This window comes from Lampetra planeri, chromosome 40 (assembly GCF_965212315.1).
Source record: "Lampetra planeri chromosome 40, kcLamPlan1.2.h2, whole genome shotgun sequence".
In the NCBI taxonomy this organism is placed as follows: domain Eukaryota; kingdom Metazoa; phylum Chordata; class Hyperoartia; order Petromyzontiformes; family Petromyzontidae; genus Lampetra; species Lampetra planeri.
In genome coordinates, this window is record NC_136146.1 from 4,142,127 (window position 1) to 4,430,484 (window position 288,358).

Below are 288,358 nucleotides of genomic sequence, written 5' to 3' on the forward strand. Positions count from 1 at the left end.
TCTAAAGGAAAATAAATGACGTGGGAATGGGCACACAGTGTCATGAGAACAAGTATGTATGTTGGACTTCTTTCGCACCATACGTAGCCAACCGTGCTAATCGGAGGTGCGCGGGGGAAGGACAACAATACACTGAACACAAAAATCAGTTCCAGAGAATTGAGTTTTCAATCTTAAAGTGCACAACTCCAGTGGCTTCCCAATAGCAACACTGCGTGGCTTTAAACGGAAAGGTATGTACAGTATCAGGCGACGTTTCAGGCAATGGCCCTCCTTCATTGCATGAAAATAGAGAGGCCAGAGAGGTCCAGGACACTCGGAGGCTGGTCCACGCGTTTGCTTCTCTTTCGTATTGACTTTTGCAAATCACTGTTTTGCCGGAATCCCCATTGTTAAAGCGCCAACTCGCCCGCAGCGCGTGCAGAATGCGGCCTGCCAGAATCCTTTCGCGCAGCTACGCCGGATGCCGGACACGTGACCCCCAGAGCTGGCAACGCTCCGCTAGATGCCGGTCCCGTTTTCGACAAGAGTTCAAGATTCTTCTCCTCGACTCACAAGGCTGCTTAGTGATGCTGCTCCCTCGTGCATACCGGGATCTCCTCCTTTCCCGCTCACGGCCAACACAAGTTACAATTATCATCTGAACCGGTCTTCCCCGAGGTCAACTCGGCCTCAAATGAGTACCTGGCTGCGGTGTGTAAACATCGCCGCTCGGGAGACAAAGGCGGCCGGGCGTGGTGCTGGCCACCCACCCCCTCGTGCGCCGTGTCGGCCTTCGTAGGTGCTGCTCGCTAACAGCACTTGCCCCACTGGTCTCTTAAAGCCATACGGGGAATATTTGTTTTATCCGGCAACTTTTGTGAAATCCGAGTGAAAGGCGCTTCAGAAGTGTCAATAACAATGATAATTAATAGATTTCGCTCGCAGGGCCACCGATGTGAACAGGCTGAGAGGAGCAGGAGGAGTAAGGCGTTGGGTTGAGTATCGAATTGAAGCTATATGGGAAGCTGTGAGATTCCCCCTCGTACACAGACTACATATTAAACACAGAGAAAACGATACCTGAATTAGCCGTATGGAGCGTTGACTTAATTATGCATGCACGTGGTGCATAAATAAATAACATCATATCTACAAGGCGCACATGCAAAGTATATATGCATGATTAAATACATCCGTTGAGTCGACCGGCAGGTTGCGTGCGATGGGTGTGCCTGCGTCTGGTCAATGTGGAAGAGTAGACCAAATTCTCACCTAGAGTTGGTTCGCTGTAGTGGAGGCTCTTACCGCTAGCAGTGGCATGAGCAAGCACTTGCGGGGGCTGCACCTTTACCGTCTACGCTGTGACTATTCACCAGGAGTCACCGGATTTCTTCTCAGCTTTCGCGTCGTCACTCTCTCCAAAAGACGTGCCAAAAATAACAAAATGCAGTCGTCGCCGGACTGATTTTTTGTTTGTATTTAGCACGGGTGCAACACTCTGAGCATATACGAACCTTCCCATGCATTAATTGCAAAAATATATAATAATAATAATAATAAAATACTCCAAAACCATTGCTCAGAAATTATAGGGGGACCATAATTTTTTTAGGTCAAAATTCAAACATTGTTGTTTTCAGATGGTTAAGTTCAAATCTACAGACTGGACTCTGTTTATGACAAGTTTCAGCTTCCTATCGCTTCTAAAGCTTCAGTGGAATTCATATCAGGCCCTTAATCCAGTTACATCAGTGGTTCTGAACCTTTCCTGCAGCCTTGCACCCCTTTTGGTTCTCAATCGTAAGACAAATTGTCATGTTAATGAAAACACAGCGTGTGATGACACAAAGTAGTTGCACGTACGTGCCCGTGTTTGGTTTGAGTCTCGATGATTTACCTTCGAAATAATCTGGCGATGGCTCGCAACCCCAGAGAGGGCATCCCACACCACCAGGAGGCACATGCACCCCAGGTTTAAGGACCCACTGGTCTGTGTGTACGGGCTGCTTATGCAGCTTTACTCTTCAACCAGCAGATGGGGAAATAGTCCAGACGTTTTCAATCCACATCACAACTCGTTTTCATTTAGCGTGTAAACGCACCCATTTGACACATGTTGTACGATCCATACGTAGGCGTATGTTACAATGCACAGCTTTCATCGATTTGTATCAATTCTCGTGATCACATTGCACGCGTCGAACCACGTTAAAGAATCAAAACATTTTTTTTTACCATGAATACAAATTCGATGGAACTAAAGTATTCCTTCCTAATGTCACATTTGGGCTGACGAAATGAGCGACAATTATACAAACGAGCTGAAAACAACCCTGACAATAAACTCGGAGACTCATTTAACGGGTGTGCAAATATGAATCACATGCCTACTCTTAACATTGAACCTTGCACTCAATGTGCTCACATGTCACCGCTTGGGAGAACGTATGCCAGCGCTCACTGTGATTGCACAACGCATGGAAATTAAACACTCGGCTTACGTTTGGGATAATGCAGTGAGAGCAACTTAACCCTTTCCGAGACGTCTGGAAAGTTGCAGGCTGGGGGTCCCATTCAACCGCTGAATCTCGGAACGCATGAGCGGTTTAATATTATTCTGAGTTGCGTAGCGCCGTTGTTCTTAAAGACGTCGTACTCACTGCAGAGAACCGTAGCGACACGACCGCACTACGCTACGATAGCTGCAGCCAAACTGTGCCACACGCCCTCCCTCGCGGCCTCGTGGGAGCCTCGGGACGTCTTCCGACAGTTTTTGTGACGACCTACGTCGTCGCAATGGGAAAGGGTTAACATTTCAGACACCGTACGTATAAGGTGGCACAATGAAAATTAAATGTTACGTTTTTTTTCTCATCGTTCCATCTCCGCGGGCGGCCGTCACTCTTGAACGCGTTTTCTACCTTCGCCTGCCATTCCGTCACCAGCCTCATCAGTTGGCCATCGCCGCGTGGTGACGAACTTAGCCCACTTAAGTTTTCTCAGTCAGCGTAACGGTCTCTGGTTCTCGTCTCCTCCCTGAATCACGTGCTCCTCCTCATCTCTCTCGGAGTAAATTACCAGCGCGCAGCTCTCCTCGCCGAACAAGATAATACTATATTGCGGTAATTATTCTTCTTCGGAAGGCACAGAGGGAGAGAGAAAGGGAGAGAGAAAATTACTGGAGTTTAAATTATGTATGATAAACTTTGCTTAATTAAATTTTAATCCCACATTCAAAAATAATCAGTTCAGCTTTGTCCAAAATCCTGATAAGCAGTTTCCCGAAAAAAAGTTTTGAGACTTGGTGAGCCCTTAATGGTGAAGAATCTAAAAAAAGCATTGAGCTCAATAGTTCTCATCTGTTCAGATGAGCATGTGACATCACTCATCTCCCACGAGGATCAGTTGTGGAAATTCCACATGCCTGTGGCGAGGGTCGGTTTTTACATCGGATGACCATTTTCTGACGTCATATAAATCTGCACTCCCCGTGGCGATGCTGGTGGGATGACGATTGGTCCAGTCGCCCCTTTGGCTCGGATTTGTTGGATTTGAATTGGCGGCATTTTCATTGAGTGCGTCGAGAGCTCTGCTCCAGTGCCACCCAGCCGTATAAAGCAACGTTGCAGCGCTATTGCCATGGACACGACTCCACCGTGAACCTGGCGGCCAGCCTTTTATTCCCAGCCACGGCTAAGTATGAATGGTGAGTGATTCCTGAATCGGTCCTGGCCCGCATTTCTACCCTCCAACCCCGCACCCCGACCACCGCCCCCCCCACACGCGCCCCCCTCCCACCCACCAATTACCACTCCCGTCCTTGACCAAGCAGTACTAACCAGGGTGGTGAAGTATGGCCAAACATTCCCAATGACCAGGGGCAGTGATAAATTAACAAAGCGGTGTTTGCAAAACGTGCCAACTAGTCACTCCTTCGGCACACTATCCAACACACCGTGGGGCTGATGGAGAAGTGTGATTGGCACGTTGTGTCCACGTGACAAACCTCGCTAAATTGGCCGTGTCGGGTGGTGGCGGGTTGAACGACGCATTTACATGCACGCGATCTAACGCAACAGCAACAAAACCTTTCCTTACGGAGGGAGGAAAATCTCTCTGCGACGAATTCACTTCTCGCCAGCCAGCCAGCCAGCACATCCGGCGTCCAGCCTGGTTGCTTGCTGCGAAGCGTTGCTGCGTAGGGGGGGGGAGGTTGACGATACAAGAGTGTGCGTGCCCCTTAAAATGTGGGCAGCAGCGTCTGGTTATTGAGGCTTCCATCGCGGATTCTTGTTTGCGCCCCATTAAGAGATAACCTTTTGGAGCGATCTCGGCAAGGCGTGCTCGAATCTCGGGCACGCTTGACTTATCGGATACGCTTTAATGTGTCCGCTGCCTACGAGACGTAGCACTGCCCGCCCGCCCGCCAATGCAGGAATGAGATTTGTTGTCATTCTTTTTTTTCCTCCTGCAAATCTGTTGCCGTGCAAGATGTGTGAACGGGCTGCCTTTTAAATGATCCTACGTGCCTTTGGGATGTAATCCCAAATCCTGCTTGGCACGGTTTCTCTCCGCCTGCTAAAAGCAGCTTGGAGTGGCGCTTGACCTTAAAATTGCTAACCCCCCTTTTTTTGGTCGGTGTTGGAAATTCCACATTCCTTTTTTTTGACCGGTGTTGGAAATTCCACATTCCACTTTTTTTGGCCAGTGTTGGAAATTCCAAATTCCTTTTTTTTTTAGCGGTGTTGGAAATTCCACATTCTACTTTTTTTTTGGCCGGTGTTGGAAATTCCACATTCCTGTGCTGCGGGTGACCAACGATCTCTCTGAAGACCAGACGACTTTGAACTTCCCATGCAACGGTTCTAGTTTTCGTCGAACCTGGAGGGAAGATGAGCCAGATCATCCTCTCTCACTTCTCCTGAGGTTGCTGGGGACCAACCACACTTTTCTGGCCGCAGCAGCAGCAGTCCTCCACTGTTGATCGGGTTAAGGACCGATCGTCCCTGTGTCCCATGAGATGCAGGGATGATCGTTTTCTTACGTGCATTTTTTTTGTCCGCTTTATTTACGTATAATATTTGTAGAAAAATGTATTTGCTAAGTAGTGGGTTTTTTGTTTTTGTACCATCTGTGTAAGGGACTGGCTAATTGATGTTGCAGCGTTGTGGGATGCAATTGCATGAATGACGCTCTTTAAAATTTTAATTATTATTCTAATTATTAGAGCCTCCTCCTCCACTCCATCACTCCACCTTCTATCTCTGTTTTCTCCCACGAGTGTTGCCATTGCTTTTGCTGGATTTCCCGTTTGGTGGCTCTCATCACACATAACCGTACTGTTGCAGTTTGTGTACCTAAATTGCATCGATATTTTTTTTTGTTCGGCAACATTCATGGCTGCCTTTTTTCTCCCCAGTGTTTTATCTTTAGACGCCATGTCAGGTACTCATTTAAGGCTGAATCAACCTCGGCGAGACCCAGAACTGGTTCAGATGTTGCTCGCCAATGATATTAGCCACGGCTGGGAATCAGACCCAGGTTAGCTGGTTTCGTAATGCGTACATAAACACACACGGTCACACCCTCACACAGATGCACACATACATACCCTCGAAAATACCCATACTCACATGCACACGCAGACACGCACGCACGCATACAGTCACACACACACACACACAAACATGTGCACACTCACATTCTCACACTTGCACACACACTCACTCGTACAGCCATGCGCACACTGACAAACTCTCTCACATCCACAGACACAGACGAAGATCCCCGGTATAGCCTTAGCAGACTGTTGGGGCAAGTGCTGTTTGTGAGCAGCACATGTGAAGGTCGGCACTGCACACGAGGGGGTGGGTGGCCAGCAACACGCCCGACCAGCCGCCTTTGTCTCCCCAGTGGCGATGTTGACACAGCGCATCAGCTACTCATTTGAGGCTGAGTCGACCCAGGGGAGGACCGGTTCAAATATTCGTCACTGCTACCGCTCCCCACACAGACACACATTCACATAGACACACATTCACGAACACACAGACACATTCACAAACACACAGACACACATTTACAAACGCACAGACATTCACAAACACACAGACACACATTCACAAACGCACAGACACGCGCACCCCGCATCCACATCCACGCACGCACATTTCAGACACTCTGTCACACCGGCACACCGGCACACGGGCACACGGGCACACGGGCACACGGGCACACTCACCGACACACAAAGACAAATATCCCCCGTATAGCCTGAACAGACTGTAGGGGCAAGTGCTGTTAGCGAGCACCTATGAAAGCCAGAACGGTACACGAGGGGGTGGGTGGCCAGAACCACGCCCGACCGCCTTTGTCTCCCCAGTGGCGATGTTTACACACCGCACCGGGTACTCATTTCAGGCTGAGTCGACCTAGGGGAGGCCCAGGACCGGTTCAGATAATCGTCACTGGTGTTGGCCGTGAGCGGGAATCGAACCCGGGTCGCCAGGTTCATAGCGCAGCGCGCTAACCGCTACACCACCGCTCCCCACCGACACACACACACGCACAGACACCCCACACAGAGGTGGCCTGCAATAAGGAAACGGCTCCGTGTGGCCCCTAGAGATCCGCCGTCACGTCTCCACAGCTCGTTAGGTGTGACGGGCACCTGGGCTGCTTGCGCAGATACGCAGCAGAGTCCTGAAACCGCTGGCTCGAGAGAGGCAGAGAGACTTTCGTGACTGCAGGAATTCATAGTCTTGGTTCTTTCGGTAAGGTCACGTAGAAAAAAATAAAAGTAAATACAATAATTTTATATTTTTTTATTTTATTTACTTTTATATTTTTATATGTTATTTACTTTAAATTTTTTACATATATCCGATTCGCTCGGTTGGCTTATATAAAATATAAAAAATAAAAGTACATAAAATCTAAATGAAAACTAATTTTATTTAATTAACTTTAAAAAAAAATTCTACGTGACTTCACCAAAATAACCAAGAATATACAAAAAATGAGCGCCGATTCGTAGCGGCTTATAATGCCGTGCAACGGACCCGGGTCTGTGTGTGTGCTGTGAAGGAATGTGGAATTCCAGCCACGATCTCAGGGCCACCGATCCAGGACACTTTGGAAGGAGCGCCGGGGTTGGGCCCGGTGCTTTTTGAGTTCATCATGATCGTCGCTATCGATAACGACGTTACTAATCATCAATGTCATCGTCGTGATCATCATCATCTCTCTGGAGTCGATAAAACTGGCAACACGTTGTAGGAACAATGGTCACTGTTGACTTTTCATTTGTTGTCCTTCCCCCGCACTTCCGATTCACTCGGTTGGCTGCGTACGTTGCGAAAGAAGTTCAACGTACATGGGTGGCTCACAGTGGCTATGTCGGAGATATGAGCTAGCGCCTCCTGAGATCCTGCGCTTAAGTCACCAGCTATTACAGCTTTCTTTTTGACGCGAGACCAGTTGATTGATGGGTCCTCAGTGCGGTTACCATTGACTGCACAAAGCAATCCCAGCACATTACCGCAGAAATTTACCACAGCGTGGATTTTTCTCCGGGTCCTCCGGTTTATCCCCTCCACATTTAGAATCAACGTCGTGCGTTTTAGAGTGTTTGGCTGCTATAAATTTCCACGCGATGATAGGCCGCTTCGTTGAGCTATCATAGCGGCCAGTTCTTCCTAAAAAGAGCTACATAGCTCAGTGGGTCTTACCTGGTAAAATAAAAATAAAAACAATTTAGTTTAAAATACACTCCGCTTGCTTCACAGTGCAAGTTAACGATGGTGGACGCGTGCCAGGCGTCGGGGTCCAACATTTGCCAAATAAAAAAAAAGCGACTTGTGAACTCCACACTGATTGGGAAGCGGCGTAGCAACATCGCCCCCCTACTGTGAGACTTAGCAGCACCCCCCCCCCCCTGCCCGAGAAAGAGGCTTTGGAGACTCCACGAGGCTTATCCCGGGTGAAATAATGTCGGGAGACCGCTACACAGTTCGTGCTCGGGGCCGGTGCGGTGAGTCGGTGGCGATGCAACGGAACGCGCCTTGAACCTAAAGAAATTCCTTTTCGTTCTAGATGATGCAAAAGTGCACCGCTCCAGTGGCTTGCTCATGTCGGAAGGAAGAGCGTTCCAGACAGACATTATCCCAGCAGCAAAAGTAGCTACACGTGTAGTAGCTACGTCCCCCGCACTTTCAAGGGCCCCGCGCTAAATGCCTTCAAGCTATCAATTCCGGTTCAGTGATTCTGCACTTGCTCTATTACTATAGCACTATACTGCCTTCAACTTTTATGAACGACTGGGTGTTTAAGGTTAGCGATTTGTCGTCTTATCTGGCTGTATAGCAAATGAAAAAAAAAATACAATTACTTTACTATGCAAGTTCAACATTTGTGTTTTAATATTTACGTGCTTTTTATTTTATTTTAGGGCCCCTTTATAACACATGCCACAGGCCCCGCACGAGCTTAATCCGGCACTGGTTCCAGACGGCCGCGGAAGCGCATCCGCCACCGCCGCTGCTGCTGCTGCGAGGATGACCGGAGTGTCGCGTGATGGTGGTTTATGCTCCTTGACGAGATCAGCGAGCCATCATGGTTCATTTGTGGCGAGCTCTTTGCGGTGTAATGAGTGCGACCCTTATAACGTATTATTCGTTCGGCAACCGGAAGCCTATGCAGCTCTCGGCGAGCGAGCCAGCGAGCGAGGGGGGAGAGGTGATTTGGTGGTGGGGCCTCGCTGTCCTGCGGGCAATCCCAGAATTTAAAGAGCGCGGGCGCCTTTTATTGAACGGCCCGGAGAACGTGATGCGACCGCGTGATTATAATGGATTCAGGGATGATCATTAGTGAGTCAATCGTCGCGAGATCACTCGGAGATAAGAACCCACCGGCTCATTCTTCTGCACCCCCCCCACACACACACACTGTGAATGGGGCGGTGATACCGCCGAGCGGGGAGAGTGCGTGTCTCTTGTGTTGCAGCAGGGGCTCGTGGTTGTAGCCCCGTGGCCACACGCGTTAATACTGCTGCGGGTGTGTTAACAACCAATGATGCTTTCCTAGGTGAATAAATGTCATCAAGTCAATTTGCACAAAATCTGTTGCTGCTAGGACTGGGCAAAAACATTTGTAAATTGCTACGCGAGATTATCAACGGGGGAGACTAATTATACGATTGGCATTGCTATGGATAACACCGGGCCCCTGCCATATTGAAGTCGATGTTCAACCGCTCGCTCAACGTGGCCAAGGGAGGGAAGCGTTTCGCCATTCTCGTTTATTGTACAGAGAGAGGCTTTGGCCTGACTGCCAGTTAAGTGATGGTGTTGTTATTGGGTCTGACAAAACAATAACTTTGGAGTGGCTGAGAAAAAAGTGAATTGTGGCGTGCAATTATTTTGGTATGACCAGCGGGCAAATTTGGCCTCAAGGAAAAATGAATAGATCAATGTAGCTCTCATGCTTTGGACACAATATTGCTTGTCGTTTTCTTTTATACTGCTGTCGTTTATGGCAATTGATGACCGTATTGGACATATCTCTGTAAAAATATTCATATCCTGACTGAGCAAGTGAAATAAATCTTCTCTTCCCGTCATATAAAAATACGCTGAATCGTGAAAACAAAGTTAAGATTTACGAGTAACGGTCGATATATATATATATTTTTACTTCTGTCAAAGTGTCTCCCACCTCAAATGAGAGATGGGCCGGCGGTCGTATCAATTGTGCCAGTGGTGGAAATTCCATATTCCCATGGCGGGGGCGAGTCCAGCTCAGTAAATTATCAGCGCCATCACGGTCACCAGCATGTTTTGACCTTGCCAGCATCTTTATCGTCATGATTAGAAACCAAAACCTCAAAAGGTACTTTCTGCTCAAATGAGCATCTTTTGGTTATGGCTCTTAGCCAGTGGGTGAAATTCCACATTCCTATGGTTGGGGCGAGTCTACCCACAGGACAACAACCGTTGACTGTCCCACGAAGCGTGCCCTATTTTATCGACCCTACCGGGAGGCATGATGATGGTGATGATGATGGATGGGGCTGAGTCAACCCCCAACCAGGATGTGACCTCGGAACCTTCTGATTGCGAGCCGCTCGCTTTAGCGTTGAGCCACCACCTGGCCGGATGTGATTGGTCGTCAGTCACGATCATCCCTTCATTTATAATTTGTTCATTTTAAATGTTTGCATGATTAGCGCGGTTGGCTACGTATGGGGATACATCGGCAGCCATGCGTTGGCGTTAATAGGTGCTCGCAAACATCACCTTCAGTAACAAGTCTGTAAGCGATACAGGGAGTGTTGATCTGGCAGTTGTGCTGGTGGTGATGGTGCTGGTGATGGTGATGGTGGTTGCGATGGCAGTGAAAGTCGAAGTGGCACGTGCTCTGCAATTCATGTAATATTTCAATTTGCAATATACTTTTAAGTGCCGTGAATTTTCAAATTCAACAAGAGCCATCAATTTCCACCAGACTTGCAATCGATAAAAAAAAAAATGTGTTGCAATTCACACATTTGGGTGAGAATAAAAAAAAAAGCTAATTCCCATCGGGAGCCAATGTGTGAATAATTCAGTGCCTTCCCATGAAATGTTGATTATATGGAAATTAATTATATGCCTATAATCCACCTACCTCCACCCTACATCCCTACCCCTGCATGCAGTTGAGACCTCATAATCCATGCCTTCATCGCACGCCACCTCGACAAGTCTCAACTCCCCTCTCCTCTGTGGCTCACCCAAACCCATCGCCAAAACAACTTACATCCTCAGCCTTCTCTCTCCCCCCGCCCCCACACTCGACAAATACGCTTTGCGCTTCCCCTAATCCTCAGGAACGCCTCCACTGGCTGCCAATCATCTCAGATCCTGGTTCGGCACACAAGTTGCCCTGCGTCCTCGTCGGCGTTCACCGTTGCGCCGGAGAGCCGCGCGGCGTGGTTTGCGTCTCGTACCCCCCCCCCCCCCCCGCACGTCGTTTGGCACGATGCTGATACCCCGATGCGCGAATGGAAACCTAAAAAAACTCTCCAGTAGCGGTGCGAGTGTGGGTGTCGTCCAGAACAGACCGTGACGACGTATAACGACGCAATGCCCCGGTCCACAAATACGTCGGAGACATCGCAGCGATACGCTACTCCGCTGTCTCCTGACGCGGTTATCTGGCTTGACCACCTGAATGTGAAATTGTAGTCGTTGTTCTCTGCAGCTACATCAGCCGCACGACAAGAATAAGTTTGGCACGATGTCCGACGCTTCCCACCACGTTTCGCTCGCCGTGCCAGAGCTCGCAGCACGGGGAGCGGTGAAAGTTCGTAAAACACTCCGAACAACGACAACTACGATTACAACAATGCGCGGTTGAACGCAAAACACGACCGTACAGATCCTGTGTGAACTCATCACTGCCCAACCAGCACCACTCCTCTCTAATCTCGCTCCACTCTCCTCCACGTGTTTTCCGCTCTGGGCATCCGTCAAATCTACGAGTCGATCTCCACTCAGTGCGACGTTACTCCTTCTACGCTGCGGCCTACTGTGGTCTGGAACTCATACCCCCTTGCTGCCCACGTGACCAATGCCTTACCCTTGTTCAAGTTCAGGCTCAAGACCTTCCTATTTTCCTCTACCTATGATTGGCTGCCTGTATCCGATTTAACAAATTGCCACTGCCCTATCTTCCCACCCACCAGTGAGCATTGCCTCTTCTCTCCTGTAAAGTACCTGCTCTTTCGTAACAATAGCACAAGTTCAACCCGTTCATCAATAACACTAAGCTAAATATATATAATAGTAACCCTTTCAGGCAATGACCCTTCATAGCAGTCACGGTCTGTTTGCCTGCAATAAAGATGGGCCATTTCCCAAAATGTTGCATGTTATATATAAAATGTCATTTTATGGCGGTGTTATTGATGAATGTGTTGATTTACTGTAATTTGAGCTTGTGTAGCACTGCCAAAGTACTATAAAAACTAAATCTTATTTACTTAAAATGCCTACACTCGGAGGAATGGTTCACTGCACATAACAATCATCAAACATCAACAAAAAGGCCCCATCCAAAAAATAATATTGTACTTTATTGCCTCCCAGGTTATTAATTTGTCATTCACAAATGCCTACTCGTTTCAATGAGTTTATAGACACATTATGGAAATTTGAGGTCATATTTCGATTTAAAAGTAATTACCAAACATTCGTTCAAGTAACTGTAATCATGAAATGCATAACTGTAACACAGTTGTTGCGAGTAAGCTGAAATTAAGCTTACGAGATTTTTGCCAATAATTCCACCAATTGCTTGGCAACACTGTTGATCGGAATACCCAGTGGGGCATGGCGGGTGAGCTTTTCCACTTTAGGAAGGGGGAACCGTTAGTGATATGAAAGTGGTGAAGCTTTTATTTCGTCTTAAGATGTGGTCACAGCTTTCCTGCTCAAGACAAATGCTGCTCTTCAACAGATTGTCCCGAAGGTTGGTAGGCCGATGATGGGCAACGTTCTTATTTAATTCCATTGTTGTTACGTGGAGGAGATAGCAATGTTGTCTGTTCACCGTGTTTGTTATCGTTATTGATGTATTATGTTATTGTATGCAATTCATATTATCGCATTGTAAGTAAGTAGGAACATTTGATATTGCGCACTCTTATGAGTCCATTTAACACGTAGGCTTTCGCGACCAATATTATTCATAATCAACGTTTTCGGCAAAGCTGACCCTTTGCGTCCGACCTGTGATGAAGGACTCAATCCATGAAAGCACGGTACCCTGCATACCATAAGCAGTTCGAAGGTGGCTGGCTAAGATGTTACGATCAACCACGTCAAACGCAGAAGACGGGTCTAGAAAGCAGAGTAGTGTGACTTCACCACAGTCAGCTGCAATGGGGGTGTCGTGGATGACCTTCAGCAGTGCCATCTCAGTTGAGTGGCCACGTCGGTATGCCGATTGAAGGCTTGGAACGAGGCTGTTTTGCTCGAGATCGGCTGTAAGCTGACCACATACCCAACGACTATTTTCGAACATGAATGTCAAATTGGAGATTGGCCTGTGGTTCCTCTTGTCGGAGGGGTCTGCTCCACCCTACCTCATCCGTGGTGTGACTATTGCATGGCGCCGGCTCTTTGGTCGAAAAATCCTGCGTGGGGTGAAGCATTACACATACTCGCGATGAAAGGCAGAAGCTCTGGAAGAAACTCCTTCAAAATGTGCGTCGGCATTGGGCCCAGTGCACAGGACTCTATTGTACCAGCCATGACGATCCTCCGGATTTTCGTACAGCTGCAGATGGCACGAAGATACCCAGAAAGGCCTGGTCTGGCGGCAGAAATGACTCAGGAGCATTGCCTTCCGTTTCTCGACAAACGGCAGCAACCTTCTGAGTGATGATAATTTAATTAGGTCCTGCACTGACGGGCAATTTGCGCTGTTTGCTATTGCGGCAGGCACTCGTTGAACGCGTTGCAGCATTTTCGCTACGATGCGGTTCTTTTATTTGGGAACACTATTCGCAAGATGCAGAACCCGCACCGTTATAACGCAGACCGCGCGCACCATTATAACGAAGAATGCTCACCGTTATAACGTGGAATACAGGCACCATTATAAAGCGGAATACGGCACCGTTATAACGCGGAATGCTCACAGTTATAACGCGACGCACGCGCCGTTATAACGCGGTTTCTGAGCGGTCGATGACGAACTACTTTCTCGAGTTCCGCAGCTGAGCTGTGCGATACAGCGCACGGAATGATGCGGTAAAGTGGCGGCAGCGTCATACCCTCATCTCACTTCTTTGTCCCACCTTGGCATGACTACTGGATGATTGAACGGCGCAAATGCGGTTCCCAGTTTGCATTTATATTTTTGTTATTCATGCCCTGCAATGTGTGCGCGGTAATTCCTCGCTTAACGCGCTTTTCAGCTTAACGCGCGACACTTTTACGGAACGCATCTACTGCTCCTACCACTGCCAGCGCATTGAACGATGACTCGCTTCGCATTTCTTTCATTTCCCAGGGATCACCGGGCCCAACTGGACCCAGAGGAGAACCAGGACCGCCAGGACTCAACGGAGAAAAGGTTAGCACGATTACCAGTCGAGTCTTTTTTGATCAACTCAGTCAAGGGGGATGCAGTGCAAGAAAGTCAAACGGCTTGCAACTTGTCGCTACACACCTGGGCTGCGCTTCGTTGATGGTGGTGCAACGTCACAAGGCAGTGTCTGCGTAGTTACAATGCAACGTCTGTGTAGTTGAAATGCAACTTCTGTGTAGTTGTTGCAATGAAGCGTCTGTGTAGTTGCAATGCCTGTATTGGAATGCAACGTCAATGTTGTTGCAATGAAGCGTCTGTGTAGTTGCAATGCAATATCTGTCAGTTTGCAATGTTGTATCTGTGTCATTACAATGCAATGTCTACATTATTGGAATGCAATCTATAGGTTATTGCAATGCAGGGTATGTGTTTTTGGAATGCAATGTCTGTGTTATTGGAATGTCTGTTATTGGAATGCAATGTCTACGTTATTGGAATGCAATTTCTATGTGATTGGAATGCGATCTCTATGTGATTGGAATGCAATTTCTATGTGATTGGAATGCAATGTCTATGTGACTGGAATGCAATGTCTATGTTGTTGAAATGTCTATGTGATTTTAATGCAAGGCCTGTGTTGTTGGAATTGAATGCCTGCAAAATTGTAATGCAATGTCTACATTATTGTAATGCAATGTCTACATTATTGTAATGCAATGTCTACATTATTGTAATGCAATGTCTACGTTATTGTAATGCAATGTCTATGTTATTGTAATGCAATGTCTATGTTATTGTAATGCAATGTCTACGTTATTGTAATGCAATGTCTATGTTATTGTAATGCAATGTCTATGTTATTGTAATGCAATGTCTACATTATTGTAATGCAATGTCTACATTATTGTAATAAAATGTCTACGTTATTGTAATGCAATGTCTATGTTATTGCAATGCAATGTCTATGTTATTGTAATGCAATGTCTATGTTATTGTAATGCAATGTCTACGTTATTGCGATGCAATGTCTATGTTATTGTAATGCAATGTCTATGTTATTGCAATGCAATGTCTACAGTATTGCAATGCAATGTCTACGTTATTGTAATGCAATGTCTATGTTATTGCAATGCAATGTCTACGTTATTACGATGCAATGTCTATGTTATTGTAATGCAATGTCTACGTTATTGTAATGCAATGTCTACATTATTGTAATGCAATGTCTATGTTATTGCAATGCAATGTCTACATTATTGTAATGCAATGTCTATGTTATTGTAATGCAATGTCTATGTTATTGTAATGCAATGTCTACATTATTGCAATGCAATGTCTACGCTGCGTTCTTCTAGGGTGGACCAGGCCTGGGTCTCCCTGGCCTGCCTGGCCTCCCTGGCACAGACGGACAGACGGTACCAATCGCACCTCCTCCTCCCCCTGCCGCAACCCCCGCCCGGTCCCACGTGGCACACTCGCACGCACAGAGCAAGCGGCGCAGCTCCCTTCGCTTCGCCGCAGCGATTTCCGTCAAACAAATCGCGTACACGAGCCAGGTCACAGATGTCACCCAGCCAGCGAGTGGATATGCGCACGAGCCATCGTAGCGTCGCGGCTAACTTGACCGCCGCGGCTGCGGGCGGAAACGGACGACTCTTCTTTCCGCGTTCGTATTGCTTCTGTCTCGAAATGATTTCACGCCACAGCACCATCCTTTACAAGAGGGCAGCGAACTGAGGCTCCCTTTGCGATTCGTCCGGATTTTATTTTAGTTTTCATTATTCTTAGAACGAAAACCCAATTTGTCGCGCGCTACGGGCGCCACGCTATGAGATGACCACGTGTACCAATTAGAACGCTACCAGTGAGCGGTGGCATGGCCACAGAAGTTGACGTCACAGCACCATCCGTCGGGAGGCGGTGGCGCGGTGGTCAAGCGGTAGGGGGCATTGGCCACTCGTTGCACAGGTTCACGGTTCCAATCCATTGGGCTGCCCTGAATAATACCGCAATTATAGCACACGTAGGCTTTCACGCGGCACTGTTGTCCACAATAAAAACTTCATGGGTGAGATCTCGTAAATATGAATGTGTCGTTAAAACCCCGCCACCACCCGATGCAGTCGATTTGTGAGGTTTGTCACGCAAACGAAACTCGTTCAGCACACCGCGTGTGTGTTGGAGAGTAAACACGCAACATTTACAATTCGAGTGTGACGTTTTGCTGGTGATTATCGAACCAGACGGTTGTAAAGCATGTTCTGTTTACGTGACAAACCTTACTAATTGACCGTGTCGGGTGGTGGCTGGTATAACGACACGTTTATATTTCCGCGATCTACCCCTCAAAAAAACAACTTTATTACGTTGTAATTATAATAATACTAATTCTAATAAATCTAATTCTGGATGCTACACGCCATCTGCTTCACTCTCATTGGCCGTCAAGCATCCCGTGACGTCATTTTGCAAGAGCAGGCCACTGTGCGTCGTTATTAGGGTCGAAATCTCCCAAGTTGCAAAATCGCATCGGACGTGACTCAATTGGGATTAGGCAGAGCATTTGTCCCCCCCCCGACCCACTACCTGCAGCAAACGTAACCGGCCAAAGGTCAGTATCGCAGACTAAACTTCCCATTGGTCTCTTGAATTCTCGCCTAGCTTGATCAAAAGTGAACTTGACACTATTTTTGGTCACTTCGCTAGCCCCTCTTTCTGTTGATTGCCCGCAAAAAGTGCTCATTGCCGCTTGTCGGTAAAACCATAGGCAAGTTCGTAATGAAATGTTGGTGCTCTTTGTTGTATTCTTTTTATTTATTTTATCCCAAAAACGTGCTGCCGACTTCACGTCAAATCCGACGAAGAGTCCGTTTGGAACAGTGGCAGAGCGACCACTTGTCCAACATTAAAAGAGAGAAACGCAGATTTGCCCAAGACAACATTTGTATGCTCGAGAATGTATTTGCTCTACATCAGCACGTCACCCACTCCACCCCTGTTTATTTATCATCGCGTATTTTTTTTTCGCCTGTTTGTTTACCAATACTCTCGTTCCTCTATTATATTATGCGCACCGCAACTTTGTGGTCGTTCTTTACATTGCCTGGAGACCCGCGCACACATGAAGGTGTATTATTTGCATAACAAGCAGCATTGCTCTCCATATTCATATGCAAAATGATTGTAATTACACATTCAGCCCATCTGTTCATTGGTACAAATGTGAATCCGGACCTTGGGAGGGAGGTGGGGGGGGAGAACGCGCGGTGGGCGAGAGTTTTGGAGTTCGTGAGACTTTGGCTGGCGCTGTTACTCTTGCGGCGTTTTCACGCCCCACGGGGGATTCCTTGCAATTTGCAAGGACCTCGGTGAGGACTGGCGCCACGCGATCCGTGATGCCGCGGGTTGGAGCGCGTGACTCGTGGTCGCAAGGTTGCGAGTTCGAATCCGGCCCTAGGGGCTGATCGCGAGTCATCGTGAATCGGTTCATCTGTCATCATCGTCGATCTATGATCATCAATCTGTCATCATCATCATGCCTGTCATCAGTTTATCATCATCGGTCTGTCATCAATGTATCATCATCATCATTAATCTGTCATCAATATGTCATCAATATATTACCATCATCAATCTGTCATCAATATGTCATTAATGTATCATCTTGATCTTGATCAATCTGACTTCATCAATCTATCATCATCAATCTATCATCTATGTATCATTATATCATTAATAAATTATCAATAAATAATCCATCATCAATAAATCTTCAGTCGTCAATCAAATAACTCCGTCATCAATCTTGATTTGAAGCTTTCGTGACTGCAGGAATCCATACTCTCTGATTCTTTCGGTAAAGTCACGTGGGTAGAAAAAATAATAAAAAGAAAACACGACGTTTCGGTCGCAACACAAGCGCCACTGATCATCGACATGTTTGAGGATGTCTCGTAGTGGTCATCAAGAGATGCTGAACTCCCCTGTGTTCACATCCATGTCCTGGCGCCATCCCCCAGCCGTGCGTCGGCGTCCCTCGGTGCGCCGCGTGGAGTTGGGGCAGCCCGCAGAGCTCCGCTCAAATCCGTGGGGGCAGTCGCCCACAAAGACGCGACGATGTTTGTGACATTGCGACGCGCGACCGTGGTTGTGACAGGGAGACACAGCCGCGATCGGGGGCTTCGTCGAGGAGACCGCAAACGGTGGGAGGCTTTGCCGCTGGCAAGGCATCGCCGTTCGCCTGTGCCAAGCAGAATGAGCTGATAGTCTCGGCCTGGTCACCAGCGACTGCGAACAAATGACGCATCGTTTTTGAACCGGCTAAAATTAAAGCATAAAGTTTCGCCCCCCCTCCCCGCCCATCAACGTAGCTGACCTTCCACGTCAAAAAAAAAGAAAGCGTGTTCTACACATGCCATCAGCCACGCGGCCTTCTGGGAGTGCATCATTTCAGCAGCATTGCTTTCCTTGCGAGCATTCGCACCCACCAAGGAGTCGTTGACGTTGTCTTGTGGGCGGCCGACGGCAGCAAGGTGGTGCACCACCAGCTTGCGAGGGCTTTCCCGACGGGAACTCCAGTTGCCTCGTGGCGACCCCAATCGCGCGTTCACGATGTAATTATCGGCGCTCGACGCGTTCCGCCGGTAACGCCGCCCCCAAGGGAAAGCGTAAACAGGCGACGTTTTGGGCCATGACCCTTGTTCAGCGCACGTGCTGGGAAGAGCTGTCGCAGTGTCATTGACGAACGTGTTGAGTTTGTTTTTTGTTTCCGGCTGCTCGCTGCACCCACTGCCGCCAAGGCAGTGTCACACATTTAATGGGCAATATAATTGGTGATGTCTAAAAAAAATACTTTTCTTACATCAATATGGAGATCTTTCTCTCTTAGCTCATGACTCATGTAACGCATTTTTAATGCAATCCATCACATTACAATTAAACTTTTATATCTTCTGTTTTTCAATGTTTTAGGGTCCAAGGGGCCCTGCCGGTGCTCCAGGCATTAAGGTAATTGTATTTTTTTTGTCTTCACAAATTCTCGACATCTCATTAACGCTGCTGCTTCAATGAAATTATACAGCGAATAGCAAGTCGACGAGAGGAATGCACACACATGCATAGACAAAGGTCCCTTGTGTAGCCTTTCTCAGGCTCTTGGGGCAAGTGCCGTTTGCGAGCAGCTATGCAGGCCGGAACAGCGCACGAGTGGCTATTGTGTCGCGAGCACCACGACGCTTGACTGCCTTTGTCTCCCCGGTGCTAATGTTTACGAGCCGCGCACCAGGTGCTCATTTAAGGCTTGCAGGCTGGAGGAGGGCAGGTTACCTAAACACGTCCTGGGGATCGGTGCGCAGATGTCGTCTGCCTACCAAGGGCAAGACAACACCAGATGGTGGCGGTGGCGGGAGTGATGATGGGGAGCGGTGGCGCAGTCGTTAGCGCTACGCTGCGCTACGAAACCGACGACCCGAGTTCGAATCCCGCCCACGGACGACTCCAGTGACGATTATCTGAACCGGTCCTGGGCCCCCCCTAAGCCGACTCAGCCTCAAATGGGTACCTGGTGGGGTTTGTGAAAATCGCCACTAGGAAGACAAAGGCGGCCGGGCAAGGTGCTGGCCACCCATCCCCTCGTGTGCCGTGCTGGCCTTAATAGGTGCTCGCTAACAACACTTGCCCAAAAAGTATCTTGAGGCTATGCGTGACATCTTTCTCTTTGTCTGGTGATGATGGGACTGTCAGAGGAAACTGTGGGAATCGGGTGCCGACTGTGCAACGATTGAGGATTCTGTCAGGAAGAAGGGAGCTTGGGCGAGTTCTGGTGGGATGAAAAAACATAATCAGCACATACTTGGTGCTATGAAGAAGGGCCGTTGCTTGACGTGTCACCCGTTGTGTTTATTAGTGTTATTCGTGAATGTGTGAGTTCATTTTTTACATGTATGCCGAACTTCTTTCACACCATTTGTAGCGAACGGTGCTAATCGGAGGTGCCTAAGCACCACTGCCAATGCAGCAGCAGCACCACCACCAAATCGTTTGTTGGGGGAATTGGCGTCGGAGTAAAATGGGAAGCCACGATCGTCGATATCTCCGAGATGGGACACGGCATATCGAGGGAAGGAAAGGGGCCGTAACAACCTCGTGATGTCAATGCAGCTATTCATATCGTTTTGCTGCTGTGCATTTCTACACGATAAGCCACTTTGTTGAGCTCTCATTTGTGACCAGGTCATTTCTGAAAAATAAATTAATAGCTCGGTGGGATTTACCTGGTAATGTAAACATAGTTTAGCTTCATTATTATATATTTTTTATGTGATTTATTTACCTTTCCTAGACTTTGTGCTGAAATCGTGTTTTTTGTATCGTTTGTTGTTGTAACGTTCTGACCCAGCCCCTACTGGGCATCTGTGAAAAAGAGCTTTGCAGCTCATCGGATTCCTCCTGCAGTGTAAAAATCAGATTCTGCAATTGAGCTTCTTGAATTTGGAATGATCTGAGAGACACGTTGACTCAAGGATCAACTCGCTGACCCACGTGTGCATATAATGGCACCGACGCCTCACTGCTCCTCTCTGTTAATGGTTGTAAAGAATAATTGCTGTGAATTTTTATTTTACAGGGGGATTCCGGTTCACCAGGAAACCATGGGCCTCAAGGGGACAGAGTAAGTGTTCTCAAATTGTCACTCAACTCGCGTCGAATCACAAGTAGCTTTCAGTGATAATTGCACCATGCAATCCCCGAACCTTAATCCCTGGCTCTGTTAGTGCATCTGCTCAGACAAGTGGAGGGATGCAATGCTTGTCTGTATGTATGCTGAACTTCTTTCACACCCTACGTAGCCAACCGCAGTAATCGGAGGTGCTACGGAAGGACAACAGACTAACCACTAAAAGCAGTCCTAAAGAAATGAGTTTTCAATCCAGATTTAACAGTGCATAGCTCCAGAGGTTTTCTTGTTTCAGTAGGAAGAGCATTCCAGATGATTGCAGAAGCGCATCTGAAAGCACATGATGCACTGACTGTCTTTGTTCGATTTTACATGATTATAATGATTATTATAGTCTGTTATTGAAGCAATCGTAGATAATGCTTTTGTGGAGTAATGGTAACAAACACACTGGACTTGCAATCCAGAGGCCACATGTTTGATCTCCTGGTGTGGCAGTTGAAACAGGGCAAGATGTTATCTGCCTTGCCTAATATACAGGAGGTCGTGGGTTCGATCCCAACCCTGATGCCTGTATATTTGGAGTGCATGTTATCCACATGGTCACGTGGATTTCTCTCTGGGTCCTCCGGTTTTTCCTCCCCACATTTAGAATCCACGTTAGTTTAAAGTATTTGGCCGCGATGCATTTCCACGTGATGAGCCACTTCATCGAGCTATCATTTGTGGCCTGGTCGCTTCTGATAAAGAGCTACATCGGTCAGTGGGCCTTACTTGGTGAAATAAAAATGGTATAGATTTAGTTGAACAATGATGCAAGGTTTTTCAAACACCCCTCCACCCCCTCTATCTACCCAGAAGTGTCAATGGGTACAGCAGAGTTCAGTTGATTGGCAGGTCCCGTGTGGTGGCGTTGAGTGTGGGGACAACAGCTCCACCTCTTTCAAGACCGAAAGACTCTTCGGAAACAAAAGTCCAACATCGCCTCTGTCGCGTGACCTCGGGTGGAGGCCCTGCTGCTTGGAGTGATGTCATCAAGTAATTGCACGGCTGAACCTTTACAAACATTGTTTTGACTCTTTCAGTGATCGTGGTTAATATTGCAACAGTTGTTGAAGGGAGCTCACGCAATTCCCCAGTTCTAATTGCATTGCAAATTGTGCAATGCAATTAGAACTGGGACTTGCATTGGACCTGTGAGGGACGGCATTGACCCCGTGACCTGGGCGAGATTTTAACTCCCTCGCTCGGTATGAAGGAGTGCGTGGGTTCGATCCCGACCCTGGCGCCTGCTGCTGTACATTTGGAGTTTGCGTGTCTCTCTCTCCCCGTGGTTGCATGGAGTTTTCGGCGGGTCCTCCGATTTTTCCTTCTACATTTAGAATCAACGTGCATTTGGAGTATTTGGCTGCTACACATTTCCACATGCTAAGCCACTTTGTTGAGCTATCACTTGTGGCCGGGTCACTTTTTTCAAAAAGAGCCATTTAGGCTTAGTGGGCCTCATATGGTCAAATAAAAATAGTAAACAAAATAGTTTGCGATTGTAATTCCTGCGCTCCGTTCACAGCTCTGCCTCTCCAGCTTTAGCAATTACAACAATCGTCCATCATTAAAGATACTCGTTAATATTGTTAATGCTTCTCACACGCGTAGGTGCTGCATATATGACGCATCTCAAAGTTGTATTTCTTTCCATACATTTTAAAAACCTAAATTCTTCCACTCTCAAAGTCTCATTTTAAACTCTTAAGTTTCAGAATGCCTTCTTCGAAAAAGTGTTTTCTGTATTGGTTCCAACTGTTTCCCATTCCCCACGTTAATATCCGTGCAAGCCCAAGCGCGGGTTATTTTTATTCCAGCCTTTCAAAATCTCCACAGAAATCCATTTTCCTCTTTGCTCAAACGCATCGCTCATTATTATTTGCACGACGTCAAGCGTGGGATTCACGACGGATTACCTCCTCGCAAGCTCTCTACCCCCCCCCCCCCGCGCCACTCACCAGAGATAGCCTTCGCATCCCGTTCCTAACACCACAGGCTCGGGTCAGTGGCAGCCTCGTGGTCGGGCGGAGACGGGACGAGGCGCATCGAGGGAAAGAGAGGGGTCCTGACAAACCCCGTGACGTCCATGCAGCTATTTGGATTGTTTTGCTGCTAGACATCTCCACACGATAAGCCACTTTGCTGAGCTATTATTTGTGGCCAGGTCGCTCCCGCTTTTGGTAGCCCAGGTGGTTCTACAGGAGGTCGGGGATTCGATCCCCGACCCTCACGCCTGTATATTTGGAGGCTGCACATTCTGCCCATGGTCGCGCGGATTTTCGTTTTTTTTCTCCAGGTCCTCCGTTCTTTGTTTCCCTCCACATTTTAGAAACGTGCATTTGAATCACTTCGATTGTTTTTGCCGCGATACATTTCCGCACGATGAGCCACTTTGTTGGGCTGTCATTTGTGGCGAGGTCGCTTCTGAAAATAGAAGTTAATACCTCAGTGGGCTTTACCTGGGCAATTGTTGGCTCCGGCTCACCGCGTTGGCTGCCTGCCCAGCCTCTCTGTTGTTCTTCCTCGCGCATATGAATCATTCTCTCTCTCCGTGGGTGTTCTAACCAGAGCCTCCAATTCTCTCCTTGAAGCCAGCAGCCACCAACAGAAACAAAAAGAAGAGCAAGCTGGCAACACCAGTCTACAAAGCGAGCCTTCGTTTTGTTTTCCCGTTCGGTTCGTGTACTCCAAAGTACCTGTAAACAGGCACTCCTCTCGGTGTTTTGGGGTATTATTTTGGGATTTTGTTTTTGGGATTTTGTTTTGGGGTATTGTTTGCTGTTGAAACTTGCTGACCCGCCCCCATGCTGGGCATCTGTGAAACAAAGAGACGCCATAGCTCATTCGAGTTCCTCCAGTCTTAAATAAATATTCTGATTGAATTATAAAATATAAATGTCAGAGTACTGAGCATGAGCCACTTGATATTCTCGTGTTGAATCCAAGCAGACGTCCTCAATTCAACTGGTTCCTCAAGGGCCGCGAATATTGGGCATCAGTCCGGTTTCTGACGAAAGCAGACATCAACGGCAAAATAACCACCGTGATATTAAACATTGTTTTGCACGTACTTTGGCAAACGTTTTAGCGCTCAGGAGTCGTAATATCCTGTTTGTCATTCGACAAACAATCTGACAGCAGAGTTTATCAGATAAGTGCGACCTCTGCTTTGTCAACGATGAAGATCACTTGAAAGACGTTGTTTGGTTGAAGACCCGTGAAGTAATAACCCTTGTCTAGCTCTTCTCTTACACACAGGGTGATGCACTGCTTTCTAAGTGGCGAATGGACTCGTTCCAAAGGACGTAACACAGATAGCAAACAATTCTAATGAACCGGTGGTAGTAAATAAAGTAATTGTTACAAGAAAAGTCCTAAAGATTTTTAAGGTTACTTAAAATGGAATGTGTCAATTATGGGCATTGGTTTGACACTGCAGAAACTGCATGAGACAAAGCATCCATTTGGCAGCAATGGCGTTTGAAACTTCCTCTGTGATGTCTTGTAGACGTCTTTTGGAGGTGATACAATTCATTAAACACGGGTCATTTGCGAGCGACTGACTGCGAAAACAACTGCATGGTTAAGCCCTCGCACATTTGAGAACGCGTGTGGTAAATAGGTCTGCCGCCAACTCAGTTGGCAAAGGATATAAAGAGATTAAATTTATATATATACAGTATAAAACCATGATATGAAATCTAAAACAAACGTTAGATCTTGTCACATCGCTCTTACGCAATGTCTCACACCCCCTCTCACCTCAGGGCAGACTTGTCCTTGCCCCTGATGTCTGTGCTGCTGCTGCTGCTGTTTATTGTATGTGTGTTGAGCGCTCAGCCAGTGCCACGGGGAGCCTGGGTTCAAGCCCAGGTTCTTTGCGTACAAGAGAATTTGACGTGTGTCATCATCATCATCATCGTCGTCGGCGGCGGCGGCGGCCATCATCTATCTGCTGCTGGATGAAGGCCTCCCCAAACTGCCGCGACTTCCGATTTCTCAATTAGCAGCGAAGTAGTGACGCTTGTGCCTCACAGGAAGAAGGGCCTGGGTTTTCCATCTTGACTTAAAGCTTTGGTGACTGCAGGAATTCATATTCCTTGGGTCTTTCGGTAAAGTCACGTAGATAGAAGAATAAAATAAAACAAAAAATAATATATCCCGACGTTTCGATCGCAACACAAGCGGTCGTCCTCAGGTGGAAATAATAATCCAGCAGTGTAACTGCTGAACCAGCGAGAGAGCTGTTACAACAAGAGGTCATTTGTGTGACGATGGGCAAGATAGGTTCAAAGAAAATCACAAAAATAACTAAAAACTACGACGTTTCGATCGCAACGCAAGCGTTCGTCATCAGGAAGAAAAAAAAGTGGGTTTTATTCTCGACTCGGGTGCCTTTCTGTATTTGTATTTTTTTACACTCTCCCCTTGTTCTGCATTGGTTTTCTCTGGGATCACCAGTTTCCTCCCATAGTTAAAAAAAACCAGACACACACACAAAGTAATGAGCGTTGTCCAAACATCCCAGACCCCAAAAGCAATCGCCTGCAAATTACTCAGTTGGGATCGCACACGGGACAACATCGCCCTCTTCTGCCAAAACTTGGCTGGACCCTCGTAAGAATAGCCTTTGAGACTCGGTGAGGCTTTCGGGGTAAACAATTGCACACACACAACAAATCCACCTTGCTCCACCACGTGAACTCATTTCATCGCTCCATCTCCCCTCGGCGGACGTCGTCGCGGACACGTTCCGTCGACTTGTTGGCATTCAGCTTCTTGGTTTTTTCGGTAAAGTCATGGAAAAGGGAAATAATAAAAGAATAAAAATAAAAACATAATAAGATAAAATTCTCACTGTAAGAATTTTATTTTATTGTGTTCTTATGATTTTTTTATTATTATTTTATTATTTCCCATCTACGTGACTTTACCGAAAGAACCAAGAAGATGAATCCCTGCAGTCACGAAATCTTTAAATTGAAAAAGTGTTGCCATTCGTCCCTCCGAGCGACGTTGTCCTGGACTGGCCCACTGCCCCGTAAATTATCATCATCTCCCTGCGCTCTCGAATCCACGTGCTCCTTTCTCCGTCTCTCGTGTTAATCCAAGAGAGTGTGTCTCTCTCCCTCCCCCGTTTTTTTTTTGCAACTCGACACACGCAGCGTGGTCAGAGGTGCGCACGTTCCAACAAAAATAATCCATCCCTTCAGATTGTACTCAGATTTTAAATGTTGTGGCTTTGCTCTCCAACACTGTGCTGTACTAGTAACGAATCGGCACGTTCTGTTTACGTAACAAACCTTGCTAATTGGCTGTGTCGGGTGGTGGCAGGTTCAACGACACATCTATTTTTACACGATCTAACCTAAAAAAACTTGTATTATGTATAATCCATCACTTGTTGGATGGATTTAAATGATGGATGATGATGATGATGCTGATGGGTCAAGTGTCGAATTGCTTAAGGTTATAGAAGTAACCCGAATGTAATCCTCACCTTTATTATTGAGACGAATTAGTTGGTGATTCTGCTTTTGAAGCATTGGCAGTAGTGCACAAGCACAATTTAAAACAACAACATAAACAAAATCTCAACAAATTCGCCAATAACACTGCCTTTAAAAGACAAAGTGCATAATTGGTTGACGTTTCGACCCCTTCTTCATAGTACACATTTTCACAGACAATGGAGGGAGCAAGAGAGGTCATAATAAAGCCCCTTCTCCACCTTTTGGCGGTTTTTCTTCACGTTTATATAATCTGACTCGACGAACCTTCTGATTCAATATTCAAAGTTGAAGTGTCTCCGTGATTGAATGACCGCGGGCCACATTGGAGCTCTGTCGGTGGAAATTCCACATTACTATGGCAGTATTAGGGGCGCCATGTTGGAGGGATGTTAACTACCTCACCTGGTATACAGGAGATCGTGGGTTCGATCTCTACCCTGACGCCTGTATAATTGGAGTGTTTGTGTGTCTCTCTCCCCGTGGTCGCGTGGAATTTTTTCTCCGGGTCCTCCGGTTTTTCCCTCCACATTTAGAAACAATGCGCTTCGAGTATGTGGTTGCTCTAAACTTCCACGTGATAAGCCACTTCGTTGAGATATCATTTGTGATAGCTAGATCGCTTCTGAAAAATAGCTCTATAGCTCAGTGGGGCCTTGCCTTGTAAAAAATAAAATACATACATGAAAACAGAATGTATATTGATAAATACTTTGGGCTTCCCACAAAACCGACCCCGGTGCAATGATGGTGCCTTCGGGAATTGAACTCGTGACCTTTTGATTGTGACTGTTTCTTCATCGCAGGAGTGTACTTTATTTTTAGTTTGTTGTCCTTCCCCACACCTCTGGCTACGTACGGTGGGAAAGAAAGTTCAACGTACATATGGGTCATGTTTGCAAATGGCTCTATCCTGGTCTCACCTGGTTAAATACGTCAATAAGTAACTTGATACTTGAGTGCCTGTCTGACCACAGTGTCACTGGGTCAGAAGGTGTGTGTGTGTGTGTGTCCTTGCGTAATGTTTTTTCTTTGCCACTTTCTAGGGGGACAGAGGCCCGTCAGGTCCTATCGGACCAAAGGTAAAGAGTGAATATCAAACTGCATCTCATTCTGATTCACATCGTCATCTGACCAAATCGCCCATAAATCTCATTTTCTCATCATATCTCCTTGCACTCCTCTCCTTCAACAACTTCACCGGCGTCCTGTCTATCGCCGCTATCTCTTGAAATTGCTCACCTTCGTTTGCAAAGCTTTGCATTGACTGCCCCCCCCCCACCCTCACCTCTCTTCTCTCATTTCCTTATATGTACCATCACGCCCGCTCCGATCACAAGCTGCCAATCTTCTTGCTGTGCCGTCTCCACCCTGCGCCAAATCTCGCATTCGCTCCTTCTCCTAGCTTGCCCCCTTCCACCGGGAAAAAAAAAACTCCCCCACCACATCCGTCTCTCCGCCTCGCTTTCCCCTTTTCGCACTGCCCTCAGGTCCCGTGTTTTTTCCTCGACTGTCTTTTCCCTTCCTCTTCCACCACCCCTACCAGCACCACCGAAAGCCTCCACCTCGCTCCCTCCACCCTAGTCACAACCCCATCCCTTGTTTTGCCATTTAGTACCGTAGTCGGTAAGCAATTGTCAAGCGCATTGGTGAAAGACGCTTTATAAATCCGAAATAGAATAGAATGGTGGAAATTCCACGTTCCCGTGTCAGGGACCATTCTATCCGCGAAACAACTGCCGTTCACTTACCGCTAAATGTTACTCATGGCGCGTGGCGAGTATCGGTAATTTACAATTTGTTAGCGTTATTTTATTTTTGTTTTCAGAATATTTTATTAGACTCGGGGAATCCAATGTGCTATGGAACTGCAGCAGACGTCGCTGTACAAACGAGACAACATGAGCCGGAAATAATGCCGTCGAGTTGGACAAAAAAAATATTGATTATTCAATTGATCTGCGATTATAGGTTTGTGACGATTTAATCAAATCAACCAGTTACGTTACACTTGAGTCACCCCCCCCCCCCCCCCTTCGTCAGGTATTGAACTCGTGACTTTGCCAGCCAAGCGCTCTCACCACCCCATCGCACCACAGCCATGGACAGATAAAAACAAAGCTGAGCAACGTAATGAAGATTAGCCGCGATCTAATTAATCTTAATGTAAGTTCATTGAAATTCATTTCGGTGGCCTCGGTTAAATATATGAGCGAGACCAAAGTGGTCACAGTGGGACTCTATTGCAAAGTGAGTTAATTAATTTGATTAAGGCAGATTGCTTGCAGGTGTGCCTCTGTCTGGGCCATGATCGTTTGCACAGAGTCCCTTTCTCGGTGTTTTTTCTTTCCAGGGAGAATCGGGGATTCCAGGACCCCAAGGACCTCAAGGACTTGCAGTGAGTGACATCATCATGATTAGCAGCCAAATCATCATCGTCGTTACTAGTAACAGGATCATCATTATTTATATCAGCATTAATCATCAGTAGCAGCAGCATCATCGATACGATAGGTATCGTCATGATTAGCAGCAACATCATCATCATTATTACTGTCACTCACAGCATCATCATCATCAATCATCAGTTGCATGAGCATTATTGATACGATAGGTATCATCATCATTGCCATCATCAATGTTATCATCAGGAGCATCATTACTATGGTTCACATCATAAAACAATTATCATTGGCATCATCATCATCATTACTATTATTTTCAGCAACCACGGTGTCATCAACACCATCAACAACATCATTGTTCGTAATTAAATGAACATAACCATCATCATAATTGTTTTTTTACCCTTCTATCTGACAACAAAACTGACACCTTTTTTACAAGGAGTCACGTTTGCATAGACCACAATACCTGCAGTCATAATGCAAACAAAAAACATAACTCTGATAATGTATGCACTGTCCTTGAAGATGATTGGTCCACACCCGAGACAGCTTTCCTTAGAGCCTAGTCTCACATGGGTTGGACCAGATGACGCCAAAAGGCGCACCAATGGTGTAAATGCATAACCATCATCCTTAACGTGCTTCATATGACCGTTATCTTCATCATTGGCACCATCATTCTAATCGTAACAATAATCATCGTCAGCAGACAATCTTGAGACTACTCCCACATAGGATCTAACGACTCTCAAAAGCCCAAGCTAATGGGGTCAGAAACCCATTTGCTGTACTGCAATCCGTCCACCACCGCCGCCGCAGAACCCAGCAAGTTAAGAGCCTCGCCTTACACAACAACGATCTCCGCTTAATCTGTAAATGTTGCCTATAAAGCACCGCGCGGCAGAAGCTGTTACTTTGTCAAATTAGGTAATTTAAACACGAAATATATGTTCTCCGAGTTTAAATGTCTGATGAGGTCTCGGTAATATATGCTTGGCAATGTTACGTGATCTTCATAGGCACTTAGCAAGATGTGAAATTTCACTAGTTCCTGGCTTAATCATTTTTACTCTATTATTTAAATGTATGACACTCGGTTTTAACGTGACATTATTGCCTTTGCATTCCTGTCACGCACATTGTGGGCGAGTGGTTGCTCGGTCAATGGCCAGGGTCAACGGCGGCGTGGTGTATTCCGCAAATATGCCCGACTGTGAGGGCGGGCACAAGCCGGCGTGAGTAGGTTAAACGTTGAGTTTTATAAGGGCACCACGGGGTGACCAGCCCCTCCCCACCCTCCCCTCCCCACCCAGCCCCTCCCCACCCACCCCACCCAGCCCCTCCCCACCCTCCCCTCTCCACCCAGCCCCACCCCTCCAATTTTTGGATGCACGACGGACGGTCGGACACAATAATCCCCTGTGGGCTGGTGTAACCAGGAGGTTCCTACCAGTAAAACCTTGGATATCTTACGCTGCGGGGAGGAGTGATGGTACAAGAAGAGTAAGCCCTATGATCTCGTCGACCTGAAGTTCACTTTCTGGCTTGCATCATTGGCGAGTGATACCTAAGCCAGTCCTGGAATTGCCCTAACTAGACCTGAGCTTCATTGAGTATCGAATGAGTTTGCGTGAACGTCGCCCATTAATCATGCACGCATTGCAGCCGGGTAGTGAAGCCAGTTCGAGATGTAACATACGTCGAGACTTTTAAAGTGTCTTTTTTTTTCATTAATCTCTTTCTTCAGGGTCTGCCAGGCCCTGCTGGTCCTCGTGGTGAAAAAGTAAGTTGATGACGAGAACACAAATCACAAGCACAATTTTTGTCAATTCAGGAACTGAAGAATAACCGAATCTTGGGACATCGTGTGGTTCGTTCAGTGTCCCGGAAGCGTCTTCAGGAACGAAAATTGCAAAAGTGGAAATTGGGTTTTTGGAGATGCTCGGAAGCACGTGGGGCCGAAACGTCGGACATTGTGCCGAGCAGCGCGCGCGGTCCAACCCGAAAACACAGCGGAGAGCTCGACAGCACGGCTGCGAAACATTTACAAAGCCTTGACAACATTTTATGAATTCGTAATTTTCTCCTAACATGTATTGTGTTTGCTCCTGTTTTTATCATTTAAAAAAGTACATGTGTGTAAATTATTTAAATACAATCTAATTGAGGATCTCCATGCTCAAATGAGCGCAGGGAAGCACCCATCCTCAGTTGATCGTCTTCTTATCCTTCCTTCATAGGGCAAGGTGACATTTTACAACGCTATTTGTACTCTATGCATCGAGGCCATTAAGCAGTTCAGTCGCCTCTGTGGAGAGCTTGGTGGACTCAGATTGGCAGTGCAAGGGGGGAAATGTGGGATTAGGTGACACATGGCCTGTGGATCGGCGGTGCAGGGGGGTACTTGTGCTGGATCACGTGATCCACAGTCCGGCTCTGGTGACCACAGAAGTCGCATTGCAGAATGTGCTTAATGTTACATTGATGGAGGAGGTGATTGCCTCTGCCATTACCCTGTTCCATTGGCTGATCCTGAGCCAGTGGTGGATATTCTGCATCGCCACGACTGGATGGGGATAACCAATAAGGACAAATAATGGTCATCCAAAGGGTGAAAGGATTAATAAAATAATCTGCTTATATATGCGTATAATGTCACGCATAGGATTAGAGCTGCTGACGTCTTCCTTAAGTGGTTCTCATTTTTAGCAACTCTGTTGGGATTATGAGCCAAAGTGAATCCTTATGCGGGATTCAAACTCTTGGGATTCCAACTCTGCCCTGAGTGCTCTAACCACAAACAACTCCACCTGGCCCAATGCAATTATCTTAAAATATTAATCATTTAACAGCACCCCCCCCACCGCCCCCACCACATTTGCCATACTGTGCCACAAATTGAAATGTACTTTTTAAAAAAATGTAACGAAAATTTCATTTCCAAAATTAGCATTGTGATACAAAAATAATCGTACCGTTCTAGAAATTCATTTCGCAGTTGCACATTTCTGTGACCCGTATTAAAAAAAAAAGATTCCATTGTGAATGACAAATGTTGTTTGTATATTTTCAGGGATCGTTGGGTTTTCCTGGAGAACCTGGCCCAACGGTAATCTTGCACCGTACAACACAACGATTCTTGCTGCAATAAAATTCCACTCGTCACTTCCCTCGCCGTCAACCAGGGGCATCGCGAGATGTTAACTACCTCGCTTGGTATACAGGAGGTCGTGAGTTTGATCCGACCCTGAAGCTTGTTTATTTTGAGTTTGCATGTTCCCCCCGTTATTGTAAGGATTTTTCTCCTGGTCCTCCAGTTTTCCCCTCCTCATTATGAATCAACATGCATCTTAGATACATTTGCCTGCTTTGCATTTCCACGTCAGCCAGCTATCAACTGTGGCCAGGAATGCTTCTGAAAAATAACCATATAGCTCAGTGGGCCTTACCTGATGAAAAGAAAATATGGTTGAGTTCATTGTTCAGTTTCAATCTTGCACAGATTTCAAGGCATTGAGACCAACTGACCTCAAATATTAGATGTTTTAAAAGTCCACAAACCAAAACCATTTCACAATCAATCAAGCGTGGAGCTGTGTTCACCTCCCTATTTACAGGCCCAAGCCAGTGGTGGAAATTACACATTCCTATGACAGGGAACGAATCCAGACACATTTTAAAATAGCAATTTACCTCCAACGTGAACAATGTGCGTGTCTGTGAAGGGGGACCGGTGGCGCAGTGGCGAGCGCACTACGCAACGAAGCCGGCGACCCGAGTTCGATTCCCGCTCAACAACCAGTAACAGTGTCGGCGAATATTTGGACGTGTCCTGGACCTGCCATAAGTCAACTCAGCCTTAAATCTTTACCGAGCGCTGTGTGTCAAAAAAAAAAACATCAGCATCACTAGGGAAGACAAAGGTGTGGCGTTGGCCACCCCCAACAGTCTGTTGTTGAGACTATACGGGATGGATCTGTGTCTTTGGTTGTCTCTGAAGTGATGCATGTGGTGTGGAGCTCATCATGGTTTGTGTTGATTTGCTGCAGATAGCTGGGCTACCCGGTGCCAGAGGGGAGAAGGTGAGAGACGCTCCGGGTTCTGTTGTACCAACTCTATTACGGCGGAGGTGTAGGCGCGCACTCGCTGGCGTGTGTGTGTGCACGTGTGTGCGCGTGTGTGCACGTGTGTCCGCGTGTGTGCACGTGTGTGCGCGTGTGTGCACGTGTGTGCGCGTGTGTGCGCGTGTGTGCGCGTGTGTGCGCGTGTGTGCGCATTGCGTGGCCAGCAGTGGTTGTGGCACACAGGCACCATGAGCCTGGCGACCCCAGTTGGATTACAGCTCTCGCACTGCCAATATCGGTGCCGAATATCTGAACGGGGTTCCGGATCTCCCCTAGATCAACTCGGCCTTGAATTGAAAATGAGCTTAGAGGCTCGATGGGGCCCTTACCCAACATGAACTGAACTCACTTGAGTGCCTTTGTGTGGCGTGTGCTTAGTACACATCAGCACTGGGGAGACAAATGCGGCGGGGGCGTGGTTGCTGACCATACCACCCCCTCGCGTGCCGTGCCAGCTTTCGTAGGTGCTCGCCTAACAGCGTTGCTCCCCCCCCCAACGTTCCGTACGGCTATGAGAGGGGCGGGGGGGGAGTGCGCATGCGCACGTCATGTCAGTCACTTTACGTGTGACACCTGTGGCCGGTAAATTTTGTTCACGTGGCCACGAAAGTGCGCACGTGCCCAGCCCGGCTCAAGTGCCGTGGCGACGTTATTGGCGCTCGGTGGCGAACGGCGTTTTGGTTGCCACCGTGGCCGTTGTTGTTTTTGTTTGCATGCGTTAATGCACGCGTGTGTGTGCGTGTGTGTGCGTGCCATCCTGCGTGCGTGTAGGGTGACATTGGTTTGCCCGGGCCCCTGGGTCCCAAAGGGGAGAAAGGTGAAGCGGGAGAGAGGGGAGAAAAGGTGACAACTCTTTTAATTTAAACTTCTGCATCCGAAGCTCAAACACGATACTCCCTTACGCTCCCAGCGTATGACAAATAATAATTATTAATTGTCTCTACAAAAGGCGGTCTATGTTGCACCATCAACACGCACAAATGCAAGCAAAACACAAACATCGCCACAGTCACACATACAAAGATAAAGGCAAAGATCCTCTGCAAAGCCTTTAACAGCCTATCGGAGCAAGTGCTGTTCGCGAGCACCTTCGAAGGCCAGCACGGCATATGGATGGGGTGGGTGGCCAGCATTACGCCCGGCCGTCTTGTCTCCCTAATGGCGATGTTCACACACCGCACCAAGTACTCGTTTGAGGCTGAGTCGACCTCGGGGAGGAGGCCCAGGTCCGGTTCAGATAATCGGCACTGGTGTCGGGCCGTGAGCGGGAATCGGGTTTATAGCGCAGCGCACTCACCGCTACACTAACCGCAGGCGTACACACACGTACATGTGTGTGTGCGCACGTTGATGTACGTACACATGAAAATGCATCTCTTGCAATTACTCTGATTTGAAAATAGATGTTTCAAAGAGCTGCATTTTCAGTTTCAGCGTGTTTTTGCACAATTCCTACCTATTTTCAACACACGTGCGATGTCCGTCCGTGCTTCCTAATGTAATTGTGTCTGTTGACTCGAAAGGACGCTGCTCTTTTAAAACAGGTCATTTCGTTGGAACACCTTAATGTGTTATTCTATATGCCATCACAATTGCATTACACTTTAATTAAGAGATCCCTTCTCTATCTGTCTGCTTTGCAAGACTATAGTCCTGAAACCTTGCTGGAGTTATCAAAGTAAACTCTTTCTATTTGTTTATTGTCTACGTTTTGTGTCGATTGCACGTACATCGCAAACGCCCTTGTGTTGCTCTTTCACAGGCCTTTGTGTATATATATATATTTTTTAGACAATGAAGCGAATGAAAAATGTGGTCATGTTGGTAATTATGGTGTTTGCTGTTGGTAGTGGTGGTGGTGACGATTCCCACCCATGGCCACCAACACCGGTGACGATTATCTGAACCGGTCCTGGGCCTCCCCTAGATCGACTCGGCCTCAAATGAGTACCTGGCGCGGTGTGTAGTAAACATCGCCACTGGGGAGACAAAGACGGCATGGGCATAGTTCTGGCCACCCACCCCCCTCGTGTGCCATGCCGGCCTTTATAGGTGCTCGCGAACAGCACTTGCCCCAACAGGCTGTATGGGGGATATTTGTCTTTGGTGATTATGGCGATGATAATTTTGATATTGCCACTGCTGCTGATACTGCTGTAGATGAAGATGATGATCATTTTGTAACTGCCAATTATAATGATCATGCTTCTAGCGGTTATGATGATACTATATAAAATATTCCATAAACTTTTCATTGGTCACATTGTAACTCACTTGCGATGATGACATCGATAGTAATGATGACATCGATAGAAATGATGGCACTAATTATGTTGTTGTTTCACTTGAATATCCCATGATTTAGAACCGATTTTTGTGTTTAGTTTGTCGGCCCCACCGCCGCACCTCTGATGAGCACGGTTGGCTACGTACGGTGTGAAAGAAGTTCAACGTACATTAATACATTTAAAACATGTACTTGAGTAAATTGTTTGGTGTTGCTGCTGCATTGGCGGTGGTGCACAAACAACAAACAACTCAACACGCTCCTCAACAATAACACTGGGTGTGGCCATGAAAGGAAACATTATATTCACTGCCGACGTTTCGGGTCATGGTCCTTCTTATTAGCAAATAAAACAAAAATATTGCGAATTAGAAGGGCCATTGCCTGAAACGTCACCTGTTATATATGTAGAAATATTTTTCAAGCCACAGTATTATTGACACGTGTTGAGTATGATGTTTTAACTATACCCAATATCCAATATTGAGGTTTACTTAAATAAACAATCATCACAAAATGTGATGGCTTGATATTTTATCCCAATATATACATAATTGAGGATGTAATGTAAAATAATGATGATGATGATACCACAGAGTCGATGCAAAGAATGGCGCTGCATTTATAATGATGAAGATTCCGGCAGCAGGGGCCAAACATTTTGATATGCATTGAAATGTAAAATCCATTTTTAACAGGCAGGCTTAAGAGCCATCGCCTCTCCTGGGAAGCCAATGATTATGAATGAAGGCAATCATCCCTCCACCCACTCATGCCGATGCTCTATTTATTTCCAGGGCATAACAGGGCTTGGTGTCCCTGGTCAGCCTGGGTCAAAAGGAGAGAACGGAGAAAGGGTGAGAATGGTCCCTTAACTTCTTGTTTATTTCACGTTGCGTAATTAATGCACGCTGCGCGGGAGTGGCGGTGTGGCGGTGAGCACGCCGCACTATAAACCCAGCAACCTCGGTTAGATGCCCACAAAGTTTCGCTGCTAGGCAATGTCTGAACTGCTGTCTGCTCCCTCATCTTCATCAAACTCGCCAGAGTGGTGAAGTATGGCCAAAAACCACCACCACTATTGTGTGTGCAGCCCTTCATCCCGCCCGTGGATTGACACTCACCTGTAAGTAAATTATTGTTCATTGCAACGTCACGTAGGCGTATACCAATGCGTTCAAACTCATGATTACAACTCGCAATACATGCTTGGAATCATGCTTTGCAAGATTCAATCATTTGCGATGTATGCAGTGCCGGATTATCCCAGTAGCAAAAGTAGCTACATATGCTACGGGCCCCGTAGTTTCAAGGGCCCCGCGCTAAATGCTTTCAAGGTATCAATTCCGGTTCAGTGATTCTGCACTTGCTCTAGTACTATAGTACTATACCGCCTTCAACTATTATGAAAGACTGGGTGTTTAAAGTCAGAAATTTGTCGTATTATCTGGCTGTATAGCAAATGAAAGCATGCATTTACTTGAGTAAAACATTTGTGTTTTAATATTTATGTGTTTTTAAAAATGTAGGGTCCCTTTATAACATATGCTACAGACCCAGCACTAGCTTAATCCGGCACTGGATGTATGTATTTTATTTACGTTGAAATTTATTTCGCACCGTTACGTAGCCTGCCGTTCCAATCGGGAGGTGTGAAATGTATGAAGGTTATATCTATATTTTTCCTGAGAAAAATGTAAGGTGATTGAGATTTCGAGTCTCACGCATTTGCATGGGTCCTGTTATGTTGTTGTTATGATCTAAAGAGTTTTGTTTAATTGCAGGGTAACGTTGGACTGTCTGGCAGGCCAGGTGACAAGGTAAGTGACATTTAAATAGTGCACTCGCCATGACTCACGGTGAGTTTGAACAAACATCAAAGTCGGGCAGTTATGTGCCGATGGTAAATGTATTATTTCCATTATGGCCAAGGTTCAGACACCAATTTACCACCAGGTGCTGGAGTTGAATCCAGGTCTCTTGGATTATGAACTCTGTGACACACATTTACAAGCCACATACAGTGGCGCCGACAACTACACTGCCGCTCCACACAATTTACACAGAGACAAAGATACCCCGTATATCCTTGGCAAACTGTAGGGGCAATTGCTGTTGGCTAGTAGCACCTATGAAGGCTGGCACAGTGCACGAGAGGGTGGGTGGCCAACACCAAGCCCGGCCACCTGTGTCTCCCCAGTGCTGATTGTACACTGCACCAAGTATTCATTTAAGACTGAGTCAACCTAGGGGAGGCCCAGAACTGGCTCAGACAATTGTCACCGGTGTTGACCGTGAGCGGGAATCGAACTCGGCTCGCTGAGTTCGTAGCGCAGTGTGCTAACCGCTACGCTACCGCTCCCCACACATGATACACACATGCATACATAGACACACACACACAGAGACGCATACACCCTTATCCGAATAAGCCTTGTAGACTGTAAAGGCAATCAGAGAGCACCTGTTAATTCAGACTTTCACGACGTGACGATTGCAAACGCATGCACACACACACACACGCACACATCTGCGTGTACACACGTGCACACATGCGCACGCTCCAGCGTACACAGAGGTAAACACGCATGCATGCATGCGCGCGCACACACACACACTACTGTCAGTGTCTTAACCGGAGGGAGCAATGATGGATCGTTTTGTTTAAAAATTTGCAGAACGATTGTAATTAAATGCTGCCTGGGCCAGGATGTAAGTCAGGAGCAGAGTAATTCTTGGAACGGGGGAATTCCCCCCAAGGGGAAACGACCGTGAATCTCACAGTGGGATGTGTGAGTGTGTGCACACGATGTGCATAGTACACACTAGGTCGACTCAGCCCCAAACGAGCACCCGGTGCGGTGTGCAAACATCGCCACTGGGTAGACAAAGGCGGCCCGGCGTGGTGCAGGTCACACGCCCCCTCGTTTGCCGTGCTGGCCTTCATAGCTGCTCGCAAACAGCGCTTGCCCCGACACATTGTTAAGGCTATACGGGAGATCTTTGTCCGTGTGTTGCTAACAGAATCTGCCCAAACAGTCGTTGTAGGCTGTATGGGAGATGTGTGTCCTTGTTTTGTTTTTTGTGTGTGTGTCTCCATGTCTACATATGTGTCCCTGTTTGCCAGTGTATTTTGCCGGTGTCTAGTGTATATGTCATTTTTCTGTCTAAAATATAATTACTCCGATCTATTTATGTCTGCTCCTGTCTCTTCATATCACCCATCTTTTCTATGTCTGTCCAACTGTGTCTCTCGACATGCCTCTATCACTGCAACCATCTGTCTCTGTGTGTGTTGGCATCCATCAATACCGCTACCCACTTTCACATCAGTCTGTTGGTGTCTGTCTGTCTGTTCGCATCTGTCCCACCTTCAGCTGAGCTAAGCCTGTCCACCAGAATCTGTCTTTGTCGCAACAAGTATCCGTGTACTGTCTCTCTATGTCACGATGACATCTCAGTCTCTGTGTCTGTGGTCGTGTATAATGCTGCATCTTGCTGACCCGCCCCTACTGGACATCTGTGAAAAAGAGACTTAAAACGTAGCTCATCAGATTCCTCCTGGCTAAATACAAATTGTGAATAAATACAGATTTTGAATACTACACCCATCTCTCTGTGGCCTTCGGTCTGTATCTGTTTGTGTCTATATATACGTGTATATGTTGAACTTTTTTCGCACCGTACGTAGCCAACCGTGCTAATCACTGATTAAAACAAGGTTACTACCGGATATGACCTTATGGAACAGAAATCATGGACATTGACATAGGAATATTCTTTGGGTCTTTTGATAAAGTCACGTGTAATTTGCGTGTCCCTCCCTCCCCGTGGTCGTGTGGATTTTTCCCCGTTTTTTCCCTCCACGTTTAGAATCGTGCGTTTAGAGTATTTGGCTGCCGCTATACATTTCCACGTGATGATGAGCCACTTTGTTGAGCTATCATCTGTGGCCAGGTCGCTGCTGAAACAGAGCTACATAGCTCAGTGGGCCTTACCTGGTAAAATAACAAAAGTTTAATATTTTAGTAGATGGCAACGTCTGTGAGGGAAGCCTTCATCCAGCAGTGGATTGATCATGGCTGAATCATTCTAAATCGATTCGCCGCATATGTCTTGTTTATTCGTAACTGCGCACTTCTGTGTCTGTCTTGTTTCATCCGCCGATGTGTTCCCCGTCTCCGTCTGCCAACATCACAAGCCAGAGATCTTGTCTGTCGAGGAGCGTGACAATACCTCCACGCAGCTGCCTTTGACTCTGAACATCGAATGCGCCCGTCTCTGCTCCCCCTGCCACCCGTTCTCCCCCCCCCAGGGAGATCCTGGGGCGAAGGGAGACAAAGGCGAGACCGGGCGACTGGGAAATCCGGGGCAGATTGGCATGCGGGGCAAAGAGGTAAGGAACCGCATCCGAGCCCTTGTCCATAACCCTGAACCCCTAGCGAGCAAGACCGTGGTCACCCCAACACTCTGGCGCCTCCATTAGCAGCCATTCTCATCGTGGGTCAAAGCTCATTCGAGCAAAAACTCCATTCTGTGCCTCCGTACATGAATCAAGGTTATTTTTTTAGTCCGTCAGCCTAGTGGCTTTTCCAGGCCAGTGTTATCACACAGCATTTGTGTAAGCAAGGCTAGCTTGGAGCGATTTCGACAAATGGTGCCGTTATTACCAGACGTCATTGGCAAGACGACTCTTCACGTGTCACGGCTCATACCCACCGCACAGCGCTGTCGTCCATGCGGCGATTTGGTTGCGAAGAGGTTATCATGCGCTGGGATGCCCCAGAAATACAGGGCTGCGTGGCAGTCCGGCAAGCAGGATGGCGGTGTGTCCGGAAACGTAGTTAAACGAAAAAAAAATCGATGGTCCTTTGTTCATCAATTCCTTCTGTTTGTGCTATTGGCATTGTGTCTGAAGGCAAAGAATCTAAGGCAGCGCGATCTGCCCTGTCATATAATAGATGCGCGATAGATTTTCCACGTGGCTTTTAAAAAAAGAAATCTTCACTTGGCCTGCCTCTAAACATTGATCGTTATCTCATCGTAGATGTGTTTCAGAGTTCCTGGCACGTGGAGTTTCCATTTATCCAAACATCCAATAAAAAATATCACATTTTAGTTAGTTTAACATGTAGGCTTTCGCGACCAATATCATCCATAATCTAAGTTTTTTTTTATATATGAACCCAAAAAAACTATATTATGAACATTATAGTTGTTTGTGCAGGACAGGCCTCCTCTGCAATACGTGTCTGGCACCAGTGACATGGTTTAAGTTACGGGAGGAAGTAGAGAACATACTAACTCCAATCAGACGCTTCATGCTGTGACCACTGTACACCTCTCCTCAAGTCGCCTTGGTACACTGAGGCACTTTATATATATATAAATTCATTTCAATGGACTAAACATGTAAGCTCTGTTGCTATGTGGCAAACACCATTTACAGGGCATGCAATATTAGCATGCCCTACCGGGTTGTGTAGAAGAGGCCCATTGAACTGACACGGGTAAGCGGCACTGCTGTTGGCAGCAGTTTCCAATAGAAGTTTATTTTTCTTATAAATTTACGAGCTTGTTTGCCCGTCCAAGGACGGAAGCTGTAATATTTACGAAAACATTGAGCAGAGTATAATTGTATCTTGTGTAAATTTGATGGCAGTAAATCTTGCACAAAACGAAGTCATAGAAACCTCACTTCATGACACTGTAGCACTGTATATAACTGACCTTCAATTTGTTCAAATTCACTGCTCTGCTACTTTATTCTCTTCTGCTTTCGGTCACTGGGGTTAAAATGAATTGGAATTCGATACAATATCTGGAAAGTCACCGAGAAATGTCTATTTTACCATAATTTAGAAGCATAAATTAGACTTACCTTTTGTCTCAAGTGCTGAATAAATAAATAAAGACACCAAATCCACTTTGCTGCTGCGGATAATTATTTATTAGATTCCCTTTCAATAAAAAAAGGTAAAACTAAAAGCGAAGTTGCGAAAAAAATATATTTCTGCTCGACCTTCTTCTGCGTGAGTGTAAAAATCCACCCGCTCATGAATATTAATGACGGGGGGGGGGGGGGGGGGAATGTGGTGTGACGTCACGCGCATTACACAATCAGACATTCTTGGCTCATTATAAATTAATGCCTATTGCACAATGGGAATTCAGTGTTCCCTTTAAAAAAAAAAAACTATTAAATATAAAAGTAATAATAACAATGATGAATTCTTAGACATTTTCAATCCACCAGTGAATGAAGGTATCACCCACTCCGTGTCGGCCATGGAGGGAATTCTGATCATACTTCACCGCACTGGTCAGTGCGCGATGGCGAAGACAGAGAGGGGTGTGGGGGTGCCGTGTCTGATATCACGGGCCACCGATGTTAGATGTGGTTGGGAATCGATCACGGATTCTTTGCGTGGCTGCACTGGTTGCATTTCAAATTCTTCTCCACTTTCACAAGTCACCAACCACTGTCCTCACAGATGAGATCATGAATCTCATTGGGCTCCCGACCCGGTTCGATCGCATTCATGCACCGATTGATTGTCATGTATTGATTGTTTGTTTGCGCGCTAATTGGCACTGGTCTGGTTTGAGAGTCGATGCAAATGATTTCATTGTAGAAGTGGCGTTGGCAACACATTGACAAGGATATATATTGATATTTTTCAAGACATCAAACCGGTTTCCTGTTTAAACAAGCCGTGGTGTGGCACTCAGTCCTGAGACAAATCATGGAAATTCCACATGACAGGGACTCCTCCACTTACGAACATTCAACTTACGAACTTTCAGAGATACGAACAAACCTGTTCATATTCTTGGTTCTTTCGGTAAAGTCACGTAGAAGAGAAATAATGATATAAATATAAAACAATGAAAATTCTCACGACGTTTCGACTGCAACACAAGCAATCATCATCAGGTGTGAAATCCACAGCAAGACAATTTGAAAAAAGTGGCGGTTTGTCCTAACGTCAGCACCACAGACAGCGATTTGGCAGTTGGCCAGATGGACGAGTCCCCCCTCCTCTTTTCCCGAACATAGATGGACTCGTCCATCTGGCCAACTGCCAAATCGCTGTCCGTGGTGCTGACGTTAAGAAAAACCGCCACTTTTTTCAGATTTTCTTGCTGTGGATTTCACACCTGATGATGATTGCTTGTGTTGCAGTCGAAACGTCATGAGAATTTTTATTGTTTTATATTTATATTGTTTTATTATTTCCCTTCTACGTGACTTTACCGAAAGAACCAAGAATATGAATCCCTGCAGTCACGAAAGCTTTAAATAAAAAATTAAACCTGTCTATATGTCCAGTCGCCTGTTCGGACCGAGAGTCGTAAGTTCAACAGCCGTGCAATAGATGGCGGCGGTGGCCGTTCGGTGGAAAACGGCAGGACCCAAACACTGCAAGGGTTACGAAGGTGTTGGTAGCTGTTCACGATGCTATTGCCTGTTACAAGTTGATTTATGAAGAGAAGAAGAGAGTGACTGTGCAGACACCTCTTGGTAAGTTTTTCGAGATGGTAGAGAGGAAACGCGAACACCAAAGGGAATTAGCATCTACATCTGCAGAACACGAAGAACCAGTGGCATCTACATCTGTAGAACATGAATAATTAGTGGCATCTACATCTTCAGAAAACAAAAAACCAAGTGGCATCTACATCTGTAGAACATAAAGAACCAGTGACATCTACAGCAGCGGTGTTGCAGCAGGATCACGTTTCAAGGTCGTCAACACATCGCCACCATCGCCATCTCTCATCGTCATCGCTCCGTCCTGCCTCGGCACATTGTCCAGCAGAGTGAAATGCCTCCTTCGCTGCCACTCTACGCCGAATCTCAAAACCGTTAGCCATCATCCCCTTCCAGCGGCCGCCTCCTCCAGTGGTGTCTCCGACTTTGTTGATGTTCTCCAATCCGCCGCGTGCCCTCTCTCCGTCCCTCTTCGCGTCATTCCCAAGCACGCGCCTCTCTGTGGCAGCGCACACGCTTGTCGGACCTTCTTTCCCCCATTTCTACTGGGAATCTGTGAGAGAAAAAAGAGCTTTGTATCTCGGATTACTCCAGTATAAATGCATATTCTGATTCTAATTTCCTTTGTCAATGGGTCGCCAAAATAGCAGCAGCAGCAGCAGCAAACAGAATAACGTGCGTCCACGAAGCAAAGAGAAATCTGAACAAAAACAGCTGCGAATTCGAAAAACACTGCGCAAATGCAAATCTGTGCCAAACAATAAACACCCCCGCAAGCGTGAGTCGGCCCAAGAAGATTATCTCCAGACCGCGGTGCGATCCCGGTGATCTGAGATTAACTCACGACCACGGCTAACATCAGCAGTGGATTTGGGGCAGGCTTTCATCCAGAAATCAATCAATGAAAGCTATTAAACTAAAAATTTTATTTTACCGGGTAAGGCCCACTGAGCTAAATTGCTTTTAAGAGAAGCGACCTGGCCACACGTGATAGTTCAACGAAGTGGCTTGTCGTGTGGACATTTGCACCAGCCAAATACTCTAAATGCATGTTGATTATAAATGTGGAGGGTAAAAACTTGAGGACCCGGAGAAAAATCCACGCAACAACGGGGAGAGCATGCAAATTCCTAATATACAGCAGCATCAGGGTCGGGATTGAACCCACAACCTCCTGTACACCGGGTGAGGTAGTGAACATCCCTCTGCCACGGCGCCTCAGCCTGCAGTCAGTCGCAGGCTGCAGCCAGGATGGAGTGAGCACAGGCAGTGCATTTAAAAATGTTCGTAACAAAAACTGCAAAAACTATTTATTGGCCTCCTTGTTCCACACGACGCACTTCCACTGTTTTGTCCACCTTCTTGAGATGCGTTTGCATGCAGACGCCACGTCCATACAAATTGTCAAAGTCAACAAAAAGTCGTGAGTGGCTTCCTGCTCGAATGAGCATCAAGAAGTTGCTCATCTCCTGATTATACAGCCCCCGCGGGCCAGTGCCGGAAATTCTGCATTCCCATGGCGGGAGCAAGTCTTCCCAAAGGGCCACCGCGGTTGAATTTCCCCACGAAGTGGCGCCCGTTTTATCGACACCGGAGGGATGTTGAGCTGAATGAATTCCGATTGCGAGCCGCTTGCTCCACCGCTGGACCACGTGGCTGGTTGCAATGTAAATACAAATGGATAATTGCCAACTCTCCTATTGTGATCTGTGTGTGCCATAATCACTGGGCAACCAACCCGACTTGTAATAAAATATTTAAACATAATATATATATATACACACAAACACCCAGTATAGCAAGGTCGAACAGAAACCAGAAATCAGCGAGCTGTCCGGGCAACGTGATCGATATATAAATGTCAGCTGTGCTTGCTTAGGATTGTGATGGGACTGTCGTTTGTGTCTCATTAAAAAAAAACTTTTCAGCTTCGGCTATCCGACCCCGAGACTTTGATTTATATTTCCACACGACGGTGGAAAAAACAGCCGCATGACAACAGGCGAGGCAACAGCCTCGCGCTCGCAGAGTTTGATACATTCCATCGGCGCGGTTATTATATTAAGGAAAGTCTTAACGCGCCGCTCGAACACAGTCACGGCGCCGCTATTTTCATTTCTATTTCTGCCGGGTGGCCCTATTGCCCGGTGGCAGGAAGCGGGAATCTAATTCGGGTCGCCGGGTTCGTTGGAGCTCAGTGCGCTAATCACTGCGCCGCCACGTTTCCCTCCCCTTCCCTTTGCGCCCACATGTGTTGTCTCCCATCGCTGTGGGTTAGGACTTGGTGATGGTCAAAGTTGTCCTGGTGTGATGCGTCGACGCCTGATGGTAGATGTGTGTGTGTTCTTGCCACAGTATGGGGAGTGGTGGTGTAGCGGTTAGCGCGCTGCGCTATGAACCCGGCGACCCGAGTTTGATTCCCGCTCACGGCCAACACCATCAGTGAAGATTATCTGAACTGGTCCTGGGCCTCCCCTAGGTCGACTCGGACTCAAATGAGTACCTGGTGCGGTGTGTAAACATCACCACTGGGGAGACAAAGGTGTCCGGGCGTGGTGTTGGACACCCACCCTCTAGTGTGCCGTTTTGGCCTTCATAGGCGCTCGCTCGCAGCACTTTCCCCTACAGTCTGTTAAGGTTATACGGGGGATCTTTGTCTTTTGTCTTGCCCCAGTAGTCTGGCGGTAAGGCTATATGGGGTCTTTGTTTTTTGTGTTTTTCTCCACGGAAATAATGAACGTGCCTGATTTGATTTTCCTTGCAGGGCGAAAAGGGAGAAGCAGGAGCGCTTGGACCCAAGGTGTGATGTGTTTATTATTGTATCATCATCTTCAGCATCAGCATCAGCAGCCATGGTCAATCCACTGCTGGATAAAGGCCTTCCCAAGCACTGGCCACGTCTCACGATCCTGCGATGTAACATGCAAACTTAAGCCTGCACACTCGAGCCGATTTCATCGCTCCATCTCCTTTATGGAAGCCCTCTCCGAGGCGTTCCATTCCTTGGCATCCACCCCCTTGTTATTCCTGACAGTAGGCCATCATCCTATCTCGTTACGCGCACTTTAAAATGCTCTTCTGTGGCCCTCTGGAACGCTCTTCCGATATTAGGAAGCCACTGGGGCTATGCACTTTTAAATAATTTAGATTGACAAACTAATTTCTTTAGAGCTGCTTTTTGTGTCTCATTAGTTGTCCTTCCCCCACACCTCCGATTAACACGGTTGCCTACGTATGGCACCAAAGAAGTTCAGCATACATATGTAGTGAGCTACTTCCAAAACACGTCGTGTCGAGAGTTTCTTATTCTCACACTGGGCACACCACAGGCCGATACATCTAGATATATACACGTCTCCTCTCGCTGGCCACAACACTGGGTAATATATATATAGTCTCTACTTTAGCTACGCACAGCCGACCTCTCTACATAGTCCCATCCAACCACACGGCTGGCTGACTGGTGTGACGATGACGGCGATGGGAGCCGTGCAGAGGATCTTCCATGCGGACGGACAACGGCGAGAGACGACGGAGAGAGATGATGGAGAGAGATGAACGGCGAGCAGCGACACAGCTAGGACCCGGGACCCCACAACAACCCTGAACCTGCGGTTCCATCCCCCTTATTTACCTCTCGGCGTGGCCAGGCACCGCCTCTGGCCACGCCCCCTTCCAGAACCTTCCAGCAGGTTACAGAGCTTCCCGACTAGCCCCACATTTTACCTTTAACCCAGACACGCCCCCCTTCTGATTAGTTGTTACGTAACCTTGCCCAAACTCGTGATTACCCTTCCAGGTCGACAGGTGGCACCCTGTCATTACACATACATGACGTGTCCTACCCAAGCCCGCTTGCTTTTTCTGAAAAGTTTTGACGATCTCATGTAAACCTGCCACATGTTTCATGTTTTCATAATTTGTTTCAATTAATTTTATTGCAACTTTTGATTTTACTTTCTCCCCTCCCCTGCCATCCCCCCCCGTCCCCACAGGGTGACACTGGACAGCCTGGCGCAACGGGGATCCGTGGATTTCGGGTACCTGGAGCAAAGCACTCGGGATGCCAGTTAATCAATCGGGAGGATGAAACCATTTGACATAAGATGACCTACTTTGATGTTGCAGGTGGCAGGGGTGCCGTGGTAGCGAGATGTTAACTTACTTGCTTGGTACGCAGGAGGAAGTGGTTTTGATCTCGATCCTGACACCTGTATATTTTGAGTTGGCATGTTCTCCCCGTGGTCGCATGGATTATTTTTCTGGTCCTCTGGTTTCCTCCCTCCAAGTTTAGAATGGATGTGCGTTGAGAGTATTGGGTTTGTCGCCATAAATTTCCACGTGTTGATAAGCGACTTCGTTGCGCTATCATTTGTGGCCAGGTTGCTTCTGAACAAGAGATATATGGCTTTCTCGCGCACCCCACGTGAACTGCCAGTTCACTGGCTGTGGCAGTACCCATTTACTCTGCTGAGAGGACAGGAGTGGAGGGATTTAAGAAACGTGTCCCATTGCTCGAATGGCCGGGAGTTTTGAATGAGCTACTTTCTGGATCGCAAGTTTTGTGCGCTAACCACGACACTTTAAACAAAGCGGTGCTCGTGTTATGCATCACAAACGGACGACGATGATGCTAATGATTAACTAAGTCGAACCCCGACCTGGATTTGAACCCGCGACCTTCATATCGTGAGTCGTGCACCCTTTAAACGCAGTACCACCCATGCAGATCAAATTGCTCAGGCACTCGCTAATTAGCTGCTGCCGGCTTAATCAGTGAGGTTCCACTGAAACGCAATGAATATGAAACAAGCCTTGATGCTCCCTTTGAAATGAAATTCGCCTTTCATGGCCTTGAATTTCTGCCAAATCAATTATGCGTCGAATAATAACTCTCAAACCCACGTTGCTTTTCAAATTTTAGTGGCCCATCATGAAAAAAACGGGGAGGGGGGGGGGGCTTCATAACTCTTCAACATATAACCCACCGCGTTTTATTCAGCCCTAATAGTTTTCGCGGTCATCAAACTTTAACGCGGTTGATTCGGTATTTTAAACTTGCGAATGTAGCCAGTAAAAGAATTACAAAAACAACGCGCCAGGTCTACTTGCGCAGGTCGATGTGGACGATGGTCGGACGTCCTATTTTATCAACGTTGCCGAGCCGAGGCACAAAAACACCGATTGGCCAGCAACAATCAGAAATTTCTTACGTATATAAATCGATCAAAAAATTATTCGATTTTTGTTAAATGCAAGGACTCAAGGCCGTGACAATGCGCAACAACGACAAAAAAAACAACAGGGCCGAGACGTCCACGAGGGGTACGGACCCAATCGCGATCGATCAATGGAAAGGGGGGGGAACGGAACAGTCGACAACAAACGACAACACAAAGGCGCGGCTTGTACCGTGAATCTTGGCAGCCCTTCCATGGCAGCATGCGTCGGCGGTAGCCTGGTGTTTTGGTCAGTCTTGCGTGACGTGAAACGTGACGTCGGTTGCCCGCTCGTGGAGGGGGGGGGTGGGCCTCCTTTATTCGGCGAATTGGAGCAGTAAGTCCCTGCCACCGAGATCCTGGTTTCCACCCCCATGCACGAGTGAGACGCATATGGAATTGTCCGTTCGTGAGAATCGATTATTTCTAATTTAAACTGCTGAGCTTAAATTGAGGTTGATAGAGCGGGCAAAACTGTGCAGACGGGATGGTAAAATTTTTACAAAAATACAGATTTTTGAATCTTAAAAACGACCCTGAAATTAGTGACAATTGATCGAATCTCTGGGCAGGCGGATCATCGCATGCACCCATTCTGGTTGTGTGTTGGCTATGACTGGCTGGCTGTGATGACAACCGGCCTTTTCACCATCTTGTCAACCCTCGATGACTCGTCCGGTTTGTCATCCGTCTGCGGCTGGACGCAGGGGCCAGCCGGCGTCAACGGACGCATCGGGGACAAGGGAGACAAGGGAGACCCGGGTCTGGCGGGGAGTGACGTGAGTTCCCCGTCCACGAGGCGGACGCGCCGAGAGCCGCGCTCGCGCCGCGTGGCGTTGTCTTGAACAATTCGCGAAAAAAAGCGATCGGAATTATTTTTTTTTACGTTTTTTTTGCCAACGTTCGGACCACGACGCCATCGCGCCGTGGCCCAATCCCACGAATGACGTCACGGAATCTTTAACGTCCACTGTGAAGCATGCGGCGCGCATTACGGTCAGTTACACCGCCGCAGTATATAACCAGGGCGGCCGTTGGAGTTGAACCGTGAACCTCTGCAGCGAGCGGCTAACGCGCTTACTCGTTAGTCCATCGGCTTTTTGTTTGCATTCGCTCCTTTCTCACTCCCGGTTAGTTTTGTTTTAACCATCGCCTCCACTCGCCTTGTCCACCCACCTACTGCGAACAATTAGCCGGGGTCCTCCTGAAAAAAAAGTCATGAGACACGTTGAGGCTTTCTCGGCTAAATGAGCATTATCATAATACAATTATAACAATAGTAAACGGTGTGTTTTATTAGGTTTGTGTTTTACTTTTAAACATTATCCCGTGAGCCTCAAAACGAAAGCTACATTTTTATTTTACCAGAGAAGGCCCACTCACCCGTACAGCTCCTTTTCAGAAGCGACCTGGCCACAACTGATAGCCAAACAGAGAATGGCTTATCACGTGGACATCATAGCAGCAGCCAAATACTCTGAACGCAACGTTTCTAAATAAGGCTTCTATGCGAGCAGCTTCCTCGTGTGGCTTAGATGCCCCTTGGAGGTTTATCTGCGGAGCGGCCACTTCCCACGTTCTCCCGTGCGACGTTATAGCCTCCCATTAAACGGTTTGTTCAGTGTCGAATTAGCTCCACGGATTCCCGCGGCCGACAAGGGTGGGCGACGTTTATTAATGACGTAAGGGGAAGCAAGTCGACTCGCCGGGCTTCGTACCGTTCGCATTTGCATATTGAGTTGGCCGCCAGTTAAATGACAGCGTAGAAAAAATATCGGAAGAAAACAATGTAAACCATCAATCAGCATTAATTGTTTTCGCGCTTAATTTTTTTTTACAATTAAAATGTCACATCGGTATTCACGGCGCCGATGATGGATTGGATAACAATAAAAAGTTCTTCCGCTTGCCCTGTGAACACGCGAACGCGATTTAAAAGCGAAATAAGTCATCTTGAAGAGTCTTGCTGCTCAGAAGGGCGTCTTGCAGATTGTGCCCAAAACTGTGCTGCAGTGGTCAAAATTCCACATTCCCATGGCAGCGCCCGGTTCATCCATAGGACACATTATATTGTCGAGTCAAAGTTTTCTCTCTACATGGGCATTTGGCGGTGCCGGTCTCAATTGGCTGCCCCTGGAACAGCGGTGGAAATTCCACATTACTGTGATGGGGGCGGGGCATTGTTTATTTTTTTTTCAAAAGGGACCCTCCAACAAAGATTTGAACTTTTACAACTTTCTTCCGAGTGCAAGGTGGAGTGCTTCAATCATGGCAACCCCTCCCCCTCTGCCCCAATTGAGCAGAGTGAGACTCATGAATTTGTCTTGACGTGTAACGATTAGCCCCCCCCCCTCCCCCCCGCTGCGATTCAGTTAATTGTGATGAAAACCGGCTCTGAATTTCATTCAAGAATTGATTCGTCGCTTTTTTTTCCTCCCACCCTCTTGTTTGTACACTTACGCTCAGTCCGCCTAATCTGTCTGATTTGTTAAGACTCATTTGGTTTGTTCAATATTGCATCTGTGCCGTCTGCCTTGCTCATAGAGGCTTTGCTGGTAATCCTTTAGTTTGTCACTGCCTCATTGTTCCCATCTCATTTGTACTCCCCGCGTACGCTGTGCCATTTGCAATGCCCCGTGCATTGTCTGCCCTATTTGTACTCGTTTGTGCTGTGCTTTCCTGCCCTGTGTTATTCTGTCTCGTTTGGTTTGTTAGCCTCGAGGTAGCATGTTCATTGAGTGAGCAAACTCTTGGTGTACATTGTAAGTGATCATCCTTCCCTACACAATGTCACGCACATCTATCCTGGCCGTATGGATAAAACATTTTACGAGTTCTTACTCATCACGTGTCTATTCATGAGCAGAGCCTTTAACAATAAAGATGCTAATAATTGTTTTTGACCCTTCTATCTGGCAACAAAACTGACACCTTTTTTACAAGGAGTCATGATTGCATTGACCACAATACCTGCGGTCAGAATGCAAACAAAAAACACAACTCTGATAATGTATGCACTGTCCTTGAAATTGATTGGTCCACACCCGAGACAGCTTTTCTTAGAGCCTAGTCTCACATGGTGTTGGACCAGATAACCCAAAAGGCGCACTGGTATTGTGGTCAATGCAAACATGACTCCTTGTAAAAAAGGTGTCAGTTTTGTTGCCAGATAAAAGGGTAAAAAACCAATTATCACATTTTGCTACTGGTAAAGGATATTCCAATGGTGGAATATATATGTTCTTAAATAATATAACTCTTGTTCTCTTTGTTTCACAGGGAACTTCAGGAGTAAATGGATCTAAGGGCAGTAAAGGGGACATGGTAAGTCATGTGCTTCATCTGTTTGGGATACGGATTTGCATGTGTAGGGGAGATTGTTTAAATGCCATAGCAGCACAAGGCACCTTACACTGCATCTCATCTCAACCATTCCATTGCCCTAGCAGTTTAGCCAGAGGGAGCCCCCAGTGGCAGCTGTCCTTGTGCAGCACAATGTGGGCATTAGTCTGCCAGTAGGCAGTGATTGATGTTGCTGCGTGGTTATTCCCAATTTAGACATTTGCCAGTACATGATCAGATTTGTGCCATGATGCTGGCGCACGTGGTAGCTTCTTACTCTCTTTCTGAATAACATCACGGGAGTTTTAATGTCCACCCTGAAGCAGACGGCGCATATTTTACGGTTACTACGCCCACAGTATTAATTCGGGCAGTCGCTGAAGTCGAACCACGAACGTCTGCAATCAACGGCAAAACGTGCTGCCGCTCGACTGCCATGTCCTCCAGTCTGAATACATATTCTGATTTCTGATGCCAGCAATTTGAATGGCGCACCTTAAAAGCACACGGTTTCCCCTCGTCTCCTGCCTTGCACGGTGTCTGCGGGAACCTCTTGTCAACGGGTGGCTTATTGTGGGCTTGTAGGGGCTGTGCTAAAGACGCAGCCTGCGATGCAGTAGAAGCTGGGTTCAAAGCTGGGCTCGAGCCATCTGTGATTAAATCGAATTCCCAAGTGCGGCGAGTCGATGGCACCCAGCCTCATCGCCAATGGCTGCACATTGCACAGCGGCCATCTGGAACCCCCTTCCCTCCGATATATATTAGGAAGCCACTGGAGCTATGCACATTTAAATATAGATTCAAAACTCATTTCTTTGCAACTGCTTTTTGTGTTTCATTTGTTGCGCTTCCCGCGCACCTCCGATTAGCACGGTTGGCTACGTATGGTGCGAAAGAAGTTCAACATACATACATACAAAAACTCGCGTTAAAATAGGGTTTTTTTCCACTTTTTACAGCTCATTCCAGCTGTGAGAATTAAAAAAAATGGCTCTCATTGACCTGCAACGACCAGTGTTTGCAGAGCTTATCAAAGATGTTTCTCTAGTTTGGATAAAGAAGCCTTTTGAAGTGACTTCAGAAGTGCTTCCGTGATGTCTTCTTCTGGGGGCCCTTCTCTGAAGCGACGTTGTGAGACTCTGCTGGCTGCAATGACGATGTTGACTGATAGCGCATATATATTAGATTTTTTTTATTGCAGATTTAAATGTGTTTCTTGGGAAATGGTGTTTTACCACTGCCACTCGTTGTGCCTAATATTGCACTTTCTTTGATTCCTTAATTGGCTAAAACTTTTAAAAGATAAATGTTATATTTGAAAGTATATGATTTCTAAACTTTTCTTTGTATGCATCCATTTGTGTTATTATGTTTATTTGTCTCTGATGTGTTATGTCTGTCATGGAAATTGTGTTTTTATCGATGAATCCCACCGTAAGAGCTTGTGAGCTAACACAGTCCTTTGAAATAAACTGGACTTTCTATGCTGAAAAAAATCAAATCAGTAGAAATCTAGTAGCAATTAAATAAAAAACTAAAAATTCGCACCAATTGCCTTCCCATCAAGACATCAATTACTCCTGAAATCCGCTTCTCACGAATGTCAATTCTGTTCATCCCATGGCCCCGGGTAGAAGGGGAACAATCGTCAATAAGCATTCATCGGTGGCTTTGCCCCGTAACAATCCATTCATGGCTCATTCATCAACAAACCGCGCCCCGCTCGTTACTGATCTCACGTTCATTTATTTCCAGGGCGAGCAAGGCGTGCCGGGTCCTCCTGGGAAAGTTGTAAGTCCGATGCGATCCTCTTCCCCCCCCCCCCCCCCGAGCGCCAACAAAAAAACCTCTTCGCTTTGCCACTTCCTGCCTGGCGAAGCAGAGCGGACGGGAGGACGGTTAAAGATCGTGGCGGGGAAGGTGTGGGGCAATGTGCTGCTGTGCACAGTTTTTCTGCTCTGTCCACTGCTGCGGGGGTTGATAGCGCGGGAGGACGGATGGTTATACGAACAGTCAATACACGAAGATGCGATGGTCTCGTCGTTGTCATCGTCGTCGTCGTTAGGTGCCGTGTCTGCGCAATGTCTGGAAGCGGGAGCAGTATGGAAACCGTCAAGCTGTGTAATCGGGGCAGGTGTAAGAATTGGATTTTAATTTTATTCGCGCGCGCGCAGGGTTTGGACACTCTTAGAGCGGCGAAATTAGGTCAAACGATCCCTGCTCGTGATCGACACGACGTAGCGAGGCCTTCATCGCAGCAGTGGATAGACAAAAGGGCTTCAATGTGTACACACGTCTCCTCTTTAGTGTGGCGGTTGAAAAAATAAGATATAGGCTTCAATTGTTGAAGCCATTCCACAGCAATGCAGGGGGGACAGCTGAGTGAAGACCGCTTGTTGCACCAGAACACGCTGGGGTATCGGGGCAGTCATCAGTGATGTACGCCTCTTGTGTGCTCGTTATGGAGCTGCTAGGAATTCTCCGCCAAACCTACGACATGATGCTGCTGCTCTTTCTGCTGCTGCCAATGCTGCTGCTGATAATGCTGCTGCTCACGATAATCATAATGCTGCTGCTGATATTGCTGCTGCTGCTCCTAATAATACTCATGATGATGCTGCTGCTGCTCATGATGATGATGATAATGCTGCTACTCGGGGTGATGAGAATGCTGCTGCTCATGATGATGGAGATAATGATTTGATCTCCGGCCAGGAGTTGATCTCACAATCTCACAGTTGTTAGTCAAGCCCAACTCAACACGGCATCCTGGCTAGCTTCGACGGAATATGCCACACGCATAATTTGCCAAGTAAATTTCGTTTCACAGCTACGCAAAGTAGACCCGGGATCCTCTCTGTGCTGCATGCATTCGGGCTACAATTCAACATGGACATGCTGATTTTTTTCCCAGTGGGGAAATGAGTAATGTTATTGGCTTAGCATGAATGGGTAAATGTGTTGAATTGTTTGGCTTTAATCTGGATTACATCGGGTCTCAAAGCCCTTCTGCAGCTTACATCTTAATTTGTCTCCAACTGCCTCTTGAATGCCATGAATTTCCACACAACAAATGGGAGCACATTATTCTGGTCATTTACATAGACCGAATTTATAGAGTCTGAATGTTATGGTTTATGTATTTTTATAATTATATATCATGGGCTACTGCTGCGGTGTAACGGTCAGCACATTGCGCTCGCAATCCAGAGCTCGCCAGTTCAGTCCGATCTCCCAGAGCACGCTGGTGGTAGTCGAGACGAAGCATCTTCAATTGCCTCTGCCGCTACGGTTCTTCACCCATCGGGTACGGCACAGTTAGTCGGTCAGCTGAGCTGGTCACGTGGGGTGGGGTAAAGTGTGGGTACTCCCACTCCTTCCAAGACATTTCACCAGTACTTAAGAGTCAGCCCCATGCCCTCTTATTGAGCAGCAGCATGAGGAAGCAATTTCAGGGCTGCACCTTTACCTTTATAGGATGTTGTTGTTATTGTTGTTGTTTTATTATCGTCCAGTGTTTATGATGTTTTTTGCACTGCTGCTGCTTCTATTCCCCCGCAGATTGAGGTTGAAAAGACCCTCGCGGGAGATAAAGGCAACAAGGTCGGTCACGTTAAAGTTTCAGCAAATGCCTTTTCTTTGCATTCTTTTACAAAAAATATCTGATTGTATTCATGCTCTAAAGTCAAAGCGATGTTCTGCTCATACAATGCGGTGCTCAACTCCTCTTTACAGCCCTGAAGCAGTGGTGAAAATTCTATATTGCTATGATGGGGGGGACGGGGGGTGGAGAGTCTTTCCCTAGAACAACCACTGTTTGACGTTGCCCGTAAATTGGTGCTCATTTTATCGACTCCGGAGGAACGAGCGATGGGCTGAGTCAACCCTCCGCCAGAATCTGAACTCGCGACCTTTCGATCGTGAGCCACTCTGCCCTCCCGCTGAGCCACCCGGCCACTTCTCCCTTTCCCCCTCGCTCCTCGTTTGAGCAGGCACACGGCGGGACTTGATTGATAATTCATCGCCGCGCTCTTACCCGTGTCGCCGATGTCTTCGCGGTGAAAATGAGGTCACGGTTGGGCTGTCCTCCCATGTCGACTCGTCGTCGAGGTGCTCGTCAAGATGCCCGCGGCCAGATGCCGAGTGAGCGAGTGTCCGCGTTCTTCCCCCCTCCACGACAGGGGGAGCACGGAGACCCCGGAGAGAGTGGAATAAATGGGCAGAAGGGAGACAGAGGACCCATCGGCCTTCCCGGGGACCGGGTGAGCGATGCACTCGGGTGACGGGCTATCGCGTTCGTGAACGAGCGCGCAACAACGTAACGTGATGGACGTCTCAAACAGCAGGTTTTTTTTCCCCTCCGGGGACCCCCTGGTGACAGCTGTCCCTGTGTGGGTACAGGGTGAGCGCAGCGTCGGCCTGAACGTGGGACGTTGTGTTGACAGTAGTGGGATGATGATGATGCTCCTCGTTTTCCAACGAAATAATTTGCACTCGCTGTTATTTTCTGTTCACAAATTTGGCCTACTCTTTTTCGAATAACGTCACAGGATCTTTGACACTCTGCTGAAGCAGACGACGCGGTGGAATTTATGCTCATTACATCCGCAGTATTAGCCAGGGAGGGGCGCAGGGTTTGAACCACGAACCTGGGCATCAAGCAGCACACCCACGACGTCTCGGTGATGTCACCGCCCCATGCACACGCATGTATATAATCTGCGTGAGCGTATGTGGTATGACCGCCTCCGGTTTGACAGCAGAGGTCTAACTCCGAATCAGTCGAGCAGCATTATCTTTTTATCAGTTGCTCCACACGAAGCTTCAGGTCTACTCGTCCACACTCATTCCCTCCCCTCTTTACTTTTGCGAAACGTGGACCCCCCCTAATGGAACATCTTCGCCGGTTAGAAACATTTAGCCAGGCCTGCCAGCGATCCATCCTGGATTTAATCAGGCTGGATTGTGTGAGGAGCTCGCATATCCTTGAATGATCTGGACAATGTTCCACCGGTGAGCTCCTCCGGCAGACAAGGCTGTGTTGGCTGGGTCATGTAGCCCGCATGCCCAGCCACCGCATGCCTAAACAGCATTTGTTCGGCCGGATGGAGGGGGCTAAACGGGCGCGGCACGGGCTAGAGTAGAGATGGGGTGATACAGGAGGATGTGGAGCTTAGTGGACTTGCCGATGACCGGTGCCAGTGGTGTCAATATCGGCCTCTGTGGAGGAGGCTCGTGAAGGACGCTACTGGGCAGTTGGAGGCAGTCGCCCTCCAACAACAACGGAGGGCGGAGGAGCGACGCTCGCAACAATGAGTGGAGTGCCGAGTGGCTAAAGCACATCAAGTTGACACAGTAGGGGGCACAGGTGGTGCATCGGCCAGTCATCTCAGTCAGTCGACCCGTGTCACCTGGGTCTTCCCCGTGACCTCCTGCCAGCGGGCGTCAACACTTCATGTGGCCTCAACGTGCACATAGCCTGGCACAATAGCCGTGGTGACGTCTCTGCCACTTAGTGGCTAATGGCGGTTGTTGTTGGTATGCTGGGCCTCCCTTAGGTCGACTCAGCCTCAAATGAACACCTGTTGCAGTGTGTAGTAAGCATCGCCACTAGGGAGACCAATGCAGCCAGGCGTGGTGTGCTGGCCACCCTACCCCTCATGTGCCGGCCTTCATAGGTGCTCGCTAACAGCACTCGCCCCAACAGTCTGTTGAAGGCTGTACGGGGGATCTTTGTCTTTGGTGTGCTGGTGCGTGGTATGCTTTGTCGGCCCTAATACGTGCTCACAAATGGCACATTCCTCTATGCTCTATAAGGCCCCAGAAGGCAACAAATCAATAAAATGATTGATTTAAAACCAGAGTGAAAACCCTGTGAGAATCTTTTAGTGGAGGCCTGTGTCAAACATGGAATGTGCATGACAATTACTGTGATTATAAATGTCTACAACAGAGTCCGGTGCTCAAACCCAGGTTTTTTGCCGCGATGATTAATCTGGGTTCTCAGGCGCCCAGAGAGTTGATGTTCTCAGCTCATTCGCCCAGCGACCGTCGCGATGGATTTGGTTCCAATCTGGCTAAATTCCAGTCTCACAGAATGGAAACATATTTGTTTTGGCCGCCATGCGACGAACATTCGTCTCGCAGAGTGTGTGAAAAGGTGCAACCCGCTGCTTTGTGCGTTGAATGAGGTCCCATTGCATGGAGTGCACTTGCCAATAGCAATGTGGTCAATAGACCAACATTTGTTTAACCACCCTGACACTGCTGAGGAAACCCAGTATGCGTAAAAACTGGTCCAGAGTTTGTTTTGCTTTAAACAAATGCTGCTTTATAATATTGGTCTGGAAAGCTCATAGCCTGATAGACTAAAAACGTGTTTTTGTTCACATGTTCAATCACAGGACGCAATCTTGCTTTAATTTGCTTTTAAAGGGATCTAAACGTCTTGAAGGATATGTCGGGAGAGGGCCGGTTGCAAAACCTCTCTGGCAAAGCAACCCCTGATGCATGCGGTGCACTGCCCATCGATGTTTCCCCAATTGCTTCTAAATTTCTTGATAAGTTGCCGGTGGGAGAACTTCACGAGCAATCAATTGGTGCCCGCCACCGCTTTGTATCTCCCTGACCTGGTACGCGAAAGACCGTGGGTTCGATCCCAGACCCTGACGGCGATGCCTGCAGTATATTTGGAGTCCGCGTGTTCTCTCTCTCTCCCCGTGGTGGTCGCTTGGATTTTTCTCCGGGGCCCCTGCGGTTTTGCCCCCCCCCCCCTTGCCTACACATTTAGAAACAACATCATGCGTTTAGATTATTTGGGTGCTACTATAAATTCCTACGTGTAGTGATGATATCAGCCACTTCGATGAGCGACTATGTGGGGCCAGGTCGCCTCTGAAATAGAGGTCGCAGCTCAGTAGGCTTTACCTGTGTAAAATAAAACAGTTTAGCTTCCTTCCATATATAATGTCCCCTCAGCTGCAGTGTGAACAAATGTCACGTGAGTGAGTTTCAATTAAATATGTTAAAAGGATGAGACTCGTTCCACGTTGAAAGCAGCTCTTGGTCTGAATGAGAGAGACGCCTGTTTGGGGGGGGGGGGGGTTTGTAGGGACTGTTAAGAAATATTGCAATAAATTGGTTTGCAAACGTTTCAAAGCAATGAATAATGGGTTGGTTGTTGGCGGTCGTGGCCAGCTCCTGGTGCGATGGCAAAAGAGGGCTCGTTCTGAATCGGCTGAGAGGCATTTTCGTTCGTTCCGTCGGCTGCGCAATGTTGTGTTGGAAGCTGCCTGGCCTGTCGCTCCGCATGACGTTCTCAGGTTATCCTCCACCAGAGTCGTGCCCTCTCTTTGTGCTTTTGCAATGGACCGGCCTTTAAGGGGGGGCGGGGGTAAAACCTCTGCAATAATGTGCAATATTCAAGACATACAATATTGTGGGTTTAACTCGGCTGGACTGTGTGAGGGGGCTCACAGATATTTCAACGAACTGGGCAGAGTTTCACTTCCTTCCCACGCAGAAAATACTCAAGATAGAATTAACCCTACTTGCTAAACACGAACCTGCATCAACAAAAATACTCTTGTGACTCACTGAAGGTGTCCTGGGATATTATTAATTCAACCAGGTGGCGTTAGTAATAAAAATTATAATAAAATATATTACCAGAGTTATTTTCGGAATATCATTATATTTTTTTTTCTCTTCAAATTATAATCCAATTGCGCTGTCAAGTCCCTGTGATGAAACAGACGTTTTCATTTATCGCAGTTGGTGAGTGATGTACCACCACCTCATTGACGTTGAAGTTAACGTCACCAAACGACTTCAACAATGTGACTTCATTCAGATCCAGGGAACCCCAGGGCATTATTTCCAGGCTGGTTCTGCATTGTCCGCGTTTAAGCCTTTTTTGTTGAGCACGTGGTGGGGGGGGGGCTACATTAGAGGACTAGGAGAAAACCCACGTGTCTGAGAGGACAACATTCACATGTCCACACAGATGGGTTCTCGGGAAGCCATTTGCTGGGATGAATGTACGTCCCAGCTACATCGCAGCTACAGTGGGCATTTTGAGTTTCACAGATCCACATGCTTTGCCCACCCTTGCCTCCAGGTGCTCACCACCACCCTTGTACGTAGCCAACCGCGCTAATAGCACGTGCGGGGGAAGGACAACAAACTAAACACAAACAGGCAGTTAAATTTCGATTTAAAGCTTTCGTGACTGCAGGGACTCATCTTCTTGGTTCTTTCGGTAAAGTCACGTAGAATGGAAATAATAAAATAATAAAAATAATTAAATTATAAACTCATTCTCACGACGTTCTCCACCTGAGGACGGCTGCTTGCGTTGTGGCCGAAACGTCGTGAGAATTATTTTATTATGTTTTATTTTTATTATTTGATTACTTCCATTCTACGTGACTTTACCGAAAGAACCAAGAAGGTGAAACAGGCAGCTCTCAAGAAATTCGTTTTCAAGCGAGATGATTTAAAAGTGCGCATCTCCAGCGGCTTCCTCATATCGGAAGGGAGAGCTTTCCAGACGGCCGCAGAAGCGCGTCTGAACGCGCGCGGTGCATTGGCCGTCTTTGTTCGATGGCCAGCCAACAGCCGCTGCTGCGTGGATGACCGGCTACTGTCGGGCCAAACCTCTGATTAAAGGTTCAGGTGTAGCCCTGCAATCGCATGCTAATTCCACATTGCTAGTGGAAGGGCCCGAGACTTGAGGGGAGCTCCAGAGGGCTTCTCTGGAGGGTGTTTTGGCCTACTCTTCCACGCTGGCCAGACGTCTTGGAATTAGGTGAGAGTTCTCACGTTCACGCCTACCACACATGACCTGGCGATCTACCGGGCTGTGGTAGAACCCGTGTAGGCTGCTGTGTGGAAAGAGGCGATGGAAGGGTGACTTAAACACCTTGCCCCGTTGTCTCGACTGCCACGTGGCCTCTGGGTTGCAAGTGCGGCTTGCTGACCGTTTACACTGCTGTGACAGCATACAAACCTCGTGTATGCCACGCTAATAGTGTTTGTTCCTTAGCAATCAAATCGAAATGTTTACGTTTCAAGAGCTGGAAAAGAAGCCAGATTACACAATCAAATATAATCTTTACTTTATATTTATGCAGTCGTTGGTTACTGGACATCTGTGAAAAAGAGCTTCATAGCTCATCGGATTTCTCCACGATGAATACATATTCTGAGTTTCCGAGCAGGATGAGTTGTAACATCAGCCCACTCTGCCACCAATCGCAGGGTCAATCACACACTCCTGATACCTGGAGTAAAACCGAGGCTCCAGGCGATGCCGGCTGAACATCGTGACGCAGCGTTGGTGCCCTGAGCCAACCACAAGCCACCTCCTGTTCGAAGGTCATTGAATTAAGTTCCAGACTCGGCGTCGACGAATAATTCAACGTGAAAAAATGTCACCGAATATTTGTTAGCTTTTAAATGAAAACAAATGAGTGGAAACAGATGAAAGCGGCGTGCAAATATTCGCAGCATGCCTGCACACATACGCATCTCCCATTATGGCCCATAATCATCTTAGAGATTGTCACTCTTCATTAACGCTTGCATGTCCTCCGTGTGAACTGTCGCCTGATGAAGCCAGTTGTAATTACTGGCGAAACGTCGTACTCAGATTGTAAATGTTGTGGCTTGGCTCTCCAACACACCGGTGTGCTGTACTAGTGACGAATTGCCACGTTCTGTTTACGTGACAAACCTTACTAGTTGGCTGTGTCGGGTGGTGGCTGGTTTAACGACACATTTATATATTTATGTGATCTGACCCAAGAAACCTCTATTTAGGATGATATTGGTCGCGAAATCCTACGTGTTAAACTGATCTTTACCTATAACGGAACTTGTACTGATAGTACAATTCTCTCTGGCCAGGTAGTGCTGGTACAAGTTCAATTCCCAGTCACAAGGGGGTTGGCTCGGCACGGTCATCATCGTGTCTCCAGGGTAGATCAGAATCCTTCAATTTACATTGGAAGAATCTGATGAGTTAGGAAGCTCTTTTCGCAGATGTCCAGGATAAAATCACGCACGCTGAATTGAGCTAAATCAGCAGTGTTCATCCTACAGAAGCAAGACTCGTCCCAGACATAGGAATGTGGACGTGCCACCACGTGGTCATGTCCATGAATGGAAAGGAGCAACTGGCAAATGTTGTTTTGAGCAACTTGAGATGCCACTGCCATTTAGATTTCTCGTGAACCCAAATTGTATTTCGTTTTATGAAAAAATAATTTATAAGATAAATTCCATCCATTCTCAATCCACCAATGGATGAAGAGCAATCCACTAATGCCATGTCAGTCGTGGGGGTTCTCTGGCCATACTTCACCACACTGGTCAGGGCAGGTTGGTGAAGGGTGGTGATCGCGGGTCACCAAGTTTCATAGCGTAGCTCGACGGCACTGTGCAGGGCACTTCGTGAATTAATTTCAGCCGGCTAAAGTAGACATTAAAAATTTCGATTTAAAGCTTTCGTGACTGCAGGGATTCATCTTCTTGGTTCTTTCGGTAAAGTCACGTAGAGGGGAAATATTAAAATAATAAAATAATGAAATAAAATAATATAATTAAATAATATTATATAAAAAATAATATAATAATATAATAAAATAATTGTGTTATGTTTTTTTTTCCCTTCTACGTGACTTTACCGAGAGAACCAAGAAGATAGACATTAAAAACCCTATGAATGTCATTCGCAAGTCCAGTAAAAAATAGTTTTCCTTCCTTTCATACGTAGGCTTTCACAACCAAAATGATGCTTTGCGATTGGGATTCCTTTTGGGTGGGGTCGTCGTGTGGGCATCACATCACTTACGCTACGTACGAGAGTAATGCTTATTACCGGACAGTCAATGCGTTATTTTAATTCTCAGAGCTGGAATTTAAGTGCAGGACCATGTATGCGGTATCCTTTATTTTCTGCAATCATTTGCCGATTTTTTTATGGGAAACGAAATCGGCGTGGCACATTTTGCTCCCACACGACAGCTGACTTCGCGTGGCTCTGGTCGGGTGGCGCAGGGCTACAAATCGAATTGACAAGGCACCGCCTATTTTTCCCCGCTTCGTACGCGCGAAAGGGTGGGTATAGTGCTCGCTTTCATTTGGGCACTCAAATATTGAGGGTGGGGGGTTGGGGGGGGATGAAATTCCATTGTCTCATGGCAAGGCTCAGTCTCTCGCCTGCGGACCGCCACTGCCACCTGTCGCGGCGCAGGGCTTCGTCCACTGAGTGTGCGTGTCGCAGAGCGTCTTCCTCCGTGTGATGTCCGCACATTTCGTTTCACGGTGGCGAGATGTTAACTTCCTCGCCCGGTGTGCAGGAGGTTGTGGGTTCTATCCCGACCCTGACGCCTGCTATATATTTGGAGTTTGCACATTCTCCCATAGTCACATTTCCCAAGTCATTACATTAACCTTGCTCAATTCGATAAACTTTTGAGCTTGTAATCCATTACACTTTCTTCCTGGGCCACCTGACACTATGAGCCTTTAGGTTCGTGCTCGGCAAACTGTGATTTCGGGATTATTCCGCGCGACAACGAAAAAACACGCGCATGTTGCCAAATCGCGTCGAAATTACTCGTAGCAAACCGTTGCCTCCCGCGGGGAAAATAGCGGAAGCCACTTTGTGCGTTTTATTTGTTTCCCATTGATCGCTCAAGATGACCCGCGGAAACTCCCACCACACGTGGCTGTTGTCGCCGGCGTCTCGTTAATAAATCATGCATTTGTCACGGATTCCGTTGAGTGTTAATGCAGATAAGGCAATGCGTGAGTCGGGAGATTCATTGCGGAGTAAAACAATGGGAGTAGGCTAAGCAAGCTGTGCAAGCCTATTCGATAAGCGAGCCATTGCATTATTTTCCAAAGCCTCCTGCATAGTTTTTTTGAATGCAGTGACGTGGTTAAATAAAGCGCCTCGGTGGTTTGTGTAGTTGAATGTAAAGTGTGTCTCTGCCTGGAATTAGAATGTAGGCCTCACTTATCTCTGTTGGTGGTCTTTAAATACTCTTTGGTTCTTTCGGTAAAGAACCAAAAAGTGTGGATTCCTGCAGTCACGAAAAACTTCAAATCGAGATTGGTCTTTCAATGTTGCATTCTCATCGCCGGGGCCACTGTTTCCGTAGGACGACCTCGAGGTTACACGAGGAATGTTGAGACCGTTGTAGATGTTGACTGTTATGTCCAACAGAGAAATTTAAATACTAAAAAAAACCCAGAGGTGGTAAGTTGGCTCAAGGTGGCTCGCAATAGGCATGTCAGGGACATCAGCTCGGCTGAAATCCTGGGTTTGAATTCGGGTTTGAGCCACTGATCATCACATTTAGTTCACACGTGATTAAACCAGTACATTGAGATCATGGCCTCGGCCCGGTCACCAATAACTACACAAAACAACTAATACAGTATTACATTTGCGTCTATTGGTAATTTGGTGTATTTTAGCTCTCGAGACAATTTGATGCAATTGCAATTCGACAAAAGTTTGCTAAACGTACGCGGGACCAACTACTGAAGTGACTCCAGAAGTAGTTATGTGCCGTCTACTTGCAGGGCCAGTTAACCAATACGATGTACTGGACCTCTCTAAATAGAGATTCTGATTCTGATGTCATGTGACACTCCTCACTCACTGTGAGCATTCTGCATGGGAACATCATTGCCTCAAGACGTCACAACACGGATAGTGCAATAAGAACGTAAAGTAAAAACATTTTTAAAAAATGCACAGGCTTTTCTCAATCCACTGCTGGATAAAGGCCTCCCCATGCTGTTTCGGTTGTGGGTATTAATGTATTATACTTCACCATGCCGGTCAGAGTTGGTGAGTGAAGGTAGGCATGGCGCCAGTTGAAATATCCCTGACCACTGATGTTGGCCGTGGCTTGGCATCGAACTCAGGTTGCAGGTTTGTAGCGCAGTGGGCTGAACCTTAAGGGCTGCGCCGCCGCTTTCTGCCCAATAGGAATATAAATAACTACATAAATGTGAATTTATAAAAAAAATTTGCCACAAATAGAGATCATTAACTTTTAAAAAATAGCTCGGGAAGAACCTCAAGAACATTAAAATAAAAGAAATCCCTTCGCTGCAAGGGAATTCATTAGCGGATTGAAACAACGTTCAACGAATCTCTGTGAGACCAACCCACACAAACGTAAGAGCAGCTTGGCAATTCACGACGAGAGCAGTGGACCATGTAACTTCGCACTCGCCCAGTATATACATTTTAATGCGGTGGGCGGGTGAGTGGGTGGGTTGGTACATATCCAATTCATCGACTTTCCGACAAGGCAATTGAATGCCTAAATCACTTTGAATTGCATCTCTAATAGTGGCTCCTTCATTGGCCATACGGAATCGCCAGTAATGCGTCACCGTGAAGGTTTACATTGAGGCATTAAAGCATCGCGCTGCATCTGAAGAAGCCTTCAAGTGATTTCTGGCTCAAATTAGCTTTGAGGTGGTGCTCATGTCCTGTCTGCAGCCCTGAACCCGTGGAGGAAATTCCACATTCATATGCCAAAGGCCACTGTTGACTTCCCTCCTAAAGTGGTACTCATTTAATCAATCCCAGAGGTATTATGAGCTGGCACCACTGAGTTTCCTGGATTTCGAATCCAGGCAGCTGCCTGTGATTAAACTGGGTCCTAAAGTGAATTGAGTTGATTGATGGTCTCAGCCCAGCGACCAAATGATTGCAGAAAATAAAGGATACCGCATACATGGTCCTGCACTTAAATTCCAGCTCTGAGAATTAAAATAACGCATTGACTGTCCGGTAATAAGCATTACTCTCGTACGTAGCGTAAGTGGGAAAGTGCTGCTTTGTTCTGTGTGTGGTCTAGAGGTTACTTGAAGGGTTCTCCGAGGTTGCTCTGTGACATCCGGTTCTGTGGGCCATTTTCTAAATCGAGAATTAAGCAATGCTCTGCGAGAAATCCGAAGGGATATTTCATCTTGGGAAGTGATGCTGAGAGCGTATTTTTTGCAATAAAATGTGGGGATAATTACAGGAACTAAATATATATTTCAAGGAGTCGAACCCAGGTCACTGGGTTCATAGCGCAGTGAGTGAGAACACTGTGACACCCACAATTAGGCAAACACGAAAAAAATGTAAGATTTAACAAGCTAGCAATGGATTTGTATAAAGAATGATTATTGATTCAAATGCGCCTGAGATTAAAAATTGTATCAGCCGAGAATGAAATTGTTAATGGTAAAACTGCCACACTGCCAAATGTCACGGCTTTGCTAATTTAAATGTAATCTTTTTTTTCCTTTCACAGGGACCAGAAGGTGTAGCTGGGCCTCCTGGAGTCAGGGTAATTACCGCGACACACGAGGGATGGTGGGAAAAGTCCATGGCCTGACATAAAATGTGCTCCAGTTAATGGTGAATAAAAATCTAAATGTCATCTCGTCGGAGGTAGAAATTGATTGGGTTTTTTTTTTACAGGTGGGTGACATCATTTTGTTTGTGACTTAAGTGACATCTGGAAATTAATGATTTTAGAAAATCCAGAGGAGACTGGAAAAAACCCCATACTTGGCAACAGATTTCCAAACGTGGTGGGAAGATGTTATCTCTCTCGCCTGGCTCGCAGGAGATCGTGGGTTCAATCCCAGACCCTGACGATGCCTGTTTTTTTTTTGGTATATTTGGAGTCCGCGTGTTTTCTCTCTCTCCCCCCGTGGTGGTCACGTGGATTTTATCCGGATTCCTCCGGTTTTTCCCTCCACATTTAGACTCAACACGCATTGAGACTATTTGTCCACGACTATAATGATGATGATAAAAGCCACCTCTATGGTCAGCTATCAACACGTGTGGCCAGGACGCCTTTGAACATTACCTGCTAAATAAAATAGAATAATAAATATTCTGTGGGTCTTTCGGTGAAGCCACGTAGATATAAAAAATAATAAAAAATATCACGACGTTTCGATCGCAACGCACGCAATCGTCATCAGGTGAAAAAAATCGCGAGAGAGCTGCTGAGGCAGGATGTTATAAAGATTTGAGATGGGTGTAGTCCAAGGGTCATAAGCGAAGTGAGCGAGGCTAGTGATGAAATGTGCATGTAAATGTAAGATTGGAGAGCTGAGCTACCTCCACGACGACGAAGCTGTGGGAGTGGCCATTGTATTGTGTGTATGAGCAATGTATGAGCACCACAACCTTAGAACCACTGATGGCACAAACCTTAGAGAAACATTACAATTGCATCTGATTTATTCATTCCTACTCAGGCCATGGAACAATCAATGATTCCTCATTCGTACCCCTACGGGACACAGGACTTATAACGTTACAGCCCGCGTACATTTCCAGAGAGGAGGTGGTGGCAGTGGTGGTGGTTTGGGTGAGACCTTCATCCAGCAGTGCATTGAACCATGGCTGTTGGTGACGAAAGTACAATTCTTGAAGATGCAACTCAAATAGAGGTCGCGTCACTGGCGCTGACTGCTCCAGACGGACAAGTGGAAGAACGCTCATCGCCATTGGCAGCAGCCTTGAGCAATTGGTGGGAAATTCCACATTATCATGGTGGGAGCAAATCTATTCAAAAGTGGCATAAAATTGTTATACAAAGATTAGTACTGTGCTCATTATGTAGACCCCCACGAGTATGATACTTATGATGATGATGATTATGATCATGATAGTGTTTTTCTGAGTTTACCCCGGACAAATTGTTTCCGAATGTCAGTTTCAGTGTTCTAACCTTTCTCTCTTTCTGTCTGTCTGCGCCATGTCCTTTCTCAAATGCTTCGGCGATCATAGCCTCTCCCTTCCACTCAGCTCTTTCCCGGAATTTAATTTTTACTCTGGAACTTTGCATGCAGTTGTTCAAATTGCTCGTGCACTTAATTCGCTTAGTCCCCCGCTTTGGAACCACAGCCACAGAATTTGACATTTATTCAAATGGACAATTATGCTCATGTCTGTGAATGCTGTGGGTTTACCCGGCAACACACCGGTGTGCCGAACTATTAAGTAATTGTAAATATTGTGAGTTTACTCTCCAACACACCGGTGTGCCGAACTAATAACTAATTTACACATTTTGTTTTACGTGACAAACCTTACTCATTGGGTGGTGGCGGGTTTAATGACACGACATTTATATTAATGTGATCTAACCCCAAAAAACCCTCATCGATAATATTAGTTGCAAAAGCCTACGTGTTAAATGATACTCGTGTCTGCCTACTTCAAGGAGCGTTGAGGTTGACTATCATCTCTACTGGTAACCCACAGCCGTGCGAACTCCACCTTCCCATGGTGGGGACCAGTTTTATCCGCAGTGATAATAAATCTTCCTTTTTTTTTGCGTGCCTGCAGGGTGACCCGGGGGAGCGAGGAACTCAAGGCGAGAAGGTAATAACGGCTCTTGCGAGGAAAGGGAGAGAAATATAAAATATAGATCTTACACAATTACTTTCATTTAATCAATATTACTGTCAGGCGTGTGGGAGCTGAAACTTGCTTAAGTATTTGAGCCCGTGCTTGGCGGATGTGTCCGGGACGTTCGCTTCATTTGTATGGAGGTGGTGATGCGGAGGATGCTTCTTTTTCTGCGAGTGCACCCGCGTGCACTCGCACGTCGAACGGTCGCGCAGAGACAAACATCCCCATCTTGAACGGACTGTTGGGGAAAATTCTCTTGGCCAGCAGCTGTTAAGGGCCCGGAAAAGTGCACGGAGGGGACTGCGCGGCCAACATTAAGCATGGCCACCTTTGTTTAAAAGTTACGCATACGCGCATAAGCAAACAGAAGGCATATAAATTCCCCATATTGCTTCCAACAGACTGCTGGGTAGAAGTGGTGTTCGCGAGCACCTGTTAGCGCTGGTGGTGTGGTCAGCACCATGGACAGCCAGCAGTGCAGCAGGCACACATGTTCGGCTGAGTCAACTGAGGAGAGGCCCAGGAATGATTGAGATGTTATCAGTGGGCCTTAATCGACCTCAGGTCGTCGGGTTCGCAGCACAGGACGCTAATCACTATGCCAGTGCACCCATCCAACACAGGCACAAAGACAAAGATCCCCCGTATAGCCTTGGACAGACTGTTGGAGCCAGTGCTGCTAGCGAGCACCTATGAAGGCCGACATGGCACACGAGGGGGTGGTTGCCACCACCACCACGCCCGGCCGCCTTTGTCTCCCCAGTGGCAATGTTTACACATCGCACCAGGTACTCATTTGATGCTGAGTCGACCTAGAGAAGGCCCAGGACCGGTTCAGATAATCGTCACTGGGTGTTGGCCATGAGCTGAAATTGAACTCGCCGGGTTCGTAGCACAGCATGTTAACCACTACACCACCGCTCTCCACACACACACACACACATCCACACACGCGTTCTCTCTAAAAGTAATACATACGCTCGTACATACATTCACACGTACGCTCCATAGTAATGCATGCTTTTTTCTCAGTTAATTAATGCACAGACACAGTTTCATAGGAACGCATGCACATGCACAGTGGTGCAAACACGCTCTGTCACACACTCACAGTAATGCATGCAAACACATACACAGTCACTGCAATGCATGCACACTCGCACAAGACACACCGCACCAGGTACTCATTTGAGGCTGAGTCGACCGAGGGGAGGCCAAGGACCGGTTCAGATAATCGTCACTGGGTGTTGGCCGTGAGCGGGAATTGAACTCGGGTCACTGGGTTCGTAGCTAACCGCTCCACCACCGCTCCCCATAACAACAACAACCGCCATTCGCCACTAAGTGGCGGTGACGTCACCACGACGCTTGTGCCAGGCCAAGTGCACCTTGAGGGCACGTGAAGTGTCGAACGCCCGCTGGCAGGAGGTCACGGGGCAGACCCAGCAGGTGCCACGGGTCGACTGACCGATGCACACTCACGCACACACAGTCATACACCGTCACACACTGGTGTGATGTTGATGACGGTGAATGACCTATTGTGTTGATAAACTATTACATTTCCTGACTTTGATCATGAAATATTTTCTATTATTACAATTAGGCTGATGGGTTTTTATATAAAGTGATGATTATGATTAAAGTTACGTATTACATTTTTCCCCGTGATAATTATTTTCATGCTGATCCTTTGTATAATGGAAAGTTATTATTATCTTGTGGTTATTATGGTAATTGGATCGTGATTGTGTTGATGATGAACGTTTTAATAACGGAAATGACAATAATGTGAATGTTAAAATACTTGGATGATGATGATGGTGGTGATGATGATGATTATTTCTTTAACGGTGATGACAGCGATGATTAATATTTTTCAATGCAATGTTAATTATATAATTACATGTATTTATTGTGATGACTGAATCTCTGCTTCCTTCTTCATAATATTTGTTTTATGATTCTGTTTGTTCGTATTTATTTAGAAAGATTTGATCATTTAATGGCAATCAGAAAATGATTATAATAATAATCAAGGCAATTATGTAATATGTTTTCGATTATGTTGATTAGTATTTATAATCTAAGCTTTGATTATTTACTGGAAATCTAATGATGATGAAGATGATGGTAATAATGATGAGAGCAGTCATGTCAGATTATTTTTAAGAGGATAATGATGGTGGTGGTGGTGGCGGTTGTTGTTGGTGGTAGTGGTGGCGACTATTTATTGGTACATTGTTGTTGTTGTTCAGGGAGAGAGGGGGCAACCGGGTCTTGATGGAAAGGATGGCCTTGATGGAAAAGATGGCCCGCCTGGACCTTCAGGACCCCGAGTGCGTGCCTTTGGCCCATGACATCAACATTCGCCAGCGCCATCATCTGCACAATGAAGACCGCACTGCTCATTCAATCCTAGGATCTCAATGCGCAATACACGGAGAGCAGGAGACATAACAGAACCAGGGGCAACCGACTAAACTAGGGAAGGCCACTTTAACGAGATGGGTTTTCAAAGCAGACTTAAACATATCTACCGACTCACCATTCATAACAACGCATTTCTCGCAGTTTTCAACATTTACGATAACAAGATCCCCTTATGTGGAGTAATTATATTATTCGATTGTTCTCACGATTGCCTTCTTGTAATTGACGTGCAGTCTGATTATCGGGTTGATTCACTTTCAGGAATGTAACCATGGGCAGAGAGTGGCGACTCTCACAATCGGAAGGTAGCAGGTTTTAGACGCCACGTTCAATGCCAGGATCACAATCGGAAGATGATGTCTGGTGGTTGACCCAGCCCAATCATTTTCTCCAACGGCGCTCCTAATCTAGGCACCACTTTGTGCAAAGTCAGCAACGGACGTTTTATGGATCGACTGGCGCCGGCATATGAACGTGGAGTTTCCAAGCTTAGCTCAGGCCATTAATGGCGATGAGCTCCACCTCACGCTCGTTTTGAGTGCAGAAACACAGGAGAGTTATTTTGATGAGACCTGTGTTGTCACGTGTGCCTAAACGTGTGATGTCAATTCACAGGGAGATCCGGGCAAGCTGGGCGACCCCGGGAGAGATGTAAGTTTTATCCCAACCAAAATCTGAGAGACATTTCTGAACGCTTCTCCACGAGTCTTAATGTTTATAAAATCGCCAACGCCCAAGCACCGACTTAGAACATCTTGGTTGAACACCATCCCGCTGTGTATACGGCGGCAGATGAGCTCACGCGCACCATAAACCGTGGTGCATGTTGGGGGATCACTGCCGTTCTTGCCCTTACGCCGCTGCCCTCGTCACCAACGTCTATTGCCGCCACTCTTGAACCGCGTGACCCCCGCTCGCTGTCACGCGGGCAACACGCCGCCCCTCCAACCGTCGTGAAATCCGTCGTGGATCTTTTTGAACCGCCTTTCGCTGCATTGTTGATCGCGGCTTCTGCTTTGTAAGGCACGGCCGCATCGTCTTCATCGCCGTCATCCCACCTTAGTTTACGACCACCGCGGTGCCCTTGTGTGGCCCTGAGTAGGGCTGCCCAGGTGTTCCTGGAGGGCCAAAGCTCGAGGCCGAGGGCAGGATGCCACGTGGCGATGGCCACTCACTCCCTCGTGTGCCGAGCCGGCCTTTATAGGTGACAGCACTCGCCCCAACAGTCCGTTGAAGGCTATAGGGGGATCTTTGCCTTATTACATATTTGTTTTTGTGCTTTCTCTCCTAATGTGCCACAGGGCTTGCCTGGCCTGCGAGGAGAACCTGGAATTCCTGGAGCAGTGGGGCCTCCGGGAACTCCGGGAAGCAACGTGAGTTTATTAGGACGTCAACGATGATACGAGACGCAGACCCATTGACGAGGCCTCGCTTCGGTCGCGCCGACAGCGCGGCTCAAACAATGTGGCCAAAACGCACGTGGCCGCCGTGCTGCTCAGGAATAAGGGGGGGGCTTTGTACGTATGTACTTTGAACTTCTTTCACGCCGTACGTAGCCAACCGTGCAGATTGGGAGTAATTCATCGGCACCATCACCATCATCAGCAGCGGTTGTAGAGGCAAAACTGTCATCGTTGTAATTTTTTGTCGAATTCATCGGCAGTAGCGTCGGCTACAAGATTTGCCACCGTGGCCTCGACTTTCGGCCGTCCACCGTATTTCTGTTCGCGAGCATTGCTCAGCACCCGGGCTCGCAGCAGAGCCTTCCGCAGCAGCAGCCGCGCCTCCGATTCGCACGGTTGGCTACGTACGGCGCGACAGAAGTTCAATGCAAATACGTACGTACACAGAGAGCAACTCTGAACCTCCTCTTCGACACCAACTGCCAGGCGTCGTTTCGTTTCACCATGGGTGCCCCCCCCCACGCCCCCCCGTGTCTCTGCCCGCTCTCGTGGCCCCGCAGCTCGCTGTAGATCTCTCTCCGCAGCGATGCTCACAGCCTCCCCGAGAGCGGGGAAGCAGTACCGTTACCGCCGGGAGTCGTTTTTCTCCGTGGGAACGCACCGCCGTCTGAAACGCCATCCCGCTGTGCTTTCGCTACGACAGCAGCAACAGCAGCGTTCAATCTGCACCGACTTCGAAGAGACACTTTAAGATTCTCAGCTACTCTATCCCCTGGCCTTCGAGCGACGCATTGAGCCAACGCTACATGCCTCAGAGTCACGGTCATTTGTGTCCACAAAATATTGTACGTGATAAAAAAATATTTGTATTATTGTCTCCAATTCAGGCAAAGGGTTGGTGGATTACATAACGCTGCCCCAATAGAGGGCCATTGCCATAAATGGCCCTGCTTTTACGTGCTTGCCTTGTTTAATTGTTGTGTTTGTAATCAGGGGAAAGCGGGAGAAGATGGAAAACCCGGTGAACATGGAAAAGATGTGAGTGCTGCCCTCCTTGAACATTCCCATGATGCTTCATTGACCCTATCAATGATTGGCCAATTGAATTGCTTGCAAGCCATCGATTTAACAACATAACCAAAAAATTAAATTTCAATAACATGCAGTTAGCTTTATTATTATCCAGCAATTATACTGTGAAGTAACACGCGCCTCAAACTTGTGCCCGGTATCCATCAAGTTATGCATATCTGGTCACACAGACAGGCCTCCCGGCTCACAAGCCACACTCCTAACTTTGGCTTTAAAACACAGGTCTCCCTCGAATTTTGCGCAGGTGCCGGTTTGTGTGATTCCGCGCTGTGCGCGCGGCTGGCCTAATTCGCGATGTGCGGTTTGAATTCACTCGACGTGCGGCTATGCCAGCGGTCAGCAACCGAAATAATAATAAGAAGAAGAAGAAGAAGAAGATCCATCGGTGTAAAAAAAAAAATCCCGCAACTTTTAAAAAGCCCCCAATGCACATGGGTGAATACCAGACGGGGGTCCCTTATTAAATGACCGTCACGAAGCAGTCACTTCAAAGGGCCGCACGTTGCCGGCCCCCTTGGCTACGCGGTGGGACAGCAAGCAGGTTGCGGTCCGCACCTCTGATTAGCACGGTTGGCTACGTACGGTGCGAAAGAAGTTCAACGTACGTGCGTGCGCGCGTTTTCACTTTGCGTGCTCCCTTGGAAGGCGTCTACCGCTTAAAATGGGGGCGGAACCTGTGCAGGGGAAAGAAGTGTGTCTTGTAATCTGGAGAATACGGCCACTTGGATCTGGTTTTGTGGCACTGTCATTAAACCGATCGGTTTGAAATCATGAGGATCACGAGTTCACAAACCCGGCTGGAGATCAACTCAGCCGATCATCATCCGTCTTAGGTGCATAAAATGCGTACCCAAGGCAGCAGTGGCTATGCAGTTGTTCAATCCCTTGCCATAGAAATGTGGAATTTCCACCACTGTCCCATAGTCATAGGGAAGTTTTATGAACCGAGCAACCTGGACAGACTCTGTTGAGCATCACGCCACCCCGGCCTTTACCTCGTGACATTGTGTGACGGTCGTGGCAATGGCGGCGTCGCGCTGCGTGCGTGTGCGTGTGTGTGGCGTACAGGGTGCTGAAGGGAGCCCCGGTGAAGATGGGAAAAAGGTGAAGCCTGCACGTTTCTCCGTGTCACTGTTGCATCGTCTTACCGTCGCAACGTGCGCCGCCGCCTTGCGGCGTGCAGCTCGTTGCTCCGCATCGCGTTCTGTTGCGCCAGGCAAACCTTGCCTTTTTCCGCTGCAGTGCTTCCAAATGCATTGCAGTGCCTACACTCGCATCGCGTTGGACGCATTTCGTTGCAGCGGGTTGCAATCACATCTCACCGCGTTGTATCTTCCGCGCAGCACGGCGATACGTGTGCCATCACAGCGCGATGGCATTGCCTCGCATTAATTTGTACTGCACTGCATTAATTTTTCCCGCATATTGCATTTCCCATTGCATTGTCTCTCTGAGTCATGTTGCCCGTGTTCCTTTGCTCTGTGCTGTATTTATTTCGTCCGTTCCGTCGTCTGTTTCTAGGGCGTTTCAATAATTCTGTTAAACTGCATTGCATCCTTCTCTCCGTATTGTATTATCCACCGCGTTGTCTCTCCGCTGCATTATTCTTTTCACTGCACTCCACCGGCTTCCTGTCAGGTCTGGGATTCATTTTAATATTGCAGAGATTTTTTTTTTATGAATTCGTGATGGGCTTTCCCCTGCCTCCTAACCTCTCTTCTCTCTCTCATCTCACTCTGCTCCCCCTCCACACTCTATCTTACCTCTCTTCTCTCTCATCTCACTCTGCTCGCCCTCCACACTCTCTTTTACCTCTCCTCTCTTATTATTGGTTCTTTCGGTAAAGTCACGTCGAAGGGAAATACTAAAATAATAAAATTAAAACAATAAAATTCTCACGACGTTTCGATTGCAACACAATCAATCATCATCAGGTGTTGATTGCTTGTGTTGCAATCGAAACGTCGTGAGAATGTTATTATTTTATTTGTATTATTTTATTATTTACCTTCTACGTGACTTTACCGAAAGAACCAAGAACATGAATCCCTGCAGTCCCGAAAGCTTTAAATCGAGATCTCTCCTCTCTTCTCTCTCTCATCTTACTCTACTCTCTGGCACACTATCTCCGCTCCAGCAATCAAGGCCGCCAGCAGACAGTGGCCCGCAGGCAAACCCTTCGTTCCGTGGGAGCGTAGCTCCTTGTACGGCCTCTGCTCCCGAAGTTCAGAATTCTCTTACCGCTTCAACTTCGTGCAGTTGAGCCGCGGCTGCTTTTGCGTGCAAATGATGACTCAAGACCCCCATCTTTTTTCGTTGTGAGCTAATAATCGTTATTTTATGTTGTGTTTTTTTCTTCCTCCCGTGAAACATCTTGAGATGCAGTTGTATTTAGACGCTATATGAATGTGAAATAATTATATAATTTGCAGTGCTTCCTATGATCGCATTGTGCTGACTTATATTGCATTGCATTGTACGTTCTGGCATTGCGTTTCCTCTAAGCAATTAAGTTCTGATTTGGTTTCATCGCATTGCTTCTGGATTGTTAATGCCTTCATTGATTGTCGTAAAGTAAGCATTGCATTGTCCCTTTATTGCGTTCTTTCCCCTTTGCATTCTATTGCTTTGCCTTTGCCATTTGCGCTGCATTGCATAATTGCACTGCACGTATATTTGTATTGGCTTGCTGTGTCCCATCGCTGTGCGTTTCCAATAGGAAAATTCCATCGTACAGCATCGCAATCTATATTAACGAATTATGTCGCCTTCAGGGAGACAAGGGGGATACCGGCACGCCAGGGCGAGATGTAAGTACATTGAATACAAGTAGTATAGTGCACTTTGCCATGCCCATTCGTGAACAGTTGGGGGTCCATGAATATACTGACCACCAGCATAGGAATGTGGAATTTTCACTACTGGCTGGGGGCCATGAATGGATATCCGTGCCTTAAATTTGGCTCGAGTGGTTCATTGAAAAAAATGGCCACATCCCCCCTCTACTGGCAGGCTATTGTCCGCTTGCACGCCGGTGCTGTGTTTACCATTGTCTGCGCAGGGACTGCTGCCATCAGGACGTCCTCTAGGAAAACAACAAAATACCTGTGCTTTGAGATGTTTTATTTTTACTTCACGGGTGCAACGTATATATGGCAGCTGTTTTTGCCGAGTGCCACCAATGATCAAACTTTGACATCCAGCTGTCGTGGCAGCGCATTGATTGGGCTATCGGTCAGAGTACAGCCTAGGCCTATCAAACATGTGCGGTTGACTGCAATGAAGTTCAACACAACGCCGGTGCCCAATCCGGGTCACCAATCAATCCCTGCCCCGGGGGTCAAACCCGGATCAGCTGACAACACTGGCGTTGATGGAACAGCTCTCTTGCCTTGCGACCGTAGGGCAGGGATGGCTCCAAAGGTGAACGGGGAGAGGTGGGATTGCCAGGACCTCAAGGAATCCCGGGTTTCACTGGACCAGCAGGACCCCCAGGGCAGGTGAGTACCCTGGGTAGTCGACGACGACGATGATGCTTGGTATGGATGGATGACTCAAAGTGGTGGTGACGCGGCCCAGCGGTAGGTAGCGCCGTCACCGGCGGGGGGGGGGGGGTGTAAACTGCGGTGGGCGCTAAAGACCCCCGGGGTGTCACTGAGTGGGCATTCGCGCGTCGACGTCACGGTTAAATTTTGATAAATTACGCGGAAATTATTCCACTGGGATTAGACTCACATGGACAATCATCGCCCGCCTCCCCCCCCACCTCCCACCTACTGGTAGACTAATGCCTGCTTGCAGGCCAGGTGCTAAGTCACCGTGTGCCCGCAGGGATAGCTGCCACTGTGGGGCGAGATGCGATGTAAGTCGCTTATCGCGTTGTTAAAGCATTCTGAGACGCCCCGGCTTACAGGGGCATCTGTCAAAAAAACAAATCGTTATCGCTGCGACGCACCAGTGCTTTCTCTCCCAGCGCTAGCCCCTCCATTCGGGAATCCCTCTCCTCTTCGTCTGCCTTCATAAGTCCTCTCATTCATCGCCTTAATGCCAAAGGTGACACCGTATGATCGGTGAGCGTCGTCAGCCCGTCCACGGCTCACCTCCGACCCCACACGTCTCTGCCTCTGGGCGCAAAGCCTCTCTGGCTCTGACAGCGTCGACCCCAGCGAGATGCAGTGGTCCACGATGAGTTTGGGTGATGGACCAAGTCTCCCCTGCGCTTAGCAAGGGACTTCCTGGCACGGCCGTCAACACGGCTGCTGCACCCCCCGCCGCTAGTTCGGGCTCTGCCATAGGCAAGCAAATTAAACCCCCGACTACTCCCAAGCAAAAAACTCAAATGAATGAACAAAGTAAGAAATGGCTGTCTCACAGCTCCCGTCTGGTGGAGACGTTTCCCCGCCAGCTCCGGCTCGCGCGAGCGCCTGCTGGGCCACCCCAGCAGGCGCTCGCACGGCGCTGGGGCCGGGGCCGTAACGGACACCGTCGGGGGCTCAGGCGATGTCGACGAAAACGGCTCGTCGCCCGCGCCCCCTTGATGAAACTGAGTGCGCGCGTGTGTGTGCGCGTTCGCGTGTGTGTTTGTGTTTCTTTTGCCAGGTTCTTATGGTGAAGGGAGACTACACTCAGACGCAGGGCTTGCCAGGGTCTGCAGGCGTCCCGGTAAATGGCAGATTCTTCTCGCCGATGTGAAATGTGTGTGTGCGTGCCGCGGTGGCGAGATGTCAGCTACCTCGCCGGTTATACAGGAGGTCGTGGGTACGATCCCGACCCTGACGCCTGCTCTATGTTTGGAGTTGGAATTATTCTCTCTCCCCGGGGTCGTGTGGATTTTTCTCCGGGTCCTCCGTTTTTTTTCTCCCTCTGCATTTCGAGTCTTTGGCTGCTGTAAATTTTCACGTGATGATAAGCCGCTTCGTTGGGCTATCATGTGTGATAGCCGGTTCGCTTCTGTAAAAAAAAAGAGATATAATAGCTCAGCGGGCCTTACCTGGTAAAATAAAACATAGTTTAGTTTAAAGATGCTGCCGCTAAACAAGCATCAGACCGAATGCATACTCCGTATTAACATTTATATGAATGTCCGCCCGAGTGGAGCTCTGGCGAGAGGTGGCAGTGGGCTTGGCTGACGTTGCGGAGGTCACGAATTCAAATCCCGCTTGGGGGTCGGGGATTCGAGGTGGGTGTTGCGGCCTCGCAGGTCAGAGCACTGGGCCGGTGCCGCTGAGAACCATGGGTTCGACTCCAGGCAGTGACCCGTGATCACCGCCGGACTCCCCTAGGGGATGGAGTTGATGGTGTCAGCCCGGTCAGCAATGACTGCAAAAAAAAAAACCCCCATCACATTAAACTTTGGTTTTGCGCTTGATGTGGCTGACATTCCAGCTCTGGGAATGAAAAAAGCAACCGTCAGTTCGACTGTTATCAGACAAACCCATATCCGAGTGTGTAGGAAAGTGAGATCCCTACTAAGTAAAGGATTAAAGGGTCTCTCGGATTATATTTTTGGCAAGGATTACGCGTCTTGACAGTGAGAGGTTCTTGTACTGCGACAATTTGAAAAGCGAGGTTAAGCGTCATACCAGCGGATGTCGATGAGAAGCCGAAAAAATGTATATCATGCAACGAATTAATAACGTTGTTTACCATTTTAATGACACGTCATAACAGTAAATAAAAAATCTACATCACTACACTTAAAGTGAATGATGTCTCGCAATCTATAAACGTGGCGTGAGCCGTTGTTTTGAAGCGCAACGGCTTCAGACCTGAGCACAGTTTCCACGACGATGTGTGTCGCGCGGTCGCCGTAGATCCAAATCCACCGCTTCCGAAGTGACGCCGCTTCAGTGACTCCACTCTTTGTGTGTGTGTGTCCCCCCTCCCCCCCACAGGGCATTCCGGGTGTTCCTGGTCCAATGGGTCCACAGGTTGGTGAAAATAATGCGAAGAAGTTGTCGCATTTTTTCAACGGCAACAAGAAATTGTTATTTTTGTTGGTATTGTCATCTGCTTTAGCCGTCGTGAAGAAGGCGGGGGGGGGGGGGACATTTGTATTTATCGTGCCGGATGGAGACGGGATCTTGTTTGACATTGTGTGTTTGGGAATTTGATGCTCGCGTGGTGGAGGTGCGAGCGATCGATTTTTCCTTTCCGCTTGTTGGCCTGCGCGCTTTTAATGACCTGTGTTTTATTGTCTCCTGCAGGGTGATAAAGGAGACGCTGGAGAGAGGGGAGAAAAGGTAAGCCTCGTTAGATTTTATTTGTTTATCTGTAATTTAATTTGCTTATGCAAATACTTTGCATTTCGGGGTGGGAGTGGGGGGGGAGGTCATGGTTGGAGTGATTAGCGGCACTCCGCCATGAATACCAGCGGCCTGGGTTTGAGTCCCCGTCACGACTAACCTCCGTGGCAAGGGGTATCAGAACCTGTCCTGGGTCTCCCCAAGGATGACTCGGCCATAACTAAGTACCTGGTGAGGTGTGCGAGTGTCAGCCCTGGGAATACAAAGGAGGCGAGGTGCGGCGATGAGTCACTCCACCCTCTCGCACGCCATCCTGGCCTTAATAGGTGTTTGCTAACAGCAATTGCCTCCACAATCGATAAGGATACACAGGGGATCGTTGTGTTTGTGTTCTTGTGTGTATCCTTGTACGTGGGGAGCGGTGGGCGCAGAGGTTAGCGCTACACTGCGCTACGAACCCGGCGAGCCGAGTTCGATTCCCGCTCACGGCCAACATCAGTGGCGATTATCTGAATCGGTCCTGGGCCTCCCCTAAGTCGACTCAGCCTCAAATGAGCCCCTGGTGCGGTGTGTAAACATTGCCACTGGGGAGGCAAAGGTGGCCGGGCGTGGTGCTGGCCACCCACCCCTCTTGTGCCGTGCCGGCCTTCATAGGTGCTCGCTAACAGCACTTGCCCCAATAGTCTTTTAAGGCCACATGGGGGATTCTTGTCTTTAGTTTGTCCTTGTACGTGCACGTGCATGGGAAGTGGCAGGCTAGCAGTTAGCGCACTGCGCTGAGAACCTGGCGACCTGAGTTCGCTTCCCGCACACCGCCAAACCCATCGGTAATGAATCATTTGAACTGCTTCTTGGGCCTGAATTGGTCATGGGCACCAATGCAGTCGCCTTCGTTTCCAACTCCCGAAGATGTTCTCCGCCGTGGTGCCTGGTGAAAGTTTGACAGTTGATATTCTCAACACGCAAAAGCCCGGCCTGGAAAAACTGCATGTGGATAGTCAGACGCGTTTACTAATCCTCTAAGGTACGTAACTGTCGTTGTTTTTTGTTGTTTCTGTTGTTGTTGACAGGGTATGCAAGGACTTGACGGAAAGCCTGGCATGCAAGCCGAAATGGAGGTCAGTCTCTTCATTCAATTGCAACCAGAATCGGGATCTTTATTTATCTGGGAGGAATCCGATGAACTACGAAGCTTTTTTTTTATCACAGATGCCCACTGGGGCGGTCGGCAAGTTAAAAGAAAAAAAAACGATGGGAGTGCAAAGTACATAAGAGGTATGCAAGTCAATAAAATAAACTTAGGCCACATGAGTACAAGTTGCAAAAGTACGTAAATTCCTACCGATTTTCAACACTAAATGCAAGGCCTGGGCCCAGGTAACACGAAACAACAACGACAACAACAATCCCCAGACCACACCGAGACAACGCACACACCGCTCACAACATGTCCGACAATGTGCACCGTCTCATCCTGGGTGGCGCATTTGTGACGGAGCGCTCGAACTCGCGACCGAGAGGTGACCATACTTCCCTACGCTGCCCAATGCGTGTTTGGCGAAGGCGTAGGTGTTCGGGGCAGAGAGTGCCGCGTAATACAACGACAGAGTTTGCTTCACCGTCATCCGCTAACGACGTCGCCCCCCCCCCCTCCCGGCGGTTTGTCTCTAAAACCTCTTTTACGCACGCGGCGGCGGGCGCACCGAGTGCCCCGCGGGCGGGGGTGGGTGTGGGGGGACCGTGCCGAGATTCTGAGGTCCGACGAGGTCGGGCTCATTTGCAGGGTCATTAGGTCACAGAAGGGAAGAAGTCACATGTTGTCGGCTCAACCTACCACGACCTCTGGGATCGATAAAGTGCGTAACCAGTTTGTGGGTAGCCGACGTTGTTGTTGTGGCTGGCGTATGAAATAGCTTGGTCCCTGCCACAGGAATCTGGGGTTGGTGTAGGACCACCAGCGGCGTGGGGCACTTCCCCAATCTTTCCTCGCACGATGAGACATTCCCCCACTTGCTTGACGAGAAGCCCGCGCGAGCCAAATTGCGTTGCCGAACCCCGTCCGTCTCGCCGTTCGTGATCCCCCCGTGCTCGCCAGCAACGGCCTTCACCGAATGTATACATCAGAGGTCCCAACCGGGTACCCGATACCCGTACCCTACCCGATACCCGGCTACCCGTACCCGGCCGGGTACGGGTACGGGTACCCGTTTGCAACCCTGGTGCGGCCAGGTACGGGTACGGGTAGGACGTGAGTCACTGTTTGTCACTCATTTCGGGTAGGGTACTGGTACGGGTAGGGAACGGGTACCCGTACCCGGCCGGGTACGGTTACGGGTAGCCGTTTGCAACCCTGGTGCGGCCGGGTACGGGTACGGGTAGGCCGTGAGTCACTGGTGAGTAGCTGTTTGTCACTCATTTCGGGTAGGGTACAGGTACGGGTAGGGAACGGGTAGCCGTTTGCAACCCTGGTGCGGCCGGGTACGGGTAAGGAATCAAAACCCGTTTGCGACCTCTGGTATACATGCAAGATATAAATATATGTAACAGAAAAATATCTAATTTCTAAAAGAAAACGAAGTAACCTTCTTATCGCAGACGAGCAGGATCTCTTTGAATCGCGCGGCCTGTCCTCAAGTGTGAATTTAAAACAATTTAAGTGAGGATTTGTATTAACGCCGGAGCGATTTCATCGGTTTTTTTATGCATTGTAATTCTCTCCTCTGTATTGATTCGAACCGTCCCTCGGCTCTTAACTTCAAACCCACCAAAAATTGCAAACCCATGTCCTCGTTTGAACCCCCTGAAGAGTTGTTGCCTTGTCACAACTCCTGCAGGCTCCAGTTTACCGTTAATCCCGTAACCCTTTCTGGGTTTCTAACACTTTTAATTTTATTTTTTAAAGTTGCTGCTCAATGTCAACGACCTGTTTCGACGAATATCTCGGACAGTTGAACGACTGACATTCAAGTTTGAATCGGGTGGGAAGACATGTGTGTGGGTGCATCTTCTTGGTTCTTTCGGTAAAGTCACGTAGAAGGGAAGTAATAAAATAATTAAAATAAAACATAATAAAATAATTCTCACGACGTTTCGGCTACAACGCAAGCAGCCGTCTTCAGGTGAAGAATGAGACACTGCCAAGCTAGGAGCTTATATATAAGCTGGGTTGGAGGTGGAAGGAGAGAGCCTTAACAAAAAGAATGTGCATATCAAGAGGAATTTAGCATATTCATGGAAAATGCGTAGGAGGTGGGCGGGGGGGGTTTCAAAGTCATATTATGCCCATGCATTATGCAGGATCAGCAGCACCAAAGGGAGGGTGCAGGGAGTAGCATTAACAAAGGAAAGGAATGTTAATAGTATGTAGCTGCAGTTACTAAACAACCACGTAGAAAACTAAAGTTTGAACTACATAAAAAACTAAAGTATAAACTGCATAGCATCATCAGTATACTTACTATACTCTAAAATAAGCTGAGTTACTAACAGTAAGTAATACATTACAATTCTACGTCGTAAAAATTATATAATATGCTTCCATATAAACTTTATTCTCTTACATCACACGAGTATACACCGTACTATATACTGCCATAGACAAACCCAACATCAAATGATATACTGTATTGCTATAAACCACCCTATACCTTATACATTTTAATATAACACTATGTATTATTCTACCCACCCTAATGTGTATCACACTGCTATATATTTACTATACAATTACGATACTATATATTACTTTTTACATTGTATTAAGCATATAAATGTTATACTATTTGTTATTATACACTGTACCATTGACCGTCGTGTCAATGGGTGAGTCGTGGGGGGAAACTTGCAGCGGAGCAAAGAATCCATTCCCTGCGGAGAATACAATGCCAGTGAGTGGAACGCGGTCTGAAAGTCACCGTAAACGTGAACACAATCAGTTAAGATCCGAAATGGTTTATTACGTCCTTCCAATGATTGCTAAGCCAGAATCCATCTTCTCAGTTGAAATTGTCTCTGTGTTTGTATATGTGGATCGCCTCATGAACGAATCTCTCATGATAGCCAGATGGCTTGCAGAGAACCTCTGATTTGGAGAAGTCAATGTCATGTGAGCCCTCTGAGTTGTAACAGTGATCTGCCATGGCTGAGGTGTTTGTCCTACCGTGTTTCAGGTCTGCTTTATGTTCACGGATGCGGTCCGAGACATGTCGTTTGGTTTCCCCAATGTAACTGCTACCACAGAGGCAACTTAGTTTGTAGACGCCAGGGTACTGTATGTCTGGAACCACATCTTTTACAGACGGGACCAGATCACGGATTTTATGTACTGTGTTGAATCGGACCTGGATCTTGTGTTTAATCAGGATTTTGGAGATCTTTTTTGTGACCCCAGCAATGTAGGGTAAGGTGATGGTCTTGAAAGGCTCCTCAACAGGATCCTTCTTGATGGTTGGAGTGATGGCTTTGCGGATTGTGTAGTCGGAGTAACCATTAGCCTTAAGAGCTTGGCGTACGTGTTTGAGTTCACTGTTAGTAACTCAGCTTATTTTAGAGTATAGTAAGTATACTGATGATGCTATGCAGTTTATACTTTAGTTTTTTATGTAGTTTATACTTTAGTTCTCTACGTGGTTGTTTAGTAACTGCAGCTACATACTATTAACATTCGTTTCCTTTGTTAATGCTACTCCCTGCACCCTCCCTTTGGTGCTGCTGATCCTGCATAATGCATGGGCATAATATGACTTTGAAACCCCCCCGCCCACCTTCTACGCATTTCCCATGAATATGCTAAATTCCTCTTGATATGCACATTCTTTTTGTTAAGGCTCTCTCCTTCCACCTCCAACCCAGCTTATATATAAGCTCCGAGCTTGGCAGTGTCTCATTCTTCACCTGAAGACGGCTGCTTGCGTTGTAACCGAAACGTCATGAGAATTATTTTATTATGTTTTATTTTTATTATTTTATTACTTCCCTTCTACGTGACTTTACCGAAAGAACCAAGAAGATGAATCCCTGCAGTCACGAAAGCTTTAAATCGAAATGTATGTGTGTGGGTGATTAACTTAACTATTTTTACTTGACCAGGCAAAGCCCACTTAGCAATGTACATGATAAGCCTGCTTCGTTGAGCTATCATTTGTGGCCAGGTCGCTTCTGAACAAGGGCTATATATTTCAGTGGCCCACACCTGGTAAAAAATAATGTTTTATTTCCCACTACTGTGAAACTACTGCAGACTTTACTTATCTGTGAAAGATAAGGGCGCCTTCGCCAGAGCCCTTGTGCAATAAGACCGACGTGAATACCGGATGTGCTGGCTGATGTTGTGATTTGATTTCGCAGGACCTGGAGTCATTTTTCCTCTCCTACGGGATTGGCGTGAGTAGCGCAGTTCCATACACAACCGTCCGTTTTTGACACAGAGTCGATGTAAACGCGCGACCGTGAACGTCACGCACGCTCCGAACTCGGATATAGATTGTCTTTGCTGGGTGGTATAGCGTATGCCTGTGATCCAGTGCTGTGGGTAGGCAAGAGTTGGTGGATCACGAAGCTCGTGGTTGCTAAGAGAGGGTCACTAGCTGTGCCTACAAGACACAGCCATTGGCCAATCGTGTCTGAAACAGTCCTAGGCCTATCCTGGGTGAGACGCAGATTATAAACATCAGCATTGGGGGAGACACAGGTGGCTGGACGTGCTGCTGATTACACCGGTAGGGGGCCTTAATAGGTGCTCACTAACAGCACTGGCCGTGAAGCTAACCATGGCCTCTTTTTCCTTGTGTTCTTTACGTGCGTGTATTCTGTGTTCACCAGATGAAGTCTTTAAAGGAGACTCTGGAAAGGGGCGTCATCGATACAGGGGATAAACGCCCAGGAGATGTGGGCCCCCGTGGGGAAAAGGGCGACCGAGGGGAGCGAGGGGAACTGGGGCTTCGTGGCCCTCCGGGTCCAGAGGTGAGAGTTGAACTCCGGTTCATTTAACACAACCGGACAGCCAAAAGCATCAACGGTCGTCATTTGTACCAGGTAGGCGAGGACATCACCGCGGGGGTTGTTCAAGGCTCAGTGCACTTTGAGGGCTCGCTGAAAGGAGATCACGGGACAGCCCCAGGTGTTGTGGGTTCCCTGATTATGATGACTGGCAGATGCAAGCGACCTGTGCTTCCCCACTGTGCCACGTCACTGTGATTTGTCCACCCGGCGCTCCGCTCGCTGTCGTGAGTGACAGGTCTGCAAACACACACACACGTGTTTGACAAACGTCACCTGGTGTCGGGGTGACCTGACTTTCAAGCGGCGTTCCAGATAATGTTTCATTTTGTCGAGCAAATCTGCCCTTCGGTTTTTGACACGACCACACCGAGTACTTTTCAGGGCCTTGAAGTGGTGCAAGTGACGAGCCGTAAGCACTGCTCAACTCATCCTTACCAGGGCTGGTCAGCCGAGACCTCCACAATGGTGGAGGAATGACCGAGCGAGGTTCACGGGAACAGTAAATGGTGGTGGTAGTTGCGATAGAAGAGTGATAAGGAAGTGACCGACCGCCCAGTAAGCGAGTGACGGGAGTGAATCAGCGAGTGCCGAATCTTCAATCAACTCGACCGCTTATGTTGAATTATTAATTGTAATTGTGCGGTGCGTGCGTGTGTGTGCGGTGTGTGCGGTGTGTGCGTGTCTGCTCCTTTCCTTGGGGCAGGGCCCGGTGGGTTTGCCCGGGGAGCATGGCTTGAAGGGCAGCCGTGGGGAAGGAGGTTTACCGGGACCCCCCGGGCCTCCCGGCTCCGTGCTCACGGAGCAAGGGCCCCAGGGCCCGGCCGGGTTTCCTGGAGAACCCGGGAAACCGGGCACGTACGGCACTCCCGGAAATCCCGGCTTTCCGGGAGAAAAGGGAAACCCAGGCAGCAAGGTACGGCACAGATCCACAGATGGGACGCTAGCACTGCCAATGTCATCACGCGGCGCGCGATGGGAAAGGGGAAAAATCAGTGTGGCCAGATGTGATGAAGTAACACGTGGACCTTAGCCACAACCGTTAGTCGTCTTCCTAATGATTTTTTACACAACCCATCATCGGCCGCGCAGGCTTCTGGCACAGAGTTTTTCTTGTTTTGAGACCACTTTTTGAGATGCACTCCCAGAAGGCCGTGTCAAAAATGACTTCAGCGTTTTTACATTGCAAGACAAATATGGGAATGAAGCACTGATTACGTCATTATTAACGTTCTCCACGACGACGCTGAACGATGTTTTTTGTAATAACGCCTGTTAAAATACCGTGATCTGATCATTCACCCTTTGTCGCTGCACCACTCCTCCTGTAGCAAGCCGCCGATTTTCTCTTCTTGCGCACAATGGCAGCAATGCGTTCAGGAGCTAAGTGCCTATGTCGAGGCTCTGCTAGCCACAACGAGAGGGCTTCATCAGAGAGAGAGGCAGAGAGTTTGTATAGTTTTGCTATCCCCCCCCTTCCATTAAAGGAGCGCAGACCACAATGGTTTACGATGTGGTCCTGAAGCCAGTGTAGTCTGTAGATGGGGAATAACAAAAAATCAAGCCATAGGACGACTTATTGTCGTGCAAACTAAATTGAGCGCTCGGCAAGAGTCCGCTTGCAAAATTATAATCAGCCCGTGAGCGAGTTTTGTGTGAGCAAGGTTACACGTTCTCACCATTCCCCTTTCTGTGTTCCGCTGTTCGGTGCTGATTTTCAACACGCCCGCGCGAAGCGAATGGCTTTTGTCGTGAGGTCGTTACATCGCCGCTCCGAGAAGCCAGAAACAACAACTGTTCACGTTTGCGCTGTTGTTGTGTCGTTGTGTTCATCCGGCGCCAGGGAGAAGCCGGTGACAGAGGAGAGCGAGGAGACACGGTGAGTTTACCACAAAGAGCTTTACGCCGCTCTTGAACGTATTGCGGCATGCGCACTCTCTTAATTATCCGTGCGGTATAATGCACTGTGGCGATTTGTAGTGTGGGTAGGTGGGGGGGAGGAAGAGACAATTTGAGTGCAGTGGTAAACAATGAATATGCACTCGTGAAGTCGGGTCTGTGGATCACGCAGAGTGCACCGTGTGCTACGAGGAGGCTCACGATGCACCGGTATGTCACGTGTCCAGGAACTTGCTGATCTGACACCGACACATGAACACTCATGCACACAAATATAAACGCAAATATACACACAGATACACACACAAATATACACACAAATACAAAGATCCCCACCCCATAGCCTTTACAGACTGTTGGGGTTAGTGCTGTAAGTGAGAACCTACGAAGGCTGGCACGGCACACGCAGAGGGTGGGTGGCCAACGCCTCGCACGACCGCCTTTGTCTCCCCAGTGGGGATGTTTACACACTGCACCAGGTACTCATTTGAGGCTGAGTCGACCTTGGGGAGGAGGTTCAGGACTGGTTTAGGTAATTGTCACTGGTGTTGGCTGTGAGCAGAAATGAACCCGGGTTGCCAGGTTCAAAGCGTGGTGTGCTAACCGCTGCACCACCGGTCCCCGCTTTCACAAAAACGCACGTACATGCAAGTTGAACACGTGCAGTCGGCTTTCGTGCCCAACATTACAATTCATAATTGATTTTCGGTCGAGGTCACGTGAGTGAACTCTGCGTCGAACACCCTCCCAGCTTCGAGAGACCACAAATCGGCGCACTTGCGAAAATGTCAACGCTTGAGGTACGAAACAAGGTTTGAAAATGAAAAAAAAAACATGCAAGACAAATACAATTAAGTGCGAACAGATTGCAGCGAGTCAAGCCACTGTGTCCAAGTGAGTTTTACCAAAATTAATTACCGCTCTGTGGGAAGCCAGCGGTTTGTCATCTTGAAGAGAGACTGACTTCTGCCGCGGGCCCCCCCCCCCCCGCCCGCCCGGCTCCACTAAACGGAAGAGAGTAATTCGCTAGGCCTCACTCGCCATTTTTGAATAAAAACGTGCAGCACCCCCCCCCCCCCCCCCCCCCCCGTTGAACTTGAGAGTGACGTAAACGAGCGGCCCGGCGACAGATGTCCTTCCACGGGCGGCGAGCCGCCGTTACGTAAAAGCCGACGGTCATTATTCAAACCTCCCCCCCCCAAATCCTTGTCTGGGAACCAAAAATAAAGAAAACATGAAACACCACCGCCCCGGCCCTGCAGAGAAATATGGATGATCCGGGCTGCATTAAGAATGCATGCGAGCCCTCTTAAGCCATCGCTCACCGCCTGCTGCTTACTAATGGACACAGCGGTTCACCCCTTTCCATTTGTATCGCAAGGCAGTTTGCAGACACTGCATAAAACGCCATTGCCCTGTTGTTCGCGGCATAGCATGCCATCAAATCGTTCAATTAGTTACAACGGACAACCATGCATCTCTTTTTTACCATCTCTGCGGGGCAATATGCTGCTGGGTCTCGGCGCACAGATACGTGCGCGAATGTTGGGGAATTTCCTCGCATCGTTGTGGGATTGTCGGAATCGTGGTATCGCAGGTGGCTTTCTATGGGGGTAATTTGTCAAAGCGTGCACCAAATTTAAAGACGAAAATATATAAATGACGGGCAGTTTTCTCAGTTGGGCCAATAATCGCTCCCTCACGGCTAGACTCATGGTCCACCTGCAGGCCGTCGATGAGCGATCTTGTGCCACGCAGGGGCAGCTGCCATTGGGGAGTCCCCCAAAGGTAAAAAAGCTGAACTCTTGAGATATGTTGTTACGGCTATGAGCCCAATGGAAGCTCAAGTATTTGTTGAATCGGGCGTGGATTCGTTTAAACGTTTAATGGTTCTCTTCAGGGTGGTTGACTACAGTATCTGCACACTCCCAGAGAGTTAAAATTTCCCATTTGTGCATCATCATCATCAAGCATCATCAAGTACCCACATCTGCTGCTGCCATGCTTTGTAGTCATGTGGTGCAGGGTTGTGGCCCCATAAGCATCCTGGGAGATCACAGCCGGGGAACTTCTGCATCGGCTCTCTCACGAGGAGGTGTTTTGTCTGTAACTTCTTGCGAACTCCATTCGGCTTTTGTAACACCGCCTTCAATGATTGCGGCGTCTGAGATTAATATAACTTCGCAAATAACCGCCTGTCAGCTTCCTCATGTCTTCTGCTTGCATTGGCTGCCCCGCCGTATTTGCATTGTACCATGCTGCTGGTGAAATGAGCTCCCCTTTGAATTCTTTTTGGAATAATTTCCAAAATTGTATGAAAGATGTAAAATTCTATTGAGTAAGTAAATTAGGCAGAAAATGTCAATTTCATAATACTGACATCGCATTATCTGGTACCCTCCAACCTATACGAAGCAGCATGTGTATGTTAATGTATAGATTGTGGACTAGGGCACTGCGTAGCGATTGGGATGTGTGTGATTTATAATTCGGTTTTGGCAACAGCAATAACATTCATCAAACATGAAAGTCTGCAGAGGGTCAGTTTTTTTATCTCGGAAATTAATGTTTAAAGTGGTTTGTGCTTTTCGCAAGCTTATATCAGCCCTGATTAGAGATTATTGCCTTGGGACAAATTAATGGAATTATGTAAATTAGGGTGTGATGCATTGTGGTCCAATAATATTACGAAGCATTAACATCTGTTACGGTGCAGCTTGCCTACACCACTGTGACTCTTAGCATGGGAAGGCGAGGTGGTGGTGGTGGTGGTGGTGGCTCACGCCTGTAATGCAGCACTGTGGAGGCAGCAACGAGGGTTCGTGGATCACCGCTCCCTTCCTGTGGGGAATCGAGGATCCGTAACCCTGGTTGTGCCATCGCGAGGGGCTGCAGCAAAAATGTGGACTCCACCTGTTCCTTCGATATGGAATAGAGCGTTTCACCCAGGCATGCGTGGTCTCTTGGTGTTTTGGTTTCCTCCCAGATGTAAACACTATTAATTGGTCAATAACCCCTCAATATATAGAGAATCACAGCTTGGGCAATTGTTTGTGCCGGCTCACCGCATCAACTAAAAACTAAAACTCACAGCCATTGCCATCTTCTAAACTATTAAAAATATATATACATTACCAGTAGCGACTTGGCAACAAATGATAGCTCAACGAAGTGGCTTACTACGTGGACATTTATAGCAGCCAAATACTCGAAACACACATTTATAAATGTGTGGGGAGGGGATCAGAGGACCCGGAGGAAAATCCATGCAATCACGGGGAGAACATGTAGTGCTGAAATTTACGCGGACAACTTCCTCCTTTTCTGTCGTCACTTTATTTTATCCAACACAGCACATTTCGCCACCATTCTCCAGCGCGTTCTCCGCTCGCTGGCCACACTCCACCAGCCTCGCTCGCTCCGATCCTCCCTCTCTCCGTCTCTCCCGACTCTCCTCTCTGCTTCTCCGTCCCACTCCAGCCGTCGCTCTCTCTCAGCTTCTCCGTTTCACTCCGACTGTCTCTCTCGTTCAGCTTCTACGTCTCTACTGCTACCCTATACCTCTTCTATCCCACTGCTACTCTACACTTCTTCTTCTACTCCACTGCTACTCTACGCTTCTTCTTCTGCTCCGACCGACTCTGTCCAGTGCCCAGCACAACTCCCCGTCTCACTCTGACGCTCCCCTATTTATCCCCCTCCTCATTAATTTCCAATTAATTAACCAGCCCCCCCCCCCCCGCGCCCGCGGCCCCCGCCGCCACCTGCTCCCAACCCAGACTTACTGGCGCCACCTTGGCCTTGACAACAACAACCGGCCAATCACGGCCCTGCATCCCATAATTGCCTAACGGGCCGTCTCCGTCTCCTCCATTGTCCCCCAGCAACACCAGCCTGTCCCGGTACGACCCCACTGTTCCCAGCCCACACGTGTTTACATTTACCCCCCTTGGCGAGCGTTAAACCACTACAAACATGCAAACGCCAGATACGCAGGGGTCAGGGTCGGGATTGAACCCACACAACCTCATGCATACCAGGCGAGGTAGTTAACATCTCACCACATTGGCACCCCATGGCTGCTGGCTGGTTCCTCCTCGTGCCTCCAGGTCGTTCTCTCTCTGTGCGAGAGCGAGCGATCACTGTGCGGCGTTACAAGTTGAAATCGTTATTGTCATTGTACCATAGTTTTACGCCAATACCATACAATGAATTGAACGTACAGCACATATCCAGCCGGACGGCGCTTTGGTTAGAGTGCTTGATGCGCGGTCGCAAGGTTCACGAGTTAGAATTCAGATTGGGGGGCCAACCGGGACAACAATCATTGTCTCCAGTTTTGAAGATGTGTGTACGCGCGTCAATGCGCATTTGCCGTGTACGGTTTATTCCATTACCTTGGACACCTGTGCAAACAAAGTGTTCCATATCAAGGGGTTTCCAGATTAAATGTTGTAATGAATATGATCGAAAAAGATAATGTCATGGTTGGTCAAATGAGCACCACTTTTTTGCATCGCCATGAATGGTTGTTCTGTGTACATAAGCACTTTGCCCTGCCACGGTAATGTGGAATTTCAACGACTGGGCCACTGGCTGAGAGTAGTGCCACTCCATTACTCACTCTGACTTTGAATTTCGAGAGTAATTTTGTAATCAGATTACCTTACTTTGAAAATTAAAACCATCAAGAAATTAGTAATTGTTTGGATTAGCTTTCAAGTATAACTCGACCGACAGTGTCATTCATTCATATATAAAGCACAGATGCGTTTAGCAGCTCTTAACAGGCTCTCATTTTGTCGGAACTCGAGGGTAAAAGGCACAAAATACCCCCACTTCGTCAGTACTCATCACAGTACGAACACAGCACCGGTGTAGCGTAATGAGTCATCTTGCATTTATGATTATTTTGTTAGGATGGGGAGGGGAGCTTATGCCAGACTAAATTAAAACGGTAAATTATATTAGCCAGCGTGCTGGCGGATTTTCACAGGGACGTCGGTTTTAAAAGCTCACACGCACAGGTGCACACACACACGTGGGTACACGCTGTCTAATGAACATATGATTCATATAAGGAACACTGCAAGGGTACGTAATGCCCCTTTATGTGTTTCTCAATTACTTGTTCTTTCAACTGATAAAAAATAAATATATGTGTATTGTGCTATCGGCATCATGTTATGAGATGAAAAACGTATTCATTCGACCCGAATTAGAATTCACAACCTTTTGTTCGTAAGAGCCACGTGTCTATTTACCAGAGCGGCAGTGGCTCTAACGCCGTGTAATGTAAGTCAGAGATGATGGCACAATTGGGATGGGGAAAAAAAAATTAAGCCAAAGCTCTTACTGGTTGATGAATGCTCCTAGCACCGAGCCGTTGTGTAACATCACTCTTTTTTTCCAGTAAATTAATCAGGTTTCTTTCCGTCTCAACTTTTATACACGTCGTTCTTTAATTGCGTAATGTTTAATCACAGTTTCGTTTGTACTTTCATTAAAATTGATGTCATTTTTCCGTGTCACGTCCTTCCTTCAGCGTAGACAAGCGCGCAGTCACACTCAAAAATCAGCATTTTTGGATTGACCACTGCTGACGATGACGATGACTGTGTAGTTGATGGTAGAGGATCTAGGATGGGCCCCCGTGCACTTTCATCACAGTGGCCATGTGAGAACGCGGTGATAGAATGATAAACATGTATGGCAGTAGATTTGCATTGAACAATGAGACATCAGAGTGTATTCACAGCCCCTTTTGTCCATCCACTGCTGGATGAGGGCTTCCCGATGCCGTGCGATAGCTGTGCCACCACATCTTCAATGCGGGTTGATGACAGTGGGGAGCATAGAAGCTGGAGTATAGTACAGTACAACAGTGGTTGTTCCTGCCATAAGTTGACCAGAGCGCAGCCCCGTAAGAGTCTGCGACAGCCTGTTTTGTGCACGGCGTTCGCCCGTCCAAGCACTGTCCAGGCTCCGTACTGCTTAGCTTCTGACGTGTGATGAGATTGGGCGTACTGTGGGTGAATTGTTTGCTATACTTACTGCGCATGTTTATAAAAAAAAAAAGTAATGACGACTAATGTGTTACTCGTGCCACATCTGTTGCAGGGGAGATCTGGTCCAGACGGAGCCTCTGGTCCTCCTGGGCCTCCCGGTCCTCCAGGAATACCGGTACACTGACCCACACACACAACAAAAAACAAAGATGCCCCATACAGCCTTCACAGACTGTTGGGGCAAGTGCTATTAGCGAGCACCTATGAAGGCCGGCACGGCACACGAGGGTGTGGGCAGCCAGCACCACGCCCGACCACCTTTGTCTCCCGAGTGGCGATGTTTGCACACCACACCAGGTACTCATATGAGGTTGAGTCGACCTAGGGGAGGCCCAGGACCGGCTCAGACAATCGTCGCCGTTGTTGGCCGTGAGCGGGAATCGAACTCGGGTCGCCGGGCTCGTAGCGCGGTGCGCTAACCGCGACACCACCACTCCCTACTGAGACACACGCACTCACCCACGGTTACATCATGCGTACGTCAATCGGCAGGTTTGCTTTGTGTTCGCTTGTTGGCCGCGTGCATTCTGAATCCACGTCTCTGCCCAGTGTCTTTGACAGTAACTTGTTAATCTCCGCGGGCGCTCGAAGGCCCTGCTACCATCACTTGCACACAGCGCCAACCGTGTGGCACCCACGCACCCGCGTGGACTACCCCAACAGTGCCACTTCCCACCGCCTTAAAGCCCCCGGGGTGCTGTGAATGGCGTGAAAGGGAGTGCCAAAGCAGGCGTGCGGACCTAGCATGAACAATTTTCAACGCTACGCCCACCACATCGCCAATTTATAACTGCAGTGCTTGCCACAGCACCGTCCTGTAATTATCGGCCGGATGCAATTATTGTTTTTTCTTTCTCCGAATTGTGCCGTTGACGTCGCAAAATCCACATCTCAAGTCCCTCCTGCACGACTCGTAGGTAGCCGCATTGTGGGTCGGTGTTCTTCTTGCGATCGCGGTCAGAGGACGATATCCAAATCAAACCAAGTTCAAACGAAACTTGCTTTTTATTTTATTTTACCAGGCTAAGCAAACTGGAGCAACCTGGCCACAAATGATAGCCAGGGCCGGATGAAGATTTTGTAGGCCCCTGGACTACAGGCACTGTGAGGCCCCCAGTAATATTTTCAAAAGGAAAACAAAGTTAAAGAAAAATACAATTTGTTTTTACACGGCTAACAACAAATAAAATTCAGCAATTCACGAACGAAATAACTTTTCACTTCATCTCTGGAGGCCCCCTCCAGCTGGCGGAGGCTCCTGGGCTTGCAGCCCCTAAAGCCCCGCGCCTGAATCCGGCTCTGATGATAGCTCGTCATCATCGAAGTGGCTGACACCATCATCATCATCACACGTGGGAATTAATAGTTGCAGCCCAATAATCTTAAGCGCATGTTGTTTGTAAAAGTCGAGGAGGGACAAAACCGGAGGAACCCCGAGAACAATCCTCACGACCAACACGGGGAGCGAGAATATGCAGATTCCAGATATACAATAGGGGTCCGGGGTTGAACGCACAACCTGCTGTGTGCCAGGCGAGGGAGGCGACATCTCCTCGCCACTCAACCGTCACATCATCGAGATGAAACTCGGCCTCTTTGAATTCCACCTTCTCTGGGCAGACCTCGATGATATGGATGACTGTTTGTTGGGCAGTACACCCTTGTAATTTTCTGCAAAGCGCGTTCAGCACAAGGCAATCAAAATGTAAGTGTTTCGTTTTTAGAGCTGAAGTAATACAAATTCATTGGGAAAAAATCTAATATTTCAGTCACGAGGAACTCATTGCTGGTTACATTTGAGAACCCAGCTTTGATTACAGGTGGCTGAAACATGAATTCAAATTTAAGGACCTCAATATAATACTGAAAGAAATTAAGCCGACGTTATCACTCCTTCACGTATCTTTCCCTCGACACATCCCATCAGACACGCAGCCTCACGGGAGTGCATAATTTCAGCAGGATTGGCTTCACGCAAACAGTTTCACATTACCATCGTCTCAATGAGCCGGCTCTTTTTAATTTTTCTTATTTCAACATTGGCGTCACTGCACTCCGACACCGCTCTTAGCCTCCCGAGCCATACGGCTGCGTCGTGCCAAACGTGAACCCGCTGAATCATTCATTCATGGGAATTTGCCACACAAGACTGTTTGCAACTCACACATATCGATGTTATGCTAATTGAACGTGGCAGTTTAATAGGGGAAGGTGGGTATGATGTTAAAGCGAGACAGTATCGTGTGTATGTCGTGCTTACGGTCCGCGCGTGTGCTTGTGTGTACGATGCGCAAGTAGGGAGCTGGTGGTACAGTGGTTAGCACGCTGCATTTTACAAAACCCTGGCCACCCGAGTTGGATTCCCACTCACAGCCAACTTTGGCGACGATTATCTGAACCGGTCCTGGGCCTCGCCGAGAGTCAACTCGGCCTAAAATGAGTACCTGGTGCGGTGTGTAAACATCGCCGCTAGGGATACAACGGCGGTCGCCGCATGGTGCTGGCCACCCACCCCCTCGTGCGCCGGTGCCGACCTCCATAGGTGCTCACGAACAGTACTTGCCCCAAGAGCCTGTTAAGGCTATACGGTGAATCTGTTTTCTTTTGTATCGTGTGCACAGGCCCCGGAAGGCTCTGGGTTGCTCCCATACCCAGGGGAGAGTGGCTTCATGGGTCCTCAAGGGCCAAAGGCAAGTGTCTCCTTGACTACACAAGCCCCCCCACCCACTCATTCATGATGAAGGTTTTTTGGGTTAGATTGCGTTGATATGAATGTGTCATTGACCCGCCGCTACCTGGCACAGCCAACCGGGAAGGTTTTTCACGTAAACACAACGTGCAAATTAAATTTCGATTTAAAGCTTTCGTGACTGCAGGGATTCATCTTCTTGGTTCTTTCGGTAAAGTCACGTAGAAGGGAAATAATAAAATAATAAAAATAAAACATAATAAAATAATTATCACGACGTTTCGGCCACAACGCAAGCAGCCGTCCTCAGGTGAACAACAGGGCTGTCGGAAAGACAGTGTTTCAGACGAAACGTCGTGAGAATTATTTTATTATGTTTTCTTTTTATTCTTTTATTATTTCCCTTCTATGTGACTTACCGAAAGAACCAAGAAGAACGTGCAAGTTAGTTACTACTTCAGCCCACCGGTGTGTTGGAAACGAAATCCACAACATTTACAATTTGAGTACACCGTTTCGCTGGTAATTGCATCCAGCATTATCAGGCGATTTTGCCAGAATTGTCACAGAAGCCGACCTGTTTATTCAGTCGTTCATTCTCCAAGTCAGTCATTCATTCATTTGGTCATTCACACATTCAGTCATTAATTCATTCATCCGACCAACGATTCATTAATTGTGTCCATTCGTTTGGAAATTCATTCGTGTAATATCTCTAGTTTGTTTCAAATCAATGGCTCCTTTCTCATAACCATTCTGCATATGTAGGCATTTAAGTGTGTGTTTGTTTGCTATGTGTTGAATTGCCATTCTATGTGTGCTAGCTGTGCAATAAATGCGCGCGTACTGAACCTCCGTGTGTGTGTGTGGGAGGCGTGCGTATGGGGAGCGGTGGTGCGGTGGTTAGCGCGCTGCGCTTCAAACCTGGTGACCCGAGTGATGATTATATCAACTAGTCCTGGGCCTCCCCTAGGTTAGCTCAGCCTCAAATGACTACCCAGTGCATTGTGTAATTGTCGCCACTAAGGAGACAAAGGCGGCCGTGCCGGCCTTCATAAGTACTCTCTAACAGCACTTGCCCCAACAGTGTGTTCAAATCTATTCAGGGGATCTTTTTCTTTTTTGGCTTGTGTATGGTGTACATGCAGTGGCATAGTTATCCAGAGTGTAGAGGTGTAATTGTGTATGGGCGCGGATGGCTAACAAACACAAGGGGCGTGGTTAGGGCCGTACACAGAGGAGGTGCTCACACCGACGTCCGCACCTGCATCCCCCACGGGCCCCTCCCGGGGGCCGAGTGCTATAAAAGGTGGTGAGCCGGAGGGCTCGAGGTCGAGTATCAGCTTAAACCAGCGAAGACTGAAGACCAGCTAGAATAGGCCCCGGAGCTCCCCTGGCTCGCTGTCCTTGTCAGGGCCGACCAGGGCAAGCCGGTGGCGTGGCCCCGAGAGCCCAGACTGACGTTCTTATAAGAGCCGGTCTGGAGACTCAGGGTGCCGGGATCCCAGCTTGACCAGGGCTGGGATAGGTAGCCTCCCCTAGCTCCGTAGTGGAGGACTTGGGCTTAGGTTAGCGGGGTTAGATGTTGTGTCTCCCTGTTAGCCGAGTGAAGGGGACGATACCCCCTTAAGTACTGTGTGTACCCGTTACTGTGCACAAGTTGGTGTTAATAAATAAGTGTGCCTCCGACCCCGTCGTCAAAGCCTCCTGAATACTTACTACAACAGTACAGGCAGTGCAACTGCATTGGGGCCCATGGGCCAGAGATAACCGTGTGAATCATCAGCCTGACAAGTGGATTGCAAGGATGTGGGTACAGCAGGCCTCTGCGGTTAAGTCGCACAGGTGACCCAGACAGATGCTCGAAATTTCGTGGCAAGACAGTATAAGAAAGTGTTCTTCACTCATTTTCAGAGGGGGTGCCACTTTTCGCCGATAAGACGTGATCAGTGGGAGGGCCGCCACACATTTGAAACCATTGGGGGTTTTCCCGCAGCACGATGACGATGACGATGGGGGATGTTGTCACGTGTTGTGTGTTGTCGGGTGGCCGCACTAAAGGCCACCATGGCCCGCCATTAGCCCACGGCCTTGCCATGAAGACCACTGGTATAAGCAATGCAAAGGGCCAGGTGAGCGTTGTAGATATGATTACGGTTGCGCTGGGTGGGACACGCGTGTGCAGGATGGCGAGGCGGCGGGCGGGGGGGGGGGGGCGGCGGGGAGGTTGTGAGGGCCGGCGACCAGCGGGAAGAGAAGACCTAAGAGCAGATGGTGGGAGACTGTTAGGTTGTTAGTTCAGCTCTCGCAGGTTGCATGTCTGCTGTCCAGCAGATGCGGGATTCGGCAGAGGGTAGAAAGCGTTGACGGGGAGTGTTGGGATTAATGGCTTTGGCGGTGACGTCCTCTTGACGTTGAGGTGAGTAGAGTTCCGTCCTTGTTATCGTTGTCATTATCGTTGTTGTTGTTGTTTGCGTGTGTGGTTTGTCTTTTAGGGAGACACGGGGCCGCCCGGATTGGTGGGATCGCAAGGCGACAAGGTGGCTCACGCGCACACGCCACGCAGAACGCTCCGCTTACAAACTCTCCTGGGATATTGCATGTGGCAATTTGTTTCCTTTTTGCATTGGCTGGCAAGGCTTATAGACTGAATGCCTCGTTTGACGATGCACGGATGACTTCCTGGGATGATGCAAATCCACACGTGGGATGATGTGTGCCCTCGTTCGCACGGAACTTGCCAGGTGATGTCATGAAGACGTCGATGGAGCACCTGGAAGCGGCCTTGCGGTCTGAAAAGCATGAGAGGCCAAACACATTATCGATCATCGCCGCCTATTTTTTAAGTGGCCTACTGACCATTGCCACACTTTGCACTCCTCTATCGACTTTTGTATTGGTTGTTGTTGTTGTAACTTTCTGATCCGCCCTTACTGGACATCTGTGAAAAATAGCTTCGTAACTTATCGGATTCCTCCCGGATAAAGACAGATTCTGATTCTGAAACTAATGCCCGTTTGCAGGCCATGCACTGAGTCACATAGTTCCCACAGGGAGAGCTGTCACTGGGGGTGCCCTTTCATAAGTTTGCATACCTCTCTCCACATGGTCGCGTGGAATTTTCTCAAGGTCCTTCCAGTTTTTCATCTCCACATTTAAAATCCACGTGCGTTTATAGTATTTGGCTGCACATGATAAGCCACTTCGTTGGGCTATCATTTGTGGCCAGGTCGCTTTTGAAAAATTAGCTATATAGCTCAGTCGACCCTGCCTGTTTAAAGAGTAAAAAGTTTTAGTTTTTAGTTCATGCGGTGAGCCGGCACCAACAATAGTTTAGTTTTTGTTTAAGTATAATAGCTCTGAGATTCCCCAGAATATGGGGCGCTCTATCAAATTCAAAACCTTTTCATCATTATCATTATTTACATACAGTAGGTGTAAGAGGGTATTTGGCCTACTCCTTCATGCTGCACAAAAGTCTTGAAAGAGGTGGGCGTACCCCTCGTCTACCCCACCACCACCACCACCACCACGCGCGACCTGCCGATTGACAAACTGTGGCGTACGTATTGGGGGTGGATTCAAGAATCTCGCTCAGTGCCTTCAACCGTCGCTCCGGCAGATAGAATCGACCCGTCGACCTCCGTGTTGCAAGTCCAGCATGGACGTTGACCGTTACACCCCCACCGACAGCGTCCCATTGGCTGTTGGTCGCCGTCACACACGTGACACCTGTGGACAAGGAGCTTTGTGGCTCGTGGGGTTCCTCCGGTACGAATGAATGTTCTGAAATTGCTCGCTCCGTTTGGTTTTCCTGCCAAAAACAGGGAGAGGTCGGGCAGAAGGGAGAGAAGGGAGACCGTGGCGAAAAGGGGGACAAGGGGAAAGATGGCGAGGAGGTAAGCGGAGTTGTGTTTGTGTTTTAGTCCCCTTTTACTGATCTGCGTTGATCGATTTTACATTCTTGGACAATTACGTACATGCACCGTCCTTTTGTCAGTCCACTGCTGGATGAGGACCTCCCCACAAACGTTGTGCGGGGTCGTGTGGGTCTATTGATGAGACTCCACCACGCTGGTCAGCGTGGGTTGGTGAACACAGGGAGCGTAGACGTTGAACATAGTATAGTACAACCCAAGTTATATTTTAACTAAGATAATCAATTCGCTGCACATGAGAACACGGTTGAACCACAGCTTCCTCAGGACACAAACGTGTGTGTATGTTTGTGTAGACTTACGCATGCATAAAAAAACAAAGATCCCCCGTATAGCCTGTAACAGACTATTGGGGCAAGTGCTGTTAGCAAGCACTTACGAAGGCTGGCACAGCACACGAGGGGGTGGGTGGCCAGCACCACCACCGCCTTTGTCTCCCTAGTGGCGATGTTTACACACCGCACCAGCTACTCATTTGAGGCTAAGTCGACCTAGGAGAGGCCCAAGACAGGTTCAGATATAATCATCACTGGTGCTGGCCGTGAGCGAGAATCGAACTCGGGTCACCACGTTTCGTAGTGCAGCGTGCTAACCGATACACTACCGCTCACGCATGAAGACACACACACACAGGCTTAAATGAGCACCTGGTTCAGTGTGTGATATCGGCACTGGGGAGAATAATTTAGCCAGGCATGATGCTGGACACACCGTCGCCATCAGGCGCCATGCGAGCCTTCAGAGGCGCTCACTAACAGCACATCTCCCTATGTTTCGAAAGGCTAAACAAAGCGTCTTTTATCTTCTTGGTTCTTCCGGTAAAGTCACGTAGAAGGAAAATAATAAAATAATAAAAATAAAACATAATAAAATAATTCTCACGACGTTTCGGCCACAACTCAAGCAGCCGTTTTCAGATGGAGAACAGGTCTGTCAAGTAGACAGAGTCTTTGCTTGCTTGCCAAGGGCCTTTTGAAAATGTATTAAACGTTATGATCGTGGCGTGCCCTTTGCTATTTTGCATGCGGTCCGACTTGCTCCCAGACATTAATTATCGAGATATCTTGTCTCTGTGTTGACTCGGTGCATGTCTGTCCATTTCTGTTCATCAACCAGGGAATTCCAGGTGACCCGGGGGAGGATGGGAAGGACGGCAAGCCTGTAAGTCAGCCGGAAGCGGCTCATTCTCATTTACTGCGCTCGTAATCCGGAACTTCCTGGGCTTTCCCCTCTCATCTCACTCTACTCCCCTCCCCTCCACGTGCTGTCTGCTCCAGCAACCAAAGATTTCTACCGAAGTACCCTGCCCCTCCCTCACCCAGTCAACCTTGGCTCAGTTAGAGGTCGCTCCTTCTCCTCTGCTGCCCCCATTGTCTGGAACTCCCTTCCCCCAGCGATCCGTGCTGTAGACTTCCTGCGCATGTTCACAGTGGCGAGATGTTAACTACCTCATCTGGCGGAGGTCGTGGGTTCAATCATGACGATGACACCTTTATATTGGGAGTTTGCGTGTTCTCCCCGTGGTCGCATGGATTTTCTCCGGGTCCTTCCAGTTTTTCCCCTCCACATTTAGAATCAACGTGCGTTTTCAAGTATTTGGCTGCTGTAAATTTCCGCGTGATAAGCCACTTCGTTAAGCCATCATTTGCGCCAGGTCACTTTTGTAAAAGAGCCGTAGAGCTCAGTGGACCTTACCTGGTCAAATAAAAAATAGTTTAATAGTTTTTTTTTTCCCTTCTACGTGACTTTACCGAAAGAACCAAGAAGATGAATCCCTGCAGTCACGAAAGCTTTAAATCGAAGTTTATAAGTCCAGGTTCACAACCTTCCTCTTCTCCTCTGCCTCTTTCTTTCTCAACAACAAAAGTAAACACGTAGACGTGCCTTCCTTTTTCCCAGCATGCCCCACGTCCCACACTGCCCCATTCCGCGGCTGCGTCAAGACGCGGACCCCCAGGGCGCGCCGCGCACAACTCCGGACCGCGTGGCGTGCGTTGCGTCACCGCGTTCAAAATTTAATGTTGCTCCGCGGAAGCCGAATAAAAAGGCCCAATGCCTGCACTTTGGTCTTTGATAGGATGTTTGGGGGTGAGTGACGCGTGTCGCTCCGTCATACGTGCCCATGTTGGAGGAACCCGGTTATAGATCGAGGCGCGCTCAGAAACAGGAGCGGGGGGGGGGGATAAAAAGATGTCTCGTATAATGTAATCGCAGAATGGTGTCGCATGTTTTCTGTCTCATGGGATCTCTGACCAGTTGGCAATGTGGTGAAAGTGCTCGGCTCACAATCCTAGCCTGGGGTTGACTTAACAAGGATGTCTCCTGGACCTCGCCATAGGAATGGTAAATTTTTCTGGCCGCTGGCTAGAATGGAAAGGAGACGTTTTGACGTTGATCCTTACGTCGTTCAAACGAATGAGAAGCAGCACTCATCTCCATTGATGGTGCTCATGCGCTTGTGTTAATTCCATAGTCCTATGGCAGGTGCTAGACTCTGATATCGGACAATCCAACGGCCGCTTCCGGCAAAACGGTGCCGCTAATTTTATTGGCCCCCGAAGGAGGATGATGATGAGGGTGATGACAGAGATGGTTGATGCAGCTGCTACTGTTTCTGCTCAAGATGATGATGGTGATGATGTTGAGAATGGAAATGAAAACGTTGATTGATCAAAATGATGTGAAATTGGTGGTAATGGTGATGATGACAGTGGTGGAAAATTGTGATTATTGATGATGAAAATGATGGTGGCAGTGATGCCGATGAATCTTGCGGTGGCTGCTGCTCATGATGATGACGCTTACAGCGGCATTAAGATAACGATCAGTTTTAAGATGGTGATGAAAGTTGTCGTGTGATGATCATGATGAAGATGGGAAAGTCGTCACGGTGACGACAGTCGTCACGGTGACGACCGGCTGAGTCAACCCCTCCACCTATTTGTGAGTCGAAAGCTCGAACCACAGCACCACCCAAACTCCATTTTAAACGCGTGACTGTCGTGTGTAAACGAGCAACGTCGGGCGGACGTTGGCATGTGGTTGAAACCTTTCCGCTCAACGTTGGCCCGAGGTTACGTGTTTACTGGGTTCCCACTTGTCGGCGCGCTTGCCGTACGTGCGTTCTCTTCCCTCTGTCAGTCGCCCGCTCTGTGACCTCCACCCCCTAAGCCTCCCAACCCACCTCACCCCTTACCTGTGCCGGTGACAACGTTCATATTTTCAGGGAGCGCGTGGCTTTCGAGGTCCCCCAGGTCTGAACGTAAGTGGCTGCAGGAAGAGCGGACGTGGAGGAGAGGCGACGCGCGGAGAACACACACCCGCACACACGCGCACACGTACACACGCGCACACGTACACACGCGCACACACACGCATGCGCACGTGCGTGCGTGCATGTGCATCAGCCCCCTATGTTCACAGGACTTTATCGAAATTGTTCGAGGAAATTACAATAACAGCAAAATTGGACAGAGGCAATTTGAATAGGTATACAATTAAGTGCACGTGCGTTGTACGTGTGCTTGTATATACCAGCAGTGGGGAGTAGTGACCAACCGCCACCGCAGTGATTTTTTGTTTTTTTTAAATTACCGCCACGCAACCGTTGTCACCTGGGTTCAATTCCCAGACTGCGATGATCCACGTTGCCAGTTGCCAATCGGTGTAAGAACCTGTCTTGGGGCGCGCCTAGGTTTACTCATCCCAAAATGAGTACCTGGTGTTGATTGTGTATCTAAAATGTGGCACCACGGTGGCTAGGAGATGTTAACTTTCTCACCTGGTATACAGGAGGCCATGGGTTCCATGTCGACCCTTCGCCATCCCTCGAGTGAGCAGAGCGACACCGTGACATTTCTAATTCATACAGAGGTCACCAGAGGTCACCAGAGGTCACCAGAGGTCGCCAGACCCGAGAGGTCACCAGTTCAGTCTCCCAACACGGCAGTTGAAGCAACTGATCCTCATGGCGGTACCCCGGGGTAGCAAATAATACAAAATGGCAATTAAATATTTTATTTCTGGGTCACTATTTTTTCCAGGGGTGTACTTAACTCCGCGACTGGGGTACCAATCAATCCGAAATCAGTGCCACTCCGCGATGTCGAAATGCAGTGAGGACGATTGCGCCGAAACCCTGAAGGCTCGCGGTACGCACCGTAGTGGTGCATCGTGTACAGCTCGTCGAGATGAGTCTATTGGCACATCGCCGACCATCAACAGACTAAGAATGACTGCAACACGGACATAATGCGAGAGCCAGAGTACTATCATACCCCGGGGTACCGCCATCAGGTTCAATTATATAATTTTTCATAAATTCCCCCCCACCCCACTGTGAGCCTCTGTCTATCCAGCAGTAGATAATGGTCACACCGTAGTTATTTGGTAGGTTCCGTGTGGTGGGGTCAAGTGTGGGTACTTCCGCTTCGACCAAGATGTCTTGCCAGTGTAGTAGAATAGGCCAAATACCCTCTGGACGAGGCCCTTCTGACAGCAGGGGCGTGAGCGAGCAATTGCAGGACTGCACCTTTACTTTCGCCACCTTTACATTTTTTTTTTATAAACCGTCAATTTTTTAGAATTGGAATAAGTGAACATTTCAGCCAGCTTTCCAATTACAAAGTGTTCATAGTAAAATATTACATGGTAAACGTTTTAAAGCTGTGCTGTTAAAACATAAATGTAATGTTTATCAACGTTTTATTTTGGAACTTTTATTACAACAGATTAGAGGATTTAATATATATCCTGTGAATACCAGGGGGCTGATTCCTCAATTAACCCAAATAACTCGAATGTATTCCGTTACCCACAACCCCCCTTGCTGAATCTGTTTAATCTCTTCTGTCGGCAGAGCCTTGCAAGTTTTCTGCATAGAAAGATGCCGCCTGAATATTAACATCTTTCCTTCCTTTCAGCATCAACAGAATCCCCTCTTCACAATTTATATGATTTTTTTTATATATAAAAACACATTTTCTAATTATTTGATTTCGAAAAATGTTTTGTTAAGTAATCGCGATTTTAATTTCCTTACCTTTCTTGTTGTTAAATGCGTGACAATTTGGCGGCTGAACAAAATTTCTCCCCATGGGGGGGGGGGGGGGGTTATGCAGCGATTTGCACCGCTGAATCATTTTTGCCGTAATTGTCATAATTAAGAAATGGGAGAAAGGCAGTTAAAGCAATTTCACTTTGAACCGAGCAACGTGCACGGTTATTGTCCTCTGGGCCCTTCAATTTACGTACTCGCTGGAAATCCACACGCCGTGAGCTCCCACGGTAAATTAGCGAGCGGTATCTTAATCCGTTGAGAAAACGGGTACCTCTTTTGCGAGAGACATCCGAGTTTTAAGACCAAAATTTGATTTATTTAAACGCAAAAAATAACATCTGGCTACATTCAGGATTTTTCCATTTAAAGTTGCTCTCCTGCAAAAGCCTCACCGGGTAATTTTATTCAATTTTTTTTTTGTTTTTCTTTCCCCAGTTGCATCCCGGTTTAATGTCATGAGCCGAACAATCCAAATCGGGAAACTCACGAAGCAGCAGAACTCTTTGTGTCGTAGAATGGCCCACGGAAGCAGAGATGTCTTCGAGTGACCACTGTCCCACACAGTGCGTGGCAGCACTTTCCCACCTGCTCTTCCACACGAGAGAAATGTCCATCGCTTGGCGGTCAAACTGGCCCATTTATTTTCATTTCTGAAATGTTGCCACGTTTAAGTGCCGAACCAAATTTTTTATCCGATTTTTTTTATTACTATTGTGCAATCCCACTGAGACTTAAGAGCAATTTGCAGCACTGTTCTGTATAGGATGAATGGCCAAAATGCAATGGTCGTCACACGTCTGTGCCTTGTCTTGACTCCAAATGCAACACTGGACAGATGTGCTTAGACTGAGACCTCCTTTACCAGTGGCAAAATATAGCAGTAGGTTTTTTACCCTTTAAACTGGTACAAAAACTGACACCTTTATACAAGACATCATGTTTGCAATAACCACAACACAAGCAGTCAAAATGCACACAAAAAGAAACAACTCTGATAATGATAATGATATGCACTGTCCTTGAAGTTGATTGGTCAACACCCGAGACAGCTTTTCTTAGAGCCTAGTCTCCATTGGTACCAGTTTGCATTTTGACTGCTTGTGTTGTGGTTATTGCAAACATGATGCCTTGTATAAAGGTGTCAGTTTTTGTACCAGTTTAAAGGGTAAAAACCTACTACTAGATGTGCTCAGAGTTCTCACAATGGCCAAGTCCAACACAGCCGACAGAACTCTGTTTGAATTCTGGTTTCAGCAGCCCGTGAACAGCGAGCTGGTAATCTTGGCGTTGTAAAAAGAAAAACTATTTCAGTTTGCCGTATAATTTGGCATTTTGCGGGGAACTCATATTGAAGGTGTTGCCGTTTCTTGTCTTTGGGTGACTTCAGAGGTATGTCCGAGACAAATAAAGTATACATTCGTGAAGCTAATGGTGGCCCTGAAGTGCAACACTTCATGAATGGCTTTCCGCTTGCTGTGAGATTTCCCAATGGATTATTTTGGCTCACGACATGACACCAATAGCAACTTTTGGGATATGATTTTAAGCCATGAAATGTGCATCTTACGAACGTTTTAGGGGAAAAATCGAATGGCCGATAAATTTGACAAATACATACCGAAGACGGCATCGTCGTCGTCATGGTAACCGTTAAAGAAAGGTGGGCTTGGGCAGGGATGAAGGCCATTGGACGAGACTCGAGATTGAATGTCGCCTAAAGGAGGAACACCGTGGAGACAGAAGCGATGAGATCGAGAGTTCCTGTGTAGAATCGAGACGGATTGTGGCATCGCAGAACGATATAACGGATGGCGATACCATAAGGGGGAGGCCTTCATCCAGCTGAGAGAAAGACAGTATGGAAAATGTTGAACTTCTTTCGCACCGTGCGTAGCCAACCGTGCTAATCGCAGGAGCGGTCGAAGGACAACAAACTAAACGCACAAAAATAAATTCGTTTTCAATTCAGGAATGAGTATTTAGTCAGTGGCCGATTTGCAGCATAAATGCCTGTCACAAACATGCCTTCCCTTTTTTAGATCTCTCTTGCAAAAGACTATTTCCCTCGAAGCGTGTCTCCCACTTGGGTATGATTGAATTAATTTAACGGCTGAAATTTGAAAAATAATTTGGTGTAGCTTTGTAGAAATCCGCACATTATTTTCACCGTTTTGTGCCACGCAGACTTAATTGCGATCACGCAAGGAATACAAGCGCTGCAGAGGAGAAGGAGAATGATTTCTTTAACGTGCATGTGCATCTTAAAAGTAACAATCATCTTAAAGCCGCAGGTGACATCATTGTGAGCACAGATGGAGGCGACTTATTAGTTGGTTTGGGTGAAAAAAACAACCCAAGAGGAATAAAGTCAATTTTTTTCTGCCTTTTTTTTATCTAACTTCCTGTTTGCTGAATTTTGCATGACGTTCCCGCATGATCAGGGATTTCCTGGCTTCCCAGGAGCACTGGGCCGCCCGGTATGTCGCCTGCAAATTATTTATATTTCTCCCTCCTTTGTTCTTAATTCGTTTTCACCTTTTACTGAACGCGAGAGCACTAACAACAAGCCAACAGGGTGGAGCCACGCTCAAAGTGCACCACTCGAAAGCTTTCTGAGTTGGGGTCTACTCAGAGGTATTGGTATGAGTTTGGTCTACTCAGCCCCATAATCACCACCACCACCATCGTTGTGATCATCATCAAACTCATTAGCACATTTGGTAAACGTGCCATTCTACTGGTGCAAGGCTACTAGTATCATAAAACCGTTGTGTTGACCTCCCCCCGCACCTTCAATGAGTACGGTTGGCTACGTACGGTGCGAAAAAAGTTCAACATGCATGCACACAGACGAGTCGACACCGGCGTTAATTTCGCAGTAGGGAGCGAAGTTGCTGTGAATCCCCAGTTGAGTAATTCGCGGGTAACTTTGCAAATTTGAACCGTAATGCTGGCTCACGTTTGACGTAGGCCACGTAGTAGTGAGTATTTCTTCTCTCAAGGTATCAGGGTTTCACCATGCACTGAATCTCACTTGGTCTCTAACCTCTTATAAAACGTCGCCTGGTCATCCTCTTGGTCCACAGGGTTCTTGTGATTGGATAGTGCCTTGTTGGTCACCACCCCCCTGAGTCTGATCGGTTGTTTGTCCAGGGTAGTTCCACCCTGTGGGAAAGTCAGAAAGTGATTGTCTTTTGGTAAGACTGGGCCCCCATCATAGGAATGTGCAATTTCCACCACTGACTCAGAGCCCTCAGCAGAAATGAGGACTGCCCGATGGAGTGTTCAGTTGAACGAGATGATTTCTCGCACCTTCGATTAGCGTGCAAACGAAGTTCAACATGCACTAACCGATATTTCTTGCAATAATTAAAGATGTTTGTTTGACCAGTAATTGTTATCCGGCTGTAGAGTCTGATAACGGCCAAGTCGGAGACATCTATTCAACACTGCTGGAGGCCTGGGTTTGAGTCCCAGTCCGAGCCACTTGAAACCAGAGCCGGATTCTCCGAAGCAAATGACATTCATGTCCTCGGCTCATTTATTCCCGATGGCGAAACATTAGAAAACCATCACTGCACATTCGGTTGGTCCGTATCGTTATAGCCCGGCCTTGTGAGATCACATTCGTAAGATATTGCCGGCGGATTGACGCGTAGAGCACCACATTTTATGGAGCGTGAATGAGCACCGTTTAATGTCCACCTATTGTCGCAAGCCTGGAACTCGGGGTGCCGTGCTTATCATCTGCCAGATTACCCATCCTCCGATGTGATCAAACGAGCCAATGCCGACTGTAGGAGTCCCCGAAACCGCTTCGTCTTGGTCTCGTAACAGCAACCCCCGTGGAATGAAAATTGTAATATAATTGGCGCCACAGTAAAAAAAAAAGATATTGCTTAACAAAACACTCGTATAATTGCCACTGTCCTTGTATTTTTTTGCCAAGTAATTAAGTATTGGTAATTTTTATTGCATGGTTCATATTACGGGGGGGGTGGGTTGTTACGTTATTCCTCAACAGAGCGAGAACAAAAGCAAAAAGTAGCAATATTTAAAATTTGAAAATAACTATAACACGAGACGGCCGTCAGAAGTCGCTCGCGTGATTTGCATTTCCGCGGGGTGGCCCGCGTGGAACAAACAGTCCGGGCACAACCCCCCCTCAACAGCCTTGACTTGAGAGCGGCCGGCATCTGCCGCGGCAGTCGTTGGTGTTTGTGAAATTAAAAACTCCCCTTGGTCAAATCTTATCAGGGGGTTTCGCGTGAGCGTCTCCCCCTTCCAACAAGCGCTGATTATTCGAATGGGGGGAAAAAAGGAATTGTAAAATCGCAGTAACAGATTTTAATTTTTGCCCGCATTAAAATTGTCGAATTGAATTGTACTTCCGAGGAAGCAAATTTCTTATTATTTTACTGATGATGACAATCAGGTATCGGGAAGAAGAAAAAACAGTAGGCCCTGTGTGTGTGCCGGCTTTACGGTTGAAGTTTGCCAAATTTGAAAAAATACCCAAAAATGTATCACTTGCGACAACATAGCAATCGACCTCCATTGTGAAAGCGAGCAGGACCCTGTTTAAAAAAAAAAGTCTTGACACTCAGTGATGTGCTCTCCTGTGTAAATAAATGTTAAGTGGCAAGGCACGTGACTAAAAGCAATTTAGGAGTTTGGGTTGCCTCTGCCTTAGAAGTTTGAAAGCAATTGAACCCGGTGTCGTTTGGCCAACGCAATTCTCTCGTACGAAGCGGGAGCGGTTTTTATCCCTCTCCCTTTATCTCTCCCTAATTGCCAAACAATATACAAGGCTCGTTGGGGAGAATTTGACCGAATATCTCAACGCATGACCCTCCTGGATTTTTTTTTTATTTATTTCATGATGCCACTTCGGAGAGCAGCTTAAAAAGTATCCGGATAACTTTTATTTTTACATGATACGTAAAAAAAACTCAGATTTGACATTTAGAAATAATGCACTCTGAATTTAAAGGTTTATTTTGGTCCCTTTGTTATGTGATTGCGTTTATTTTAACCAGGAAACTAACACAACTCTGCTGCGATTACATAACCACAGGCCCTGCATCGTGATACGCATGCGTTGGCTGCAACTCATACATCAAACCCAAGCCACTCGCATAAAGCATTCCCACATTTTTTTTATCGCTTTTTCAAATAATTGCGATGATTTACAAATGTTTTTTTCTTCCAAATGTAAACGGCTGTTGGGAGGCTAATCCATGGGCCTTTGTTAATCCACTGCTGGATGAGGGCCTCTGCACCCACCATGCACGGGACACGGGTGATTATTTGGCCATACCTCGCCACGCTGATCAGTCATTGCCGGCTGGTGAACACGGAGGGCATTTATTAATGCGGCAGCACGGCAATTCGAGTACGGCCGTTGATGTTGCAGCACTGCCCATTGCTGCCCACAACATGTCCCCAGCGGAGCCCCCTGATGTTCGCTAAATTATTGTAATCGCACAAAGGCACTGAGAAAAGGGTTACTTTAGTAATAATAATACGGGATTAGGCGTGTGCTTCCTTCGTAATCGCATTACAGTGACGCGCTTGATTAAAACATTACTTGTAACGGATGACCCGTCGTGGGTTCACTGGCCGGGCAGCACGTGCACCTGCCCTTGCGATACGTCGCGACTTGCTGGTGTCACGTGGTTGTCTTTGTCTCGCTAGCGGGGGCGGGGGCGGTAGTGTCGCGGTCAGCGCTGCCATGCACGACGAACCCGGCTGTGAGCCGAGTTCGATTTCCCGCTCACGGCCAACACCGGTGACGAATGTCTGAACCGGTCCTGGGCCTCCCCAAGGTCGACTCGGCCTCAAATGAGTACCTGGTGCGTAAACGTCGCCGCTGGGGAGACAAAGGCGTTCGGGCGTGGTGCTGGCCACACACCCCCTCGTGTGCCGTACCGGCCTTCATAGGTGCTCGCTAACAGCACTTGTCCGAACAGTCTGTTAAGGCTATATGGGGGGTAGGGGGGGGTCTTTGTCTCTGCTGCCATGTGTGTGGCAGCACACAAATTCACAACTTTTTTTTTATGTTTTTTGCCCATTCAGGGAGCACCTGGAGACATCGGCCCACCTGGTCCTGCAGTAAGACACATTCAATTAAGAGCAACCTCACCACTCTATATAAATACAGACAGACATATACATTCATCCTTCCCTCCCCCCATATAACCGAAACAGGCTGTTGGGAAAGTGCTGTCTGTGAGCAACACTTGTATAAGACAAAGATCCCCCGTCTAGCCTTGAATAGACTGTTGGGGCAAATGCTGTTAGCGAGCACCTATGAAGGCTGGCACGGCACACGAGGGGGTGGGTGGCCAGCACCACGCCCGACCGCCTTTGTCTCCCCAGTGGCGATGCTCATACACCGCACCGGGAACTAATTTGTGTGTACATACACGGACATGTACACACACACAAAAAACTATTCCCTTTTAAGTGGGATTTTCCATTTTCAAAGGATATATGCGAAGCTCATTAAGTTGTGCCGCTGTTCAAGGTTCTCGCAAGCAAAGACCGTTTGCTTAACCTTACGGAGCATTAGAAAAAGTGCGCATCAGTGACTCCTTTTTTTAAACCAAATGCGGGCCTCCCTTGGATCAACTCGGCCTAAAATAAGTACTCTACTTGGGGACAGTGTCTTTCGGCAATTAAGACAAAGGTGGGTGAGAAAGCATGGTTTGGACCACCCCACCGTAAACAAGGTTGCTGTTCCGGCCTTAATAGGTGCTCACTGACATTATTTGCTATCGCAGTCCTACCAGAACGAAAAGGGTCTTTGTGTGTAGTTATGTAGCTGTGTGTGGTCACGACACCTGCCCCAGAGGTCTGTTAAAATTATTCAGGGGCATTATTGTCCTGTACATGTGCGGGTGTGTCTCTGTGCGTGTGCGTGTGGGGAGCGGTAGTGTAGCGGTTAGCGCGCTGCGCTATGAACCTGGCCACCCGAGTTCGATTCCCGCTCACGACGAACACCGGTGACGATTATCTGAACCGGTCCTGGGCCTCCCTTAGGTCGACTCAACCTCAAACGAGTACCTGGTGCGCTGTGTAAACATCGCCACTGTGGAGACAAAGGCGGTCGGGCGTGGTGCTGGCCACCCACCCCCTCGTATGCCCTTCCGGCCTTCATAAGTGATACTTGCTAACAGCACTTGCCCCGACAGTCTGTCGGGGCTACACGGGGGATCTTTTTTTGCGTGTGATTATCGATTGTACATTGCCCTACCAATCCGAGTAGCCTGAGTTCGACTTCCAGCCACGCACAATATCAGTGGCAAGCAGCTGCACATGAAATTGGGCCACCCATAGGGTGACTCGTCCTGAAATGAGCACCGCCACTGGGAAGACCCAAACACGACACGCTCGTCATTCCACACTGGCTAAATACCTTCTTGCAACTGGCACTTTCATGAAACAGTAACACTGTCAAGATATTGAAAGCCCTGTTGTCTCAAGGTATTTCTGAAGTGTTTCTCATTAAGTGCTGGGTTGTTGTTGTTTGTGTGTTCAGGGTCCTGCAGGTATTGCAGGTCCCCCCGGTCCCCCTGGGCCAAAGGTAAGTTCTCTCTGCATTTGTAGTGAGTTCAACTGAGTCGCAGACGTACTCTTTGGAGGCAACACATTTATTTAACACCAACACTGGGTTAACACAATAACAACCTATGGTGGTGACCAGCAGGCTAACTACACTAATTACAACGTAACAAGCTACAACGGACCAGACCACAGCTTGGATCCGGGTCCACGTGTTGGTGGCTCTGTAGGACCTAGAACGTGTAGATTCTTCAGGATGACAACAGCAGCCGGTACCTCTCGGGGACCAGGCTTCTATCCCCTGAGCCGTGGCTGGCCCCGCCCTTGGCCACGCCCACCTTCTAGAACCCTGACACGTGACCACCCCTAGCCCCCACGTGGGGCCCCGTGTAGACTTTACTGGTCACGTGTCCTCTAGGGTCAACCAGAGTGCCACTGCCCTTGGTAACCCCATTCCCATGGCCGGCACTCTCACACCCCATCCTGTAGGGGTCGGCACTGCACGCAGAGCGTGGTGCCATCCAGCGCTGCCAGTCAACGCTCACCGAGCCCCTCTAGGGCCGCTACTGCACAGACATCCAAGTGGTGCCCACGATGTCACTACACATTTAATTAATAGCCACGCACGGCACACACACCCAGGCGCATTGGTTAATACTCCACGTGTACAAAGAAAAGAGCAAATACAACAGCGGTCATTCGCCACTCAGTGCCTTTGACGTGATCATCACGGTGTTTAGACCGGGCCAGACGCACTTTGAGGCCATCACGTGGAGTGCCGAAGACTCAGCTGCCAGGAGATGAACGGGACAGGCCCCGTGTAGTATGGGTTGACTGGCCGAGATGATTGGCAGATGCCATCACCTGTGCCCTCCCCCGCCGTGACACCTCACTGTGTGGTAGACGCAGGGCCGCTCCGCTCGTTGTTGTGAACGTCGATCCTCACACATACAGAGATAAAGATCCCCGCCCCCGTATAGTCTTCACAGACTGTTGGGGGAAGTGCTGTTAGCGAGCAGCTATGAAGACCGGCACGGCACACGGATGGGTGGTCAAAACCACGCCCGGCCGCCTTTGTCTTCCCAGTGCCAATTGGTTTTTTTACACCGCGCTAGGTACTCATTTGAGGCTGAGTCGACCTAGGGGAGGCCCAGGACCGGTTCAGATAATGGTCACCGGTGTTGGCTGTGGGCGGGAATCGAACTCGGGTCACTGGGTTCGCAGCGCAGCGCTTAGCGCTACCCACTACCCTACCGCCCCCCACATATAAAAGTCTAAATACAATGATATACAGACAACTGCTACTCGCCATGAAGTGGCCGGTGGCTTCGCCGCGGCTTGTGCCGGGCTTGGGTGCAGTGTTGAGGCCACGGCGGGAGGTCACGGCGGGAGGTCACGGCGCAGAGTCTCATCTCTGGTCTAGCGAGCGCCTTGCGTCACTCCTGCCGAAGTACCGGGCCTAATGACCCACTCAGAGGTGGAGGGAGGCATGAGTCACGTAATCAATTCCTGCCCGGGGTCGTATCACCCCTCGAGGTAAATCCCCCACAGGCATTTGACGCGTCAGCCTTGTCACCCACACGCGCGCCCCACTGATGTTCAACTTCGGTGGACGGGGGGGCAGGGGCGGTTTCTTCATTAGGGCGATTGGGCGACGCACCACCAATGTCATTCAACCACAGAGTCACGCTAGCCGTCACTGTCAGCCTCTGGATATAGTCCAATCAGCGTCATGTCACGTTCTGTGGAGTACCGCCTCTTTTTGGGCGATTTCACTACGGCTGAGAATCGCCCCGAGTGGCCCCATAGACTTACATTCAAAGATGTTTTTTTTCGAACGGGGGCGCTGCAATGCATTCTCTATGGCTTCCGGGAGGGCTCGCACTAACGTGCTTACGTCATCATACGTGCTAACGTCATCATACGTAAGCACGTTTCATCCAACAATATAATTTATCGCCACCTAGCGGAATCTCTAATAAAATAAACTTGAGTGGTTTGTTTTAATAGTGAGTATATAAACAAACAAGATGTATTGTAAGAGTCACTTTATTTTTCATTAATATTAAAGAAGTGAAGTTGCCTTTACATGCTTAAGCTGTTAATTTATTCATTGCATGGGTGGACCTTATCCTTATCAATCATCCAGACATTTGCCCCCCCTGAGAGATTTTGCAGGAGCCGCCACTGGGGGGTGCATAGGCAGCCGCCACCCGCCACCATCATTCTCACCCCCCGTTGATGGGGCAGCGACCCCACAGCATGGAATCGCAGTCTCGTCGATCTCACCAACTCCACATAAATCCCAGGCCCCCCCCCCTCGCTTCTTGCTCCGAGTCAGGTGAAGGGCCACTTCGGCGCTGTTTGACGTCTGCCTGGCGCGAGTGGTGGAAATTGCTGAGTGGGGATTTCAACGGGGAGGCCTTGTTGGGGCTGCTGGTGGTGGGTGGGTGGGTAGAGTGACATGAGAGCGGAGTGGTAGCGGATGGCGCATGGAGGGTTTACAGAGATGAGTGGGGAGCGGTAGGAGAGTGCGTGGAGAGGAGTAGTGAGGGGAGAGGTGGAAGAGCGCGTAGGCGGGGGTAGGTTGAGATGCGAGGTAGGAGAGCGTGGAGGGTTAGCACCGTGGTAGAGGGCAATGATGGGAACGAGCATGGAGGGGCGTTGTGAGAGGAGAGCTATGGGAGTGCATGGAGAGTCGTAGATTGACATGGGAGGGGAGCGGTAGGGGATGGTGCATGGAGGGTTGATAGAGACGAGAGGGGAGAGGTAGGAGAGTGCGTGGATGGGAGTAGAGTGAGATGAGATGGGAGCGGGCAGGAGTAGGCAAATTATCATTTTAGGGGTGCTCTCTAGAACTCATAGTCCGAGGCCCATCCACCAGCAATGACGTGGGCAAGCAATTGCAGGGCTGCAGCTTTTCGCTTTTACTCTTAAAATTGTAGTGTTGGAAAGGTTGTTTTTTCGTGATCAGGATTTATCTCATATATTCATTATTTGCAGGGAGCGAGTGGCCCTCAAGGATCAACAACAGTGGTAAGTTGTGAAAATAATAAAAAGCATGCCTGCTTACATTGCCATATCATGGGACCTTTTTTGCTCGTATCAAAGTATGAACAGTAAGTGCAGCAACACGGAGACTGGGCCATGAAGAAGACTGTCTCTGGTGTAGGCCAATCAATTTCAAAGACAATGCAAACATTCATAATCTTGGTTCTTTCGGTAAAGTCACGTAGAAGGGAAAACAAAAATAAAACAATAAAATTCTCACGAAGTTTCGATTGCAACACAAGCAATCATCAGGTGTGAGAATTTACTGTGGTTTTCACACCTGATGATGATTGCTTATTGTTTAATTTTCATTATTTTATTGTTTTTCCTTCTACGTGACTTTACCGAAAGAACCAAGAATATGAATCCCTGCAGTCGCGAAAGCTTTCAATCGAAATTTAATGCAAACATTGATAATCAGGGCATGTTTGTTTGCATGTTCACCAGAAGTACGTGTAGTTGATGCGAACTTGATTACTTGCAAAAGGTTTCTATTTGGTGTTCGAACATCTTAACGTCTGTTTTATTGCCAGAAAGGGGTAAAACCTGTTCTGGTATTTCCATATTCTCCGCATTATGATGCGCTCCAGAAAGTAAGAGGCACCCCAAACAACGCGGTCCCTCGTTGTCAAGAGAGCTGTACGAGCTGGTGCCACACACAGACACACACACACAGATACACACACAGACACATAGACACACACAGACACACATTGACACACACACACAGACACACACAGACACAACTATTGCAAGGTGTCACGTGTGTATGTATGTATATTGAACTTCTCTCGCACCGTACGGAGCTAACTAAACACAAAAAGCATTTCTATAAAGAAGTTATTTTCAATCTAGATTTAAAAGTGCAAGTCTCCATTAATCACAAAGCCTGTAACAGACTGTTGGGGCAAGTGCTGTTAGCGAGCACCTATGAAGGCCGGCACGGCACACGAGGGGGTGGGTGGCCAACACCACGCCCGGCCGCCTTTGTCTCCCTAGTAGCGATTTTTACACACCGCACCAGGTACTCATTTGAGGCTGAGTCGACCTAGGGGAGGCCCGGGACCGGTTCAAATAATCGTCACTGGTGTTGGCCGTGAGCGGGTAATCGAACCCGGATCTCTGCCGGGTTCGTAGCGCAGCGCTGACGTACAACAACTAACCGCTCCCCGACGTTAACCATGCACGATTGTGGTCAAGGCGTCTTCCGATTTGCACACGAATGACTACGTACGGCGCGAAAGAAGTTCGCCGTCGTGCGTGCGTACAAAGCGTGCAACAGCAAAAAAAAGGATGCCTCGATAATGCTGCGCGTCGTGCGTGTGTCCGACCCTGCCCCCCCCGGGGTGAATCGTTTCCTCATCCCGTGTCCTCGTCTCCGCGGTGTTTACTTTGCAGGGCCCACCTGGGCCGCAGGGCGGGAGGGGTCCTCTCGGCTCCCCCGGGCCACCCGGCCCCCCTGTAAGTGTCTGGCGGCTTTCGTTAAAGTCCATCGACGCCCCCCCCCCCCTCTCTCTCCCCTCTGCCCACCAGTGTGCGTCGTGCTCTCGCGATTTCGTTTGAACGGTGGGTGATTGAATGAATGGGCATGGCGTGTGACCGGTGCCGGGTCTAGGCGTAAGCTCCAGCTTCTGGTCTAACATTATGACCGGGGGGGGGGGGGGGGGCTCTAAATACGAATAAAAAATACTAAGTTTAAAGTGTTACGCAATCAAATGTTGCACCTTTTGCCGATGTATATCTGCGAATATAATTTTTTTTCAATTGCCATGTGCATTGACCTTTTTGTGAGAATAGTTAACTTTTTTTGTAATGCTTTGGGGCCTCCTGAGCCATAGCTTAGAGCCCCAACATCGGCATAATCCGGCCCTGCCTATGACCCATGTCATCTACGACGCGCCCGAAATCATCACATCTCCAAGGAATTTGTACTTCTATATAAAATGTATTTATTCGTAACTTGATAAACTTTTCTCCGTCTCGCTGATCCGGCCCCCTTACTGGACACCTGTGAAAAATATCTTCGGAGGTTCATCGGTCCTCCTGTAGTCTAAATAAAGATTCAGAATTATGATCTCAGATGCCAAACACAATTTGGGCCACGCACTCTCCGACCACTGCACTCTCACCTACCTTTTGATGGATGGGTATCCGACACGCGCAGCAGGTGTTATAGGCTGCGAGGGGCTATGCAGTGGACAGCAGAGGGTGGTGCAGCAAAATCCAATGTGGATACTGGACTTGTATTTTACTTCGGGGGGGGCGCGGGGTGCATGAAGAGAAGTAAGTTTCACCAAGACCTCCTGTTGCTCTCCGAGTTAGGAAGTCGGGCCACGTGCCTTGCAGTCGCCCATTGTACGTGAAGAATAAAAAGTAAACCTCGGTGGGGAGCGCCAGGTAATCCTGCACTTTGGAGTTGTGCTCTTGTTGATGCCTTGTCAGCATTGATTGTGTGAATGTATGCATCCTAATCACAGGGTCCTTTGGGTCCTCCTGGTCTCACAGGAAGAGAGGTGCGTACATGTTTCAACGCAGTCACTTTCGTCGAATTGAACTCTGCACCTCGGACATTCGGCCTCACTTGAAACCGTCGCATGCTTTTCAAACATTGGATTGAGATATTTTAACTGTCGTGCCGCACGCAAGCAGAAGACGAAGACTGTTTAATTGAACCCGGTGAGATCCCAATGAATATGCAAGTGCTGTCCCAAAAGTGATGGCTCCTGTTTTATTTCTCAGTAACCATTTCATTTCGCTGTTACAAAATTTGTGCTGTTCAACCGTGGGAATGTCGGGATAGAGCATGAAGATTTGCCAGATGGCAAAAGGCCTCCAATAACAAGACAATGCCAGGCCACACATGAGCCTGAGAACATCAGCGGCCATTGCAAGATTGGGAATGGACTGTGCTGACTCAAGAGGCCAGATCTCGTCACCCTCGCACTTGTACATGTTTGGCCCGCTGAAGGAAGGCCTGTGTGGGCAACATCTTATAAATTACACTCGTGTGCGGGGATGCTGTTTTAATCAAGATTACTGTCACCATCATTGCACCTGTATGGTTACTGAAATGAGTGCGACTACTTTTTTAGAATTTAACAGCCCTCGTCCTAAGAGCAGACTGGGCCCCATCGGAGGGACGTGGAATTTCCATCACCAGCTCAGAAGCCACCGAAACGCAACAGAGCGCTGCGCCGCGCTCTTTCGAGCAAGGCCCTTGAGTCGCGTGTTGGTGGTGGTCGCGAGTGTCGTTTTACAAGGTGGCCACTTTGTTAATTTTTATTGCCGCTCGTGTTGTGGCGCAGGGAGAACCCGGCAAGCCAGGATCTCCTGGAAGAGACGGCGTTCCCGGAGTCAGAGGAGAAGACGGAACTCCCGGAAAGATGGTTCGAGCTCACGTTTTACCCGTCGCACTTCAGCGCACAATGCATGTGCATGTACTCAGACGTGTAGGTGTGTGTGTGTCTGTCTAGTGTATAGGGAGCGGAATGGTAGCGGTCAGTTAGCGTGCTGCGCTACGAACCTGGCGACCCAGGTTCGATTCCCGCTCACAGCCAACACCGGTGACGATTATCAGAACAGGTCCTGGGCCTCCCCTAGGTCGACTCGGCTTCAAATGAGTATCTGGTGCGGGGTGTAAACATCGTCACTGAGGAGACAAAGGCGGCCGGGCGTGGTGTTGGCCACCCACCCCCTCGTGTGCCGTGCCGGCCTTCATAGGTGCTACTCGCTAACAGCACTTGCCCCAACAGTCTGTTAAGGCTATTCGGGGGATCTTTGTCTTTGCTGTGTCTGTCTTGTGTATTTGTGTGGGGAGAAGGCGGTACAGTGGTTAGCGCCCTGTGTATACAAACCCGGTCACTTTGGGTTTGATTCTCGGCTGTGACTAATATATCGGTGGCAAGTGGTGAACGAATTTGGCCTCTGCTCGGATCAAATGGGCCTCAAATGAGTGTGCAAACATCAGCACTGGGGAGACAAAGGTGGCCGTGCGTGATTCCGGCCACACCACCCAACTTGCGTGGCGTGTCGAACTTGACAGGCGCTGTCGGCCTATTAAAAAAAAATAGAACTCGGCCTCGTTGCCTTTGTGTGTACGCACCTGCATACGTACTTAGGTACGTGCGTACTAACGTACGTGTCATTTGCACAGCTTGATACGGACACACGCACGTATCATGCATGAATGTACGTGTCGTTAAACGTGTATTTATTTAAAACAATTAACTTGGAAGGATGTTTACATTTGCTGTCTCCCAGCATCATTACTGAAAATGAAAAAAAAACAATATAATTATAGTCCTCGTTCATAAGTAGAGTTTACAAGCTCTGAAATTCTCATTTATTATGTATCCAATTGTAATATGAAGCAGAGCAGATCAATGGGGCATTGAAAATACAACTTCATATGACTTCAAATTAAGGCGACGTCTCACTCGGCTTGCTTGAGGCCAAATTTCATTCCGGAGTTTAGCATTCAATTAGCTTACAAGATTCTTGAGCTCAAATCCCATACCCTCAATGAAATGCTCAGACGAGATGTGTTAATTACTGCGAATCAACAGCCTTATCGGAGAGCGTATATTCATCTAATTCCTAATTATTTTTGCACGAGCAGTGTATGCAGTGCAGGGAAGATTCCTCTGAAAAACCTCAAAACAAAAGCCAATGGTTTGCTCCTTGAACGACCATTTCAGTTGCGATTATCTCCATTATCTCCTGTCTGTGTGCAGCCATTCATACGGTGGGAGCAAGTCTATCCATAGGACAACCGCTGTTTACCCCCCCCCCAAAGTAGTTCCTGTTTTATTGACGCCCGGAGGGGAAGGGATTATGAGCTGAGTCGACCCCAAACGTAGATTTGAACTCTCCGCCTGCAGCTGGTACCGCCGCTGAGCCTCCTGGCCGGATAGCGATGTCATCATAATTAATTCTAGATTGCACCCCTTCGTTATTTCACGACTGCTTGAAGGCTTCACCGTTCCCCCGTTGATTGGTCACCAGGTCTTTTGACCATACTTCACCATTCCGGTACACTACTGCCAGTTGGTGAATGTGATGGGTCTCCAGAACTGATTCGGACATCGCTCGCAAACTTACGTGAGCCGACGCCGTGAATTGAAACTCGAGGCCACCGGGTTCCCTAACCGCGCACCACACTCCAGCCCAATGTATGATTGCGTCATTCAGATTAGCACAGTGGACAATAATTTGATCTAACGTCTGCGGGTCAAGGAACAATGTTCAGACGTTCGTCTACTTCAATTGACACGGTCCCTGGCTCCCCCCACCGCATCACGAACCCACACTGACCAGCGTGGTGAAGTATGGTCAATCAACCCCCCCCCCCCGCCCCCCACCAAGATTGACACCGCATGGCGGGAAGCCTCCGTCGAACAGAGGAATATAAATTGCTATTATTACAATCATGAAATTGAAGGCACAATTGATGTGGCGCATGAAGAGCGAAGGAGTGCCGTGGAAACTTTGATGCATCGCATTTAAGGCGCACAGCGTACATCAAAGCAGAATCGTCTTCAAAGTGCACTTCTACATATCCGTGTGCTCCATTGTACCAGCGCTATTCTGTTTGACGGGTGTTCGTAAAAGCAAATTGGTGTTGTGTGGTCGGTGGTTTTTACCGAAAGGAAATGGACAAAAAAAAAACCTTGGAATATTCTCATTCAGTAACCATGGGCAAAGTACATTATCACCATTGTCTCCTAGCTTCCCAGTGGTAATGATCGCTGCCTTGGCACTCACTTCGGTGCCGAGACACACACACACTGTGCGCCGTAATTCGCGTGGTGGAGAAAGCTTCCCTTGCCCAGATTATTTAAGATTTTTTGCTCCTTTTCTGGGCAGAATCCTGTCCGCGTTTCTCCGTGAAAACCCGACAGGGGCACATTTGCCTTCGGCCGTGGTGGCACGGTTACTGGAAGTCTGTGAAAAGAAAACAGCTTTGTAGCTCATCGGATTCCTCCAGTATGCATACAAAAAATTCTGATTCTGATCAATCGTGGCACTCGGACGTTGCATTTCGAACGCTCCAAAGCTTTCATAATACTGACCGGTGAATGTCAGGGGTCATGTGAATATCCATTTGGGGTGCCCCGTGCGTGTTGTGCCCGCGACTCTTGCAGCACGAGAGCCGTGAATTTTTTTTTTCGTTCCCACAATTCTCCCATCGCCCACTGAAGCCGCACTCACTCACCGAGTCTCCCACCGAGTATACATTTTATTCACCAAATTACTAATTCGGTTAATGATGGTGTGCCATGCGAACAGAGGCACGGGAGAATCAATTGGAGAGAGGGAAAGTCTTCAGATTCAGAGAGCTGTGACAACGCCGATGCATGACGCAGTGAGAGAGGAGGAAAGAGTGAATTCCAGATGATCGAAAACAATCACGTGATATGAACTCTATGTGAGCCTGTGCGAGTCTATACGTCTCTGTGTGAGTCTATGAGTCTCTGTGTGAGTCTATGAGTCTCTGTGTGAGTCTATGAGTCTCTGTGTGAGTCTATGAGTCTCTGTGTGAGTCTATGAGTCTCTGTGTGAGTCTATGAGTCTCTGTGTGAGTCTATGAGTCTCTGTGTGAGTCTATGAGTCTCTGTGTGAGTCTTGGGGTCTCTGAGTGAGTCTATGAGTCTCTGTGTGAGTCTATGAGTCTCTGTGTGAGTCTATGAGTCTCTGTGTGAGTCTATGAGTCTCTGTGTGAGTCTATGAGTCTCTGTGTGAGTCTTGGGGTCTCTGAGTGAGTCGAGGGGTCTTCGTGGGAGTCTATGGGCATTAGTCTATGGAGGCAGTGAATTCCAGACGGCCGGAACTGCGACAGACAACTAACGCTCGTCCCATCTGGTCGAGAGACATTGGGGCTTGACGAGGAGGGAGATGCAGGGGAGGAGAGAGAAGGGGAGGAGGAGGAGGCGGGAGGAGAAGGGAGGAGGCTGCTTGAGTCCATTAGGACGCTGCGAGACAAAACGTGCAATGAGACGGCAGAAGCCAAGCAGGCCAGCTGACCCAGGATGTGGAATTTTTAACAGATGGCGGTGATGAAAATATTAATCAACAAATCGTTGTTTTAATTGTAGTCAACGATGGTGATAGGTGGACATAAATCATAAAGCGTGACGGTGACTACGATTTGCCCACCACAGACTAAAGCACGCCTGGCTCTGACGAGACGAAGTTTTTTTTCATCAAGACGCAGATTAAGATATTTTTTGTACGCTATTTGAGGTTGCAGCGCTCCGAGAAAGACCAAAAATGGTAATTGACTCCAAGTGTGTATAATTTTTTAAAATTAAGTTTGCTGATTGCCTAACCCGGTGGTATTAGGAGGAGAAAATGTCTCTCCCCCTCACACCAACGATTGATAACTGAGTGCTCGTATTGCTTTAGTCGATTAGATTAAACTGGTCGAGACAATTAAATATTTTATTTCTGGGACACTAATTTTTCCAGGGGTGTACTTAACTCTGCGACTGGGGTACCAATCAATCCGAAATCAGTGCCACTTCACTATGTCGAAACGCCAAACATCAGCATAACGAAATCTGTCATCGAAAAATTCAACTTTGAATAGTGCATCGTGTACAGCTCGTCGAGATGAGTCGATTGCCATATCGCCGACCATCAACAGACTAAGAATGACTGCATCACGGACATTATGCGAGAGCCGGGGTCCCATTGTACCCCGGGGTACCGCCATGAGGCTCAATTGACGGGCTGCACCTTGTCCTTTGCGCATATATATATACGGGGCCGCGTATAAAAATCGCACCTTATGCAGAGCCACGCTCGTATAACATTACCGTTGTTAATTTGAAAAATCACAAAAGGTCTTGGGCGTGCGGGGCGAAAATTAAAAGTGAAATAGGAAGGGGCCCGAATTTAATTCCAGACGCGGAGCCCTGAAACCTCCCCAGGAGAAGTCAACGCGCCTCCTCATCTCCTCCAGCCTTGCCTTTATTTGCACGTTAGGGCCCTCTATACACTTGCACCAGGCAGGGCCGCGTATTGAAATATCATGTTTAATGTCTATTCTTTTTTTTTTAAGGAGGGCTGGTTAGATTTATTTATGTCACGGAGAGTATTTAGAGGAGGAAATTTGCATGAGATAGGCAGGCCGAAGTTTCTCTTGTGGTGTTTATTGCTTTTTGTTTTGTTTGTTCGGCAGACGTCGTGTTTGTAAAGATTCTGAATGATTGTGTATTCGGTGTGTTTATAGCTTGTGCGTTGTGTGTGCATGTAGGTTGCGTGTGTGTGTCTCTCTCCGTGTGTGTGTCTCTCTCTCCGTGTGTGTGTGTGTGGGGTGGGGGGAGCTTTTATAAGAGCATCTGATTTTGCGTGTGAACATAGCCACCGGGAAGACAAAGGTGGCTGAGCGTGTTGCTCACCATAATCGCGTGCTCATATACTAGGTGGTGTTCGCTCACAGGCACTTTCCGTTCCCGATCAATGAAGGCAAAGCAAGATCTTTGTCTCTCTGTACGCATGGAGGAGGGGAGTGGTTACCTTAATTAGATGAATTAAATCATGAGTCTATGCATTTATATATTAATATGCACGTGTATTCTTTAGAGGTGGAATTACGCCGCAATTAATATTGATTCTGAAGCTCCACGGTATAGCGCTTCGAACCGCATGCGTGAGAATGTATATGTTTATGGATTTACACCCGTGAATTGCAATCGCGCACGACGATTGATCTAGCACGTTGAATGTTTGCCGGCGGTGTTGTTAATAGGGCCCTCCTGGTCCTGCTGGTCTCGCCGGATTCAAAGGAGAACCCGGCTTCACTGGCCCTCCCGGTGTGGTAAGAGTCTCTAGATCAAGGGGATTGACACCCCCACCCAGTGCCATTCGTGAAGTCGCCGTTGCTTCCTTCCGTCCGTCCGTCCGCCAGATCTTGTTGCACAGCTCAAAATCAACCTCCAACGTCTGCTCTCACAGTCTCATCATCACCATTAGCATCACCACAGCCACCACCGCCTGGCTTTTGGGCACACCCACTTGTTCTAAATTTGAGTGTCGTTCAAGAACCTATCTTATGGTATCTGAACCACAAAGCTGCGTGACTTCCCCCTGAATTAACGCCAGGCTGAGACAACTTTCAAGGCCCTCCTCTTACAGCCGCCCAACTCCTGGCTTCAATCTCCTGGTGTAATTTCAATGCCTGTCTCGGTAACCTGCCCCAACCGTAACAAATAACTTCTTTTTCTTTTCGTTCCTTTTTATATCTACACCTTTAAACGCATTTCGACCAGAGCTTGGCTAATCTAAGGCGAGAGCTCGTCCGTTTGATTCCGTGCTCTTGCGGTAATGTCCTTGTCCACTTTTGTTTAACCAAAGTCTTACGTTATCACTGCCTTGTCACGGCGTGCCAGCCGGGCCTATTTTTAACGGCTCGGAACAATTGACACGAAGACAACATCACATCAGCGCGTGCCTTGAGCGTGATGGCTTTGAGTTTTTGAAGGTGAATCTGGGAACCCTGCTTTGTTTTGTTTCAGTCTGTACCTGGAACGATTGGACCTAAGGGAGACAAGGTAAAGGGCTCGTGTGTGTGTGTGTGTGTTTTATTTCATACAGGAGGAATCGTACGCAAGGAGTTTAAATTGAAAACGACTTTCTTTAGAACGCTTCTTTGTCTTTAGTTTGTTTTGTTTCCCCACGCCTCCCCACCTTTGATTATCGCAGTTGGTTACATACGGTGCGAAATAAGTTAAACATACATACATACTTCCAATTAGCAGGTTTGGCTATGCACAGTGTGGGAATATATATATCCGTGCCTGCATACACAGTGATATAATTAAGTCATTTAAAACAATTGGTATGCATGCCATTCTTATAGCCCAAGGCTATTGCGACGGCGCTCACATTTGACAGACACGGTCTGCAGTAGTTTCAAAGTAGGGGGGGGGGCGATGACTCCTATGCTTAATCCCTCATTTGAGTAATTAGCGGGTCATTTTCTGAATTGAACAAATTTGCTAACATTGGCAAATTCCCACCGTGACGCCGGGCACACGATGGCCTGCTCATTTTTAATGACGTCAGGGAATAATCTTTGACGTCTGCTGGAAAGAGGATGGTGCATGCTTCGTTATTATAGTGTGCAGTACTAACCGGGGAGGACCGCCGGATTAGAACCGCAAACCTTTGTAACGAGTGACGAGCGTGGCCACCGTTGGGTCCTGTCAGAGCAACCCCAAGTGTGCGATTTGTCTCACCTGTTATTGTTGTTACTGTTGGACAATCCTAAAACAAATTGCGAGGCGCGTCTGATTGCCTATTAACAGTTCCCAGATTTCGTACATGATTTGGATAAAAGGAATTGAATGTAGCTGCCCCCCATAGCGTTGGTAACCAACTAAGTTTTGTCTCTTGGCATCTCCAATTCTGCCATCTGTCTTCATTTAAACCGACTCTGTTATTAAAGTCACGTGGATTTCAGTGTGAATGAGGCAGAGGTGTGGACTCGAGTCATGTGACTTGGACTCGAGTCAGACTCGAGTCATGAATTTGATGACTTGCGACTCGACTTGGACTTGCATAACAATGACTTTGTCCCACCTATGAGATGTGGACTCGAGTCATGTGACTTGGACTCGAGTCAGACTCGAGTCATGAATTTGATGACTTGCGACTCGACTTGGACTTGCATAACAATGACTTTGTCCCACCTCTGGAATGAGGTAACATGTCAACACAATTGCTATTATTGCGTCCGTTTTGTTTCTAAATCTGTAATCGTGGAATGCTTTGATGTTGTCTGCCAGCCGAATCGCTCCATGACAAAAGAGATTCTTTGCTCTTTGGGCTTTACTCAGGAAATACATTTCTGATTCTGGTATGTATACGTGGGCGTGCGTGTCTGGCTGTCTATTTGTTTTGTCTTTTGCCAGGGGGAGCCAGGTGATGTGGCTTTTGGGCCAACAGGGATAAGAGGAGAGAAAGGCGACCGGGTGAGTGTCAGAATCGGAATCGAAATCTTTATTTATCCTGGACGAAATCCGACGCGCTTCCAAGCTCTTTTTCACAGATAACCAGTCAGGCGGCGGGGTCAGCGAGGTCACACCAACAAACAATGCACAAAATAACAATAGGAGTGCAAAGTAGAGTCAAGGTAAGCAAGTCACTAGAAATAAATAACTGCAATAAATAAAGTATAAATTCCTGCCGATTTTTCAACACTTAAATGCAAGCTTGGGCAAAACAACAACAACAACAACAGTCCCTGACCACACCAGGACATTTGCACATTCAAATTGAACCATCGATACGCGGTGTAGGAATCAAAGTTGCAAATGTGATTTGTGGTGAAGGACTGAATGAAACCTGCAACCCGTGGGCCACGGCGGAAATCGGTACCGCCTAAGGTGGTAGAATATTCGCCGTACCAATTTGTTCTATGTGACTAATAACAGAAAATTGTTTGAAAAGTCACTCGTTTCAAATGGTTATCACACGAGCCACTGTTGTTGGTCACTTTGAAGATACTAGAACCGCTAGGGCTGTTACCGACGAGTGATACATCTGGTCTGAGCTCATAGACTACTGGCCGTGATTTGAATCTGCAATAATAATCGGCTTTCCCCTTTCTGGCAATTAAACAGGAGGTGTTCAGATGTTCAAGCACCAAGTCTGCATTAACCACACATACTTGTGGCAAAACATGTAAACAAACATGCTCTGATAATTTTCGACTTAAAGCTTTCGTGACTGCAGGGATTCATCTTCTTGGTTCTTTCGGTGAAGTCACATAGAAGGGAAATAATAAAATAATAAAAATTAAACATAATAAAATCATTCTCACGACGTTTCGGCCACAACGCAAGCAGCCGTCCTCAGGTGAAGAACAGGTATGTCGGGAAGACAGCATCTGAATGAGTTGTCTTCCCGACAGACCTGTTCTTCACCTGAGGACGGCTGCTTGCGTTGTGGCCGAAACGTCGTGATAATAATTTTATTATGTTTTATTTTTATTATTTTATTATTTCCCTTCTACGTGACTTTACCGAAAGAACCAAGAAGATGCTCTGATAATGTTTTCATTGTCTATGAAACTGATTGGCCTACACCAAAACGACAGCCTCCTTCATGGCCTCGTCTCGCCAGTGTTTGACCAGAGAACGCCAAAAGGCGAACGGCAAGAAGACAAAGCAAATATCTAGAACACTAATAGCTCAGAAAGGGTAAAAAAAAACAATTCTTATTTTTCATCATTTTGGATGCTGGCAAAAAAGGTCCCATATATATATGACTACTCGAACAGCACTTTAAGTGTTCTTTTTCTCTTTTTCTGTTTGTGAGTCGAGCACCTTGTTGAAGATCATCAAGGGGCTCTGTCTCGGCATGCGTCGCTAACTCTGTGCGAGTTCGTGACTTTTCTATACCTGGACGATCACGTGTCGTCACCTATAGGGAGAAAAAGGAGACAAGGGACTGGAGGGGTTCAAAGGCGATACGGTGAGACCACCTGTATATGACTAATAATAAAATCGTCAGGATTACATCTGTTGGTGTGCTTGTTTGGTCGATGAGCTCTCGCTGCATGCAGGGTTTGTGCGTCAAAAGAGAACTTGTCACCTGAGGAGGTGCCGTCACCACCGCCGCTGGGTTCGTTTAGTTAAAGCAAGCTCCAACAAAACACGAGTCCAAATGCATGCCCCGAGTTGGCAGGAGGGAAGTCGCCACATTGCTTATCAACTCTGCCTCAATTGGCCTCCTCCTCCTCAGTCTCGTCAAGCGCCGTCGCCTCTCGAGCCAAACTCAAAGACTCACACAGAGAACCACAGACTCAGAGACCCATAGTCTCACACGGAAACCCAAAGACTCACACAGATCACCACAGACTCAGAGACCCATAGTCTCACACGGAAACCCAAAGACTCACACAGAGAACCACAGACTCAGAGACCCATAGTCTCACACGGAGACGCATAGACTCACACAGATCACCACAGACTCAGAGACCCATAGTCTCACACGGAGACCCAAAGACTCACACAGATAACCACAGACTCAGAGACCCATAGTCTCACACGGAGACCCAAAGACTCACACAGATAACCACAGACTCAGAGACCCATAGTCTCACACGGAGACGCATAGACTCACACAGATCACCACAGACTCAGAGACCCATAGTCTCACACGGAGACGCATAGACTCACACAGATCACCACAGACTCAGAGACCCATAGTCTCACACGGAGACCCAAAGACTCACACAGATAACCACAGACTCAGAGACCCATAGTCTCACAGGGAAACCCAAAGACTCACACAGAGAACCACAGACTCCGAGACCCATAGTCTCACACGGAGACGCATAGACTCACACAGATCACCACAGACACAGAGACCCATAGTCTCACACGGAGACCCAAAGACTCACACAGATAACCACAGACTCAGAGACCCATAGTCTCACACGGAAATCCAAAGACTCACACAGAGAACCACAGACTCAGAGACCCATAGTCTCACACGGAAACCCAAAGACTCACACAGAGAACCAAAGACTCAGAGACCCATAGTCTCACACGGAAACCCATAGACTCACACAGAGACTCATAGGATGAATTTGCTCTGCGACATTGCAAGTATTTGGAAGCAGCTTCGTTGTCCATTCTTGATAAAATCATGGATAACGGCAGATAATAGGAAGATAATAGGGATTTCGCAGACCCTACAGCCATCAGTATTAGGGCCGCATGTTAAGGGAATTATGTATATTTTTTACTTTTAGGCAGGGGTGGAAATGGGATGAAGTCACGTGGGAAATGCGAATGTGCCAAGCGTAGAGTGAGGTGATTTTTTTTTATACCAAGGGTCGAGTTAGCCCCAAAATAGTGTTGTTTGATAGCGCATAGCTGGAGAAAAGCCATGTTTCAGAGGTGATTACTTTGTTATGGCTTTTTAATGATGAACAAAAGAAGAAGTAGCTATTGACTATATATATACACATACTGTGTCGTGATTAATCCAATGTCTGGGTCTTCTTTTGCCTGGCTGATACAGAGGCACGGCCAGGGCAGTTCATTCAGATCGCAGGAGAGTTCACGCACGCCTACGGAAGCCTTACTAAGTTGACGGAAAGTTTAGGGAGGAGGATCAGTGGGGGAATGAAAAAAAAAGTCGAACCCTTCATTCCTTCCAGAATGCAGGCCGTGGGGTTCAAATGTTCACTCCCAACACACGGCGTTCCGGCAACATTCCCACCACTGTTTTTCTCGGGCAGCGTGATTGAGTATTGGTTATTCCTGCCCGTGCGCCGCTGTCAACGTGACGCAGTATCATGGCTTGTGAGTTTTTTTCTTTCTATCGTTATCTATGACGACGCTTTTTACCCGCCACCCCGCCCACCTCTCGATGTTATTCGTGATCCGTCGCCGATTGCCCTTCGTGGCGGCTCACGCACGGCCGCGTGTCGTTTGCTTCTGTTTGCCGTGCGTGCGATTCGTGCTGCGTGCGCGCGTTAGGGTGACGTTGGCGACAAAGGAGATCCAGGAGAAACGGTGAGTCGCGGCGAGCCTTTATCAAGACCCATCGTGGCCATCGTCGTCCCCCATGATCTCTCCGCTTCTGGATGAAACGCCTGCCCAAAACGTCACCATCGCTCACGGACTTTGCACGGCGACGATGCGTCGAATCCCTTGCACGCCCGCCGATTTCATCACTCCATCTCCGCGGTGGTCATCCACTCGTGTGTGCGCGTCTGCGTGCGTGCGTGTGTGTGTGTGCGCGCGTGTGTGTGCGCGTGTGCGCGTGTGTGTGTTGCTTGTGTGCTGCCTCCCTTTTTGGCTGTCAAAAGTGGACAAGAGAGCCCCCCCTGCTAGAGGATATTTCACGCGACTCTTCCACACCGCGACGTGGTGGCGAGTCCCACGCGCTTTGCCCCTACCGCGCACGGACCTGTGGGGCGCACACCAATGTTTGCACGGCGACTGAGGGGTTGACAGGGGTGGTGCGGGGAGACTTCATGGACTGGCACCGTCTTTTCGAACCGGCGACCTCTGTGGAGTGCGCGCAAGCCCAGTTCGTTAACACCGCGGTGGTGGCTGCGGCGGCGGAGAGGAGGAGGGGGGGGCGCGCCTTTGGCTTGTTACGAGCCGAATTAATTGACAAACCCAATTTAATATGATTTTTGTTGCCGCAGTCAAATACGTTCTGCTTGAGAACCCGGTTTAATCAGCCACCTGGCCACCTCGCATATAATCAGGTTTTGTGCATTCTTATTGGGGGGGGGGGGTGAGGGGGGGCAGGGAGGATGGGGGGGGCAGGGGAAATGGGGGGCAGGGGAGATGGGGGGCAGGGGGGATGGGGGGGGTCTCACAGCGTGGGACTCTCGCTTGAACATTGAACATCAGAACAATACCAGGGGCAGCGTTTGTATTTTTTTTTTCAGGCTTCACTCGGCTCATTTCTGACCGCAACGCTGACCCCCCGCGTTGGGGTCATTCCATTGCCCGCATTGAATTCATCCGCAGGGCAACATTTTCAAAGAAACTGGCGCGAAGCGGGCCAACGTAATTTCGAACAAAATTTGCATGGCATAATGGGGGTTTGTGGCCCTTACGGTTTTGAAGTTATAATGGGAAAGCGCGCCACAGTAATACAAATTGTTAGCTTAATTAGGCGGCCAGGTAGGAGGCGTAATGCACCTGCCAGCGGTACGCGCGCAGGCATTGCATCGTGCACAACAATGACGCTGCTCGTTACGGAGTGATTGCGGACGGCCCAGGCATGAACTGCGCATATTGAATCGCTATCTTCGCGCCGCAGTATTTACAATTAGCGCGGCGGTTATTTTTCTCTCTTTTTTTTTTCTTTCTTGTAGGGATTCAAAGGCCAACCGGGACAAAAGGGCGACAAGGTGAGCTTCATTAACCGTGTTGTATTATTTTTTCTGTATTTTTTTAAATATATATATATCTCTGGCATGCCTTTGAACGGTCGGTGGCTGACAGGGATCGGTGCGCGCCCCTCGGGGTACGCGCGACAACAACAACAACAACAAAACATTCGCCGCCAATGAGGCAGCCGCCACCGCAACGGTGGCCACACAACGGGGCGGCCGCTGCCTCCAGTCCAGCGGTGCGGGAGGCGGCGAGGGTTTGGGTTTGGGTTGGACGGATCGCCCGCTCGGACGTCGTGCAGCTCCCTTCCCGTTGTGCGTCGAGATGGAGGCCGTTACCCCCCCTCCCTCAGCTATGCCCCCCCCCACCTGCGCTCCGCCTGTGTGGGATCGAGCGTTTCCACGTCGCACGCGTGGCGTTTTCCCCAGGGGCGCTCCGGTTTTATTCCGCACGTTAAACGCTCGTTAATTGCCCAATAACATTTTAATATATAGAGGACTGCAGAGCTTGGAGGGGTGGTAATTTGGCATCGGCTCGCCACGTGGCTACCCGTTTCTCTGCTCGTCTGTGATTCCTCGCTTCTCCGAGTCATTTGCTCTCCCTACGAGAACGTGTGACTACCCTGTGGTGCGTCACAAGTTGATATTGTTGTTGTACATTCTGCAGAGTGACGCTCGTGATGATTTTGAGTGATGTATTTCAACATCTTCGGTGAGCTCGGAACCACCATCTTAAAGAGAGGGCCCTTGCCTTCAGCACCTGGGAGTTCACCAGCGGCGGTGGAAGCGAGTCTGACTCTGCCGATGAGACGCTGGATGTGACGACCGGTCCAGAGTTTGCTTGTGCGGCATCGATGGCTGCCGAAATTATGAGCTCCCCTGAAGGCTATGCAGTGGATGGATTGTGTCAAGAAAACTATTTTAAAAATTGTCGTCTTTACTTTGGTCCTATTATTATTGCTGCACTGCACTACAATCTCCACTGTCTTCATTCAAATCTTCCCTAGATTCGAATCCTGCTAGCTGGAACTGGCCTGAGTAAAAAAAAGGCACGCTTGCTTTTTCAGTGCAAACATTAGCACTGGGGAGGCATTGGCAACTGGGCATATTTGATTCTGGCAAAACCACCACCTATCAAGGCCATTAATTTTAAAGCCATTCTGACCTTAATATGTGCTCACTAACAACACTCGCTCCAATATCCACACCACAGAATGGAGTATGTTTATTCTGGGTGGTGCTATCGTTAGAGCGATCGAGAGCTCAACTCAAGTCACGCGTTCAAATGCCTGGTCATGGTGTCAGGATTTGAAGGCAATACATTACCGCAGGACTGGGGATACAAAGGTGGCTGGCCATAATGAAATAATAATAATAAGCTGCATTTCATTATCATTCCACTGCTGGATGAGGGGGGGGGGGGGGGGGGGGCCTGCGCTCTGTGTTGATCGTGGAGTTTGTTGTAATATTCTCACCCGCCCCGACTGGACATCTGTGAAAAATAACTTCCACGATAAATAAATATTCTGATTCAACCAAACTTCACCACGCTCACCAGCGCCGGTTGGTTAAGGGAAAGGCCCATGGAGGGGTGGTGTTACCAGTAGCACACTCCGCCACCTTCTGTATGAACAGCGCTGACGTTTACACAGGGCCTTTGTGGTACTGCAGGGAAGTCAAGTTCAAGTTCATTTATTAGGTGTAGCCCTGTGAGCCATTCGGCTCTTGAATCGGGTGCAACCGCAACAAACAAAAAACAAAAACATGAACAAGAAAACATCTTAAAGTGAATATGTGACTAAGTGCAAACAGAAAATCCAAGAAAAGACAGCAAAATATTGCAGAAAAAACACCGTACACCAACGCTGTGTGCAAAAATCCCAGTGGGATGCAAGTCAAACAACAACAACCACAAGACAACTTAGATTAAGGCCATCAGTCTTACTCCGTACTACAACAAACAAACATGGCTAAACTAGTCCCAGGCAAGGTTCGAAGAGCTTTCGCCACCACTTCTGTTAACCATCGCCGGCAAAGTGAACCCGGGTTCACCGTGTTCACAATGCGGGATCTTTCTCACTACACCGCCTTCTCCTCGACGTGGTCACACAATAGCTGCTTTCAAACAGCACTCAGCCCCAGCGGAGGCCACAGAGAGATGACGAACACAGTACTTAGGGTGCCCAGATTTTGTTGTGTTGTAAAGCGTCCGTAATGGATGGCCAAACGTGCGAACGCGCGTTTGGCTCGCGTTTAACAAGGCGGCTGGGAAAGAACGGGCTGTTGTGAGTGAGTACGAGACGTACTCCGTTTTCTCTTTGTCTTGCTCAGTAGTAGAAGCCACGGAACAGGCAGGTAGTAGAACACCGGCAAAATAAATGAATAGAAACACAACGTGAAGATGAATCGAAATCTGCACATACTTCTCTCTCCCTCTCTCGCGCGCTCGGCTGTTTCTGAAAAAAAACTATTTTAGCACCACACGGTGCCACAAAACAGCAGCGCTAAGGTGCGACTCGCAAGCGATCTCCTTTTATGCTCTTCCGAATATATGTGTGTTTGTTACCATTGGAGTACAAGCCACGAGTGATGTAGTGAATAATTGACAAGATTCACACTGCCTGTAAAGGATAGTGGGGCTTGGGCAGGAAGCGGTCATGGCTAGAATAGGCGATGGTAGATGAATGAGCAAAAAAACACATCTGACTGGGACGTCGTCGACCAGAAGAGACGCAGCGATGAATTCGGTGAATTGTTGAAAATCAGGATTGGGGGACGTGGTGGCCCGGCTTGGTTTGGGTTGCCTTCATCCAGCAGTGGATTTAACAATGATGATGATGATGATGATAATCATTCAATTCTCAAAGACTTTGCAGTTGTCAGAATCAATTTCAATCATTGGGAACTCAAAAGGGTGGGAGAAACAATGACGCAGTGGTTGATGCACTGGATTTTGACCCCTGTGATCTGAGTTGGATTGTAAACTGTAAACTATTTTTATTTTTCCGGAAAAGGTCCCTTGTACGATAGAGCTCTTGTTCAAAAGCGGCCTGGCCACAAATGATAGCTCAATGAAGCGGCTTATCATGTAGACATTTATCGCAGCCAAATACTCAACGCATGTTTCTAAATGTGAAATGTAAAAACCGAAGGAGCTGGAGAAAAATCCACGCGACCGCAGGGAGAGAGACGCATGAACTTCAAACGTACAGCAGACGTCAGGGTCGGGGATCGAACCCACGCGCTCATGTATACCAGGCGAGGTGATTAACATCTCGCCACCGTGATTCATAACCAACATCAGTGGTGAGTGATATCCTTTAGCCTCATCAACTGATCTGCATGGGGAGGCCATCATCCAGCAGTGGATGAACAAAGGGCTGACAATTTGTATAAGTATAATTCATTGTTCCAAGGTGCGGTTGATGTAATGTCATAAGGAAAAGACGTTTCCATTGGGATAAAAAGCAGTGTAACATCACAATGTATCTGGAATGGCCCCCAGAAGATGGCATCATAGAACTAATTCTAAAATCACTTTATATCGGTCCCTCACCCAAAACTCAATGGCATAGTTTTATATTCTATTAAGAAAATACTAGTTTGCCTGATGTCAATCATTGAATAGTTTTTTTCAGTTGATGAGGCTCAGTTGATGAGGCCAAAGATATACACAAATTTGTCCTGAAAACTGGCGAGAAAAAAGAAATAATGGTTTTATGTGCGGTCAAAGGTAACCGGCCTGAAACCCATGGGTGGAGTTTGCGGGGGGGGGGGCACGAGGGGGCAACGCCCCCCCCCCCCCCAAAAAGTGGATACCTTTATTAATTTATTTTCAGTAGCTTACAATTAATAAAACATATATATAACTTAATTAATAAGTATGTGCACCTGCGATTCATAATGTGAGGGACAAAGCAAACCCCCCCACCCCACCCCAAATATAGAAGTCAAACTCCGCGTATGCTGAAACCATCAAGTTACCGCCCCTTGAGAAGGACCTGACTTAACCGTGCGCGTGGCTGAACCGAGGATCCCAGCAGCACCAATCGTCTGCCTGGGGCCGGCACCGCAAGAGGAGCCCCTTTTGCAAAAAGCAAAAAAAGTCCCCTTTTTATTTCACCACTGTCGGTCTTTTTGGCCGCCCCACGGTTTGAATCCCGCCATCAATCTCTCGAAAGCTCCGAAGGGCTCGCAAACTCCTTCGCCGTGTTCGCGGCAACCCACGGCCGCGGGGACACTTTGCGATCCCATCTCTGTCCCAGTGCTGCACGGCGCAAATAAACCCTGAGGAGCCTTCGAAGCCGTTCCCTGCAGATGCGTTTGAATTCGTTTGCGAAAGTTATGCAACGGCTGCCTTGCCTTGTTGAGTCAATGTACCAAAGTCGAGAACGGAGAGTTACAAAACAGTGTCGTATATGAATAGAATTTCGCCGGCCTTATTCTGACATCATGCGGAGGGCCTTTAGGCACTTTGCGCTTTGCCCGTCACCCCCACCGATGACCTCTTCTCCCCCCTCCCCCAATGTGTGCAGATACTACTGACTATCGTATGTAGGGTGTGTAGGCAGATGTGCCTATGGAATACATTTCTTTTTTGGGGGGTGACAATAAATTCGACAATTTTTACAACTCCGTTGGATCAACTTTTTACCACCACGTTTGGGGGTGGGGGTCCACTTCGTTCGAAAACTTTCTGATTCAGGCCTTCTGAAAGGCTCTCAATTTTGTCGACGGACAAACGGAACGCCGGGCTTTTATAATAGAAACTGTCATCTACGCATTATATTATATCGACGTTCCCGGAAAGTTAGACTGCCCTCCAACACAAAGATCGCCCGACGAGCCTCAACAGACTTTTAAACATCACCACTGGGGAGACAAAGGCAGCCGGGCGTTGTGCTGGCCACCCACCCCCTCGTGTGTTCCGGCTTTCATAGGTGCTACTCGCTAACAGCACTTGCTCTGACAGCCTGTTGAGGCTATTCGGGGGATCTTTGGGTTTTTTTTGTATTCATATGAATGTGTGCATGTGTCCCTGGTAAGTGCGTATTGCATGCATGTTTGTGTATTCCTATGTGTGTGGTTGTGTGCGTACTCACATGTGTGTGTGTCTGTGTGTGTGCTTTCATCCTTTATACACAGGGTGAGCCATCTATAGGAATTCCCGGACCCAGTGGGCAACCTGGACTCCCAGGGCAGATGGTAACAACCCTATAAATTTACCAAAGCACTTACCAGCACACCGCAAAAAGAATTCCAGCGAAGACAAAAATCCTCCCCCCATATAGCTTCAACAGACTGGTTCTGCAGGTGCTGTTAGCGTGCACCCATGAAGGTCAGCCTGGGACACGAGGTGGTGGTTTGGCCAGAACCACCCCGGGCCACCTTTATCTCCCCAGTACTAATGTTTACACACTGCACCAGGTTCCCATTTATGGCGGAGTCGACAAAGAAGGAGCTCTGTACCGGTCTATATTCTTCACCACGGATGTTGGCCTTGAGCAGCATTTGAAATTGGATTGTAGAATTTGTCGCAGCGCACTAATCACTCCACTACCGGCTCTCCCTAAATGGACACACGCACGCACGCATGTGGATAAATTAGACACGCTGTAATGCACACAATCATTCAAAGCGTATACAATCCCAACACCCACGGGGATGCACTGGTCTCATTTACTCGGATATTTCAGTCGCATTTTTAAGAGATGAATCATTTTTATTATGAACTTACCCTGTGCAGGGGGAATTGAGCGCAGCATTATATTGATATGTGGTGGGTATCACAATGAGGATGAAATTAGCCAGAACTTTCTCCGTCATTTGTTTCTTTATTGTATCATTATTAGCAATGCTGATACAGTTACGTAGGTGGGCGCGTGCGTGTGGTGCGTGTGTGTCATCTGGGGAGCGCTAGTCCAGTGGTTACTGCACTGCCCTACTAATCTGGTGGCCCGAGTTCGATTCCTGCTCACGACCTGGGCCCTCCCCTAGGTTGACTCAGCATTAAATGGGTACCTGGTACAGTGTATAAACATCAGAACTGGAGAGATAAAGTTGGCCAAGTGTGCTGTTATCTGGGGAGCGCTAGTCGAGTGGTTACTGCACTGCCCTACTAATCTGGTGGCCCGAGTTCGATTCCTGCTCACGACCTGGGCCCTCCCCTAGGTTGACTCAGCATTAAATGGGTACCTGGTACAGTGTATAAACATCAGAACTGGAGAGATAAAGTTGGCCAAGTGTGCTGTTGACCGCCGACCCGATTGTATGCCTGTGTGTATGTTGAGCTTCTTATGCTAATCGGAGGTGCGGCTTGTGTGTGCCGTGACGGCCTTAATAGGTGCTCGCTAACAGCGCATGCCTGTCTTAAGGATATTGGAGGGATCATTGTCTTATGTTGTGGCGAGTAGTGGCACAGTGGTTCACGCACTACTCTAAGGGCCTGGTGACCTGAGTTTGATTCCCAGCACTTGAGGATCATCAAAAACACACGTTTGGAAAAGCATTGCAGAATACCATGGCTTTGCGTGATGTTTCTTCCTTGTCTATATCCTTTCACAGGGAGTCTCAGGTCCGCCCGGCCTCCCCGGGAACCCAGGTCCTCAAGGGATCCAGGGAAATTCCGGCCTTGCCGGGACCCGTGGAGAGACTGGCGCACCGGGCCAGATAGGCCCTCCGGGAGAGAAGGTGACTGACATTGATTAACCAGGCCACGGAGAAACACGTGTCTGGGATACGTGGCGAGATGTTAATGACCTCGCCTGGTGTGCAGGAGGTCGTGGGTTTCGATCCCAACCCTGACGCCTGCTGCTGTGTATTTGGAGTTTGCGGTGTCTCTCTCCCTGTGGTCGCGTGGATTTTTCTCCGGGTCCTCTGGTTTTTCCCTCCACATTTTAGAAACGTGCGTTTAGAGTATTTGGCCGCTGTGCATTGCCACGTGATACGCCACTTGCCTTTAGGGTCTCATTTGTGGCCAGTTTGCTTCTGAAGAAGAGTTCTACAGCTCCGTGGACCTTACCTAGTAAAATAAAAGTAGTTTAGAAATAGTTTGTAGTTGCTGTTCCCGTTTTCTCTGAACTATAAGACTCACCCCAACTATTGGGGTTATTTTGAGATAAAAAAAAAATTGTTATTTTATAATCGAGAGAATGCCATACAACCAGGAAACCCTCCTGAAACAGAGTCAGGAGACTCAGTGAGGCTTTCCTGGATTAACAAACGACCCAATAATAATAACAATAAATATACAGAGGGTTATTGTATCAAATGCACGTGGATATTTGTATAGTGTCAAAGGCCAAGTTAAAAATGAATGGGTTTTCATGGTTATTGGCATTGATGATGATAATGACAATGCCACCACAACACCTCGCCGTCTCTTCTTTCCGTCTATCAGATATGGAAACTGGTCACCCAGTTGGCACTTGACCCATGGTCTCGGAATCACGGGTCCGCTGGACAGTGCTGATAACCACAGCACCACTGCTCCTCTACAAACTATATCTACCCGTAGTCTATTTTTTTTTATTTCAAACGATTGTGGGAACTATCTGAATCACTATTTTGAAAGAACGAGCTTTTCGGCCTGCCTTGATGGCCAATGCCAAAATTCCACGCCGGTTATTCCAGATTTCGCTCATGCCACTGTTGTATTCTCTTTGCAGGGTCCCCTTGGATTTTCTGGCAGGGATGGTGACATGGGCCCGTCCGGCCCTCCTGGACCCATAGGGCCTCCGGTAGGTGCAACACAGACAACCATCCCACATCGTAAACGTGGCTTGTGTGTCAATAAAACTTGGTAAAACAAAGATATACATTTGATTCAGTTGATCTGCACGTGTGCAATATCACTCAATACGCAGCAATTGCACGACCGTATTATTGTGCAAAGTGTCTCCTGTAGATTGAACGAGAGGGAAGTATACAAAGTTTGTTGTTTTTTTGAAACGTAACAGGATGACTACGTACATTCTATAATGCGAGCGAAAAGCAAAGCCACTTGGGAATATAACTTTTGCCACAGTGGTGCTGGAAAAACAAAACAATTGAATGCATAAACGTAGTCGCTCTGAAGGGATCTTGCACATCAAAGCACGGACCGAATGAGTGGCGATAGTAGCTGCTGTTGTTTACGGTTCAGTTTCCTCCAAACACAAAGTATCTTGCGAGCTGCGATCTCGTCCCAGAGGTCACCACGGGTGGTGGTGGAAATCGACATCGCAATAATTCGAATAACTTCAACTTGTCATCTCGCTCGCAAAGAGAAAGAGAGAAAACAACTCAGAGGTTTGGAACCGAGAGCAAGCAGGAAGGCAGCTGTGCGATGAGTCGGAGCCAACAATTTCCCAAGCTCTGCAGTCCTCGATATACGAAGGTGTTATCGACCAATTCATGAGTGTTTAGATGCGGGAGGAAGCCTAAGCTCCCAGAGAGAACCCGCGCATGCGACGGTCAAACACTCAACCCCACACGGAGTCCACATTTTCTGCTGTACGGTATTCCCCTGGCGAGCCAAGTTACGGACATCTCCTCGACGCTCACGCGAAGGGAGTTTCACAACAACATCTGTGTCTGCCGTGATCCACAAACTCCCTCACCGCTGCCTCCTTAGCGCTGGATTATGGCAGCCACGTGGCATAGCCACCACCACCGCCGGCTCCGGCACTGCGGACAAAGTCCATGAAAGCATGGGAACGGCTGGAGTGTCATTACGGAGAGTCAGTGTGGTGGGTGTGCAGTGTGGGGAGGGTGTGGAGGTCTGGCAGAGCAGAACTGCCCCCCATATTTTGAGATCTTGAATCGGTTCGACCAAAATCGATTGAATATGCCAATATATTCACTAAAAATTGGTAGCTCTATTTATGTATATATATATTGTTTACACCGGTTATTTGTAAAGTTTTTTTTTTCGTATAAATACAATGAGAAACATCGACTTTATAAGAGAAATAAACACTTTTGCACGTGGGGCACCTCGTGACCTTATTCTGTGACCTTTCCGCGAATTGTCTTTTTTTCCCGCACCTCGGCCACGGATTCCGCTAAAAACTTTCGCGGCAAAATCGTCGCCTTGATTATCTTCATCTTGCACGGCGGTGATGAGGTCAGAGCGATGGACCCCCAATGGGAAAACTTCATGAGTCCAATTCCCACTCGGAGATGGACTCAGCCCATTGCTATTTGTCTGCGAACAGTCGAATAAGTTCCACTTTGCGAAACGACAACAGTGGCTGCCTAATGGATACAACTGACCCTTGCCATGGGAATGTGGAATGCTCACCACTGGATCAGCGCCGCGGATTGGCGTAAGCGCCGCTTCCATTGCTCGATGGAGCGTGGAGGGAGACACTTTCATCTCAGATTTTCTGACGATGGCGTTGAGGTGTCATCTACCTCGCCTGGTGCGCAGGAGGTCAAGGGTTTGATCCCGGACCTTGTCGATGCCTGTTGGAGTCTCCCTCCCCGTGGTGGTCGCGTGGATTGTTCAACGGGTTCCTCTGGTTTTGTCCCCCTCCACATTTAAAATCAACACGTGTTTAGATTATTCGGCTGCAACTATACATTCCTTACTGTGATGGTCATGTCAGCCATTTGGATGACAAGTTAACATCACGTGCGGCCAGGTCACCTGAAAAATAACTAATAGCGCTCTGAACTACCTGGTAAATATATTTATATAAAAATTGAGTGTTTTGCAATGTCACAATGTGCTCTCAACAAAACTGGGATGTTAGCTTAAAACATCGGGTCTTTGAAGCCAATACAGTGATCCATATTTGTTTTTAGGGTTATGCCATCGTGGCGGTAGTTTGATGCCAAAATTCTTCTCATTAACAACCCTTGACCCCCTCACAAGATTGTCACGCTGATAAATACGTAATTTAGTCGTGTTAATGTATTGATAGCATTTCTGAACAATATTGATCTTATATTCTTGGATCTTTTGGTAAAGTCACGTAGATAGGTTAAAAGAAAATTTTAAAATATAACAAAAAAAACTCCGACGTTTTGATCGCAACACGTCTTCAGGAAAAAACTTTTTCAGAAAAATCTTCAGGAAAAACCTTTTTCCTGAAGACGACCGCTTGTGTTTCGATCGAAACGTCGGATTTTTTTTGTTATTTTCTTTGAACCTATCTACGTGACTCTTACCGAAAGACCCACGAATATGAATTCCTGCAGTCACGAAAGCTTTAAGTCAATATTGATCTTGACTTCAGTCGTGAGAAAGCTTTTAAACCTAGGGTAGGGAGCTGTATTGGTAAAAATTTCACCAACACATTGATAAGTACAAATTCAATCTTTGTCAGCGTGGCAATGTTGTCGGGTGACGGAGGGTTGATGACGAGACCTTTGGCATACAACTACTACTAAGACAAAGACAAAGATCCCCCATATAGCCTTAAGAGCCTGTTGCGGAAAGTGCTGTTAGCGAGCACCTGCGAATCCCGCCACACGAGAGTGGGTGGGTGACCAGCACCACGGCCGGCCGCCTTTGTCTCCCCACACACCGCACCGGGCACTCATTTGAAGCTGAATCGACCTAGGGGGAGACAGAGGACCGATTCGGATAATCGTCACCGGTGTCGGCCGTGAGCGCCAATCAAACTCGTGCCTCTGCTGGGTCCATAGTGCAGCACGCGAACCGCTACACGACCGCTCCCCTACATAGCCACAATCCAAGGAACACATATGGATAAAAACTGGGATGTGTTGCTAAGGACATTGCATATTGCGTTGTTTCTCTTGTCACGTGTGAACGTCTGCGTTGTGTTTGTGCGCCGCAGGGCCTTGTGGGTTCCAGGGGAGACAAGGGTGACAAGGTAAGCCTGCCGAGTGACGTCAGCCGCTTGCTGTGTATCCTCGGCACGCGGAGATTCCTTCAGCCAGTTCTGCAACGCCCGACTCGACGGATTGGAGTAGGATACGAGGAAAATGATCGCCGGCAATGTGAAGTTTCAGTTTTTCATGAATTGTCTTCACGTGACGTGTGACTCCTCCTTGTTGTAGGGAGAGACTGGGGTAGGAACACCTGGACTGAGAGGAGAGAGAGGTGAACCTGGAATTCGGGTACGTATTTGTGCCTGTGTGCATGTGTGTTGGTGTTGTGTGAGTGTGTGTGTTGTTGGTTTTGTGTGAGTGTGTGTGTGTTGTTGGTGTTGTGTGAGTGTGTGTGTTGTTGGTGTTGTGTGAGTGTGTGTGTTGTTGGTTTTATGTGAGTGTGTGTGTTGTTGGTGTTGTGTGAGTGTGTGTGTTGTTGGTGTTGTGTGAGTGTGTGTGTTGTTGGTTTTATGTGAGTGTGTGTGTTGTTGGTGTTGTGTGAGTGTGTGTGTTGGTGGTGTTGTGTAAGTGTGTGTGTTGTTGGTGTTTATGTGAGTGTGTGTGTTGTTGGTGTTGTGTGAGTGTGTGTGTTGTTGGTGTTGTGTAAGTGTGTGTGTTGTTGGTGTTGTGTGAGTGTGTGTGTTGTTGGTTTTATGTGAGTGTGTGTGTTGTTGGTGTTTATGTGAGTGTGTGTGTTGTTGGTGTTGTGTGAGTGTGTGTGTTGTTGGTGTTGTGTAAGTGTGTGTGTTGTTGGTGTTGTGTGGGTGTGTGTGTTGTTGGTTTTATGTGAGTGTGTGTGTTGTTGGTGTTGTGTGAGTGTGTGTGTTGTTGGTGTTGTGTGAGTGTGTGTGTTGTTGGTGTTGTGTGAGTGTGTGTGTTGTTGGTGTTGTGTGAGTGTGTGTGTTGTTGGTGTTGTGTGAGTGTGTGTGTTGGTGGTGTTGTGTAAGTGTGTGTGTTCTTGGTGTTGTGTGAGTGTGTGTGTTGTTGGTTTTATGTGAGTGTGTGTGTTGTTGGTTTTGTGTGAGTGTGTGTGTTGTTGGTGTTGAGTGAGTGTGTGTGTTGTTGGTGTTGTGTGAGTGTGTGTGTTGTTGGTGTTGTGTAAGTGTGTGTGTTGTTGGTGTTGTGTGTGTGCATGGTGGTGTAGTGGTTTGGGGAGTGGTAGTGTAACGGTCAGCGTGCTTCGCTACGAACCCGGCGACCCGAGTTCGATTCCCGCTCACAGCCAACACCGGTGATAGTGATTATCTGAACCGGTCCTGGGTCACCCCTAGCTCGACTCAGCCTCCAATGTGTACCTGGTGCGGTGTGTAAACATCGCCACTGGGGAGACAAAGGCGGCCGGGCGTGGTGCTGGCCACCCACCCCCTCGTGTGCCGTTCCGACCTTCATAGGTGCTCGCTTAACAGCACTTGCCCCTACAGTCTGTTAAGGCTATACTGGGGATCTTTGCCTTTGTAGTGGTTAGCGCGCTGCGCTACTAACCTGGTCACCCGAGTTCGATTCCACTCATGGCCAACACCAGTGATAGCGATCATCTGAACCGGTCCTGGGTCACCCCTAAGTCGACTCAACCTCAAATGAGTAGCTGGTGCGGTGTGTAAACATGAGCTGGTGCATCTACCAATTAATCGCAGTCAACCCTGAACACTTGGCTCTGTCCCGTGACCCCCCTGCCAGCCTTTCATACTTCGCGTGATTGCCCTCAAGATGCACCGAGCCTGGCACAAAAGCCGTGGTGACGTTGCTGCCATTTAGTGACGAACGGCGGTTGTTGTTGTGCAAGTGGGTGAATCGCTTAAAGTCTAAAATAAAAAATAATCTATTCTTAATTCACGTTGCATTGCTGCATTGTGACGATTCATTTAATTTCTGAAATTGGCGGAATTTAGTTTTAATTGCGACAAAAAAAAGCAAAAGTTATTCCTTGAGGCTGTACTCGCCTCCTATTCATAGCCCTGAGCTATTGGTGAAAATTCCACATTCCTATGACAGGGGCGAGTATATCCAGAGAACAACCATTATTGACGTCCGCACAAAGCGGTACTCACTTTATTGACCGTGCAGGGATGATGGCCGGCGTCAAGCCCCAACCAGGCTTTGAACTCTCAGCCTTCCCATTTACGAGCTGCTTGCAACGATCACTGAGCCACACCTCTGACATCGATGTACGTCAGAGTTTGCGCGCATGTGCATCTCGCGGGTTTGTGCTTGCAAGACACGTACCGATGCGCTGGGAATGTATGAAGGACAAAGATCCCCCGAATAGCCTGAACAGGCTGTTGGGGCAAGTGCTGTTAATGCATGAGGTAGCCAGCACCACGCCCAGCCACCTTTTGTCTCCCTGGTGACGATGTTTACACACCACACCATGTACTCATTGGAGCCTGAGCCGACCTAGGGGAGGGCCATGACCCGTTCAGATAATCGCCACTTGCGTTGCCCGTGAGCGGGAATTGAACTCGGGTCATGCCGGGTTCATAGTGCGGCACGCTAACCACTACACCACCGCTCCCTCTTATGCACACACACACGCACGCGCGCGCATGGGGTGCGTGCGCTGGTGCATGAGTGCGCGCGCGTGCGTGCGTCCACTTGAATCCAGACACATTTTCGCTCGGCTCATTTCTCTACCGGAGATAAGGGCCCAGTGGTTTCAATCTCTCTCTGCGCCCACTTCTCTTCAATCACGCTGCATTGAGCAGACACACACGTTATTTGAACCACACATCGCAGCCACCACCCGCATGTGCCCACTCGCCGTGCATTCACTCCAATGCCTCCTTACACATTTGGGCAAAGCAAAAGGCAACGACCCCCCCCCCATATAGCCTGTATGGACTGTTGGGGACGTGATTGGGCAGGCGCTTAATATTGAGAGACAATTTTTTTAATTTGAAATGTAGTGCTACAAATTAAAAAAACTGAATTGGGGTGGTGCTGCTAATTCCACGCGAAAGTTACAGAGTTGACGTGTAATTGGAGCACCATATTCGAGGGGCCTGTGGTAAATCGGAGCTTAGGAAATGAACGGACTTATCTGCAAACTCTGCGGAGATTATGCAGATAAAAAATATATATATATATTAAAATGTGAATCAAGTAATATGCAGCTTTATTAAGGAATAGATGTTTGCATGACCTGCAGGATTAAGAACTAAAAGTGTGCGTGTGTCTTTTTTTAAGGGTTTAATTCTCAAATAATTACGGATTTGGAAATTGTATTATAGCAACCATCTCACTCGGTGATCAAACCTGTCACAAAATCAGCAAACGTCAACAGATTAATCCAGTCACTGGTCGTGACATTGCCCAACATTCCCATCGCTTCCTTCCTCCTGCCAAGATCACGCGTCTGTTGCAACAGTTGGCACTCCACGTCCAAGGTTTCATCTCACAGTCTCATCGTCATCTGCTTTTTTTAGGCCTTCTGACCTTGGCCACACAAAAAATAACAAGCAGAGCTATGCAGCACAGCAGGGAACTAACCTGGTAAAATACAAACAATATTTTGGTTAGTAAGTGAGTGAAACTAGCTACTCCTCCAATGCCTCTCTCAGTAACTTGCCCTCCAACATCCACCTCACCGTGTCCCACCCATCGCAACCTTCACCCTCACAAAGACAAAGATCCCCTGTGTAGCCTTAACTGACTGTTGGGGCAAGTACGGTTAGCGAGCGCCTATGAAGACCAGCACGGCACACGAGGGGGTGGGGGGCCAGCACCACGCCCGGTGGCGATGGTTTACACACCGCACCAGGTACTTTGATTTGAGGCTAGGTCGACCTAGAGGATGCCCTCGACCGGTTCAGATAATCGTCACTGGTGGTGGCCGTGAGCGGGAATTGAACTCGGGTCGCCAAGTTCGTAGCGCGGTGCGGTAACCGCTACGCCACCGTTCCCCACAACCTCCTGCGTGACACACATCGACGCCTAAGAACACAAAGGGTTCTCGACTGCGTCCACGCTCTCACTTGCCCACTCTGATCACGGTGCACGGGGCCCATCCAAAACCTCTGCCATCAACTACACATCATCGTGAGCTACGGTAAATCCACTGCTGGATGAAGGCCTCCCCTAGCCGTAGCCGCCGCCTCTCACGGTTCTGCGATGTAACGATCCGTCGAGGGCTTGCCAGCTGATTCCGTTGCTCCGCGCCACAAATCATCGGATGGGATTTAAGCCCATCAATCCATGTGTTCTGATTCCGCAGTAAGCATGCTCTCCAATAATGTCCTCCCTTTCCCCCCCTATCGAATGATTATCCTTTGCCGGCTAATTACGTGCGATGGAATAAAGTTCAGTATGACATTGATTGAAGCTAAACAGTTCGTTACGAAATGCTGATTTGAGTGTGACTGCGCGCTTGTCTACGCTGAAGGAAGGACGTGCCACGGAAAATATGACAAATTTTAATGAAAATGGTACAAAACTCTTGATTAAACATTACAGAAATTTGGAAAAGATAATGACATAAAAGTTTAGATGGAAATTAATCTAATTATTGTACTAAAAATAAACAAGAGTGGTGTTACACAACAGCTTTGTGATAGGAGCATTAATAAACAATGGCAGTTTTGTTTTAACTTTAATTTCATCCAAAGTGCGCCATTGATCTCTGAATTACATTACACGGCTTTTGAGCCACTGCCACTGGTAAATAGACACCCACGAACAAAAGGTGGTTAATTCTTATTCGGGTCACAGGTCAGCTTAGCTGATCATCAACTCATGCAGAGCCAATCAAATAAGTACCACAGACGTGGCCTGGTGACTCGGGAGCTAAATCATTCAGCGGGCCCTGCTGAGATCCTGGATTTTAAACCTGCATTCGTCACCTGCGATCAAACAGGGCTGTCAGGTTGTAGCGAGTTCATGGTCTCAGCTGAGTCCATCAGTGACTGTCCAAAAAAAAAATGTATTTTTCACTTTCTCAATTTTGGCAAAATTCCAGCTTTGAGAATTCGAATGGTTGCTTTTTGACTTCAATGCTGCGAATATCTCGGCAGCAGAGCAGGCAGGAAAGGACAGTGGCCTGGAGTGCATCAGAGGTCACCTTAAGTGATCTGAGAAGCAGTTTCCGTGATATCCAGTTGCATGGGCTATTCTCTAACATGGGGCCGATGCACTGCTCTGCAGTAGTTTCGGACGGACATACATTAATCCAATTGCTTGAGAGTGAAGGCGCGGCAAAAAGATTACTGCCACTTTGTAAATCATCAGAGGAGATCTTAAGCATGGAAAAGTGTGGCCCCTGGCATGGGAACGTGGGATTCCACCACTGGCTTGTGGCTGTTGTTCAAGTAATCCGTAAGCTGCGTACACACGTGCCTCAATGTGAGTGTTTTGTCCCCCATAGGGAGAAGACGGAAGACCCGGATTAGTCGGTCCCAAAGGTTCCATGGTGAGAGCGTCTTACAACAGTTGGCACATGACCGGCGTTGTGGAGTAATTGTGTCGCTCCAATCGGATGCCAGTCGGACAAGCAACGATCAGCACGCTGGACTTGCAATCCTCACGGTGCTCGGCAGTTGAAACAGTGGAGGAAGTTTCTTAAAATACCCCCAACCGCCTCCTCCCGCTCTCCCCCCCGCACGCCTATCCACTCAGCAGGAGACATGGGCACAACCACAACTAGTCGATCGTAACTCCCACCTCCTCATTCAAGACGTCTGGCCAGTGTGAAAGAGTAGGCCAAGTACTCTCTTAGAGTGGCTCCATAGAGCTTCTTCTGTTTGGGGGTCTTTCCGCCACTTCACCGCCGCTTGCTCCCTCTGCCCAAAAATGTAACCAAATGAAACCACGTGCACAGCCAAGCAAACACACTGCACCACAAACCAGCCGTTGCTTTTATATTGCATCAGAAAAAATTGTAAGGCAGCACCGAAACGAATTCGGGGTGGGGGAAGTTGCGCGGTGGATCAAGCGCTGAGCGATGAACCCGGCCGTCTGGGTTCGATTCTCGGCCATTACTTACATTCGGTGGCGAGCGATTACCCAAATCTGTTCTTGGGGCACCCCCGTCGCTCCCTTCACCAACCCGCACTTACCAGCGTGGTGAAGTATGGTCTAACATCTCCCCTCCCACATAACCGAAATGGCATGGGGAGACCTTCATCCAGCGGTGGATTGACAACATTAATAATTTTACATTTGATACATTGTTATTGTTTATGTAAGTGGACCGGTAAGAGTCCTTTCTGAGGATGGTTTTAGTGGAACCCCAAGTCCGAAATTGAGAGGAAATGTTCATTGGTTGCTTGATTTAAAGCTGTGACCCCTGTCAGCACAGAGGCCTTGTGGTTGTGACCCTTAAAGTTGGTTAACTGCACGCATTATCATGCAAGCGATGTTTGTGTATTCCTCCAATGTCTAATGTGAGCAGATACGTGTCATTGTTCCGCAACCTTCCCACCACGTTCGTTTTGGTTCGTGTGAAACCACCTTTGTCAAAATCGGCAATTTTATTCTTTGCATTAGTTATTGATATTTTCGTCCAAAGGCCATGACAGAAAAATACACATAGACCCAAGGGCACTCAGCTTCCGGGTGGCCAGCATCAGCATGATCTTTGGGCACAATGTCAATCAGCGGAGAACAAAACCTCAGTCCCAGATCTGCCCCTAACAGATCCCATCACCCACATCGGCCCTCTGGGAGTACATCATTTTAACAGCGTACTCTGGACCGGTCTCGACATTCAGGGTCTCATTAACAGGGTCAGGCTCCCTTGAACCAATGTTGGCGAACCGCCAGCATTGGGTCAACATTTGTATAGGGCAGGACCATCACTCGGAGATATGGGTTCTAGTTTGACACCAAACTATATAATACATTGGATACGTAATAAAATAAAAAACAAATTACGTGTAGAGGAGGATATTTTAAGCAGGCATTGATTATTGATTTAGTTAATTGTATTTTCCACAATGATGTCGTGTTGTGTAACATTTAGTTGAGCGTGGAAGCAGCCACATGCGTGGTCTCTGCCATACAGAGGCCTGCTCTGTCAGGGATAACTATCGTCGGTGTGACGAGCACATTTGCCACTATTTCAAATTTTTTTTTTATTTTACCAGGTAAGGCCCACTGAGCTAAGTAGCTCTTTTTCAGAAGCGACCTGGCCACAGTTGAAGGCTAAACGAAGCGGCTTATCATCGTGTGGAAATGTACATCAGCCAAATCATCGAAACGCACGCTTCCAAAGCCGTCAATAATCGTGACGACAACGCAATTTATTGCGCGCACGAATATTTCACAGATAACAATAAGTGACCGCGACTCTGAAGCATAAATAAGGACAGCCGTCAATGGGTCATGAAACACATTTAGATGGCTGGCAACATAAATTGTTTTTAAAAAAATGTTTTTTAAATGGTGACGCTGGCTTGCATTGGCTGTTGTGCACAATCCATAAATATGCTAAATTCCTGTTGATATGCAAATTCCTTTGTCAAGGCTCCCTCCTCCTCTAACCCAGCTTAAATATACACTGCCAAGCTTGGTGGTGTTCATTCAGACGCTGTCTTTCCGACAGCCCTGTTCTTCACCTGAGGACGGCTGCTTGCGTTGTGGCCAAAACGTCGTGAGAATTGAATTTTTTTATGTTTCATTTTTATTATTTTATTATTTCCCTTCTACGTGACTTTACCGAAAGAACCAAGAAGATGAAAAATGAACGACGCGGAGATCTCGCTGCTATGCTCGACAATGACGAAGAACCATTGCCTGAAGCATCGCGTATTTGTCATCCGTATTTCTTTTCTATTCCCTCTTCGGGGGTTACGCCTTGAGACGAGTTTCACGTCACAATGAATGTCACTGTTTCTTGTCCCAACGCAGGGTCTCCCTGGTCTCTCGGGAGACATTGGAACGAAGGTATGTTGTTGCCGATTCGCTGTGTGGTGGCAGTAGATGTGTTCCAAAAAAAATAAGGGGGGGGGGGGGGCACGTAAAGCGAAAGCGCGCAGGGCAGCTGCGTGCCGCGAGGAGCTCGCTCAGGACACAGACTTCGAGTCGTCCCACGTCCAACCGCATAGCCGCGTGTACTGGAGAAACCCCACTGAACGACCACCCCTGTTAACGATGGGCCTCCATAGAGCCAAATGTGTAGTGTATAGTGTAGTGTAGTCTATAGTAGTGTCGTGTATAGCAGTGTCTTGTATAGCAGTGTAGTGTATAGTGTAGTGTATAGCAGAGGTGTGGACTCGAGTCATGTGACTTGGACTCGAGTCAGACTCGAGTCATGAATTTGATGACTTGCGACTCGACTTGGACTTGCATAACAATGACTTTGTCCCACCTATGAGATGTGGACTCGAGTCATGTGACTTGGACTCGAGTCAGACTCGAGTCATGAATTTGATGACTTGCGACTCGACTTGGACTTGCATAACAATGACTTTGTCCCACCTATGGTGTATAGTAGTGTAGTCTATAGCAGTGTAGTGCCTCCATAGAGCCCAATATGTAGTCTATAGTAGTGTAGTCTATAATAGTGTCGTGTATAGCACTGTAGTTTATAGTAGTGTAGTGTATAGCAATGTCAATGTAGTGTATAGTGTAGTCTATAGTAGTGTAGTGTATAGTCGTGTAGTGTTTAGTAGTGTAGTGTATAGTAGCATGCGTAGTGTAGTGTATAGTGTAGTCTATTGTAGTGTCGTTTATAGCAGTGTAGTGTATAGCAATGTCAATGTAGTGTATAGTGTAGTATATAGTGTAGTGTAGAACCCCTCTTAACGACCACCTCTGTTCACGACTCATCACTTTACAACGAACCTCCATAGAGCCAAATCTGTAGTCTTTAGTAGTGTAGTGTATAGTGTAGTCTATAGTGTAGTGTATAGTAGTGTAGTGTATAGTGTAGTGTATAGTAGTGTAGTGCCACCATAGAGCCCAATGTGTAGTCTATAGTGTAGTGTATAGTAGTGTAGTGTACAGTGTAGTGTATAGTAGTAAAGCCTATAGTAGTGTAGTGTATAGCAGTGTAGTGCCTCCATAGAGCCCAATGTGTTCGCTTACCGACCTTTCCCCTGTTAAAGATGGGCTGTTGTAGGTACAGTAAATATTAATTCATGCATCGATTAACCGTGTTTATTTTAATATTGTGTGTTTATAATGTTAGTATATTTATGTATTAATATCCATAGTTTAAATATTATAAAATACGTTCTTTGGGTGAAAAAGGTTAATTTCGATGCTATTAGAACGAACGAAGCCTTTAACGTGTATTTCCTATGCTCGCTTAACAACCAAATCACTTAACGGCCGGTTTTGTGGAACTAATTTGCCGTCGTGACAGGTGAGCTGTATATACTGTGCACAGAACGAGGGAACCCCGAGTAATCTTTTAAGTTATGCGTCTTTATAAATAAGGTATTTTGTTGATAGTCATATATATTTTTACCATCCTTTTTTCATCAACCAATATGAATGAAATCACAAAAGTATGGACGCAACGTAGGAAATCACACAATCCTCCGTTTAGCGACTGTTGGCTACGTGTGGCGTGAAAGAAGTTCAGCATGCGTAAATAATGTTCCTACTTTTTTCGTTTTCCTGGCAGCAAGATCAAAAAATATAAATGTGTGTGTGTGTGTACCTCCTTCATTGTTTCCATCACGGGTGACCAAACCCATGCTCTAAGCCATGCGAGCCCAGTGCCTTGACACGTCCATTATGTGGCGTCGTGCTACATTAGCCTCTCTGTCGCGTGGCGCTATTTGGAACACAAATGGGCCATTGTCACAGCCAATATCAATTCATGCAGAAGTGGCGGGGGGGGGGGGGAGTTTTTTGTTGACGTTTTTAATTTTTCTATTCCAGTGCCGGTAATTGAAGTATTCTCTTTTTCTCTCTCCACTTTTCATTCGATGATTTCACTTCGCTTCGAGCAAAGGTGACCGGCATTTGTTTTTGTCTAGCGTAAACAATAATAGCATCAGCTCGCCATCGCCGAACGCCTGCTAACAAAACGTATCTCTCGAACGAACGGCAAATGGCGTTTGTGTCGAAATGGGGAGCAAACGGCCTTTGTGCGGTTTCATGAAAAATACCTTGCCCAATGGGAATGTTCTTATCGTTGGAAAACGTGTCCATGCATTTAAATAAAAACAAGTTTAATATTATTACTATTTAGTTTACTCTTGGAATGTCTCAGCAAAGTCTCAAGGCTTCATCTCAAGAGAGTCCTTCTTTGGTGTTGTTTGGCCGATTTCTCAAAAATTATAATGTAAGCACATTTTTAAACAACAACATTAAAAATAAGCACAATATATAGCGCGCGCATGTGCCACGGGTCGGACGCAATTTTCCATCGAAAACTCACGAGGCACGGATCCAAAGCTCAAAGCTCCTCGTACACCAAACTAAATGGATGAGATCCTGGTCTGGTGAGGGCTGAAGAGGTGAGGGGCATGATGTTTTTCTGTGATTTTACCCAGATCGGTAACTTGCCGAGGAATTCTAAAAGTGTGGACAGTGACGCCGGCACACGTGGCCTGCTGTCTTTCTGAGCGATGCCACACGGGATCTTGGACGTCTGCTGTGAAGCAGACTTGCGCACAGTATTTATGGTCGAAACACCCGTAGTATTGACCAGGGTGGCCGCTGGGTTCGAAACGGCGAACGTCTCTGCAACCGGCGGCGCGCGTTCTAATGTTTGGCCGTGCGAACGTTCGGCCGTTTTACTAACGCGCATCGAGAGAAGTTTCATTTTTGTTTAAATTTGTCATCATTCTCTTTCAGGGTGACTCTGGAAGTCCTGGGACTAAAGGTGACAAGGTACGGATTTTTTAAAACTGATTTTTCCATCTTTTACTTCACTTATCACCAACTGTGTAAACCAGAGGTATCTCTGTGATATCCACTTGCTTGGGGCCGTTACTTCCAGGGATCACAAGGGATTGTTTGTCGCAGGTTATGACACCGATATCACAATCTGATAACGTTGCGGACAAAGAAAATGTATTGAATACTCATCAATTATATTTCCTGTTCGTTCGCCCCGTGATTATTGTTGTGCAGGGAAACTCAGTGGGTGTTGAAGGACTGCCCGGAGCGAGAGGCAACAAAGGAGAGCCAGTGAGCACGACCATCACCGACACCCACAACCTACAAAAACAAAGACCCCCCATATAGCCTTAACAGACTGTTGGGGCAAGCGCTGTTAGCGAGCACCTATGAAGGCCGGCAACGGCACACGAGGGGGTGGGTGGCCAGCATCACACCCGGCCGCCTTTGTCTCCCCAGTGGCAATATTTAAGCACCACACCAGGTATTTATTTGAGGCTGAGTCAACCTAGGGGAGACCCAAGACCGGTTCAGATAATCATCACTGGTGTTGGCCATGACCAGAATTCGAACCCGGGTCGCCAGGTTTGTAGCGCAGCGCGCTAACCCACACACACACAGACACACTCTCTTTAAATCGGCGATTTTTAATCTTTTCTGGGGGAATGCACACATTGGCATGAATACCGTGCAGGATACATTTTGAAAGTGGCAACGGTGAAAATCAGCATCACGTTGTGTTGATGACATGAAATAAGTGCCTTGCTAACACTGCACGTACTCGAAGCATGAACGTGTATTGAGATCTTAGTAATAATTGGCTTTTAGGAGTTTGATGGGGTAGAGGCGATTGGGAGGCCACTATACCAAACAGGCTGAGAACCGCTGCCCTAAATACTTACCTGCTGGAGGACTCGTCATAAGTGGCAGCCAGGATCTACCCACTGCAACGTGCCCTTGCGTATCTGTGCGTGTGTCAATCGCAATGTGTGTGTGAACGCAGGGTGAACGTGGCTTCAAGGGGCTGGATGGAGAGATGGGATTGAAAGGTGACTCTGGGATGCCAGGGCAGAAGGTAAACGTGGAGCCAGAATCGGAATCCGAATTTGTATTTATTTATACTGGCTGGTTTAACGACACATTTATATTTACGCGACCAAGCTCATAATCCTCGATTATGGATGTTCAACTAACTATCAAGCTCTTTTTCACAGATATCCTGTAGGGGCAGACACTTGGGGTCAGGACTTGAGGATCGGGATTTTTAGTTATCGGACACCTAACTACCACGGCATCTTAACGCGCTTTTCGTACAACACAAAACACGAATCGCAGAAATACACAATTTTGGTGAGCGTGGTGAGCGTGGTGAGCGTGGTGAGCGTGGCGAGCGTGGTGAGCGTGGTGAGCGTGGTGAGAGTGGTGAGCGTGGGGAGCGTGGCGAGCGTGGGGAGCGTGGAGAGCGTGGCGAGCGTGGTGAGTGGACTGAGTGTGGTGAGTGTGGTGAGCGTGGTGAGTGTGGTGAGCGTGGTGAGAGTGGTGAGCGTGGTGAGCGTGGTCAGTGTGGTGAGAGTGGTGAGTGTGGTGAGTGTGGTGAGCGTGGTCAGCGTGGTGAGAGTGGTGAGTGTGGTGAGCGTGGTGAGTGTGGTGACAGTGGTGATCGTGGTGAGCGTGGCGAGCGTGGTGAGCATGGTGAGCGTTAGTGCAGACCGATCGTTTTGGACTGTCCCTTGTGTGTGCACTCTGTTACCGCCAACCCTCTCAGAAATGCCGTCTCCACCTCCATCAAGAAGTAACAGAAAGGGGCTGAAGTATAAAACCCTGAGTCTGTGAGACAAATCCAAAGTTTAGGATAGAATGTATGCAGGGTGTGTGTCGATGCGTATGCGGTGTGAAAAGTTTTGCAAACTAATTGTGATTATTTTTCTAATTGGGGCAGGAGGCACTGGGGAGTACCGTTGGACATAATTTGGAATATTGGATAATCCGGCAAGGCCACAGCCCCATGTGTCGAATTAACAAGGTTTTTGCTGTGCAGTAATTACATTGTGAGTGTAATTCTGGCGCACATGGCCTCCTAGTCTTTTTTTGTGTAATGTCGCGGGATCTTTAATGTCTGCTGTAAGCTAAACCGTCTTTATTTGTTTGATGCACCAGAAGTATTCGTTTTAGTTGGCTTGTATCCATGCCTGTCGGCCACATTTCATCAAATTTATTCCCATGGCGACCTAAGAAAATAGGACCACAATGCAGTTCTTCGATGAAATGCTGATGGGTTATTTTTTTGCATAACGCATTAATGCTTATTACCCACGTGTGCGTGCTGTCTAAAACTCACGCCTACCACCAGCACCGCATGTGGAGCCCCTCTCTGACTCCTGCTAAATCTGAATTCGTAACTCATCACTGCCATCTCAACCCCCCCCTACCCTTCTCTCTATCTCTGTCTCTATTGCTACACCTTTACAGGGTGACAAAGGGGAACTGGGTCTACAGGGGTCAGTGGGAATTGCCGGACCTAGGGGCCCACTGGGAGAGAAGGTGAGAGCTGCCTACTTTGTATTCCCGTCGGATGGCTGGAGCAGCCCTCTGCATAGAGAACGTCCGACCGTGTCCGTCCATTGCTCGCCGAGCCCCATTAGCTTCCATTACACACACAAAGTGCCTGCCACAAAATGAACCACGATACCTTGCTGAGCTCGTCTAGGAGCTTAAACCATCGCGCGAACTCCGGTGATTTTCGCAGTGGCGGCTTTTGGCAAACCATTGAACAAAGGCACTTTCAGATGCGCTTCTGCGGCCGTCTGGAACGCACTTCCGTTAGATATTAGTAAGCCACCAGAGCTATGCACTTTTAAATCTCGATTTGAAACGAATTACTTTAGAACCCAAACCCTTATTATGAATAATATTCGTCGCGAAAGCCTACGTGTTAAACTACATTAGAATTGCTTTTTGTTTGTTGTCCTTCCGCCACACCTCCCATTATTGGCTACGTGCAGCGCGAAAGACATTCAACGTACTGCTTAGTCATCCACTCCGCATTACTCTGATGTGCGGTCACACAGCCCCCACGTAATGATTCATGAGAACGGCCAGTTGAAGTGAACTCCAGGAGAATTGACTGATGATGAACTTTGCGAGTTGGGCTCGAGACAGATATGACCGGAGCAAAAGTCGCGGAGACGTTTCGCGAAGCGAATGGAGACGTTTGTAGGACGACCGCAGCCGTGATTGTTCGGAATAAAATGATGAAATTTAAGAAGCAAGTGAGAGCAGGTGCTTTTGTGAAACGCAATTTTATGATAAAAAATAAGTGCCAGAAGAAGAATCAAGTGTTCAGTGAGTGGGCATTGCCCGCGATGGTGTTTGGTCTAAAAAGCATGTTCATGAACAAAAGCCATGGTGCAAAATGTGACAAGTGTGCCAAGAAGCGTGCGGAGATACGCGCCTTGAATTACATCGACAGAGGAGCGCACTGGATCAGGGAGCAACCAACGAATATGCACGTCCAAAATGGAGGGTTTTTTGGGTTAGATCGCGTAAATATAAATGTGTCGTTAATCCCGCCACCACCCGACGCAGCCAATTAGTAAGGTTTTTCACGTAAACAAAACATTGCAATTCGTCACTAGTGCAGCACATCGGTGTGTTGGAGAGTAAACCCACAAATCGTAAACGCGACAAACCTTACTCATTGGCTGTGTCGGGTGGTGGCAGGTTTGACGTCACATTTTTATTTACGCAATATAACCCACAAAACCTCTTACGGATAAAACTGGTCGCGAAAGGCTACGTGTTGAACTGATTGCGTACGTTTGTTGAACTTCTTTTGCATCGTACGTAGCCAACCGTGCTCATCGGAGGTGCGGGTGGAAGGGCAACATACTAAACAGTCAATATGGTTAAGAGACGTCACATTGACTGATGGGACAGTGAAGTGAGCTTGGGCTGGATTCGTCGTCCGCTCCGAGGGATAACAGCCAATGGATGAGACTGGGAACAGAATGGCAGAGGTCCCGTGGTTTACAAGAGGCTTGAGCTGGTTGAGAGAGAGAGAGATATGGAATGGCTGAGACGGGGAAAACTTTAATTTTACACCACCGGTTAAAATCCACCAAGGGTATTGTAGAAACGTGTTTTGTAAGAATGTGAGTTGTTCTTTTTTTGTCCACTTCTCATTTATTTCAGGGTGAGCCGGGTGAAGTGGGCCTTCCAGGAGACCCGGTAAGAATTTAATATATAAATATATATAACCCTATTCTCCAGAATATATGAAGCTCCGGAAAAAGTTGTCGATGAAGCTGTGCAAATCTGGTCGCGCGCACACACGGGCACGCACGCACACGCCAATCAGGTTATCAGAGGCACACTCAACTTTCGCTTTGAAATAAATGTTGAAAGAGTGCATCTTCTAATCTGGAGAAGAAATAATAATTTCTGTGTGACATGACCATCAATTTAGATGTGACGTTGGCGGATCACTCAAAAGATGGAAACACGATGTGTGCTCGCCTCCCACAAATTAATGGCTTTAGGAGTGAGTGCAGGGAGTAGATTTGTGACTGGCTACCGTGTGAAATGGAATTACACTGTTAGCATCTAGAAATTGTCAGTTATCTCCTGTAACTCGGATTTATTCTCACACAGCATGAATATACAATTTGAAATTGGCCCAACAGCTTTGAGTCTTGAGACTAGGTATGGCTTTCCATGATGCTGCTGCTGGAGGTGCTGATGCTGACGATACCGAATATGAAGCTGCTGCTGCTGCTGCTGCAGTGGATGCTGTTTATAACGATGATCATGTAGATAGGTTCAAAGAAAATAAGAACAAATAACACAAAAACTACGATGATCGCTTGTGTTGCGATCGAAACGTCGTAGTTTTGTGTTATTTTTTTGTTATGTTCTTTCAACCTATCTACGTGACTTAACCGATAGACGCAGGAATATGAATTCCTGCAGTCACGAAAGCTCTAAGTCAAGATGATGGTAATTATGTTGGCGACAATGCGTAGAAATATTAACAATTAATCAATTAAATAGATTCATACACTGACAATGCATGCATAGAAATGTGCGTGTAAGAATAAACTTTTTTTATTTAATTCGTTTCTACTTTCTTTTTGATAATACCACTATGGATTACATAGACTCGTACCCCTGTAGCTTCTATAGATTCACACAGCACTATAGCTATCCACATCACTATAGAATCAACATGCACCACAATGGCAAATGTTAATTAACCAATGAAATAATGCCTTCGAATCGTGACAATTCATGAAATTGTGGGGGAGATTAATTGGTGCACTGGTAACGATGCCACTGATTCAACCGCAATTACAATTTGCATTTATATAGCATCTAAATGCAACAGCATCTCAAGATGCTAATGATGGTGATACCATGATAATCAATGAATATTTCCTCTCCCATTCTTTAACTTGGCCAATCCTCCCTCCGGCATTGATAAAGCAGAGCACCACTTTGCTGGCGAAGTCAACGGTGATTGTGCTATGGATAAACTCGCCCCCGACGTAGCAATGTCGAATTTCCACCAACTGACACCAGCTGAGATCATCACCACCTCCCGTGGTCATCTGAACAGCGAATCGCCGTCACTTTGATGCTAACCGCACGGTGGAGTGAGTCCACTGCGCCATTGAACCCAGCCACTCGATTTCATTTTCCAGCGACGGCTGACATCAGTGGCGAGTGATATGCGAGCGAATTTTGGGTACCACCCGCCCACCCCTCCCCCACCCCTCCCCCCTGATCCTCTTCCAAAACGTCTGGCCAGAGTGGAAGAGTAGGCCAAAAAAATACTCTCTAGAGGGAGCTCCCTAAACAGTGGAGTGTTAGGCATGGCACGTGTGAAGCAATCGCAGGACCTGGCAGAGGGAAGGAAGCGATGGCGAGGCACGGTGACTTCAACGCCACTGGCCGTGATGATCTCCCGGTTTTGACCTTGTGGGGTACCCTTCCGCCAGCAGTGGAGTGAGCAAGCAATTGCAGGGCTGCCCCTGGACCTGTTTTTATTCGTAGTTTTTCGCGAAGGGTGCGGTGCCAGGCGGGCGTGGAGCAGCAGGCCTAGATGCTCCCCTTCAGCGGGGCTCGCGAGACAGCAGTGACGTGAGCGGGCACTTGCGGGGCTGCCCCTTTGACCTCTTTACTTCCTCAGGGAGAGGACGGGAAGTACGGCATCAACGGAACGAAAGGGGACAAGGGGGAGCGAGGCTTCCGTGGCCCAAAGGGCGACGTGGTGAGTACGCGCGAGGCTCGTCGGCGAGGTGCCGGAGGCGCGTTGCGACAAAGAAGCCCTGGCTCTTGGTGACAGCAACTCGGGTGGTTTTCGGAGTGTGGGGCGCCGTGGGTGCGCGCGTGTGTGCGCGTGTGCGCATGTGCGTGTGTGCATGTGTGCGTGCGTGTGCGTGCGTGCGCGCGCCCCCAGCGGGTGCGATAACCTCGGCCGCTCCCGTTCAGGATGCCGCAGGAGAACTGGCGACCCCAAGAGAAAGACCTAAATCCACATGGTGGGATGCCTCCCATAAGAATTATCCTTGGAGGATATGTCAATCGTGTAACAAGGGAAGGAACTAACGATATTGAAAACTCATTTCTTAATTAGTTTAGTTTGTTGTCCTCCCTCCCCCCACACCTCCAATTAGCACGGTTGGCGACGTATAGTGCAAAAGAAGTTCAATGTCCGTACATGCAACATAGCAACAGCTGTGCTGATGAGACTTCTGACAGCAGACCTTGGTGGTCGGGCATCGACACGTGCAGCAATTACGGGATCTGGCAGAAGGAAGGAAGCGATGGCGATGCTCGGTGACATCGACGCCACCAGCTGTGATCTGCCGGTTATGCCAGGGCACCCTTGCCGCCGCTGGATGAGACCAGTATCTCAAGGACAAGCTCCTGTACGTGAATTCGCTCTGGCTTCTACGTGACGGCTGCACGCTCTGTGTCGCTTGTCTCTTCCTAGGGCCTCATGGGCGTGAAGGGGAAATGTGGCGATGATGGAGTTAAAGGCGACAAGGTTAGTATTGGGCGAAGGCTCCTCAATGCATCGTAGCTGTTTTTCGTCATCTTTAGGAATCTTCAGCACGGCATTATGGGGAATATTTTACGCGCCCCCTAAATAGATCATTCCCTTATTGTCATAATTTGAAAAGTCATAATCGAGACTGGGGTGTGCCCCTTGCAAATGGCAGCAAATACTTAGAAAGTCAGTCCTGAGCCAGAAATTCCCCATTCTTATGGCAGGGAATATAACATCCTTATGACAACCGCCATTGTTTTCTCATGATGTGGTACCTATTTAATGAATTTGCAAAAAAATATTATGGTGATGATGATGATTTTGTTATTGATGAAGGTGATCAAGATACTTTTCATGATGCTGATGGTGATCATGCTGATGAATATTATAACTGATACCTACCAGACGATGAGACACACCCCACAACTTAAACATTTTAAAAAGTGCGTCTTATAATCCATAGATAACGGTGAGAGCTGAAACTAAAAAAAAACATACAACTTTCAACCGAATAGTATAAAATCAGTGACCACATTTTTTCTTATCAATATAAAAAAATGTACATTATAATCGAACACTGCCATGAAAGTAAGTAATTAGTAAATAGGCTACGTTTTGGGCAGTGGCTCTACTTCATGGCAGAGGGCAATTTCCAAACACGTTGCCTATTGCGTACTTGCACATTTAACCCCGATGAAAGTCAGGAGAGCGGAATGGAGTCCAAAAGAACTCAATAAACCCCTTGTTGTGAAAGACCCAGCGCAGAACATCTCTGTGGGGTCGATCTTCCACGAAGTTCGTCGTCCACCCTAAATCGCATCCACTGCACAAACCATGGCAGATGCGGACACCCGATGCGCAAATGGAAAATAAAATTTAAAAAAACTCTCCAGTCGTGTGCGACTTGTGGTCATCCAGAACAGAGACCGGAAAGGCGTGTGACGACGCGATTCCCCGATCCCCGAATGCGAAGGAGACGTCACGGCGTCGCTGCACTCCGCTGCTCCTTAGGCAGTTGTTTGGGTTGACCACCTGAATGCGAAGTTGTCGCTGTTGCTTTGCAGCGACATCAGCAGCCGTCCGACAAGAAGAATGAGACTTAATTACACGGAGGTGGTGTTATTGACGAAGGGGTTGAGTTTTGTTCACTGTGACTGTGCACCACTGCCATAACGCAGCGGCATCGCCGAATGATTTGTTGACATTACCAATTTGAAAGGCGCTTCATAAAACTGAGTATATTATTATCGTTAATTAACAGTGCACCTCGGGGAATTCCATTTTCTAAATGGCTCTGTATTTTTTTAAAGAACGCAAACCGTCTGTTAACAACTCCAAACACTTGTGAACAACGCTGCCTCAGTAGAAATATAAGTGTATAAAATTAGTGAGGTTTTGGGCTTTTATGTGCATAGCACATTAAACAAACCCTCCTCTGTTGGTCTTGAACGAACTCTGTTTTGTTCTCCTAGGGCAACTCGGGCCTTCCTGGGAGGATGGGACTCCCTGGACCACGTGCCGACAGGGTATGACCGTTTTGTGAAATCTCCTGAATTAAATGTCGAGTGTTTTTGTTGGCCTGGTGACTCGGGGGTTTCATAATGGCGTGTCGAAGCACTACTCAGAAATGCCGGAACCATTGAGATGCTGGGTTTGAATCCGGCGTTGAGCCGCGCATGATTAAACCGGCGTCTCGAGTGCGGCGAGATGATGGTCTCAACTCACAGCGATCAATGACTGCACAATTTTTTTTTTTATTTTGTCTCCATAACTTTTTGTTAATGAAATTTGTCCTTGAGATAGTAGATTTGTAAATATATTGGATGAGTGACTTCGGCAAAGCAACTATATTATGCAAAACATGAAGCAGCCCCCCTCCTCTCTTGGGTGATGTAAGCCCATCGGTACGAGGTAGGTGGACCGGCATTTCGGCCTTACCCTGGTCAGAAGGTAAACGTGTATTAGACTTATCGGATTATTGCAGTGGAGTGAATGAGTCTTAGTGGAGCGTGAAGGCACACGCCTTCTGGCGCTGCGGGAGAGGTGCCTAATTGTCGTTCGTATGAACGAGTTGATTACATTTATATTCCTTTATTCATTCATTTGTTTGTGTTGTGTTTTTCGGAAAGGGGGAATCGGGAATCCCTGGAGCTTCTGGACAGCCCGGGTTGGAAGGATTGCCGGGAGCGAAGGTAAAAATTCTGTTTTAAATTCTACAAGACGCGATTCTATTATCTAGCGAAATCAAATGCCGTATTTTACAGTATGTTTGGCCAAACAAGGTGACCGACCGAATATCAATTTTTTATGTTTATTTTAACAGGACTAAGAATAATACGAATATGATAATACGTAAGAAAGAAACATTATGGCTTACGGATCATCTCCGCCAAGACCCTTGGTTTGACTCCAGGTTTTAGCCACCGGTGATTGAACCAGGTTCTCAAAGTTGATGTTTTCAGTCTGGCCACTAATGACTCCACAAAAAAAATATCTAATTATTATTGTTGTTTTGTTCCAACTTAATTTTCTTTCATCCCAACTCAACAACAATTTCAGTTTGACGAACAACAGTTTGCAGATAATTAAAAGGCATGACCCTCATGTGAATAATCAGCATTTGGTTTTAAGCAAGCAAACTCTGGACTAATTTCAACATTGCATGCCCACTCCACAACACAGGGTGATGCACTGCTCGCTGCGGATTTCCAAATTAAATTTCCTTCACCTCATGACCTAACAGCACAATTGGAATATTATTTTCTAAAGCCAAAATAAAAATGTTGTAAAAAATTTAACACGAAGCATTTGGGTACTAGTTTTGGGTTACCTTCACCTATTCCCGAAGACGATATCTCAAATCCTCCTAAATGTACTTGCTTTTCCTTTCTGCCTTCCAGGGAGACCGCGGCCGCGACGGGGCACAAGGGTCGCAGGGCGATCGTGGAGAAAAGGGCGACCGTGTAAATATCCTTTGTCCTGTAAAATGACCAAATACAATATTCATGGTTAACAATAATAACGACAACATCAACAGAACTTTCTTCTGCCGAGGTTTTCGTGGAGTGAAATGTCGAACACCTACGTTTGGTGCAACCCGAAAACACGTGGGCGAGCTCGTCCTATCTTGCATAGATTTATAAAGCACCTCGCCTCAAGGTGTTTTAGAATAATTATAGCATTGTACATTAGCTGACAGTGGTTGACATTAACGAGTGGCGTTATTCACAGTGTTGGCGTGGCTATGGTGACGGTGAGGCGAACGGGGGGGGGGGGGGGGGGAGTGGTTAAGGAGAGGTTGGGGCAGTGATGGGGGTTGGGGTAGTCATGGGGGTGGGGGTAGTGATAGGGGTGGTGATGGGGGTTGGGGTAGTCATGGGGGTGGGGGTAGTGATAGGGGTGGTGATGGGGGTTGGGGTAGTGATAAGGGTTGTTATAGGCCTGGTCGTACATGGAGGACAGGGGCAGTGAGTAGCACTCAGAGAAAAGGAAGATCCGGACGTTTCGGAAAGCATCCTCCTTCAGGAAAGACTGAGATTTACAGAAATTGAGTGATTTGCCCAGTTTAGAGTCCACTGCAGGATCCATCTACTTGTGGGTGAGGGCCTCCTCGTGCCGCATGGATCACAGGAGTTATTTGACCATACTTCACCATGCTGGTCAGTGCCTGCTGATGAACGTTGGGAGCATAGAAGTGCAGTACAGCAACGGGCTTGGCTTATCACATTATCCCCGCTGCCCCACATGGTAACCAGTGGTTATACAGAGGCCACATGTCCAGGCGTGTAAGGTGCTGTGTTTATGCTCGCATATGCTATGTGGGGAGCAGTAGTGTAGTCGTTAGCGTGCTGCGCTACGAACCCGATGACCCGAGTTCGATTCCCGCTCACGGCTAACACCGGTGACGATTATCTGAACCGATCCTGGGCCTCCCCTAAGTCGACTCAGCCTCAAATGAGTACCTGGTGCGGTGTGTAAACGTCGTCACTCGGGAGACAAAGGCGGCCGGGCATGGTGCTGGCCACCCACCCCCTCGTGTGCCTTGCCGGCCTTCATAGTTGCTCACTAACAGCACTTAATCCCAACATTCTGAAGGCTATGCAGGGGGATCTTTGTCTTAGTTTTGTATGTTATATTGTTTCTGATCGCCAGGGTATCATCGGCATGTCCGGGGCACCTGGGCCAAAGGGTTCGGAGGGACAAACTGGCCCATCTGGCCCTCCTGGGCCTCCTGGGCTCCGTGGCCTTGAAGGCATTCAAGGCCAGAAGGTAATAAGCCCCAACGCACAGTGACATCATCATCAGCAGCAGCAAGCCATTTCTTTCCATAATCTTATCCCAATCGTACAGTCGGCGCCATGTCATGAGATAATAATGGCAGTAGTTAAAAATGTAGGTTTTTGTGGACAATGCAATAATTTTTGGTTCGGCTGCGTGGCGGTAGTTTTATGCCCACCACCCAACAAGATTGTCACATTTCCAAACATGTTCTTTTTTCACAGTGGGCCAGGGTGTTGAATTAATTTTTAAAAGGCATGCTCCTCGCTGGTGACGTAAGAACTTTCCTGATTAGATTTACCACCAAACCACCAGTTCAAGGCCCACTGAGCTATGGAGCTATTTTTCAGAAGCGACCTGGCCACACATGATAGCTCAACGAAGTGGCTTATCACGTGGAAATGTATCACGACCAAATACTCTAAACACTTGTTTTTAAATGTGGAGGGGAAAATCCCGAGGACCCTGAGAAAAATCCATGCGACCACGGGTAGAATATGCAAACTCAAAATATATGGGCGTCAGGGTCGGGATCGAATCCACGAACTCGCGCATACCTGGCGAGGTAGTTAACATCTCGCCGCCAGCGATGCGACTACGTGTCTCTCAAACAGCGTTGAGCTTCTTCAGGTGGTGGACACCGAGTGAGGTTGCATCAGATGACTCTGCAGTAGCCGACTGGTAAAAGCACTGCGGGTATTTAGGAGTCAGCTAATGCAGAGCCAGCTGATGCACCTCACTCAATCTCTGACACATTGGTCGCGTATAAATGACATCTTTGTAAACGTGACAATCTTGTCGGGTTTGTGGAGGGATACATGACAAGAATCTTGGTGTGAAAGACTACTTTGGTGGCCGAACCCAAAACTTTAAAAATATGGATATTAATAAGAATCATTTAGAATTTGCAGAGCACACAGTTTTCGTTCACTCCCAAAATCACAACTTTAACTCCAGTATTAATGAGGGCTTTTATGTTTCCTCAATTCCCACTCACAACTAACATCAGTTGGGAATATCTACATCGGTTCTGAACCTCCCCTAGCTCAACTCAGCCTTAAATGAGTGTCTGGTGCGGTGTGTAAACATCGACCGAGGTGGTGAGACGTGGTATTGGCCGCACCACCCCCTAGTGTGCCGTGCCGGCCTTCACAAGTGCTCGCTAAAAGCACTTGCCCCCAACCATATATCTGTCAATATGGGTGTTCTTTGTCTTTGTGTGTGTGTAGGGTGATCGGGGTCCGGCTGGACAGGGGATTAGTGGCCCTCGTGGTGTCCCTGGAGTTCCTGGTGAGAGGGGAGACCCTGTAAGTACAACATCTTACCACCACCGTCATCATCCTTGTCATCATGACTTCCATCATCATCATCATCATTGTCCTCATCAGCAGCAGTAGGAACAGTTCGAGCAATCGAGTCGAGATGTGGTGTAGCAATAAATAAGGGTCTCGACGGCAGATGAGATGAGCAAGGGACAATGTGAAAGGTGTTGCAGGGGCTCAAGAGGGAGCCTCTACGGAGTTGAGAGATGTGGAAGGCGAACGGGAACTCTTGGTCAATGGCAACGCCAAGGTGTCTGACGCGTTTTACCAACTTGATGTCAGAATTTAGATATAGCAGCCACGAACCTGCGGCTTTAGCGAGAAGACTTGAGTTTTCTTTAAATTCTCGAGGAAATAAAAACAATTATTTGCAGAGCTTTGTAAATTCGTATCTGAATGAAGACCTCTCCATGCCATGTTGGTCGTTGGCGTTTTTTAACCGTACAATACTGCCCTTGCCAATGCTTTGAAATATCCTTAAAAAATCTGGACACAGTCCCCATTATCAGTGAGCTCCTCCGGCAAGCAAGGCTGCATTGCCTGGGTCTTGTAGCCCGCATTCCCCACCAGGTAGAGGGGCTAAACGGGTGCGGAACAGGCCAGAATATAGATGGACTGATGTGTTATAGGAGGATTTGGAGCAGATTGGAATCGCCGATGACTGGTACCAGTGGTGTCCAGATCGGCTACTGTGTGGGAGGCTGGTAGTGGTGGGAAGAAAGGCGATACTGAAAATATTGGGTGGAATGCTAGGCGGCTAAAACACAGCAAGGTGGCACAGTGGGGAACACGCTTTTTGTACATTTGTAATAATCCTTCAGGAGACGGCTTCGGAATCGGTCCTTTTTATTTTCACTTCACGATACACCTTGCTCACTCACTCTCCGTTGCTGGCAGACAACGGAGAGAGGACAGACCACGCACTAAGTCCCCACCGCGCACGTGGCAACCCCCGGCCCCGTCCGCGCGTGACCTTGCTCTCCTCCTGCTCCAGTCTGCTCACGATCGTTCTCCTCCCCTCGCTCTTAACACCTTCGTCACGTGGTTCCCCCAGCCAATCATCCATGGACAGCTCCGACCATTCTCGATGGTTCCCTGTCAATCCCGGGACCACGCCCCTCATCCGGCTCCCCATTAGCTGGGGCCCCGAATGGCTAAGCCCATCCCCCTGATGGCCTGTCATGATGACGCATGGGCCATGGTCCCTATCTCAACCCTTATTGGCTACAAGCAGGACCGGCAAGCCAATCCCCACGTGAACCCTCTGTGGCTGTTATTACACATCTGCCAGGCATCTCGGTTAACGTACAGCACCTGGGTCTGTCTGTTGACCTCATGTCAGCGAGTCATTGACACTTCACGTGGCCTCAAAGTGCACTTAGCCTGGCACAAGCACAGCGGTGACGTCACCGTCGCTTAGTGGCGATCGCCAGCGTGGGTTAGCGACGAGGGTTCCAGGACCAGTTCAGATTTCCCCTCACCTCTTATATTTGGTTAGCCGTTGCAGAAAGTCAAACTCAGGTGCTCAGCTTTGTGTGCAAACTGCTGCACCACAGTATTAGAGTATTTGGCGTCTATGCGTTTCCACATGATAAGGCCACTTTGTTGAGCTTTCATTTGTGACTAAGGTCACTTGTGAAAAAGAGCTTAATAGCTCAAGGGGCCTAACCTGGTAAATAAAAAGTTGCGTGGTAATATTGCCTTATAAATCCAAGTCCATTTTGTGTTTTGTCACTCCGTCACTTCACTATTTTAACCCTGAGAATTGTGGCCGTTTGCAGGGAGATTTTGGAGTGGACGGCTCGAAGGGGGACAAGGGTGACGCTGGGCTCAACGTGAGTGCTCATGTCTGGGCTGCCAACTAGGATAGACCCAAGGCTTCAGGCCTAAAGCTTCATAATGTATCACGGTGACGAGATGTGTATCACGGTGGCGAGATGTAAACTACCTCGCCTGGTATACGGGAGATCGTCGGTTCGATCCCGACCCTGACGCCTGCTGCATATTGGGAGTTTGCATGTTCTCCCAGTGGTTGCATGGATGTTTCTCCGGGTCCTCCGGTTTTTACCTCCACATTTAGAAGTGTGCATTTAGATTATTCGGCTGCTGTACATTTCCATATGATAAGACACTTCGTTGGGCTATCATTTGTGTCCAGGTCGCTTCTGAAAAAGAGCTATATATTGCTCAGTGGGTCTTACCTGTTAAAATACAAATATAGTTCAATGAAGTTAGCTATGTTCATTTTTCTCCAAGTCCTCTGGGTTTTCCGTCCACATTTAGAAACGTGCTTTTGGCTGATATAAATTTTCCACACAATGATAGGTCAGGTCGCTTCTGAAAATGAGTTCAGTGGGACCTTACCTGGTAAAAATAAGTAAAAAGTCACTTGGTGTAAGACTTTAATGATAAAAATAAAAATTCACATTTGAATCAATGTTAATGTGGGAGGTTCCGAGCCAATTTTGAAAATTCCACATTCCTGTGTGGGGGGGGGGGGGGCAATTTGTCTCCCTCCGTATTCCAACCCTCTGCTGACTTCTTACCAAAAGTGTTACTCACTTTATGTGGACGCTGAAGGGAGGACGATGGGCTGAGTCAACCTGATAATAAATAAATGGTCAGTTTAACACGTAGGCTTTTGCAACCAATGTAATTCATAATAAAGGATTTTTATTTTAAATGTGTCGTTGACCCCCCACCACCCGACACCGCCAATAAGTAAGGTTTGTCACGTAAACACAATCGTGCCAATTAGTAAACCCACAGAACCCACAACACACCGGTGGGCTGATGAATGACTAAATGCTATTGACCTCGTCCACAGACTCGAGACTTGTCCAACATTCCACAGGTAGCCGTTGAGTAAACCGCGACTAAAAGTCTATCTTAAATTAGCACTGCCGGTGGTGACCTTTTCGTCTGCGCGGGAGATATTTAATCAGCTAGACAATGAACGAACATTGACATTAATTTGACCTGTGTGACTACTCCCAGTGGTATTTGTTTATGAAACAAGGTGTCAAGTTTTCCCCCGGGTCGTAATTGTGAGGCACGCAAAGACGCACCAACTGGTTGAATGCAGCTACATTGCCAAGCTCGTGATTACGCATACACTACGTGCATTGAGTCGTGCGTGTGCCTGTGAATCAGTGGTTTACAATTTGTGCAAAATATTTTCAAATTTATATTCCAATATTACAGCTGTTCCGAGCGAATTCAATTAAATTGTGCAAACAATAGAGAGAGAGAGAGAATAAAAATATATTAACGATAAAAATTAGATGGCTAAAACTCAGACACAACAAAATCATAATTCTTGAATAGCATTGTGACCCACGAGAAGGTTGGCAAGCTTATTGGACCGCCGTGCGGCTGACTCGTTGATGGCCTAGCAGCAGTGGTTCATCTGGCTTGGTGCCACGCTTGCCAACCTTCTCCGCAAACCAAACCCGGGACATGTCTCTCAGTCAGCACTCAGTCTTTTCCGAAAACTGTGCGGCAAAACAATACCGCCAGCAGATCTTGGTACAAATCAGTTCCTGATGCCACCCGAACGAAGATGCCGATTCCCTAGCAACTGTCCGGGTCCAACCCAGACAGGGGGAAACTCTACCCGGTGGCTCTGCGGTTAGGGCACTCAACTCGCCATGGAAAGGTCACAAGATCCAAATCCCGGCCTTGGGTCGACTCAGCTCAGCCAATCATCTTCATCCATCCGCACCTCCGGTTAGCACGGTTGGCTACGTACGGTGCGAAAGAAGTTCAACGTACATGCAGGCATCATTCTTGCCTCTTGACTTGATCAAATGGGATTTCCACCACTCTGGAGAAAGTCAACAGCGGTCATCCTTCATCGAGCCTGGCCATCGCTAAAAGAATGTGGAATTTCAACCGATGGCTTATGGCCACCAAAACTGACGCTCGTTCGACTCGTTTGTTGAACCAGGCCGATGTGTTTTCATGATTGCAAGGTAAAGTTAAAAGTGCAGCCCAGCTATATATTTTTTTTGCTCGCAGCACTGTTGGCAGAAGGGCCTCTGATTATTTGAGAGAGCTCCAGAGGCCAGCCTCGAAAGGATATTTGGCCTACTCTTTCACGCTGGCCAGGGATGTCTTGGAAGAGGTGGCCCCCACCACAAGCGACGTAACTTAAAAGCGAACACCACTGGGTGGACAGAGGCGGGAGGGGTGAGGTGGGCGGTTTTAAGAAACGTGTGCCATCGCTTAATCTGCCGCGCCGGGAGATTGAACCCGGCGACTTCTGGGTTACAAGTCCAGCATGCTGCTGACCGTCAATCCGGTGGAAGGTTGCTGTCTCGCAATAAAAAAAGAGATGTTTATTTTGTGTGACGGTCCGCGTTGCGGGATGTCTTCCGCTCTGTTGCAGACGCGTGACCTTAAAATGTTAACTTCGCATATTAAAGCGGAGCGCGCACACACAGCCATGCAGATGAGAACGTGTCAAATGATGGTGAAGTGTTGCCCGAGGGTTGCACGGATGGATATCTTGATGGGTGTCATTTGCGAGCGGCTAAGCCGCAGAACTTTGAATTGACACCAGTCAAAGAAGCCAACAAAAGCCAGACCGACACGAGTGAGGCGGATATAAATATCGACGATCCAGACATAGACAGGAAGATCGATTGGCGCACAGTCAGACGCCCAAAGAAGCCCCAACGTACAACAAACGAGACGGGCGGTGAAAACGAGACGGACGAGAGTGTACGAGGCAGGAAATCCGAACGCGGAATGCGTGCCGTAACGAGACGGCACTGACGGAATGGTAACACCGTCTCTGCGTGGGCTCGCTGGCTCGGGGTGGCGAACCTCACCGCACACCGATCCCGGAGGTTCCGAGTAACCCACGCCACCCGTGCCCCCCACCACTCCCCCACTCCCGTGGAGATGAGCACCATCCCAACGCCCGTTTCAGCAAGAGGAGGGGATTTACGCTTTGAGCTGTGTTTCGTTTATAGATATTAAACCCACAGGAAAACAACAACAAAAACCCATTGTAACAACGACAGAGCAAAGGGGATTCATTTCGCCGACACGAGATGGGAAACGTAGGAGGAGGGCATGCGAACAAAGCCAAAATTGTACAAAACATTAAACCGTGACACCAGCTCCACCCGTTTTTTTAAGAATCCGGACAGCATTTGATAATAAATCCCTTGTCTCCTCTCTCTCTCTCTCTCTCGTCTCTCTTCTCCCAGGAATTGGCAATTCGAGATTTTATTCGCCAGGAGATGGGCAAGCATTGCGGTGAGTGTCGACAGACGCACGGAATTCATTTGCCCGCTCGCAAGACAGCAGAGGCGGCGGTGACCGTGGGTCTCAAGATGGGCGGCGATCGCATCGCGGGCGACCGTTTTTCGCTTTTTTTTTAATGAAATCCCGTCGGCCCACCGCTGACGTTTATTTGTGAACCGTGCGCCGCTGCTGACGTCACTCTGTAATGAAACGGAGATGGGGGGGGAGGAGAAATTCTATCAGGAAATACTTCCCAAAGTCAATTCAGATTGGCCTCTTGTCCCCACCACGCGAAGGTGAAAACGCATTCTCTCAGAATCGCGATATTTATTTAGACGGAGGAATCCGATGAGCTCTGAAGCCATTTTTTCACAGATGTCCAGTAGGGGCACCGGGTCAGAACGTTACAACAACAAACTGTATTCAAACACGACGGGAGTGAAAGGTATAGGAAAGGTAAACAAACCACTTACACAAAATATACAAATAGAACTAAACTATTTTTTATGTTACCAGGTAAAGCCCAGCGGAGCTTATTAGCTTATTTTTCAGAAGCGACCTGGCCACAAATGATAGCTCAACGAAGTGGCTTATTACGTGGAGATAGATCACATCAACATTATCTAAATGATCTCTGTGCCCTTCATGCGGTGTTTGTCGAACGGCAAATCAAATCAAAACGATTTGAGCTGGAATACGCCATGTTGGCTATGACCAAGCACGTTTAAAACGCCAAGTTCACCCGTAATCCCACCAAGCACTTGGTAAATGTTTGTAACCGGTTTGGAACATCGTCAGCGGCGGTTTCCACCGAGCAAAGTGGAATTTCCCACCGCCGGTTTCACGCATCGGCAACGGAGATGAGCGTTGCCCGACTCCCGTCTGAGGCGAGAGAGACTCGGAGATTGCTTCAATTTAAATGTGATCAGCAAGAAACAATAAGCTCATTGCGTGAATACGGCCTTTTGATTCCCAGCATGCGAGCCTTCTCTCTCCGTGTCTCTGTCTGTGGCGTGTTCCGTCCGCGTGTGATTCCTCATCACTTTTATCGCACAAAGGCAGCAGAGCCTTTCCTGCTCAACCATAGATCTACGTTTTCATTGGAGTTGTTTTTTTATTTGTTCTCATATAGTATCCGTGCATCACACGACCTTCCCAAGGCTTGCTGCCTCGTCACTCGGTCGTGGAACCCAAGTTCACGTTTAATCCAATTGTGTACATATCGTCATGATCATGATCATAATCATCGTCAGTACTGGCCAATCCACTGCTGGATGAAGGCCTGCCCCAAGCCGTTGCTTACCATCCCACACAATCCTACGATGTCACAATCCCACATTGCATACCGTCTGATCTCATCGCTCCATCTTCTCCGTTGATGTCATCTCGGAGTTGACTCGGACCATCATGAACCCATCTGGCGTTGTCCTATGTTAGAGAATCTCCCCACTATGGAAATGTGGAATTTCCACCGCTGGCACGGGGCTATTGACAGGAGATGAGCGTGGCCCCAACGCTCATCTGAGTAACGAGTTCACTCTGACTCGTGGTCGCGACAAACGGTATCTGCCTGAATGTTGACGCCATTCTTCTTCTTCTGTTCTCTGTTGTGATTTCAGCTTGCGGAGGTGAGTGGCGCTCTTCCCGTTCCCCTGTCGCTCACACAGCGCACACAGCACACACAGCTCACACACAGCACGCACGCACAGCACACACACAGCACACACAGCGTACACAGCACACACACAGCGTACACAGCACACACACAGCACACACACGCACACACAGCACACACACACACAGCTCACACAGCACACACACAGCACGCACGCACAGCACACACACAGCACACACACAGCACACATAGCACACACAGCACACAGCACACACAGCGTACACAGCACACACACAGCGTACACAGCACACACACAGCACACACACGCACACACAGCACACACACACACAGCACACACAGCACACACACAGCACGCACGCACAGCACACACACAGCACACACACAGCACACACAGCACACACAGCACACAGCACACACAGCGTACACAGCACACACACAGCACACACACACACAGCTCACACAGCACACACACAGCGCACACAGCACACACACAGCATACACACGCACACACAGCACACACACACACAGCTCACACACAGCACACACACAGCACACACAGCACACACACACACAGCTCACACAGCACACACACAGCGTACACAGCACACACACAGCACACACACGCACACACAGCACACACACACACACACAGCGTACACAGCACACACACAGCACACACACGCACACACAGCACACACACACACAGCTCACACAGCTCACACAGCACACACACAGCGCACACAACACACACACAGCATACACAACACATGGCATGCAAACACGGAACACACACACAGCACACACAACACATGGCACACATACACGAAACACACACACAGCACACACAACACATCTCATTAATTGATTTAATTTAAACTAAATCGGCCGATCATCCACTGTGGTCAGACCACTTAATTCGCAACGAATCGACACCAGCACATTTCGTCACCCCCTGCGATTCACGATGAGCGTCATCGCCACGATCGCAATGACTTCCACTACGGTGGTTGCTGTTGTTGATGTCGTTGATGTCGATGCCGTTGTTGTTGACGTCATTGATCGATTTCACTCTCCCGTCAATTCCGTGCGGGCACGAGAGTGAGCGGAACACAACCCTCAGTGCAGGTTTTTCTTTTATGAGAATAAGTTCTGAGCAAATTCCGAGCAAGTTTGGGGACCATTGCAGTAAACATAAAAAAAACAATATTGAACAAAACATTTGACGGCAAAAAAATATTAAATTCCGAGTAAACGTTTGCACAGGTAAAGGTGCAACTCTGACATTTATCACTGGAGCCGATTTACCTTGCAATCCGCTGCCACGAGAAGAGCCTCCACTCGCTGGAGGCAGTGCGTGAGAGTCCCTGCAGAGGGGATGTTGGCCTACTCTTCCACGCTGGCGTCAGATGTCCGTTCTCATGGCACGTGAATCTAAATCAGTGGTGGGAAATCTGGACTTCGCCGCCCTGGTCATCTGGACGTCCATGGTAAACTGGATGTCCATGGTAAACAGGACTTCCATGGTGAACTGGACTTCCATGGTGAACTGGACTTCCATGGTAAACTGGACTTCCATGGTAAACTGGACTTCCATGGTGAACTGGACTTCCATGGTAAACTGGATGTCCATGGCAAATTGGATGTGGCAAATATTAGATGTCCATGGTAAATTGGACTTCCATGGTAAACTGGATGTCCATGGTAAACTGGATGCCCATGGTAAACAGGACTTCCCTGGTAAACTGGATGTCCATGGTAAACTGGATGTCCATGGTAAACAGGCTTCCATGGCAAACTGGATGTCCATGGTAAACTGGATGTCCATGGTAAACTGGACTCCCATGGTAAACTGGATGTCCATGGTAAACTGGATGTCCATGGTAAACAGGCTTCCCTGGTAAACTGGATGTCCATGGTAAACTGGATGTCCATGGTAAACTGGACTCCCATGGTAAACTGGACTCATTGTTATGGAGCTGTGTACTGCCAATGCTTGTTTGAGCGCAGAGACATTTCGACTTTTCACTGCCCTTTGCGTTTTGTGCCGCAAATGAGAATGCTGCCCGTGTGTGGTTTTATTATTCTCATTATTCCAGTGGCTGTTGCACGAGGAGACAACATTGACGCCATTGGTAAGTGGTGGTTCCTGTATGGTGGCACATGTGTGGTGGTGCATGTAACATCGGTCATGTGTGGTGGTGCATGTATCATCGGTCATGTATGGTGGTGCGTGTATGATAGTCCATGTATGGTGTTGGATATATAATCGTGTCTGTATGGCGATGCATATATAATAGTTAACGTATGGTGTTGCAGGTATAATGCTTCATATACGGTGGTTCTTGCATAATCATGGATGCAGTGTTGTACACGTGGAATTGCAAGTACAGGGTGGTACGTGTGTAATCATGCATGGCGGTTCTTGTAAAATTGTGCACGCAAGTCGGTGCATGTACAATTATAATTGCAGAGTGATACATGTGTAGTGGGTTCCACAGAGGTGCACGTTTATTCTGAATACAACTGGGTAACTATATATAACGTTCACGTGATCACGACATAGGGTGGTGACCACCGCGGGTAACTACATAACGACTCGACGGGATTCTATATGGTAGTAACCACCACGGGTCACTACACACTCGGACCAGGTCAGTTAACACCGTGGCTGGCCCACGATGCCGTGCACGAAGATCGAAGACGTCACCCGGCGGGTTCTATTCCCAGAGACAGCCCGGATCGTCGCTCGGGACTTCCCTTTTATGCCCCTGAGCGTGGCCGGGCTCCGCCCTTGGCCATGCCCTCTTCAAGATCTTACTAGAAGGTTCTGGGCCTCATGTCACGTGTCCCTCTCGCCACCCCTTGGCCCCCCCTCGCTACCCTCTCCTGGTCACGTGCCCTCTCGGGGTCACCCAGACTGCCATGTCCTGAAGTGCCCTCTCTCTCTCTCTGGCCGTCACCCGAAGCGCGCCCCCTAGGGCCCGCTTCTATGCACAGTACCACCCTTCTTCCAATAGGTAGCGCCAGACGCCATAGTGAATCAATAGACGTCACTACACATGTATTATAGTGATGCATGAATAATTTAATATGTACGGCCGTGCCTTCATGGCACACTGTGTGCGCGTGTGTGCGTGTGTGTGGCTTTGCTCTCAACACAGCGAACAACATAAGCCCTTTGTCGAACAACGACAACAAGCATTTGGACTACGAGGACACGCTCGTCGAAGAGGACAGCTGGGACGACTCGGACATGGATTACGGTGGGTTGTCACGTGACTCGCGCCGCCGCCTCCTACCCTCTGCCAGGTCCCTTCAGCTGTTGCACAGTCGACACCCGGCCTCTTCAAAGTCTTATCATCGCTTCACGTCTCGCACAGTTCCTCCCGGAACCGCGTTCCGGATTCCCGCCATCGCTCCCACCGCTGCTATCGTCGCCACGAAAGACAAAGATTCCCCCGTGTAGCCATGTTCCGCACTTCCAAATTGTTTACCCGACCCTGCCATGCAATCTCTTTACTTACCATGAATCAATACTCGAAGGCCAAAAACTTATTTTCCAGTTGCCTTAGCACCGTTCAAAAGGACGTGGTGAGGAAGCATTGCAGATGACGGAGGGAGAGAAGTCAACTTTTTTTTTAAATAAAACTTTATGATTGGACAATTATCTCGCCAGGAAAGGGTGGTGGCGGTGCCCTGGGTTAAATCACGCATTCAAGTTACCACGTAGCAGCAGGCTTTCGCGACCAATATCATCCATAATAGAGGTGTTTTTCTGGTTCGATCGCGTCAATATGAATGTGTCGTTAAGCTCCTCACCACCCGACACAGCCAATTAGTTAGATTTGTCACGTAAACAGAACATGCCAATTCGTGACTAGTACAGCACACCGGTGTGTTGGAGAGCCAAGCAACAGATTGTACTCAGTGGGACGTGTGTGCAGGATGGAGGGGAGCAGCTCCACGAGTTGGGCACTGGACTGGCGGGTCAAAGGTCGGCACCCAAGGGGAAGGCCTGACATCAGACGGTGGTGGTGGTGATGGTGGTAGTACTGTGAGAGCGGCAGGCCATTGAAGGCATGCGTGAGTGATCGTTGCGTAACAAGGGGAAGAAGGGATGAAGCCAGACGACCGTGGAGATGACGAGACTGTGAGAACATATCTATGATGATGTGAGATGTCAGCCGTGCAACAACATCCGCGTGACGTCGAGCTGAATTATTGAAGCGATGTTGAGCTCAGGCGACGCCATCTGCATTGCTCATTGGGTTGGTAGATCACAAAGCCGCTGGGCATTTGAGGTCGCCATCTCGTGGCTCGCCAGGGTACAACTACAGGCCAGCAACAAGGGTTAATTTTCATCTGGATTTCATCTGTAAGGGGATTCGGCTGTTCTCCCCCCCCCCCACCCTGTGGGTTTTCTCTGGGTACCCCCGGCTTCCTCCCACGTGTGTTTACATTCGCCCGTGGAGTTGGCCAACCGCTTCGGTATAGGACATCGGAGCTTGGCCAATCGTTGGCAGCGAGTTCTGGCTACGGTTTCCCCGCGCCCTTCCGTGCAAAAGCTTGCGCTCGCTTCCACAAACGTGTCTGCGGCGTTCTGCAATGGGCATGAATGACGGATTTAGCAAAAATGCATCTTTACTTATTGTTATCGTTATTGCACCTCAGGATTTTGGCCTATGTTACAGCACAGCTGTCTGTAACCGTCGAGCAACGCGCGCGTGTCTCACTCAAACGCCCGTCCTGTCAGCACCTGAAGCTGACCCCCGTCCTTCCAGAGCGGTTCACGTAAGCCTCGTAACTCTTGCGATTCCCCTGCGCCGGTTGGCTTGCGAGTACCGCACCGGCGAAGGGATCCGCGAGCATCATCGCCCTGTCAATACGACGACGCCCATTGTTGTTGTTGTTGTTGCTCCGCAGACTACGAAGCGGAAAAGAAGACCCAGACAACCCCGACTCCTCGGAGACGCAAGAGGGAGTCGATCGACGTGGGAGGAGGTAATGTTCGGGCTGGCTGGCTGGCTGGGTTTCTGAGAGGTTATCTGGTCCAGACAAAAGTTGACGCTCACGATAAAAGTTTTCTGGTTCCATCGTGTAAACGTAAATGTGCCGTAAACCCAACCTCCACCCGCACCTCTGATTGGCACGATTGGCTACGTACGGTGCAAAAGAAGTTCAGCATACTCACATACACCCGACACAGCCGCCGCACATCGTTTACACCACCACACAGTGTTTACAATTTTGACGGTGACATTTCGCTGGTGATTTCAACCAGCATTCATCATCGGGCTTCTGCCTGAAATTACATTTCCAACGACGATGATGCGCACTCGTTTGATCTGGGAGACTCGACTTTGACTTGGCTGTGGCATGCGCAATTTGGTGTTGGAACTGACGTCCACAGCTCATCGGATGCTTCGTTGATGAATGAAGATTCTTGATTTGTGATCAGCAGGCTTGGGCCGGACGCGTCGCTACTAGAGGGGATGACGACCTCTGGTCAAGAATAATAACGGAGCCAAAGGAGATGGAGCGATGAAATCAGTTTGCGTGCTTGCTGATAGTGAGAGATGGTGGTAGCTGTGGGGGGGGGCGACAACATCCAGCAGTGGATTGAACATGACTCACGATGACGACGACGATGAACGTTGGCCGTGAATGAATGCACGCCGGGGAATTTTTCTGGGCACGTGGCTCCGATTAGAAAAAACACATTACGCCAACGGAACCACTTCCACGTGCGCCACGCTGCAGCGGCGGCGTGCCCCCCGCACAGAGACACAGCCCAGTATTGACCGACACTGCTCCCCCCTCGCCCGAAGCTTCCGGCTCGTTGACTTGTCGGGAGCGCGCGTGCGTCCGTGCTGTGGCTGTGTCCGCGCGGGGCGCGTCGCGGCCGATGTGGGGAGCGCCGGTCGTGGTCGCGGTCGGCGCACTGCGGCGCCGCTAACATCGGTCGCAAACGACGTCGAAAATTGGTCCTGGGCATGCCCCAGGTCGACTCAGCCTCAAATGAGTATATGGTGTGGGTGTGTAAACATCATCACTGGGTAGACAAAGGAGACCTGGGGTGGTGCTAACCACCCCATCATCCCCCATGTGCCATGCTGGCCTTAACAGGCGCTCACTCACAGGATATGATGTGCCTGTGTGTACGCGACTGTGCGTAAATCATTGCGATTATATGCGCGTGCGTGAGGCCACGTGTTCACACCGTGCGGTTGTCGCTGCGTGTGTGTATCCTAATCGTGGTGCGCGCACGGACGAGCATGCGTGTGTGGGGAGCGGCAGTGCGGCGGTTAGCTCGCTGCGCTACGAACCCGGACGAGACCCGAGTTCGATTCCCGCCCAGGGCCACCAGCACCGGTCACCGTACCTGGGCCATTCCCAACCGGTCCTGGGCCTTTCCGAGATCGACTCAGCCTCAAATGGGTTCTTGGCGCTGCGTGTAAACATCGTCACGCGGGAGATAAAAGTGGTCGGGCGTGATGCTGACCCCCCCCCCACCCCCCACGTGTGCCGTGCTCGCTGACGGCACTCGTCCCAAACGTCGTTCTCAGGCTGTTCCGGGTGATCTTCGTCTCGTTTCGTCAGACCCCTGCTCGCTGCCCCTAGAGGAGGGCAGCTGCTCGCGCTACACAATGCGCTGGTACCACCACGGAGAGTCGGGCCAGTGCCGACCCTTCATCTACAGCGGCTGCGGCGGCAACAGCAACAGCTTCGTCAGTCGCCAGCAGTGCCGAGATCGGTGCTCGCCCCCCGGCACCGAGCAGCACGAGGTCAGCCCCCGGACCCCTACACTCCTGACCCCCCCCCCCCCCGCCCCACCGCAGCCCATTATCATCGTCGTCATCATCATTATTGTCGTCATCATCATCATTGTCATCATAATTATTGTCATCATATCGTCGTCATCATCATTTTCATCATCGTCATCATCATCATTGTCATCATCATCATCATCGTCATCATTGTCATCATCATCATCGTCATCATAATCATTATTGTCATCGACATCGTTGTCATCGTGATCATCATCGTCATCATCGTCGTCATCATCATTGTCATCATCATTGTCATCATCATTGTCATCATCATCGTCATCATTATTGTCATCATCATCATTGTCATCATCATCGTCATCATCATCATCGTTGTCACCATCGCCGCCACCGTCACCATCAGTGTTGTCTTTGTCGTTGTGACTCACATGACTCAACATGGTAGCTCGCGCCCACGTTGACACCACCCTCGTCAGCATTGTTAGTGAAGCCTCTGCATCCCCTATGGAACAGAAGGCCGCACCGTCGGAATTGTGATTATCACTTTCCTACACTTTCTTGACCAAAAGTCGCCCAGACAGTAAATGAGAATCATTGATAATATTTTTAAAAAATTGCATTCGATAGTATATTTGTTATTATAATTTTTTGTGCATTTTTAAGTGTACGTAATCGTTCGTTGTTATGTCTATGCGAATAAGGTTGGCGAATAATAATAGTTTGAACTTGTAGCGCACTGCCAACGCAAGTCGATTAGCTCGCTATCCGAGGGAGCGAGGGAGGAGGGGACGACTCAGAACCGCGGGGAGAAACCACCGACCAGCGGGACGGAGGCCACATGACGAGCCGGCATCCCTCCGAGCTCTGCGATTGCCCCCTAACACGTGACGCCGTTGTCGGCCACCTTCGTGGGAAAACCGCTGCTACGATTTGAACTTGTCACACGCTGCACAGTATTCGATGGCTCTCAAAGAGAGAGAGAGAGGGAACGGACGGGTGTCACCCACTTCCACTCCGAAGCCCCTTTTCGAAATGGGTATTTCGTTTGCGCGGCGGTCAACGTCGCGCGTAAAGTATTTATTGACGGATCTCTCCCCTCGTGTCTTTAAGGTGGTGCAACTTGAAGAAGATGAACGTCTGTCACCATGACGACCTGGAAGATGATGTCGGAGAAATTGTTACTTGTAGAACATCAATAACCACTTACTGCATGGGTGTAAGATTGTTGTCAATGTTTTACATTTATATATATATTTGCATATATGGGCTGTGTATATCAATATATTTTTTGTCAGTATACAACATTCCAATGGTGCTATAGGACACGTACATTGAAGTGTAATTTTACCACGGGAATAAAGATTTATTTTGTTTAATGTAAACGGAAAGACTTGTTCATAATAGAGTTTTTTTGGGTTAGGTCGCGTAAATATAAATGTGTCGTGAAAGCTGCCACCACCCGACACAGCCAATGATTAAGGTTTGTCACGTAAACAGAACATTACAATTTGTTACTAGTACAGCACACCCGTGTGTTGGTGAGCAAACCCACAACAAAACATTGTTGTGAATTGGCATGTTTCTCTTTACGTGACAAACCTTAATCATTGGCTGTGTCGAGTGGTGGCTGTTTTCACGACACATTCATATTCACGCGACCTACCCCAAAAAACCCTCTTATGGATGATATTGGTCGCGAAAGCCTACGTGTGAAACTGGAAAGACATGTCACGGTCATTGCCGGCCAGTGCTGTTCATGCCACAACATCTATCTTTCTGTCTTATCTTTTGCTTCCTTCCTTCTGCCAGATCGCCGGATATTGCACAGTTGACAGGCAGCCGTAGTGGATCGCTCTGGCCGAATCTCATCTCCGACCCGAGCTCTTCCCCGCGTTACACGACGATTGGAAACTCCTTCAAAGATTGAAAACTCATTTCTTTGCAAGTGATTTGTGTGTGTTGGGTTTGTTGTCCACCCCCCCCGCACCTCCGATGAGCACGGTTGGCTCCGTACGGCGCAGAAGAAGTTCAACAACACGTCCGAACAACGCTCCCCTCTGGTATCCGATCTCTGCCTGAAACTCCGTTGTCCGTCTCGGCAGCCTGCCTTCCGTGACCCTGCGCTCGTGCCCAACCCGTCGCAACATTCTCTCAAGGCGCTACGCAAGCACGGCTGTGTCGATTTGGTCTTTGCCCCAAACCCACACTGACCAGCGTGGTGAAGTATGGTCAAACAAACCCCGTGGGTGGGGGGAGCCTTCGCCCAGCAGCAGATTGACAAAGATCTGGAAATCGACGATTAACGTGGCATTGTACTTAACTCAGTCCGAGCCTAGCCGTGATGTTTACAAATTGTGAATAATTCATGGGGCTGGCATCGTGATCCAATCTGAACACCCCGCTGCCTCTTGTAGGGCAACAACAGTTCTGTGAAGTGACCCCGATCGAAGTAGCCCTCTGTATTCTCAGCCACAAGGGCCATCGGGTTAAGGTGACGACCAGGGCCCCGCGTTGATCCCTGTAGGGAGAGTGAACTTGGGTTGGGCCAACCGAACATCTGGTAGTGCAGGGCCCAGTTGGCCTCACTCGCGTCTCTCTCACCGTCGCCCGTTTGCCTCCCTTGGCCTCTGCTTCTGGTTGCCTCTACGCTCGGTGTCTCTCACGTCCTTCTGCCCCCTTTCAGAACTCCTCTCTGCCACCGCCAGCTTGCTGACCTCTTCGTGAGCTCGTCGCCATTTTCTTGCACGCCTTGTGGCGCCGCTGAACCCAGGAGCAAAGTCCACGGCCTGCTATGGAACGAAGTCACACCGCTCACTTCTTGTCGCGTTCCGCTGAGGTTCCGCTGGTGTTCTGCTAATGTTCCCAGGAATTAAAATCGAGAAGCCCTCTTCGTCTCGCCCCCTCAAGCCACTCGTTGACGGCGCACTTCCCTTCCGCTGTCACGAGAACATTCCTCCATTGGAACCTCATTTGCCAGTAAAAAATATGATAATTGTTTATTTACCCTTCTCTCTGGCAACAAAACTGACACCTCTTTTTTACAAAGAGTCATGTTTGTATGGACCACAATACCTGCAGCCATAATGCAAACAAAAAAACACATAACTCTGATAATATATGCACTGTCCTTGAGAGAACATTCCTCTTTTTGTGCGTGGTAAATCTGTTTTCCAGATGGGGCCCCAGGTGGCACTCAGTCACATTTTGCAATGATGGCTCTTCAGATTCCTCTGGATGTTTTGTTTCCCGTTCGTTAACCTTTGTTGTTGTCCGATCTTTCAAATATATATTTCGGTCAGAGTTAATGTATCCCTCTGCGATTTTCTCTTTGGGATTCGTCCTAAAAGGTAGAGAGTAAATTTGTACTGAATGTTGCTTCTGCTTTCATAGCAGGCCATGGACTGGCTCTTCCATCACTCCTCACACGTCGTGGTACATTCCCAATCCAGTGGCAGTGCCTTGCACTCTCCCGGGTGCCTCCACTTTGAGTCGGACCATTTCTATTCGGAGGGAGAATTATTATTATTCGATACGTGATCCAGAGTTGTTCTATGTTTCGTAAACATTCGCAGTGTGTTGTTCCGTCTTGGGTAAAGATGTTTTTGTTCTTAAAAAAAAAATGTTCATGAAGTTTTAAGATATTGATATACACATTTAACCTTGAAAAGTATTCAATAAGTATGGAATCTTTCCCGCTGACTGCAAACCCACAGCTCCCGCTACCCCCCGAGATATTCCCGTCTCCCTAAGGAGAGGAGGGGGGGAGAGTGGATAAATATTTTTTGGAGCTCAGCCCGGGACAGCTCCGGCTGAAATTAAACCCCACTCATATAAAATCTATTCATTAGTTTAACATGCCAAAAACATATATAAATATTTACTTTTGTGAATATATTTTTAATAAAACGAGTAAAATTGTGTTCATGTTAGAACCTTAAGGTTAATTGTAGTGTACGTGTCATTAAGGTTTATATTAAACACATTAAAGTAACTGCAGATAATACTTTTTGGATGGTAAATGACTTCGTCTTATTAAGCAAAAAAATAATATTCCAGTCATGCAGAAATTAACTTGAATTCTATATACATTTCAAAATATTGTAGGCATTTGTTAAATGTAAATTTTTAGAATGTATACTTCAAAGAAATGATTCATGAATATCGCTTTAATTTCCTCTCGGCGTTCTTTTTTTTCCTTAAGCGGCTTCGTCACCGCGTGCGATTATTTTAAATAGCGCGAGTAAACGGTGCTACGAACAGGCGCTCATCTGTGGGTGTGTGTGTGACCGTCGCCATGCGCTCAACGTCGCGTGTCTCGGTAAAAAGTTTCACTTAAAAGGGCATCGTCGTGGTCGTAGTCTTCTTAAAGAAGGAATTTTTAAAACGATGTTGACACGACCTATACCCCCTCCCGCCCACACACACAAAAGTCCGGCCCTAAAACCGGGCCTGTGATGCTCCTGCATTTCTACGGTAAAGCTCCAAAAAGTGTGGCTGGCATTGGAGACAGTGGGTGAACATTGTGAGTTTGTTGAGTCAAATTCCATCAACAATGAAAGCCGTCATTTCGCCCCGTAGCGAGAAACATTCGTTTGACACTCAAAGCTACCAGTGACTTTGAGACGGGGTGGAAATTCCAGTCCCATGGTGGCGGCCGGTCTATTCGTAGAAACAGATACTATCGATGCACCGCAGTGTGGTACTAATTTTATCGACCTTGTGAAGGTAACGTGGGCTGAGCCAGTTGAGCCAGCCCATTGCAATTACGGGCCTTTGTGTAAACAAAAGCTAAAATCTGAACTTAAAAAAATATATTTCTGTAGATTGAACAATAAAATAAATCAACTGAATGATGGCATCGCTCGTAACAAGTAAAATAGTTTGGTAACAAAAGTATAGCGGCATTTGAGCAAACAAACACAACTCGTGACCTGCATCGTGAGTTGTGCTCTCCGCTGCAGAGCAAAACAAGTCATAAATAATCACATTGCGAATTATAATAAAATTGGGTAGACGTGGAAATCTGGACTGGACTTCGCGTAAAAAAAATGGACTGGACTTTTGATTCAAACACCATCCTTGGATGCTCTTATGATTTGTATGAGTTGATGTATCTTGTTATTTAAAAGGGTGTTACGTGGTGTTTAGTAAGACATGAAGGACAACATACGTTGGTGTACTGTGCATGTTAACAGTGTGACTTCAAACGATTAGGAATTGATTGTTCATTTTCGGTGTTATGTTTTAATGAAGGATGATGATGATGATGTTAAACATATAAGCGCAAATGTTGAAGATTTATATTGGTAAAACCCTTGTCATGTTTTAAGAAGTCAAAAGCTGTCGTGCAATATGTTTGCAAGTTAGACCCATAAAGCACATCTGACAATGTTTGCATTTCATTTGGGTGGTGATTACAACGCAAAGGTCAAAGTGTCTACCTGCCCATCTCTACTGGTGGCCCTGAGTCACTGGTAGAAATTCCACATTCCTATGGCAGGAGGTTCATGATTTACATCGGACACCCCAGATCAATGTTTCGCAAAGTGGTATCTATTTTAATCCACCTTATGCGATGTTAATGATGGGCTGAGTGAGTGAACCCAATGGTTGCGTGTGCTCTCACCACACCACTCAAGAGTGTTCATTAAGGTTTCGTACATTATTAATGTATTACAATCAGATGGCAGTTTCTTTTACGTCAATTAAACTAGAAAAGGCAAAGATTCCCACTTTAGCCTTAACAGACTTGGGGTGGCCAGCACCGCACCCGGCCACCTTTGTCCCCCCAGTTGCGATGTTTAGACAAAGCACCAGTACTCAGTTTGAGGCTGAGTCGACCTCGTGCAGCCCCAGGGGACCGGTTCAAATAATCGTCCCCGGTGTTGGTCTCAAGTGGGACTCAAACGAAGGTCGCCGGGTATGTTGAGCAGCGCACACTAACCGCTGCACTACCGCTCCCCTCGATTAAACCCAAAAACTGTTCACACACTCGAGCACGCTGGGTACGGTGCCGGACTATGCTAGTGCGGTGCCTGTAGCGTGATGTCATAAAGGGGCCCTAAATTTAAAAAATAACATAAATATTAAAACACAAATTTTTTCCTTGCATAGTAAAGTAATTGTATTTTTTCATTTGCCATAAAGCCAGATAATACGACAAATCGATAACCTTAAACACCAAGTCGTTCATAAAAGTTGAAGGCAGTATAGTACTATAGTAATAGAGAAAGTGCAGAATCACCGAACCGGAATTGATAGCTTGAAAGCATTTAGCGCGCGGTCCTTGAAAGTGCGGGGCCCGTAGCAACATGTGTAGTAGCTACTACATATGCAGCTACTACATATGTAGTAGCTACTTGTGCTACGAGGATAATCCGGCACTGGCTGGGTAGGTTTTCAGTGTACGGTCTCAAGCCCTCTGGATCTGCACCTCTCTGCCACGGCGATGGTGAAGCGGATCACCTTGGGATTTGAACACCGAGGTGTTTGCCCACATCTCGGCTGAACGCTTCCATTGTCTAAGATCGCTGGAGTTTTTTTTTCATTTGCAAAACTTCACGATATAAATGTATGAGTTTCATTACAACCATCGCCATCAGTGACCAGCAAGCAGCCATCTTGTCTACCTGTGAACGAAGGCCCAACCCCCCATGCTGTTGCCGTGTAGCTAACAACCTCTCTCTCTCCTGCACGTGGACGATGTATTTAGTTAGCGGATGCAAAGTCCGTCAGCCAAGTGGTTGCTTCCGGTCCTGCTGTGTTGAGTGTTTGTGAATTTGGCAGACTTCTAGGATGCGGTTCCATGGGTTTGCGCCACCCCATGGCGGGGCTTGCTCTTGTGCCCCAATCGGTGGAGGTTGACGAGGCGTGGGCCGTGGCCGGTCCTGAACCTGTTGAGGGTGGACACACCACTCTGATCTCATCGCTCCATCTCCGCGGTGGCGGTGCTCTTGGACGCGTTCACTCTCCCTTGCTTGCCATTCCGTCAGCAGTCTCGTCCGTCTGCCACCTGCACGTCAAGAGACTTGTCCTGCCCGAGCCCATTTAATGTCCTTGTCAGTTGCCACGTCTCGGTGTAATTCCTAGCGTGTGTGTCGCTCCCCGTCCTTCCTTCCGGCTTTTGTTCCGTTTTCGACATTTGAACCGCACATTCGAAACGTCTGTTTAATTCGAACTCGATTTGTTGACGTGAGGCCTTGGTTAAAACAATGGGCACGCTTCTGAAATGCCCCCATCCCACCCACCCCATCATCCCATCGGCGTGTGATGGTGGGGTAAAGTGTGGGTACTCCCACCTCTTCTCAAGGCCACTGTCAGAGCGTGAACCAGGAGGCCCAAACATCCTCGAGAGGGGTCCACGAGAGCTCACTCGAATGGAGCCCCTTCTGACAGCAGTGGATTGAACAAGAAATTGCAGGGCTGCCCCTTTACCTTCGTACCTCTGGGCAATATTGATATAATATAGAACGCGCTGCCTTGGAAACTCGACAATGTTGACATTATGATCCAAAACCTACGTTTCGAGTTAATGTCGACGTATTTGATGTATGAACAGTGTGATATTAGCATATGTTGCTTCGGAAAATCTGCTTGTAATAAAATATTCATCACCACTCTCTTTAAAGACGCCGGTGGTATATTCCACATTCCTCTGGCCAGGAGCAGTTTGTCCGGAGTACAACCAGTGTTGACTTCCCACGAAGTAGCACTCATTTTATTCAGCCCAGAGGGGTGATAATGGGATGTGTCAACCCCTGCCGAAAGATGTGATAGCAAGTCGAGCGCTCTAACCTTGGCGTTGCCACCTGTTTGACAAATCACCTTTCTAAGCGTTATGGACTAATCCACCCTGTGTGCCCTACACTTGGGCTTTGGACCGGTCCATTTCTCCGTAGGAGATCCCGGTAAAACAAAAACAGTTGGCCCGTTAGAATCAGAATTCGCCATTCAACAAGTATAAGAAACAACAAAGCTAAATTGACGATGATTTTTTTTAAAGTGCCTTCTTGAAAATAATGTTAGCCAGTCCATTGGACTTTGGAATGAAATGCAATAATTTAAAGTGTTATATGCACACTGGATTAGAATTATGTTTGCAGTCTGGTTTCAAACGTGTCGCATCAACATCGCATGTGAATGTATTTCGCCGACCAAAACGAATTACCTTCAAATAAACGATCGCCTTGTGTGCTCAGGAAGGTACACGGTGTGATGTGTGTGTTTAGTTTAACACGTGGTAGGCTTTTCGGACCAATATCATCCATAATATAGGGTGGGTTTTTTGGGTTTGATCGCGTAAATTAAAAAAATGTGTCGTTAAACCCGCCACCACCCGACGAAGAGTACTCAGATGTAAATGTTGTCGCTTTGCTCTCCAACACACCGGTGTGCTGTACTAGTAACCAATTTCCATGTTCTGTTTACGTGACAAACCTTACTAATTGGCTGTGTCGGGTAGTGGCGGGTTTAACGACACATTTATATTTACGCGATCTAACCCCCCCCCCCCAAAAAAAACACCTGTATTGTGTGTTTAGTTTAAAAATATATATAGCCCGTGCCGCGTCTGCGAGTGTAAATGATGAGAGCCCAGACACGGCGGGAGGGGTCTTCTGAACGCGAGCCTTCCAGAAGGCGACGGGCGCTGGGGGAGGTTGTAGCACGATCACCGAGTTGTTGAAGAGGTTCGCGGTTCGAATGCCAGCGGCCGCCCTGGTTAATGCTGCGGTGCGGTATTAACCGTAAAAAAATATATATGCAGCGGGCGTTTAAAGATCCCGGCGCTCGCATTTCGCAAGTGTGGAAAGGCCTTCATCCGGCAAGCGGCTTAACCGTTGGTATTGGTTTTAACCCTCGATAATACTAATGAGCAATTGGAAATGAACACAATTTGTGAAAACAAAAACAAACATTATTTTATTATTTTGTGAAAAATATATTAACCTGCAGCAGGTGTGGCAGTTTCTGCACAGGCGGAGGAGATGGGAGGACCAGTGCCGGATTATCTCAGGAGCAAAAGTAGCTACTACATGTGTAGCTACTGGCCCCGCACTTTCAAGGGCCCCGCGATAAATGCTTTCAAGCTATCAATTCCGGTTCAGTGATTCTGCAATTGCTCTATTACTATAGTACTATACTACTCTCAACTTTTCCGAACGACTGAGTGTGTAACGTTAGCGATTTGTCATATTATCTGGCTGTATAGCAAATGAAAAATACTGTACTTTACTATAAAAAAAATTATATTTACGTGTTTTTCTTTTTTTATTTAGGGCCCCTTCATAACATATGCTACAGGCCCCGCATTAGCTTAGTCCGGCACTGGGGAGGACAGAAACATTAACCTCCACGTGGTGTTGCAGATGTCACCGCCGGGAGATGTATCCGCCGGCCTGTGATGACGCGTAACGTCAGCCGTGGCGAATGTGTGAATTTGGTGCAAGTAGGGTGGTGGCTGTCGTATCACGCACAGGAACCCGCACCTGCACGCTGTTCTCAGTTAGCCGGGTTCTACAAAAAAAACCAGTGCAGTGTTACCGCAGTAAAATTCCAACACAATACCGGCACCAGGTGTCGGTGCGGATCAACAACCTGGCCGTCCGGACGCGGATTTACAATTCTCGTGTCGACGACGACGCCGCTGACACCCCACGGGAGGCTGAGTGGCTCCGAGTACCCCGGTGCGGTGCGAAAACACTGCCGACCACGCCCTCGTGCGCCGTGTGCCGGGCCCTCACGAGGCACTCCCTCGCCGCGCTCGCCCCGACGGCGGTCTGCTGGGGGCTACACGGGGGATCTTCTGTCTCGTCGGCTTTGGCAGAGTGGGTTTGCGCGAGTGCGAGCGATCGTCGTGTGAAGAGCGTTGCCGGCACGATGACGGCGTCGCTGTTGAGGGGGTGGCGGTGGCCCAGTCCATGCTGGCTGGCTGCTGGCTGGTTGCTGGCTGGCTGCTGGCTAGCTGGCTGCTGGCTGGCTGGCTGCTGGCTGCTGGCTGGCTGGCTGCTGGCTAGCTGGCTGCTGGCTGGCTGGCTGCTGCCTGGCTGCTGCCTGGCTGCTGGCTGGCTGCTGGCTGGCTGACTGGCTGCTGGCTGGCTGCTGGCTGGCTGGCTGACTGGCTGACTGCTGGTTGGCTGCTGACTGGCTGCTGGCTGACTGCTGATTGGCTGCTGCCTGGCTGCTGCCTGACTGCTGGTTGGCTGCTGACTGGCTGCTGGCTGACTGCTGATTGGCTGCTGCCTGGCTGCTGGCTGACTGCTGATTGGCTGCTGCCTGGCTGGCTGTTGCTGCTGTGCCGCTATCCCTGGCAGACGAAGTAGAACTGGACTTGCTTGTCGATGGCGTCGCGGAGGAGCTCCGCTTTCTCCTCCAGCCCCGCCAGGCTCTGAGACCTCCTCGCCAGGAGATCCTCTCCCTCCGCGACAACCTGCTCAAGACCTGAGCACAACAACAACACAAGGGATGAGGACGGTTTTTCATTATTTTTGCTAGGACATTGTTTTTTTAATAATTTGTTGTCATAAATATATTTTTATCATGACTTTAAACTTCCGTGACTGCAGGGATTCATATTATTTGGATAAAGTCACGTAGATAGGTTCATAGAAAATAAGAAAAAACTACGACGTTTCGATCGCAACGATTGCTTGTGTTGCGATCGAAACGTCGAAGTTTTTTTTATTTTCTTTGAACCTATTTACGTGCGTTTGCCGAAAGACCCAAAGAACATATTTTTATCAATTTTTCGAAAGATGTTTTTATTTGCTTTGGTTAACCATCATCATTATTCTTCTTAGGTGAGGATATGTTTATCAATCTGATTTTAAACGCTGCATTTAATGTTTAATATACGTGCATCTCCGTCGTTCACGCGAATCCCATCTCTCACAACCGCCGAGGAATCACAGGCGGCCTGGACGGCAGCGACCAGGCGGTGAACCGGCGCTACCAACGGTCGTCCAAGCTCTGCAGTCTTCTGTATATCAAGATGTTTCCGTCCAGTTAATAGCTCGCGCGCGAGACGTACTCTGCAAGCGCCGCATGCGGTCGCGCGCTGAGTCCAGCAGCGCCGTCGCCTTCTGCTGCAGGGCGAAGGCCCTCTGTGACGCGCTCCCTCCCTCTCCACCTGCTCCACCTGCTCCACGCCGGATAGGAAAACGACAACAAAATTGTCCGCTCGTCAAGCGGCACGCTCATCGCTCACCCCCCCCCCCCCCCGCGCGTCCAAACCGATTGGACACATCCGCACGTAAATTTGTCGTCCCTGCCACGGCGATTATCTCCGCTGGCAAAACCCCAACACCCCCCCCCCCCCCGAGTACTACGCATTACGGCGGCTGGGATATCAGCGCTGTCCGCAAGACGCACAGGACGGAGGCACCTCTGTGGGTTTGGCCATGCCGCGCTTCATCGGTAACAAAAGGAAAGACGACGGTGATGATGGCCCACGCGGCGTGTCGACGAGCGTCTGCTCACGGCAGCCCCGGCCGGCTGCCGCGGAGAAGGAATTGCGTGCCAGAGAAGCCGTCGGTGCACGGGACGCGCCGCGGAATTTTGCTTTGACTAATATTGATGACATTTGCCACGGAAAGGTTAAGAAAGCGTAACGTCTTGTCTGAGATTGATTTCCGAGTCAAAAGGGCGGCCGTTGTAATTTGGAGTAAACATGCCCAGCGATTTTTTCTTATCATTGCGCAATACATTGCCGTGTTTGCAAAAAAATATATTAATAGCGCCGCGTCAAAACATGTCCCGTCATGCTCAAGCGAGCGCTGGTCCAACCCTCGTTTCCATTCGGCGTCCTGAGGCAGCCGTAGAAATTCCACATTCTGAGCTCAACTATGAAACGGTTTTTATTTTTTGCAGGAAGGGCCCACTGAGCTCCACAGCTCTTTTTCAGAAGCGACCTGGCAACAAATGACTGCTCAACGAAGTGGCCTGTCATCGCGTGGAAATGGATAGCGGCCAAAACGCCCGTTGATTCTAAATGTGGAGGTGAAAAAGCGGAGGACCTGAAGAAAAATGCACGCCACCACGGGGAGAGAGACACGCAAACTCCAAATATACAGCAACAGGCGTCAGGGTCTGTATCGAACCCACGAACCTCCTGCATACCAGGCAAGGGAGTCAACATCTCCTATCCACCGTGGTGCCCTTCATGGCAGGGGCCAGTCTATCCCATCGGATGACAATCATGGTCCTCACTATAATGACCCTGTTGGGGGAAGACGAAGCTCTTGGGCCAAATTGACCCCCCCCCCGTCCCCCAAACGGGAATTGAACTCGTGACCTTCAAGCTGTGAGTGACGCGCATTCGCCATCAGTGGCCTCCCGGCTCGATTCACTTTGGAGGAAGGAAAACAAAGAGATGTTTTTTTTTTTTCCCCCACCGACCCCAATTTCATTGCAACCGCACGGTCGCCGTCACGCGTCTCGCGGATATCGCAGCGCTGCCGCTTCTGAGATCCGAGATCCCATCCAGTGACCTCTGGTCCCATTCGCATCTGACAGTAACGTCCGTCGCACGACACTAATACAGGCTTAGTTATTTGTTCACAATAGAGGAGGGGTTTTTTTTGGGTTGGATCGCGTAAAGATATAAATGTGTCGTTAAACCCGCCACCAGCCGACACAGCCAATTAGTAATGTTTGTCACGTAAACAAAACGTTTCTTTGTTTATTGGATATTTTTTTTTCCCCTCCACGGCTGTAACTTAACAAATTAAGTGCGGAAAACAATTCTTTTTGTCATGCTATTTGCGCGCTGCTATTGCTCACGTACATAGAAAAGAATTTCATTACAACCGCTTTTTGTTGTCCTTCCCCCCCTCACCGCACCTTTGATTAGCACGGTTGACTACGTACGGTGCGAAAGAAGTTCAACATATGTACGGGTTAACACGTAGGCTTTCGCGAGCGATATTATCCAAAATAGAGGGGTTTTTTGGCATAGATCGCTGCACCTGACAACCCTGCCTTCATCCTTCGGTGACCCTCTGGATCTCAGAGGTTGCCCGCTCAGCGCTCTGTCCTCTGTTCCACGTGGCCACCTCCCATGTGACTGACAGGGCACAATTACTCACACCCAGCCTTTTGGGGGGGGGGGGGAATCAAAATAACGCCACTTTGTCTACAGTCGGTGGCTGGCCTCCAATTGACAGTCCGCCCTCTGCCATAGGAATGTGGAATTGCCGCTGCCTACCTCTGGGCAGCCGAAGGAAATGATCGCCGCTGCATGCACACAAATTGGCCCTGTGACCTCTCATCTGCAACGTTCACATTTAATCACCTGACGATCCTCCTGTTGCAGATCCCCCTCCTGTTGCAGATCCTCCTGTTGCTGATCCTCCTGTTGCAGATCCTCCTCCTGTTGCAGATCCTCCTCCTGTTGATCCTCCTGTTGCAGATCCTCCTCCTGTTGCAGATCCTCCTCCTGTTGCAGATCCTCCTGTTGCTGATCCTCCTGTTGCAGATCCTCCTCCTGTTGCAGATCCTCCTCCTGTTGATCCTCCTGTTGCAGATCCTCCTCCCGTTGCTCCTGACCTCCCAGCCGCCTCTGTCTTAAACCGATCCATTAACTCACGTAACGATGGCAAATCCTGCACGCACACACCGGGATAAAGCAGATGATGGAGGACATTTCACGGAGAGGAAATAAAACCGAGACGTAGGCATAGGAGAGGAGGAAGGTCTTGAGCCAGGAGCGGATAGAGCCGGACAATCGAGGAGCTCCAGACCCCGGGGGCAGCAGCAGAGAAGGAGTGACCTCCCACGGATGACCGTGAGCTTTGGCGCGGAGGCCTGCGGTTGCCCGGAGTGGAGATCCAACGGAGGGAGGGACGAGCCGACGAGAGGGAAGAGACGGGCGAGTCGGGGGCGACGCCACAGACAGCATCTTGAAGACGGCGCTGGGGAGACGTCGCGGCCGACCCGAGATTGGACCGGCGAGGCACCGGCGGAGAGGATCGTGCCCGCACGCTTCCGATTGCTGTTGCCAACTGCTTGTTTTGGTTTGACCAGGTAATGCCCACTGAGCTGGAGAGAGATCTTTTTCTGAAGTGACCCAGTCAGTCCCCCTCCCAATGTCGACCGGCGTATTGTGCTGGGCTCGCGTTTTGTCGGGAAACAAACACAAAAGAGTGACCGGGCTATCACAAATGATAGCTCAACGAAGCGGCATATCATCATCATCAGCAGCAGCAGCATCATCGCGTGGGGATTTGCAGCAGTCGGCCATAAACTCCAAACGCTTGACGTCGATTCTAAATGCGAACGGGGGAACACCCCGGAGGACCCGGAGAGAAATCCACGCGACCACGGTGAGAGAGCGAGAACATGCAGACGTACAGCAGGCGTTAGATTCGGGATCGAACCCGCGACCCCTCCAGCATACCTGGCGAGGGAGAGTCACGTGTCCGAGCCACCGCCACCACCGTGCCCCCCTCCCCCCTCTCACCTCGCCCGCCCTCCCCTTTCACCTCGCCCCCTCCCCTCTCACCTCGCCCGCCCTCCCCTCTCACCTCGCCCGCCCTCCCCTCTCACCTCGCCCGCCCTCCCCTCTCACCTCGCCCCCTCCCCTCTCACCTGGGCCGCGCTCTCGGCCCCGGCCGCGGCCTCCCGTGCGGCGCGCTGGGCGTCCTTGGCAGCCCGCTGAAGTCCCTCCGACTCGGCGAGGAGGAGCCCCGTGCCGCCCGCCAGCGTTTGGAGGGAGGTGGCCAGGCCCGGGATCCGTGCGGACGCCTCTCCAGCCCGTGACTCCACCTGCGGAGGTTATTGGAATCTCGGATTTTTTGTGTTTTTGGGAGTAAAGTCACGTTGAGCACGCGTCTGTGTTGTTGGTGGATGGGTGGGTGGGTGAGTGAGAGGGTGAGTGAGTGCGTGGATGGGTGGGTGAATGAGAGGGTGAGTGCGTGGATGGGTGGGTGAGTGAGTGCGTGGATGGGTTGGTGAGTGAGAGGGTGAGTGCGTGGATGGGTGGGTGAGTGAGAGGGTGAGTGAGTGAGTGCGTGGATGGAGGGGTGAGTGAGATGGTGAGTGAGTGAATGGGTGGGTGGGTGAGCGAGTGAGTGAGATGGTGAGTGAGTGAATGGGTGGGTGAGTGAAATAGTGAGTGAGTGAATGGGTGAGTCGGTGGGTGAGCGAGTGAGTGAGATGGTGAGTGAGTGAATGGGTGGGTAGGTGGGTGAACGAGTGAGCCAGATGATGAGTGAGTGAATGGGTGGGTAAGTTCAAGCTGGATTATTTTTTCCACTATAGGACGACCGCTTGTGTTGCGATCGAAACGTCGTGATATATTATTTTTTATTTTATTTTACACAGGCTGTTGGGGCAATTGCTGTTCACGAACGCCTATCAAGGCCATCGCAGCACAGAGGGGGTGGTGGGGGCTGCAGCGTGCCCATCTCTGCCTTTGTCTTCCCAGTGCTGCTGTTCACGAATGTGTACACACTGCCCCAGATGCTTGTTTAAGGGCCGAGTCGACCTAGGGGAAGCCTGGACAGCGCTATTGGTGTTATCCTTGGCTGAGAATTTAACACGGGTTACCGGGTTCATACTGCAGTATGCACACCAATGAACCACTGCTCCACCCACACACATAATAAGACAAAGATCCCCCGTATAGCCTTAACATACTTTTGGGGAAAGTGTCGTTAGCGAGCACATATGAAGGCCGGCACGGCACACGAGGGAGTGGGTGGCCAGCACCACACCCGACCGCCTTTGTCTCGCTGGTGGCGAAGTTTACACACCGCACCAGGTACTCATTTGAGGCCGAGTCGACCTAGGGGGGGCCCAGGTCCGATTCAGATAATCGTCACTGGTGTTGGCCGTGAGCGGCAATCGAACCCGTGACGCCGGGTTCGTAGCGCAGCGTAGCTAACCTCACACGCGCTCACACTTACAGACAGACACACACACAAGCAAGCAAACAGACACAAGACACACGCTGAAGGGGGCAGCTTACAAGCAGGAATTATGGTCATATGGAACTATTTGTCTTGGTCAGGCGGTTCATAATGGCCACGTCAAAGCATTGAGCCAACACTGCCGCGCTCCTGGGTTCAAGCACTGGGGCAGAGCACTGCTGCTCAATGAGTACTGCTGCTCAATGAGTACTGATGCTCAATGAGTACTGCTGATCTCTGAGTACTGCTGCTCAATTAGTACTGCTGCTCTCGGAGGACGGCGGTTCTGAGCCTTTTACTGCAGCCTGCACCCCATTGGTTCTCAATCGTAAAAAAATAAATAAACATTTACAATGTTAATAAACGCATCGGGTTGATGAAACAAAGTAAGTTGTGCTTTCGTGACCGTGCTTCATTTGCGTTTTCGATTATTTATCTTCTAAACAAAATGTGTCCACGTCTCGCACCCCCAGAAGGGGCATCATTGCACCCCCAGGGGATGCAGCGTGTACCCCCAGGTTAAGAATCCACTGCCGAAGGACGTTCACAGTGGCCATGGTTAGAGAAGGCAGCCAGCACCACTGACATCTATGAGTTTAAAGTGCCCGCGTGTGGGTGTCTCTACGCGAACCTGACGTTTAGATCAAATTAGTTGATCGGTCGCGTGCGGTGGGGTAAAGTGTGGGTACCTTCCTCCCCCACCCACCTCTTGCGGGTTCGAAGAACAGGCCAAAATACTCTCTCGAGGGGTGGCTCTCTCTAAAGCTTCCCCTTGTGGAGGCTATTCTGCCAGCAGAAGTAATTGCAGGGGCTGCACCTTTACCTATATGAAGATTTTTTTGTTGCTTGTTGAATTCCTAATTATTGATGCTTGTTTCCTGAGCAAAGCCTCACCGAGTCTCAAGACTCTTTTTCAGGAGGGCCCCACCACATTTTTTTTGTTGCGGTTGTGAGCAATCTTTTTGCGTGAATTACAAATTGAGCAATTTACGATGTTCGGCTGTTGCCCGTCACACTGCGGATTTGTGGAGCGGGGAGGTATGGCTTTGGGAGGAACCCAGTGACGTTCGATCAATGAGCAGTAGACCATCATCACGTGAGCTGCGGTCATTCTCGCAGCGGCAGCGACGGCGTTTTGGCTGACCATCGAAACGGAAATGCGGTCACCGGATCGCGCGCGCTTTCAGATGCGCTTCCGTGGCCGTCTGGAACGCTCTTCCTTTCCTATATTTGGAAGCCACCAGAGCCATGCACTTTTTAAATCATCTCGATTGACGAACTCATTTCTTTAGAACTGCTGTTTTTGCGTTTAGTTTGTAGTCCATTCCCCGCACCTCCGGTTACTCACGGTTGGTTACGTACGGTACGAAAGGAGGTTCAACATACTAAGACAAAGATCCTCCGTATAGCCTTAACAGAGTGTTGGGGCAAGTGCTGCTAGCGAGCACCTATGTAGGCCGGCACGGCACAAAAGGGGGTGGGTGGCCAGCACCACGTCCGACCGCCTTTGTTTCCCCAGTTGTGGCGATGTTCACACACCGCACCAGGTACTAATTTGAGGCTGAGTCGACCTAGGGGAGGCCCAGGACCGGTTCGGGTAATCGTCACTGCTGTTCGCCGTGAGCAGAGATCAAACTCGGGTCACCGGGTTCGTAGCGCAGCGCACTGACCGCCTAACTAACTACCGCTCCCCATCTTTGGTTCAACATACCGATACCCGCGCCATTCGCCACGAAGTGACGGCGATGTCACCACGGCGCCCGTGCCAGGCCAGGTGCACTTTGAGACCACGTGAAGTGTCGAAGGCTCAATCTTGATTTGAAGCTTTCGTGACTGCAGGAATGCATTCTCTTTGGTTCTTTCGGTAAGGTCACGTGGGTAGAACGGCAGTTTCCCTGCTGTGATTGTCCCACCTGATGACGGTTGCTTGTGTTGCGATCGAAACGTCGTGATCTATTATTTTCTACCCACGTGACTTTACCGAAAGAAGTGTCGAAGGCTCGCTGACAGGGGGGTCACGGGACAGACCCATCAGGTGCCACGGGTTCAACATACACACACGTCCATAATAGAGGTTGTTTTGGGGTTAAATCGCGTAAATATATAAATGTGACGTTAAAACCCGCCACCACCCGACACAGCCAACTAGTAAGGGTTGTCACGTAAACAGAACGTGCCAATTCGTCACTAGCACAGCACTAACCGGTGTGTTGGAGAGCCAAGCCACAACATTTACAATCTGAGCACGACGTTTCGCCAGTAATTGCAACAACAACACATCTATTATGGATGATATCGGTCGCGAAAGCCTCTACGTGTTCAACATACACACACAGGCGCGTACACACGGTCGGCCGTGTTCGTACAACTTACTTTCAAAGCCACTGCGAAACAACTTTATAGAAAAGAGGCTGGGCAGGTTGCAATGAGAGTCAGCGTCTTCTTCCACGCTCGGCATGAATGTTTGCGCCACCGCTGCCAATGCTCTCCCTTGATGTGAACGCACGTTTATTGTTATCGGGGTGGGGGTCATTTGTTACCGCCAAACTTTTTAAACGAAAGTGAAATTTTTTTTAGGGTGGTGGGTTGGGAGGCGAGCCACAGAGCCACAGAGAATGTTGCGCGTGGCCTTCTGATTTGTCTGCCGTGCGGGGGGTGTGTGTGCTCAGGCATTCTGATCAGGATAAAAAAAAATCGTGCACGGAATGTGCAAATGGCTTTGACCGTTCGTCCTTCCGTCCGTTCGTTTCTCAGTCCGCTTGTGCTGGCGAGAGTCGCGGCGGTAGCAGCAGCAGCGTGCTGAGTAGGGTGGTCCGGACCTCCCTTTGCCTGGCGACAGACTCCAACACTACTACACTGTACACTACACTATACACTACACTATACACTACACTATACACTACTACACTATACACTACTACACTATAGCAGCTTGTTGAGTAGTGGCGGTCCGGACCTCCCTTTGCCTGGCGACAGACTCCAACACTACTACACTATACACTACTTTACACTACACTATACAATACCATACACTACACTATACACTACTATACACTACACTATACACCAGAGGTGTGGACTCGAGTCATGTGACTTGGACTCGAGTCAGACTCGAGTCATGAATTTGATGACTTGCGACTCGACTTGGACTTGCATAACAATGACTTTGTCCCACCTATGAGATGTGGACTCGAGTCATGTGACTTGGACTCGAGTCAGACTCGAGTCATGAATTTGATGACTTGCGACTCGACTTGGACTTGCATAACAATGACTTTGTCCCACCTCTGCTATACACTACTATACACTACACTATACACTACTATACACTATACTACTATACACTACACTACATTATACACTACTATACACTACACTATACACTATTATACACTACACTACACACTACTACACTATACACTACACTACTATACACTACTACACTATAAACTACTATACACTACTATAATCTACTACACTACTATACACTACTGTACACGGACTTTATGTCTCCCTGGGGTAATTCCCAGGCGTTCCGAGGCCAGCCAAGCGACACCGTCCCGCCAGCAGCAGCAGCGTGGTCCTGGGCCGGCCCCGGGGTCTTGGCCCAGTGGGACGTGCTGCTACTGCTGCTGCTGCTCGCATGAGCTTTGGATTGCGCTCATTTCCATTGGTGGACATAAGCGCAGTGGTGAATATTCCACAGCCCTACGGCGGCTGCACTGATAAAAGACATTCCACTCTCGATTAATATCATAATTGTGATGACCATCGTGCTGAAGATCATCCTTGCGTAGTGCTATCTTTCATGGATGCTGAGCGTTGCATTGGGATGTTTTGGAACCATACCGGTCACATTGTCTGTTTGTTGTCAGCTATGCGAGAAAACCAGAGGACCTGGAGGAAACCCAGCACAGAACCAGGGAGAACACACAAACTCCACTCATACAGGCACCCGAGCCAGGAGTTGCCACGTGGCAGCGTGTACGCCAGAGGTCGCAACCGGGTACCCGATACCCGTACCCTACCCGATACCCGGCTACCCATACCCAGCCGGGTACGGGTACGCCGTGAGTCACTGGTGAGTAACTGTTTGTCACTCATTTCTCAACGTCTTGTCTCTTCTCACAATTCAAGTTTCTATAATCAACCCACCAGCGCCTGTAACATGGCTTCATCCTAGAGGTCGCAATCAGGTACCCGATACCCTACCCTACCCGTACCCGGCCGGGTACGAGTAGGGTACGGGGACGGCCGGGTATGGGTACGGGTACCCGTTTGCGACCCTGGTGCGGCCGGGCACGGGTAAGGAATCAAAACCCGTTTGCGACCTCTGGTGTACGCGTCCATGCGCCCTACCTGGGCAAACCTCCTCCTCGCGGCCTCCAGGTCGTCCGTCATGCGGACGTCGGATCTCGTGGCCACCTCGAGCGCTCGCCGAGCGTCCGCGAGCCCGTCTCGCACGCCGTCCGCCTGCTTCGCCACCTTCTCGGCCGCCCCCCTGCCGCACACACAGAGCGTGGAGTCGAAGTCGCGCTCAACAACAAGCTCAGCGTCACCACGGCGCGTGTGCCAGGCTACATGCGCGGTGAGGCCACGTGAAGTGTCGAACGCCCGCTGGCAGGAGGTCACGGGGCAGACCCAGGTGCCCGGCATAGCCAATTAGTGAGGTTTGTCACGTAAACAGAACGGGCCAATTAGTTACTGGTACAGCACACCGGTGTGTCGGAGAGTAAACCCGCAACATTTACAATTTGAAGTACCGTGACGTTTCGCCGGTAATTACAACCAACTTCATCAGGTGACAGCCAGAGTTGTGGACAGGTCCACCCGTTTCGGTCTTATATAATTTTTAAACATATATTTTTTTTTCATAAATTTTAACGGATCACAACTTTTCAAATAATGAGAACACGTCGAGCGACGAGTCCTGTCCGCCGCACCTGGCGGCGTTGGCCTCCGCGGCGAGGCGTCGTGCCCTCTCCAGGTCCCGACGCGTCTCCTGCAGCACCTGGTCGACGCTCGCCAACCGCCCGGCGCTCCCCTGGATTTCTGCCACGAGCCGCTCTACGCTGAGCTCGCTCGCCGGCAGCGCAAGGGCCAAGACCTCGTTAGCAACTCGCTCCACGCTCCCCGGGTCCACGCCGTCCTCTGCGAGCGGTGGGGGTAGCGGGGGGGGGGGGGGGGGTCAACGGGGATGGGGGGGGGGAAAGGAGTTTGGGGGGGGAGATATTTCATGACAAGGGTTTTGCATTTACGCTAAGTCCTCGCCTAACTCGTATTGTTCACACTGTCACGCGTTTTCGCTCGAACGTGGTTCTTCCAAAAGGTAACACTTTGCACAATGCGGAGCGCGCACTGTAATAACGCAGTTTCTGATCGGACGACGATGAACTACCTCCCTGAGCTGCACAGCCGAGCAGAATTCCCTCAGTCCATTGCCCCGCCATCTCACTGCGTGTGTGTGCGCGTGCCGCATCGCACCTCGCCAAACTTTATCGCTACATTATTTATGGGGAAATTGTTTTCCCTCAACGTGTTTTTTCGCTTGACGACGGCACTTTTCATGGACGCATCCACCGCGTTAAAGGTTTGCCATTTACTTTCCCCTTGCTCAAGTTGCACACTGCGCGCACGCATCTCACCGCCACCACTGGCAGGGCATTGCAGTCCGGCCTGGCGGCAGCTCTGTTTAATACTGTCCAAGACGGAGGTACTCTGCAAACCTACCGGCTACTTTCAGAGATTTGTTCATGAAGCCATTCATATATATATAAACACAGACACACCTTCAACCGAGAGGATGGGTACAAACTGAGCAATCATTGGAAGGTACGTTATTAACCAGGTAAAGTCCTAACTGACTGTGATGTTTCAATCCTACCTGCCTATGTCAGCTGTGTGTCTCTCTCTCTCTCTGTCTCTCTCTTAGATCTTTCATGCTCACATGTCTTTTGGATTGCACTCTCATACTCACAGGCCTTTTGAATTGCACTCCCTCGTCGAGGAGGCCGCTCTCCTTCTTTTATACAGTTACATGCTAATTTCTCACATTAACATCATGCTAATCTCTCACATTAACATCATGCTAATCTCTCACATTAACATCATGCTAATCCCTCACATTAGCATAGCCACTTCCGTGCCCTCTAATCTCTCACATTAACATCATGCTAATCCCTCACATTAACATCATGCTAATTTCTCACATTAACATCATGCTAATCTCTCACATTAACATCATGCTAATCTCTCACATTAACATCATGCTAATCCCTCACATTAGCATAGCCACTTCCGTGCCCTCTAATCTCTCACATTAACATCATGCTAATCCCTCACATTAACATCATGCTAATTTCTCACATTAACATCATGCTAATCCCTCACATTAACATAGCCACTTCCGTGCCCTCTCATCTCTCACATTAACATCATGCTAATCCCTCACATCAACATCATGCTAATCTCTCACATTAACATCATGCTAATCCCTCACATTAACATAGCCACTTCTGTGCCCTCTAATCTCTCACATTAACATCATGCTAATCCCTCACATTAACATCATGCTAATCTCTCACATTAACATCATGCTAATCCCTCACATTAACATAGCCACTTCCGTGCCCTCTAATCTCTCACATTAACATCATGCTAATCTCTCACATTAACATCATGCTAATCCCTCACATTAACATAGCCACTTCCGTGCCCTCTAATCTCTCACATTAACATCATGCTAATCCCTCACATCAACATCATGCTAATCTCTCACATTAACATCATGCTAATCCCTCACATTAACATAGCCACTTCCGTGCCCTCTAATCTCTCACATTAACATCATGCTAATCCCTCACATTAACATCATGCTAATCCCTCACATTAACATAGCCACTTCCGTGCCCTCTAATCTCTCACATTGACATCATGCCAATCCCTCACATTAACATCATGCTAATCTGTCACATTAACATCATGCTAATCCCTCATATTAACATAGCCACTTCCGTGCCCTCTAATCTCTCACATTAACATCATGCTAATCCCTCACATTAACATCATGCTAATCCCTCACATTAACATAGCCACTTCCGTGCCCTCTAATCTCTCACATTAACATCATGCCAATCCCTCACATTAACATCATGCTAATCTCTCACATTAACATCATGCTAATCCCTCACATTAACATAGCCACTTCCGTGCCCTCTAATCTCTCACATTAACATCATGCTAATCCCTCACATCAACATCATGCTAATCTCTCACATTAACATCATGCTAATCTGTCACATTAACATCATGCTAATCTCTCACATTAACATCATGCTAATCTCTCACATTAACATCATGCTAATCTCTCACATTAACAAGATGCTAATCCCTCACATCAACATCATGCTAATCTCTCACATTAACATCATGCTAATCTGTCACATTAACATCATGCTAATCTCTCACATTAACATCATGCTAATCTCTCACATTAACATCATGCTAATCTCTCACATTAACATCCTGCTAATCTCTCACATTAACAAGATGCTAATCTCTCACATTAACATCATGCTAATCTCTCACATTAACATCATGCTAATATCTCACATTAACATCATGCTAATCTCTCACATTAACATAGCCACTTCCGTGCCCTCGTCGAGGAGGCCGCTCTCCTATCTCTTTTCTGCAGCTACATGCTAATTCCTCACATTAACGTCACTGGCCCCCGGCCACTGCTTTATGACCCTTGGGCTACACCCATTTCAAACCTTTTAAAACAGTCTGCTGATGACGGACGCTTGTGTTGTGCCCGAAACGTCGTGATTTATTTTATTTTCTACCTACGTGACTTTATCAAAAGAACCAAAGAGTATGGATTCCCGCAGTCACGGAAGCTTCAAATGAAGATGGAAATTATAAATAAACATGCGTCGTCGGGGTCGACATCGAACTGACGACCTCCTGTATACCAGGCGAGGTAGTTAACATCTCGCCACCGTGCGCCTTAACGAAACAACGTTGATCGAACCGATGTAAAGCGTGGACTCCCTGTATGCTCGTGATACAATATACAGCCGTGCATTTCTGAACATTTCAAATGATTAGGAAAAATGTACGGCCCTTCGTCGATCCACTGCTGGATGAAGAGCTTCCCTCGCCATGTTGGACATCTTTGAAAGAGAGCTTAGTAGCCCATAAGATTCCTCCAGCAGAAAAAAATATTCTGATTCTGCGTGAGGCCGTAGAGGCTACCAACCACACTGGTCGGAACAGTGGCGAACTTGGGGAGGGGGGGGGCGCATAGAGTAGCGTAGAAGTACATGACAACAACAACAACGCCAACGCCCGGTCCGCGTCGCTCACCCGAGAGGAACTGGCGCACGTTGCGGACCAGCGCTCGCACGTCGGCGATGGCGCGCCGGGTGTCGTTGCCGGAGCGGCCGGCGCGGCCCGAGAGCTCCCGCGCCGTCTCCTTCGCGTCGTCGGCCCCCCTCTTCACCTCCTCCGCCTGTCCGGGGAGGGGGGGGGGGTGTGGGGGTGTGGGGGGGGCCCACGACCACGAGTCACGCGTGAGTCCCCCCTCTCTCGGGAGGCAATGCAACGTCGGCATCGACACCCCCCGGGGCTAACGGAATCGGCAGAGGGGGCGATGCCGGATTAAGCAATTGCGGGGCCTGCAGCGTATGATGTTACAAAGGGACCCTAAATGACTAAATAAACACTTGCATGTTAAAACACTAATAAAGTAATCGTATTTTTTCATTTGCTATACAGCCGGATAATACGACAGATCGCTAACCTTAAACACCCAGTCGTTCGTAAAAGTTGAAGGCGGTATAGTACTATAGTAATAGAGCAAGTGCAGAATCACTAAACCGGAATTGATTGCTTGAAAGCATTTAGCGCGGGGCCCTTGAAAGTGCGGAGCCCGTAGCTACTACACATGTAGCTGCTACATGTGTAGCTACTACACATGTAGCGACTACATATGTAGCTACTACAAATGCAGCTACTACACATGTAGCTACTACACGTGCAGCGACTACACGTGCAGCTACTACATATGCAGCTACTACAAATATAGCTACTAGATATGCAGCTGCATTTTGCTACTGGGATAATCCGGCACTGTAGGGGACATGACGAGCCACAGCTGGCGCCAGTCAATATTTTGGTGCACGTGGGGGGTGGGAGACCCCCAAAGTGCCATCATCACCCTCCTCTCTGATGATGGAGGTGAGGAAAACCGCACCAGCGGTAGAGCGAGCGGATTCACTCAGCCAGCACTCCCCCCCACACACCCCCCCATCATCATCTCTCAGGGGGGTCGATAAAGAGAGCACGACTTGGTGAGGGAACTCAAAAGCGGTTGTCCTGTGGATGAACTCGCCCCCGTCGTAGGAGTATCGAGTTTACACCACTGGCTCGCCGCTGCAAGTAGGACAGAGCATCTAAATGCGACAGCGTCTCAAGATGCTAATGATGGTGATACCATGATAATAATTTATCAATGGATATTTCCTCTCCCACTCTTTAACTTGGCCAATCCTCCATCCAGCGTTGATAACGCAGAGTGCCACTTTGGTGGTGAAGTCAACGGTGGTTGTGCTATGGATAAGCTCGCCCCCTGCCATAGCAATGTCGAATTTCCACCAACTGACACCAGCTGAGATAAGCACCACCTCCGTGGTCATCTGAACAGCAAATCGCCGTGACTTTGATGCTAACCGCATGGCGGAGTGGTGGCACGGTGGTGAGTTCACTCTGCGTCATGGGCCCAGACGCTTTGTTTCAGTTTGCAGCCACGGCTAACATCCGTGGCGAGTGATATCTGAGCCAATCCTGGGTACATCTCCTTCCATCCCATCCGCCCCTCCTTCACCGACCAAACATTGCCCAGCATGGTGAAGTATGGTCAAAGTACACAGCATAGAGAGGCCTTCATCCAGCAGCGGATCTACAGAGGGCTGCAACCTACGACTCTAACTGCCGTGGCTGTAGGCCACAATTACGTTATAAGGCCACCACAATTGATTGAACTTTTCTGGGCTGTCTATGACAACTTAATGTTTAAAAAAAAAAGCCATTCTTAATGTGAAGGTCACGAGGTTATAAATGTCACGGAACCAAAGAGAGATTCATGGTTTCAAATGCCAACTTAGTTTCAAGCTGTTGCCTTGATTTGGAAGGGGGCCAAGCTACGTTTGACCGGGTTGCGAAATAATGACGATGGGGGGTTTTTTTATTTCCCCTTCACAATCGAGGCTTTGATTTAAAAAAAAAAATCAGCGTTGGTGCGCGGCGGTAGAGCGCGAGCAGCGCTTGCAGCTTGACGTCCTGTTGTGTTTACTCGCGATTTGCACGGAGCTCGTCCCCACTGCGACGCAGTGCCCAGTGCCGTCGCTGTACCTGCTTCATCGCGAGTTCTCAAGCTAATAAACTAGAACACGACTTCGTATTCTACCAGGTGTAAGGCCCCAACTGAGCTATTCGGCTCTTTTTCAGAAGCGACCTCGCAATCGCAAATTATAGCTCAGCGAAGTGGAATGTACAGCAGCCAAATACTCTAAAAAGGACGTTGATTTTTTTAAATGTGGAGGGGCGAAAAAACCGGAGGACCCGGAGAAAAATCCACGCGACCGCACAGAGAGACACATGCAGACTCCAAATTTACAACAACAACAACTCGCCACTTTGGCGCCACGAATTCAACTTGCAACTCGACGCTGTCCGCTCGCTCTCGTCGAGAGAGAAGTGAGGAGCCACGGACGAGCAGGAGGGCGGCCACGCGATGAGTCGGTGCCAATAATTGCCCAAGTTCCGTGGTCCTCTACGTATAGTGATGGTGTTATCGGCCAATTCCCCCAGTACAGCCAGCAACCGCCCTCTCCCCACCCCATACTTTTTTAGGGACTCCAAGAAGCCTCCGTTTCACTCCGCGTGTCTCACTCCGCGTGTCTCACTCCGGGTGTCTCACTCTGGGTGTCTCACTCTGGGTGTCTCACTCCGCGTGTCTCACTCTGGGTGTCTCACCGCGTGTCTCTGTGTGTGTCTGCCTCTGTTCGTGATTTTTTCCGTGTCTGTAATTGTCTGTGCCCAACTCGTGTGTTTGCCTGCCTGTCTTCGCCTCTCGGCGGGTCTCTTTTTGGTGGTTACTCCGTGTAGCTGGTTATCTTCGTGACTGTCAGTATTCACGTTTCTCTTAGCACGCTGCCCTACGAAACCGGCGAAACCGAGTTCGATTCCCGCTCACGGCCACCCACAACAGTGACGATTATCTGAACCGGTCATGGGCCTCCGCTAGGTCGACTCAGCCTCAAATGACTACCTGTTGAGGCGTGTAAACATCGCCACTCGAGAGCCAAAAGCGGCCGGGGCATAGTGCTCGCCACCCAACCTGGCGCGTGCCGTGCCAGCCTCCATAGGTGCTCGCCAGTAGCCTCAACAGCCTGTTCAAGGCGAAACCGTGGTCTTCGTCTTTGTTGTCCGCTGCCTGTGTCTCTGTGCGTCTCTGTCTTTGTCTCTCTGACTTGTGTCGGTCTCACTGTGTGTCTATCTCTGTGTTGGGACCCTGGCCCCTGCCCATGAAACATGGAATTTGCACCAGTTGCTGATGGCCACCGATGGAGCTGAGCGTTGCCGAGGGATGACGAGATTTTCTCCGCAGTTGCACAAGACGTAATGAATTCATAACAAATACAAATCTTTAATTTACGAATGGGCTACCTCCTACTGAGACCCGACTGTCAGCCCTTTGAAAAGGAGACCCAAAGAAAAATCACATTCAACCCTCGGCTCGAATATAGCTCATGAATGAAATATCCGTACGGCTTGCTCGCCGATTGTGTGGACATACGTACTCACACGCACGCACAACGCGCATGCATATGCACTCGCACGCACACTCTTGCACAAATGTGCACACACACGCACTCAAATGTAAGTAATTCACTGGTTATTAACCGTGGGCGGGTGGACACACTGTGATGCAAAGAAGTCGACGTGAAAAACGAAGGTTTGTAATGTCGAACTTTTACGGATTCAAGTGCGAATGAGATCCCATTCAGGGAAACAACAACAACAACAAAAGTAAAAGTGAATTTCCAACTCAAATGAGCATTGAAGCGGCACTCATCTGCCGTTAACAACCCTGAGCCACCGCTCGAAATCTCACGTTCCTATGGCAGGCACGAGTCTATCCATCGGACCTCCACAAAGCAGTATTCATTTCAGCAACCCTGAATGGGAGAGGGCTAATGGGCTGAGTAAACCCCCCAAACCAGGAGTTGAACTCGAAACCCTCGTGATCGCTCGACTAACCGGCCAACTGACTGGATTACCAACAGAAATGTTAAACTATTTCTTTATTTTACCAGGTAAGGCCCACTGAACTGTATAGCTCGTTTTCAGAAGTGACCTGACTCTCACAAATGAAAGCTCAACGAAGTGGCTTATCATCACGTGGAAATTTATAGCAGCCAAATACTCTATAAGCACGATTCCAAATGTGGAGGGGGAAACCGGAGGACCTGGAGAAAAATCCATGCGATCACAAGAATAGACACACACACACTCCAAACAGACAGGCGCCAGCATCAGGACCCGACCCACTACCTCCTGTATACCGGGCGAGGTAGTAAATATCTCGCCACTGCACCGATATGTTAACAAATCAGCGGATGGGATGATCGCGATGGGCCGAAACCGCTGGTGCAGACGCGGCCGTCGCCTCCGCGAGCCCTCGACTCGGCGACCCGAATGGCGACGCCGGCGCCGACTGTGGCAAGAGAGCGTGAAGGCGGGGGGGGGTGGCGTACCGTGCGGGAGGCGACGTCGAGTCTGCGTGCCGCGTCTTCCGTTTGCTCCCCGGCCCTCCTCGCTCCATCCAGGGCCCGCGTGGCCTCCGCGGCGGCGCCCTGGCATCCGGGCCCGGCGCCGCACCTCAGCAGCCCCGTGGCGGCGTCGCGGCAACCGCCTCCGCCGCACGGAGGAGCGCTGTCGCACGGCGCGTCGCCCCGAGAGCCGCACACCTGCGCGGCGATGAGGACGCCGCAATGATGCGGCGCAATGCAATGCGGTGCGACATAGTGCGACGCGGCGCAATGCAATGCGGTGCCACGTGGTGCAATGCGGTGCCACGTGGCGCAGCGCTGAGCGGGAAAATTGATTGCGGCGCGATGCAACGGAGTGCAGCATAATGCGTTGAAATGCCGCGCAATGTAATGCAATGTGGCACCATGCAACGCAATAGAATGTGGCACTTGCAAATACAATGCCGCACAGTACAAAGCAATGTGGCCCAATGTAATGCAATGTAGCCCACAATGCAATGTGACCCAATGCAATGCAATGTGGCCCACAATGTGGCCCACAATGTGGACACCCCTCCCCCAGGCGGACCTTCTCGTTGAGGCGAGCGATGAGGCCATTGTTGCCAGCGATGCCTTCGACCTCGCCCACGGCCGCCCCGAGTGTCGCCACTCTCCTCGCGAAGTCGCCCCCCTCCAGGCGAGCGAGGGTCTCGGCTCGCCGCCGGGCCGCCCTCGACTCCTCCAGGGCCCCCCCGGGGAGCTCCACGGCGTCACGGGCCCGGCTCGCGGCCGCTTGGGAGTCCCGGTAGGCCGAGCGGATGTTCTCGTACGCCCCTGGTTAAAACAGAAGCGGGTAGACGCGGGGCAGAGACTACAGTTAAACTAAACTATTCAAACGGAGGTACGGGGGAAGGACAACAAACTAAACACAAAAAGCAGTTCTAAAGAAAATAGTTTTGTCAATCAGGAAAATAGGCCAATGCCAGGGGGTTGGCAACCAAAATAACAAGAGGAACCATTTTATTCGAATTCAGTAAAAAAAACGCAATGTTTCAACAGCCGCAATACACTGTGGGTGAATACAAGACGGTGGTCCTTAATAAATAACTACACGAAGCAGTCCTTAAAGTTCCGCAGGTTACCGACCAACCCCTGGCTTAGGACGACTGAGAAACCATGTCTGGTTTGGTCGACAGTGGAAAAGGAAAGGAAACCCTGCCGTGTGAGTCCACCGTGCAAAAGCTGAGAGAAAGCTCGCGGAAGAAAGCGAAGTGAAGGCAAGGTGTGAGGAGATCGATGGCTTTCGCCGTGATGGCCTCTTGACGTTGATCTGCATGATGACTGATCAGCTGATCTTTTGGAGGGGTTCGCGTGTCCGAAGAATTCGGAGGACCTGATGCAAGACCGCACGTGTAAATAATACATTATTCTATTTAACCAGGAAATCATCAATGAGTTTCGAGAGTAATTTTTTCAGGAGGGTCCTGCATTGAGATGTTTGGCTAATTCCATTAATGAGTAGTATGTGGGAGTAACCAGATAAAATGCACTCATTTATGGAGGTTAACGCTCAAAGGTCTGCATAGATAGAATCAAGCATCCCTTTGATCTACTGCCATCTCTGGGCTACTTTGCAGCGCAACCTACAACACCTGGTATTCCCATCCGATATCTCAGCCAATTGACAACCAGGCTCATGCCTGCTTTGCTTCTGAGATATTCCAGGGGTGCATTGGGAGGAGGCGATTCGATGGCCAGATCGCCGCTGAAAGGTCCGCGCACACGGGTCAACGTAGGACGTGGCGAGTATCTCTTAACGACGACCACGACCGCCGACCTTGAAAGTCGGAGTTGGCGAGGGCGTTGAGGTAGCGTTGGGCTTTGGCGGCCGTGCCGTTGACGCGCAGCGCGCTCAGCTCCAGCCGGTCCAGGGCCCCCTCGGTGCCGTCGCGTCGCGAGCTCAAGGCCGACATGGCCCCGTCGGCCGCACGCTGCCGCGAGCCTAGACGATTGGCCAGCTCCCTGCGGCCCGGGGGTCGCACGCACGCACGGACAAACGCACGGACAAACGCACGGACGCACGCACGGACCAACACACGGACGCACGCATGGACGGGCAAAGCACGGACGGACAAACGCTCAGCCGTGCGGCCAGGACCGGTGTACGCCACTGTTGCTGCCCCCCCCCCACGCCGCTGCACCCCTGATCCCCGACTCATATTTGTTTTCCCCAGGAGAACAAAACAAAAAGCGTGACGTCACAATGCTGACGGATTCGCGGGAGTAAATCTACATACAGGTCAAAGGTGCAGCCACTGCAATTGCTTGCTCGTGCCAATGTTGGCAGACGAGCCTCAAAAAGGGGAGGTTTTAATTGAGAGCCCCGCCGCCCCCCGTCTAGAGAGTATAAAGGCCTACTCTTCCAACCTGGCCAGGCGTCTTGGAAGAGGTGGGGGCGGGGGGTACCCACGCATTACCCTACCGCAGCGCGACCTGCCAATCGACTCGCTGCGGCATAGCCATGAACACTGCCGGCAGGACGGAGGCCTTGGGGGTGATTCAAGAAAGTGCCTTCGTTTCAAGTGGCGAGGCAGGAGGGTCGAATCGAACCGGTGACCTCCGGATTGAGCTGTAACAATCACCCCAAGACATCACAAGCTTCCCCCCCCCCCCCATCACCCCCCTCCCCACACTTTGTAAAGGAGTAAAATAGTAATAATGAGAAAATGTTGTCCACGTTACACATTTGTATTTTCATCGTGGGACATTGCGTTTACAGCAGAGGGTCGGATGGGGGGGACCATGCCCCGGGGCTTCCCGTAGCTACTGGCCTGTACATGTCTAACTTTGCTAATGCAACGGTGCAAGTTTGCTGGATGACACGTGGGGGGGGGTGGCAGTTGGCTGCTGAACATGCCTCGGTGTGTAATGGGCCGTAATGTGCCAGTGCTGGGGGATCGCAGGCACAAACATGCCGCGCTTCCTAATCGCCGCCGTCTCGCCGTCAAGACGCTCAAAGCCCTGCACAGATGCATTCAGGAAACCGTCGCTCCCAACCGGGAATTTGAACTCGCAACCTTCTGATTTGCGAGCCGCTCGGATCTACCGCTGAGCCACTTGGCCTGCTCAACTTTGCTGGACGACGATGACAAATACTGATTGTCACGATTTAGTGGTGGTCGTGTCTAGTAATGGTGATAATGATTCAAGTAATCGCATTTAGATTATTTTACTGATTATGACGATGCCCAATTGTCATTAATGTGGCGAGCAACACTACTTCAGGTGGTCTGTATAACAATGGAGCAAGGATGATGATGATAATGACAATCGCTTCTCATCTAAGACTCTTATCGTGTCAATGACGGCGGATAAGAAGATGTCAGCAGCCTCCACGCAACCCACTCTGTTAGGTGGGAAATCACGACGAACGCCATCAACGCGGCAGCCGAACACTGATCATCGATATCCCGGTCTCCACAGCAACAATAACAACAACGACGCTAGCCACGCCAACGGCCCTCTTCAGAACCAAACAACGACCACGTGCCAGATAGGCTCCGGGACAAGGATCCTCCAACTGGACATGGAGGGACTCTCGTGGGCGAAGTGCCAGCATCTGGCTTGACCACCTGAATGTGAAATCGTTGCGCTGCATCTACATCAGCAAAAAGACTGACGATGGCCGTGCCAATAACGATCGCCTGACAACAGCGACGACGACGACAACCCTGACAACAGCGACGATGACGTCAATGATCACCCTGACAACAGCGACGATGACGCCAACGATCACCCTGACAACAGCGACGACGACGTCATCGATAACCCTGACAACAGCGACGATGACGTCAACGGTAACCCTGACAACAGCAACGACGACGCCGACGATAACCCTGACAACAGCGACGACGACGCCAACGATAACCCTGACAACAGCGACGACGACGTCATCGATCACCTTGACAACAACGACGACGACGTCATCGATAACCCTGACAACAGCGACGATGACGTCATAGATAACCCTGACAACAACGACGACGACGCCAACGATTACCCTGACAACAGCGACGCCGAAGAGCGTCCCCCGGGCGACCTCATCATCCTCACCGGTTCCTCCTCGCCGCGCCCTCGATCCGCTCCGTCACCGCCCCGTCGCCGCCGTCTCCCGCGGCGGGACACGCGTCCAGCAATTCCCGCGCCCTCTGCAGGTCCCGCTCGGCCGCCAGGAACGCCTGCTCGTGGCTCCACGCGGAGCCCATGCTGCCCGCCATGATCATCGCCTTGGCCCTGTCGCGGAGTTCCCCCACGCGGACCCCCAGCGCCTCCACGTCTCGGTCCCAGGGGCGAAAGCACGGCTCGCACGAGCGGCACTCCGAGCTGGATGGCGGCGGCGACCGCTGTCGCTGCTGTACATCCGGCGCGCGGTTCGGCAGGGCCCCGGAGAAGCCTGCGGAAAAGAACGGTCGCTCGGCCGGTCAGACGAGGCCCGGCGGTGGTGCCGCTGTGGCGAGATGTTAACTACCTCGCCTGGTATGCGGGAGGTCGTGGGTTCGAGCCCGATCCTGACACCTGCTGCTGTATATTTGGAGTTTGCATGTATCTCTTTCTGAAATCATCATCACGGTGGTTGGGAGATGTTAACTACCTCGCCTGGTATGCGGGAGGTCGTGGGTTCGAGCCCGATCCTGACACCTGCTGCTGTATATTTGGAGTTTGCATGTATCTCTCTCTCTGTCATCATCATCACGGTGGTTCGGAAATGTTAACTACCTCGCATGGTATACAGGAGGTCATGGGTTCGATCCCGACCCTGACGCCTGCTGTATGTTTGGGGTTTGTATATTCGAACCTCGGCTCTCAAAGGTGGCAGCTCAGAGCTCTGACCCGTGAGCCACCCAAGTGGAGTTTGTGTTCTAGGACATGGAGCAACGGTGGCAATGACGATGGTGATGATGATAGTGATGGTGGTGATGGTGGTGATGATGATGATAGTGGTGATGATCGTGATGATGATAGTTATGGTGATGATACTGATGGTAATGATGATAGCGATGATAGTAATGGTGATGATGATAGTGATGATGATCATAGTGATGATCATAGTGATTATGATGATATCGATGATCATAGTGATGATGATGATGATGATAGTGATGATGATGGTAGTGATGATCATAATGATGATGATGGTAGTGATGATGATGATGATGGTAGTGATGATGATGATGATGGTAATGATGATCATAGTGACGATGATGATGGTAGTGATGATGATGATGATAGTGATGATGGTGATGGTAGTGATGATGATGATGATGGTAGTGATGATGGTGATGATAGTGATGGTGATGATGGTAGTGATGATGATGATGGTAGTGATGATGATGATACTAGTGATGATGGTAGTGATGATGATGATAGTGATGATGATAGTGATGATGATGATGGTAGTGATGATGATGATGGTAGTGATGATAGGCTGCATTGACACAAACCCAAAATGTAAGTTTGAGGTATTCTGACTGTAGGATGAGTGTTCTGACCACACCAACAGTGGCCCACTCCCATGGATGGACTGCCCCCTGCCATAGGAATGTGGACATCCCACTGGTGGGATGGCCCCCCTTCTGAACTTCGATGAGCTTGCTAGATTCCCTGATCAGACGATACGAATAGCAATGGGTTTTGAGTGATCCTCGCCATGAAACGTATCTAAATTTAAATGCGCACTTCATTTCGACGCAAATTTATCTCCCTGTATTGTAATCGCCGTTTTTGTTTTGTTTCCTGTGCGACGCTTCCGTGCCTCGCTCGCGCGCGTCCTTTGTTGCCGGGCACACCCTTGGCAGCAAACACTTTCATTCTCAACGGCCTCCCATGATTATCATCATCATCTTTGACAACAATCTGTCCACTGCTGGATGAGCGCCTCCTCAAAGCCGTAGCCGTCCCACCGGGTCTCGCAATGGTGCGCGCACGAGCTGATTCAAACGCTCCATCTCCGCGGCAGTTCCGTTATTGTTATCATCATTATTATTGTTGTTCGCACACTTGAGAGCACAACCTCGCCTCGTTATGTTGTCGTTCACCGAAGGCGCTGCTTGTGGGGAAATGCCCCCGAGGTTGAGATGTTATTTGAACAATCGCCAAGTCAAATGGCCCCGCTTGTTTGCCAATCACAGACCAACTGACTCATTCTTGCCAACAGCGCCACACCTCACCACCACGTCCTCCTCGCCGCCGGCATGTCACCTCACGGTGAGCAACAAGAGAACGTAGACGCGTAAGAGACACAAAACCGCAGTCTGTGAAGGGCACGCACACACACGCTCACCCGCGCGCGTGTGTGGGTGCGTGTGGGGAGCGGTGGTGTAGCGGTTAGCGCACTGCGCTACGAACCTGACGACCCGAGTTCGATTCCCGCTCACGGCTAACAGCGGTGACGTTATCTGAACCTGTCCCGGGCCTCCCCTAGGTCGACTCAGCCTCAAATGAGTACCTGGTGAGGTGTGTAAACATCGCCACTGGAGAGACAAAGGTGGCCGGGCGTGGTGGCGGCCACCCACCCCCTCGTGTACCGTTCCGACCTTCATGGGTGCTCGCTAACAGCACTTGCCCCAACAGTCTGTTTAGGCTATACGGGGGTCTTTGTCTGTGTGTCCTCTACAACGCATGCGTGGACACGTCGGAGTTCCTACCGCTTATCAAATGAACCAAACTCGACACGCAGTCCACACCCTGCCCTGGGCTGGATACACTCATCCACATACAGACTCGTGTGTGCAGACACACACACAAAGTCAAATATCCCCCGTATAGCCTCAAACAGACTGTTGGGGCAAGTGCTATTAGCGAGCACCTATGAAGGCCGGCACGACACACGAGGGGGTGGGTGGCCAGCACCACGCCCGGCCACCTTTGTCTGCCCAGTGGCGATGTTTACACACCGCACCAGGTACTCGTTAGAGGCTGAGTCGACCTTGGGGAGACCCAGGTCCGGTTCAGATTATCGTCACCAGTGTTGGCCAGGAGCGGGAATCCAACTTGGTTGGCCGGGTTCGTAGCGCAGCGCGCTAACCGCTACACCACCGTGGGAGTGTGTATGTGTCACATACTCGTACTGACACACTGACACACACACATACAGACTCCCAGGTACAGACACGCACACGCTGACACACACACACACTCACTTGCATTGCAGACACAGACTCACTCTGACACACACAGATGTACAGACAGACGCACTCACACACATACTGGCACATACAGCGTCACGCACACGCTGACACAACAACAACAACCGCCATTCGCCACTAAGTGGCGGTGACGTCACCACGACGCTTGTGCCAGGCCATGTGCACCTTGAGGCCACGTGAAGTGTCGAACGCCCGCTGGCAGGAGGTCACGCTGACACACATACATACTCACACTCACTTTCATTGCAGACGCAGACTCACTCTGACACACCCACACCCAGATGTACAGACAGACAGACACACACGCGCGCTGACACATACGGACTCACGTGTACAGACGCGCATTGCCCGTGAAGCCAAGTCGAATGCATTGTCTGCCAAGTAAATCCGAGATTGACACTCACCCAGAAGGCCGAGCAGCAGAGAGAGTGTCAGCGCGTTCATCCCTGTCGCGTTCATCCTCATGTCACTTGGAGTCTGTAGAGGCAAAAGAGCATTGTGGGTGCAGGCATCGGCACGCCGCTGTGGATGATACCGGCAATATCACGTGGGGGAGCGGTGGTGCAGCGGTTAACGCTACAAACGCGGCAAAAGGCCCGAGTTCGATTCCCGCTCACGGCCCACCAACAATCAGCGACGGTTATCGGAACCGGTCCTGAGCTTCCCCGAAGCCTCGAATATGTGCCCGGTGTGCAAATATCAGCACTGGGGAGACAAAGGCGGCCGCGCGTGGTGTTGTCCACCGACCCCCTCGTGCGCTGTTATCGGCCTTCAAAGGTGCCCGCTAACAGCCCTTGCCCCCCAAAGCCTGTGAAGGCTACAAGGGGGGGGGGGAATCTTCGCCTTTGATGTTGTGTGCATTGATGGTGATTACAGCAGTGCGAGAGCAGGATAATGATGTGGGGGGTTGTGATGAAAGAGTTCGTATGAATAATCGGTGGCGGTGGTGGTGTGATTTCGACTGACGACAAAGTTCTGTTGATAATAATAATGATGATGATGATAACGCGAGTGACTTTTCTCCTGGCTCTGTTCGCGATGATCACGAATCAATCGTCGTAAACATCTCGTGGTGATCGCTAATCAATCGTCGTGAACATCTCGTGGTGATCACGAATCAATCGTCGTGAACATCTCGTGATGATAATTTCGTCCCCGCACCTCCGATGAGCACGGTTGGCTACGTACGGTGCGAAAGAAGTTCAACATACACACTCGTTTTCTCATGACACGGCCTGCCCATTCCGACATATAATTTCCTTTAGACGAGGACGACGATGATGACGATGATTTTGATGAAACCACGCGCATGCTGATGCTGATGATGATAACGATGCTAATGACAATGGCGAGGAAGGCCGTCACTTCGAGCGATGCCGAGAACAACCCGCAATGCCAGCTCATCGCCACTGTCCGCTGGTCTTTGTGGCCGCATCACGCCGCACGGCCACGCGTTAGCTGCCGTTAACGTGCGCCGGGTAAGAGATGCACAATCGATGCACTATTCAAGCCACGCGTTCGCCGAAGCGTCACCGCCTTTCATCCCCAGACACCGCTGCACTCACCTTGCGAATACTCCCCGCGAGTTTGATTAGAAAAACCCCGCGGAGCGTTCTGCCGATGTCTACCACAAGGCACGCGCGGCAGCTCTTGTCGGCTCTTCCCCTTGCACCCAGGTGCGTTAAATATGAAGAACCACACCCAGAGCATCGTCTGCGGGGGCACACCCTACACCGCTGATGATTGTGGGCACCCCACCCACCAGCCATCATCCCCCCGTCTCTCCCTCTCTCGGTCTATAACCTCCTAGCGCAGTGGGCGCTTAATCGAGGGTGCACGCTGCACCCACTGGGGGTGCGAGATGCCCTCTCTGGGGGTGCGAGACGTGGCCAGACTTTTTCGACGGTAAATCATCGACACAAATGAAACACGGACACGTGAGCGCAGCTACTTTGTTTCATCATCAAACCCCCTGTGTGTTTATTGACATCGTAAAAAAATAATTTTTAAGATTAAGAACCTAAGGGGTGCAAGGCTGCGGTAAAAGAAGAAAAGTCAAGAACCACTGTCCTATCATGGGACCTCCTTTGCCAGTACCAAAATAACACCGTTTGAGACTAGGCTCGAAAGAAAGCCAATCGGCTCTGTTAGGTCGACCACAGCAGAGCCAGTGCATGGTGGGACATCTGCAAATGAACAATCTCAACAACAAACAAACATTATTCACACGAGAAGCGAGACGCAGACAAGTTGCGGATGAGTGAGATTAATTATATCTCTGTTTCTATGTTACTTCGCTTATTATGGTGATTAACATTTGGACTCCAGCTGATATTTGGTGTATCCATATGCACCAAAACAGTGAGACCGACGCAGAATCTTGGATAAGGATAACGAGGCTCCAACAACAACAACGACGACGAAGATGATGAGACCCAGAGGCAGACAGACCAGTGGCTATGATCCCCGTGTGATTCATAATCAGTTTTAATGACTATCCATCATCACCATCATCACGGTGATTCCTCCTGGGTTAATCAATGAAGTACCACTGTGGAGGAAGTAAACGATGCTTGTTATATATATTTATAAATCAGCACCCCGCCAGAAGACCGTGGGGTTTCCAGCTCAAGGCCCCTAATGAAGATGAGCAGCGCACTTTGACTTTTGTGTAAGTTTGTAAATCGTGTGTGCCAGTTTGAGACTTCGTGTCTGTGTGTGTGGCGGTGAACTCGCTGCGCCGCGACCCGGTGACGATTATCTGAACCGGTCCTCCCGTAGGTCGACTCAGTCTCAAACGAGTACCTGGTGCGGTGTGTAAAAAACATCGTCACTGGGGAGACAAAGGCAGCCGGGTGTGGTGATGGCCACCCACCCCCGCGTGTACCGTGCCGACCTTCATAGATACTGCTCGCTAACAGCACTTGGCCCAACAGTCTGTTGAGGCTATACGGGGGATCTTTGTATTTCGTTGTGCATTTTTTGTGTGGCGGGTATCTCTGGGGGCTGATAATGGCCATGTTATAAATCAGGGGCTCCTTTGGCTGTGAAAACCCTAATTTAATGTAATTGGTTTGTTTTTTTCTAATGTTCCAATGCAGTTATTGATGAGCGAGCTGAGGTCATAAACTCACTGGCAATCCAGTTGAGTCATGGGCAGGCGACACGTAGATTCTGAACCCAGATCTCACCGGTTTGGGCTCAGCACTGTGACTCGACTATGACAGACACCAGGCCGCAGACATTCGTGCGAATGTGGCCATGCAAACCCCAAACGATGTTCCCATAAACTAAACCACTCGGTCTACCGCTCCTTCAGCGGAGGAGTAGCAGCAAAACGATACGAAATCTCTCTCTCTCCTGAAGACCTCTCGGTGGCGAGCAGACCTCGACTTTGAACGCACTGCCATCGTAACACGAGGCGGAAAGGCGCATTCCTGAGACACCCGGCCATCGCAAGTGGGTTTTTTCGCATCCTTTAAGTGACTCATTCAATTCCATCGTAGGTGGCTGCTTAGTGGGGTGGCATTTGTTCGGAGAGACAGGACGCGATGATGATGATGAGCAAACCAGTGATGTGGGCCCAGACTTGCCCGTTGGGCCAATGATACGCCGAGTAAGATTGTCAACACAAAGCGCGTGAGCCAAGGTGCCGGGCCGGATGTTCCCTACATGGTTTGGGAGACACGTGCCGGGCCTCTGAGTGTGTGTCCGGGTCTGTGTGCGTGCGTGTGGATGTGTCATCGCCACTGCGGGGCGCGGTGGGGGAGCGGTTAGCGCGGATGGGTTACGAACCCGGCGACCCGGGTTCGATTCCCGCTCACGGCCAACACCAGTGACGATTATCTGGACCGGTCCTGGGTCTGAGTACCTGGTGCGGTGTGGGGAGATAAAGGCGGCCGGGCGTGGCGCTGGCCACCCACAACACCCTCGTGTACCGTGCCGGCCTTTTATAGGTGCTACTCGCTAACAGCGCTTGCTCTGACAGTCTGTTAAGACTATACGGGGCACCTTTGTATTTGTCATCATCTTCAACCATGATCGATCCACTGCTGGATGAAGCCACCACCAACCACGGTCCCGCGATGCAGCGGGTGGGTGGTTGGTTTCCGGGCATCAGCAAGCAAACCAAGTAAAGCTCAGAGCACCAAGTAGCTCAAGGGGGGGGGGAGACAAAAGCGGCCGGGCGTGGTGCTGGCCGCACCACCCCATCGTGTGCCGTCCCTGCCTTAACAGCTGCCTCGCTAACAGCACTTGTCCCAACAGTCAAGGCTACATGGGGGGCCTTTGTCGTTGTGTTTGCGCGTGAGCGAGCCCATGTGCGCGTTGTGTGTGTGCGCGTCACTTTCGCGATGGCAGACGGTAGCACTGCGCTGCTGTGATGTGAGCAACGCTGCGGTGGCTGGGGGAGAGAGGGAAGGATGAGAAGATATCGTTTATTGGTTGTTTACCCTCATGGCGTACTCATCCACAGCAGCAAGCGGGGTGATGAGAGTCCGGTCTCGTGGAGTCGATCCCGACCCTGACGCCTGCTGCTGCTGGGTATTTGGAGTTTGCGGTGTCTCTCTCTCCCCGTGGTCGCGTGGATTTCCTCCGAATTTTCCGTCCGCGTTTAGAATCAACGGGCGTTTTGAGAATTTGGTTGATAAAAATGTCCACGTGATAAGCGACTTCGTTGAGATATCATTTGTGTCGAGGTCTCTTCTGAAAGAGAGCTGTATACGTAGATCAGTGGGGCCCTTACTGGATAAAAAATGTATTATTTAGTTTTGTTTAGTTCTAAGTTCAGACTCAGCTGACTTGAACAGCTCTCTTGCCAGCACACTTACAGCCCAATATCGTCGGCAGTGGCTGCAGTTCAGAATCAGAATATTTATTGAGACTGGAGGAATCCGATGAGCCATAAAATTATTTTTTACAGATGTCCAGTTGGGGTGGGTCAGAACATGACAACAAATCACTTTAAAATAAATATATGTATACAAATAAAACTAACCTATATTTTTTTATTTTACCGGATGAAACCCACTGAGCTATTAACTTATTTTTCAGAAGTGGCCTGATCACATATGAGAGTTTTTTTAGGCATCTCGTGCTAGGGCTTGAACCCTAGATGCCAAATGTGGAGGCAAATATCCACGTCTCTCGATTAAACAATCAATTGAAGCTACTGAAATTTCATGGCCTGTTTCTAAATTTAGTATTGCACTCAGCGCCAGTGGAACTGAGAGATTTAAAATATATATGCATATAATTTTCTCACTGTTCTTGATGGCATTATAAATTAGGCTGCCGGCCAAAGATATGTTTAAGTGGACCATTTCTGATTTGGAATTATAAATTGGTATCGTCTTAATTGACACCACATCTCAAAAGGGCTCCACTTTTTGATTCTGCAAATCGCCGGCGGGTTACGTGACCTCATTAAAATTAAGCCTCTCATCCAGGGCTCATCACAAAAAACCTTATCCTGATCATGTCTAAGAGTGCAGAGGATTCACTATAAAAGGGACAATGCATCCATTATTATCTTCTTAAATATTACGGTATGATTAATTTCCCCATGGGACCTAGAAGACCATAGACTTGACAAATCCAATTTTGGACTACAACTTCATACATGCTGGAATACTCATTGCTGCCATAAGCATGTGGAATTTCCACCACTGGTCCAGGCCTGTTCAACAAGAGTTGAGCACTGCCTTGCTGCTCATTTGAGCTGGAAATCCCTTTGCCTCGTACACATAACACACACGTACACAACACGCTGAACAGACATACACAACACGCACATGATCGTGGCTGAGTGCCTGACGTAAGTTATGATGGCGGTCTGGAAAGGGCAAGAAAGATTAAATTTGTCAGAGATACATAACGAATGCGTTATGTATTTTCATCCGCTGCGTCGTAGTGGTTCGTGAATTCGCAGTGACCCTTGGTCACCTGGGTTCAATTCGTTGCCAGGATGCACAACACGAGCTGGCCGATTTGTATCTGAGCGAGTTCTGTGGCCTAGCCTAGGCTGGCCTAGCCAAGCTCTTTCACGTGTGTGCAGCCGTTCTTGACAATACTCACAACACTGTGCGCTGACGCCATGAGAGACTAAACACGATTTACTATTTACTATTTTACCAGGTAAGGCCCACTAAAGCCACATAACTCTTTTTTTCAGAAGCGACCTGGCCACAAATGATAGGTCAATGAATTGTCTGACTATCATGTAGAAATGTATTGCAGCAGCCCAATACTCTAAACGCATGTTTCTACATGTGGAGGGATAAACCTGAAGACCCGGAGAAAAATCCACGCGACCACGGGGTGAGAGAGACACGCAAACTCCAAATATACAGCAGCAGGCGTCAGGGTCGGGATCGAACCCACGGCCTCCTGTATACCAGGCGAAGTAGTTAACATCTCACCTCCCGTGGCACCCCAAGAGAGATTTGGCTGTCTTCATACCTAAAATGATTACAATAATGGCGACTTGTAGCACAGCGACACCGCAAAGTATTTCGTAGAGAGAGAACGACTCAGAAGCACAAGAAGAGAACCACAGATGAGCCAGCAGCCAACAATTGCCCGAGCTCTGCGGTCCTATCTATATGAAGGTGTTATCGGCCAACATAACGAGGTGTTTACATTGCAGGGGTCGTGAAACGGCCTTCATCCAGCAGTGGATCGAACATTTGCTGATGATGGCAATGATGCGAAATCAAACATCACACTGTGAACGTATTATGGCACACGATGCACGCACACTCGTTTAAGTATGCACATTTTTTTCCGTGCTGTAGATGTAATATGTATAGACTATGGTATATGTGAGTTATTTTTTTTAAGGACCTGGCATTTAATGTCTTATTCTTAGACTGGTCCAATAAACGTACACGGCGTGGCTGAGGAGATAATAATGGTTGGACCTGGTAGAGAAAGAGAGAGAGTGCGTGTCGGGCAGTGGTGCTGTAAGAATCTGCGGACAAAATCGACGAAGGTGTGAATCCCTGGTGCTGATGGATTTGACATTTGGATTTATCACTGTGTGTGTCTATGTGTGTGTCTGTGCAGCGGTTAGCGCGCCGCGCTACGAAACCGGCGACCCGTGTTCCATTCCCGCTCACGGCCACCAACACCACCGTGCGATTATCTGCACCGAGCACGGGACTCCACTAGGTCGACTCGGCCTCAAATGAGTGCCCGGTGCGGTGCGCAAAAATATCGCCACTCGGTGGTGGGCACCCACCCCCCTTGTCGGCCTTCGTCGGTGCCCGCGAACAGCACTTGCCCCAAAAGTCGGTGGAGGCTACATGGGGGATATTTGTCTTTGTCGTGCAGATTGCTGGGAGCGCGTGCAGTTTAGGGGGGGCAACTTGTGAAGACCCGCACCTCTGGTGGCCGCGAGGTTTAAGTGAACCAGTCGCACGATTCGATGCGAGTATCGTAAGCACAAAGATAGGCGTTAATCGATTCGCGTTACATCCGTCTGCATGCACGTGCGCGTGCACCTGTGTGCGCGTAGTATGCGCATCAGTATTCACGTGGGATACGTTCGCGTCATTATGCATTGTCAGCCTTTGGAGTGGGGGCTTTGTGGCTCAGAGCATCGAGCCGCTACCGCAGGGGACTCAACACGATTCTCAAAACCCCCACCGTAGCTTGTCCTTTGCGAGAGTGCCGAATGGATTCGTTCAAAAGCACGACGTTGCTCCACACACACACACTTCGATCTGAGTGGCCTGCCCTTCGCTTCGTGGGTCACGATGAATGCCATCACCAAGGGGCACCTCCACTTTCTCCAGTCCAAAGACAGTCTGGGTTTACGTGGTGGTGGCATTTGGGCCATAAGCCGAGTGAGTAGACCACTGGTGCTTAACTTCAGTCTGAGAAGTCCGGAAGACTGTGACGGCAATAATCCTGGCATGTCACATCCATCTCCCCATTGTAGTGTCCTCATGATGCTGCAGGCATTGTTTGTTAAACATTTGTTTACCCACAAAAGGCCCGCCGAGTCTTCTTCGACTTGATTTTCTGGAAGGTCGTGCTCAAAATTTATCAGTCGTGGAGGGCGATGATGTTTCTCGTGCGTTTTCCCAATTTAGTCATTTTTTTCAAATGTGGAATGTTATAAAAAAATAAGAATGGGTTTTTACCCTGGACTGTGACTGGCACACATGGCCTACTCATTTCCCTTCAATCGGATTATAGGAATATAGGGTTTAGCAAAATAGGATTATTATGGATATATGTAAAGTACATTGTGATAATCCCAGCTACAAGCTAGCCTAGCAGCTAAAAATAAACACTTAAAAAAGTCCCACAAGGTGTAACTGGTATTGGCGAAACATTCCGTTGCTGACCAATAATCTGCAAATTCCTCAGTTACACAGAATACGCAGAGCAGCAGCCCTCTGCGAAGAAACTTAGAAAGACCGTCCTGGAAAACATGCCTTGAGACTCAGACACTCCTGGGTAAACTAGTAGAGAAATAACATGCGGGAAGATAAGTGAGGAATTAAGCCCTGGAAAAGACATTCATGGATTCAGCCACATCAATGAAATATGGGCACCCCTTAAGCCACAGACGCCGTAATTATCATGCCTTCATTAAGCTGTAATTATTTGTACCAAATGAAATATGCTGACTTAATTGCTTTGCACAAATGTATGATGAAACAAATGTATGTCTTTAGGTTTTCGCTCCAGACCAGCGTGTATTCGTTATAGTCGTGCTATTGATGTCTGTGCTACTCTCTGCACTGCGTATGTGTATGCATGTTGAACTTCTTTTGCACCGTTCGTAGCCTCCTGACGCCGATCGCTTGTGCTGTGATCGGAACGTTGTCGTTTTTTATTTACTTTTATTTTTTTCTATCTACGTGACTTTACCGAAAGAACCAAAAATATGCAAAGCTCCAGCGGCCTCCTAATATCGTAAAGAAGAGCGTTCCAGACGGCCGTGGACGTGAATCCGATGCAGTGACCTTCTTTTGTTCGATGGCCAGCCAAAAGTCGATGCTACGAGTACGAGCGGCGTGTCGCGTGACGAAGGCTGATGCTCCTTGACAAGACCAGCGAGGTATTGCGGTTAGTTTGTGGCGAGCGCTCTGTGTGCAATGAGTGCGACATCGTCGTAACCTAGGTGGTGGATGGGGCCTTGTGAGGAGGCTGGAGGCATGGAGCCTTCAAACACAACACGCGATGGTGATGTCGCCAGATCGGAATGGACACATTTCTCTCCTGCTCAATTGCCATTTCTTATTTCTTCCACGTATTTTAGGCACATCTCACTACTATCCCTTCCTAAGTCAGGAAATCGCTTCTATCTCGTATGAATGCTGTTTCCTGTCTGTATTTGATCGCTCATGATTTGCATACCTCTCATCTCTTCATAATACCTCTCGCATATCTCTTCTGAGTGAATACGTCTCCTCTATCGAGCTCACCATGTTGCATCGCCCCCTTCATCTTCGAACGCATATGTTCTATTTTGTTGATCACTTATGAATGATGTCCTATTGGACACCTGTGAACATGAACTTTACAGCTCATCAGATGCCTCCCGTATGAATGAATATTCTGATTCCGAATGCAACTCCCCCGTCTCCTTATATTGCTGCTGAACACCCACCCTTCGGCACGCTTCTATAACACCGGTTTTATGAGTTTGGTGGTCACAAATTCCGGTTTTGTTTAGACGGTATATTCCTGCATCTCACTGTGAGTTTATGTTTTAAAGGGCAGGTGGAGAGGGGGGGGGACAATGTATGATTGGCAAGCATCGTTACAAGGCTTACCCAGCCTAAATTATCATAATAAAGGTTATTGGGTTAGATCACGTAAGTATAAATGTGTCGTAAACCTCCACCACCCGACACAGCCAATTAGTAAGGGATTTGTCACTTAAAACAAAACGCCAATTAATGATTACTTCAGCCCACCGGTGTGTTGAAGAGTAAATCCACAACATTTACAATTTGAGTGGTACGGCGTTTCGCTGGTAAAATTATCACCCGGGTGTGGTGGCGGGTCATGAATATATCAGCACTCACTGTGTGTGGGAATGCAAGCGATTGAATAATTGACTGAATGAGGAATTTTAGGAATGAATGAGTGACATTGGATAACGTATTCTTATTTTTTCGTAAGATGCCTTGGGGGATGGCAATAAATGTTTCACCTCGGCTCTCAATCCGGAGAAACTCGAACGCAGTGAAGGAGGAGGAATACTTTGAATAAAAATTCATCCTCGGTGCTTTGAAGACGATCTCACTGCAACTTGACAGCTTAGCAAAGGGACTCAGTCCGCGGCCCCTGCTGTTGAGTGGGTGGCCACGACTTTAAATGAAAGTCCTGCTCTTGGCAAAGACTTGCGTCCTGCCATAGACACGTGGAATGCCCGCCACTAATCGATCGTTTGAGCAGAGAAAACGCTCCGCGCTGGATGTTTGACACCCGTTGCAATCGGGAGGCTCATACTGGCCATGTGCAGTGACATTGAGCCGAAAACGCTGTGGGCCTGAGTTCGATACCAAGTAACAGTCAGACGCACATGGATCTAACCGGGTTCTCAAGTGGAGTGTGACCTTAATGGTGTCAGCCTGGCCACCAGGGACGAGATCATTGAGCTGATTTTTTTCTGCGATAAATTTCCACACAATCAGCCACTTTGTGGAGCCATCATTTGTGGCCAGCTCGCTTCTGAAAAATATGGTAATACCTCAGGTGAGCATTACCTGGTATAATGAAAACATTGTTTAGTTGTATTAGAATATTTTTTGTAAGTGATCTGTTTGCTTTGCACTTTGCACTCGTGTCGTGTTTGTGTTTGTTGTTGTAACATTCGGACCCTCCCCGACTGGACATCTGTGAAAAAGAGCTTTATAGCTCATCGGATTCCTCCTCCAGTATAGATAGATATTCTGAGTGCACAATAAACATTTGTAATAAATGTGTGTGTGCACTTCAATGTGCCCAGCCCACCACTGATTGGTCTAACCCAATGAAGTAAAAGTCTCTTCTGAGAACAGCGGCATGCGATGGAGTGGCTGTGTTGTGTTTGGGCTGTTAAGTGACAACTGGAAGGTAAACAAAACAAAATGTTAAGGGCAAGATCCATACACTTACAACGTGGGGCCTAACAAATTACATTCATCATCAGCCATGGTCAATCCACTGCTGGATGAAGGCCTCGCCAAGCCGTCCGCTATGGACTGCAATCCCAAGATGTAACAATCCGTCCAGCACCTGCACACAATCTTGTCGCCACGGTGGTGAGATATTAACTACCTCGCCTGGTATACAGGAGGTCGTGGGTTCGATCCCGACCCTGACGCCTGCTGCTGTATATTTGGAGTTTGCGTGTCTCTATCTCATCATCATCATCATGGTGGCTAAGAGATGTTAACTACCTCGCCTGGGCTACAGGAGGTCGTCGGTTCGAACCCGACCCTAAAGACTGCTGCTGTATATTTGGAGTTTGCGTGTCTCTCTCTCATCATCATCATGGTGGCTAAGAGATGTTAACTACCTCGCCTGGTATACAGGAGGTCGTGGGTTCGATCCCGACCCTGATGCCTGCTGTATATTTGGAGTTTGCGTGTCTCTCTCTCCCCGTGGTCGTGTGGATTTTCTCTCCGGGTCCTCTGGTTTTTCCTGCCACATTGAGAATCAACGTGCGTTTAGGGTATTTGGCTTTGCTATAAATGTCCACATGGTGAGAACACACTTCATTGAGCTATCATTTGTGATTGCCAGGTCGCTTCTGAAAAAGTGCTACATAGCTCAGTGGGCCTTGGCTGGTAAAAATGTAAAAACATTTAAATCAGATTTCGTCACTCCATCCACGTTAATTCTCAAATCCATGCATATGTAATAAATGACTGGACCACGATGTCTGGCTCAGTGTCCTTTATTATTCGGTTCGTGCTGTACACCCACACGGCTGTCTTTACTCTGTAGCTTCTCCACGGTGCTGACTCCAATGTCGGCCCGATCCACAACAGCAGCTCCGCTGCTGTTTCTCTCACACAGCCCCCCTTGGCTGTACTCGCTGCTGCTCTTCTCCCTCCGCAGCTCTGACAGCTTCTTGCTCTCTCTCTCTCTCTCCGCAGCTCCTCCTGGCAGCCACACCGCTGCCTCTAACACGCAGCCCTCCTGGCTGTCTCCTCTGCAGCTGCACACCACTCCGCAGCTTCCTCTTATCTTCGGGGTTGGCTCCCGATGGCCGTCGGCGCCCCCCCTCTCCACACTCGCCCGCGTGGCCTCACTCTTTTCCGCTCACACCCCGACTGACTTCCCCTTCCGGTTTACCCGCTTAAGGCCCCGAACCTTCCCCCCACGTCACACGACTCCACCCCCCGTGACGTCACATCCGGAAGGTCGCTTACGCCCGCATTACACCACCCTCCCCCGTAGAAAAATCCCAGCCGACCTCGGCTGACCAATAGCAAATCGTAATGCGGCGAACCGAGCTTCCCCCCCTAAAGGACACTAAGCATACAATGTAACAGCAAGAACAACAACAACAACGCAATTAACATCAACGAACGTACAAAAAGCATGCAATAAATACAACTGTAAGAAAAAAATAACAAGACAGCAACAATCAACGAAACGTAAGCGATTTGGAACGTGTGCGGGTCGCCGGCCCGTCCCGGACGGTCGGCGGCCCACTCGCAGAACGGGAACGCGATGAAAGTCGAGGAATGACAGGGGGTAATCCCCCTGTCGCAGCTGGAAGTCCATCGCCGTCCCGTGTCCCTAAAGAGTTAGTCTTGGGCTTGTCCTGTGACCGTGCCCGCAGCTGGGTCGGAAGGGCTGCAGGGCTCGAAGGTCCCGCAGACCTGGCAGGCGTCCTCCGAGCAGGGCCCCTCGTCCCCCGCAATGTCACGGCCGGCCTGTCTGGAACAGGCACGACAGGCGCTCCAGCAAGATCAATGGACGCAGGCAGGGGAGAGTCAGCAGCAACAGACCCCGGCAAGGCAACATTGGGGGATGACGCATCATGTAAGGGAGCAACATATGGTTTCAAGCGCGACATATGCACAACCCAGCGACGAGACCCAATCTGGACGCGTGCTGACTGTGGGTTGGGAACCGCAATGAGGCGTACGGGACCATGCCAGGGTTTGTGCAATTTCGGCGAGGTCCCCGGACGTACCTGTGGACAATGAAGCCAGGCTAGGTCCCCAACCTTCCAAGGGCACTCCCCCTCAGACCGTCGCGCATATCGCTCGTTCCGGGCCTGGGCTTTGGCCGTAGCCACGCGGGCATTCTCCCGCGCCTCCGTGACTCGGCGAACCGTGTCCTGAATGTATTCAGGAAGTGGTTTCCGAGGTCCCTTCACCCCAGTTCCCAATTGCACATCCACCGGCGGCACGTTTTCCCGACCATACATAAGGTAAAACGGCGAATATCCTGTAGCCGCATGAGGCGTCATCCTGTACGCCGAAAGCACCCCGGGGATGTGCAGATCCCAATCTGATTGTTGTTCACTCACGGTATGGCAAAGCATGGCAGACAATGTCCTGTTCAGCCGTTCAACCATACCATCCGTCTGCGGATGGTATGGGGATGTCCGTACTTTCTTAGTCCCAAGGCCCGCGCACACTTCCGCCAATAATTTAGAAGAGAAATTCCTGCCCTGGTCCGTGAGGAGTCTCTCAGGCGCCCCCTTATCCATAATATACCCAAACAAAAAGGCGTCGGTAATGGCCGCGGCCGACTGATCGGGCAACGGCCAGGCCATCGGCCAACGGGAGAGGTACTCAACCCCTACCAGCAAATATTTATTACCCCTCGCCGATGGTGGAAAAGGTCCCAATATGTCCAGTGCCACCAATTCATTGACTCGAGACACCTGAATCGACTGGAGAGGCGGCACGTAAGGATGTTTCGGCGGCTTACGTTGTGCACACGCAGGGCACGCGCGCACGTGCCCTACGACATCTGTCGCCATGCCGTGCCAAAAATAATGACGTTGCAACGTCAACAAGGTCTTCTGCACCCCTAAATGTAAGAGAGTGTCACAATGGAGGGTTCTAATCAACTCGAACCGCAAGGACGTTGGTACCACCAGGCGCCAACGTTCCTGGAACCCCTCCCGCCACATAAGCAGACCATCTCGGAGAGCGGTTTGCGGCCCCACAGCCGTACTCGGACTCCCATTGTCCTTAGCAGACCGCTTCCGCAAGGACACCAATGACTCATCCATCATCTGTTCCCGGATCCAGACAGACCGCGGCAGATTCAAAACCCCGTCAGCCGGTCCCGGTTCCATCGGAGTGTCCGACTTCTCGACGGCCAACGTGAGCGGCTGAGGGGGGTTTGGAATCGGCGAACACCTATGCGTCCCCGACTCACATTTACAAGGGGCGCGCCGCGGTAATCTGGAAAGTGCGTCAGCGTTCGCATGGCGCACTCCCTTCCGATGTTGAATTTGGAAGGAAAATTCCTGTAGCGTGTCCAACCAACGTGCCAACTGTCCGGATGGCTGGTCAATTTTAAGGGCATATTGCAAGGCCGCATGATCCGTACGCACAATAAAAGAACGACCGTAGAGGTATGGTCGAAATTGCCGTAGGAAAAAAACAACCGCCAATAGTTCTCTGCGAGTGACACAGTAGCGGGTCTCCGCAGGAGACAAGACTCGGCTACCATACGCCACGACACGCTCTACACCCCCTTTAGACTGTGATAACACCGCCCCAATACCTGTGTCACTCGCGTCCGTATCAAGAATGAATGGGTGATCGAAATCGGGATAATCCAATGTTGGGGCCGTGGCCAATAGATCACGCAGACTCCGAAAGGCCGCCTCCTCCGGCTGTCCCCAAACAAACTTCCGTCCTTTACCCGTAAGGAGATGCAAAGGCCTCGCAATCGTCGCAAAACCCGGCACGAATCTTCGGTAATACGAGGCAAATCCCAAAAACCGCCGAACATCCCCCACGGTGGCCGGAGTCGGCCAATCCCGGACGCACGCCGTCTTTTCCGGATCCGTGGACACTCCCTCAGCGCTCACAATGTGCCCCAAATAGCGGACGGACCGTTGCAGTAGGTGACATTTCTTTGGTTTGAATTTCAATTTGGCAGAACGCATCCTCGTGAACACTGTCTCCAGCCGCGTCAAATGTTCATCGAATGTGCGGCTGAAGACAATGATATCGTCCAAATATATAAGACATGTCTCCCACTGCAACCCCGTCAAAACGAGCTCCATCAATCTTTGAAATGTAGCAGGGGCCGCATTCAATCCCATCGGGAGACAGTTGAATTGAAATAACCCCTGCGGCGTACGGAATGCGGTTTTCTCCCGTGAGGACTCGTCAAGGGGAAGCTGCCAAAATCCCGAAGAGAGGTCCAGTGTGGAAAAGAACTTAGCCCCCGACAATGCGTCGAGGGAGTCATCCATACGCGGCAGGGGGTACGCATCTGCCACCGATATCTTATTCAATTTGCGGAAATCAACACAAAATCGCAATTTGCCATCCTTCTTCTTAACCAAGACGACTGGAGCGCCCCATGGGCTGTTAGATGGCGATATAATGTCCGCAGCCAACATGTCTTCCACTGCCCCCCGTACGTGTTCTCGCTCCGCAGGACTCATCCGATGCGAATTTAATCGAATAGGGGCAGCATCGCCCGTCTCAATGTGATGGTAAAGCAAGGAAGTGCGGCCCAAATCCAAATCATCGGAGCTGAACACATCGGAATATGTCAACAACAATTTACGCAGCGCACCACGTTGCTCCATGGACAAGGAAGAATTTTCGTCACATAAATGAGCAACCCAACGATCATCCGAACTCCTTGGCTCGGAAACCCCAGCAACAACTCCCCGGCTATGTGGACAATCATGGGTCGCAAACGCCGTAGTGGCATGTGCCACAACCGTACCGGCCGGGACACGGACGTTTTCTCCCCCCGCATTAAGCACCTGTAAAAACGGTAATTGATCCGGCCGGACGATGGTCTGTGCCCCCACTAACGCCAACCCGGTTGTTATCGTGGCGGACGGTGACAACAAGACCCCTACTGCTCCTAGCCGATCAGGCAGGGGCTTCCGATACCGCAAGGGTATAAGCATCTGTGTACCAGGTGGGATGTCCACAGATGCGACGGACAGCGCCTGCACTTGTACGGCCGAAGCAGGTCGCCCCCAGGGCGACGGCAGAAACGAGATTTGACGGCCCCCCGGCAGTTCAATACAATTCTCATTGACTTTGATCAAAATGGGCATCTTAGCCAAAAAATCGGTGCCTAACAAACAAGGAACCGCCAAAGATCTCGATATCAACACAACACCCGAGGCCGACACATCCCCAATAGATATCTTAGCATCCACCTGACCCACGATACCCATGCTACCCCCGTTCGCAGCGACGCACGACCCATAAACCGGACGCACAGCCCCCGACGGAATGCCCAACAGATGGAAAATGACATCCGATATAATAGTCGCAGACGCCCCCGAGTCGACCAAAATGCGCACGTCCACACCTTGTATGGACCCCGGTACAGTGGACGAACCCGTAGCGGCCGCGACAACTCTCCGTGCCAATTTGCGCCACTGCGTAACTGAATGACAAGGCCCCGTCGATGGCCTTTCTTTAACAACAACAATAGGATCGCGCAACACAGGTGGTGGGTGAGGTGGAAAGCCTTGCCGAGTGTCTGGTGCGTGCCGACATGCCTGTTTGGGAGGATCTTTAGCCGACTTGACCGGTGCCGAGGCCTCCCGCTGCGGCGGAGCCGGGAAGCGGGCCCAGCAGTCTCTGGCGTAGTGGCCCCTACGCCCGCAGCGGAAACATTCGGCCTCGTTGCGCCGAAGCGCAGGCCTCGCCTCCTGACGGCCCCGTTCTGGTAGCGCCGCGCGCGGTCTCGGCCCGCCGCGTCCCGTCCATGGAGCGGAGGCGGCCGTCAGTTGTTGAGGGCCCCGGTCATCCGGAACATAGACAGCCTGCGCAGGGTTCCACCCCAGCGTATCCTCCTCTTTGACGGGCCCCCCCGTCCACGCCGTCACTTGTTTCCAGCGACAGAGGTTGAATTGCGCATCGAGACACTTAGCAGCCGTCCGGGAAGTTAGCTTCTCATGCCCACACACAGGCATGGGGATCCCTAGATCCCGAGACAGCTCCAACATTTTCCCTAATATGAGAGGCTCGAGCAGGTCCTGTGGCATCTCAGGATAAGCTGCCATGGCCAGCTCCAGCACCGCACCCCTGAACGCCACGGGCGACTCCTCTGGTGCTCGTTGTCGTTGAGCGAATCGCCGATGCGCATCATCTGGTGGCTCATAAGCATCGGCCATTTCTTGAAAAACACCACATAAAGTTGCCTTCTTATCGGTCGTTATGGAACGGAAGAATCGGACAGATTCGTCGTCCAGGAGAGTCGGCAACACCTCCAAAGCCTCCGCATCGGTCCATCTTGCTGTGCGTACCGCCGCCAAGAAGCGGCAGGCGAACGCGCTCCAGTCCCCACCGACGGAAAATTCTTTAACCGTTGTAAGGTGGCGACTCCGACTCCTCTTCCCGCCGTCTTCCAATGGTGGTGGTTGTGATGGCAAATTCAAAATGGCGTCGGCCCGCGGCGTGGCCAAGATGGCGGTTTGGCGCCACGGAGCGCGCAAAATGGCGGCCTCTTGCCGCGTGGGCAATGGCGGCGGCAGGACAGGCAACGTGGCGGCCCGCGGAGCACCACTTGCATCATCCATCGTCCCTGGCGCGACGAGATGGCATAGATGCGCCAGGACGTCCTTAAGTGCCTCCAGTTGTACCGCCATCGCTCGCCATCGTTGATCCGCGTCTGATGATGTCGACGGACCCGCCACCGCGCCAACATCCTCCACTCCCGTTCCCGTGGTCGCCTCAGCCGGGCTCTCCTCCACCACCCCAACAGGATCCGTGGTTGGAGGGAGTTCGTCGTCGTCGGACGAAGAAGCCGATGCAGGCGCCGGATTAACTTTCTTCCTCACTTGTTTCGACATGCCGTTGCACTTCCGACACCAGTGTAATAAATGACTGGACCACGATGTCTGGCTCAGTGTCCTTTATTATTCGGTTCGTGCTGTACACCCACACGGCTGTCTTTACTCTGTAGCTTCTCCACGGTGCTGACTCCAATGTCGGCCCGATCCACAACAGCAGCTCCGCTGCTGTTTTTCTCACACAGCCCCCCTTGGCTGTACTCGCTGCTGCTCTTCTCCCTCCGCAGCTCTGACAGCTTCTTGCTCTCTCTCTCTCTCTCCGCAGCTCCTCCTGGCAGCCACACCGCTGCCTCTAACACGCAGCCCTCCTGGCTGTCTCCTCTGCAGCTGCACACCACTCCGCAGCTTCCTCTTATCTTCGGGGTTGGCTCCCGATGGCCGTCGGCGCCCCCCCTCTCCACACTCGCCCGCGTGGCCTCACTCTTTTCCGCTCACACCCCGACTGACTTCCCCTTCCGGTTTACCCGCTTAAGGCCCCGAACCTTCCCCCCACGTCACACGACTCCACCCCCCGTGACGTCACATCCGGAAGGTCGCTTACGCCCGCATTACACATACAACACAATTTGAAAAAAGTGGCGGTCAAATTTTCTTGCTGTGGATTTCACACCCGATGATGATTGCTTGTGTTGCAGTCGAAACGTCGTGAGAATTGTATTATTTTATTCTTTCGCTTCTACGTGACTTTACCGAAAGAACCAATAATATGAATCCCTGCAGTCACGAAAGCTTTATATCAAAATGTTTAATTGTGATTAGTATGTTTTGTTTAATTGATTGAACAATCTTTTTTTATATGTCCATTGCTTTTATTTTTGGTGTTATTTTCATATTAGCCGCTTGGGTTTACAACCTCACCTGCACCACTTGTCTACCTTGTTATATATTTTTTGGTATCTACGCTGTTTGCCTTTCGCTTGCCATTGAGTGGCCTTTCGCATTGCGCTCCGTCCCTTCGCGTCCCTCCGGCAATGTCGCAGGGCCCTCGGGCCCGCATCTCGTCCTGTGGCCGTCACCTGTCGAAGAACGCGTTTGGTTCAAATGATGTTACCGAGGTGGTACAAAAATCAAATACGTGTAAGAAAATCACGTGGATGGACGGCTTGATTGTGAGTGAAGTATTAAATGTATCCTGGTCATCAACTGCAATCGGTAACCGCACTGAGAGCAATTCCTATTCACGGCCGTGAGTGTTTTTTTTTTAAATACACAGGTCAGTGATAGACACAGCCCATCTATCCCATCCGGTTTCGATAAAAATCTGCCAGCAGCGGTTGTCTTTTTGACAAGAGCACTCCTGCCACAAGCATTGTCTAAGTAATGCTTTCGATGTGCATGCGTATTCATGAGGGGTGGGGGGAGGGAGAGAGGGCGCGGGGGGGGGGACATTTCGAGTCACGATTGGACGAGTTTCAATGCACCGTTAATTCGTTGTCGAATCCCAGTCGCCCAACTTTTAATTCTTTCCGTTGTAAAAAAACACATAAATCGACCCCCCCCCCACAGCCTCCCCCCTGCATCACCTCCATCTCCTCTCCCCCCAAGGCGATTAAAATGAGCCTTTCTCAAAGCTGGAAGAGAATAGGTCACAGCGCTATTTGCAATCGCCGACGTAAAATAATAAAGCGTGACGAAGCTTTTATACTCCCTTGTTTGTGTGTGTGAGTGAGTGTGTGTTACGTGCTCCCTACAGATTCATTAGAAACGCGCTCCCCATTCATTATTCAAACGCTCGCGGATGAACACAGAATTGAATGATTCTCCAACGTATGTGGCGCGCATGCCTTATCGCAAGACTCGAGGACAGAGATGGCACTTAAAGGAGTGGCACGCGCTCCGATTTTTTTCTTAAAGGCACCGATGAGTGTTTATTTTCAGCCGCTCCACATTTACCCCCCACCCCCACCCACATTCACCTTCCCCTCCGACCGCTCGTTGCCAAAGTGTCTCCATGTAAACGGGACAAATCAACGGCCCGATCAATCGCGTCTTAATTTATTTTGCGCACTTTCTGCAAGGTGCATTTCAGCAAACGCCGGAGAGTGTGCCGGCGGGGGGGGGGGGGTGCGGCCACCGTTTGGACAACGCAAAGGGTAGAGGGAAAGAGAGAGAGACAAAGAGATTTGGGAGAGATTGGGGATCGCGTGCCATTTATTTCCCCCGACTGTGGGAAATATTTAAAGGATGCAGCCACATAATTTTTTTAAGGGCTGCCCCTGCTTCTTGAGCGTGTTGCATGACTCGCAACTTGAGCAAAAACTTTCCTCCGATTGGCAATACACAAAGCAGGCAAGAAGCGGGTACCCACTTTTGCGTGAAGCCGGCGGTTGTCATCGTACGAGGAGAGCGTGGGGGGGGGGGGGAGCGCGCAGCGGAGATATTAAACGGCGCTGAAGGTTCGTTTGAGCGGCCAAATTGGCTTTTTTTGACTTTGTGATGTACAAAGCCGAACAGCGGCACCCCACCCCACTTGGAAAACTCACGGATTTTGTAAAAAAAAAAAATTCGTAACAAAGAATATTTTCCGTGGCGTGCCTTTTTCTCTCTCTCTCTCTTCACGAAACAAAAGGGCCAGAATATAAATCCCGACGCGCGTGTGGAAAGAGACGAAACGCAAGAGGGGTTTGCCATCGAGTGTCAGGCAACAACCACAGGCAGCGCGAACTCATTGGGAACGATTTCTAACAACGTTCTTGCAAAGGATTTCTCCTTAAAGGGACAGGGTATTGATCAGTGTTTCACGCGCGGCATTGTTTATTCGGGGGGGGGGGGGGGGAGCATCCCTTCGTCAAAGAAGAGGAAGCATCTGTGGTGGTGAGAATGCTGGTTGATGTAATTACCAGCGAAACGTCGTATCACTCATATTGTGAATGTTGTGGATTGCTCTCCAACACACCGGTGGGCTGAAGTAGCAACTATTTGGCGTTTTGTTCACGTGACAAATCCCCGACTAATTGGCTGTGTCGGGTGGTGGAGGGTTACGACACAACATTTATACTTACGCGATCTAACCCAAAAACCTTTATTATGAATAATATTTGGTCGCGAAAGCCTGCTGCTACGTGTTTAACTGTTTTGAGAATTATCTCCGGAGTGCGTTCTGTCGGCTTGTCTCGCGTGTCACTTCGGCACGACGTCCGACGTTTCGCTCAACGTGCCAGGTTGCTTCTTCGGGAGCTGAATTCGTGACCGCGACTTGTTTTGTTTGTGGGGGGGACATCGCCTCGAATAACGCGAAACCCGATCCGAAGGACATCTGGCAGCGGTAAGCACAACCTGCAAAAGTGATGAGTTCAGAAAGACGTTAACCACAACCTAATGCAGCAGTGATGAGATCAGAATTACCTCTTCCAAAATCTAACGCGGCAGTGATGATATGATAATGATTTTAACCAAATCCTAACGCAGTAGTGATATGAAAAATACTTCAACCAAAACCGAATGCAGAAGTGATGATATGATACAATTATCATATCGAGTGATACAACTATCATATCATCACTACCTAACCCAGTAGTGATGATATCAGAATTATATTTTCCAAAGCCCAATGCAGCAGTGATGAAATAAGAATGGTCTCTTGCAAAACAAACGCAAGCAGTGATCATATGAGACCGATATTGGCCCGTGTTAGATAACTGCATCAATGCGAGATGACTTCCGTTGGCTACCTGTCAAACAATTTCACAAACTACGCCTGTGCCCCACGTCGGAGGTGTGGGTGTAGTGACAGTAAAAGCTAAAGTCCGTCCCAACTTCGCCGAGCATCGATGAATAATGCAAACGCGGTGCTGCAGAGAGATTAGTTCATTCGCTTACAGCTCTTTATGTTACGTCAAATATTCAGGACTATTGGCTTATCAATCATGCACGATTTCATCTGCCGCGTGTTCTCCGCCTCTAAAACAATCTGCGATCCTAACCCGGGGGTTATTTCAATCATTTAAACGTCCATTCTTATTTCATGACGTTTGTTGTATCTTGAATTATTTTACTTTTTTTAATATATATAAGTATTTGTATATATATAATGTAATACGATGTCCAAGTTGGTCAAATCCATTTATCGGAGATGATGTGTTTGGAGCTATCTGCTGGCACAACTAGAAATCTGTTGGGATTCGACTCAGCCCATCACATCCATTCAGGGTTGATAAAAGAGAAACACAGTGCCGGATTAAGCGAGTGCGGGACCTGTAGCATATGTTATAAAGGGGCCCTAAATAAAAAAACATCATTATTAAAACACAAATTCTTTACTTACATAGTAAAGTAATTGTATTTGCTATACAGCCAGATAAATCGCTAACCTTAAATACCCAGTCGTTCATAAAAGTCGAAGGCAGTATAGTACTATAGTAATAGAGCAAGTGCAGAATCACTGAACCGGATTTGATAGCTTGAAAGCACTTAGCGCGGGGCGCTTGAAAGTGCGGACGCCTGTAGCATTATGTAGCTACTTGTGCTACTGGGATAATCCGGCACTGGAGACAATGTTTTGTGAAAAGTCAAATGTTATGAGTCTGTGGAAATGCGGAGAATGCAACAACCAAACCAGTGAGAAGCGTCTGGTGTTTGAATGCAGGCTTGTTGTGCAGGAAATTGGGAAATGTTGTAAGCAGACAGGGTTGAGTAACTTGGAGCTGAAACTAAACTGTTTAAAACGAAAATATTTTTTTTATTTCTACCAGGTAAGGCCCACTGAGCTATATCGCTCTTTTTCAGAAGCGACCTGGTCACAAATGAGACCCCAACGAAGTGGCTCATCACGTGGACATTTAGAGCAGACAAATACTCTCAACGCATGTTGATTCTAAATGTGGAGGGGAAAATCGGAGAACCCGGGAAAAAAACTACGTGACCATGGAGAGAGACACGCAAACTCCAAATATACAGCAGGCACCAGGATCAGGATCGAAGCCACAACCTCCTGCGCACCAGGCGAGGTAGTTAACATCTCGCCACCGTGGCGTCCCAGGTTAGGAATCGAACTCGGCCAGAAATAGTTGTAGATACTATTGGCAAGATGAGGTTGTGAAGAGTTGCACGCGCATGCAGGTTATCGGTGGGTCGGCGATTGAGGACAAGGCAGTGCAGTGGCTGCCAAAAAGTCCGGTGACAGAGGGGGGAGCCGTGAAGCCGAAGGTGATGATGGCGGTGGTGCTCAGACTCATCGTGAACCCTGCAAGTGGGCCGTTGACTTTTGCAAAAAAGCAGAACTGAGATTCGGGCAGAGGGAAGGAAGCGACGGGGGAAGGTGGCATCAACAGCCGTGCTGACGACGCTCAGGGTGGCCCTGGGACGAGCTGCCAGCGACTGGCAGTGCCCTATGGTGAACCATCCAGCCCGCGCCGCTCCACTCCCCAACCCCCAAGGGCAGATCGAGGCCGAGATTTTTTGGTAAAAACTGGGAAACATTTTGCCCCTATTTTCCGTTTAATGTTTTTTCTTTAAAGCGCTTTTTTTAAGCGTAAACAGAGGCATCATTATTCCGGTTGTCCGTACGTCCGTCTGTCCAAATTCTCAGATGTGTTGAGAAATGAATTATAATTCACATTGCCTCGGTATGCGCACGGGAATTAAAATAATGACGTCTCCGTTATGTTTTATGTTCATTTATTTATTTATATGTGTCTGCTTTTAGACAAGGACTGCTCGATTGCACACAACTAGTTGGGTTGTTGTTGTTTAAACGTAATATTAGTCATTTTAATTACAAAACTCCACCATGTAGCTGAGGCGGAGTGCTGGGGCAAGTGATGTTAGCGAACACCTATTTATTGACATCAGCACACAGCCAACGCCTTGTGTGGACTTTCACGGGCTGTTGAGGCAAGACCCCTTACTAAGGGCAACACAAAAGACAAAGATCCCCCGTATAACCTGAACAGACTGTCGGGACAAGTGCTGTTAGCGAGTAGCACCTATGAAGGCCAGAACGGCACACGCAGTGGTGGGTGGTCAGCAACCACGCCCGGCCGCCTTTGTCTCCACAGTGGTGACGTTTCCACATCGCAAAGGGTGCTCACTGAGGCTGAGTCGACCTCGGAGAAGGCCCAGGACCGGCCCAGATAATCGTCACCGATGTTGGCCGTGAGCCACGAATCGAACTCGGGTCGCCGGGTTTAGTAAACGCAGCACGCCGACCGCTACCCCGCCGCTGCCCGATACAAAAGACAAAATATCCACCGTGTAGCCCTGGCAGACTTTCGTGTCAAGTGCTGTGTGCGAGTAGCAACTATAAAGGCCGGAACGGGACACAATGGCGATACATACACCTATAGAGGATACACACACACACACACTCAACACTGTGAATGAAACACGATAGGGGGGACTTCACTGTCTTTGCGTTGTCGAGCGGAAAGAGATAATACAAAAAAGCATCTGTTAAGTGCAAATGAAAGCATGCCCAAGTGGATGCGTGGCCATAGCCTTGTACTCCACTGGCTACTCCGCGTACCCTTGAATCTCTGTTTAAAAAAAAATTCACGATGGAATATAGACGCACACGTACATCTATATATATACGCAGCCGTGTCTCGCGCACGGCGAATCCGGGCGACCGCCCTGAGCCCCTCGCTTTGGGGGAGGGGGTGGGGGGGAAGGGCGCGCTACGATGTCACGGAGTCAGCTGTGATTATTCCGGTTTAGTTTGAAGGCTGCGGCGGGAGGGAGGCCCACGAGGGGTGGTTTTCCCCGGGCCCCGCACCCCCCCCACCCCACCGCGTATGGACGGCGCTTACCCGCATCCACACACAAACACACAAACACACACATACATATAAAGCATTACAAAGAAGAATCCGCGCGCAGGATGGATGGTGCCACATCAAGCGCATCATTTTCTCGACCTTTAGGATAAGATATCGAGTGTCATTTGCTTGTGTTTGGTAAAACCTTCCCACAAAGATTCACGTCATAACAAAACATCTCGTGCTCAAGATTGAGAGCGCTGCGTGTGCGTGCGTGCGCGTGCGTGCGTGTGTGCGTGCGTGTGTGTGTGCGTGCGTGCGCGTGCGTGCGTGTGTGTGCGTGTGTGTGTGCGTGCGTGCGTGTGCGTGCGTGTGTGCGTGCGTGTGTGCGTGTGTGCGTGTGTGTGTGCGTGTGTGTGTGCGTGCGTGTGCGTGCGTGCGTGCGTGTGTGTGCGTGTGTGCGCAACCGGAGTGGTGGCGCAGCGGTTAGCACTACGCCGCGCTACGAACCCGGCGACCCGAGTTGGGTTTCCGCTCACGGCCAACAATGGTGACGATTATCTCAACCGGTCCTGGGCCTCCCCTAGGTCATCTCAGCCTCAAAGTAGTGCTTGGTGCGGTGTGTAAAACATCGCCACTCGGGAGACAAAGGAGGCCGGGCCGTGGTGCTGTGCCGTGCCGTCCTTAACAGGTTGCCGCTCGCTCACAGCACTTGCCCCAAACTTCTGGTGAGGCTATACGGGGACCTTTGTCTCTGTGAGCGCATCAGTTCGTGTGTTCTCAATCAATGTCACATTGGCTTACAGCGGTCTCGCAACAGAAACGCATTATTCCATCACAATAAGAGCAGAAGGATCAGACCCCTTATCAAAAAGGACGCAAAGTCGACTGACTAATGCTTGATGTGCAATGTGAATTAAGTTCAGCTATCAAAATGTTCTATGCATGTGATATACCACAGTCTTTCTCTGTGCGCATTTATTTCAGACATACATGTGGATGATTTTGTATTCTCATTACCGCCTTCACAACGCCTGCAGCGCCGATCGGCGTGGTGAGAGTATGATCAAGCAATCCCCATGTCTGACGAGGTAATATCGAAGGACTTCGTCCAGTAGCGGATTGATAATCTCGAACCCTCGGCCATCATCTCATCGAGTGACGTGCCCTGCCCAAGTCGCTGCTCTTAACTGACCAATGCGATGACTCTGATGTATGGTCACGTGGTCCACCTCTGCGTGGTCTCCACGTGCTCCACCTGTGAGTGGTCTCGAGTCCACTTCCTGTCTCACGGTGCAATTCACTTCACATTCCTCTCCATGCTTTTGTTGCTCACGTGTCAGGTTTCGATCCACGTTGTTGTTGTTGTTGTGTCAGTTATTCTTGGTTCTTTCGGTAAAGTCGCGTAGAAGGGAAATAATCAAATAATACAAATATTCAACAATTGTTTTATTGTTTTATATTTGTATTATTTTATTATTTTCCTAATAAAACAATTGTTTAATATAAAAATATTAAACAATTATTTTACTGTTTCATATTTTTTTTATTTTATTACTTCCCTTCTACGTGACTTTACCGAAAGAACCAAGAATATGAATCCCTGCAGTCACGAAAGCTTTAAATCAAAATTTAAGTCATTGTTGTTGTTATTGTTTCATTCCATTTCGTTGTTGTTGTTGTGTGTCAGTGCCCCCGGTTGTTGATGGATACGTCATAGCCCACGTGACAACCTGATGCGATTGGCTCCGTCGGGTGGTGGAGGGTAATTGTAATTATGGCAAACAAATGATGGCGTGCCTGCACGATCTGCCAACCGTGTCATCATCGCAGGCAATGCCCCCTGATGGGCGAGACGCCTGAGAGAGGACATCCGCTGCAGCGGCAAAGACGGTGACATCGGCTCGTGCGCAGAAGCTACGCGGATTGTTTTATTCTAAAAAAAAAGACGGTGGAGCAAGGGCGACGGCTTGTGGAGTCATCCAGCGGTGGATAGACCACGAACGCTGGTGGTGATACTGATGATGGTGATACTGATGATGGTGATACTGATGATGGTGATACTGATGATGGTGATACTGATGATGGTGATACTAATGATGGTGATACTAATGATGGTGATACTGATGATGGTGATACTGATGATGGTGATACTGATGATGGTGATACTAATGATGGTGATACTGATGATGGTGATACTGATGATGGTGATACTGATGATGGTGATACTAATGATGGTGATACTGATGATGGTGATACTGATGATGGTGATACTAATGATGGTGATACTAATGATGGTGATACTGATGATGGTGATACTGATGATGGTGATACTAATGATAGTGATACTGATGATGGTGATACTGATGATGGTGATACTAATGATAGTGATACTGATGATAGTGATACTGATGATGGTGATACTGATGATGGTGATACTAATGATAGTGATACTGATGATGGTGATACTGATGATGGTGATACTGATGATGGTGATACTAATGATAGTGATACTGATGATAGTGATACTGATGATGGTGATACTGATGATAGTGATACTGATGATGGTGATACTGATGATGGTGATACTGATGATAGTGATACTGATGATGGTGATACTAATGATGGTGATACTGATGATGGTGATACTGATGATGGTGATACTGATGATGGCGATACTAATGATGGTGATACTAATGATAGTGATACTGATGATAGTGATACTGATGATGGTGATACTGATGATGGTGATACTGATGATGGTGATACTGATGATGGCGATACTAATGATGGTGATACTGATGATGGCGATACTGATGATGGTGATACTGATGATGGCGATACTAATGATGGTGATACTGATGATGGTGATACTAATTATGGTGACGGTATGTACATTGAACTTTTTTCGCTCCGTACGTCGCCGACCGTGCTAATTGGAGGCACGCGGAGGGGGGGGGGGGTAAGGACAACAAACTAAACACCAAAATCAGCTCTGAAGAGACCGTTTAGAATAAATTAATTAATTAATATGTCTTTTTTATGCTCATCGAGAAAGTGCGGGGAATGCCGTGGCTAAATAACGGACCCACAGCTCCCTTCGGGCAGATGGATTCAGCCGGGGCCGTCTGTAACACCGCCCTCCGCTGACCTCTCTCCTGTCAAATCCTACAAGCAAGAACGGCAAAGATGTGACCTTTTGTCCCCGTGACCTTCTAACCCGTAAAGCAACGCAAGCACCACAGCGTCGTGCATTTGTGAAGCGTGAGTAACGATACGGAGCGGGAGAAGATATACACAGCGGCCGTGTTTCATCCATTGACTTGCACGGGTAAAAAAACAGACAAAGATCCCCCTCCGGATAGCCTTACCACTGTTGGGGCAAGTGCTGTTAGCGAGTAGCACCTATAAAGGTCGGCACAGCACACGAGTGGATGGGAGTGCGAACACCACACCCGGCCGCCTTTGTCTCCCGCCGAGTGACGATGTTAGCACACCGCACAAGGTACTGCTTTGAGGCTGAGTCGACCTAGGAGAGGCCCGGGACCGGTTCAGATAATCGTCGCTGGCGTTGGCAGCGTAGCGCAGCGCTAACCGCAACACCCACCGCTCCCCCTGCACGCGCATGTGCCACACGCGCGCGCACGTCGATACAAAACAAATACAATCGACAAACATCCCCCTCCCACGTGGTCTCGAACAGACCGCTGGGGGAAAGTGCTGCTCGCGAGCACACCAATCAAGGTGGGCAATGAATGGGGCACGAGGGGAACGAATTGTGATGCCGAGTTGACCTTGGGGAGACCCAGGAATGATTCGCACATCACTCAGTCGAGCAGTGCCACCGCGCATACGAAGACAAAGATCCCCCGTGTTGCCCTTTGTAGACTGTTGGGGCAAGTGCTGCTAGCGAGCCCCTGTGAAAGACGGGACGGCACACGAGGTGGGGTGAGTGGTCAGCACCACGCACGAACGGCCGCCTTTGTCTCCCCAGTGCTGATCTTTACGCACCATGTACTCGTTTAAGGCTGAGTTGACCTAGGGGAGGCCCAGTACCGGCGCGGTGCTGGCCACCAACCCCTTCGTGTGCCAATCCGCCCTTCATCGGTGCTGCTCGCTAACAGCAGTCCGTGTAGAAACACGGGGACGGGATTTCTGTTTCGACTCTGGACATGAGGCGGCTTGAAGTGTCGCTTAGGCGTGCCCTCGTCTTGGCATCCACTCCAGCCACGTGGCTTCTATGTAGGCGCGTGTTGCCGCCAGATAAACAGCGGCAAGTCACGGGGTGTCGCTATTTTGACATTCGAAAGTGGGCAACAACAATTAAAGTCGCCAGAAAAATGACGATGTTCGTACTCCGCAAATGAAATGTAAAGATATTGCTGGAAATCGCCATTTGGAGTGGTTTATGCACAGGGAGAGTGACATGTGTATGTATGTTGGACTTCTTTCGCACCGTACATAGCCAACCGTGCTAATCGGAGGCGCTGATCGGAGTTCTGTTGTGACCTCATAAGAGAGAGATGGTTTGTAAGGACGCATTGGAGGTGTGGTGTCAGATGGCGTTCCATTTTTCCGAGCTGAAGAATAAGGTTTTTGCCTCCACATTTAGAATCAACAACACGCGTCCAGAGTCTTTGGCTGCTATAAATTCGCACATGATGGTAAGCGACTTGGTTCAACTATCATTTGTGATGGACAGGTCGCTTCTGAAAAAAGAGCTTTCCAACCTTACCTGCTAAAATAAAATAAAAAAATAGTTTATGGGGTTTTTTTAAAATATACATAAAAGGAAACCTTCCTCTTCTTGGTTCTTTCGGTAAAGTCACGTAGAAGGGAAGTAATACAATAATAAAAAATAAAACATAATAAAATAATTCTCCCTACGTTTCGGCCACAACGCAAGCAGCCGTCCTTAGGTGAAGACCAGGTATGTCGGGGAGACAGCGTCTGAAACTCCCCGACAGACCTGATCTTCACCTGAGGACGGCTGCTTGCGTTATGGCCGAAACGTCGTGAGAATTATTTTATTATGTTTTATTTTTATTATTTTATTACTTCCCTTCTACGTGACTTTACCGAAAGAACCAAAAAGATGAATCCCTGCAGTCACGAAAGCTTTAAATCGAAAAGGAAACCTTCCCTGAAGAAGTCTTCAACGTCCATCGTTGTGCACGTGGCCGACACCCGGGTCCACTGGCAATCTTGTCTCTCTCGGTGGCAGCCCCAATAGTCTGGAACGATATCCCTCTGCACATTCGCAGCATTACCTCAATCGCCTCCTTCAAGAGAAACTTAAAAACTCACCTCTACAATCACGCTTTCGAGCGACTCTGAGCTTGGCTCCGCGCCTCTGAGTTGCGGCCACTACGTCTGCAAATTTGCGCGCGTTACAAATTGAACTATTGTTATTATTAAAACGATGAACGGCGCAGCGACTCCACGGTAGCGTATGAAGCTCCGCAGATCAGGAAGCGCTGCACGTGACAGATGATATTTTGTGGAGCGAGGTACCAATGTCGTGGTCTGCTAGCCACGACAAGGTGGGGGGCTTCAGCGGAGAGTTGTGGGTATTGAACGTGTAGAGTGCAACATGGGGGGGGGGGGGTCAGGAGAAGGACTTTTAGTGCGATAAGGGGTGTGGAGTGCGCGCCCCAATTTAATCCTCAGAAACATCATATGTGCAGATAACAATGGCTGTGTAATGCAATGTAAGCAATATAAATAATGACGCAATAACTTTAATGAACTTTCGGTAAAGCCACGTTTCGATCGCAACACAAGCAATCGTCTTCAAGACGACCGCTTGTGTTGCGATCGAAACGTCGTGATGATTTTTTTTATTAGTTTTTATTATTTTTCTATCTACGTGGCTTTACCGAAAGACCCATAGAATATGACTTTAATTAAGTTTAATACGTAGGCTTTCGCGACCAATATCATCCATAATCATCCATAATCTCACCCAAAAAACCTGTATTACGAACTTTAATTAAATATAAAAAATACTATAAAAAATGCGCTTGTGAAGGGTCCACTGAGTCTATGTGTGAGAGACGGAACTTTCTTTGCACAGGACGATTCGGCGCTGCATCGTGTGAGAGATGTTACGCAACATCGCCAGGTCCGCTTGAGCAAATGCATTGACGTGAATAAGCAAAGGAGAAAAAACATGTTAGGGGTCAATTGTCCATAACACAGGTTGGTTTGGGTTAGATCGCGTAGATATAAATGCGTCGTTAAACCCGCCACCACCCGACACAGCCAACTAGTAAGGGTTGTCACGTAAACAGAACGTGCCAATTCGTCACTAGTACAGCACTAGTGTATAGTGTAGTGTATAGTAGTGTAGTGTATAGTGTATAATGTAGTGTATAGTGTAGTATACTAGTACAGCACTAGTGTGTAGTGTATAGTGTAGTGTACTAGTACAGCAACACCGGTTGTGTGTTGGAGAGCCAAGCCACGACATTTACAATCTGAGTACGATGTTTCGCAAGCCATTACAACTAACATCATCAGGCGGACAGACAGATTTGTGAAATATTTATATTTGACGACACATTTATATTTACGCGATCTAACCCAAAAAAAATCGGTATTATGGATGATATTGATCGAGAAAGCCTACGTGTTAAACAGGGGTCAATGAATTGGGGGGGGGGGGGTCACAAGACATCTGGACCCACCACGTATTTTGACAGCGTGTGCGAGACTGCCAATTACATGGTGGAGCTGGGCGTGAGGAGTCAATATTCACGTTCGCACTCATGAGACACACACAGAGTGCTTGCCACACACACATCAACCACGGTGCCTCCCTGATCTCGTCAATGAACTCCGCGCATCCTCGCCACAAATTCGGCGGTCACGACATCGCTCTTCCTCCCGATATTAGGAAGCCACAGGAGCTATGCGCGTCGACGTCGACGTTGAAAACTCATCTGTTGAGAACAGCTCGTTTGTGTTTCGTCTGTTGTCCTCACCCCGGCACCTCCCGAGTAGCACGGCTGGCTGCGTGCGGTGCGAAAGAAGTTCAACGCACACACACACACACACACGTACGTAGACGTGGTGTCATATCTCAGGATGGTTTAGATTTAAATTTAAACAGCGGAGCTCAACGCGAGGGTGACCCCTGCCACCTGAACCCACTTGCGCAACGCCTCACGTGGCCCCAATAATTCATCGCCATTGTTACGATGATGCTCATTGTGCCATTTGGCGCTTTCTGCGTCGCCTTATCGCTGTTGTCCGCGATGAAAGTCGCTGCTGCTGCTGCTGTTGCTGCTGCTCGCTGGGAAAGGGGGTTTTTCTCTCTCTCGCGAGGCAAACGCAAAAGTCTGTTGAATCTCGCGACGACGTCGCTACGTCCGTCGGCATCGCTGATGAGGCCTGATGCGGCCTGCTCGGTGTCTAAACACAAACTTCATAATATAGGGGATTTGGGGTTAGATCGCGTGAACATGTGTCCTATTTACGCGATTTAACCTAGAAAAAACCCTATATTATGGATGATATTGGTCGCGAAAGCCTACGTGTTAAACTAAATACAAACCAATCTTAATTTTGGAGCTTTCGTGACTGCAGGAATTATTCTTTGGTTCTTTCGGTAAAGTCACGTATAAAGATAAAATGTATGCTATTATTGAATTTATTATTTTATCTTTATACGTGACTTTACCGAAAGAACCAAAGAATACATACAAACCGTTTACATCTTGAGAGGTATTTCAAAATAAATGTGTTTTCTTTGCATCGACCTACGAGCACCTCGGTATCTGCATTTCGAACGTGCAACAACGTCATTAATTCGGATTGTCATGCTGTCGATATTCCAAAGCATCAAAGAGGGAATGTGGATTTCCACCGTTGGCTCCGGATCGCCAGTGGACGTAAGCAGCCACCCCGATGTTTGTTCAAACAAGGAGACGCTGACATGTCTGATATGTCTGGACACCGCTGTGTTTGATGGTTTGCGAGCACAGCAAACGCGAGGACAATGACATAAACCCGCAGGACGCGGTGATTTCAGTTTGTCACAAATTATAACGGCAACCTTTTGACCTTCAAATCAATCGCGGCCAAAAAATATTGCGTTTTCTTTACCGTTCTACCAAAAAACGCCATCAACATTAGTCACGCGGCGGCTCGGGCAATGCGTCTGCAGACTCGCGGAGGCGCTCACGCGCATCCCGTCTCTCGACGAAGGGTGGGGGGCAGGGCTCCCCCCCCCCCCTCCCGCATTATGAGTATCTAGCTCTTTCAAGTCCAGTAATCGGTTTTAATTTTTCAATCAATTAACGATTGCCCATCGAAAGTCAAAGCGTCTCCCCGCTCACGTGAGTGTGGGTGGGATGGGGGGGGGGGGGTTAGTCATGGCTTCCATCGGCCCCGGGCATGTGGGTGGTGTAAACTCCACATTCCTGTGATGGGGGCCAGTCACTCCCATATGCCAACTACGCTGCTGACTTTCCACCGATGAGCAGGGTCGACTACGTACGGTACGCAATAATGTCGACCCTGCATACATTCGAGCGGTGCGCATTTGATGGGATATGCAGAGATGATGACCGATGACTCCGATGATGCCAATCGTGATGGGCCTGAGTCAAGGCCCCCGACTGACGCGTGAGCTCGCGACCCACACCGACCGTGAGGACAATCCACCCGGCGGGCGGCAGTGCGCGCGCACGTCTACGGGAAGACGTTCGTTGAATCGATCGGCCTATTTAAGTCCAACGTGAACGCGTTCCCTCTGAACGAAACGAGAGATCGTGCACGCGCGTTGCGCATCTCTGATCCCCCCCCCCCCCCAATATTATTCATAATAAATGTTGTGTCGTAACCCTCCACCACCCGACACAGCCAATTAGTAAGGGATTTTTCACGTAAGCAAAACGCCAATTAGTTACTACTTCAGCCCACCGGTGTGTTGGAGAGTAAATCCACAACATTTACAATCTGAGTAGTAGAGCGACGTTTCGCTGGCAATTGCATCCAGCATCATCGGGCGATTTTCTGTGTCGGGTGGTGGAGGGTTACGACACATTTATGCTTACGCAATACAACCCAAAAACCTTTATAATGTGTAAAGTTTGTTCGTGTTCGTTTTAAACCGATGTTTTATTACAATTGTGCTATCGCCTTCACGTCGCCAGATGACGAATCCATTCACAGCTCTAGTAGGGCGATGCACGGCCGACCCTGCGTGACAGAACACCCCCGTGGAAGCAGTTATCACGTAACTACTTCTGAGATCCATTTAAGCAACCTCGTGTCCACACTTAGTGGTGCTTGTACTTTTCCCACGCTGCTACGTTATAAAGATGTGTTTCTTATGGCAATTAAACCATTAATTTTTTTAATTCTCGCAGCCGAAATGTTTCCGAATTAAGGAAATAATGTCATTTTACGTGATGCTTTTTTTTTATCTGCGTGCAGTAATTGCTGACGAACGTCATCCAAATAATTTGCTCCACTTGAAAACCCGGTTTGATCACTCTTGGCTGAAACCTGGAATTTGGTTCACCCAGGGATGTCAGCAGTGTCGGCTCAACGCTCTGATCTCGAAGTCACCCAGCCATCTATTTAGCTGCTGTGCTTTTTTTATTACCCACAGAGAACGGATGATGATGATGATGATGTTAATGATTGTATGAGTTGACTCGCAACCGAGGTTTGAATTGACAAGCTTCTCCATCTGGGGTGAGTGCCCTGACCGTGAACCCCACGTCAACCCAGCGCTCACTCCGCACTCTGCTAGACTCACTTGGAGTAGCGATTATCCGCAAAAGGTAACTTCTGCGAGATCAGAAGCTATGCATGCCCACAGTATGCCCCGTATCCCTGTGATTCTACGAGCAGGTTCTTAAAGATAATGACAATACGGAGAGAGATGTGGGGCGTGACAAATTATACATGGAACAAGAGTTTCGGATAAAATTGAGCACTCTGTGCAGAGAAGTTAAAATTCTTACTCTGTTAGTTACACGGGTAATGCAATTTTAATTATAATAACATAATACTCTTTAATAACATCGTTCGTGGAGTGGGAAGCGTTGGAATTCCTTCCAGACTGATGACTCTTCCCTTCACAAGGGCAATGATAATATTAACAATAAACTGGGGTAGGTTTATTTTTCATGTTTCTGTCAGTTAGGAATACGGTATTGCGATGTTTCGAACAAACTGCAAGGCTTCAGGGACACTATCCGGTACTTTCTTTGATGTATCGTTGGTCCATTAGCTGTATACATCCATAAGTGCATTCTTATAAATAAAGTAACTGTTGTCTTGTATTTAAATACGGCGATAAAAGTGGTCACGTAGTCCAGAGGGGTTCACAATACCTTGCCAGCATGTACCGAGCCGACATCGCTGACTTCCTGGGTTCAATTCCAGCCACGGGTGGTGGACAAACTGATTGCTCAAGTGCGGGAGGATTAAATCTTGACTTGAAGCTTTCGTGACTGCAGCAATAATTTTCTTTGAACCTATGTACGTGAAACAACATAAAAAATTATACTGGCAGGAACCTCCTGGTTACACCAGCCCACAGGGGATTATTGTGTCCGTCCGTCCGGCGTGAATCCAAAAATGGGAGGGGTGGGGCCGGGTGGAGAGGGGAGGGTGGGGTGGGGCTGGGTGGGGAGGGAAGGACTGGGTGAGGAGGGGAGGGTGGGGAGGGGCTGGGTGGGGAGGGTGGGGAGGGGCTGGGTGGGGAGGGGAGAGAGGGGCTGGGTGGGGAGGGTGGGGCTGGGTGGGGGGTGGGAGGGGTGGGGCTGGGTGGGGAGGGGCTGGTAACCCCGTGGTAGCCTTATAAAACTCAACGTTTAATTTACTCACGCCGGCTTGTGCCCGCCCTCACAGTCGGGCATATTTGCGGAATACACCACGCCGCCGTTGACCCTGACCATTGACCGAGCAACCCAACGTTCCTACCAGCTCCCTCCGCAGGAATGTGTTATATCACGACGTTTCGATCGCAACACAAGCGGTCGTCTGCAGGCGGAAAGAAAAAAAATCCAGCAGTAGAACTGCTGGATTTTGATATTGTTTTTATTTCGTTTTATTTTTCTACCTACGTGACTTTACCGAAAGACCCAAAGAATGCGGTGGGCTTGATAATCTCAACCCCGTCACCGATGACTGCACAGAAGCAGCGGGTAATGAATGTGGATTAAACTTGGTCATCAGGTCGAGCCAATTGCTGGCCTCAGCCTCGTCATTCATGGCTGCACCAACAAATGAAACCACGTAAATAAAAAAAAATGTTATTTTAATTCACGAAAATACAGCTCTGATGATTCATTTTAAAAAAGTGTTGGTTTGTTTAACACGTGACAATTACTTTCATTTGCAGGCAATAGCAAAGATCCCTCCGAAAGATCCCTCCGAAAAGAGCTTCGGATGTAATTCTATGACCCCTTACTTCGAGGTCATTCTCTGCATCGCAAGGTGATGCAGCGCTCTCCGCAAGCGTGAAGTCGACGAGGTGTTTGTCAGCGCCGTCGTTCCGAGCGCCGTGAACCGGTGCCAGACGAGTGCAGAGGCCCCCGTTGCAAGTGGTTCACGTGGTTCACGTGGTTCACGTGGTTCATGTCCAACAATCTCGGTTCAAATCATTCTCTCTCCTCGGACCTCTTCACTGGAATCAACTGCCATTGCACATCAAACAAGCACATTCTCTCTCAATACTTTCTGCTATTCCCTACGCTTCCTCTTCTAACGTTGTTGTCCTCTCCACTCGTACGAACACCTTCCCTGCCCTCAACTCCCCATGCCACCAACCATCAAGCCACTCGTCTCATTTACATCTCCGTTTAGTCCACCCATCGTCACCACCACCACCACCACCTCATTCCACACGTATCCCATCCACTCATCTCGTTTCATCTCGCCAACCATCTTGTACCATAGTTCAATGGCTAAGGCGCTATGTAAATGTATGATGAGATAAGATTGGTGGTGATGGTGGTGGTGGTGGTGGTGATGGTGGTGGTGGTGGTGATGGTGGTGGTGGTGGTGGTGGTGATGGTGGTGGTGGTGGTGAAGCTGATGCTCATCAGCGGTGAGTGTAACTCGCGTGGGGGGCCAGGAGGTGCCTTGCCCCCCCCCGCCCCCCCCCCCCACCACCCACCCGGGTGGCCAAAGCTACGAGTTGAGCCCCCCACTTGACAACCACCATGAGATTTGTTTTCAACAACAGTGTCGGAGAACAAAACACTTACTGTGTGTAAAACGTGGTTGAATTTTTTGTTTAATGAAAATTATTTTTATAATTGTTTTTTTACCCTTCTATCTGGCAACAAAACTGACACCTTTTTTACAAGGAGTCATGTTTGCATAGACCACAATACCTGCAGCCATAATGCAAACAAAAAACATAACTCTGATAATATATGCACTTTCCTTGAAGTTGATTGGTCCACACCCGAGACACCTTTCCTTAGAGCCTAGTCTCACATGGGTTGGACCAGATGACGCCAAAAGGCGCACAACTCAAAGACAATGCACCATCAGAGTATGAGAGCTCGGGGTAAGCATTTACACCATTGGAACCAATGGTGAAAATTACTTTACTTAGAAGTGGCCGCATTTTTGCGAAGACGAAGCGGCCCTACGTAGTTCAATGTTCGAGACCGCGAGCGTCACGCGATTTGTGCACAACGAGGGGGGGGGGGGTCCGCGATACGTAACAAGCCTGTGTGCGGCCGTGCGAGACAAATCAAATATTGGGGGGCCCCCACCTGACCGACTGCCGCACCCCCTGAACCGAGAAAGTAATAACGCCACTGTTCATCGGCATCATCACCGTCCACCATGGCCAATCCACTGCTGGATGAACGCCTCCCTAAACCACCGCCATCTCTCGCGAGCCGACGATGTAATCATAATAATCCACCTTGACACGGACTCGGATTTAATCGATCCATTACATCGCTCGACTGCCACGCCGCTAATTAGACTTCAAGTCGTGGATCTTCGTCGCTTTTCGCTGACGCTTTCATGACCCAGGCCCACTTACTATGCTTAACGTTTGAGCGATGTTATCAACTAGCACGCACGCGTTCTCTCATCCACGTGTTCCTCTTTCTCTCTCTCTGTCTCTCGCTCTCGTTGTAGTCACCATGGTCTATTCACTGCTGGATGAACATCACCGTGACAGTGATGTCTCTCTCCTGCGTGTGCTCTCTGATCCACGTGTTCCTCTGTCTCTGTGTAACCACCATGGTCTATTCACTGCTGGATCAAGATCAATGTGGTGATGATGATGATGTGTCTACACTGCGTGTGCTCTCTGATCCACGCGTTCCTCTGTCTCTGTGTAACCACCATGGTCTATTCACTGCTGGATCAAGATCAATGTGGTGATGATGATGATGTGTGTCTACCCTGCGTGTGTTCTCCTATCCACGTGTTGCTCTCTCTCTCTGTCTCTCAGTGCAATTCCAGGCGTTCACGTCTCGATGCCTCGTTGCTCCAATCTCCGTCGTCGTTAACACATCGCGCCGCGTTTCCACATCGTTGCACCCCAGGCCATAGCAGGCAGCACGCACTGATTAAACACACGTTCTTCTTTTCGGTTATATCGGTAATGTTCATTTTCAAAAGGACGTAACACACCTGTGTGCCTAAACGATTACAGGTGTAATTATCTTAATATCACAACGTGGATACGATAGCACCTTTGAAACACACTCTCTAGGGATGAGAGGGGGAGCTTACGGGGGGAGCAATGGGGCGTGTTGAGGGGTGAGATTTTAAGTTTAAAAATGAAAGCTGAGAGGGCAGTGAGATTTTATAATGGCCTCGGAATACGGTGTAATGTTCTAAACTAAAAAAAAAATTCTAATTACCAGGTAAGGCCCGCGGGACCACGGGGAAAGAGAGACACCGCAAACTCCAAATATACAGCAGGCCTCAGGGTCGGGATCTGAATCCACGACCTCCTGTATACCAGGCGAGGTAGTTAACATCTCACCACTTGGAGAGAGAGAGAGACACCGCAAACTCCAAATATACAGCAGGCCTCAGGGTCGGAATCTGAATCCACGACCTCCTGTATACCAGGCGAGGTAGTTAACATCTCACCACTTGGAGAGAGAGAGAGACACGCAAACTCCAAATATACAGCAGGAGGCGTCAGGGTCGAGATCTGAATCCACGACCTCCTGTAGACAAGGCGAGGTAGTTAACATCTCCTAGCCACCATGATGATGATGAGAGAGAGAGACACCGCAAACTCAAAATATACAGCAGGCCTCAGGGTCGGGATCTGAATCCACGACCTCCTGTAGACCAGGCGAGGTAGTTAACATCTCACCACTTGGAGAGAGAGAGAGACACGCAAACTCCAAATATACAGCAGCAGGCGTCAGGGTCGAGATCTGAATCCACGACCTCCTGTAGACAAGGCGAGGTAGTTAACATCTCCCTGCCACCATGATGATGATGATGAGAGAGAGAGACACGCAAATTCCAAATATACAGCAGGCATCAGGGTCGGGATCTGAATCCACGACCTCCTGTATACCAGGCGAGGTAGTTAACATCTCACCACTTGGAGAGAGAGAGAGACACGCAAATTCCAAATATACAGCAGGCGTCAGGGTCGGGATCTGAATCCACGACCTCTTGTAGACCAGGCGAGGTAGTTAACATATCCTAGCCACCTTTGCAGTGTGAGATGTGCTGAGGTGCTCCAAGAGGAGACGATCCCGCGTCGGAGTTGACGGTGGTGTGTGCCGCGCGTGTGCTTGTTCACGCACTCTCCCCAAAAGTATGTTAAGGCTATACGGGGGATCTTTGTCTTTGTCATGATCGGTATTGTGTGGGGAGCGGTAGTGTCGCGCTCTCGGCCACCAACATCAGTGACGATTATCTGAACCGGCCCAGAGCCTCCCCTAGGTCGACTTAGCCTCAAATGAGTACCTGGTGCGGTGTGTAGGGAGACAAAGGCGGCCGGGCGTGGTGCTGCCCACCCAACCCCTCGTGTGCCGTGCCGGCCTTCACAGGTGATACTCGCTAACAGCACGTGCCCCAACAGTCTGCTACAGGCTATACGGGGGATCTTTGTTATGTATTGCTCTGTAATTGTGTAAATGCCGGGGTTAATTCATTAAACTATTCATATACGGGAGTGTGTGTGTGTGTATTGTGTAACAGTAAATTATATTCTCTTCGCTATTGTGTGTGTGCAAGCAAGTATTGTGTGAGTTTATGTTGGCGTGCTATGCGTCTGTGCATATGCTAATGCCCATGCATTGGTATACTGTATATATATACTAGTGTGTGTGTGTGTGTTGTGAGATTACAATGCTGCTGTGCATGCATTCAGTAATATACACAGTCGTGTGTATTGCTCCGTGGCTATGTGCTGATGTTCATGCATTTGTGGGTGTACGTGCCGGTGTGTATCTGTATTGTGTGACTGCGCATATGCTAGTGTGCATGCATTCATCGCTGTATGCATATATATTATAGTGTCGTTGTGCTGTGCAACGAGATGCTAATGGTCACGCATTGGTGTTCGTGTGTATGCCCATGTGCCCGTGTGTGTGTGTGCGTGTGTATGCCCGTGTGTGTGTGCCCGTGTGTGCATGTGTGTGCCTGTGTGTGTGTGTGTGCGTGTGTGCGTGCGTGTGTATGCCCTTGTGTGTGTGCGTGTGTATGCCCGTGCGTGTGTGCCCGTGTGTGCGTGTGTATGCCCGTGTGTGTGTGTGTGCGTGTGTGTGCCCGTGTGTGCGTGTGTGCGTGTGTATGCCCGTGTGTGCGTGTGTGACCGTGTGTGTGTGTGACCGTGTGTGTGTGTGCGTGTGCGCGTGTGTGTGACCGTGTGTGTGTGTGCGGTAGTGTAGTATGGGTTAGCGCTACGCTGCGCTACGAACCCGGCGGGCCAAGTTCGATTCCCGCTCACGGCCAACACCAGTGACGATTATATCTGAACCGGTCCTGGGCCTCCCCTAGGTCGACTCAGCCGCAAATGATTACCTGGTGCGATGTGTAAACATCCCCACTGGGGAGACAAAGGCGGCCGGGCGTGGTGCTTGCTACCCACCCCCTCGTGTGCCGTGCCGGCCTTCATAGGCGCTACTCGCTAACAGCACTTGTCCCAAAAGTCCGTCACACGGAGGGGGACCTTTGTCTTTGTAGAGGCGCAGGGCTATGGAGGCTGACGAGATGGGGGATACGGGGAGAGAGCCACAGGTGACGACCGTGGGTGCGCGTGTGTGTGCGTGTGCGTGCGCGTGTGTGTGCGTGTGTGCGCGTGCGTGCGCGTGTGTGTGTGCGTGTGTGTGTGCGCCTGTGTGCGTGTATGCGCGTGTGTGCGCGTGTGTGCGTGTGTGCGTGCGCGTGTGTGCGTGTGTACGTGCGTGTGTGTGCGTGTGTGCGTGTGTGCGCGTGTACGTGCGTGTGTGTGTGCGAGTGTGCGCTTGTGCGTGTGTGCGTGCGTGTGTGCGTGTGTGTGCGTGCGTGTGTGTGTGCGTGTGTGTGCGTGTGTGTGCGTGTGTGCGTGCGTGTGTGTGTATGTGTGTGTGTGTGCGTGTGTGTGCGTGTGTGTGCGTGTGTGCGTGTGTATGCGTGTGTGCGCGCGTGTGTGTGTGCGTGTGTGTGCGTGCGTATGTGTGTGCGTGTGTGTGCGTGTGTGTGCGCGTGTGTGCGTGTGCTTGCTCGCACAATAACCGCTTCATAGCTCATCGGATTCCTCGCGTATAAATAAATAGATAATATCCAGGCGTGCACAATTGTGAACTCCCAGACGTTTCTAATTACATTTGTAATGTTTGAATAAAAACAAGCGCTGTGAAAATGGACTTCATTATGACTTGAACTCACGAGCTATGTTCAACCTCTGCAGCATTGTCAGAAATAACTAAATTTTTGCATTAAAAAGATCAGCATGTTTGTTTTAAAACGTGCACCCGTATACGGACATGCGTACGTGCGATAATGATGATGATGAACTTGTCCATTAGCGGGTGTACGGATGAACGTGCACCATGGAACCCATTGCATACACACGACTCGTACAATGCGCGCACAATGTCTGCAAACGTGCGCGCGTGTGTGTGTGTACACACAGTCAATGTCCAGCGTGTACAAACGACGACAATGGTGATGATGATTATTGTGACTATGACATTCACCTGTAGATATACCGTCTCCTTATAATGGGCATATTCCCTTAACATATTACAAGCGTCGCACACACGTATGGACGAGGTGAATTAATTGTCCACCGGTAGGTTGATATACACAATAGATGCGCGTGCATGTTAGTACTAATAATGCATATTGATTGATATGACTGTATTGTATCGCCTATAGCAACTAAACAATGGGCGAGAGGAGACGGAGGGAGAGTGGATGGAGAGCTAAATAAATAAATTAATCTACTCGACGAGTGTCGGGGAGTAGCGGTGGGGGGAGTGGGGAGTGGGGAGAGAGTGGGGGAGGGGTTGGTGGGTGGGGAGAGAGTGGGGGGAGGGAGTTGGGGGGGGTTGGTGGGTGGGGAGATAGTGGGGGGGGGGGGGGGAGAGAGTTGGGGGGGGTGGTTGGTGGGTGGGGAGAGAGTGGGGGGAGGGAGCAACAGGAGGAAGGAGAGATTGGTTGTAGAGATGCACACACAGACACAGAGAGAGACTCACACACACGCACAGATCTTATGAGAAGCTCTCAACACAAACCAACATCAAGTGAGCAGCAATCGCCAAGGCTTATCAATGTGCATGGTCATTTTTGCACCGGTAAGAACTTGACCGTTCACTCTGGCCGGACGCGCGGTTATTTAATTGCGTGAGTGCACTGATGCATAAGGTGCAGCGTGCCGTGCGTGTGTGGTACACGGTGTGATGCCTCTGTCTCCGCGTCTGTGTGCGCCTGTGGTCTTCTGTGCATAGGTGCGCGTGTGCATGGGCAACTCTTGATTCAATGTACGTGAGTGTCATATGTGTTTCGCAAACGGGCCAGTGGGTTTAAAATCAATAGAGAGAGATCACGTAATTTTGGCCAAATGTGTTGTCATATTATTACTTATTAATGCGGGCTCCCGGAATGCGCCTGCGATTCTGCATGCGTACAAAAAAAATGTTTTGCATGGGAATGTGTTCACTAAAACGAGATTGATACGCAGATGCAAGCATCGTTTTTTGTTGTTGTTGGCAACGATTCTGGACTACTGCGCTTATTATCCGTGCATGGGTTGCTGCGCGTTGGTTCGTGCACACTCCGAAGGCGAACGGAATCGCAGAAAGCCGGAGATTAATTCTCGAGAGAGAGAAACGGGAACGGGGGGACCAGGGGGTGCGGGAGAGACGGTCGCAGAAAGAGACCCTGAGACAGAGACACGGAGAGAGACATTCATTTGAGAGATAGAGAGAGAGAGAGACACGCTGTATTACGAATGTTCATGTATTATTGATCGTAAGTACACATATCCTATGTGGTTATGTGTGTGCTGCATTTGCATACACAGCGTTCATACATGCACCGCATTAAGAGTGCAAATACTCTGCAGTTAAAGACTATGAACGTTTCTGTGATAATGAATGTAATTGCGTGCACAATGTAAGCGAACGGTATGTATGCCTGCGTATAACTCTGCAATGACCTGTCAATCAGATAACACGGAATGCCTGCCTATGAACAGGTGGTTTTTTTGCATGTCTGCACGCGCGCGTAGACACGCGTGTGTATGAACCTGAGCTTCTGTTGCTTACGAGCAGGATGAGACGCTCACTCATCATTAAGAATGGTGCTCTGTGCAGATGCACAGGGAGGCTCTGGAGACAGAAAGGGCTGCAGACCGCGAGAGAGAGAGAGATGGGAGAGAGATGCAGGCACGGGGAGAGAGATGGAGAGAGCCAGAGAGATATATACGGAGACAAGGAGAGATGTAGAAAGATACGAACGCTAGAGGGAGGTGCACAGAGATGTGGGCAGATGCAGAGGAAAAGAGGAGTCGGCAAAAGCGCTGAGAGACAGAGAAAGAGGCAGATAAATGGGCGCTCAGTCAGACACAGAGACGGGGACAAGACAGAGAGACAAACACACACTTGCAGAGAAAACACACACCGAGAGAGACAGACACAGAGACACAGAGAGATAGACACACACACACACAGATAGACACACACAGAGACACAAGGAGATAGACACACACACAGAGACAGAGAGATAGACACACACACAGAGACACAGAGAAATACACACACACAGAGAGATAGACACACAAAGCGAGAGATAGACACACACAGAGACACAGAGAAATAGACACACACAGAGACACAGAGAGATAGACACAGAGAGAGAGAGAGACACAGATAGATAGACACACACAGAGACACAGAGAGATAGACACACACAGAGACACAGAGAGATAGACACACACACAGAGACACAGAGAGATAGACACACACAGTGACACAGAGAGATAGACACACACAGTGACACAGAAAGATACACACACACAGAGACACATAGAGATAGACAGACACACAGAGCCACAGCGAGATAGACACACAGAGACACAGAAAGATACACACACACACAGAGACACAGAGAGATAGACACACAGAGACATAGAAAGATAGACACACAGAGACACACAGAGATAGACAGACACACAGAGCCACAGCGAGATAGACACACACACAGAGACACAGAGAGATAGACACACATAGAGACACAGAGAGATAGACACACACAGAGACACACAGAGATAGATACACACAGAGACACACAGAGATAGACACACACAGAGACACACAGAGATAGACACACACAGAGACACAGAGATATAGACACACACACAGAGACTCAGAGAGATAGACACACACAGAGACACACAGAGATAGACACACACAGAGACACACAGAGATAGACACACACATAGAGACACAGAGAGATAGACACACACAGAGACACAGAGAGTCTCTCTCACGAAGTGGATTCGCCGTACCCGTACATAAAAAGACAAAGATCCCCCGTATAGCCTTGACAGACTGTAGGGGCAAGTGCTGTTAGCGAGCACACATACACCTTGCTGCAAAGACGTGGGCAATGGCATTGCACCCACGTGCCCAGGCGCTGCTGCTCATCAATGCATAACGCTACCGAGTACTTGACGACGTTTCGAACACATGTGTTGGGTGACATGCGAATTCTGTAGAATGTAGTAGCACTGTGCCGTCGTTAAACAGAGTGCGCTTCTCGGCACAACGCCGAATAATGATGAATGAGCATCTTTACTCTTGGTGCAACACCGACTAATTGTGAGTGGGAGCCTTTATTTATAACTGGAGGAGAGTTTTTTTTTGTTCACAAACATGTCCAGTCATGGACAAGTGAGCAAGTCACCCACAGCAAAACAATACGAAGAACAATGTTCCGGTGGTGAAATTTCGGTTTAAAGCTTTCGTGACTGCAGGGATTCATATTCTTGGTTCTTTTGGCAAAGTCACGTAGAAGGGAAAAAATAAAATAATAAAATAACACAATTCTCACGACGTTTCGATTGCAACACCAGCAATCGTCATCAGGTGTGAAAACCACAGCAAGAATTTTTTTTTTTAAAGTGGCGTTTTTTCCGGGCATAGATGGACTCGTCCGTTTGAACAACCGCTAGTCGCTGTCCGTGGTGCTGACGCTAAGAAAAAAACGCCACTTTAAAAAAATGTGCTGTGGTTTTCACACCTAATGATGATTGCTTGTGTTGCAATTGAAACGTTGTGAGAATTTTATTGTTTTATATATTTTTTATTTCCCTTCTACGTGACTTTACCGAAAGAACCAAGAATAATGTTCCTGTACTTCGTTGTGAAATCTATAATTTACAATGATAAGTAATGTTATTTGGTGTGAGCACCGTGCTGAATTTGAACAAAACTCCGGGGAGAATTGGTGGTGAGCGCGCAGTAATTACACAAAATAATCCACCTCGTTAATCGGAAGGAGAAAAGACGAGGGAGGGGGGGGGGTGAAACGGGGAGAATCGATGTCGCAGTTGCGTTCCCTGGGACCGAGGAAAGCCGCCCGACTCGTGCCCTCTCGGTCCATTCAGCGTCGTCTCCACTCGACTCCTGGAGCGTGGCGTGGCGCGCATCTCCACCCTCAACACCGGAGCCACTGTGGGAAATTCCACGTTTTTTTGTTTTGTAATTATACGGCGGTGTGGTGAATGACGAGGCCAAACCCCACACACGATCGGGGTTGCGACATTACGATCGGTCACGGGTGGAGACTGAGCGGTCAGTCACCGCTCCTCGTAGTTGCCTCCCTCCTCACTCCCTCCCTCCCTCCATCCCTCCTTCCCTCCCTCCTTCCCTCCCTCCTTCCGCCCGATTCTCACGCGACGTTTTTTTCGTCGTGTTTAGATTTGTGTCGTGTTTCGTGTCGTGTTTAGTTTCGTGTGTGTCGTGGTGGGAGTTACCCACACTTTACCCGACGGCACGTGACCTGCTGATGAACTCACACTTATGACTATTTGTTTATTATATTTTAGCTGTAAGGCTCATTGAGCTCTACCGCTCTTTTTGTTTCTCACAAGCGACCTGGCCACAAATGATGATAGCTCGTAGACGTGGCGCATCACGTGGACATGTATAGCAGCAGACAAATAGTCGAAACGCGTGTTTTTAAATGTGGAGGGAAACACCGGAGAAAATCCACACGTCCACGGGAAGAGAGACACGCACGCTCCAAACACACAAGCTGCGTGGACAGAACCCGGGGCTGGACAGGGCGAGGTGGTGGGGTGGACGGGGAATCGTTGGAGCGATTGTAAGAAACTCTTGCAACATCCGGAGTGGTTCACCACTCGGGGCCACACGCGGGGTACAAACGCACCCCGAGGGTTTAGAACGGAGCGAGCGGTGAGCGTGGTCCTGCGTTTTATCACCACCAACGAAGGCACACGGCTTTCGAAAGCTACACGTCCCCGCGCTCACCGTTGAGCACGGTTGGCTACGTACGGCGCGAAAGAAGTTCAACGGACATCCGTGTGATGTTCAAATGTAGCTACTTGTTCATGTATGTCTGTACACATCTGTAGGAGGGGTTGGGGGAGGGGGGAATGACTTTCGATGGGGCGCACGCACTTTGGATTTGCGCGTGCAGTGATTTACGAGCCCCAGAGAGAGAGAGAGGGAGAGACACACACGGTGAAGACTCGGAGACGAACGGAGAACACGGATCAACACAGTTAGACACCCGAGTGATGGACAGAGGGGAAGAAGCGGAATGACACAAAATATGGGGCCAATTGAGGCCAGGAATTTGGAACGGTCACAGCGAAGGGAACGGGGAGAGACAATGAGACGGGTGGAGACAAATTGAGACATGCGGAGACAGGGGGAGAGACAGGGGGAGAGACAGGGAGAGAGACAGGGGGAGAGACAGGGAAAGACAGGGGGAGAGACAGGGCAGACGGAAGTGGCGGTCGTGATCTGAGACAGGGGATACAATTATACATCAATTGTGACAAGGCTATAGGCAAGTGTGGAGTCATGTGGACAGAGACTGATGATGACAGGTAAATGCAAGATTAGTGGGGGATGAACACAAGATATGACGTGAACAGAGGCAAGATGAAAAATGCATAGGGAAGTGTGAAATACTTCCTTCAGACGCTGTCTCCTCGACAGACCTGGTTTCACCTGAGGACGGCTGCTTGCGTTGTGGCCGAAACGTCGTGAGAATTGTTTTATTATGTTTTATTTTTATTATTTTATTACTTCCCTTCTACGTGACTTTACCGAAAGAACCAAGAAAAAGTGTGAAATACGTTCATCGTTGTCATTCGTGTCGCCACCATCATCACGAGCATCGACATTCATCATTATCATCATTATCATCAGAATCATCATCATAATTATTCTCATCATCTGCCTGGGATTGACACGACTCGATAGAAACGTGTTGCCACGTAGTCGTCCTATGGACAGGCTCGGCCCCACCACGGGAATGTGGAATTGCCCACCGCTGGCATGAGGCTACGGACAGAGTGAAGCATCATCCGCCCGTTCGTTAAAGCATGGGAGGTTTGTGTTGACCTGTTGATGACAACTCTCAACAAGCATTCGTTTGATTTTCGATCATCGTCGAACATTGGCGTGCCGTCCGGTGAGAGGCGGTCTCGCATACTCCAGAAACGAAGGCGAATATTCGTTCGTCGGTATGTTTATTTGCTTTCCCCGTGCCACATTTTTTTTCTCGTTTTTATTTATTTGTTTCTCAGCGATGGAGAAATTTTTAAAATTGTGTGCGCGCCGCGAGAGAGAGGAGAAGCAGAAATTAAATTTAAAGGCCGAGCTTGCAGCGAGAGACAGAGGGGGGGGGGGGGGTGAGGCTATCGCAAGACACGGACGAATGCACAGAGACACACAGATTCAACCCTAGACGGACATTCAGAGCCACGGGAATGATAAGACGGCGACACGGAAGAGGAGAGAGACGTGGAGGAAAAGAATGTTGCTGGGCATGGAGAGGCGTAGAAAATCAGAAACTGTACAGAAAGTGGGATGGTGACAATGAGATACAGAAGAAGAGAGATGCGGGCAGAGGGACATTGAGACGAGGATGACAATGGGTAACGACAAATACACGCAAAGACCCCCCCCCCCCCCACCCCGTGTAGCCTGCAACAGATTGTAGGGGCAAGTGCTGTTAGCGAGCACCTATGAATGCCGGAACGGCACACGAGGGGGTGGGTGGCCACAGCACCACTCCCGACCGCCTTTGTCTCCCCAGAGGTGATGTTTACACACCGCACCAGATACTCATTTAAGGCCGAGTCGACCTAGGGGAGGCCCGGGACCGGTTCGGATAATCGTCACTGGGTCTTGGCCGTGAGCGGGAATCGAACCCGGGTGGCCGGGTTTATAGCGCAGCGCTGCTAAACGCTACACAGAGACACAGACAAATACACACGGGCACACGGTCACACGTAGACACGGACACAAGAACAACAACAGTGGCCACGCCGTGAGATGCGGGTCCACACCCCCCCCCCCCCTCTCACATCTCCGCGAGAGCACTGACAAATTAATCGCCGAATCCCATTCACTCCGAACCGCGGCACATGAACAAGTGTTGCCATGCCGCTGCCCCGAATTCGGATGTCATTGTACATTTAAATGTAGGTCAGTGACGCGTGTTGCTTGCTGTGCAGGCAATACACCGATGTATATGAGCCGGCGATTTGTAAACAAGGGGGGGGGTTGCTTGCTTTGCTGTGAAATTCTTCCGGGGATGGAGGGTGGTGAGGAGGGGGGTGGGTTGTACCTGCAGGAAGCAGTACAGCAAGTAGGGTGTGGTGATCTTATCCTGTGGTGGGGTGGGGGGTTGTTTTGTTGAATGCTCAAGCCCTCTTCTCGCGCGTCATACGATTTGTCCCAACCACGTGATGAAGACCAAGGCTTGCCTGTTGGAATTGGCCAAATATCTCAATGCAAGGCTATGAGTTATAATGACTCACGGTTGTATGTTGACTCAATCGTTTGCTATAATCATCATCATCTCTGTGGAGGGGTCACTAAATTAAGTACCACTTTGATTTGTCGCATGTTGCCGATTTTTGTCCTGTGAGCAGACCAGCCCCTGCACAGAAATGTGGAATTTATATCATTTTGAGCAGGAAGACTGACTTTGATAATGATGACGGTGATGATTTGCTGCTGACTAGTAACATCGCACCGCCCACTCAAGTATGTAATTGTCAAAAATGTTTTAAATGCATTCCCTTTAATAACTGAGTCGTGCACTGCTATTCATTTTTCATGCGTTATCTCTGTTTTCTAGAAAACATGTTTACATTCATCTCTGTGTCTCGTCATTTGTCTGCATCGTTCCTCACGACACAAGAGGAGAGCGAGGATGAATCCCTTTGATATTCTGTCTGAAAACATGCCAACTATGGCACGCCAATGTCCTTGATGACGAGTGTTTGGTCCAAAGTGATGCGTCACATACTCATGTCACCACCTATTTGTAGCAGCAGCAGCAGGAGCAACAGAACACACACCTTCCCCATACGACGTCGCATCGTCTCTATTTAAGTTTCAAGAATCGACAGCTCGGCATCACATTATCATTCAGATGGGAGAGCAACCGTGGACATTTTTTTTTAAGCGATTGAAATTCCAGACGTTTGGGACATTAATTGCTTTGCATTGCCCCTCTACATTCTATGAAACGAACCAGGTGGGAACCTCTTGAGACCGCGAAATAGGCGGTAGTGATGGGTGGGACGAGTGGTGCGCGGGGTGGAGGAGGAGGATGGGGGTAGGCAGTTTGGAGGTTGGGAATAGGGGGAAGAAGGTGTGATGGGTGGGACGCGTGTGCAGGATGGAGGTAAATGATCGGGCAAGCAACTTGGAGGTCGATGGGTGGGACACGGGGAAGAGGGCAGCTCACCGAGACGGGCATTGGAGTGGCACCCACGAGGTTGGCGACGAAGGGGAAGAGCTCCAGACAGCAGCGGTGGTGATAACGACGACGATGAGACTGTGTGTAAGGTCCGTACCGTGGAGATCGTTCGACAAGCTGCACGAGAGTTGTCAGGCTCTTGTAGGAGGAAGGGAACGGCGGTGGCGGCAATGGCCTTGAGGACATCTTCAACATTGACCCTTGGGGATCATTTTCGCTAAAAATATGATAATTGTTTTTTTATCCTTCTATCTGGCAACAAAACTGACACCTTTTTTAAATCCTTTATATTAAGTTCGCGTGCTTGCTTGCTTGCGTGCTTGCTTGCTTAGGACCGTGCAAATCTTTCGGTCGTTTTTTAACCCACTTCCCGTGATCCAATCGAGCTGACATTTTCCACACAGACTCGTTGTGCCAGACAATTATTGTTCGTGAAAAAAATTCCCAAAATTTGACACTTTTTAGGCAAAAATTTTTTATTTTACATATATTCAAATAGAACGCATTCATGGCTTTGGCTGAACGTCAGAGTGTAAGAGCCCAGAGCGTAACCCCTCCAGAGGCCGTGGCGGAATAGCGCAGTTGGTAGCGCCCTCGCTTCCCATGCCAAAGGTCGCGGGATCGATCCCCGCGTCCTCCACAGGCGAATATATTTTTAAATCCTTTATATTAAGTTCGCTGCCACGCATATAAAGGATTTATAGTGAAAAACTTTGTTTTTACGGGTTATACTTATTTACAAGGAGTAATGTTTGCATAGACCACAATACCTGCAGTCATAATGCAAACAAAAAACATAACTCTGATAATGTGCACTGTCCTTAAAGTTGATCTGGTCCAACCATGTGAGACTAGGCTCTAAGGAAAGCTGTCTCAGGTGTGGACCAATCAACCTTGAAGGACAGTGCACATTATCAGAGGTATGTTTTTTGTTTGCATTATGACTGCAGGTATTGTGATCTATGCAAACATGACTCCTTGTAAAATAAGGTGTCAGTTTTGTTGCCAGATAAAAGGGTAAAAAACCAATTATCATATTTTTTACTGGCAAATGAGGTTCCAATGGTGATCATTTTGGCGTTCATCGCGGCCCGTGGTGCTCTGGCAGCTGCAATAATTTATTTTTTACGTGGCCTCGGGTCAATTGATTGACAGGGAAACGGCGTCAAGTGGCAGGGAACGGGCTGCACATTCCACGCATTCATTACCAAGAGGCGGAAGCCTCACGGCCCTGGAGGTTCTCGTGTCTAGGGGAGACGGATTTTGCAAGCCGAGTTAGATTGCGTTTGCCTGTTTGTGTGTACATGGGGGGAGGTGGGGGGGGGCGGTGGCGCAGTGGTTAGCGCGCTGGCGTCTGAGAAACCCCGGCGTCTCGAGTTTCGATTTCCCGCTCACGGCCAACACCAGTGATGGTCATCTGAACCGGTCCTGGGTCTCCTCTAGGTCGATTCTGCCTCAAATGAGTACCCAATACGCTGTGTCAACCTCGCCACTGGGGAGACAAAGGGCGTCCGGTCGGGCGTGGTGCTGGCCACCCACCCCCTCGTGTGCCGTTCTGGCCTTCATAGGTGCTCGCGAACAGCACTTGCCCCTACAGTCTGTTGAGGCTATACGGGGGATCTTTGGAGTGGAGAGCGGTGGTGCACTGCGCCATGAAGCCGACCGCCAAAGTTCAAATCCCGCTCACGACCAGCGACAGTGACGACTGTTTGTGCCGGTCCTGGGCCCCCCCTAGGTCGACTCAGCCTCTGATGCGCTGCGTCAACATCGCCACCGGGGAGACGGGGGCGGCCGGCCGGGCGCGGTGCTGCCCACAGCGCCTTCCCCTCTCGTGCGCCGTGGGTTGTTGTTGTTGTTGTTGTGGTCCGGCCTTCACAGATGCTGCTCGCTCACAGCGCTTGGCCCCAACAGTCTTGTCGTTGCTATTCGGTGGCGGGGGATTGGGCTGGGGGAGGGGGGGGGGCAGAGATCTGTGTCGTTGTGTGGGCAGGGTGTGCGCGTGTCGTCTCGTTTCAACGCGCCGAGTGCGCCTCGCCCAGGGCTCGATGTGGATCTGCGAGTGAACGCGCGGAGCGCTGCGACCATTGCGCCCTCGCTCCAGTCGATTAACCGCCTGGAGAATGGGGAAGTCAACAAGACGGCGAAGCATTTGCTGCCGCGGATGGGCCGGCGTTTGGCACGGGAACAAGCCTGTGAAGGAGTCCCCCTCGGGAGAGAAGGATGGGTGGGGTGGGTGGGTGGTGTGGGTGGTGTATGTGGGTGGGTGGTGTGAGTGGTGTGGCTGGGTGGGTGGTGTATGTGGGTGGGTGGTGTGAGTGGTGTGGGGGGTTTGGGTGGTGTATGTGGGTGGGTGGTGTGAGTGGGTGGTTGGTGTGGGTGGTGTATGTGGGTGGATGGTGTGAGTGGTGTATGTGGGTGGGTGGTGTGAGTGGTGTGTGTGGGTGGGTGGGTGGTGTGAGTGGGGTGGGTTGTGTGAGTGGTGCGGGTGGGTGGGTGGTGTGATTGATGTGGGTGGGTGGTGTGAGTGGTGTGTGTGGGTGGGTGGTTTGAGTGGTGTGTGTGGGTGGGTTGTGTGAGTGGTGTGGGTGGGTGGGTGGTGTGAGTGGTGTGGGTGGTGTGAGTGGTGTGGGTGTGTGGGTGAGTGGGTGGGTGGTGTGTGTGGGTGGTTACTCGTGAGAGTTCTGTTCAGAAATCCGCCCTTTAATTAAAACAAAATAAATTCTCAAACGCTGTAAATATCAAAGGGCCGGTCCTCTCTAATGAGACACGCGGCGGAGGGAGGGAGGGAGAGGGCGGTGCGGGTGGTTGCGTGGACCTAGAGGGTAACAGTTCGACTCCCGATAACGAACAGAGAACTGACAAAGACAAATATCACCCCCCCCCCCTTCCTTCCCCGGTATAAACATCCAGGCTGTTGGGGCAAGTGCAGTTCGCGAGCAGCTGTTAAGGCCGGACACGGCGCACGATGGGGTAGTGTGGCCAAAACCACACTCACCCGCCTTTGTCTCCCCAGCACCGATGTGTACGATATGGCACCAGCTACTCGTGTAAAGCCGCGTCGTCCTCAGGGATGCCCAGGACAGGTTCAGATCTACGCCACTACCGATGGCTGGGAATTTAAAATTCATACCGCGGTGTTCCAAACATCACCCTCCTGACAATATTCCCCGAGAGCTGTAACGGACTACCGGGGCAAGTGGTGTTAGCGAGCAGCAGCACCCATGAAAGGTCAAAACGACACACGAGGGGGTGGTGTGGCAAGCACCACGCCCGCCCGGCCGCCTTTATCTCCCTAGTGCGAACAGTTACACACCGCACCAGGTACTCCTGTGAGGCTGAGTCGACCTAGGGGAGGCCCAGGACCGGTGCAGATAATTGTCACTTGTGTCTGTGGTCGTGAGCGGTAATCGAACTCGGGTTTCCGGGTTCGTAGCGCAGCGCCCGAAGCACTTCACCACCTACACACAGCACCCACTCAAGAACATCTACACCGAGATGCAAACACAGCACATGTGTGTGCACATGTGTGTGCACAGACACGCGCACGTGTGGTCGTGTAGATACATGCCCACACACGGATGCTCTCTCACACACACAGAGAGAAATAAGCTAATTAACACACACACACACACACGTACACACAGATATATAAAGACAAAGATAACGCAAGCAGACGGCTGCTTGCGTTGTGGCCGAAACGTCGTGAGATTTATTTTATTATGTTTTATTTGCATTATTTTATTATTTCCCTTCTACGTGACTTTACCGAAAGAACCAAGAAGATGAATCCCTGCAGTCACGAAAGCTTTAAATCGAAAAATAAAATGTATCATTAACTTTTTACATTTTCATAATAAAGTGTTTTGGGTTAGATCGCGTAAGTATAAATATTGTATCGTAACCCTCCACCACCCGACACAGCCAATTAGTAAGGGATTTGTGACGATTTTAAAGCGCCAATTAGCTACTACTTCAGCCCACCGGTGTGTTGGAGGTTAAATCCACAACACTTACCATTTGAGTAGTACGACGTTTCGCTGGTAATTACCAGAGGTGTGGACTCGAGTCATGTGACTTGGACTCGAGTCAGACTCGAGTCATGAATTTGATGACTTGCGACTCGACTTGGACTTGCATAACAATGACTTTGTCCCACCTATGAGATGTGGACTCGAGTCATGTGACTTGGACTCGAGTCAGACTCGAGTCATGAATTTGATGACTTGCGACTCGACTTGGACTTGCATAACAATGACTTTGTCCCACCTATGAGATGTGGACTCGAGTCATGTGACTTGGACTCGAGTCAGACTCGAGTCATGAATTTGACGACTTGCGACTCGACTTGGACTTGCATAACAATGACTTTGTCCCACCTATGAGATGTGGACTCGAGTCATGTGACTTGGACTCGAGTCAGACTCGAGTCATGAATTTGATGACTTGCGACTCGACTTGGACTTGCATAACAATGACTTTGTCCCACCTATGAGATGTGGACTCGAGTCATGTGACTTGGACTCGAGTCAGACTCGAGTCATGAATTTGATGACTTGCGACTCGACTTGGACTTGCATAACAATGACTTTGTCCCACCTATGAGATGTGGACTCGAGTCATGTGACTTGGACTCGAGTCAGACTCGAGTCATGAATTTGATGACTTGCGACTCGACTTGGACTTGCATAACAATGACTTTGTCCCACCTATGGTAACTACATCCAGCATCATCGGGCGACTTAAATTTTACCAGGTAAGGAGCACGGAGCTGTATCGCTTTTTTCAGAAGCGACCTGCCCACAAATGATAGCTCAACACAGTGGCTTATCACGTGGACATTCATAGCAAACACATTCTGAACGCGCGATGTTGATTCTCAATGTGCAGGGGAAAACCCGGAGTGCCCGTAGAAAAATCCACGCGACCACGGGCAGAGAGGCACGCTAACTCCACATATACAGCAGGCGTCAGGGTTGGGCTCAACCCCACGATCTCCTGTGTACCAGGCGAGGTAGTTAACATCTCCTAGCCATCGTGGTCCCTAGACTCCTGTAGTAGTAGCTACTACGGACCCCGCACTTTCAAGGGCCCCGCGCTCAATGCTTTCAAGCTGCCAATTCCGGTTCAGTGATTCTGCACTTGCTCTATTACTATAGTACTATACCGCCTTCAACTTTTATGAACGACTGGGTGTTTAAAGTTAGCGATTTGTAGTATTATCTGGGCTGTATAGCAAATGAAAAAAACACAATTACTTTACTGTGCAAGTTAAACATTTGTGTTTTATGTTTTTTTATTTATTTAGGGCCCCTTTATAATATATGCTACAGGCCCCGCACTAGCTCAATCCGGCACTGGGGGGAGGAGAGAGATATGAGGGGGGCAATGGCGGCTGTCGGCGGGGTCGTATCTTCCTGCGGTTAAAGTGAATCGTGACACCTGTTGTCGGAAGTCAGCAGTGGCCAGAACCGTCCATTCTTCGGGCACGGCGAATCGGGGCGATTGCCCCAGGCCCCGCGCTTTGGGGGGGGGAGGGGGGTGGGCGAAGGGGAGAACCCTCTTCGACGTAACGGAGTCCGATGTAATTCTTTCCACTTTAGTTAGAAGGCGGTGGGGTGGAGGGCGAGAAGCCCACACAGTTGTGCGCGTACATGCGTTGAACTTCTTTCGCACCGTACGTGCTAATCGTAGGTGCGCGGGGAGCGGTGAAAGGGGCTACACACGATTAGGGGACCCCGCCCCCACCCCGCTCCCACCCCGCCCCCACCCCGCCCCCACGCCGCCCCCACCCCGCCCCCACCCCGCCCCTATGGACGTTGGTGGCAGGCGGCTGCACGACCCAGCAGAGGCGTCGTGCCCGCTGGCAGCAAGTTGGGAGGAGATCCCCGCCGCTAGTTGATGCCACGCGCTCCGTAGGGGGGGGCGTGGGGGGGGTCGGGGGGCGTGGGGTGGGGGGCGTGGGGTGGGTGGAGTGGGGGGGTTGGAGTGGGGGGGGTGGGGGGGTGAGCGCAAGAGATAGCCGAACGCATTCAACTCAAACCTCATTCATTCTCGTAATTCATTATCGCGTGTTCTTCCAATGGGCACTGTTCGCTTACATTATATATTTTTGCGTGTACCATTCTTTCGCGTTGGACATTTCCTTGTTTATTTTAAATCAACATTTCGTTTCATTTGTGCCTGGGCTGAGCGTTGTTTTCTATCATCCAATGCCCGCCGTTGACAAAATGGCGCGAAGGGAATTAAGGTGGATTTGGAGAGGCAGCGATTAATATTTCATGCCTCTGTCGATGCCATAGCAAAATGCCTAAATTATCGGCACAAAATGTGACTTAGAGTTATTAAAAAGATTAAAGGATGATAGATAATTCCTTCATCCCGTCTAATTAACGCGTGACGATTTGCTTTGTGTATCGTTTCAAGTGAGGGTTGGAAGAAGATGTCTCGCTGGTTATGGTGTATCTGTGTGTGCGTGTAGCGGTGTGCCGTCTCGGCCTGCATGGCCGTTACTCGCTAGCAACATTTGCCTCTAAAGTCTGCTAAGGCTGGAACGAGGAGATGGTTGTCTTGTGTGGAGCGCTGGCTGGACATCCATCCCCTCGTGTGCCGTGACGCCCTTCATGGGTCTTACTCGCCAACAGCACTTGTCCTAACAGCCCGTTGAAGGATATACGGAGGATCTTCGTCTTTGGAGCGGTTTGCGTTTTTCGTTCACGGCCACCAACACCAAGTGACGATTATCTGAACCGGTTCTGGCCCTCCCCGAGGTTGACTCGGCCTCAAATGAGTACCTGGTGCGGTGTTTAAACGTCACCTCCTCGTGTGCCGTGCCGCCCTTCATCGGTGGGAATCTTTGCCTGGGTTGTGGTTCTGTGACGTCTTCTCGGGAAATAAACTTCCCATTCTCATACTTCTACGGCCCCGATGGCACTGAGCGCCCATTCCCTCGACCCCCTCCCCTCCTGCTTCTCTCCGATAATTGCCGTGAGTTAATAAGACGACGGCCGCCGCTCGATTCGCAAGGCTCTAGCAGCTAACCGGCCAACTTATACGAAAAAAAAATGTTTTTCCATCCAACTTGAATCAACCGCAACTTCCCAGTTGGACTCTCACTTCCCGCCATCTGCTCCACGATGTTGTTTCCAGTTCCTTTTTCACCACACACGACTCGCGCTCCCACCACCACCCACACCCCCACACCCCACTGCCCCACTTCGCTGTGCTCGATGGTGATAGGAATAACAATCGTAAATAAAGTCACGTAGATAGGTTTAAAGAAAATAACAAAAAAACTACGACGTTTCGATCACCACACAAGCGACCGTCGTCAGGATGACCCAAAGAATATGAATACCTGCAGTCACGAAAGCTTTAAGTCAAGATTTAATCGTAAATCATTGAATACATTTGGCATCGGCGCTGACGCTCTGAACAGGCCTGCCAATCGCCAATGCTGCCCGAAAGGGCCTCGGCTGGAGGGGGTCACTCTGGAGGGGCCCTGTTCGAGGTCGCCTGCTTCCTACCGCACTGTGGACCGTGGCCTTGTAGAAATGTGTGCGTGCCCACACTTGTGCCCACACCTCCGCAAACGTGACCTGCCGATCAACTCAATGCGGCGTATCAATTTGGACCGCTGGGTAATAAGGGGGGCGGAGTAGATTTCTAAGAGACTCGCCCCCACCCCCCCCCCCCCCACATTGTTGTCGGCTGCCGCGTCTGGAGATTGAGCCGAGAACTGCCTTGCGCACTCTTGGATGTGGAGTCCTGTTGCGCTGCTGAGCCATTGCACACCACGGTAACTCGGACGTTTTCGCGGCCTTCAGGACACCGAGATGGTGAGAGAGAGGGCGGTGTGGGGCAATCGTTTAATGTCGTCTCGCTGGGTGGGTGAAGTTCAAACAATGGACTCTCTGGGGTGCAAAGCATCATCAGTGACATTGATGTTTTCATTCATTATAGAAGTCCGCACGTCGATGATCAGAAAGGAGTGCGATGCATGTTCTCATTGTGTGGGCTTCATCCAGCATCGGACCATAATTGACTGATTGATTTGAGCTTGTTGCAATGAATAGGATCGCGAATGTGGGAACCAAACCTTTTGAAGAACAAAAGGGCATCCCTCCATTGATTTGGTGCCTGGGGCCATCGGCCAAAAATTGGCTTATCGGTACCACCCACCGTGGCACATGCTACCAAAGATATTTTGGGAGTTTCTTTCCTGCAAATTACAACAATGTGTGATAGCAAGGCATCGGTAGTAGCTTATTATGGATACAATTGTACCATAGTATGTTAGATTACATTATACGAGCATTTTGCCTGTCCAAGGACTCGTGCATTGCAGTGGACACTCCCCATGGTGGACACTGCTCGTGGTGGACACTGCTCGTGGTGGACACTCCCCATGGTGGACACTGCCCATGGTGGACACCGCCATGGTGGACACTGCCCATGGTGGACACCGCCATGGTGGACACTCCCCATGGTGGACACTCCCCATGGTGGACACCGCCCATGGTGGACACTCCCCATGGTGGACACTCCCCATGGTGGACACTGCTCGTGGTGGACAATGCCCATGGTGGACACCGCCCATGGTGGACACTGCCCATGGTGGATGGCACGGTCACAAGTTTCTACATTTTGCAACCCCAATAACCCCTGGCTGGCCTGTTTCCCGTGATCCTCCCAGCAGCCGAAAGCCTTCACCGCACCACCCCCCGTCGCCCTTAACCTCCCATTAGCGATCGTCCGCGAGACGCGTCCCGCACGACCCCGTGGGCCTGTCCCTTGAACCTTCCGTCAGCCGTCCGTCACTTTCTCAAAATATCCCCGAGAGCCAAACCCGTGCCCGGCGCCGCCGGTGATGCTGCTGCTGCTTCTGCTGCTGCTGCTGAGATTTTCATCGCCGCCACTTAGGCGGTGAACGGCGGCGCAACCGTTTCTGCTGTCGATGTCACCGTTCTTGTTGCGCGACCCTTCATCCCCAAAGGGGGGGAGGGGGGGTAGCGTGCACCACCTTGGCCGCCGAACCACGGAGGGCCGAGTTTCCCCCCCCCCCCCCCGTTACACGCGATGCGGTTTAAGAACTCCCCCCCCCAGCCCCCCACTCCCCTCTATCCCTAAGGGCGTCACAGTGTGGATTGGCGAGGTGTCTTCGAAGTGAATTGGGAACCTCCCCACCGCCGCGCATCTGGGTGATAGATATACCACTCGGCAAAATCGCGCAACACTTCACCCTCTCATCACACACGAACCCTGTAATTTACGCCTTGAATGTGTGTAATTTTGTTTATTTTTTTGTTTGCCAAGCGCAAGGCAGCCCTTTGCGCGTTATGTACTTGAGATTGCGCCGCAAATGAACATCGCCCCTAACGCGTCAATCGCTCTGCCAGGAGGGAGGAGGGAGGGAGACTTCGCCAAGGGTAATCGGTGTCCGATTAATCAGTTCCGCAAGGATGGAGGGGTCCTGTAAAGTAACGCAGATTAATTTCGCGCTGGCATTGGCATTGTCAGTGATCTAGAGGGACTCCTCAACTTACGAATGAGTTAAGTTCCAGAGGTCTGTGTTCGTAAGTCGATTTGTTCGTAAGTCCAACTTTACTCCTGTCGATTCCAAACATGTCGTACGGGGTGTGCACTAAACATGGCTTTCAAAGTTGTATAATCACCTGTAGATGCCACTGGTTCCTCATGTTCAGCAGATGTAGATGCCACTGGTTCCTCATGTTCTGCAGATGTAGATGCCACTGGTTCTTCGTGTTCTGCAGATGTAGATTCCACTGGTTCTTCACGTTCTGCAGATGTAGATGCCACTGGTTCTTCATGTTCTGCAGATGTAGATGCCACTGGTTCCTCATGTTCTGCAGATGTAGATGCCACTGGTTCCTTATGTTCAGCAGATGTAGATGCCACCACCGTTATCTATTGCGCGGCGGTTGCACTTACGATTCTCGATCCGAGCAGGCAACTGGACAGACAGGTTCGTTCGTATCTCTGGAAGTTCGTAAGTCGAGTGTTCGTACGTAGAGGAGTCTCTGTATTTCTTTGCCCGTTCACAAAGTTGCTCAACTCACAGTGATGATTATACTCGCGTGTGAACCTCGGTGATTTGGTGGAAATTTGACAGGAAGTTCAACATACATCCATCCTCACTCGATCTACATCCGCAATTAAACTATTTTCTTTACCAGGTAAGGCCCACTGAGCTACGTATCTCTTTTAAGAAGCGACGAGGCAATCACAAAAGATAGCTTAACGAAGTGGCTTATCATGTGGACATTTATAGTAGCCGTACACTCGAAACGCGTGACGTTAATTCTCAATGTGGAGGGAAAACCCCGAGGACCTGGAGAAAAATCCATGCAGCCACGGGGAGAGAGACACACAAACTCCAAATATACAGCAGCAGGCATTGTCAGGGTCGGGATCGAACCCACGACCTCCTGTATACCGGGCGAGGTGGTTAACATCTCCAGCCTCACCCTCCAAAACGTCACTCCCAACCTCGTTCCTTGACTCGTACAGCTTCCATCCAATGTGTCACCCGCGTCACTTTTGCTCCCCCTCCCCCAAGCCCCCCTCCCCCAACCCCCCCAAGTCCCCACTCCCGCAAGCCCCTCCACAGTGTGAGTGTTGCCGTCGCCTCTGCCGTCATGAGACGTCACGTGGGCTCGCGGTGATTTGCCACGGTTCGTGTGCAGCGTCACGAGGGGCCCTGTTGGTTGTTGTTGTTGGTTGTTGTCGTTGTTGTTCTAATTATTGAGTTTGTCGGACTGCACAAATTCGTATGAATTTGTTATTTCCACAATCTCTCCCCCCACCCCCACACCCTCGTTTAAGTATGAAAAATATAAATTGCGATTTAAAGCTTTCGTGACTGCAGGGATTCATCTTCTTGGTTCTTTCGGTAAAGTCACGTAGAAGGGAAGTAATAAAATAATAAAAATAAAACATAATAAAACAATTCTCACGACGTTTCGGCCACAACGCAAGCAGCCGTCCTCAGGCGAAGAATGAGAACATTATCAAGCTAGGAGCTTATATAGGTGTAGCGAGGAGGAGCGCCTTAACAAAAGAATGTGCATATGAAGAGGAATTTAGCATACCAATGGGCAATGCATAGGAGGTGGGCGGAGGGGTTTCAAAGTCCCATTATGCCCATGCATTATGCAGGATCAACAGCACCACGGGGGGGCGCAAGGAACAGCGTTAATAAAGGAAAGGAATGTTAGTGATATGTAGCTGCATTTGCCAAACAACCACGTAGAAAACCAAAGTGAAAACTACATAAAAAACTAAAATATAAACTGATACTTACTATACTCTACAATAAGCTGAGTTACTAACAACAAATAATAAATTACAATTCTACGTCGTAAGAAGTATATAATATACTTCCATCTAAACTTTATTCTCTTAGCATATACAGTACTATATACTGCCATAGATAAACCCAACATTAAATTATATACTTTATTGCTGTAAACCACCCTATACTTTATACATTTTAATATAACACTATGTATTATTCAACTCACCCTAATGTGTATCGAAATGGTTTATTACGTCCTTCCAATGATTGCTAAGCCTGAATCCATCTTCTCGGTTAAAATTGTCTCTGTGTTTGTATATGTGGATCGCCTCATGAACGAATCTCTCACCCCAATGGGCTCCCCCCTATCTCCGGTTGTAGCCAACATCTTCATGGAGAAATTTGAGACGGACGCCATCCAGACTGCCACTCTACGCCCGACCTTATGGAAGAGATACGTAGACGACACTTTTGTCATCTGGCCACATGGCCGGCCTGCTCTAGACCAATTTCTCGACCACATCAATTCCATACACCCAGCCATCAGATTCACCATGGAAGTCGAAAATGATGGCAAGCTACCCTTTTTGGATGTCCTAATCAAAAGGAGACCTGATGGTTCAATGAGCCACTCTGTCTACAGGAAAGCCACCCACACGGATGCTTATCTAAAACCGGATTCCCACCACCATCCATCCCAGAAGAATTCCCTCATCAAGACTCTATATCATAGAGCCCAATGCATCTCCGACCATGAACACATTTCCAGTGAACTCAAACACGTACGCCAAGCTATTAAAGCTAATGGTTACTCCGACTACACAATCCGCAAAGCCATCACTCCAACCATCAAGAAAGATCCTGTTGAGGAGCCTTTCAAGACCATCACCTTACCCTACATTGCTGGGGTCACAAAAAAGATCTCCAAAATCCTGATTAAACACAAGATCCAGGTCCGATTCAACACAGTACATAAAATCCGTGATCTGGTACCGTCTGTAAAAGATGTGATTCCAGACATACAGTACCCTGGCGTCTACAAACTAAGTTGCCTCTGTGGTAGCAGTTACATTGGGGAAACCAAACGACACGTCTCAGACCGCATTCGTGAACATAAAGCTGATCTAAAACACGGTAGGACAAACACCTCAGCCGTGGCAGACCCCTGTTATAACTCAGTGGGCTCACATGACATTGACTTCTCCAAGACGGAGGTTCTCTGCAAGCCATCTGGCTATCATGAGAGATTCGTTCATGAGGCGATCCACATATACAAACACAGAGACAATTTTAACCGAGAAGATGGATTCAGGCTTAGCAATCATTGGAAGGACGTAATAAACCATTTCGATACACATTAGGGTGAGTTGAATAATACATAGTGTTATATTAAAATGTATAAAGTATAGGGTGGTTTACAGCAATAAAGTATATAATTTAATGTTGGGTTTATCTATGGCAGTATATAGTACTGTATATGCTAAGAGAATAAAGTTTAGATGGAAGTATATTATATACTTCTTACGACGTAGAATTGTAATTTATTATTTGTTGTTAGTAACTCAGCTTATTGTAGAGTATAGTAAGTATCAGTTTATATTTTAGTTTTTTATGTAGTTTTCACTTTGGTTTTCTACGTGGTTGTTTGGCAAATGCAGCTACATATCACTAACATTCCTTTCCTTTATTAACGCTGTTCCTTGCGCCCCCCCGTGGTGCTGTTGATCCTGCATAATGCATGGGCATAATGGGACTTTGAAACCCCTCCGCCCACCTCCTATGCATTGCCCATTGGTATGCTAAATTCCTCTTCATATGCACATTCTTTTGTTAAGGCGCTCCTCCTCGCTACACCTATATAAGCTCCTAGCTTGATAATGTTCTCATTCTTCGCCTGAGGACGGCTGCTTGCGTTGTGGCCGAAACGTCGTGAGAATTGTTTTATTATGTTTTATTTTTATTATTTTATTACTTCCCTTCTACGTGACTTTACCGAAAGAACCAAGAAGAAGAAATATAAATTGGTTTGAACACTTTCTGGCAATAATGAAACAGGAGGTGTAAAGATGCTCAAACACCAAATGGTGACCTTTAGCAAGGAATCAAACACTGCATTGACCACACACGATACTTTGTGACGAGCGTGCTTGCAAACAAACATGCTCTGATAATAATTAAATATGGCATTGTCTTTGACACGGATTAGCCTACACCAGTGGCAGCCTTCTTTTGATACGCGTTTGAGTTGTTTATTCTGTATATACATTTTAATCATTAGTTCACAATTAATTATTCATTATCGGGTCGCTACTGTCATTGAATTAGCCCAAGCTACCCCGCGTAAGTATATATCCACCACCACCCCCTCCCCCCTTTTAATTTGATTTTGTAATCGTTTTCGGGAGAGAGAGGAAAGAGTCATTCCTTCGCGATGAATACGGGTCATGTTTATTTCTGTTCAAAAAACAAATGGTAACCTGTACAGCATGGATCAATGGATTCTTTGAGAATTCAAACTTCACCGCAAACATTGACCTACTCGCCAACCTCGTCTGAATACGGGCTCCCGGCGCGTGTAAATAAAAAGAAACGCGATTCAACACTGGACACAAGAAAAGCAGATCACAATATGTGAAGACCGCTCCCCGTATTTTGCCTCTCCGCATCACAAGTCGAACGCGCTCTGTGTTGGCACGGCCACGCGGCCTTCTGGGAATGCATCTGAGCAGCAACCGCAGCAACAGCAGCAATAATAGCAGCAGCAACATCAGCAACGGCAACAGCAACACCAATAGCAACAACAGCAGCAATAGCAACAACAGCAGCAGCATTAACAACAACAGCAGCAATAACAGCAGCAATAGCAACAACAACAGCAGCAACATCAATAACAGCAGCAGCAATAGCAACAACAGCAGCAGCAATAGCAACAACAACAGCAGCAATATCAACAACAGCAGCAGCATTAGCAACAACAGCAGCAACATTAACAACAACAGCAGCAATATCAACAACAGCAGCAGCATTAGCAACAGCAGCAATAGCAACAGCAGCAATAGCAACAACAGCAGCAGCAATAACAGCAGCAATAGCAGTAGCAATAGCAACAGCAGCAATAGCAACAGCAGCAATAGCAACAACAGCAGCAGCAATAACAGCAGCAATAGCAATAGCAGCAACAGCAGCATCAATAGCAGCAACAGCAACAGCAGCAACAGCAGCAGCAATAACAACAACAGCAGCAACAGCAACAACAGCAGCAGCAGTAACAACAACACCAGCAACAGCAGCAGCAACAACAGCAGCAACAGCAACAACAGCAGCAACAACAGCAGCAACAGCAGCAGCAACAGCAGCAGCAACAACAACAGCAGCAGCCTTGATTTCATGCACGGCAAACTCCTGCACCGGTTTCTGCATGCGGCGTCTCATCAGCTGCGCGTGCCTCGCTCGCTCCGAACCCTCCACCCCCAAGCTTCGCGAAGCGCCTCGCACACGCAGTGGGGGGGTGGGCGCACACGCGTGTGTGTAACGTGTGTGCACGTGTGTGTGTATGCGCGCACGTGTATGTGTGCACGTGTGTGTTTATGTACGTGCGTGTGCGCGCGTGTGTGTGTAAGACGTGGGCGGTAATGTCCGCGGTTAGCGCACTGCGCTACGAACCTGGCGACCAGGGTTCGATTCCCGCACACGACCAACAGCGGTGACGATTATCTGAATCGGTCCTGGGCCTCCCCTAGGTCGACTCAGCCTCAAATGATTACCTGGTGCGGTGTGTAAACATCGCCACCGGGGGAGAGACAAAGGCGGTCGGGCGTGGTTCTGGCCACCCCCTCGTGTGCCGTTCCGGCCTTCATAGGCACTCGCTAACAGCGCTTGCCCCTACAGTCTGTTAAGGCTACACGGCGGATCTTTATATGTGTCTTGTGCGCGCGCACGTCGGTTATAATGAACACGCGGCCCCGGTTCATCGGAGGTGGGATTGGGCAAGGTGTGATGGCGCAAACATTCACCCAATTGGTATCCCATTAAAATAGGCTCACAGGGCCGGCGCGCGGCGTCGGGGAGGTGAGCTCCTATTGAAATTAAGTCTCATCAAATAAATGTCATTGTCAGCCCGCAAACACTTACGCACGCGCGCGCGCGCATAAACAACAGCAGCCCAGAGCACTGCATTCCGTGCGGTGGTGGGTGGGCTCATAACCCCAATGTGATGTGTTCCCAGCTTTCGGAAACCCGATTACATATGCATGAGGATGCTGGCTGAAAGGGATGCCGTAGCTTCATATCCTCAGCCGTGGGTGGACAATGTGAAAAGTCTGCCTTGATTGCTGGTGTGTATGAATAATATAGAAAATAACATATATATTGTACGGTACTGGATGTGATGGGTTTGCGTGTACACGCGCGTGTGTGTGTGTATATGTGGGGAGCGGTAGTGTAGGGGTTAGCACGCTGCGCTACGAACCTGGCGATTCGGGTGACGATTATCTGAACCGGTCCTGGGCCTCCCCTAGGTCGACTCAGCCTCAAATGAGTACCTGGTGCGGTGTATACACATCGCCACTGTGGAGACAAAGGCGGTCGGGCGTGATGCTGGCCACCCACTCCTTCGTGTGCCGTGCCGGCCTTCATAGGTGCTGCTCGCTAACAGCACTTGCCCCAACAGTCTGTTAAGGCTACCTTCGCCTTTTTTATATGTGGGGAATGGTGGTCCAGTGGTTAGCGCGCTGATTTATGAAAACTGGCCGCCAGATTTCGCTTCATGGCCACGGCTGACAACGGTGACCCATCATACCTGGTTACTATCTGAGCCGGTTGTGGGCCTCCCCTAGATCGACTTGGCCTTAAACGAGTGGCTGGTGGCACGTGTATAAACATCAGCTCTGGGGAGAATCGAGGTGGTTAGGGGTTGGTTCCGACCATGCCGCCACGATCATTCGCCGTGGCGGCCTCACCAAAGGTACTCCCAAGCAGAACTTGGCCTCGGTCGCCCGCTCGAGACGATAGATGAACCCTCGTCTGGCGTTGTACGTGCGCGCTCTCGGTGTTTGTTTTTTAAATCCTTTATATTAAGTTCGCTTGCTTGCTTAGGACCGTGCAAATATTTCGGTCGTTTTTTAACCCACTTCCCGTGATCCAATCAAGCTGACATTTTCCACACAGACTCGTTGTGCGTGACAATTAATGTTCGTGAAAAAAAATTTAAAATTTGTTACACTTTTTAGGACAAAAATATTATATTTAATTACTAATTGCTTAATGGTGCAATGCAATCATCTGACCCATAGGTGGCAACCATCTCAAGCCAGAGGACGAGAGGACTCTAGCCGCCACGCATATAAAGGATTTATAGTGAAAAACTTTGTTTTTACGGGTTATACTTATTTTTGCATTTGCGTCAAGTTGCGCGCGAGTGTTTTGGACGCATGCGCCGCACCACGACCCCACACAACCCGGCGAGCATCCCTTAGGTTGACTCGGCCTTAAATAATGAAGGCAACCAGATGGTGCACGAGCTTGTGGACCCGACAGCGTACGACGCACATCGCCGTGTGAGCCTTAATAGGCGCTCGCTAACAGCGCTCGCTAACGCTGCACGGTTGACTACGCACAGTGCGAAAAAAGTTAAACATTAATACTCCCCACAGTAATGAGAGCAATGGCACCACTGTAACCAGATTACAGGACGAGAATCAGATTAGCAAAGGACTGGTGCGTGTAATATCCTGTAGTTCCACTCGGTGTTCAGTGTGTAACACGATCAGCGTGACTAACCACGTAACGGGTTAATTACGTTTTCACGATTACGTCAATTTACGGAAAAAAATGATAAAGCGGTGTCTAAAATTAAATTGAACCGGGTATTTGACCGTGAGTGGCGCGAGAGCGGTGGCGCAGTGATTAGCACGCTGCGCTGTGAACCCAGCAGGCCTAAAGTAAACACTTTTATTTTACCAGGTGGGGTCCGCTGAGCCCTATCGTTGTTTTTCAGGAGCGACCTGGCCACAAATGATAGCTCAACGAAGTGGCTTATCATCACGTGGACATGTACAGCAGCACAAATACTCTGAAGCGCACGACGTTGATGATAAATATGGAGAGGGGGGGGGGACAAGCAGAGGAGCCGGTGACAAATCCACGCAGCCACGGGGAGAGGAAACTCGCAAACTCCAAACATGCAGCAGGCGTCAGACTGGGAATGGAAACCCACGACCTGGTGTACACCAGGCGTGATAGTTAACATCTCCTAGCCACCGTGCACCTGCGTTGGAGTCACGGCTAATGTCAGTGGGGAGCGATGTCTGAAGCGGTGCTGGGCCCCCCTCGCCCCCCCCCCCCTCTCTCCACTTGTCACTAATCTGCACTGACTCGAGGTGGGGAAGTATGGTCAAACAACTCCCATGAGCGACAGACACATCGGCGGGAGGCCTTCAGCCCAGCTGTGGATTTCAAAAGGGAATAATACGAGGACATCAGCAGGCGCTGCATACACAACATGGTACACTCATATAATAGCGCCCCGATTTCCAAGATTAACTCAACATGTCATGTACTTAATCGTTTTGCAATCATATATGCGCATGAGACTTCCTCGCGTAATCCGAAAGCGCCGTTATGTCACGTTACTTCTAAAACCTCACATATATAAATGTGTTGCCTTATTCTAAATTTGGTGCCAGTTTAAAATGCTCTGCCTTTCAAAGCTTGGCGGCTCGCGACGTTAATGGACAGCGCTGAGTGACCTGTGAGAGCGGGTGTGGCTTGGTAGATGAGTAGGCGGGGCCTTTTGAGCAGTGGGCGGGGCTAACTGCAGAGACCACGCCCAATGGGGGTGGGGCTAGCTGCCGAGTGGGCGTGGTCATGCAAAACATGGATGGGGTTGACACAAATTAAGACAGGTGTCAGTTTTTGTTGCCAGATAGAAGGGTAAAAAACAATTATCATATTTTTTACTGGCAAATGAGGTTCCAATGGTGTAAATGCTTACCCCGAGCTCTCATACTCTGACGGTGCATTGTCTTTGAGTTGTGCGCCTTTTGACGTCATCTGGTCCAACCCATGTGAGACTAGGCTCTAAGGAAAGCTGTCTCGGGTGTGGACCAATCATCTTCAAGGACAGTGCATACATTATCAGAGTTATGTTTTTTGTTTGCATTATGACTGCAGGTATTTTGGTCTATGCAAACATGACTCCTTGTAAAAAATGTGTCAGTTTTGTTGCCAGATAGAAGGGTAGAAAACCAATTATCACGTGTCCCTGGTTGAGCCTCCCAGAATTCTGTGCAGGGACTCCTCTACTTACGAACATTGGACTTACGAACCTTCAGAGATACGAACAAACCTGTCCATATGTCCAGTTGCCTGTTTAGACCGAGAGTCGTAAGTTCCACCGCCGCGCAATAGGCGGCAGTGGTGGCATCTACATCTGCAGAACATGAAAAACCGATGGCATCTACATCTATAGGAGATTATCCAACTTTTAAAGCCATTCCCCGTGTTTAGTGTACACGCCGTACAACACGTTTGGAATCGACAGGAGTAAAGTTGGACATACGGAAAATCGACTTACGAACAGACCTCTGGAACCTAACTCGTTCGTAAGTAGAGGAAAGTACTCCTAGGTTTTTTTTCGGTAAAGTCACGTAGGTAAAAATAAAAATAGAAATAAAATAATAAATCACGACGTTTCGGAGGCAACACAAGTCTCCGTCATCAGGTGGGACCGTCACAGCTAAATTTACTGTATTCTTTTTACCTACGTGACTTTACCGAAAAAAACCTAAGAGTATGAATCTTTGCAGTCACGAAAGCTTCCAATCTATAATTAGAGGAAAGTAGTCTGCAAGAGAGAATCCCCAAAGCGGCGTTCTTCATTGCAAGGCCCTGCGGGTCACTGGTCGCCCCCTGGTGGCCTTGAGTGCGGCCCTCGACAATACACAACACGTGACCCCCCCCCCCCCCCATCATCATCGTGCTGCTGTCAAACCCCCAATGGTTTCAGATGTGTGGCGGCCCTCACACACTGATGATGTCTTGTCGGCGAAAGTGCTCACCCCCCCCCCCCCCCTGCTCTCTGAAAATGAGTGAAGAGCAGTGCTCCAAACCCTGGCTGCTCACTCGCAGAGAGGATTGTACGACAACAACAACAGTTTCGATTTAAAGCTTTCGTGACTGCAGGAATTCATCTTCTTGGTTCTTTCGGTAAAGTCACGTAGAAGGGAAGTAATAAAAAAAATAAAACATAATAAAATACAATTCTCACGACATTTCGGCCACAACGCAAGCAGCCGTCCTCACGTGAAGAATGAAACACCACCACGCTTGGAGCGTGTTTCAGGTGAAAAACGTGAAGAATGAAACACCACCACGCTTGGAGCGTGTTTCAGGTGAAGAATGAAACACGCTCCAAGCGTGGTGGTGTTTCATTCTTCACGTGAGGACGGCTGCTTGCGTTGTGACCGAAACGTCGTGAGAATTATTTGATTATGTTTTATTTTTATTATTTTATTACTTCCCTTCCACGTGACTTTACCGAAAGAACCAAGAAGAAAAAAAACAACAACAGTGGAACTAGATTTACGTTACCCTCATTGCGTGTTCATAAATCTTACCATGACACTTGCTTACGCGTTCGTTGGTGCGTGCCGACTGAATCCGTCCGCTGTCGACTCGCTTTTCCGTTTTTCAAGATGTCAATTTATCACAATTCTCTATTAGGGTGAGGGGAATATTTTAGATAAACTAAACGGAAACAAAACTTTCTTTTTAATCTTACCAGGCAAGGCCCAGAGAGCAACATCGCTCTTTTTCAGAAGCGACTTGGCCACGAATGATAGCTCAACGAAGTGGCTTATCACGTGGAAATGTAAAGCAGCTAAATACTCGAAACGCGTTGTCGATTCTAAATGTGGAGGGAAAAACCGGAGGACCCAGATAAAAATCCACTCGGCCACTGGGAGAACACGCAAAGTCTAAATATCCCGGCGTCAGGATCCTCCTGCCTACCAGGCGAGGTAGTTAAAATCTCGCCACCGCGGCTCCCTATTTAGATGCGCAATCAAACACATTCCTCCTGCGGAGGGAGCTGGTAGGAACATTGGGTTGTTCGGTCAATGGCCAGGGTCAACGGCGGCGTGGTGTATTCCGCAAATATGCCCGACTGTGAGGGCAGGCACAAGCCGGCGTGAGTAGGTTAAACGTTGAGTTTTATAAGGGCACCACGGGATGACCAGCCCCTCCCCACCCAGCCCCACCCCTCCCACCCCCCACCCAGCCCCTCCCTCCCCACCCAGCCTCTCCACACTCTCCCCTCCCCACCCAGCCCCTCCCCACCCTCCCCACCCAGCCCCACCCCTCCCATTTTTGGATGCACGACGGACGGACACAATAATCCTCTGTGGGCTGGTGTAACCAGGAGGTTCCTAGAAGTATTACGGCTAAACTGTACATAATTTATTTAACCAAACGAGTGCCCTTTAGGAGGGAAATGCTACATTGGGTTATTATTTAAAGATGTCTTAATCCAATTCGTGATGAGTGACCATACACGTGGGAGGGAGACTCGAGCACCCAAAGAAAACCCGCGCGTGTGAGGGGGCAACGCTATATCCCCGTACAGATGGAAACCGATGGCGATTCGTACACCTGCTGTGCCGCCTTCACCTGCGCGAGCCAGGGTATGGTTGCTGGGCCCCCACGGGGCAGGGAGTTTCACACCATCTGTGCGGTGATCCACAAACCCCTGCAGCGCTGGATGATTTTCGGCATCCACGTGCGGCATAGCCGCCAACGCCGTCCAAGGAATATCATTTAATCCCAGAGCGAACACTGCATGGCCATATTGTAAGGTCATGAACCGTCTCAAGGCACCCCACACAACGGCAAATATAACAACATCCACTCATACTCGTCAATATCACAGCAGTTACGGACTTAATTAAAATATGAACAGTTTTTTTTGTGTGTATATACCCTTTTTCAGCCGCGAATTTCCCCGTATCATCTGCATGTATTTTGCATTGAAAAGCCACGTGCTTTCTATTCTGGCTACTTTGTTTAAATTCAGCTCTTTGATCCGCGCAAGATCACAGACATAACTCCTGCCTCAAACACCGTCGTTCTGACACTCAGGTTTACCTCTGGGACTCTTCCAAAAGTGTTGTTTGATGTCCAACAAAGTCGTCTATCCTCTCATCTGTTTCCCGTCTCATTAGGCAAGTAGTAATATCGCACGCTATGAAATCTAAAGTTGCCTTTTCATCTGGTATCCTGAACCTGTGGGCCTCCCTCTTGTTGACGTTGCATCTCAAAGCGAGCCGTGGAGCATTGGCGACTCCGATCTGGTGGCACTCAATTGCCACGTTCCCACGGCACATGCCACTCTCTCCCGCAGACCCTGTCGGTCGTTGTTGTGCAGCTCCGTCCGCAAAAACCACACAGCGACGTCGCCTACGTCGGGACACGCGAGACTCGCGATCAGAGCGCAGTGACATTTGCACCGAGACCGACAGACTTCGAGGCACACGGGCTCGCTCCGAGCAGGGCAATCTTGCGGGAACTCACCAGTTGGCGGCCGGCAACTACCTCGCCTGGGATAGCGGAGAGAGAGGAGGGGGAGGTTAATACATCTACCTCTCAAATCGTTTCAACTGCCGCGCCTGGTGATCGAATCCAACCGGCGACCTCTGTGATTGACAGCCCGGTGTGCCGCCTAACCGCGGCAGCACAGTAACAATGCACGTTGTCGACTACACATGCATACCTGTGTGTGTGTGGTGTGTGATATATATATATGCCGTGTATATCTCGTGCGGTGTGACACGGAGATGTATCGCATGGCTACGTGCGTGTGTCTGTGTGCTCTCTCCCTAACGATCGCATCGCTCAGCGAAAAAAAAAAAAACCTTTTGCCTTTGGAAGCTCATACATTAAATGCCAGCCAGCCAGGGAAGGAAGACACAAGATTAATGTGACAATTAAAAAGTAATACAACATGGGGGGGGGGGGGATGGGTGGAGGGGGAAAATTGTTTTTAAAAAATACTGGCAGGTTGTTGTTGTTGTTGTATCTGTCGTTGCGCAATATCCGTGCATCCGCAGCATCGCACCGCTCCCGCAAACGAGCCGGCACCTCGCGATTGTCCTGTGGATCGATCCACTGGTGCCCCACCATAGGAACGGGGAATTGCAGCGACTGCCAACGGAGAACAGCGCCTGCGGTGTTGTTATCACTTACAGGCGAAAGGCGTCGCGAATATTTTGCAATATTTTGCAACGCTCGTGATATACAATAATGTCAAAAATTATAATCGAAAGCCCCTTAAGTCAATCTCCTGCTGGGTGATTAGCCACAGCCCACCATGGGCGCTACTGTGTCCACGACGAACGCACATCCTGCTGCAGGTTAACTCAGAATACATTTATGAGAACCATGCTGCAATCGGTATGGTGGTGGTGGTGTAATCATCATAGTGAGGGATACAAAGGCAGCCGCGCATGTATGAAGCTGACTAGATCAAAGCCAGAGGCAAAGATCCCCCGTGTAGCCTGCACAGACTGTCGGGGCAAGTGCTGTTAGCGAGCAGCTACGAAGGCCGGACCGGCACACGAGGTGGTGGGTTGCCTCCAAAGTAGCGATGTATACACACCGATCCTGGTCCTCCCTTAGGTCGCTTCTGGTGCTCGCTAACAACTGCGCTGGGGACTGGGGTGGATATTAGGGGAGGCCCAGGACCGGTTCAGATAATCGTCACGGGTGTTGGAACCCGGGCCGCCAGGTTCGTAGCGTGGCGTAGCGCTAACCACTACACCACCGCTCCCCACTAGACAACATCGCCCCCGACACGCACATGCTTGCCATGCTGATCTTTACAGGAGATCACTCACACCGCTTACCTGATGGTAGGTGTTGAGGCTCAATGTTACTATTTACATAAATGCACACTCACGGTTGGACTCATCAGGGTGATGGATATTTCTCGAGTTCAAATCCCCACCCCCCACCCTCAGTCTGTGGTGAATCGACTCAGCCCATCATCACCGTGCATTCGGGGGGTGGGATAAAGTGAGTACCACTTTGTACGAGGTCAAGGAGCGGTGGTTGTCTTGTGGACAGACTG

General features: G+C 48.9%; 3 protein-coding genes across 3 annotated transcripts; all 3 read left to right on the forward strand.

Annotated features, from left to right (window-relative positions):
- The first annotated feature begins 32,751 nt into the window (after positions 1–32,751).
- LOC144731680 (uncharacterized) lies at positions 32,752–100,596 on the forward strand. Its single transcript, XM_078612856.1, has 34 exons — positions 32,752–32,779; positions 33,593–33,664; positions 35,906–35,965; positions 36,893–36,928; positions 39,424–39,504; positions 45,368–45,403; positions 46,599–46,643; positions 48,530–48,601; positions 51,102–51,146; positions 52,920–52,955; positions 54,726–54,767; positions 55,346–55,426; positions 65,501–65,536; positions 67,561–67,596; positions 69,885–69,965; positions 70,675–70,710; positions 71,361–71,432; positions 72,456–72,500; positions 73,623–73,658; positions 75,329–75,364; positions 75,959–76,054; positions 77,154–77,216; positions 78,449–78,484; positions 78,761–78,796; positions 79,870–79,917; positions 84,146–84,181; positions 84,620–84,760; positions 85,503–85,712; positions 86,640–86,675; positions 92,816–92,878; positions 95,385–95,453; positions 97,948–97,992; positions 99,280–99,351; positions 100,507–100,596. The coding sequence occupies exons 5-34, from the start codon at positions 39,490–39,492 to the stop codon at positions 100,594–100,596; spliced, it is 1,791 nt and encodes a 596-aa protein (XP_078468982.1). The 5' UTR covers positions 32,752–32,779; positions 33,593–33,664; positions 35,906–35,965; positions 36,893–36,928; positions 39,424–39,489.
- Positions 100,597–106,748: 6,152 nt separating this feature from the next.
- Positions 106,749–170,674, forward strand: LOC144731741 (uncharacterized). Its single transcript, XM_078612949.1, has 34 exons — positions 106,749–106,926; positions 110,528–110,563; positions 111,993–112,037; positions 115,019–115,051; positions 116,465–116,527; positions 117,544–117,579; positions 118,372–118,452; positions 123,819–123,887; positions 124,585–124,620; positions 125,983–126,042; positions 127,502–127,546; positions 129,565–129,600; positions 130,923–130,958; positions 136,086–136,145; positions 137,505–137,630; positions 138,608–138,679; positions 141,731–141,766; positions 141,954–142,013; positions 147,121–147,165; positions 149,604–149,639; positions 152,508–152,543; positions 152,787–152,843; positions 153,556–153,627; positions 155,022–155,093; positions 156,744–156,779; positions 158,740–158,820; positions 159,547–159,600; positions 161,076–161,129; positions 161,733–161,795; positions 162,504–162,566; positions 163,756–163,872; positions 165,111–165,188; positions 166,985–167,038; positions 170,423–170,674. Exons 1-34 carry the CDS (start codon positions 106,870–106,872, stop codon positions 170,594–170,596), a joined length of 2,079 nt encoding a protein of 692 aa, XP_078469075.1. The 5' UTR covers positions 106,749–106,869; the 3' UTR covers positions 170,597–170,674.
- Positions 170,675–174,010: 3,336 nt separating this feature from the next.
- LOC144731743 (uncharacterized) lies at positions 174,011–180,265 on the forward strand. Its single transcript, XM_078612950.1, has 5 exons — positions 174,011–174,227; positions 175,257–175,358; positions 177,019–177,096; positions 178,696–178,880; positions 179,994–180,265. The coding sequence occupies exons 1-5, from the start codon at positions 174,020–174,022 to the stop codon at positions 180,030–180,032; spliced, it is 612 nt and encodes a 203-aa protein (XP_078469076.1). The 5' UTR covers positions 174,011–174,019; the 3' UTR covers positions 180,033–180,265.
- Positions 180,266–288,358: the final 108,093 nt, after the last annotated feature.

Bases quoted from the DNA above. Each gene is read 5' to 3' on its own strand.
- LOC144731741 (XM_078612949.1), top strand. From the start codon at position 106,870: ATGACGTTCCCGCATGATCAGGGATTTCCTGGCTTCCCAGGAGCACTG. The intron at 130,959-136,085 runs GTGAGCTTCATT...CTTTATACACAG, and splicing joins CGGGACAAAAGGGCGACAAG to GGTGAGCCATCTATAGGAAT. The intron at 141,767-141,953 runs GTAAGCCTGCCG...TCCTTGTTGTAG, and splicing joins GGGGAGACAAGGGTGACAAG to GGAGAGACTGGGGTAGGAAC.
- LOC144731743 (XM_078612950.1), top strand. From the start codon at position 174,020: ATGTCCATGGTAAACTGGACTCCCATGGTAAACTGGACTCATTGTTAT. The intron at 177,097-178,695 runs GTAATGTTCGGG...TCGTTTCGTCAG, and splicing joins GTCGATCGACGTGGGAGGAG to ACCCCTGCTCGCTGCCCCTA. The intron at 178,881-179,993 runs GTCAGCCCCCGG...CGTGTCTTTAAG, and splicing joins CCGGCACCGAGCAGCACGAG to GTGGTGCAACTTGAAGAAGA.
- LOC144731680 (XM_078612856.1), top strand. The intron at 51,147-52,919 runs GTAAGTCATGTG...ATTTATTTCCAG, and splicing joins AGGGCAGTAAAGGGGACATG to GGCGAGCAAGGCGTGCCGGG. The intron at 92,879-95,384 runs GTACACTGACCC...TCGTGTGCACAG, and splicing joins CCGGTCCTCCAGGAATACCG to GCCCCGGAAGGCTCTGGGTT.